The following is a 258,484-nucleotide window of genomic DNA, read 5'->3' on the forward strand; positions in this document are numbered from 1 at the left end:
TTACTCTGAAGGCAGAGCTGTGTGGGGAAGCAGTTCAAGCTAGGGGAGGACTTCTAAGAAAATCAGCTTGTTTTGTCATTTAGAGAGGCTGTAGATTTTTATGTCTTTAACAAAAGTTGTGCAATTTCTATTGTGGTAGGAGCCTCCTTGTGACTGGGGGTATGAAAGTGCCTGAGGGTCTGAAAGTGCCTGAGGGTCTGTTTCCTTTAGCCCAGCTGCCTTTCTGCATAAAAATCAGATGTCAAATGTGAATTCTGGACTAAATTCCTGACATAAGGCCAAAGAAGACACGGTGGAGTCCACGTGTTGCTTTGTGATGTGAATAGAAGCATGTCTTGCTTTCAGAAATGCAGAGATCAGTGAAGCAGGCTGCAGCAGAAATCCCTGCCCACAGACCTGGTTTCCCACCCCATCTCATCCCAGGACAGCTGTAACACCCTGCAGGACACAGTGCACCCCCCAGCAGCCAGACCCTGCCCTGCTAACCCCCCTCAGGTGGGCTGCAAACAGGGAGTGATACCCTGACTGGTTCCCAGTCCATATAGCATGCACACAAATGCACATACATTAGGTGGCATTTCACTCACAAGGAATCATGTACCATGTTTCCTGAAACCACCAGTGAAGTAGAATGACATGTTGTCCATTAAGAATTTGGCAGCTGAACCTCTCCCAGAGTCTCAGAGTCATTTGGGTGTCTCACTCACTGACTTTTTTTCTTTTGCTTCTCCCAACCCACTGTATTTCCTGATCTCTTGACAGCAGTGTGTGGTTTCTCTTCTCGTTTCTTGCCATGGGTGACACCCGTTGCTATTTTCTCACCTTACCCCTGCCACCTATTTATCACTCTCCCTCATTAAGAGACAAGCATTTACATAGATTAGTCAAGGAAGCATCTCTGGGTGAGATGCTTTCCTAACACTAACAAACACAAGGGGTGGTAAATATTGACTCTCATTGCTGTAAACTTGTCAAGCCTGCGGCAGCAGGGGGGACAAGTGCTGGCTGTGCTGCTGAGGCTGATGACTGCAGGGACCATAACCTGAACTACCTGTAGCTTAGGTTTGTGTATGAAAGAACACGCAGTATTTACAGCTCCTGGCTTCTGTGTCTTTTCTCAGAGCTGCCCTGAACATGTCCCCTGGTGCCCATGGACCTCTCCTGTCTCGCCAAGTGGCTGCGGGTGCAGGGCTGTGTGGCAGCTGCTGGACGCCTGTGAAGAGCTGGCTGGCAACACGGTGCTGGCTCTCCTCCTTGTTTCCAGCTGCTACTTCAATTAAAAGTAGCTAAAAATACACAAATGCTCTCCCGATACTATTTTCCATGTAAGCAAGAGGAGAGGGATGCTATGCAGGCATGAATGAGAGGTGTACTAGCTTGTCCTCATGTGGGGAGTGAGGGGAGGAAAGTCTGGATAACGTGAATTTCTCCCCAGACACAGCCCCTGCAGTGATGAGTTCAGAAAGCTCTTTGAGGAACAGACAGCCCTTTTCTGCACAGTCAGCTGGGGAAGCGTCAGTTGTCCAGGCAAATAAATGGAAGAGCACGGGAGACCCCAGCCAGGCCCTGCCTCCAAAACTGCCCATGACACTAAGACAGCAAAGGAGCTTAGCTAGTATGATGGAGCAATGCCTAGCTCCTCAGATCCGCATGTTTCTCCCTCCTGATGGCTTTACAACTCAGAAATTCACTTATATAAATCTCCTAAAAAAGTCAGCTGGTGTTTCCTAGGTCATCTCCATCTCCTTACTCTCACTCATGATATAGGAGTGTGAGTTAATAGCAGCGAGGATCAAGTCTAGCCACGGGAGACAGCTCAGACAAAACGACAAGGACTTTTGCAAGCGTGTCAAACTGGGGATCAGAGTAGTGTACAGGTTGCCAAAAGAAACACTCAGGAACCTCCCACACTTCTGCAGGGAGGCACCTTTCTCCTCTCCTTCAAAAAAGCTGTATTTGTCTGCAGAGGTATATTCCAAACTCATCGAACAGAGTTGTCCTATTGCTTCTTCATTAAGGGCTTTTGCACTGCATGCCTGCACGGAGCAGAGCTCACCCTGCCTTGCAACTGCCTGGCAGTGATGGGCAAGGAAAGGTTTATAGCCAAGACCCAGCTAGAGGGTCCCCCCAAGACTTGCAGCAGGTTACCTACACCACTTTTGCACCAGCCCTGCTATGAAACCCATGTTCTCCACTTAACAATCCCAGGCCAAGCTCACTGGGTGGTACAAACATGTTTTGGTGATTTAGGTGTTTTGTTTGATTTTGTGTGTGAATAGAACAGATGTACAAAGCACCTTCTCCTTCTGAGAGCAAAAATTTTTTAAAAAGCCATAGATGTTGGATGGAAATAGAATGTACAATAATTCCTTCCTAGACAACTTCACAGAAAACCAGCAGTTCAAAATAGAAATATTCTATTGTTGCTCTTCCAATATGGAAGTTGTGCATGAAAGTTACCAGCCCTACAGGGCGCATCTGAGAAAACCCCGTGCAAATGGTGAATATTCTGGTACCTGCCAGGCTCAGCCTCCCAAGATGTAGGCACAGGATAGAGACCATCAGCCCTCTCAGAACCCCACGGTCCAGCCATTGGGCATAAACCACTGCAATCCAGTGACACTGGGCTGGTGCAACAAGCTGGGAAGTTTGTTTGCATCCCAGCCTGGAGGAGGGGTGACAGCTCCTTCAAGAATGATTAGGGAATGGAAAGATATCAAGTGGTCCCCCCAGAATAGTAGCTATTCCACAGCACAGAGCATGGAGGTGCGGGCCTGGATAAAAGCAGAAGGGAACAGCAGCATATGGTGAATTGCCTGATGCCAAGTGGAATTTTTCCAGCCATGTTCGAGGAACTCAGGTCCAAGTGTTGCTTCGAAGGCCTCAGCTCAGCACCTATATATAACCATGCTGAATTTGCTGGCAGCCAGGGTGGGGTGGACAGTACCCAGCACCTCCCTGGCACATCACCCCTCTCCCAGAAAAGACTCTTTAAAGGGCTGAAAATGCATTCTGGTGCAAAGGCAAGAGACAGAAAGAAAAAAGGAAGGCAGGTGCAGTTTGATGCAGGTCAAATGTGATTTCCTTCTTACAGTGGATGTCACACCCATTGGCACCAAGAAAGTGCAAGGGAGCTAGGGGTGCCTCCTGGCAGCTGTCTCAGACATCCTCATGCTATTGCTTGGACAGTCTGAAATGTATTTTCTTTTCTTTTGCCTTGGAGCCCTTCCCCACCACCAGGCATGTCCAGACAGAGAGCACAGCACTGGCTGCTCACCTCCAGTTCTGGGCTGGAAGAGAACTGGCTCATCTAGCCAGCATCCCAGCGCCGGGACTCCTGGCCCTGAGTATCACAGCCCAACCCCAGCCCTACATGAAAATTTTTGTATTTCCCCCTGGCCTGACATCAAGCTTGAAGACGTATAGACAGCCACGCATTGGGATGTAAAGGGCTGGCTGGATTACTCAGGCTTTGAGCACCATCTCCTGTCCTGCTGGCTCAGCTCCATCTGGGTACCAGCGCAAACTGCCTGCAGCTGAGGAGCAACAAGCTGTGCTGCAGCAGATACTCTGGGGCTGCGGCTGCTGGCCTTGCTCCACAAACCTCCAGGCACAAACACGTCCTTCATGGGCTAGTATCATCATTTCCAGGTAAATAGCCCTCCGGATTTCTTAGCACCAAATTTTGAGCCTCTTAATACAGTGGTTATGTGGGGTGGGAAGGTGGATTTAACTCCGGAGTTTACAATATATTTAGAAGCAGTTCACTTCTCGCAGCTTTGGAGTTTTATCTTGTCTTTACTTTAAAGGAGGTCTGTGCTGTTTTCCTTTGAGGACTGTAATTATTCAGTCTCCCGGGAGCTCCAGCATTTATCGCATTAGTAACAGCTTCAGCATGGAGGCATTTTCCCGAAGCGAAATGCTACTTGACTGTAACAGGACACTCAGCTTTGACGGGGGTCAGATTTGACGTCAATGACACACGTTGGCTTCTATCCTGGGTGATATCGATGCACAAGAACCCTCCTGCCCTTGCTTTCCCCCTCGAACTCCAATCCCCAGGAAGGAGGAGAGACCTCCGTTCAGGACCACGTGCCAGCTGCCAGGACCCTGGATCATGATCAGTGTCCTCAGAGACATCCAGTCCACCAGCTGGTGACTATGTCCAAATTCACATCCCCTCCCTACTCCCAACCAGTAGCAGCAGTTGCCCTGGACCTGTCTCCAAGGGGCTGTAGGTACTAACAAAGTGTCCCAGGTGGCTCAACTTCTGTCAAACCCACACAGGGTCTGGAGGCTCTTCCTCCCCCAACAAAAGCCCAAGCAGACTCTGTCCACCTCAATGTGTGGCAGCAACCACAGAACTAGAACCACAGAGCTGCTGATCCCAGCCAAAATGGGAGAGACCACAGCTGGGGTGCAGCTGCCAGCCCTCTAAGAGAGAGCAAGTTCCACCTGCATCACATCAGCCTTCGTTTGGTGTGTTCCTTACATAAACATGTGTGTGCATGTGTGTGCAAGCCCAGCACAGCCACCACTCACACCAGCAAACATGATGCCATCCAAGGGGCCCTTCTCATTCCTCCTTGGGGCTGGGATGAGAGAGCAGCTGATGATGTTGGTGTTTGGAATTGGAAGGACACTTGGGAAGTGCTTGGGAATGTTGTCAGCTGGAGGAGAGTGGAGAAGCCAAACTGACAAGCTGCTAGACTGTGGGAGGCCATGGTGTCTCAGGTAGGACACATGCTTGGTGAGCTGCTGAGCTCCTGGCCCGCAGAGGCACTGGTGCTATGGCCAGCTTCTGGGAGCTCTGGTCCTGCAGAGCATGAGGGGCAGAGACCCAGAAAGCATCCCAGAAGCATCAACTGAAATGAAGATAACCCTGGGAACTTCCTCATTTTTTTCTTTTAGGCATCTCCAAAACACCCATGAATTGTTCTCCTCTGGCCAGGTCTCACTATATAGGACTTGCAGCAGGAGATTTTTATTTTCCATCAGCCAAGTGGGGAAAAGTGGTTAAAAGCCTGATTTGGGAGAAGGGCTGGAACCAAAGCAGAGCGTGGGCAGAGTGCTGTGATGCTCCTGCTTCCTACGGGTGTCAGGGTGCCCCTGGTCAGCGCTGCAGGTAGGCATGGCTGCAGCTGAATGGGCTTCTAAAGGGAAATGAAATGCTGGTGGAGCTGGCAGCTGGTAGACAGGGCCACACACACACTCCCTGGCCATATTTTACTCCTTTTTAGGAGGACGGCTACTAATCTGGGTTCCAGCACCGGGAAAAACACCGACCATGCACAGAAATTGGCTGCGTTGTTCTGCATGGGGCTCCTGGCCTTTATACCTAAAGCTTGCTCCTACTTCTGGGTTATCAGAGTCTCTGAAGCACCGGAGTCCCCAGGAAGTGTTTCCCTTTACCTTGTGTCACATCTCCAGTCAAGTGTAAAGCCGAATGACTCCTGCACACATGCACCCAGCGAACTCCAGCTTGGCACAAATCAAAGCATCGCAGCTCTTGCACCCTTTCTACCCTGAACCTAGAGCTGCTCTGCAGAAAAGCAGGGTTGCAGCCTCCTACCCCGCAGGTGACACCTGCTGTGACAGTAAAGGGACAGAAGTGACCCAGCAAGTCCTCCTCTTCCACCAGCACTGCCCGGATGGATGGGCTCACTGCAGAGCTGATAAGAGCAGAGAGGAGCCTGTGCTGCACAGGAAAAGACTGAATGTTAAAAACTGCAGAAAAAGAAATAGCACCAAAAAAGGTCTCACAGATTTTATCTGTTAAAAAATACATATTGGGAGCTCTCCAGGTCCAGACTGTCTGTAGCTTTGAGGATTTGCAGAGAATAGCAGCTCTGTTAGTGAAAAAGGCTTATTTACTCAATTGTATTGCCTGCCACTGGCAAGGAGAGGAAGAGGTTAACCCAGATGGATGGTTTTCTCCCTGAACTTTGTAGGATGTCACATATTGCCACTTGTGCCATTTTCAATTTATGCCTTTGCTAAGGATGGGTGGATTGCACAAGCACAGGGTGAAGATGAGAATCATTTCCACACTAATAGCAGCAAATTGTAGAATAAGGCTGGAATCAAAGGGAGAGGAGAAAAAGAGATCTGCAAGAAATAAATAACATCATAAAAAACAGAGCTGGAAGAGACTGCAGGAGGCCAGCTAGGCTTTTGCCCTGCTTCAAGGCAGGTTCAGTTTCTCCTGAAACAGTCCCAAGGGATGCTTGCTGCCCAGGCTCCCCAGCCACCCCCGCCGAGCCCGTCACAGCCTCCCCCCAGAGCACCAGCACCCAAACGAAGCCACTCCCTTGTGAGCACAGAAGCACAATTAAAAATGTTGGATACGAGGCTGACCCGAGATTGCTCCTCAGTTTGGGACAGGGAGGGGATAAAGGCATGAGGATGTCAAAGGGCCTCACCTGAAGTTCCTGATGGACTTTGCTGCCTCGCTCAAAGGGGAAAATGGGGTTTGCAGGGTGCCTTGCTCTTTTGTGCTCGTTAGCCTTCGTTTTGCTTCTCTCTGAGAAATGCTGAGAGTGATCTCCTCAGTCAAAGCATTCGGGACCTGCCAGCCCTGGGACAAAAAGGTGAATAACTTGTAACATCTCCTTTATTACTACTGAACATTTTAGTTCTTCCAGTGCATCTTTGACACTCTCATTCTCTCGCATAGAAAAAACTTGTCCCATGGTGCTTTTACAAGATCACAACTTATTAACACAATGAAATCACTTTGCTTCTGGTGATCTGTTTTCAAACCCCCTAGATTAGTAATAACGTTGTAATTGTGCCTACAGTTATAAATGGTCTTGTCCTCCTTTCCTATAAATATTTCTCCGCCTTGTACAATGAGTATGAAAAGCTGGCACAGAGCTGAAACACATTGATAGGACTGATGAGTGTTGGGAAACACACAGTCCCTGGAGAAGCCCACTCTAATCGTGGGGCTAACCACTTTGCAGTGCTACAAATGAAGCCAAACTTGTTGCTGTTTTTAATTAAGTAAACCAATTCACATAGCAAATGATTTAGAGGGGTAATAATTGTGTAATCAGGTCTAAAATGATAAAATATAAAGAGAAACGTATAGGGTGATGTTGTTCATTACTGGAAAAAATAGCAGTGCATCCTAGGGAGCCAAAGCAAGGAAAAACACAGAGCCCCCAAAATAGCATCTATGAACCAGGTTATATTTTTAGCCTCCTGCGAGTCAGAGAGGGGGACAGGAGCCAGAGCCAGACAGGATCTGCACTTGAGCAAGTCTGTGCTGCAGACACCCCCCCCCCCCCCAACAGCACAAGAGGAGGCCTTGAATAGCAGCAGATGTTATCCACGCACAGATGCTGAGCCAGCAAAAGCTCTCCTGTTGGTATACTGCTGTTTACCGTCCGGCTTTAAGGGCACAGCAAGCCAAGCCAGCTGGGTCAGCTGGATGGGACAGAGGACACCTGGTCTAAGACAGCGAAAAAAAGCAAGAAATACGATCCAGTGATTTTTTCACCCCCTCTTGATTTGGAAACACCACGTGATTCTTAATGGTCTGTATAATCACAAAGTCTTTTACTCAGAACGTGAAAGCTCTTACAAAAGAAGCAACGATCTTGGCTAAGGTTTGCAGAATCCCCGCGGTGCAGTAATAAATAAGATGTATGCAGGGACCTGGGAGCCTGGCATGTAACTGCGGAGTCTGGATGCCAAAGCACAGATATCTTGGTTGCCTTAGGCGGGCAGGCAGTGCCCATGGTTTTGGTCTATGGGCAACCCTATGAAAACAAAGGAGTAGCAGCGTTTCCCTGAAAGCCCAGACAGCTTCATCGCCACCGCAGAGAAAGATCTTTAAAAGTCCATCAGTTCTAACCAGAAGGTAGGACCTGCCCACACAAGTCTCCTGGCTGCTGCAGATTAAAACATATCTATTGATCGCCAGAGGCACAAAGCAATACGGGGACCGTTCTTGTTATCATTCTGCTTTAAAGGCAAAGAAAAGGTGTTGCAGATATGTAGCGCTGTGGAGCTGAGGCTAAGTGGTGTAAAATACATCCATGAAATCTAACAGCACTGCAAGGGAGGAACGGAGTTAGAAACTCAGCTGTGCTGTTGGCAGACGGGGGAATAAGTTTCAGTACCTTGGGCATCACACAAACCAAGACCTTTACAATTGTGCTGGGTTTCTGGGAGGGCTTGTTTGCTTCTGAAGCACTGCCAGCTCCGTAACTTCTCTCACTGTGCCCTCCGTACGCAGCATGGGTGGGGGGACCTCGTGCACACTCGTTTCTGGGTTCCAGAGACTGCTCAAGGCAGTTTGTCTGCAGAATAAGTATGGCCCTGAACAAATAGGTTTTTCCAAGCAGTTCACTTTGTGCAATGTATTAAGGATCAGACCTTTTACCTTTACTCACTAGTATCCATCTGTTTGGTGAATTCAGAGAGGGGAACCTGCTCAGTGATGGACAGTGAGTTACAAAGCCTACATCCTAACAGACACCTTAAGGTGTTCTCAAGGTCCAAAATGTGCCTTAAGACATCTGTTCTGTAAAAGTCCTTTGCTTACTTAAAATTTTAGTCTACAGCTTCATTTCTGGAGCTCTGGAAACACTGAATCAGAGCTGGACCACAAAACTAGGTGTACAGTGTACCCCAGACTCCAAGGCTGAACTTGAACACTCCCTGGTCATGTTTGCTCCAAAGGCAATCCTAAAAGTCAAACTCAGGTAAATCTTGACCAAAACGACCCGTGTTCTCCCAAGTCCCCAGTCACTTCCAGAGGGTTTCCAGAGCTCTGCCAGAGTCCACAACCTGCTTGTTTGTAGCTTTGCATCCTCTGACAACAGTTTCTCCTTATTCACCTACTCAGAGTTAAGCGTTTTCAGCCCAGGGATAGATGTTCCAGGTTGCTGATGACTAATGGAGTTTCACTCCCATTAAGCCACCACATTAATCTGCTGAGGGTCATCAGAGAGAGCAGGGACTAGTTACCTTCATAAGCTGTCTAAGTGTCTCCTAGAACGCATCCCACTCCCCGAGGCGTTCATACAGCCAAGTGCCTCCAAGAAAGCCTCCAGCGCGCAGGAAAACATTTGCCTCTGATAAGAAGTGGAGGCATGGATAAGCATGACGTAGTTAGTCAAAGAAGTGGTCTCCTGGAGTGGGACTGCTGTTGGCCTGAAGGACAGGCAAGGAAAGGGGCTGTCAGCAAAGACCAAGCTTCAAAAAGCCAGAAGCACCTTAGCTTGCCTTGCTTTTGTGTCATTGGGGCTGTCTCCCTGCGTGGGGCACCATGGGGAGCATGCCTGGGAGACCAGCCTTCCCAGAGGATGGGAATCGCTGATGTCTAATAAGACACAAGCTCCTACCAGCGACTTCACTGCTGGAGACTTTCCTGCATCTCATGCCCATGCCAGTCCTCCAAGACCTCAGAAAGGTTGTGCTGATGCTTCAAACTCTGCCTCACACATCATTTTTCGCAATATTTTTAGGAATTTCAGTCTCTTTCGCATCCGTGTCCCTCTGTTAAGTTTGGTGGAATTTAACCAACAGGTTCCAAGTTATTAGGGGGATGAGGAGAGACACTGAAAAACCATGTAAGCCTTGCTCCCTTAGGAAAACACAGAAAGGGCTTTTTTGTCTGGTGTTTATCCCCGCATCTGAAATTACTGGGTCAGCATTCAGCTGACAATGAGGAATAGCCCGAGGCCATGCTGAGTGTCACTCTAGCCCCTCAGAGTTGGGTCCTGAACCTCTCCTGGGTACCCAGAAAGGTGATGCCAGGCCCTTTCCATGCACTCGCCTGACCATTGAGATGTACCTGGCCACACGCTCTCTCCTCTTGGCCATAAAATAAAAGTCTGACTATCTCCACGTGCGTCCTTCCCGGAAAGGAGCGAACTGCTCTCAGAGGAGGTCATTCACACCAAAGCAGGACTAACTCCAGCACTAATCCTGGCAATGAAACAAGGAGTCCTTCCTGTGATGGATGGAAAAGCAGGAAGATCAATGTGGAACGAAAGAGCTTTCCAGTCCCCAGACCCTGGTGGCAAACATCCAGCCCTGGTACACTGGGTGGTTTGTTTAATGCCCGATGTGGAAAGAGAGAGAGTGAATAGCCACACAGTCAACCAGGAGCCTGGTCCCCTGGCTGCTCAGTGTGGGTATTTGGGGTATGAGAGCGAGAAACCCTGCCTGCCCGCTGCCCAGCAGGACCTTGTCCCACAGGAGGCAGGATCTGCTGTGATAGTTGGATAATCATTGTGGCACAAGAGGCTCTGTGCCAGCATCCATCACCAAGAGAGCAGCAGGAATAACCTCCCCTAATGAAAGGGCTCTGCTTAGACCCAGGGATTGGCTCTGGGTCACTCGCAAAGAGTCCCTCTCCTGTTTCACATTCAGGTGCCGTAATGAATTAACAAAGACAGTACATTAAATGTCACGCTGTTTTCCGTGGGTCCAGCCTGGAGTGCCCTCACCCTGCTGCTTACATTGACTGCAGCATCTGGCACGCAGCTCAAAACCCTGAAGGATAAAACACAGCCACAGTCAGGGTCTGTCTGTCCCATGCCCAGTGCTTGGTTAATATGTTTGGCCCCAACACCAACTTTCCAAGCTCCTGTGCCTGTGATGCTCTTGGCTTCTTGTCCAGTCCAAGAACACTGCATGGTCACCAAAAAGTAAGGAGATGGCAACCAATCAGGTATTGCAGCACCCTTCACACCCTGTGTCGTCTCTCACTGAATTACAGACTACCATCTTCCATGTTTTCTGGTAGGAAAGTTTCTGTCCCAGCTCTGCCCCTCTGCCTTTCACCTCTGCAGCACCTGATGAGGGCAGCTATCTCAGCAGCACTTGCTAACAAGATTTATTTGCCCCAGAGATATTTGTGTTGAAAGCACTTCACAAGCATTTCTCTGTTATTGTTGATGGAGCTAATGGACAAAAAAAAAAAAGGCAAGAGACAGCTTGGTGAGGGTCCATACTTGGCTATGAGAATTACACCAAGAAATCAGGCTTTCCTAGCTCTTAATCTGGATTTATTTTGATACTCCTGCTCACTGCTGTGAAAGTCAGAAAGACAGGAGAATACAATAGTTGATTGCACAGCTCTTAAAGCACCTCAGCACTGCCCTCATCTTAGCTCTTCCAGCTGGTGTGTAGCTCCAGCCCCAGGACGGAGGAATCCATCTGCTCACGGGCAATGTGCTCTGGCACAGACAGCCTGGCCACAGGCTAGGATGCTGCATTTGCCTCTTCTGCTTTGGAGCTGCCTGACTGCTTAGCATCTCACCAAGTGCAAGCTGCCATTTTTCAGCTGGTGAGTGCTGCAGTCCCTCAGTTACAACAGCTTTGGGCAAAGTGGCATGGGGCAATATAGGATACATGGAAAAAGGATACTAACCCCAGGGCTGGCTTACATATAGATGAGGGAGAGCATGGGGAAAGCCTTGCAGCATCCCTGCTGATTGTGTTGTCTGCCCAGGGGATAGTCTTCCCCGAAGGCAATAAAACATTTCATGAGCTAGAAAAATGAGGAAAGTTTATGAAGAGCTGTTTGCACTATATTCACAAGCACACAGAGGAAACAGAGAGATTTTTATTTCCCACCATGCTTAGATTATTATTATAAAGCTCCCTGAGATGCCTGACATGGGGGGATACAGCAGCAGGAAGGCTGGTTGGAGAGCGTCATTACTGGGCAAGCAGCGTCTTGTGAGGTCTGTGATAAACAGCTCAGCAAGCTATTGGGAGCAATTCCCTGTGGAACAGACTGGGCAAAAGGACACATTTTTCTGTCTACCAAAGCTTGTGGAAGATTGTTCAGCCTTTGTCACTCAGCATTTGCATTTACCACAGCTGCACATTCGAGCTTGGAGTGGCACCACACCATAACTCACTTCCTCCCTCACTTGGGAGGTAGCTTCTCTTCTGAGGGGAAAAAGCTGTTTTCCCCTTCACCCTCTGAAAAAGCTATTTTCCTCATTCACAGACTGCTCTGACAAAGTGAAATCATCAGCCCTTTTCTCCGTGGCAGAAGGGTACTGATAGGTAAAGGAGAAATCTCCATTTCCTATATGCTGGACTGAAGAGCATATCTTAGGTCCAGATATGAAATCTAGCGTAACAATACATGTTTCAGACACAACCGAAGAGACAAAATGCTCGGTCCAACTCAAAGCCTGCATTGCTTCTTCTAAATTAACAAACTTTGAAGTTGGATCCATTATCTAGTTATTCCAGTAAACACTGGACAGAGTCTCAGCTGCCATACTGGGAAGGGAGTGTGGCGGGGCAGGACCTGGAGGGACTCCAGCCCACCATGATGCTGCTGCTGTCCAACCTCCAGCTCCACGGGGCAGTACAAGGCATTGTGACCCAGGCTGGGGCTTGAACCAACCACCTCCCAGTCCCTGAGCCTGCTAAAGAGCCCCCCAGCACATCCCAGTGACCCAGCTTGCTGGAAGAGCATTTCAAAAATGATTAAGCTGTCCTGTTTGGTGTAGAGGAGGAGAGGGAGAACTGTGATGGTAAATCCTGCTCACCTCTGTTTGCCCACACACTATGGTTTTTTACTATTACCGCTTGTCCTGCTGCTCTGGCTTCCCTACCAGCACAGGCTGCAACTGGGGAAGTGACTCAGGAACCAAAACTGCTAAACCGGTGATTTCTTTCACCTGCTGACATCCCTCAAGCCACCCTCCTGCTGCCTTCTCCAGTTGGCTGCACAGATTTGGCAGTACCTGTCTGAAAAGGGGGGTGTTGGGTGTAGGGGGGTTTGCAGGGCAATACTGGAGAACATTAGACCAGGGGATCTGCACCAGGTGCACCCCGGCGAGCTCTGATGTGGTGTTTCAGACACAGGAGCTCCAGGCTGCCTCTCCTGCAGCACCACGGGAGGTCTCCACCCGTGCCACAGGATCAGCAGAACAGACCCCTTCCAGGACCTCCCCCAGCTCTGAGCCTAGCATCCCACCCAAAGCCACCAAAAGGTGTTGGACTGTAAAACAGCATCCCAGGCCCGGGAAAATCCTCCATCCCTCGGCTGTGGTTCTCACTCGTGGTGGGAAAGTAGCAGCAAGCAGCAGCCACATCCACAGCACTAATACAATGGCTCCACAAATGCATGTTTGTGGCCCCACTCCTCCATCTGCCCAGTGCTGCACAGCCAGCAAAGCCCCAGGAGAGGCAGCAGGGCCAGCCTGTCCCACTGAGCCACCGGCTAAACCCAGGCCCCGGGACATCTCTCATTGGGGTGGTCATTAAGAGGCAGGAATGATCCCGCAGGCTCCACATCCCATGGCTGAGACTCCAAACCGACTGCATGCACAGTGGCTTTAAATGGGCAATCCAACAACTACAAATAATATATGGCGGGAAATAGCTGGTCAATTAGCAACCCTCCTCCTCCCCATGTCCCGGAGGAAGTGTGTGCAGGACAGAACGTTCATTTATTGGCACGGCCGCACTGTTTTCCTCTCATTTCATCTCACTTTTGTAAACAGCCCCGGTTTTGGGTCACTGAGGACTGAGGATGCCATACAGCCTCCAGGTTCCCCCAACGTGCCATCACACTTCATTAAAAAATGAGTAGAAGGATAAGGAGCCAGCCTGCTAATTCCCTCAGTGTCGCTGGGGTGAGAGGTCTCTCATTTTCACAGGAGCCAGCCTCTGCACCAAGTGAAAATTAAATATTGGGCTCTTGGGATAATTTATTTTATAGCTTTGGCAGTTGCCAATGAAGTCTCCTGCTCCCGCTTTCTGCAGGGCAGGTCGTGCTCAGAGGCACATGAAGGGCTAAGGAGTTGCGCTGCTGTGATCCCGCTCTCTCTGTTCCAGGTATATTTAAGGCATCCTAAGAGTCTCTATGGAGATGACATTCTCCCTCTTACTGCCTCTGATACCCTTTGAGAATATAGCGGGACTACAAAATTCAATAAAGGTAGAGAAATAAAACTTAATTTTCTAAAAGTAGATGTAGATAGGAAAATATTAAACTGTGCTATGCTGTGGTTAGATTCAGGCACTGCACATCAAGACTCTTATGTTTTAAGCTTAGCTCTATCATTAATTTGACACTAATATGCAGGCTTGGCCAGCTTTCCTGACTGCTCTCTATCCATTTTCTCACCAGTAACACCAGAACAACATGGAGCACTAAGGAGCTTTTTGTTTGTAGACCATTTTGAGATCCACTTTTAATTCTTGTTTATGGACTTAGAAGAGCTCCAGCAGTGATTTCAGAGCACACTGTGGATTTGAGGTGCCTCCTAAGTGTTCCTTTGTTCCACTCTCTCGGTCAGCTCCTCTGTGCCAAGGAGAGCAGCAATAGAGACAAAGGATGGAAAGTTTCATTCCTGGTGTGTTTCCCAATTCATAGGAAAGGACACAGCTTCCAAGATGAGAGAACATAATTTCAGCTGATTAACCAATATCTAGGCTCAGTGTACAAGCTGGGTGTGCAGTGAGCACTGGCTGCCTCCGGGATGAGGATGGGAAGGCAGCCAAAGGCAAACCTGCTAGATACCTCCAGGCTAGAAGAAGACATGACAAGGGGCGTTGGAGCAAGCAGTAGCTCTATGTCAAGTCTGTCTTGGAGTGTGAAATGCTGCAAACATGAAGATGTGAAGGGAGGGATTCCTCTCAACGAGCGTTAGTGGTCTGAAAGTCAGGCATCAAGTTCCCTCCACCATCAACGAAGGGTTGGGGGCATCTCCCAGAGGGCAGCTCATCTCTGTCTCCAGGCTCCTCTCTTTGGAGAGGAAGGCTCTCAGGGACTCAGCAGTGAAAGGAAGGAACACTGCTCTCAGAAATAGCAAAATGTCCCAAGCATCATCATTTTGTTACCTGATGCCTTCAGATCAGGGCTGTGAGAGCTAGAACAGCCGCCACATCTGTATTTTAGATTCAGCATTCATCTGGAAAGGAGAAATGCTCACCAACACAGGCCCGAGAGAGCTCAGCCTTGAGAGAAGCAGCTTTGGGAGTTGCCCCTCTGCTTCGCTGTTGTGGACAGGTCACCCCAACCTCAGCAGGACCTTTGTCATCTGAAGCATCAGCAGTGACCTTTAGACACGCTGGTTCTGCTGCCGGCTGCTTTCCCATCCCTACGTGTCCTGCATATAGATGGCCAAGCCGAGCATCCTGACTTTCTCCCCACCAGCGGGCGTGATGAAAATAATTGTATCGGGAGAGTCGTGATGAAAACTAACACGCGCCCAGATGAAAGGGGAGGATGTGAGCAGGAGCGATGCGGTCTGGGACTCCGCACAGAGGCGGTGCCCGTCGGTACACTCGCTTTGCAGATGCGTGATGGCGCCGGTGTTCAGCTGCACCTCTTGGAAGAAAGCAGCGCTTCGCAGCTGACAGCAGCCAGGCCGGTGAGGAACGATCTATTACAAAACAGCCTGTGTTGTTCACCATGTCATTGGGATCTGCTGCTGGGCTCCCTTCTGCGGAAGGGTGTTTCAAAAGCGTTTCGCATCACGATGAAGAGCAGTCTGCCAAGGCATGCCTGCCCTCCCCGTCCTGCAAACCGCCCTGGCAGGAGAGTGGCCGCCTTCGCCAGCCGATGCCATTTGTAGCCACCCCCGCGCTAACAAAAGTGTATTCATCCCATAAATTCACTATAAACTAAATATAGCTGAGGGCAGAAACTGAAAGTCTTAATAAACAGAAAGGTTTGGGTTTTTTTATACAAGAGCTTTCCGAAAATGAAACCTGACATGATCCAGCCTTAAGAAGAGAAAGCAAATATTTATCACCAGTGGGGAAGGTGAAGAGAGGGAGGCAACTGGTAGCAACTCAGCCTGGGCTGTGCAGGGCATCATTCATGTCACTATAGTCAACACAACCTGGAAAAGAAGGTTCCTCTCTTGTCTTCTTTCCTTGTAAGTCCTGTTTCTTCAGGAGGATACTGATGGCCTTTGAAATACTTTAAAAGGTCAAACTACACAGCGGGAAGAACCACAGAGCGAGCGGTGGAAGCAGCAGAGAGAAGAGCCATCAGTGGAAACCCACTGAGAGGAGAATATTGGCTAGATAAATAATATCATATTAAGCAGAATTCAAGAGCCAGACCTGCCATGCTCTGCTAACAGAGAGTGAATAATTATGGGAGGGGTTAGGAGGTGAAAGCCTGTCTCCTGTAGGGGATGAGGAGAGGATAATAAGCTTAGCACACTCGCAAAGGCAGCCAAGGAAATCTGACCCCTTATCACACAGTTATCTGTAGAGAAGTAGATGAGATTAGGCCCATAATGGGATTGTTGCCACATGAAGCTTTGCATTTCTGACGTTGCAAGGAGGTTACTGACACCAATCCCTGCTAATTTATTGAATTGCAGCAATAAAAATGCCTTCCCTACTGAAAATAGCAGAGAGTAACTGAATAAAACCTCTTGAGTAAAAGGGGATTCATTGCCTGAAGAGGATTTGCAGGGCAGCGCCGTTATTGAGTTAGCAGATTCAGAGGCAGCCAGCTGCCCTCGGGAGGGCTTGAACTGAACCATGATGCCTTCCCCAGCCATCCCACTTCTCATCCCCAGCCCCGCAAGGAGCCGGGCTCAGACTCTCCGTTTCAGAGGGAAGGAAAGCAACTTCTTCAATTTCAGCAAGTGGAGGAGGCTGGGGGATTGCCTTCATCTCCGTGCCAAGCTAGCGCAGGATTCAGGATAGGAGCAGGTCCCTGTTCTCCCCCATGTTTCCTGTGACCAAGGTGGCTGTAAGGCTAACCCTAACTTGGACACGGCCACAATGGCTGGGATTGCCTTAACTCCTCCTTCTTTCTCCCCATCTGCTCCTGGCAGACCTGCCCCATCGCCCCTGATCACCTGGAGGGACCACAGACAGCAGAGGGTCCTCAAGGCTGGGAAAGACGTTCTCCGATGGTGTGAAGGACCAACAGCAAGGTGGACTGCCCCCACTTCTTTGGTGACACTTCCCCTCCTCTGACCTTTGAGTTTCTTTTCAGGGCCTTTTTTTCCCCTTGGAAGGAACTTCTGGATGGTTGATTTTTCTCCCAACAGTTTGTGAGCTTCTCAGCATCTCTGTGGCCCAAGCACATTAGTATCCTGGGAACTCATGACAGCTATTGACAGAAAATACTGTTTAAGTAGTGGCTACTGATAAAGCACAGATGGAAATGGGTAGAAGTTGGCTGTAAACAATTACTGTGTTAAAAGCATGTGATTACAGTAGCATTTGAGAGTGAGTCAGCTTGGACTAGCTAAAGATTAAGAAACTTGAGGATAATGCTGTGGGAATTGTTCCTCAGGGAACAGCAGATTTACAACCCTCTCTCCCAAAAGAGGCTGAATTCTTTGAAACCTTCCAGACTCAAAAGTTAAGGTGGAAGAAAAGAGCATTTTGATAAAGTCAAAACACATTGTTTCAATATTTTTAAAATCAGATGATCTGTTTAGGGGATAAAACCAAAGTGGTCAGATTTTAATTTTTAAGTATCCTTTGTTTTCAAAGTTGACCTGTTATTTGAAAAACGTAAAGCAAAATCAGAAGTTTGAAAGTGTTAAATTACCCAAAAATGAAACAAAATAAAAGGTTTTGAGTTGAGCTAGAAAAAATACTTTTCTTCTGTTTTTTCATTTCAGAAGGAAATAAAAATGTTTTGATTCAGTGTGGGCTAACATTTTTATTAGATTTTTCTATTCAAGCATCAATCACAAAAAGCCCTCTTTTTTCCTCTGTGCTAATTAAGAGCATTTTTGGCAGGAGGCAGAGCAGAGAGGGTACAGCCCCAAGAACCAGCTTTTCATTTGTGTTTCATCGTGTCATACCGAGAATAATCTTTCCACTTAACCAAACCATAACTTGGCATCTTTAGCACATTCCTCCCAGAGGAAACTGGGATGGTACAGGAGGGCCAAGAAAGAAGTGCTTTGACAGAGCAGTGCGGGGAAGCAAGGATCAGGACAGCGGAGCTGAGACATAGAATCACAGAATCAGAGAGTTGTCTAGGTTGGAAGGGATCTTTCAGATCACCAAGTCCAACCATCAACCTAACACTGACAAAAACCATCACTAAACCATGTCACTCAGCACCACATCTACCCGGTGAGGTAGTGCATGCAAAGATCTCCTGCCTTGGACAGAGGTGAGCAGCAAATAGGGCTGGTTTCCCCTCTCATAAACTGCATTAATTTTAACCCATTGGCATTTCTGTACTGATTTGGGGATATATTTTAGGGATACTTTCAGCTCCATAATTCTCCAGCTTGGAAAAGGCCAGCAAGCGTGACAAGCAAAGCCTTCCAGGTGACAAATAGAGATGGGCTTATTCCTTGCAGAAGATTTTCTTGTTCATGTTGCTGGGAAGATGAATGGACAAATGGGTAAATGAAGCAGCCGTTCCCACCTGAACGATGCTGCAGGCACTCAGAGTTCAGCTCTTAGTGCCCATGGGAGCCTTCAGGTTTAAGTCTTTCTGTCTGTAGCCTGAAACTTGTTTTAAATGCCCCAAATATGGTGCTGACATGGAATAATTTAAACACGGCAGTGTCAGCTGGAGTGAAGGAGGGGTACAAACACAGAGGGAGTGAGGGGCTGAGTCATGTTAGTCAGCCAAATGGCAAATCTGGAGAGCAGAAGGTGGAGCGTGTAGTACTGAGTGAATCCTGCAGGACACAGACGCTCTTTTTCTCTTGGAAACACTGGATACTTCACACAAATGGTATCTCAGCAGAGCACTTGACCCCCACTGTCAGCTCATTAGAGAAGCAGTGTTCCCGGACACCAGTAACCGTTGGCATGAACTGTTATGAAACTCTTATTCTTGCTCTTCTTAGTAACAGGATTTTCCAAAACAACTTCAAACACAAACATTTAACCAGAAGAGGGTTCTAGCCAGCAAAATAATCCTGCAACCAAGTGTAAACTTAACTCTCAGTCCAAAGCACCAGATAGCCCTCCAATGCCACAGGTTTAATACCACGTTCTCTCCTGCAAGAGGCAAGACCAAGGAGCAGGGCTAGGCTGAAGATGTGGCCTCCAAGGTGAAACCAGCCAGGCTGCAATCTCCTTGCTCCCAGAGTCAGCACCTCACTTGTTTGGAACAAGAGTGAGAGGTTACCATTTTGATGTGCTTGCTTCATGCAGTCATTTTCCATGGATATAAAAGATGACGCACAGGGAAAAAAGCAATGAAGGCAGCCCTCCCTTCCCCCCTCCCCTCCTCCAATGTAGTCCCCTCCATTTCTTTCTAGTCATTTAATTGGAAAGCATATTTGCTTGTGACGCACTCCAGATATCATGTTCCTTCCTGATTGTTTCCACTTTGTTTGCCTATATATTAATTCTTACAGCTCACTGCCTGTCTCTACAAAGAAGGTCTCTTCCCAAGAAGACAACCCCTCTGCCAGCCACCCATGTCACGTACTGTGTGAGGCCACTCAGCTTTCTCACCACATGGTGAAAGAACACCTTGTGTGGGGTGGCGGGTTGGGTTTCCAGGCCAGGGTGGAGGTAGACACAGGGCTTCGCGGGAGGGATGACGGGCATGTCTGTAACAGGAAAATAGGATGTCTGTTATTCCTGGTAGTAATAGATCCCTGCAGCCCCAGGGAGAAGGCTTCTAGAACCAGGACATCTTGTCCCTCTTCCTGGACAGGCAGGTGACAATGTGTGTATCCAGTAAATGGGCTGGGGAACTCCTCAGCCCTGGAAAAATGGGGAGCAAACAGTAGCAGGGTGCTGGGGAGGCAAATGGAGGGAATGCCCCGTCCCTGCACTCAGGTAGCTCCTTCCCAGGCTGGGGAGTTCTGCTTTAAGCATCAGTGCTCGTGGTTTGTTATAAACACGCTCTCAAAGCCTGGAGCTGGCCCCTGTCTTGCAGTAACCAACACTCTTATCTGGATCGAGTGTCGCTCGGAGATTCATCACTTTGCTTTATTTAGAGTTTACTCTGCTCTGGCCCATCACTGCCTGTGTTTTCCTTTCATCCTATTTATCAGCCTTCCTGTGTTAGGCACACCCTGATTTTCCCCTTCCTTAGCCTCTTTGCTACACTGTGGGTTCCCAAGGCTGCTGTGCTGCTCCATTCCCAGCAGCCCAGTGCCAAGTAATGGTGAAGGAGACATCGGACCTCTTCCTGACATCTTCCCCTTCCTCATGTGGGTTTTGGACACCCACCTCCAAAACAGGTGGCACCCTGTGTTGGCAATTCTGCTTGGCTGCCTGGAAGGAAAAAGAGGTTGTTTTTCATTGGTACCCTCTCTCGTGCTTTGAAAGGTTTCGTCTAGAGGGAATGGGAAAACTCCTGAGCCTGGTGCAGAGACCGTGGCTGAGATGAGGCTCTTCCTTGCTGCCATTGGCCATTGGGGCTGTGCACAACAACACTCCGCAGGGCCAGCCCCACCAGGAGTTTTGGCTGCACCCATTCCTCATTCCTCAGTGGATGCCAGCAGCATCTTGCATCCCTCAAAAGGTTGGGAGGGCCTCACATGGTGGCAGGACTGTCACAAGATCTTCCAGCTGTGCCTGCAAAGTCTGTTTCTTATTTAGGTGGCAAATTGCACAAAGTGATGCTTGTGTCCCCCTGTGCTCTACAGATTTCTGGCACTCAGTTATTGTAGCATAATTATACTTCCTATCAGCTCTGTAAGCAGTAATAACACCTTGCAGCATAAAAGGCAGTTTGGATTAGCAGTTTATCAGTCACGATGATCAAAGGAAAGGAATGCAGGGGGAAATGCAGGAAGAGTTTAAGACTACAACCAATTCCCATTTATTTAGTTTCCCACTGCAGCCCAGCAATGCCAGTGCAAAGCAGTGCAAGCACTCAGGTCTGATAACGTGACACCATGTTGATAATTTCATGGAGCCCTTTTTGGGTACTACTTTTTCTCTATTGCTTTACCTATCTAAATTTTCAGAAATGAAAACTGAGGGTTTGCTGAGGAAAATCAGGAAATAGCAAGACAACAGAGCTATTTTCCAGACAAAAAGTTTACCTGGGGGAAAGCAGAGGGGGAAGGCACCATTCCTCCTCAGATTTAATTTCCTGCACCCCACCAAAATCTAAGAGTGAAGAAACAAGCCTTCAGCCTTTTTTTTACTGAGGCACTCAGTATACACCTGCGTGTACACACAGGCAGTAACACACACGTGCACACAGGGACATGCTTGTGATAGTCCTGAGGAGCCCCAAGCTCTGGGGTCTCGGGCTGCAATCCCAGCCACGCTTCACTGCAGACCATCCCTGGGTGGGGTTTGGCCAGCACTACCCCCACGATCCTTCGCAAGCTCAGCGAAAGGACACCAAACGTGTGAGCCAGCACGTACAGAAGATGGACCATTGCCCTGTAGCCTCCACGTGCTAGGGCTGCACGTTGCTGCACACCCGCAGAGCACCCCTCTGCATCTTTGGGTTGGCTTCCTTGTCTTGAAGGAGCTACTGGCCCTCTGCTCGACCCCAGCAGACTGCCTGGGCTGAAGTCATCCTGCAGCTCTCCAAAGGCTGGATGGAGAGCTGAGCCGAGTTATTCCCTCCTCATTTTCAGTGTCCAAACCTGAAGAGCTAATGCATGTGTGGCATGCTCTGCCGTCCCCTCCCCACTCCCTCAGAAGGACCTCTGAGCCCCAGTGCCTGGGGATGGTGTGGTAGAAAGCCCAGGCTCTGCCCTGTGGCACTTGTGCACATTGTCCCAAGCAAACCCAAACTTTCCCAGCGCTGGTACCCAAAGGATGCAGCGGTGCAGTGCTATCAAGGAACTGCATGTGCATTTAGACAGCACCACTCTGGGTGTCCATCACAGAGCCTGGCGCTCTGCGAACACAGTGACGGCTCCAGGGTGATGATTTCTGGCCAGGTGCAGATTTCAGAGCTCAGCAGAGGAGGCTGTGGGCTCCCCATCTGCAGAGCCTGGCAGCCGGCAGGTACCACCTCCCTGCACATCCCCGTGATCACCTCCCTGCTGTGTCCACCCCAGCTTTGGCTGGAAAACAGGGAACACAGCTTGTCAGAGAGGCAAGAAGGATGCAACCGCCAGACACGCACACCCCGTCCTTCTCCAGTGGAAGGACTAGAGCAAAGAGAAACATGGAGCATTTTGGAGCCAGGAGAAGATATCATCTCCTTTACTTTTTCTGGCTTTGGCCTGAGGTGGGGGGGAATTATTATTTTGCAGCTGGTGAGAGAAAAAACATTTTCTGCCAACCCCCCACCGGGTGAACAGATGCGTGATGCACGGCGGCGTAAGCGGTGCAAGGCTGTAGCCCTCCGCTGAAGAGGTTTTTGTTCTGTTCATTTCAGGCCACCCGCACCAGGCCCCAAACAATTAGAGAGATAGAGCAATTTGTGGAGGCATCATCTCAATGAGCTTGGGAGCACTTCAGAAATTCCTCCGTGGCTTCTGGGGAAGGAACAGAATGAGCTGATTGACCCTCAGATGCTTCTGCATTCGGAGAAAAGAAAGAGCACATTATTTTCAAATGCTTGAAATCACCACTGCACTCTATAAGGCTGCAGTTTCCCCCCAGCTGGGGAGGGGGAATGAAGGCCACCTGCTTTGTGAGAAGAAAAGGAGGAAAATGGCTGTGTGGAGGAGTCTCTACTGCCCACTGATCACTCTCTCCATGGGGTTGGGGTCTGCACTGTCCTGTCAGCTCATCCCCACTGGTCACGGGTACAGTGGAGACTCTCCCCCTGTTTGTCTCTCCCGTGCTCCCCTGAAGCTCCCCATTGTTGCAGGCTGGTCCTTTACCCCCTCACGCCCCTTTGCGTACACATCAGGCTGAAAGAGCTAATGGCAAACAGAAGCAGTGCTCGGGAGCGGGGACAGCCTGCCCAGCCACTGGGATTAAGAAGGCTTCTCTCTTCTTGATATTTCAGAGCTTATAATGGAAGCTACAAAGTTTGTAAACATTCCCACTTGGCAGTCTTTTCATATTTGCTTAGACTGTGATTTATGGAGTGAATTGCAAACTGCCTTCCCAGGATGAGCTCTTTGCCATATCAATAAGTATGCGCAGGGGGATCAGCTGTGGATACAGGGCTCCCAGCATAATTCTCCCCAGTGCAAGCTACAGGGCTCTCTGTCATCTCATACCCTGTTTCCTATCGATTATCTCATGCATTTTCCCTCAGCCCACGTTATTAGATAAACCTAGCCATGGTTCAGCTGCGGGGGTTTCTCAACACTGACTTCGCTCCAGAACCGCTTGGCAAACACCCCCCAGCCTGCAACCAGTCCCACCGGCTGTGCAGCGCTGGATCATGCAGGGTCCACCTGGAATTGCTTGGGTATTTCTCACTGGACACCCAGTAGGAGGTGCCTTCTCACCTGGTTTTTGAGGACCAGTGACAATCTGCTGGCTAGAATTAAAACTGCCCAAGCATTGGTCACTGTCCTCATATCACTTGGAACAGCCTTTCTGTGGCCCAAGTGACTGCTTGTGCCGGTTCAGACCATGTGGATATTTTGGAACACAGACTGACACCTCAGCTGGAGAGGGATCCTGTGAGGAATAAATGGAGTTTACTCAGTGGGGTACACAAGTTGGGCTGCCTCGAGAGATGGGCTTACCACAGCCAGTGTATGCAAGTCATGAGGATCACCATCTCCAGTGCAGAGAAGTCCTCAGGAATGTGGATGGGGTCCACCTTGGGACCTGAATGCACGTCTTTCCCCATCCCCTCAACCAAAGCCAACATATGGCCCCAAAGCCAGGAATCTGCTCTTTTGGGAGGATTTGGATGTTTTTTGCAATTGTTTTCACTGGCCAGTTAACAAGGCAAGGGAAATGCTCTGCATCCAGGGCTTCCTCATGCAGCAGGCAGAGAGAGAAAGTCACTCCCTCCTGCTTTTAAACAGAATATCTCCAGCTGATAAACAGGAAGAAACCTCTTCTGGTCAGCGGAGCCCTTCCCCAGTGAATGTCTCCCCTGAACCTGCTCTGTTAAGCCCTTGGGAGCCTGGAAACACTTCAGGTGTAAAAATAGTGCCTGTAAAGTCAGCAGTCAAGCCCTGCTCCTGGACAAGTTGCATGACGGGGTTTTTTTTTTGGTCCTTTATTTAATTTCCCAAACCAGTTCCAAACTCTGTGGAAGGAAGCGGGGACTCTCCTTGGCCATCTCAGCATAAGAAATACTGAACAATATTCCACCTGAGCCTGACCTCCCGCTGCAGGGAGGAAACAACAAAAATAGGTTTCCTGGTAAATGGAGCTCCTATCTGCATTGCCAAAATGCCTCTAACGGCAGAGGACCTGAGGAAGCACCCAGTTCCCAGCAAAGCTCCTGCCCTCGAAGCCAGCCCAGGATCTCCCCAGAGCCCCCTGCCATCCCTGCTCTGCCCAGGAGGCTCCTTGGTGACCCCATTTCTATGCTGTTTTCAGATTAAAGCCATATGCCCATTCTCAGATAGAGAGGTGTGAGGGATTTTTTTTCCATTATGGAAAGCACTTCCAGGTTTCCCAGTGGTCCTTTTGGATCCCTGTCAGGGCACTGCAGGAAAGGAAGAGGCTGGTGGGCAGCAAGGCACTCACCGGGGAAGGCTAAAATCCGTTAATGTCTACCCGGGATGGATGTAATCAGCAAATCCCTTACAGGATGCTCTCTCTCAGCATTCCCAGCTCAAAACTTGAGGTTTAGCAATGTATCCCCTTTGGAAACTTTCCCACAAAAAGTTCCCATTTGAGTAAATTGGCATTTTCTCGCACAAAAAAAAAAAAAAAAAAAAAAAAGAGCTTTTCCTGAAGAATTTCAGAAAATTCTCCGTTGTCTCCTGTACAAGTTGAAAGCCCTGAGGACATCTTACTGTGTTATGTTCCTGGCATCACTTGCAAATTGTTTGCCCAGCTCTGCCTCGAACAGATCAGGGGCAATTTTGGCTACTGCGGCAGAGGAAAACAATAGCAGAGTGTGTCCTTTTCTGCTACTCCAGAGTTGTTCAAGCAGAAAATAATGAAGAGAGAATTGTTTTTCTTTGGCTATGCAGTGTAAGTTATGGGTGAATAAATAAGCCCAAAGTCCAAAGGATGAAGTATTTATTGATTTTTGCAGTGTTTATTTCTGAGTTAATTTGCAACCCACATAAAGATAGAAAGAAATCACTGAAAATATAACATAAGTTTTATATTGTATGTATTATTGGTAAAAAGATTATTGCATCCTTCTATGGGGCATTCACTGGGTTTGCTTGTTTTCACTTCTGACAATACAATTTGATCAAATCTTAGCAGTTGCAAGGCAGACCCACATGAATTTTATAATTTGCTTTAAAGCACACAGTTGCCATTTTGCAAAGCTTAAGTTAAGGAGATGCAGAGGTGTAACAAATGCATTATCTTAACGCCCTCTCAGAGCACCTCATAGTCCCTTGCAGCCATGTAAAGATGTCTGGATGGGATTCCTGTACGCACAGCAAGCTCACAATCCCATCTCCTCAAATTTTCAGAGATGGCAAGACTTAATACAGGAGACTGCTACGCTCTGACAACTCCATCTGACTGCACCGGCTGCCAGAGGCCCCCAGCTAATTAACTATTGATCTAAACTTTTGGGGGCTTTATTAGAATCTTCTAGGTGCCACGTTATTGTTATTAGGGCTTTGGCATATAGCAGAGAGAGAACTGGCTGTGAAGATGAAATGCTGAAGCTGACGTGTTGAACACGACCATTTCTCAGTAATCCTGTGTTCCCCAGGCACAGCTAGCGCGGGTGTGCGATCTCAGCGTGTTTGCAGTGAGCACCGACTGCTGCTGCAGCTTCACAGGATCCCTGAGACACTGCAGGACCCTCATTCCTGGTGTTAAATTTTTTGGACCCGATATGTTTTAAGGCTTTTTATCGCCTCTGAGCTGGCCAGCAGCTCACTGGATGGATCCCAGGAGTACCAGCATCTCCAAACAGCAGAGAGGAGTGGGGGGAAGCACCAGGCTGGGTTTCTGTAGCATACACAGAGGTTCAGCAGAAGATCTCGGCAAGCATCTGCCCTGCCGAGGCTGCATGTGCCAGCTCCCGTTCTTCTCTGGCACGGAGCAGGAATACAAATGGGGAAGAGAGACACCAAACATCTGATCACCAAGGGGAACAGACTGGCCTCAGCACAAGGCATTTTGAGCAGTTCCTTCAGCCTGTTTCCCAGTCTGAATAATTAAAGCTCCCTGCCGGTTTAAAAGAAGGAACATGCCGTATGGTGAGCTACCGTTCCCATGTCAACAACCCTAAAGCACCAGAAAGGACACTTCCTCTCCTGTCCAGGTCACACTTCTTAACACTTCTTTGCTAAGCGCTGCTGTTGGTGGTGAAGACACGGGGTTGTGTGCTCCCGCTGAACGGAAATCAGCCAGCACTTCTGAAACAGATTCCAAGTGAGAGATGCCGGAATCTATTAAATAAATACAGAAGGACAGGTTTAAACAAGCACAGCTGAAGTGGCACAGTCCATCTAGCTTCCTGTCAAGACCTTATCTAAGTTAGCCTTTCTAATTGTGTTTCTTTGCTGTAGCATGTTTTCTCTATGTGTATTGTACTTTTTGGGCAGTAGTTCTCCAGCTTTGACTCCAGCTCCCTTCCTAGAGGTGCTTTAACACACTGAGAGATGACGCCCCTCATTGCTGCATCCTGAGCGGTTTGGATCTTCTTTAGATAAAAAAAAAAACATGCTGTGAGGGTGGAATTCAAAGTCCTGTGCCCTGGACGCTCGCCCACAGAAGAGGAGACAGTGGGGTGTTTTGATGCCTTATTTCTTCTCTGACACGGGGCTGGGACAGGCAGCACCGAATGTGCTTCAGAGAATTAGACATGGTCTGTCCTTCCAGGAGCTTTCCAAAGGGCCCCGCGAAGATTTTCTGCCCTAAGTGCTGCCGCGCTGCTGTTCCGGTGGCGAGGCGGCTGAAAGCTTCCTGATACTTCAGCAACAAAATAAAAAAGAAAAGACCCATTATATGAAGAGCTGTGGGCCGGAGTGAAGGGAAATATTTTCAGTCCCTGCCATTATCTGCCGCTTCTCTCTTGGCTGTACTCTGCCCTGGCTGCCTGCGCTCGGGCTGGCAGCAGCGCCGGGTTTACCTTGGGTGGGCGCAATGCCCTCCCGGAGGAGCCCCGGCCCCACGAGGGCTTCTCGGCGCTGTAATAAGAACAATAACAATAATAACCGGCTCTGTTACCCTGATACCTTAGTGCACACAGCATGCTTCCCACGTTCATAGTCCAGCCACGCCATTAAAGCCTGAAGCAGGCTAATTGCAGTATTAATTCTGAGCTGAAACAGCACACCATCTACGTCACGGGGAAAGTATGCAGAAAAACGCTGCCTGTCTCTCAGATTCCTGGGGTGCTCTGGATATAGAGAGGCCACGTTACATTCAGGTAGGCAGAAGGCTGATTTATGAAATTTTATGCCTCCTTTTTAGGTGGGCATGCCAGCTGAGCCCCAGCATGTGTCACAGTCTTGAATATCACAGCATGAAAGGGGAAAACAGTAAATAAGAAGGTGCTAGCAGAGACTCAGTGCTTGAAAGTTGGGGCTCTTAATGATGAGTCTCTTGAGCCAGAAGGGCTGGAAGAATGGTTGTACTTGAGATGTTCAAAAATGTGATATTTAAAGTCTTGGAGATGGAGACAGCCATGTGTCCTCTCAGATCACTTCACGGTCGGAGCACAGGGCGAGCGCACAGCAACAACCAAGCTTCAAATCCCACCCCTGCACAGCTCAGTCCAACCCCACTGCATGGACTGTGAGGAGGGGAGGTGGGCATTTAATTAGTCGTTTGAACTTTGAAAACCTAAACCTGTGTGGAGCTTTGGTCCCACATGAGGAAGGAAATGGAGCACCCCTTCAGATGAGAGCCCAACCTCCTCCCAGCCCGGTGGCACCAACCTTGAGCACCACTTGCAAAGTATTGCAAAATAAATTAAATCTGCAGGGCTCTCTCCTGGTGGGAATGGGGCTTGCCAGGGCAGAGCTCTTCAGTGGCCTTTCTCCAGGAGCTGCACAAAGAGCCGCCCGGGAATACCAACAGTCAGCTGGTGGCTTTCTTGCCCTCCACACTTGGGGGAGCTGAATCACGCTCTGACCAAAACCCACCTTCACTCACAGCAGGGTGATGGGTCAGAGGGCTACAGGTGGCTGTGGTGGCTTTTTGCCTTCTCTGTGTTGGCCTTGTTGACTCAGTTGCACTCATTGTTTATCCGCTGCATTTGACTGGAAGGATGCTGTTGGCCTTGGCAAACTCGTTGCATGTTGGCAGGTGCTTTGTGCTTGTTTTGCTGCTCTGCAGAAGGAAACAGTGGAAACTGGCTGTGGCCTATTGCTCCTATTGCAGCAAACGTAGCAGAATCCTTTGTCCAGACTGTCCCAAAAAATCCCCTTCCACTTTAGCCTTATTCTTTAGGCCAAAAAGGAGTATGTGGATGATTTTAAGAGTGGCAGACACTGGGATTGTCTTCATTATCTCTGAGGATAATCCCCAAGGCCGTGTTCATGCCCATCCATGCTGCTACGGCCAGAGAGGTCCTTCTCCAGCAGCAGAGGAGAAGCAGTGGAGATGGCAGGGGCATGCGACAGATCACACCACTCTTCAGGCCACTCAGCAATCCTCACTTTCAAAGTGGGATACACACAATTTGTGAGCTAACACAATACTTTGCTGGGGTGAATCACTGAAGCGACTGCCTGGCAGAAGCCACAACCAAAGCTGCATCACCACCTTCTCAGAGCCGTCCCTTTGGCTGGTGAGATGGGTTTCAGGAGATAACATATAACAGACATGAGAAGTGAAGCTCTTCAGTCTGTGTTCATTTGCCTGTTTAAATCAACGTGTTTTACCATAGCAACTACCAAAGAAGGAATCAACAGCTTTTGAGCAAACAAACATTATTAAAGCACCCTTCTGAAATATTTATGCTCTGTTCCCAAAAGCCCACTAAGTGCATTGATAGAGCAGCGCAGCACGGCGCCGTGCGGCACCAGGAGCATCAGGAGAGCCTTTTCTCCACTGCCTGGCAAAGTGGAAAAAACATTCTTCAGCAGCCTGTTTATCAGCCCGGGAGTTTAACCATCTCCGCACAATGAGACTGAGAAACTGGGAGAGGGAAGTGACTCCAGCAGAGAACAGGACACCTCAGTCCTTCCTTTGGTCTCTGGCCAACCTTGAATACTGGCTCCAAATTATGAATTGCTTGTTTTTTCAAACTCCCTGAAGAATCCACTGCAAAGTCTAATGAAAAGCTTTTTGTCAAAATTAGTCATTTCTGGTCTGATGTTTATAATAAATGGAAGGAGATAAGAAATACAAGAGGAGTTTGTGGAGTGGGAAATGGAAGGCATTCAAGAAAGAAAACACAAACTTACACAGAAAAATAGGAAAAAGAGACCTAAGGAGGTCAGGAGGTCATGACATAAGCACTCCCTTCAGCAGTGAAGGCAGCTGTGGAGGCACTTGTCCACCTCTCCCCTTGGTCTATTTTGCTGTCACTTCAATGCTGCAGATGCAACATGGAGGCTGTTCTGAGAGCACGGAAAGTGTCTGGGTTGAGGAGCACCTTCCTGCAGACAGGACCAAGGGCTGCAGGAGGGAAGCATGGAGGGCAGGAAAGACTTTGTAAATGGCTTTTAGTGCTGTGTAACACAATCTGAGAGAAGTGCACTGCAGAGGGCACTTTGTATCTCTCACCATTCATAGTTCATCATGCAGAACTTGCAGAATAGCCCTGTGGCCTCTTGTTGTCCAAGAAAGCCAAAACCTGATGATTTTATGGGTGTCCACTCTTCTTGTGTGTGTTTACACCCCTCAGGAAGCAAATCTGATGGTCTGTTTTTGAAAATAGTCTCGCCAAAACCACACTGTTACAGCCGTGTGTTGACATTTGACCTGTCCCATGTTTATCATTTTGTGCCAAGTGTCACTTCCTCGACAATGGTAGAGCTGTTCAAAGCCAGGACCATAAAGCAGAATGAAATGGCTCTGCTGAAGGAAAGTTGTTTATGATCATGCTTTCCTGGAGTTGTCAGCCAGCTCTTACGAGTAAATATTGTTTTAGAAGTGAAAAAATTGCATAGATCTGCCGTTATTGCTGTTTTTTTCCTGGGGTGAGTTTTTTGCATGAATCAAGTTAGCAAGAAAATTGTGTACCATTACACTGACGGGAAGTTTTAACATACTTGAGGTGTTTAAACTGAACTGTGGGTCTTGTCAAAAATGCCAAAAACTGTAACAAAGTTGCACCAGCTGCCCTTCACTGAGGTTTATCCATTTGCAGCTTCCAGGACCACCACAAGCTGGACCTGGAGATGGCCATGCAAGAAGATTAGTGCACATTTTTACTTTATCTCATTTGGTAGTCGGTGGATGTCTGAGGAGTTGGCTATGGAGGAAAAAGTGTCCATGTCCTCAACTATTTTCCTTTGCAAAAAAGTGACATAATTAAACAGCTAGGCATGTACCAGAGCACTTCAGAGGAAGGGATCACTGAAAGCAGCAGCGGGCATTGTGCACAAACACAGTACATCTGGGTACATCTGACTGAGCAAGTATCTCAGAGGACATCAGCCTCACTGGTGGGATCTGCGTCAGTCCGGGCAGGCAGGCTGGAAAGATACAGAGAGGACGACACGGTCAAAGTATTTCAAACATCCTCTACCATGGGAAGCAAGGGAATAAGAAGCAAGATAAGCAGAGGAATCAAAATCAGGCCATACTTTGATACACATTTAAATCGGCGCTGCCATCAAAGTCCCAGTGTTTTTTATCTTGGATTCACTCCCTTGCAGGCATTCCTCTGTGATGCCTCCTGTACTCTGCAGGTACAAATACCCGTGTACCCATGGAAAGAATCGCAATGGGGTCTCCCCAAGCAGAGGTTTCCAGTGAATCGATCCAGCTGGCTGTTTACCTTTCCTTCATGCTGGGCGCGTTCACAGAGCAGGGGGGGTGGCACGGTGGCTGTAGTGAACGGCCAGGCTGCGGGGTGGCAGTGACCCCTTCCCACAGCCGCAGTGCCAGCTCAAAAGCAAAGCCAACACGAAGAGCTTATTTTGCTCTCTATCTCCCCTCTGCAGCTCATTTGCTGTGTGTAGATACAGGAGCAGGATATATATCTTCTGAGCTGGACGCCATCGGATCTGTGAGTTAACTACAGCCATATGGATGTAGCTACACAGCCTCTTGGACAAGCAAATTTCTTGAGAATGAGTTTGCTAATCTCCATCCTGGATTGCAGTGTGCTGTGAAGGCACATGCAACACAGACAGCAAATGTGGCTACGAGGCAGGATTCCCTAAAGATTTATTTCAATGTGGTAGAGGGTCTCGGTCCTTTCAACCCCCACTGTCACAAAATAGTACAGCAGAAAAGGGTTTGGAATCCCAACTCCTAAAATTGCTTGAAATCTCTCGTTTTGCAAAGCTAAGAGCTCCACTATTCAGCTATGAAGTGGATGCTTACAGCGCAGGAGATGAGTCAAGCAGAGAAAATGTGCCGCAGCACACGCTCCATCAAGTACCTGCCTAAACCACAGGCTTCCAGTATCATTTCTCTCTGTAATGGGAGCCAGCGCCTGCACGGAAAGGAGTCTCCAAGCTCTGCCGGACTACAGCAAAGCAGAGATTTTTGAGTCAAGCTTCAGGAAAGAAAGGCAATCACTGAACCAGTTCAGCCACCCGGGGTCTGTACAAAAACCCCGATTAACAAGGACATGCCACTGCCAGGGGAGATCTTCAAGAGGTGGAGTATTGTCCCACAGTATCCATGGGCTCAACCTGCTCTGAGATAATAGACCACATTTTCTGCAGTTTGTTCAGGGCAGTAAAACCCCCTGAAGGGCTATTCAGTGACTGACATCAATGAATGCAGGGGATAAATAATAGCAAACTGCAGCTTTGTTTTCTGGTGTTGGAAGAACATGAAGAGGGAGAATTATGTGACCGTTTAACCTAAATGATGCACAGCTGACTGTGCTAGCCCGCAGAGTCCTGTTTGTCCAGTGATGCTATACACAAGTATTTGGCAGGCTTTTTTCAAACTACTTCAAGAAGTTTTTCCTTAAATAAGTGAGCCCCACTGTCCTTTGCAATGTTCTCTATTGCAAGAATTCATAGATTTTCTCCAATGAAGGCTGTTACAAATCATCTAGATCTCCACCCAGCATGAAAAAATGAGGAGGAAGGAACACTGTTTTACTTCATATATTTTTATTGCTTCATATTGGTTGCTGCTACCTTTTCCCATGTAATCAGGCAGGCAGATGTCTAAGAAGAGGTAGCTGTCTTTCAAAAGCACAAAGCCCCCAAGACTCATTGCCACAGTAAGTCACGCATCTGCGCTGGGTCACAAAACAGGGGACAGCCCCCCAGGAGCACACGCTCACACCATGCACATATGTATCACATCACACAATACAGGGGCCAGGAGGAGAATATCTCTCATTTATACACACAGGCCCAGAAAGCTCTTTCCAGCAGCTCCGAAAGGTCCAGCAAGGAGCCGTGGCCCTGCAAAGCAGCCAGGAATGCAGAGGTAGAGATGCACCACCCACACTTTCCTGATGATTAAGTTAGACTTAGAGCCACCAGTCTCAACCTGTATATAGCAATAAGTTTGCTCTTTCTCTTCCATACTTCCACTGTGCATCCAAGAGTTCACCTGCCTTTCTTTCCCTGTGATATCAATCTAATAAAAGGTATTATTTTTCTTAGCCAACTTTGTCTCACCCTTAGTCTCCCTTAGACCACCAATGTTACTTATACAGACTTTACCACGAAGTGTCCACACCTCAACTTTTCTAGTACCAAGTTTCTCCATTTCTTTCCTGAACTTGCTTTAGCACAGTTTATCCTGTCAGTGGACAAGACTGATCTTTTACTAGGGGACTGCCAGCCCCATGCTCGTACTGGCCAAAAGACAGGCTATATACGTTCTGGCTCGGTGTCAACTCAATGCCATAATATGAGTCCCAAATTGGAGATGGCTTACAGCTGGGTGGCTCAGATCGCAGGCAAAGGAGGTTCTTCAGGCCAGCCACAAAAACATGCCCTTACACGGGGCAGTTGACTTTAAACCTACACTGAAATGTTCTTTATTTGCACTTCACATTAACCCCTCTAGCACAGCACTTTGTATCTAGCCCAGAGTGTGGTGACAAAAGGGGACACTTTGGTGGGTAGAATTTTTGCCCTTGTGTAAGTTATGCACATTTGCTTTGTAACTTTGCTTAGGTAAAGTGCTGTGTTAAAACCTCTTAGAAGATTTTTTTTTCTGGCACAGTTGCAGGGAAGATCAGAGAGCTCCCTACACACACAATGAAACTTAGCACCTTGAGAGCCCCAGGACAAGAAATGGGTGATGTTGGGCAGCCAATGTGCCTAATGCACAAAGAGGGCAGAATTTCCACAGCACTTGCAGGAGCTGTTTCAACTGCTCATCACAGGCAGAGCCAGACTTTCAAGGGAGGCAGGCTGCCCCTCGGCCTGCAGGGCAAGGGGAAAGGTGAAGTACCTTATGGGCGTGAGCTCTCATCGCACATTTTGACTTATTTGTTCTGAATCTCGTGATCTAATATGTCATTTCCATTTCATGCTACACAACAGTTGGCATTGGCTATAGTCTGGCTCACCCTAGTGGTCTGAAGCTTAATGAGATGTCTGTAATGCTCTGTAATTACTTTGGGTGATTTAAGTATTAACGAAAAGTCATCCAGTCACTTTTGAGCAGTTAAATTAAAAGCAAACTGGATTTTGCTAACTATGGTGTGTTTCCAGGTGATAAATGCCTGTTAACAAATCTCATAAAACCTCCTCTTTCTGCTGCTCTGAATGTAATTTGGATTTTTACGGTTCTTTTTAATAGTTCCTCAAATAATTTCCTCAGCATAAAGTCTCCTCCTGGACAGAAATTTAATAAAAAGCTGAATTGTTGTGGAAGGTATGAGCATGATCTAATCTTGCCACTCTTATTCCCAGACCTTGTAAATGTTAACAGCCTGAGAGTTAATAATTAATAAATGTAATAAATTACTTGGAAATTTCAAGCTTGCATCCTACTCTCCCCACCTGCCTGGCCAATGATAATTAACACTTTCATGATTAAGTCAAGTCAGATGCCCTGATGTCTCTGTGGTCCAGTGAAACCAGCCGCACTACCCAAATAAAGATATGGAGTGTCCTGTGCATTCACATCGCCATGACTGTGCCTTTGGCATCACTGGGGTCTCTCGCACTGCTGCACTAGTGTGAGTTTGCTGGGTTCAGGCCTGGGCAAGAATGCACCCAAATAAAGACACAGAAAAAGACACACACTCCTTACAGGTGGCAAGAAGTCAAAACACAGCAAAACAACAGCCCAAGGACATGAGCCATCATCTGGACCACAACTGAACCAGCAAGGGAAGAATACCAAAGGCCCCACAGGTACTGGATAGTCTGTGCTCTGATACAACAGTTCCTTTTCAAAGTTACAGTTCAAAACCGCCAGAAACCCTTGAATGGGTCTGTATCCTTCTCTGGGCCACAGATGTCCTCATAGACCAGTTTGGGTATATAACCAACATTTTAGGGAGTTTCACAATGCACCTTATAATTCAGTAGCCTTACAATAGTGTTCTGCAGCTCAGATGAATAAACACATGATCAGGAAATAATCTCTCATCAGTAGCCTGAGCTTTAGGGATAATTCCTGCAAAACCATGTCGTTGTTTGTTTTTTGTTTTGGTTGTTTTTGTTTTGGTTTGGGTTTTTTTGTTTTTTTTTTTCTTTTTTTCCTCCAGATCTGTGTGAGAGGTATCATTTATTGAAATGAGCAGGTTTTGGTAAAGCAGCTCAGTGGTTCTTTGTCATCAGCCAGACCACTTCTATCCTGTGGAGACCGGGAATTCCCAGCTCCCTGCCTGGGCACTTACCTGTCTGTGTCTGGGCTCCATTTCAGAGAGACACTGCTTTGCTCCATCATGATGTCCTCCCTCACACAAAGAATGACCTGGTGCATGGGCCAGAAAGGAGCTCTGCGTGCAGGCTGGCATAAGGGAAAAGCACGTGTGGAAATGTGTGGATGTCCTTAAGTCAGCAGAGCTAATGGAATTCATCCTGGAGCACTTGGGAACCCGCCAAGAAAATTTCTAAAGCATTAGTGATTATCTCTGAGAAGCGATGGTGGCAGGCCCCAAGGGACAGAAGAAACGAACAGTGCCCTAGCTTTAAAATGGAGAAAAAGAGGCCCCAGGAGTTATCCACCAGCCTGCCTAACTCTATTTCTTGGAAAGATACTGGAACAAATTATTAAATAATCAATATAAACATCTAGAAGATAATAAAATGACAAGAAAGGGCCAGCATGGATTTCTCAAGAACAAATCACATCAAATCAATCTAATTTCCTCCTCTGACAGAATAACAGGCTGGTGGACAAGGGAGAAGCAGATGTGATATATCCTGACTGTAAAAAGACTGTGTGCTCAGTATTACATGACAGTCTCATGGGCAAATTAGGGGTATATGAGAAAAATAGGAACATAAACAAAATCACCATAATTTGGGTGTAATAAGCAGGAGAAAAAACCACTTCCCAAACAGGCCATTTCAAGTGGGGACAGAGGAGCCTGGTTTGTTCATCATGTCCATTAATAACTGATTTGTATGATAGCAAAGATAATACAATTTTATAAGCTGGGAGGCATTGTAAACAATACGGAGGACAGGATCTGAATTCAAATTGATCTAGATAATGGGACGAAATCTGCAAGCTGAAACTCAATCAAGACAAATGCAAAATACCACGCTCAGTCAGGAAAAATCGAAATGTACAAATACAAAATGAGAAATAACTAACAAAGCATCACTGAAAGGATGATGATACCAATTACTTTATCGCTTCTGTCTGTGTGCAGAGTATTTCTTTTCTGATTACAATGGTTAACCTAGAATTTACTGCTGTGTACAGATACTGCTGACATTGACAGAGCTGGTGGAAGTTCACACTTTTTTTATATTTGGCAAAGAAAATTTCTTTTTCCAAGGTTTATTTATTAAAAAATAACTTTTTTGGGAGGGAGACTAAGTGGAGACAAAAGCTACTGATGCACATTATATTTAATGCAGTTTTACTCTCCATAAATCCCTTATTCTCTCTCCTCTTCTGCGAAGGGAGAGTTTAAAAGAGAGTACCTGCCATTTGTTTAGTGGCCAGCCCAGCCTAAACCATGACACGTGAATATCCCTGAATATTTCAGGTGTGACAGGAGGTGACATGAATCCAGGCTGCAGTGTTAACCATACCACAATGGAGGAGGTTTCTTGGAGATCACTCCTCAGCACTACTTCTGCTGAACTGGCTTTGAGGTTTCCAGCCCTGCCAGAGTCGCTCTAATCCCTGTGTCCCTTCAGTTGAAATTGCTGGAAATGGTTCGCAGAGGAGTGCATGAGTGCTGAAGTAGAAATTAAAGCAACACTTATTTAACTGAATTCATGGATTTTTTGAACTTGGGTCTGTGTGTCCCTTGCTGGGTTCCTTGCACGCCCTGGAGGTCACGTCTCCACCAGGACAGGCCAAGGAGGGTCACTTACACCATGCTCTGTCTCACACAGATGTGTTATTTTCCTCGATTCATACAAAGATTATCTAATAAAGCAGGAGGAGAAACTGCCTCTTTGTTTATTGGAAATATAATAATAGGTTCCTATTCTAAATCCTGAGGCAGTATAAAGCATAAGGGACAAACAACAGTCGTCATGAGCTGAGGTCTCTTGTTGTTGTTATTGGTTTTCTTAATATCATCACCAAAAGTTCAAAACAGATTTTCAGCCAAGTTCATCATCCCTTACACAATTCCACCAACTCAATAGAGTTACAGTATATATGAAATAAGCCTCTCCTCAGAGACAATAGTGATAAGAAGAGACAAGCTTTTGACATACATACAGGAAAAGTCATCCAACAATTCAGTGTGAATGTATCCTGTCACGCTGGGGATCTTCACTGTCAGGAACTAAGAGCTGGCAAGAATCTGGGAGTGGAGAAGTTGTATCATTCATCTTCTTCTTGCTAGCATCTGGCCAGCGATAGCTGCCATTGTCACTGCTGTGATTCCTGTTTTTCTCCGTATGACTGATAGAAATGAACAGGTTTGGGGCTTATCCTCATTCACCCCTTGCCCTTCCCCTCTCCACTGCTGCAAGGATGGTGCAGGAGGCCCCAGCCCCCATGGCTGTGGCCCACGGTGCCTCTCCTCCGCATGTCCTGCAAACCTGCCGAATGGGAAAGACTGGGGATGCTGGTGTCCCTGACCTGCCCCGCGTGTGCAGTGAGCCCTTGTCCCTTTCCCTGTCTCCATTTCCCTTCCGGACAAGCACCTGCCCAGACACACATGCTGCTGTGATGTGTCCCCAGCACTGAGAGAGGACAGCAAAGCAATCGCTCAGCCAGATGTTTCCTACCGCTGAGGAGAGAGGAGGAGGAACCAATATCCCACTGGAGCACAACTGCAGTCCAAGCCAACACCCTGAGCACATGCATCTTCTTCCAGCTCCACAGCCCATGAGGATGTTCAAGATACAAATCTCAAATATTTGGAATATTAACATCTATCAGTTTCACACATTCCTTAAAGTAGCATATTTCTTGCATGACTGATCCTGCCATATGGTAACATTAGCCTGTACCATTACCATCTGGCTCAGCTTTAATTTTATCAAAAGCATTTTGACAGGCTGTAACATCTTTCCTTTTCCACCCCTCCTTCTCCTCCCGCCAAAACCTGTATGATTTCTCCTCAAATGAACCCAATTTTTGGTCCTGCATGAGGTTGTCTGTGTATTCTGTCTAGGAAATAGCTCTTTTGATTTCAAATGCTCTGCATTTGGGAGGCAGAACTAAAACCCAGGAACAAGGGAACTCCCAAACTTCTTTCCCAAAGGAAATTTTGGTGTTCATTAGCACAAAGCCAAGAGAGAAGCAATGGGTCCTGGGAGTTATGCATTTCTTCCACTCTTTTCTCAATTACATGCTCCCTGAAAAAAATTGTTCCTTAATCAGCCCTGACCTACTCTGTTACCATCGCTAGTATATACTTTCATTCTTCCATGACAAAAAAAAGAAAAAACAAAAAAAGGAAATCCACATCTCTATTTCTTCTCACTTGGTCATGACCACAGATATTTTTATCGTGTCCCCTTCTCCATTCGTTTTCTAAAGTAAACCATATCCCACATCCCCGCGTCTTCCCTTTGAAACTTCAGCGTCCTTTCGGGTGGAGATATGTGATCCTGGGTGAGCCCTCCAGATACTAATACAATATTGATAACAGTGGCAAATGCAGAAATGCTAAGAACATAACCCATTGTGTGACCTGTCCTCCCGTGCCGGCTCAGTGACCCAGCGGCTCCCGCTGCTTCAGAGCAGTTCGCAGGTAGGCTCGGGACCCTCGTCCACGCTGCCTCGCTTTGTCCCGCTGCCACTAATCCCCTTCATTATTTAGCACACTGATACATAACACTCCCGCACCCACCCAGGCAAAGAATCAATTCAAATGCAGCTGAAAGAGGAGGAGAACTTGTCCCCAAACAGCAGGTCGTAATGAGATAAGGTTCTCACGGCTCCTATCGCAGCTGACGAGCGCGAGCCGGCACTTGGTATGCTTCAGCAGCACCGTTCCGCTTTGAAAAGAAAACTTAAATCCAGCGCTGTAACAATAACAGCGGCATGGGAATGACTGCTTGGCTGCAGATTAGCAAGAAAGCGATACTCTTCGAATGTCATCGGAATAACAATAATTAAAAAAAATCACTTAAAATGTGCAATTTATTTTGTCTGTGCAAATATAGTGTTTCAGTGTGCAATCAGAAAGGTCACCACAGGAGGGAAGCAGTGTTTCACTTTTGTTTCTTTGGTAATCAAGACTAATTTTTTTTTTTTAATGTATATTTTGACCATTAGAAAAACCTCCCTGATGTGACAAAGCAATAAATATCAATCGGTAAGATTCAGGGAATTTAAGTTGACAGGAGCTGGTGGGGATGGTGAGTTTAAAAAATCCCTGCTTTCAGAAGAGCTTGCAGAATATTTATTAAAAATGAGAAGCGTGTTTAAAGGGAGAAGCAGCAATAAAGCTGTCATGAAACAGAAAATGCAAGTGGACAGCTCGCTTGCCAGCTGCCTTCTTGCGTGCCCATCATGATGGTACCTGCTGGCCAACAGCTAATACTTTAAGATACATGCTCTCTCTACCCAGCTAAAAATTTGGTTTGCAAGCTCTTGATTTCCAGTGCAGACAAGAAATGGAACTTGTAGTGGAATTGTTTATATACCTACAACCTGAAGTTAGAGCAACTCCCTTTCCGCAGAAATTAAGTATTTGACAAACATAACTTCACAAAGTTCTGGTTTTAAAGACATGAATGAAGTGATAAATATCTGATTAAACGCTAGGCTGATTCATTTATTTGTTTTCAAGGTCTTCAGGCTAAAAAGCAGAATAGTTCCATGGTCCCTGCAAAATAACATCCTCAACAGACAGTCTGGCAGCAGAGGGTAGTGCCACTGGTGTGTTCTGGGCAAAGCACAACTGCCAGCAAGGAATATTTGGGGGAATTTTGTGGGTTTCCTGCAGTAGAATTCACCACACCTGGAGATTTTTACAACCATCTCTGATGCTATATATTAAATAGTGATTTTTAGCCTTTCCAATGACACTTCTTCTGCAGCTATCGAGGCTAGAAACCACAGAGCTTTGCAGAAATGTATAGAAGAAAGCTGAAACATCACCTTTCTTTCTGTTATTAACAGAGAAGACACAAAGAGCCTGCAAAAGTAGTCCATAGGAGCAGGACTTGGTCTTGGCAGGGGTCAGGAGAGAAACGTAACCCGCTCTTCACAGCAATACATTTTCCAATCGATGGAAGTTCCTGAGGAGCTCAGACTGCCCATCCCAGCATTTCCTGCAGCAGAGAAGTGTGCCGAGGCACTGGGAGTGGGGTCTGTGTGCCCCTGGAGCTCTGCTGAAGGACCTGCACGACCAGCAGGCACAGGGGAGGCACGGGCAGGACTGGGCAGACATTCACTCTGTCTGTTTATGGTCGGCCAGCTCTGGATGTCCTGATGTCTGATGGGGTTCCTCAACCACAGAGACCTCTCTGTGCAGTGGATTTCTTTCCCTTGGTCATTCCAGGAAAACAATCTCTGCCTGGTTCAACATCTTTTCGACATAGCTTTGCGGTCTCTAGGTGGTGGAGATTAACACTAGTCGCTTTGGTACGGCTCTCTAAGGGATGGATTATATTAGCTTGGAGTCAGCCTGAAAATCACTGGTGGGAGTTTTGGAATGGGAGCTGGCGTTCCTCAAAACCGCATCTAAATGTAAGTGCTGTGCATCATATGGGGGTAGGGAAACCTCCATCATGTCGCCTGTGAAAATGAGGCTACAGCCTCATTAGCTTTCAGGAAGGGAGCTGTGTGGAAGTAAATCCGAAAATAGCAGCTTGCTAAATTTCTTCAGACTCTCCGAGGAGGAAGGCGGGCTCTGCATCACACGGCAGTTGGACTCCACGGTTCTTTCCTGCTTCTGCTTCCTGTGGGACCTTTGGCAAATAACCTCATCTCTCGTGTCTCCTTTTCCCATCTGTCACAGGAGGATGAAAGAGATCTGGGTAGACTTTCACTTACAGTGGTAGGACTTTGATACTACAGTCCTGGGTAGCACTGATAAAAATCAAAATGTTGGTGCCTGAGACAGGAGTTTCAGCGCTGGTGCAATTTGTCAGCATCTCATACTTGTTCCCACGCACAGATGAATCACCAGAGAACAGGGATTTATCACACTGTATCATCGTGTGATGGTAAAACCCACCACTGTTGACTGCAAGCAAACAGTGAGATCCCAGTTGGAGAGAAAAACTGGTGAAGTACACAAAATATTTTAATATATAGGAATATATAGGAAATAATCTTGATGATGCAAATGCAGATCCACTTAGGGCTTTTCTACATGCTGCATTCCTTGGGCCACGACTCCCATCGCTCTGGCCCTCCTGGTACAACATCCAGTCCAGTAGCATCTTCTGCCACAAGAAAATCCTTTAGCTGTTACCACTGTAGGGTTTATGGCCCACAAAGAATCATTTCCAACCATACAGAGTAGTTGCACCTATATGGAATAGTCAATTCATTACACCATTTAATTTGTGAAATGACACTTCTGATCTTCAAAGTGTTTTACATCCCACACATTGCAGGCAGTTAACAAGTAATAAAGAGTAAGAATTAATTAATCCTAGCCATACCCCCAAGAGATATGTAGATAAACATTAATCTACCGATAGAAATAGAGCAATCGAGGTTATGTGACTTGTCCAAGGCCACAGTGAGTATCTAGGGCAGATCAGAGTGCAGAAACTCTGATTGCAAAGCTCAGTCTTTGTCTCTCGCGAAATTTACTTTGAGGAGTAATATAATCTTCAAAATAAAGCATCCATCTAGAAAAAGTCTTGGTTTGTCTTCTGAACTTTATTAGTGCATTGCAAGTACATCCTGATACATGGGGTCAGGCAGTAAATACTGACTTTGGCCCATCCTGAGTGTTTACAGCAGACAAATACATATATATATATGTATTATATATACTGTGTGCATGTGAGAAAAACAAGGTATCTAATTAAAGAGCTCAATACCAAATATGCAGAATAACAAGCAGCGATGTGTTATTGCAAAGCCCCGCAAGCAGACTGCTGTCTCAGCGTGGACATTCTTTCCCACGCCAGCTCGCAGCCTGCAGCCACCCCGTTATGGAACAGAGTCACGCTGGATTTAACCCCCCTCAGCCTTGCGGATGGGCATTCTTGGGATCCCACTGGGCAGGATGATATCCAGAGGTGGAAGATGTCCCAAGTGCCTCACTGCAATCCGTGTTCTCTCTGCAGAATTACCATACTCTGATGATGATATACCCACACCAACACTGACTCTCTGGCAAATTTGCAAACATCCTTAACTTTTTTCTGTATTCCCTACAGTTTTGAAAGAATTACGTTCAACCCAAAATAAAAAAAAAAAAATACACCCAGAATACCTTCAATTATGCCTGTGCATGTTCTGGCAAACCCCTGTGTGGCCCTCACATACAACCTGAAATCTAGAGCAGCTGAGCTCTATGTATTTTCTTTAAGCTTTAAACTTCTGCACGGACAAGGAACTTTTGCTTTTCCTGTCATTAGTGTGCATGTGTTCAGACACTAATAACCTTTCCTTAGGTTTTCTTACCAGTCCTGACCTCCCTATTTGGGCCCATAAAGCAGACCAGCTCTATGTCTTTTTGCCCTCAGATGATAAAGTGCTTGGCATTTTGCACTCAGTTTATCTCATACATTTGGGATTTTAATTATCGACACAAGTGCCTTCCCAAAGCCTGGTTGGTCTTTCAGTATGAAGATTATGGAGGCAAATTGATGGCAGGAAAATGGATTTGTCCATCCGTTCCTTTCACTGCAGTGACTATGAGCTCTACAAACAGCTAAACTATTTTAATTCTACAAAACGCATTTGCAATGTCATCTTTAAGGAGGTAAAATATGCTCAGCTTGAGTTTTGTTTTCTGCGGGTTTGTGTATCAGAACATTAAGCTGCCACGTATAGCAGAGCGTGTGGCGAATCCAGAGCACAGTCTGTTACCATGCTTTATTTTTTGCCCTGTCTGCTTCCATTTTTCAACGTTCTGACTTATTGCTGGTTGTTTCAAAGAGCTACAGTGCATCTGATAGCGTACAAACCATAACTCCGCAACCCACCGCCAGATTGCTACTGAAGTAAGATAACCCCTCCAGGCATTTAGCACGCAGAAGTCAAACTTTTTAACTGCAGAGGACTGAAGTCAGGTGCCGATTGAACAAGAAACACTGATTTTGCTTAGCTTTTATTTTAATTTCGTCGTGGTTTGGGACAGCCTGTTAGCAGAGGTGGTTGGATTATTAGTGGTATGTAGATTTATCTCCCGAGTGTGCGTGTTTTTCTTCTCGTGTGCAGCCATAAATAGCACAGGGAAGCACGGGAAAGCCCCAGAATGCACAGGAAGAGAACACGAATCCGTCTGCCCAGCCCGGCGGGCCCTGCTGGCGCGACACCCCCAGCCTGGCGACGGGGGGAAGTTGCCCCGCACCCCCCAGACAAAGCCCGCGGCCCTTCCCCTCCTCCCCGGTCCGCCCTGCGCCCGGGCCCGCGGCCTCGGCCCGACCCCCGCCCCGGGGCCGCCCGCCAACTTCCACCGGGGCTTCGCCCTGCCCCGCGGGGCCGCGGCTGCCCGCCGGGCGAGGGGCTGCCCGGGGCTCGGTGGCGCCGGGCCGCGAACAGGCCCGTCCCGGCCTGCGGGCCGCAGCGGCGCAAGGCCCCGCGAAGCGACAGCCCGACCCCGCCCGGAGCGGGCCAGCGCCGGCAGCTGGGCCGGGGCGAGCCTGGGGCCGGGGCGGGCCCCGCGGGCCGGAGGCGGAGTCGGGCGGCAGGAGGAGGCCGCGCCTCGGGGGCGGTGTTGCAGACCGAGGAGGCGGCTCCGGAGCCATCGCGCCTGCCCGGCCGGCGGCGGAGCTCGGCTACAGGGGGAGGGGGGTGGGGGGGCGGCTCGGCGGCGGGTCTGCGGGCCGGGCGGGCCCCATGGGCGGGTGTGTGGGCTCCCACCACGACTCTTCGGGCAGCCTCAACGAGAACTCGGACGGCACCGGAGGTGAGCGCCGGGGACCCGGGGCTGGGCGAGGGGGTGCGGGCGGGCCGCCCCCAGCTCCGCGGGGGGACCCCGGGGCGGGCGCCACGGGCCCGGGGCCTGCAGCGGGGCCGGGCCCGGGGGGGACCGCGCTGCCCTTGGGGCGCCGAGCCCGGCTTCCCCCACCCCTCCCTGCCGCCGGCCCCGGCGCGGCCACCCGGGCCGCAACTTTCCCGGGGCGGCAGGGGTGTGCGGGGGGTCGGGCTGGGCACCCCCGGCCAGCTTGCAGCCCCCTGGAGCTCGGCGGGGTGCCCGGGCGGGCGCAGCCCCGGCGGGCAGAGCCCCGTTGCGGGCTCCGCTCGGCCCCTCCGCTGGCCCGGCGCGGCCCGGGGGCGGGCGGCTGGGGAAATAAAGACAGGCTGGGGAAAGGGCCTGCCTGGAGCTCCCAAACTTTGTTTTCCTTGGGCTCAGCTCCTTGTGGTGTGCGGAAAAATAATTCTTCAGGTAACTTAGAACCTGGCACTGCGGTGGGTTTGGGTTTTATTTTTCTTTTTAGTTTCTCCAAGAAAGATGGATGCTTTTCTCCAGCCTAAATCACCCATGCTAAATAATAAATTTTCAGCGACTTCAGATGCTGGAACGGTGTGTTCTCACTTGTGTGCAAGTGCACACCTACTTAGCGAGTGTAGCTTATGTGGAAAACACTGCCGCAGCATAAGCGGCCTTTATCTTTATGTTTTTCTCTACTTAAATGTCTGAATGATTGCTTTTTCAACGTTCTTGGGTTTGTGGACCCCTGATGTTCTCCAGCTGAGCTGTATACGCTTTATAGTCATTTAAAGTCAGCCAACCAACAGGACACTTGACTTATAAGTAGTCCTCGCGCATGCAGGGCCCACAGATTTCAGGTTAAAAATTGCTGATCTAGGTCTCTATCTTCCCCTGTGCCTTATGGAATATTATTTTTCAGCCTGGTTTTATTTTGGATGCCCCAGCTGATGACAGAACACCCATATCAGTGATTTTGTTGTTTCGTAATGTAAAAAAATGTAGCTCTTACAATTATATCTGAAGCAGCCACCTGCTGATTAATGCCAGATACATAGTTCGTAGAAATACCAGAAAGTCCAGCTGCTAAGAACTGTGTAGGATTTAATCACGTCATTGTCATTAAAAGGAATGTTACAGCTCTGACTAGTATGAGTCTTCTGTACTCCTCTTCCCTATTAAGAAAAAAGGGAGAATCATAGAATGGTTTGGGTTGGAAGGGACCTTAAATACCATTGAGTTCCAACCCCCCTGCCATGGGCAGGGACACCTCGTGCTAGACCAGGTTGCTCAAAGCCCCACCAGCCTGGCCTTGAACACCTCCAGGGATGGGGCATCCACATCTTCTTTGGGTGACCTGTGTCAGTGAAGTGAGAAAGAAGGGGAAGAAGTGAGTTATCTAAAAAAATGCATCTCTACTAAGCAGACTTTCCAACCAGTAAAAAATGCAAGAGTGTCAGTGCAAAAAGGACTAGAGCATACCAAAAGTCAAAGAAGAATGGCAGGAATCGTCACGTACCCAATAAATCTTGACCAAAAAATGGCTTTAAAAGCTATGCTGACGTTTGCTCTGAGACCTGCTTTAGAAGGTAGATGTTACGAGGTGAGATCATGTCACAGAAATAACCTTAGTTTAATTTCTTTGCTCTTATCTTGCCTGATGTTGAATGAATGAGATACAAGAAAAGAAAACAAACTACCAGAGTTTGGCTGGTAGGGTAAAATAGTCTTATTACACACCCAGTAGCAGCGCGTGAGGTGGGCAGTCTCGCTCGTCTACGGAATCCTGTCCCGGATGGGCTTAGTGGGAGCGTGTTCCTGCCTGGTGTTTACACGCTGCTGCTTTGGGGTTAAATAACCTATTGTGTGTAGTGCCTTAGAAGAGCAGCTGGGTTTTTCAAGATGTAAGAGATGTGAAATGCATGTCAGCTGGCTCATGTTGATTCATGCTCTAAGGATAACGTTCCTTAAGGTTGTATCGCTGAAGTGATGAAATTTCACTTGAATTATAGGCTTCTTAGGACTGTCTTAAACAATCAGCTACAGTGTGCAATAGCCTGTTTTGTAATGTTATGTGTCTGTCCTCCCTCTCAACAAGAAGAAAAGGTTGTTCAGGCTAAGCTGAAAGAACCTCAGAATATCTTTTATAAATCCTGAGATGTCGAAGTCCAGCCCGCACTAATTCTTAGCTTTACAAATTCTGCAAACGTGCCAATGCCAAGCATGAAATCTCACTTGCTCTCTTGAGGGAGCTTATGTCTTGAGGCATCAGCAAGTGAACCGGCTGAAGCACAAGCGAACACGATTTGGAGACTAGACCTGTGCAGAAAGGCAACTTATTCCTGTTTCCCATGTGAGGCTCGTTTCCTCCAGCTCCTGGGCTGTGACCTCCTCTGCTGTAATCGTTTTCAGGTTGCTGTCAGTGAGCAGGGCTACATCACTTACAAATCTCAGGAAGGTATTTTGAAAGAGAAGCATCTGAGTTCTAACCAGAGCATTGTCAGTGATGGGCTTACTTTTGGGGAGGCTTTGTCTTTTCCCCAGAATGGCAAAGTTTCTTGGTGAATTGTGAGGGGTCAAGAGATTGATTAGGCAATAATAGCAATGCTTGATGCTGCATAAAAGGAGCCGGATCTCAAGTCTAGTTCATACCGGTCTCAGTCTATTGCAGCGCTGTGTGGAGCTGGTGAAACCTTGCTGGATTGTATCACTGGAGTTGAGATGAGGATTTGTCACATCCTCCTATTCTCTCGGTCCTTTTGTCAATCACTGGCATTTCCCGTTACTTCTCTGCTGCTCGGCGGAGCTGACTGTGTGCCCTGACTGCCTGCGCTTCCTTTGTCTTTTACTATTGGTATTTTTCAAGGTCAAGATGCTTGCGTGTATTAGGAGAGCCATTGCATATACTCAGGTGTGTTTCTGTGTGTAAGATTGAGTTAACCAAAAATACCAGCTCTCCTATGTGTGCACCAGCTTATTGCATGTTTCTGTTCACATTGGCCGAAGCAGGAGGAGTCTGTTCTGTAGCGAGAATTAAACAGATGCTGCTCTGCCCATCCTGCTGGAAATGAAATGGTCTTTGCAGATTGGTACCAGATGTTTCATTATCACTGCTCTTTTTAGCAAGTTTTCATTTCAACAGAATATTGCTTGTTGTATTTAGCAAAAAGTTCCTGTCTCAATGTTTGGTGCGTTGTAGTCCAGCAGAGCTGTATTGTGGTGGGTGGGTGTCCTGGATGGTGAGATGGATTTATTGGTGACTCTTTAAAGGAGCTACAAAGAAGAATAAAAGATGATCATTAAGTGATTTATAGACACGCTGGTATAGACACATCCACCCACCATCTCTTTAGCTTAGCTGTGTCCCATCAGATATTCCAAGCTTTCAGGAGCCGAGCACCGCATTTCTTTTTGCTGTGTTGTGTCAAAGGTATCAGAGTTTCTGCAGGATGGTGAGACTGGAGGAGAAGTAGTTGTTCTCTGGCCACTTACATGTTAAGTGACCTCTTCAGTTGTGTGTTCAGAAGAGTGTTGGGTTTGGAGTTAACCGCTGGAAACTCTGCACTTGTGCCTGTAAGTAGGGTTTAAGAGCTTATCAGGTATGTTCAGTTTATGACAGACAGGAGAACTTGCATTGCCCATTTGCCATTCCCACAGGCAAGTCCTTTTTGGAGGGCTCTTCTTAAATTTCTTTTCTTTCTTTGGAGGGGAGCAGTGGGAAGGAAAAGGAGAACCCATTCTTTTTTTTTCTGGCAAACTCTTAATGCTATTAGAAGTTGCATATTACTTTGTCTTACTTGGTAAAGTTCAGAGAGACAGTTATTTGTGTGGAATAACGAATGGGCAGAAAATCCAGTGTCTAGAAGTACGGGCATGACAAGTCATTACAGATTAAGCCTTTTGGCTGCAGCTGTCTGATTGCTGCTGCGCTCTCCTTGACATGATGTTCGCCTGCCTGCTGGAGTTCTTATCGCCCTTCTTTGTTATAGGAGACGGTGATTCTGTTTGAAATTTGTCGTCTTTACTGCTGCCCCTATTGCCCAGCAGTGATAATAGGGACAAGTGGAAATAGGGCTGCACATTTGACTGACACGCTAGAATAGGAGATTATTAAAAATATAAATTCCTCCTGCAGGATTTGATGCAGTGCTGGAGCTTCATTAACTTCTAGACAGCCAAATATTGTGTTCAACCTCTGCTTTTGATAACTGGACAACAGTTTCTTAAATATTTTCTTTCGAGAGCTGTGCAGTGCTGCATATCACATGTCTAATTTGAAGTTACAATAACTGCTTTCATGGTGCTTCTATGGAAGACTGACCAAGGGAATTTGCATATTAAGTAGTCAGATTTGTTGCTTACAATTGGACTAATACAGTAGGGCTATGCACGGCTTGCACGGGGGGGGTTAAACAAGCATCTCATGACTGAGCAGTTAATAGCATTTGGTGCCTACCCCTTGTATTGGGGCATACAAAGGATCTCCTGCTTCCAGATTGCGTTTTGGAGCGTGCTTTAGCTGTTGGGTGCAAGCTGTGACGGTGCGTCCCCCCGCACAGCACCTTTCTGGGGTCTCACTGCCAGCTGCAGGAGGTAGCTCTACACTGCAGGTAGTTCCTGCTGTTTTGTAATGCGACCCTGAAATATTGTGCTGGATATGTTTTTGCAAAAGTAATATGAAATCACAGCTGGCAATAGCTGTTAGGTCTTACTGTGGCTTTTTTTTTTTTTTTTAAATAAATGGAATAATAAGAAAAGCTTAGCATGGTTCTTACAACTTGCTCTAATTCTCTCATGATGTCCACAAGAGTATGTATGGTTTTTATCAGGGCTTTGTAGTAAAAGTAGCCTTTAATGACTTGATTTCCTGAGGGCTGGGCACCCACAGCATCTTTGAGGTATTAGGAACTATGGATCTTGTGCTGAGAATGCCTGATAATTCAGTCCCAACTATTTTTCTGCTGGAATATCATTTTGATATGACACTTTTCATTTGCAAACTAATAGACTTTGTTTTGTTTTTCAGGTGATAACAAGTAACTCCTAGAAAATGAAATAAGGTGTTATTTTTACTGTTAATAAGGGCTGACAAACACAGCTGTTCAGTTTCCTTTTTGGCGTTTTTCCTCCATGTAATTGTTTGTTTGGTTTCTAGATAAAGTGATTTGTTTTAATTTTTCTGTTTGGGATTTCAGTGTTGAAAGCAACAATGTCCTCCTTTGTTGAATATTAAATATAATAAATTGAACATTCATTGTGCTTTGGAGATTTTTGATAAATGGAAAATATTATTAGTTGCCTGTTTGAATAAACTAAAAAACAGCGATCCACTCTTATTGCAGCAGGTAACATGATAGCTATTATTTTTCATGTGAATGTTGAATAATATAATTCATGAGTCACAAATTATAATACAGTTGAAGCCAGAAATAGAGATTTGCCTTATAGTTAAGTCTTGCCAATTTCTGCAAGTCTTCTTGCCAGGTACAAAGAAGAACCAAGTTGGCCACAGCTGGTATGATTACCCAGCTCCTAAAAAAAAGAAAGAAAATAAATACCTGCAAAACTTCTGACTGGATGACCGTATTTTAGAAATGAATACAACTGCTGCTTTGCTGGTTTATAAGCCAAAAAGGACTGTGATTCTCAAGCGGTTTGATGTAAAAACCACTTTCACCCTGTCTTGTAGACAAGTGCTGTTTATAAAAGTCAGTTACATTTTTAGGCAGTTGTTTCCAGTTTGCTACCTCTGCTTCACTGCCTTAAAATTCAGACTCCTTTGTTGCAAATACTTCAGGGGGTTTTTTTCTTAATTTTTTTAATAATTTTTTTTCAAATTGCTTATACCTGCTACAGGAAAGTATGCTCTACTGGCCAGCAGGTGCTTCATGATCCTCCCAATTCTTTCTCACCAGATTGAAGATGACGTTTTTAGCCTGGCTGGTGCAATGTGTCCATCCTCTCCTGCAGAGAAGCCAGATCCCAGAGTGTCCTTGGCCGTGCAGCATGGCTTTCCCAAGTTCTGCTCCGAAAGAAAATGTGGGAAGGGCTTGGTTTTCCTTCCCATGGGGTGTTCCCTGAGAAGAGGCGCAGCCGGGTGTGCGACTGTGAGCTTTCCCTTCCGAGAGCATCCCTGTCTCGGGAAGCAAAGAGCATTTCTGGGTGGGAGTTATGCAACCCAGCAGCCAGGTTGAAGCCGGGAACTCTTTGTGTGGCATCTCTTGGGTGCTTAGCACCTAAGTGGTGGCTTAAAGGCAGAAGCCTTCATCTTTCCTACTTGCAGGTGCTTTGGGTGAAGTTTGTGGAGTAAACTGGAAGCTCTGTAGGACTTTCTTTCTTTTGCAAAAGTCCCATTATGAAATTGAGCCTTTCTAAATCTTCCTCATACAAGTTTTAAAAGCTACTCAAATTAGACAGCTGTAGTCATCATAATTGTAGTAAAAATAGAGTAAGCAGGTGGATGAGGTGGTCCTCAGGGATGTCTTGCCAGCCTGGGATGCTGAATTTCAGTATGCGGAAAGGCGCCGACCTTGGGAGGATGCCAGGGCTATGCGAGTGCTGCCTGTGTACGATGGGCTCTCCGAGGCATCTGCTTGCTTTGTTTACTGAAAACCTATGGGCTGTGTTTTCTCACAGGGATGCTAAGCCTTTGGTGTTTGTATTGCCACTTGGCAGGGCTGGTGAATCCGCATGTTGGGAGCGAGCGCGCGGGGCACCTCGGACCCCCTGGCTGGGGAAGCGCCTGTGCCATGGCTGCTGGTCCCGATGGTGGGAGGCTGGTGCCTGGCATCGCTTGGAAGAGCATCAAGGCTGAATTACCCGAAAGCAGAGGGGAAAGGCAATGGAGTGAGCCGTTCTGTGAATCAGGTGGAGCGTAAGGAAGGATAAAAAAAAGCTGAAGTCAGTAACCTGGTTTCTGGCTGTTGAATGAAACACTTGACTTGCACTCTGAGGTTTTCAGTTACAGCTTAATCTGCTGCCTATATATTGTCTGGCCAAAATCTAAGATTTGAAGAGGGATAAATGCTCCACTACTTAGGAAGCAAAAGAAATGCAGGTGTTTGTGTTTTGGTTGTTTTGGGTTTTTTTAAGAAAAATCACCCTCACATTGTTTCCAGTGGGAAAGTGCAGTATCTAATTCAGTCTTTCATACTGAGTTACCGATAACAGCAGAAGAGTGATGCATCCAAAAAGCAGTGTGAGTGCTCATTGCCCTGCTTGTACAGTCAATGGAAAATACCTATAGCATAGTATGTAACTTGATATTTTACTGTCTTGACCTCTGTGTGTGCAGTAAAATATGCAGGATGTCTAATGCGGTTTATTTAAGGTTCAGCTGGAACCTGAATTTTGCATTTGCTGCTTTCTGCTGTCTCTGGGCTGATCGCACAGCTATTAGCCAGGTAGTAGCTTTCTCTCCTGGCACACTCGGATTAGGTTTGTGCAAATGAGAGATGGACAAAAGATGGGGCAGCCCAAGCTGCATAAAGGGTTTTTCTTCCATTTCCTACCTTTGAAGTAAATTAAAAATTTTGTCTTAAATGCTGAATGGGGCTGGAGTTTCTTAGGCTACCTTAAATATTTAAATGACATAAGTAGCCTGTCATCTTGAGACTTCACAGTACTGAGAGATTCAGGGGCACTGCAGGTTCTGCAGGTAATAAGTGCACGAGCAATTAATACATGCTATCAATTTGCAGGACCTGTTCCACATCCAGTTGACCTATTAGGGCCTGATGTAAAGCATTTGAAGATTGTACCCCATAAAGTAGAAATAACGGTGGGGATGGGGATTCTTGCTGCTGTGCTTGTGTATGAGATCACTGGAACAGCTCCTCCCTTCGTGCTTTTCTCGATGTCCTTTTCTCTTCCCATCTCCCCTCCCTCCTTAGCGAACATGATTTAAAAGGAAAAAATTCAAAGCCCTGCTTGAAAGCCTTTGTGGGAGGAGATGGGCACAGTTCTGAAGAAATGATTCTTCACTTATGTAGAAACTCAGATGTGCTGAAGGATTTTTTTTTTTATATATATATATGTGTGTGTGTATAAAAAGACATCCTTGTGCTGAAGATTAGGTAGAAGGGAGGGGGTTTGGGGAGTTTCTGATCTATCATGTGGTTTTCCCACATTCTCAAACATGAAAGAAAAGGCACTTTACAAATGGTAGTGAAGAGTGCTTCAGTAGTTTTCAGCGAGAACAGGTGCTGCCCGGGGGAAAAAGATTAGAGGTTTAAATGTGAAAATGTATCATACAGTGCTCCAGATTGCATGTTATCTTTGCACATGTTTAATAGGGAAAGTTTACCCTTAAAATATATATATTCAAGTTACTGTTATTGACACTTTTCTATAAATAACTAAAATGTTTTTTTCATAATGTAAACATTTAGTAGTTTATAAAATAGCATGGTTTATAATTATTTATAATAAATGTAGCAACTATAAATAATTCTCCTAGTTCAGACAGCATATGATGTAGGAAGGCATTTTTCACCTTTTCCCGGTAGATACGTGCGCTCTTTGAGAATACTCTTGGGGCCTGAGATGTCATCGGGAGCAGAGTACAGTAGTTTGGGCTTGGAAGCTTGTTACCTTTGTATTTTTAAAATTCAGTCATGGTGCTCAATTGCTGCTCTCATGCTGTGATCAAGGGCACTCTGGATTCATGAGAAGGATCTCTCGTGGCATTTACTTTGTCGCTTTATTTTTCTGCCACAGAACTATCATCTGTGATTTCTTGTCTGTATGGGTAAATACAGTCTTTTTGTAAAAGAGTACCTACAAAATAGCAGATAGTACCTGCAGCTGGTGAATGCCATTTTCTCCTGCCAACTTTTTTTTTGGCGTCCTGCTGCTGCTTGAGTGCCTGAGCCTACTGTAGAGCATTGGCGATTGCAGGATAACGGCTAGTTGGTGAAAAGGTAAATGATTTAAGTAAAAATTACTAATTCACACGCTTCATATGTACTGCACAAAGTATTTCTTGGTGAAGGTATAGCAAAGCATTGCATATGTCCCATATGCTGGACTTCTTAATGCCTCCAGAGTGTTTTCAGATGCATTTGCTTCATCTCTGGTGCAAGTAAAAGCTGTGTACGTCAAAATAATGTCTTTAATGCAGGATGCTTAGCATTCAGTTGGGCTCGCACCTGCCAAATGCTTCTGAACCTCGCTTGCACAAGTCGTTTCATTGCATCCCTGTCCCCCATGGGGGACAAGAAGGACCCATGGGGCCATGCTGGAAGTGAGGAGAGGACACTCAATGTCTTTGAACATGGAACCATGTTTTAGGTACTTTTTTGGTGCTGGACCATACTGCAGGTAAGAGTCATGGTTCGACAAATAGCAGGCTCTGGTTGCTCCAAGCTTGTTAACGCACGGACTGAAGTGAGGGTGGGAAGACAGGGGCAATAAGTAGTTTGGAAGTGTTAATGAGAAGCAAAGTGTGGCATACTGTTAAATAGTTTGGAAACCACAAACGTTAACTGCAGGTTGGACTAACAATTCTACTGACTCTCGCTGGGTGTATTTGCAAGGAGGCTATATTTGGTGGCAGCAGTAGTTAAACATACGTTCAGATGGAGCTTAGCACTCCAGTCCTTCACACCTCCAAGTAGCATCATCCTTCGCTGTTCCCGGGTTTGGTCTGGAAGCCTGTTTGGGACGTGATGTGAATGCCCTGCTTGCTGAGGGTGAGCAAAGCTCTTCCTTTGCCTGTGTTTTGTACATCCAGTGCATGTAATGAGCAAACCTGCTGAACGGGTGGTAAATCACAGGTCCCAGCTGAGGGTTAGCACTTTGAGGGGTGAGGAAGGGGAAAGCTGTCAAATAGCTATTTAAACTTTTTTTCATAAAGAGTTGGAACTCACTTGTGAATTGCATCTTGATGACTTGGCTCAGTAAATACATAACAGACTGATTTTTTTTTTTTTGGTAGATTTTTTTGTTTTGCTATGTGCCTACAGAAGTACGTTAAAAGAACATGGGTTGCTATAAATACAAGCAATTATTGAATAAAAATATGTTCTGTAAAGTGCTTATCAATATCAGATAGTATTCTAAGACAGGTTTAAACGCTCATTTGAGATAAGTTCTCCTACTCGTTTATGTGTTATTTTTTCACATCTATAGATTTCCATTGTATCTTTTTCCAAGTCTAAAACTAGTTCTGGTGCCAAAACAGCTTGAATTGCAACAGAAAACCACATGTGCATTGAAATCGTATTGCTCGATTGAAGTCACATGCTTTAAATCAGTCACGTATTGTATGGCCTCACGCTGATGGTACTTAATGCAACGTCCCATCGCTGCCTTAACGCAACTGAAACAAGCGCATTCATTGTACGTAACCAGGACACTTCAGCTGCCGCGCTGATACTACAGCACAAAAATAGCTCCAAAAATACTACAGGCTCAGTTTTTGGCTTTAACTGAAACTCCTTTGGAATGGAACAAGAGGGAATACGCAATTTTAGTCTCTCCTCTGGGAGAAAAAAGGAGCAGCAGCATTGTCAGAACAAGCGAGCATGGATATTGTGGTTTGATATTACAAGGCAATACCAGAATGAGAGTACTTTAGGTGTAAATAATCCTCTAGTTCTTGTACTCTGACTCATGATAGAGACTTCCTAAAGCAATGTGCTTTCTTTCTCTCAAAAGGAGAAAAAACTGTCCAGCATACAGAACGATTATTTACTTGTAAACCTCTAAAAACAGTTTAACTGTATTTGTGGTATCTTTTTTTTTTTCTTCTAAACAGCATGAACCCTTAGAAAACATACCAGGTGCTTCTTAACGACAGAACTGCCTGGGCCAGCACCACTTTGAGGAGATCATGATGTAAATAATGCCGTGTGTCCAGACACAGGTTTCCAAATGCTTTTCTGCATTTTGTTTCTTACGGAGAGAAACACTACCAAAATATACTTTTTAGAGTGAAAGGAAGACTCCAGCATTATGTGACCTTGTGGATCTTTCATGGATTCTGTCCTGCTGGTCTCTTTTTAAAAATTACATTTCTTTTGGTTACATCTGGAACCGTGCTATTCCTGGATACAGGTGGTAGTCTGGGTCCTTTTTGGGCTAGCTGACAAATACTGAATAAATTAAACCAAAGGAACAATACTGGCTCCAAAGAGTTTACAGTCTGGTAATTGGCCCTTCCTGGTTTGGTGGAAGCAACTTCTGCGTTTTCTGAACTGTCCTTATCCTTTTTTTTTTTTTTTTTTTTTTTGTCAAGCTTGACCAGAAGGGAATTCTTGACTCCTAACCCTGCCATCTTGCTACTCCTTTTACCTTGCCTATTTAGCAATAATTAATGCTCTGAGATTCACACATTTTATAAGGTACCATCTCGCTGCTGCATTGATTGGCTTCATAGTCCTTCACTCACTGAAGTCCAGTAAGTAAAATGTTAGTAGAGCTGAGTCTTGAGACTCGGGTGTGCTTTGTCTCCTTGGATGTCTCACGCCCTTTCTAGTAGAAGGACTGGTCTGCTGTGCACCGATTCTCCCAATTCTTTCTCATAATTAGATTTAAGTTGGGAAGGAGGAGGAGAAGTCATGGCTTGTGATTAAATTACCACTCTCGCTTTTTAGGCAGCTTAAGAAGTGAAATACTTTACTGGTTTTTGGAGAGTGCGTGCCTGGCAGTGGGGAAAACACGGCAACCCTATTTGAAACAGGAGGAATTTGGGTTCCTTGTTTATTTTTACTGTAGTGGGTGTCACTTAGTGCTGCTGGTGGAGGCTTCCAAGCATTTTTTGATGCAGGTCAGTTACGCAGAGACTGCTTGCCAAACCATCTGGAAGTAGAAATTTGAGGGTGCATTAGTTGAAGCCCAAATGAAACACCCACTTTGTGTCCAGCCTGGTGACGGGTTCTGTCTAACTGCTTCACCTTGGAGTAGTGATTATGCATGCGGGATGGGTGGGCTCTTTGATGCTACCCATTCCCAGCCTTCATCCGTCCCAGGGCATGATCAGTCATGATCAGTTCTCAGGGAGCAGCTTTTTATCAAGGATATTCAAGTAAACATATTTAAAACAGTACTTGCCACAGCTTCCTCAAAATACTGCATTAGAAAATAACCAGTTATTTCTTTTGCATTCTATATAACTGTTCACTTATGGAATATGGCTTTTTTTTGCTTTATCCATCCCAAAGAAGACAGGTGTTTTATCTTAAGAATGCAAGTGCAATTTTTTTACTCCAGTTATGTTCTTTCTGATGGTTATATTCAGGGAAAGTAGTATGCTGCTGGACTACAGAAGAAACAACATTACCATTTTATCTTATTGTGGTGGGAAACTTATTACCAACAGTTAATCATTTGCATTGAGCTCTGCATTAGTTAGGAAAATACTATAGATACTTGGGGGTGGGGGAGGAAGCATTTCAATTCCTGCCAGCGTTCTGCCTTGTTAATGTCTCTTGGCAGGCTGCATCCAGAGATATGCTGATCGCACTGCTATCTGATCATCAACCCTGTTTAATAAAATGTTTTTTTTTTTAAAGTAATGACAACTCAGCTTAAAGCAAGGTTGTGCAAAGTCCAAGATGGCAGCGCCAGCAAAGGCTTCTGTATTTCCTAGTTCAGTGCTGTGTCAAACTGAATATTCTGTCTTAGAAATTCTACCAACTGATCTAATCTTGTCTTAAAACTCTTTCCAGGTTTGCCTACTCGAGTATGCTGTCGCTATCTGATTGCTCTGCCTGCCAAATTTCCAAGCTGAATTCATCTTCCATTGATAAAGTGCGCTTCTAGCTGCTCAGTGCAGTCACCCTTCCTTCTTTCACATGTCTCATTTCATTATTATAAATTAATATGAGGACTTTTTCCAGCTGAAGGAACTCCTGCCGTGCAATTCAGATATAGCTATCTGCACTGTTTCTTTTCTTGTTATTTTGAGACTTTCTAACTTTCACTTGTTTACGTTGAAGGTTAATAAATAAGTAACCCTTTTTCTCACAAAACAAATATTTTTCTATCAAGGTATCTCAGTGCAGATTATTATGTGTCAAAGTCAATTTTGCTGCTAAATAACAAGTCCCTATGAATGAGCTCTTTTCAGCTGGGGGAGCTGGGGTGAGTGCTACTCAGACCTGAACATTTTCTGGTGCATTTTTCTTATGGTCATCCTTAGCTTTTACACAGGTCCAAACCTCTGGATTTCACAGCTTTCCCCTCCTCCCCTCCTCCGTGTCTAAATATTACAGCCGTCTCTTTCTGTGGAATTACAGTTGAGGCTAATTAACTGAGTACCGGGTGCTTTGTCGACCACTTTTTAAATGTTCCTAGCTTTTCCACACAGTGCTTTATTGGAGTGGCAGTTTGGATGGAGAGCTCGGGACAGTTTGGATCAGCTCCTGCTCTTCCGGGTGTAGGTATCTAACAAAGTGGAAGACACAAGCTCTTCTGTGATAGCCAAAAGGAAAATGCTGTGCTTCAGGGAGGGGAAATTACAGCTCTGTCATAAAAATAGGGATCGGTGCAGAATACCAAACATCAAACTTCTAGGTTTAGCATGAAGAGAACATGCAAAGAGTATTATTCTTACTTGATTTTTCCAACCATCTCTAAGGAGTTGGTATTCATCTTGGACGTACCCCAGCAAAAATTACTCTTCCCACAGCAAAGGAGTCTCTTGTTTCTTATTGCCTTTCTGATTATTATTTTTAATAACCTCTGTTGCTAGTAGTGCCTAAATATTGGTGTTGTAGGGAGGGTCCTGGACACTGGCCATAGTTTTATGAACCAAAGCTACACCTTAAAAAGTAACCAGGAGAGAAACTACTGTTGAAAAAAATCACTGCCTGGGGCTTGGCCTGAGCTGAAGAGAGCTGCTCATGTCCCAGAGCACACTTTCCCTTCCTAGTTGTGATACTGGCTTTTAAAAGCAAGGAAGCTTTACCACTTGCTTTGTGTATTTATTCTGTTCCCGGGGGGGGGGGCGGCTGTGACTGAGTTTCTTTCATGTTTACAATTTGATTGCTACTGGGATGGAGTCCGAAATGCAGCCCCAGTTCTGCTGAGTCCAGGGTTTGAGGCGCCCTTGATCAGAGCTGCAGAAGCAGCACTTCATGGGCACGGTTTGCTCATTAGAGCACAGTAATTACTACAGCAAGCTGGGTGAATCGGGAATGTACTTGCACCCAGCCATTTTTGTGAATTCTTCTTTTAACTGCTGTAGCCAGCAATCAGTGGGTTTGGGTTGTTGGTTTTTTGTTTTTCCCCATTGCTTTCAGAATTCCCTCCCCATAAACGAAATAGCTATACTTGCACTGAAAAACCAGAGGAGATCTGGGCTCTTGTTTTCAAATGGCTGAAATAAGAATCTCTTTTTGCTAATGCATTCTCGCTCATTACCAGTCAAAGTTCTCACCCTAAATTTGAAGCTAGGCTTATTCTCCCTTTACTTAAAGGGAGAACGGGTGAGGGGAGGGTGTGTCTAATTCTGTAGAGTTCTGTCTTAACTCAGAATTAAAGACTTTCCCTACAGAAACTTAACTCTCAAGCCCAGAGTCAACATACGCTTATTTTAATCTGCTGTTACAGCACTCATGTCTTAAGTTACGTGAAAAAGTAGGAAAAGTGCATCTGTCCTGACAAACAATACTACTTTTGCTTATGAGTAGATGATGACACTGGAGAAATGAGCTCCTTCGAGCATTAATGGTAAGTACCTTTTCAGAAAAGACAAGTGTAGTCCGTGGTCAAGACCTACTTCAGCTGTTACTGGATATGTAACAGCCGGTACCACTGCCAACATAATCATTCCGCTGCCAGTTTTTAGCTTGATGTTGAGAATTAAATACATTTTAAATAACATTATGTTCCGTAGTGAGCCCTTTGTTTGAAAGGAAGAGGAGTTACTTAAGGGTTGTGCTGTTGTGTCTGTTGGAAACGCTGCCCTTTGCTACAGAACAAGCATCGCTCAATCCGTTAATAGAGCAAAAGACTTCTGTGCTCAGGGACTTTAGAAAGAGATCAAATGAATTTGCTGAAGGTGGAAAGGCTCTGGCTACTTTAATCTATCTTTATTTGAGCAATTTAAACAAAGAGGGCAGTTTCCTGTGCCTTCCAGCTCATGGAGGGTAGCCGGCTCCTGCAGAAGGAGGTTTACAGCAGAAGCTGATGTCTGTTCTCAGCATGGCTTGGAGAAGGCTGCCTTGTTTATGCTACTAATTCAGGCACCTTCGGTTAAATGCTTAAAGTTGGATTGCATCAATAATCCTTGACCGTAGGCTAGAATAGGTCTATTTTTTTCCCTTGAGTACATCCACAGGGGCTTAAAATGACCTTGGAAGGATGTAGATTTAATACTACTTTGTTCAAGTGCTCCCATTTAACAGCAGAGTTTTATTTTTGCTTGAATGTATGAGACATACATATATATATATACACACATACATATGTATGTGTATATATGCAGGTTGCAATAGAGGCTTGCATATTTTTCATTTTAGGTTAGGAAGATGGATCTTAACTTTCTAATTATCTAAGCAATACACTAGTGTCCTTATGTATTATTTGTACCTAACTCTGTGGTAGATGTGGTTTTCTTAACAAAAGGTGTACTTGAAAGGTAGGAGTTCCTTACAGCTAAGAAGTTAGTATGTATAAAATAGCCGGACATACGTGTTTTTCAAAAGGCAGCTTGGTCTTACATAGTTGCCTGGGCATTATAAGTAAGTAGTACCTCAAATACTGTAGATACACTTTGTGCAATTTTAAAGAAATCCTGCTTGCAGATGATGCTTCAGTTTCATTAACTTTCATCTTTTAAAGGCTTTTTGATACCCAGCCTGTCCTGTAAACTATATCAGTATTAATTTGAAAAACCCTGAGGAGTAACTAAACTTGTAGAATATGCCCAACCTGTCCTCTGCTAAAAAAAAAAGTAACCAAACAAAAAACCACCCCAAACTCTTGAATGCAGAGTTCATGTTCACATCATCCTTGTACACTACTGGTTCTTGCTGTCATCAGGCACAAGGAGCGCACAGAAGAGGAAATTCTCTGCATTTACCATTGAAAGAAGGATTATTTGAAGGTAATGGTGCTAATTAATGATGTCGTGATTATCATTAAATTATTGTTACTTATTAAATTAAATAATAAAACAGTATAGAAAATAAGTCCTTAGTCTTATTACAGAAGAATAGTTAGCAGAATTTTTTTTTTTTAACTCTTGGGTGTGATTTACTTTCCCTTAAGTATTGGAAGACAAATGGGAGTTTTATTCAACCTGTGTGATGAACCTTCTGATTCTGCGTGGTGCTTGTTCTCTCTCTAAGATTTCTTACCTTGGAGTTTGCAGTTGAAAACAAGTTTTAACTATGAAAACTTTCCTCCAAGATCTGCTGCCCAGAGAGGGTGTGGAGTCTCCTTCTCTGGAGATAGTCAAAACCCACCTGGATGCGTTCCTGTCCATCCTGCTCTAAGTGAACCTGCTTTGGCGGGGGGGTGGACTAGATCTCCAAAGGTCCCTTCTGACCCCTGCACTTCTCTGATTCTGTGATTTGCATAATTAAATCTCCATGGAAACCAGGGGCACGAGGAGGGATGTCACCCTGTCCGTGTAGAGTAGCAGCGTACAGAAGAGATGCGGCATCTTATGGGACTGAAGAGGGACTGGATACACTGTGAGACATGGGGTGGGATGTGTGGATGGGTGGTGGGGAAACTATCCAACTTTGCCTTCACTCAGAAGTAGGTGGTCTTTATCCTGTTTCCATGCTCTCAGGTGATCCTAATGTGGAGCTTCCCTCTCTGAACTGCTCTCCTTTCTGGGTTTTGGTTTTGTTTTCCTGCCAAGTTTTGTAATCTCCAGCATCTTCAGCTGGAGAACAGAGCTGTCGGTCAATTCCTATAAGCTGCTTCTGGGTCCCCAAAGCTCCTCTAAGTAACTGCTTTCATTTTATCACTTAACTGCAGTCGCTTAGATTCCAGAGTCTGCTTTAGATTCTGTGGCTCTATTACACATTGTTTTAAGGCAAATTTCCATCCTTCACATGGGGTGAAAATCAAATACAGGGTTGGCCCCACCAGAGGTTTTTGGCAGGAGTTAATTTTCAAGCAGATCGTTCCAAATTTATCTTCAGTTGTTCTTTACCATATGTTCTAACCTCTGGTGGGGGCGTGAGGAGGAGTAGACTTTCTCAGCATCCAAAGACGACTGCTGATAGCTCCACATCACTCCTGTCTGAGAAGCCCAAGCGTTGCACCTTTGAGCTATTGATGCTGCTTGGCCTTTATATCCATTCATAGACGTTCCAGGTACTGAGCTTTCCCCAGTCTTGGCTGTTAGAGTTTCTTGGAGAATCATTATCCAGAAGAACAGATAAGAATTTAGTTTCAAAATTGCTTATTTAAAAATCCAACTTCCATCATCGTTTTTCCATAGCTTTTTTTTTTTCTCCACTTGTTTTAGATGACAAGCTGTTGAACTCAAGGCTGGAGTTTACTTAGGCTGTGAGCATATGTACTTCCATGAATAAATTTTCAAGCTTATTAACTGGATTGTGGATCCAGAAAGTATTGACTATAGAAGTAAAGTAAATGAATGTTTTCAGTTTTCACTAAGGCGTTAAGCCACAAGCCTGTCAGGGTTCTGCCCTGCAGAAGTTCAGTGTGCACAGTCAAATGTATGAACATTAAAAGGGTCCTGGTTCTCTTGGTATCCCGCTGTTTGGGAGCACCTGGATGCTCAGGATGGGATTGTTTGGCTTCTGTGGTCATACTAATTTGTTAATGTTGTGATGAATTGCTTTTTACTGATGGGAAACAAGGGACAGCAGGGGAAGAGAATGAGTCCTGCTAGTTAAAATATAGTAGCATGTAGAAACCTCTGTGGATGAAGTCTTTTGTGCTAAGGGCAGCAGAAATATAGAGGGGGTTTTGTTAGTTTGGGGTTTTTTGTTTTTAACCAACCTGCTGTAGAAATTAATTCTTAACTATGCAAGGCTTGGGGTTGTTTTGTTTGTTTTTTTAATTCTATGGCTGTAAACTTGCCAGGAGGGACAAATATTCCGAAAAGATGGGCTTGGTGGTAGATTGAAAGCCAGGTCCACGTTCTAGAGAAGTCTTGAGCAACGCTGTGGTGTCATGACTTGTGCTGTGTGACCTTAAAGGACAAACATCAACAAGTGGACCACTTGATTTTCTGCTCCTGAATCCCTGGTGTGCTGGTGCTGGGTATGGCAGGACTGACTTGACAGCTATTAAAGAAGACGTTACCCCCTACTGTTCAGAGCTGGTTGAGAGATTACTTTGCAGAAAGAAGCCTGACGGCTGAGGAGCCTGGAGAATGCATTATCCCACCGTTACACATCTGTCCACAGCTGCAGGTGCTTTGCACGGCTGTGTGCCCGCAGGTCAGCCTCCTTCAGCCTGCACTGGCAGACACTGCTCAGAAATTACCAGGGCAAAGTCCCTGGGAAAATTAATGGTAGGTTTTAGTTAGACAGACACTTCTTAAATAGGAACTAAGTTGAAAGCATCTAAAAATTGATAGAGAAGGAATTTGTAATGAGTGTGAAATGGTAATTTTATGAAAAACTACCTTGTAAAATACAGCTTAGTATTAGTATCATTCTAAGAAATAAAATTTCTTAGATGAAATCTTTAAATGTTTGCTTATGCGTATTTCACCTATTCCTTAAACTGAGCAATTGCCTTTCAGTTTTCCAAATTGTACCTGTGGAACGTAATACAGAACTGTAAAATTAAATCATTAAGATAATGTATGTTTGGTATGTGTGGCAGGTAAGATTCCTATTTTCAGCTTATACTGATCTCTTAATTAACTGATGAGCTTAAGTAGCTGAGATACAGTAATAGTGCATTTAGTTAATTGGCTAATGTGAAACTTTATCCCTGCCAATAACTGTGACACTGGAATAAATTCAAGACGTGGTGTTAGGTCCTGTAACTAAGCTAATTTAATCATTGGTCATTGTAAAAACAGTTACCAACTTGGAGGCTTTTTTGTTCACTGCTTTCTGGAATTTGTGACTGCTGTGCATGGCAGGAGTGACATGGCAAGCAACGCCGTGTTCACCTAAGTATTCATTAGGAACATTAAATTGGCCATCTGTCTTGTGCATTATACCTTGGATTACACAGACCGTGTTAAATTCCAAATTTTGGTGGAAGGGTTTAATGCAACATAGCCCCCTGCAAATTAACACTGTGGTGAGATGGGATCTGGAAACTGCACTGACTTCTGCAGCTCCTCCTAAGCAATTCTACTTCAGGGGAACCCTATGGATTTCTAGGATCTCTGTTGGTTTTAAAATTTTCCTAGGTAGCATTCAGCCGTAGTGGTGACCTAAAAAGGTTTAAATTATGTTGAAACTAGTTCTGAATCTCCGTGGTGCTGACAGAGCTTGTTTCTCTCGGGGCGCTGAAGTGCCCCAGCTCCTCCCTTGCTGTTCTTCCTCCTGACCCAGTGAATGGGCGACGCGCTGCAGAACTCTGGGTTTCCTTGTTATAATAAAGTAAATTCACTGCTGGCATTGCCCAGAAGCTGTTCAGAAGCTGCAGCATCATGTGTACAGACACTGCACGTGGGTCTGCTGAGGAGGGAGCGCCAGCTGGACTCAGCACCCTTGCACCTCATCAGGGTGGAGCCGGCTGCATTATTTAAAGAAAATTATCAGCTTAATATTTTTTATAATTCTATGAGGATGAAAGATAAGGCTGCCTTTGAGTATTTCTTTTAATTTCTTTTTTTTAATGAAAATTGTGCTAGTGTTGGAAGTACTCAACGGTGTGTTAAACGCAGACCAGATGCACAGCAGATGTCCCTGTCTGTCACTTGCTGAACTGGGAGAATTTGTGATGACCTTGTGTGGTCGGTCTGTGGCTGCGTGGCAGAGGCTGGCGCTGGCCACGCCGCTCCCACGGCTTGGGCCAACATAAAAGCGAAGCTTTGGTTTAAACGCTGCTGAGCCAGACCCGGATTTGTGCCTCACTCAAAGCGCACAGAACTTGGCTGTTGGTGTGCGGAGAAGCAGTTGCAGCACTTCCAACTGCACGTTTTTTGACAAGGGGGGATGTCAGCCTCCAGTAAACATCTTTAGATCTTTCCTTAGCAGTTCATGTAGGCACTTGTTTTCCAGTGATCAGAGGGAGAACATTATCAAGGAGGAGGGAAGCTTTGGAGCCAGGATGATGTTTGTTTGCAGCTGGGAACGCCAGAACTTTCCTTGTATTAAATCCACATTAGGTGATGAGACTGGTCTGTGCTGGTGGACACCAGCAGGTGCCCATGTCGCGGCAACGCACTGGTGTGGAGCTGGCCTGTCGGAAGAACTTGCCACTTCATGGCTTTATCTGACGTATCTAAAGTTTCTGTTAACTGAATCCAGGGGAAGATACAAAAGGGTTTTAGTACTTTAAAAGTGAAGTTGCTGGGTTGCATTCTTCCTCATGACAGGAGACAGAAAGCACTGGGGTGTTTTTCTGTTTAGGTAAGCTGTGTGCAGCTTCCCACTGCATTCCCACAACTCTTCCCAGCTCTGCTCTGCTCCATACTGTGCGTATTTTGTTTTGCATGTGAGAGGCTGCGTTGATGCCAAGCTCTCAGCTGTGATTGAGTTTTAACTTAAGCTGTGCTTTGCGGAAGTCAAAAGCGACTGCATAAAGTACACGCTTATCTCAAATAGAATATTTTTCATGTTCCTGACAGCTTCCTTAGTGGTTCTTGTCATAGGTTTCCAGAAAGATAGTCTAGTTGTGCACTGTAGATGGTTCAGATTAAAGGTCTTGGTGCTTGCACGCTGTGATTTGGGAACGGGCAAATCCTTATCCTTTTCTTCATTCAGCTGAAAATGTGCATCTACCAGAGATAGGAGCAGTTTAAATTCTAGTGTCAACAGTGCTGCCAGGTAATTGCATTGATAATGTCTGTCCCTTGAAGGTGTTCCACCATAGCGCTACTTGAACTAAACTATGAGGCTGAAGCTAACACTGAGCAGCCAGTATAGGCTGCTGCTGGTCCTCCTGCCAGCTGTGGAAGCAGAATTTGTGACTCCAAGATTGCTCTGTTGGGGTGTGATCAAGATCGATGGGCATCAACTGGCCTTTGCCCTGCCTGACAGTGTTCCTGCTTCACACGTGGTCACCCCTTGACCAAGGCACTAAGGATTTGAGGTGGCATCTCTGCAAAGGTGTTTGCTCCTTAGACGTTTTCATCTATCAGAGGAAGAGGTGTTGCATCGTGAGCTTAATCAAGATGATTGGGAAATGTCCTGCTTGTGCTTCCAGCAGGAAGCTGGTTGGGCAGGCAGGGCTCAGGAGTAACCACAAAACTTTTGTAAACTACTAATAAGGCCATAGAACTAACACTAGGAAGTAGTGCTGAGCTTTTGGTGGAAGACCAATGTGAAAAATTTCCTTTGAAAAATATTGTTTAAAATGTGGAGGCAAATAACTGTAGAGAACTCCACAGTTACTCTGTTTGCATTATTCCTCTCTTCGACACCACTTACTGAGTTTGTAGCCATCAGGTTTGCTGTCCTGCTTTTGCAGCCCTGGGACCAGAGGAGTTGTCCTCATAAAACCTGCATGAACAGACAGGAGGCTGAAATTCACCCTTTGCCAGCTGGGTCCCGGCTGTGAATTGCACCTTAGTTAGACAAAATACACTATGTTTTAAATTTCTACGAAAGGCAACCTATGTTATCCCAGCGTGTCCCAGCGCAAAGCACACATCGAGGCTGTTGGCGATCTGGATAGATCCCACGTATGTTGGGATGAGGTGGGGTGTTTGGATCTGGTGTACCACCAGGGAACAGACAGCAAAACTTTGAAGCTTTTACTTCTCGCTGCAATACTGTTAGTTTCTTTGAAATGTGAGGAGCGATGAGTGATGAGCTGCTTGGAAATACCAGGCTCTCTTGATTTCTTCTGCAGTTCCTGTTGAAAATGATGGGAGAAATGGAAAATACAGTGTAATAGCTGGTAATTAGAGTCAATTTTTCTCTTTGTCCGGCACATTCATACGCCCTCATCCTCTCATGTGTGTTATATCTCATGCTGTGAAGCCTCTGGATTGACTCGGCAAAGATTTAGTGCCTTGTGTATGGGGAGAGGCAGGGAAGCGTTGTGCGTATATAACTTGTCCAAAGCTGCCTGTAATCACCAGTGTAACTCGCATTTTATTCACTACCATTTCCTCTGTGCAATTATCTCCTTTTGGAGGAAGGCGTTAGGTAAGAGTTGAGAAGCAACTTCCCCTGGAGAAGCAGGGAAGGCGTATTCCCCTCTCCCGCTTTGAGCAATGCTTTGCGACACCCCTCGTGCCGGCACAGGTGAGCAGCGTCTGGGGGACACAGCGCAGTGTGCCTGCTTGGCTTTGAGCGCAGGGGTGACAGGAGTGACTGATGGCCCCCCCCTCTCCCCAGAGGGACCACATACATCATTTAGCACCAGCACATGGCGTGTCTGGCAGGCTGCTCGCCTGGGAGTGCGGGCCTGGCTGGCAGTGATGGTGATCAGTCGGCTCTCCCCCACTGGGTCTTCCCATTCTCCATCTGATTACTTTTTTTTTCTTTTTTTCTTTTTTTCTTTTTTTTTTTTTTTTAAAACTTCCTTCCCTCCTTCACCCCCTTTCAGGCAGGAGAAAGGGGAAATAGCCCCAGGGGTTTGTTGGTGGGTTTACTTCTTGTGCACAGGTTTGTCTTTGCCAGGTTTGCTGCTCTAAAAAGCTTCATGCCACAAGTTTACTTCTTGTCTGGCTCAAAATTAACTGCTTTGCCTGCACCTTTATAGCATGGGTTTGAGTCTGTAGCCTGATGCTTTATTACACATCTGTTTAAATATATCACTTGAATTTCTATCAGGAACTGTAGTTCTGGTCGTAGTGTTCATCTCACACCCCGCAATCTCCCTTCATGAAAAAGACTAAAATTTAATTTAGTTTCAAGCGTTCATTGTGTCTGCCTGTCTGTCTATACACAGCATTCGGAAGGCTCATGGCTTTCTCAGTCCCCCCCCACCCCAGGGTCCCCAGAAATGTTACCCTGCTCTGAATACTCTCAGGACTACGCTTCTAGATATTTCCTTTGATTTTCATATGAAATGTTGGTGCTCCTTCATTTCCTTGTTAGGAAAATTTAATTGTTCAGTGAAATATTTCATTTGTAAGGCTGAAAGTCTTTTACTACTGTCCGGGGACACTTCCTTTACAAAATACTGTTCATGCCTTGCAAAAATGTGACCTTAAGAAATAAAAATGCTGAAAACTAGCAATAAACAGATAAGGTTCTGCCATTTTCCTGTTATTGTGTAAGCCTATGCTACTTAATGTAATTCAAATTGTCAGCTGCTTACATGCAATACATTTCCCCCTGCCCCCTCCTTGGTTTCGCTGGTTTTCTGCACCTCTCCTTTGTACTGGCTCTTCCTCTGAACACTACTGTAATTTGGCTGCTGAAAGGATCACGCTAGAGAATGATGCAAAGAAAATGATTAGGATGAACTGTAACTAGGTATTGATACCAAATTACAAGATACCTTACAGAGGAAATTGGAGCAAAATTGATTTAAAATGAGACTTATTTGATAAAGTAGAGTACTACTCGCTGATTGTGGGAAGGGAAACCCTTGGGACTATTACTAAAAGAAACTTCATGGGTAATAAACTGTTACTTTGCATTTCATTTGTCTTAGAAAAATACTTTGTTAGCAACTGATCCTCAACAGGGAAGCAATTTCGTAAAGAAAATATTTTTGATCATTAGTTCAATTTGTATAATATCTAGTTAGCTTCTCCTGAGCATCTTCAGATAATTACCCGTTGCTGTTTCTCACATGGCGTATCCCTGGGAGGATATTGCTTCCCCAGTTGAAGCTGTGCATGTTTACAGTTTAAGCAAAGCAAACAGTACCTGCGTGCCATGTTCTCCTCGCTGGCCTCAGCCTCTGCAAGCCTTGCTTGGTCTGTGTTGTTCCCTTGATGGCTTATCGCTTCTGTCTTTCTCCTGCGGAGCCGAACCGTCGTCAAATCCCATTTTTCCAACTGAGAACAGTTTCTGAGAATCTGTCTCGTCGTTCCCATTCAGATAGGCTATTTTGGTGATTTTTCTGTCCTTCCTTCAGCACTTGTATTGGGCACTCCTGCTCCTTTCCTCACAGTTCATTCAAAGTCTTTTTCATCTGTCAACACTTGAGCAGTTGTTTTCATCTTTTATTTTCCTAAATGAAACAAAGAAAAAAACAAACAGCGAAACATTACCAGATCTTGCCAGATTCTCCTGATACTAGTGTCACTTCAGCATTTTTATGTTGTCTTCTAATGCTGGCCTGTATCTGCTCTTAACTCATGCTCCACAGACTGAGGGTCCCTCCACGCCAGCCTTCCCCAGCGCTGGTTTCTTGGTGTGGATCGGTCTCCGTACCTGTCTGCAGAGATGTTGAAGCACCGAAAGGCCCTGTTCTTGCAGCTCCAGCACACAGCTGTGGATGCGTGGAGATCAACAGCTTTGGGCCTCCAGTCCTAAAACGGAGCCTGTCCAGTCCAGATGTCCCTTCTGGGAACTGCGCTGCCCTGGGTGGGTTGTGTGTGCATGGAGATGTTTCCAACACGTGCTTTGGCCAAATTGGGGCAGTTTCTCCTGCTTCTTACAAGAGCAGCAAAAGACTAATGCTACAAGCAACATATGCTTCTGTTTCAAAAGGAAAAGCAAGAAATTCACTGTGGAGCACTTGGCATGAATTTAACATGCTAAATTTTATTCCTAACATTATTTTAAGAAATAGGTGAAAAACAGTTGAAGAAATGGGATGGAAGGGAAAAGCTCACGTTAAGCTGACTGACAGCAAAGGAGGTGTTTCCCCAAATGTTTAAGTTTTAGCTCAACTACTGGAAGTAACTCTGGGCTGAAACAGGGGACCAAATCCTGTGGTCTGGCTTACAGGGTTACCTGCGTGGTCAATAACTGGGAAGGAGGAAAATCTAATTCCCGATTGAAGCGGAAGGTCCACCTGTCCTTCTCCACAGGCTATAAGCTGTCTGATGTCTCATTCAGCTGTTGCATTTGCGTTATTTGATTTGACAGTAAGCCCTTTGGGGCAGAAATATTATCCAATTTGAGTGCTACAGTTCATGGGTATATAAACTAGGAATTATGAATGCTTTAGCTGGATATTGGCTTTTAGTATGAGAGTCTTCCGTTACCAGCTGCTCCTACTCATCTGGTCCGCTTTGGAGGAGGCAGCAGTACTGTGATCCTCATTGACAGCGACATAACAAACACAACAGCTGTTTAAAAAAAAAAAAGTTCTACTTAGACATTTTTTGACATTCTGTTAAGAAACTGATTTAAATATCTGGATTTGTCTGCATAAGCTCACTCAAAAAAAATGTAGATAACCTTACTGATGCCATTGCTTTGATGGGAAGCTGCAGGGAAGGGAGACAAACCTTCATAATTCCGGTTATAAAATAGTCTGCAAGGACTGGACAAATACATCTTTCCTTCCGAAAAATAAGACTTGGTAGTTTGCCAGGAGCTAAGGTTAGCGGGGCAGGCAGTAGTAGCTACCTCGAGGATCCCTGGGTGCTCTTCTGCCTGTGAAGGGAAAACACGTTATATGCTGCTAAATCTTACCGATGGGATGGAAACAGCCCACTGCTTGTCTGCCAGTGGCTTGTGGTCCCTTTGAGGTGTTAAACAGTCTAATAAGGGATGCTTGATCAGGGAAGGGGGCTTGGATTTCACCTGTGTAGGGACACCCTAGTGGCAGATGTGCCGGATGGGTGGGTGCTGAGTTCAGATGAGACTTGTCTCTCTGTTTGCCTGCGTCTCCAGCCCGCTCGCATCAGTGCCATGCCCTTTCTGCCCCGGCCTAGCACTGCATCCCACAGAGCCTAACTCCATAGGTCTGGGCTGCTCCTCTTAGGGATGCTGAGCCCTAGGAGGTTCAATATGCAGCTGGTAGTTATCAGGACTTCTTAACTATTGCTGCTGTTAACTTGAATGGTCCTTAGCAAGTCCTAAAAATGGCACTTGTGCTCTGTGTACCATGCAAGTCAAACTGGAGGGGAGCAGGGCAGGAGGCATCTTTAAGGCAACTCTCTGGCTAGAACAGGTCCAGTGTCCAGGAGGGTGAAGAGCATCTGTGATCACTCTGCAGTAACCCCTCTGAGCAGCCCAGGAAAGGCCTTTCTAAGGCCACATATCACACATATCACTGTGTGGTTCTCCTCCCTGAGAAAGGCTGCTCTTAAGCAAGGTCCTGCAGCTTGTCAGCAGCTTCTTACCCCTCTTTGGGGTGCACTGCACCACATGAATATCTGTGAGCTACTGGAGCAAGAACAACCGAAATTATTTTGGAGTGTCACTTATGTGCCGATCTCTTCCTTTTTGAAAAGTGTGCTGTTAACGGTCTTCATATTTCCTTCTAAATAAAGCTCTCGCCAAAAATATCAGCCATTGCCGTCTATTGAGATGGGCAATGTTCAGTATTGCTTCAGAGAGAACATGCCTTCTTGGCATTTATAAAACTATTCATATTTTCAAGCAGGATATTAATAATTTCTTATTTATGTTGAAGTGATGTAAGATGAAAAATTAATGTGGATCTGACTTTGTCTTCCAGATCTTGCAAGCTTGTTGTGCCTCTGATGTGCATAGTCTTAAATGAAGTCAACGTTTTCTTTTGAGCTCCAGTTTACTTCCAAAGTGAGGAATATAAAATTGACGCTGTAAATACCTGACAAAGTGTTTCAGACTGCTGATGTTTGTTTCATTTCCTGTCCTGACTAGTCTTTATCAGCCTTATTATGGAAAAGGGAACGTCCTTTGATGTGGTCCAAAATGTCAGTTGTAGAAATTCGCGTAGTGATGTTTCTCTCTAGTGACTAAAGCGTAAGGTGGAAAGCGAGACATTTAGGCCCTTTTACACATTAGGTTTTTTACATGTCTTAAGTTTCTTGTATCCCTTCTGTTCCATCTATCCACACAGCTAGAGAGAGATTAATATTTCTTCAGGGGAGGCATAAAGCTTTTAGGGGATTCTTGAAGCACTTCTAATGCTAAATGGTAAACATGCTAAAGACCTTCTTAAATACTGGCTTGTGAAGCCAAGTTGGGTTTAAAGTCTTAGTACTGGGGTGGATGGCTTGTTAGAGTGGATTTGGCTTTAGAGGCATTTGTAAAGTCCCTTTCTCCCACCATCCTTTTTTCCAACTTGAAAAAAAAGAATTTATCACTGGGTTTATCATCACTGCTGTCTGTGTAGGAAGGATTGTATCTCCAGGGAGAAGTTATCTGAGACTGTTAGGATCTCTGTCTCTTTCGTCTCTCTCCTGCTATTCTTGTCTAGCGAAGAGCAACGCACAGGGATGCTGTCTGGGGCGAAGGGGGCAGCGAGGGAGAGGAATGGCCTGTTGCGGTTCCTGCCGTCGTGCCGGGTAACGGGCAGGGCTGTGCGCAGGCACCGCCGCCGCGCTCGGGGACTGCGGGAAGTGCCTTTAACCCGCTTCCATAATTAATGGTTGGGGAGAAGGAGAGTGCCCTGTGGGATAAATTAGCATTCATTCACTGTACATGCAAACAGATGTTAGCCGAAGTAGAATGGAAGAAAAGATGCCCACTGACCCAAATTTCTTGCATTGTCCTGTTCTGTCTGTCTGAAATGTTCATGCTCTGACTGCTAAGCCTTAATAAGGGAACAATTCCTTGTTTAAGTGTTTTACCACCTACGTTTTTACAGTTTCATACTATACTGTTTAACGCATGCAGTCCATCTTGCCTGGGCTGCCTCTTTCACCATTGTTCTAGGCTGGACCATCATCAGCTCCCAGCTTGTGTGTGCTCAGCTGAGGCTTGGACTGGGAATGGCTGGACTTTGCCAGGAAACTTGGTGTTTTGTAAACACTTGAGTTTTCTGCTCTGAAATCTGTTAAATGGTCAGCACTTCTTTGAAAAGCAAATGGAAGCAATCTCATGGAAGCAATCCCATGGAAACAAAAAGCAGTAAATGTTTGTGGTCACTTCAAAGGATTCAGAAGTTTATTATTGTTAGTTTCTGCATGGGATACAGAATGCCAGCTGGAGACATTGCATGTGTGCCATGTGATTGTCATTTGCTACTTTTAATTATGATCTGACTTGGTTTCCATGCAAATGCATCCCGTATTTCATTTTATTTTTTAATCTGAAGAAGGCTCATGCCTTGACATCGTTGGCAATGTCACCTTACCATCAGAAGTCCTTTTAAATATCCTGTTTTCAGTGACTTAAGTCTCAGCTTCTCAGGTGTGAATGTCATTCTGAGTTACAAATTTAAGTAGGTAGTTCTTTGGTCATATAAAGTCAGATTGTGTAAGGGCGCAGGGTATAACCTTGTGTATGTGTTTTAGTCTCCTTAAAGCCTGTGTGAAGTTGGAATGCCTTATGCAACACCAGGCACCGATGGTCAACCCCGAGACACGGTGCTTGGAGTTAGCTGCTGTTTGGAAAAAAGCTGAGTGATCTGTGGCAGGAAAAAAAAATCAAGGAAGGAAAAGGAATATTTGAATTAAATACTATTTTTGCAAAATGCTACAACTTACCTGGAATGAGTATTTTTGATACATTCACACTTAGTCTTCTCAGTCATGTCCATCACCCCCCCACATATTCTTTGCCGTAAATATGGTTTGTAGTTAATCGTAAAGATACGGCATACGTGTAGATTAAGAGCTAAGAAGAATATTTAGACATTGCAGCATTCTTTCATTGCAAACTGAATGCTAGAGTAAGATTGAGGAGAAATAGGGGTTTGTCAGCTATTGTCAACTTTTTGCCAGAAAAATGAGTGTGGAGAAATGGAACGTTTCTTTATTATCTGTAGGGATGGACATGGGATACAGAATGCTAAATTTGAACCCTTGTGTTTGTCCTGGTGCTCTCCCATCCTTGCAGATTAGCCAGGAGCACCTGATAAGCAGCAGCTTTGCTCCACAGGCTTTGATATGGAAGCAATATAGTGGTGTCTCGCTCTGGTAAGAGACATTTCAGCCTCGGTAACATGGACGTGGGGTGACAGATGGCATCTCTTCATGCGTCCCTGGCCTGATGGCAGCTGGGGTTCCTCTGCTCTCTTGGGATGGCGAAGGCTCTTCACGGAGAGCGTAGGAGAGGATGTCTCTCCAGCATCATATGTGGTGGGATCCTTAATTGACTTCAGTTTTATGTAGCTTACCTGCACTGGGCATTCAGTACTCATCACCTGGTTTCTATGAGCTGTCCCATGGAGGTGCTGCTTATTTTCAGCTGCAAACACACTTAAATTTAGTTTAACTGTTGAAGGACGCTTTATTTCTTCTGGAGACATTTAAGCTATGTATTCAAGGGCTTGCGGTATGGAGCCTTGATGAGAACTGTTTCTGTGGTTTGTCACTGCTCTCCTCCCCATACTGTCCTCGAAGGGTCCCGTTGCAGTGAGCTGCTGAAGGAAATGTTTTTTTTTTTTAACTCCTGCAGAGAGAAGTTCTTCCCAGTGTGCACTGAAGTTTGCTCTCTTCTTTTTCCTTTTCCTTTCAACAGAAGTTGAAATAACCCCTTACTCATGGAAATGGAAGAGAAGGGTTTAGCACAGCCATAGCAGCGCTGTAATTTAAAGTGAGCAGGTAGTTTTAATCCACCAACATCATACCTATGTGATTATCTTAACTGGCTATTATGCAGAAATAGCTGTAGTTAAAATGAAACAAATGCTTTCCTGCTTATTGTGAATGAGGTAACCACTTTTTAAAGCTTGATAGATTCCTGGATTATTCTTTAGGGATTTCTGTCTCTGACAGTTCTAGACTTTGTGCATCTTATTTGCCTTTCTACATATACTTAACTATGAATTAAAACTGTTTAAGAGGAGATGATGCAAAAAAAAAAACCAACCCTTAGCCTCTTAAAACTCTTGTATTAACAGAATATCATGTCTGTTGAGCAGAGAGTTGCTAGCAGCATAGGGTGGAGATCCAGGTGCAGTGTGGTCTTGCTGCACCCCGGTGGTGGGATAACAGGGGTCTCGCTGTACCACCAGTGGGGTAGCGGGGGTCTCACTGTACTGCTGGCCCAGCCTTCGGCAGACGAATATTGGACACAAGACTCCCAGCCAGGCGCACATGGCACAGGCAGGGGGATGCGGAGTTACTGGCGAGCTTGAGGAGAAGTTTTGGGGTGCTCAGGGGGTGCAGGTGAAATCAGTGAGCAGCAGGAGGTAGCCCCTCAGTTTTTCTAAGGAGAGCTCAGGGAAGGGAGGTGATGCCTCAAAGGAGATGGGGAAAAAGGATCAGGATTGCCTGAAAGTAACCTTAAGTGCCATAGATCCTAAACAGAATAACCAAAGGGCACTTCAGTAATTTTGTGCTGTAACCTTTTTTTTTTTTTTTAAATTTCCCTTCCTCTTTCTGTTCTGCAGTTGCTCTCGGTCGTAATCAGCCCTTGAAAAAAGAGAAACCGAAATGGAAAAGTGATTACCCCATGACAGACGGACAGTTGCGCAGCAAGAGAGACGAGTTTTGGGACACAGCACCAGCTTTCGAAGGTCGCAAGGAGATTTGGGATGCCCTCAAGGCGGCTGCACATGCTTTCGAGAGCAATGATCACGAACTGGCACAAGCAATCATTGATGGTGCAAACATAACACTACCACATGGTAGGTCATCTAAGATGGATGTGGCCTAAGTGTAACAGTAGGTTAAGGCAAATGTTTTGTTTTGTTTTTTTTAACCTGAAAATCAACTGAGACATATATGCAATAGTTGTAAATACTTGTATTTCAGTATGCACAATGTCTTCCAAATTGGTGTTTCAAAGCAGAATTACATCAGTGTAGAGGGATGAAGAAAGGCTACCTTTCTATCATTTGAATGTATGGTCAGGTACTTGGTGTAATACACAACTCTTAAGTCTGATCTCTGTAGGTAACTCTTGTGACTCTGTAATCTCTTGGAACACCTGCATGCTCAAAGGTACAGTTTTCTTAATTTTTCCCTAGCCTCCCTTTGTAAGGGAGTAGATTTCTTTTTTTTTTTTTTTTTTTGTGATCTTCCAGGTTTCTTTGGCACTTGAATTGTTTTGGGTTTTCTTTTTAAAATTTCTTTTCTGAAGAGTATGAAAAACTTTACGAAAAACTTGGTGCTGGCAATCAGCTTTAAGATCTTGTAGAAGATAAACTGCAAACACTTATTTCAGGCACTTTCCCCTTTGCTCTGTTGTTCTGAATTCTGACTTTTTTCAAATTCTCTTCTCCCTCACTCCACCCTCCAAGATGAATCACTCCCCTTTATTCCCAATAGAAATACAGTTCAAGTTCTGCATTTAAAAAGAAAAACATTAAAAAAGTTGAATGGATTTGTAGCTTCAGTAACCTAAAAGAATCAGGATGAAATAAAAAAAACCAACACAAACCAACAAACCACAACCAAAACAACCCACACCAAAAAACTCCCACCAACAATCCATGACAAAACACAGGGAACTGAAGCCAGAGTGTGTGTTCTTGGTTAGGCTCTGCTTGGTGTCCTCTCTTCCAGAAGGGGCATGAAGAGGCTTGCACCAAAAAGTGAACTTGTTCCAGACACGTGGAGCTGAATCCTGTATAAAAGACACTTATATACGTCCTGGTTAGGGTCTCCTGGGAAGACCAAAATGATGACGTGGAAGATTGTGTAACTTGCTTTCCGGGGTAACTAGTCTTCACAAGATTGACTACTCATCTTTTTTTTTTTCCTTTTATTGATGGTGTTTATGACCTCAGTTTCCTTAAGAAGTCACAGTTGATGATGTTGGAAGGAAGTGGATTTGGGGATCTGTCTGTCTTTTCCCATACTAAAGTGTGAAACTTTATTAGTTGTTCTTTTCCCCTCTCCGGTTCAGCAGTTGGGATCTCTGAAACACAGCTGAGAGGTGGAAACTTCCAGTGCTGCAACACGACCTCGCTTTTCCATAATTCATGGGCGATCTTTTGTGGTCCTCCAGATCATTGTTTGTTGTCAAGGAGGTTTGTGTTTTGCTGGTTTGACTGATAATGAGTGAGTTTTTGTCAAGGGCAGTTACGCCTACCGAAATGATTTCTGTAGTAGCTGTAGTTTTAAAGAGGAATTTGTCAGTTATTTCCAGAACCTGCCAATGCCAAGGAGATCTCAGTTCTCCTCTTTGACAGACCTGTTGGAGGTCTGTATGCATTCTAGGCCTAATCCTTTGGAGAGAGAAAAGTATTTTCCCTGCTATAGTCTAGTGTGGTTTTCAAAAGACAGAGAAAGGTGTCAGGTTGTCCAGCATGGAACCGTTATCAGAAAACTTACTTTCCTGTGCTTGTCATACCATATTTTTTAACTTGCACCAGTTCATAAAACTGGTCAGAATCTGGAAATCCTAAATTACCTAACAGGCTTCTTGATTTTTTGTATCAATAATTACTTTAAATAGCTTGTTTATTCTGTGTCCAGAAAACATCAGAATATTCTCCTTCTAAATCAATAGCGTTGCTGAATTTTTGTCCTTCCAAAACATCTAGATTGCTGAAAATATCCCAGAAGAAGCTGGATGTTTAGGAAGCTTGTGGGCTGGAGAGAATTGTAGATGAGAAGGGTCTGGCAAAAGTGATACAGAAGTTACTGATAATTTTAAGTGACCATTCAGATAAATTGAAATAATTACTTTCTCGGAGATTGAGTATTTGCAGACCTAAGGTAATCGCTGCATTGTTTTGCTTAGTTGCTAAAATAAAAATAGTAGAGGTTGGGAAAGTTCAATGTTATATATGGGGCAGGTTTAACAAAATATAGATTACCTTCCGCTGTGGTCTTTTACTGGTTGTGAGAGTTGCTGGCCAGACCAGACTTCATCTTAGTGTAAACAATCATCTCCTAATGTGTGAACCCTCACCCTCTGCAGTGAGGCTCTGAGGATGCTTATGGCCATACACAGAAGACTCATAGAAACATAATTCTTCTAGTAAATGAAAATTTGAGTCACAAGCATGCTTTTGCAGTGAGAGGGATATTATTTGTATACTGTGGTAATGGAATTTGACGAGACCTCAGTAATAAGCTATTTTGACAGCGTTAGATTATGTATTCAGTTTAAATGTTGCACAAGTGTACATATGAACAGCACTTCCAGGGGAAATGTTAAATTTATGGCATCAAGTCATGCAAAGAAGCCATTTGACATGCTAGGTCTCTGCTTCCTCTCATCAGAGTGGCATAAAAACTTGTAATTGCGGAGGAGGATTTTACTCAAGTGGGAAAGTTTAAGTCTGCCTGGAAGAATGTGTCTTCAGGTTCTGAGATGGAGTGGCTTGTGTGTCTCCTCACTCACGAGAAGAGAGGATGGGTGATGTATAGTTTCAACACTCCCAAATTTTGCAAACAGCATTTCTTAGTCTCTTAAATAACTGCTTATTAATCTTATTTACAGTTTAAGGCGCTAAGTCCCAGCAGTTTCTGTTTGCAAGCAAAAATCCAAAACTGGGCAGATAACTCGCATTTCTTCTTTTGGGCAGTCTCAGGAATGTAGGATGGATGGCGTGCCCTGGAAACTAGCCCTTTTAATGTCATTGAATGTAATACTTAAGGGAGATGAAGTATGCGAACTCTTGAATTTGGCTTTTCAGCAGACAATTTGCTTGGGGTCCTGCCTACTACTGGCAGACTGTAGTCTGCTTTCTAAGGCCCACGTGCAGAATAGTCAGAATATTTCAGAAATAAGTCAGGAATCAAACTTCTGTCAGGCGCTCTGTTGCCCAAGTCAGGCCTGGCCTGAGGCTGGATTCCAAATACAAGGAGTATTTTGAATATTTATTCAGGATCTCGAGTTTAGTAGTGATTTTTGTACCCACAAAATTGTGTTACTTGCTTTTTATCCAACTTTCTGCTGGTGACGCTTGTCTTGTGCATCAGCTGCTTGCATAGTTCTCTGTGCAGTGTGACCTTTCCACTCCAGAGAAAGCTACTTCTTTTAGAAATTCAAGTATTTCTTAGTCATCAAGCATTGTTAGTGCCATGTATGAATAGATTATGAATAAAAGCCTTGCATTTATGGGCTCGGTAATCAGCAAACTGAGCTTATCTCCAGCCAGGTAGAACAAACAAACTGTCCTTGTTCTGAGTGACACCAAAAACCTCCATGTTTTTGTTTACAAAAACTCACTTTGTGGAAAAATTAAAAAGAAGGGAAGATAGCTGTTTAAGAAATCTAGCTGCTGCGTATGTATTAACTGCCAAGTCCTGTGCTTACCTGACTTCAACTACCACCTGGATTTACCCGTGTAACTGCTGAGCAGTGCCATGCCTCGCATGGGGTTCTCTCCTCCCACCCTGCCCTGGGCTCTGCATGGGGACCTAGAGCATGGCAGGGGACCTGTGTCACCTCTGAAATTCATCTTTTATACCCTTTTTATTGTCTGTAGCTGTTTACCTGGCCAGGCAGCAAATACACATCCAGTTCAGGCTGTGTCTTCTATAGCAAAAATTAGGGTGAGAATCAAAATGCTTGCAGAGCCTCCTGAAATAGCACCTAAAAGCTTATGAGCAATTTTGTCTTCTGGTCCACCAGAAACCCAGGTAGAAACTGCTCGGGAGTGATGGATTTGCCTCCTCCGAGTTTAGACTTTGTTTCTTCAAGTGGGAGGAAAAGGGAGAATTTGCTGCTCAGGCTGTGCATGTGAACATTCTGTATTTCCCCAAAGAAAGCAACTGTTGAGGAAGATGACATGTAGAAATCAAGTTGAGTTGTTGTTTTTCCCCCTAAGTAAATAATTTGACAATGTAGCTCTGGCATTTTTGTACCCGAAAGCTTGTATTTGTGATAGGACAGACAAGGATGGAACATTCTTCCTTTGATTTCTTAGCGCACCAAAGAATCTTGATTCCTAAGGAAAACCAGCATCAACTAAGATAAATTCCTTTACTCTATTGAAAAAAAATGGAAACCATTTAACTAATTTTTTTCTCTCCCAAAGGAATGGGTCCTCTGCAAAGTGATGCAATAGTATGACACTATGGCATTTCCTCTCATTTACTTTCTCTCTGCTCCACTGGGGCTTAAAAAAACCGAACCAGACTCATACATCTACATTTTAACTGTCCCTATGTGGTAAGCATGTTGTATACGCATTCAAACCGTGTATTACAAAATTAAACCTTGTGGGAAGTTGGAGGAGTGGAAAGAGGGGGCTGGGGAGAGTAAGGACTGACAGAGGTTTTGCAGATACAGATTCTGGCCTAGCTGATGCTGCAAAAATAAAATTGCTTTTTTATTGCAGGAACCTATAGGAAAGGGAGGAAAAAGCACATTTCTTCCTAACACTGCGTTCAGCCAGGTATCTCACTTCTCTCACCTGTGTGAGGAAGACTCTAACCAATGTAATTTTTCTAATGGATGCCTTTTGCTGTCTTCTGCGGTTAAAAATAGCACGTAAGAAGTATTAAATAAATAAATAAGCTTGTGGGATGGGCTTAGCACTTCTCATCTATCTTGGGTGCCTCTGTGGGATGTATTTAAAAATAGAAATAACGTTATCACCAATTTATACCTTTTTTTTTCTGATGTCTTAAAGTAGCACATCCTCAATATTTTATTAATGAGTCTATTTAAATTTAATGAAGAACAGTTTTACATACTTCTCAGCTATCAAAAAGGAAATGTTGGAGTGTGTAGTATTTTATTAGGGTCTGCACCAGATGTTAGTGCTGAGTTGAACTTGTCCTGAAAGTAGTTAATATTAATTGGAATCTGTCTGGGGTTAAGTGGAGTTTTTAAATTTCAGGATGGACACTTAATCCACTGTAGCATAGTACATTGGATTTAACTCCTTTAATGCTGTTTGGATGATAAAAGGGCCTCTCTGTTAAGCAGTGGCTTTGTGCTCGGGAGCAGTCAACTTCTCTGTGCCCTAAAATACAGCTCCCGTAGCTTGCAGCATGCTTTTTCAGCCAGCAGTCTTGCAGCGCTGGCTCTTTGTGTGCAAGCAGAACTGTCACATTTACTGTGTGTAACACTTGAGATCATGAAAAGTGAGGATGTGAGTATTTAACTTCAATGCTGGGGAAAAGTAGGTGGAAATTAATGAAATGTTCTTGCTGTGAATAGAGCATTTTCTTCCCCTTGGGGTGAACTTTTCAACAGAAAGCCATAGGAAAAACCCAAAACCAACAGCAGTGGTATAGAGGAAAGCAAGCTTCACCTCCGCTGTTTACCCCACCCCAGTCCAAACACAAATTCCTAATTCCAGCAAAACCATTTTTTCCCTGTTGAGCTGTAACTATGCATCATACTGTGATATTTGCTGCCTTCAGGCCCGATGTTTCCCTGCACTACAGAGCAGCTTTTAATGGCTGTGCCTGCGGTGCTGCCTCCCCGCTGCGTGCACGGGGCTCTCAGAGGCTGTTGCTGTCGGAAAGGAGACCTATGTCACTTCATGTATCTGCTGTCCCTCAGTGCTCAGCTGCTTCTCGGTGCAGCTCTGTGGTTCCATAGACCATCAGGATGGATGTGCTCCTTACTGAGCATGTTGGGGTTTGTTTTTTTTAGTACTTAGCCAGTACTATGTGAGCACTTATTAGTTGTATTCTATAAAGAAATGTACCCTCTGCTGTGTTGAAAACTCCATTTTTGTTTGTAAAGGAAGGGTTTCACGCTGTTGCTCAAGACCTTGAGAGTGCAAGGGGAAAAGGAGAGAATGCAATAGCTAGAGCTGATGGAACGGTATGATTTGGGGTAAACGGGAGAGCAGCCCATAGCACAGATGCGTTTGGCAAGATGTCAGTGTTGCTTTTAGCGTTGATTGCATTCATTGTGCAAGGAGTCCTGAGGAGGTTTTTATACTGCTTAGGTAAATCACTGGGAGCGTTGGAAAACTTCTGCTCCTTGCTGCAGCTGGTATTTCACCTTCTCTCATTGGTCTGGAAGTAAATCAGAAGAGTTATTGAAGCTTTTTTGGAAACAAAAGCTGTGTCTGTGCTCAGGAGTGTTGGACAGGCACATGGGTTATTGATGGTGGGCATCAGTGTGCTTTATTGCTGCCCAGCACTGATGGACTCTTCATATGTTACCTTTATTAGGATGGTGTTTTATTAACTTTGTTCAGTGGATGGTATTACCTGGCTTCCATCCTTACTGAGATTATTCTGATATTTGGAAAAATTTCAGGCTGACAGGTTTTGCCTTGCTCTAACTTCTCTTCCTCAATAGTTTTATGAAAAGGTTACACAGCAACATCACACTGGTGCAAGAAATACAGGATTTGCCTAAAGCAGTTGTCCCCAGTATTTGAGACTGGATGGACAACACAGTCTGTACTGGTGGTAGAGGCAAACCATAAGCCAAGCACCATTTTCTTCTTCCATGCAGGGCTGAGAAGCACAATAATGATGGGGAAGCTGAGCAGTAGATGCCATCAACAGAAGTTGGTCATCCCAACCAGCCTCATCCTTGCTTTAAGGAGAGGGGAGGGTGTGCAGAACCTCAAGTGCCAGAGTCCTTTTAAGGCTGTATCAGCCATTAGTGGCTGTGCCACTTCATATTAATTTAATAAAAGGTATACATCACAGGCATATAAACTGGTTTGTATTAAAGCCAGATCCTATATCAGAAGAGTTTCTTTATAGCATCCAGGAGTGAAATCAGGCTTATTTTTTTCTAAGTGGAGTTGAAGCACGGTCTGTGATTCAAATGATTAGGTATAAATTTTATTCTGTTGCATGCTTTGTGCATCACTGTTTAGAAAATACATCTGCTGCGTTTTTTTTACCTATTAAATGGGAGTATCTGCTAAACTCTTTGCTCCTTTGTGAATGTTAAGGCTTCTCATGTCACATGCCTGACCTTTATTAACACCCGAGAGGTACTGCGTGTGAATGTCAGTGGTGGGATGCTGCTGTAAATGAGCTTTCTGTGACGGCCGCTGTGCATCCCTCTCATCTACTGATTTTCCAGGCTCCCAAAACAGTAATCACTAAAAGTGAGCTGCCAGATGGAAATGGGAAAGGAAGCAGTGGAAGGTAGTCGGCAGGCTCTCAGGAGTTAGTCTTTAAATTTGTACAATAATTCAGAAATATCTACAAGAAAATTCTATAGTAGATGTTTAACACTGACCATTTAGTGTATGTCTCCCTTAAAATAAGTAGCTCCAAAAATGGAACTCTGTAATTTTTGCAGTGTGATGGCTATATTGGGCTTAACTGTTGTATTGATGAATCTGTGGTTGAGAGGAATCTGTACAGTAAATTTCGCCCTGGCATCTTCAGCGTTTTAAATTGAATCTGCTTCCAGAAATTGCTGCCACTTAAAGACGCAAGATCCTTGTGTTTTTTTCCCACCCTTGCCTGCAAGCTACTGTATCCATTGCTTAGGGGGTTAAGGCTGTAGGAATTGCTTTCTCAGTAACTCATTTGTCTGAAGAGACTTTTTAATTGTCATTGACAAAATGTTTTTTCTGTAACGTATTGCATTGTCTCACGGAACGTTGTTGAACGATGTGGTTTTGTATGTGGATACAGAATGCTCGGTCAGGTTTTTCTAATGTTTAAAACGATAGTGAAGGGTATTTTGGTGACTCTGGCTGTCTAATTTCAGATTTCAGCAGAGTTAAGAAAGCTTTGGGAGGTCTGACTATCAAAGCGTATCTGTCAACATGATCAGCAGTAGTACTGAGATCAGCATGCAGGCTGGAAAAGTTAAGGAAACTCCAAAATCTTTCTGTAGATCAAAAAATTTACAGTTGAGGCTACTAGTTTTTTTGCTTTTTGGTTTTGGTGGTTATTTTTTTGTGTGTACTAAACTGTGCTCAGCAGAAAGCAGTTCTTAGTTTGAGGGGAGGTTTTTCTGTTTTGTTTTTTACTTCAATTAAAAAAAAAATAGCAAGAAACGAGGGATTGAAAACCAGAAATTGCTGGTGTCTTGCAAGGAACCGGGCTAGCTGCTGTTAGCGCTGAGGATGTGAGCGTGCATTAGGAGAGTGCTTGTACTTCAGTTTATCTTCTACACATCGGTGTCTATTTTTAAAAGTAGTTGACGTTAGGTTCCCTCCTTAGGTTTGTCTTTGCTGAGATGGTTAGTGAATACATTGAGTCTAGCTTTTGCAAGACTGCTCCAAACTGTTTCGATACCTTCCTGCCTCCATGTGCGCGCAGCACCGGTAGATGCTCTGGAAAAGGGCTGCCCGCTCAGGTGAGAGCTGCCGTCCCAGTTTCGGTGGTGCCTCTCGACGTTTGGGCCACTCCAGTTGTTACAGTCTCTGAAGCACGGACACGGTGCGAGGACTCAACAAGTGTGAAAAGAAATGCTACCGTCCAGCTGCTGGATGGGCACCTGCGCTGGGCTCCTGCGAAGCGGTGGAGGAGACCAACTCGTCTTCAAAATCCATTTCATGGAGCAGCTTTGTGCATGCACCTTCTGCCCTCTCTGTCCTCAGAAAATACCTCCTGCTGATGAGAAATCTCTGAAGTGCTCTGGCTGTTTCACTTCTGCTCAGGCACCTTAATTGCTTTTTCTTTAGAAGACTTAATCTAAATTAGGGATCTTCCTCCAGTGGCCCCAGGCGGTGCGCTCCCTGCTTGGACACCAGCGTGGCAGCTCCTCCTCCTCCTCGGCTCTTTCTTGCCTCTGTGCTTCTCGGCATTTTCTCTGTCCGCTGTTGAGCCGGCACATCTGGAGAGATGGCTTGTTGCTTTTGGGAAATGCCTTTTTGCAGAGAGGCAGGCATGCACGCCGTGCTGGGGAAGGGCAGATGCACTGTGCCCGAGGTGCTGCCCTGCTCCGCGACCAAAGATGTTAGGCTCCAATCAGAAAAGGTCCCTTTGCTCTGCAGTTCTCGCTGTTGAAGACTGGCCAGACAGTTAGAAGGTCTAGCCAAATCATCTGGTAAAATGGAGAGAATTGTTTTATTTTTGCTTTTGATCCATGTAAAATTAAAACAGGCAAAAGTCAATTATTACAGCAATTAATTCGACTTCTACTGTCCTCTGGAAAAGAAACTGATGATTCCAAGTGTAGATGCCATCTGCAAAATGTTTAAATCTTTTCTAAAGCCTTATTTCATGTTCTGTTTTACCACTTTCTGTTGTCGTTTGGTTTAACAGCGCTGTCAAGTCCGTGAAGCCTCATCACATGACTGTTGCACAATTGGCAGCTTTAGCTGCATTTTTCTTTTTAAACTGCAACTTCAAGAGGAGATACTCAGTTTATAAATATGAGTGTGAAAAGAGCTCTTCCCAGCTGAAAATACATCACATTATTTCAGTTCCTGGATGCTTGAAGCAATCCATTTGTTTACCTTCACACTGAAAAAGTTTGCAGCATTAATTTATAGACTATGGTGCAGTAGAAACACCTTCTTTCATAGTAGCCACTTCAGAGCTGGGAGTTGAAAGCTTTGGAGAAACCTTTGATTTGGGTTTTATGTTTAAGTGGAGTTATGAATGCTCACGCTCTTGAGTACTTTCTCCATTTCCCTTTTGAAAGCCTTCTAGGGGAGAGGGGCAGGGAGTTAATGGGAATAATCCCATCCTGCATTGACCTGGAGCCTCACTGCCAGTCGGTTTTGCTATTTGGTGGGGTTTTCCCCTGTCTTTGCCCCAGTTTGCACTCTGAAAGGACCCATGCAAAGCAGAGTGTTGCTGCGAAGGTGCCTATAAAGCACAGAATAAACTGAGGAAGAGAAACCCTTGTTTTTATGTGAAGTAGTGCAAAAGATTGCTTTCCTAAACAGCAAAGCTCACTGGTGCTGGTTTCTTTCATCTGATATAATTCCTGGGATTGTTTTTGCTGGAGTCAGAGGAGGGATGCAGGGGAGCAGGGAGGCAATGTGTGCAGCAGGATGGGGCCGCTGCTCGGCCAGGTCCCTTCTTCAGAGCTGTGGACAGGGGGAGAGTGTGCATCCTGCCAGGCAAAGTACTGAGAACTGATGACTTTGGTTGGGGGGTATGGGGGTGTTCAGTGTTTCTTTCAGGTATGAGAAATGGCACGGAAGAAAGCAGAATGTGTATTCTCAATGTGAGAGAGCAGCAGTAGAGTTGGCTTCCCAACACTGACTGGGGCTGTGGACCCCAAACACTTCAAGCTGCGGAGCAGGTTGCCTGCTTCCCTTTACGCAACCTCCTTGTTCCCCTGCCACATCTCTGGGGCCGCAGGATGCTGAGCAGGGACAGTGTACATCTATGGGTTTAAAATGCCCTTTGCCACAACTTTGGGTTGCTTCTGACATTCAACAGTTCCTCCATGCAGTTTATAAGACAACTGCAAGCACTTATAGCAGGGCGATTTGATGGGTATGGCAGCAGCAAGAATGAGCAGGAGCTGGGAGCTGGGCGACTGCTGGGATGGTTTTAGTGCTCAGAAAAACACCCACGAATCCACAGCCTCGGAAGTGGTGGAGCAGGACCATTTATGAAGAGTTTTCACAGCCAGTGGCTTGCATGCATTTTTAGAAAGAGAAGGACGTAAAACGGCAGTGATTTTTAAAACGCAATGCACGCAGAGGAACCCTCGTCTACTGTGTAATAAAGTGATTCTTAACAGCACTGTCAAATGGGTTACTCATTTCCATCCTCTCTGCTGGAGAGCTGTGGGCTGGTGTGACTCCAGGTTTCTGAAGAGCGCTGAGGTGTAGCCCCTGCCTCCTGGGAGGACTATGCTCCACTGGGATGGGGTTAGAAGAAGTGAGAGGTAGAGATGCTTGGAGTGTCGTCCATTGCTAGGCTGTTGCCGTGCAGCTTGTGGCTGAATGAAAACCATGTGTTTGTATGGTATTTTTCATTAGAGAGATGCTTCTCGTAGAAGCGAGCTGTTCAAGAGATCCCCTGACTGAAAATTAGAGAAATGCCAATAAGTTCTTTTGTAATTGGCAAATTCTATGCGAGAAGGCTGCGTCTGCAGCGCCTACCAGGAGGTGCTCCACAGTGTTGGTGTTTCTCTTGTTCTCAAGGAAGCAAATAACAGCCAGGCTAACGTTTGGCCAATATTCCTCTTCTTCCTGCATTGCAACCGCTGTGCATAGCATGTGGTGGAGAGCTGAGCACAGAGATTTCCGAGTAGAGAATGAGGGGAAATTACAATAGCTAATCAATGAGGCAATTAAAGATAATTGTTGAAATTAGGTTAGCGTGTCGCTACGGGAGGTGCTTTTATTCTAATGGTGCACCCCTTTCTGTTATTTTAATTTTGTTTTCCATCCTCTTCAAAATTCCGGATCATTATGTGGGATCTCTTACTCTCTCCTCCCATTCGCTTTAAGCTAACGTGCTCGGGCCAGTGCGCAGACACTGGTGAGTAAGTACGCGTATTCATGATGTACAACGCACCTTGTGCGGCTTTAGAGCAAAGGGCTACTGTGGAAGACGGTGAGAAGGCCTATCTCTTTTTGGGAATTACTTTCATTTCCTTACCGTAGCCTTCATTAGTGCTTGCGGCACCGGAATGTGTGTGATTCTGCAGCTGGTGTCGGGTGTTTTCCGCAGGAATGGTACGAGCTCGCTCTGCCGTCCCGGGTGCAGCGTGTTGGTGCTGGTGAAGGACACGTTACGCTGTTGTGCTTCACCAGACTCATCCTAACCTTGAAACAGAGCCTGTTTTCTCAAAAGCCTCTTCAGTTCGGAGCTACAATTAAGTTGATGCTTTCTGTCATTTCTGCTGTGATTAATATTTTTAAAATAGACGCACAACATCCTTTCTGAGGGATGCTGGATTTCCATGTTTTCTTCAAATGCAGAGTTGAATCAAATCATCAGGATGTATAGCAGTTGTGGCTGGCTGAAATATTTATATATCTAAGTTCAGGTTAGAAACTATCAACCCTTCAAATAAAAACCCACTTATGGCTACATCCTACAGTTGTTTTCCTTAAATATTTTTAACTTCTGCTCTTGTTTTTTGAAAGGTATTTTGAGGAGCTTCGTCAACATAATTGCTTGGACTCTTCTCAAGTCTCTTCCCCTGGTAGCATATGCCCGTCTGTTTCCTGTCTTTGGTTTCAGTTTGCCTTTTCTGGTGCGGTGAGGACGACTGTACAACACTGTTTCCAGAACTGCATTTTTTTTTTTTTTTTTAAACCATTAATTTGTGACCAGGAGAGTGCAGCTAACTTTCTTAAGGAAAAAAAAAAAAAAACCAACCCAGGCAAACAAAGACTGACTACATGATGGCCATTAAACGCTCAAAATAAGCCCAGGTGCGTGACAAAAGAACGTCTCAAATTCTTCATGTAAGAAGCTGCAAAGTGCTTGTTGATCAGCGTGTTGCAGATCTTCCAGACAGGCGTATGTGTGCTTTAAGTGAGTAATATTCCTGTGGTATCTGATAGTGGTGAGGACATGATGTCTAGTTTATTAGATACTCCACAGAAGTGAACGTTTACTCCATCATTGGCTGCTTATAGTGGTGAAACAGGGTATCTGCTTCATCTGCCTTGCTGTCTGCTAGTAAAATGAGAAAAAGAAATATGAAGTGTTTAAAATGCATTCCTCATTGAAAATTTCAGTGCAAGCCAATGAGAGCCCTCTAGATGCTGCCTTCTGTGTGAAAAGGTGACTTCAGAGGTGGTATTTCTTGCTTCTGTGATTGAAACAGAGCATTTTGCCCTAAAATCAGTGTTCCTGAAGGAATTGGTGTCCTTCAAAGTGCTTCAGTTTGGTAAACAAGGGGATCAGCCAAACCTTGGGTGTCTCGCTCGCTCCCTGCCAATGGATGCACCCTGCTCCTCCTCCACGATCTCCAGTTGACAGCAGCCGGGACATTTGTCATCTTTTTCTGTTGTGGCTTCAGGTATTTAAATAATAGGATGTCGGTGACTTTTCTCCAAGGTCGAGGAAAGGTGGTCATGATCAGAAATGTCTGAGTCGATGGAGAAGGATTCTCCCAAGTACAACTTTTTAGGGCAGGGAAATGGCTGAGGAAGGTCCTGTCTGGGCTGTTACAGAGAGCCCAGGTGGTGCTCTCTAGCCTGGCAGTGAGCCAAAAGGAGGTATTTTAGTACTTCTAAATCTTCCACAACCTCTTTCAATAAATACCTTGGGATAGTAACTTCAAGTCTTTGCAGGCTGGTAAGGGTGTATGGGAATACGACAAAAACACGTGATAGATATCAGCTTCATCTGGTGAAATCCACCTTTGCCAGTAAGGGGGAAAAAATACTAATTTCTAAGAAATTTTATTTTTTTTTCCTTAGCACTAGTGTGCCTTGTGGTAGCTTGAAAGGGTTAAAACAATAAGGGACTTCTAAATCATAACTTGGAAGAGGCTGAGTTTCTTGAGCCCTAGAGCCGGTAGCTGCTTTTTGCTGGCAGGTACCACTGAGAAGCGGAACAGGCTTTGCTTTTTTGCTGTCACACTCCTGATCCCAATACAGCACCTGGCACCGAGCAAGCACAAGCGATGTAGGCTTTCGTAGCCTTATTGCAAAGCAAACTTGCAGGAAAATAAAGCGCATGTTTCCATGTGTGCTTTGACTATTGGTTATTATACAGAAATAATGAAATCTCAGAGCTGCCCTTACTTGTTCCGTAGCAATCAAGCAGGCTTTTTGTAGAAGGTCATAGCTGCAGCAAGGCGTTGAAATTTTAACCTGTCTGTGCTCTTGCAGGCTGTGCAGATCCCCAAAGCCCCTGCTGTGTGCATATTCAGGGCATGATGCAGCGCTGACTAACATGAAATCTTCTAAGTTTATGCTTAATCAATACATTTTTTTTGTCTTCTATTATAAATAAGGTAACTGGAGGAACAGCGCCTTGGAGGTACAGAGCACATTACGTGGGATAAAGCAATGCTACGTACAGCCTTCTGTTGCTTCAAATCTCTCCTGGAGCCTTCTTTAATCCCCTCCACCTCCACCTTTTTAAACCTTGTGCTGTAGTTTTATTTTAGGATGTAGGTACTAATGTAGGATCGTGTCGGTTTGCTTGACCTCCCTGGAGCCTTCAACATTTTTGCTGGTTATCCATGGAGACCCAGTGTGCAAATGAATGAATTCCATGCTCATTAACAGGTCTTCGAGTGTCAGCACTGGGATACAAGAAAGTTTGAGAGCAGTAAGAGAAAAATGGTACAGGGCAAATTTTTGTCTAGGTCATTCTGTGCTTGCTTTCTATTGATGCCCTGTTGCATATAGGTAGGTCAAGGGGACAGTTCTTGTTTAAGTCTTAGAAGGTAGTTTTCCACATTCTTTTCTCCTTACAAACTGATGTGGGACTTCTCTGCACTCCATAAAAGCCAATATTTGCTTTTGTGTTTGGTCTAAGGGGCTGTCTCAGCTGCTGTCTTAGCTGAAGCTATATAAAGTGCTGTCTCAAGCCGAATTTCTGTCCACATCCACTTCGCGCTCAGATTAAACTCTCTCGAATACCATTTTGCTGCCCAGAGTGGGCATCGTGGTGGGCAGGGGATTGTTTGAAGGTTAAGCAACTGGCACCGGTCACGCAATGGAGGTGGGGTTGCTGCAGTCACTAGCTGCTAGTGAAACCTCCCTGCATAGGGCAGGACTTCTACTCGTGGTCAGAATGTGCCTTCTCCACTTGAGAAGCAAAAGAACATGGGTGGTTAGTTGTTTGGTTTTTGATGTGGTTTTTTTTTTTTTCCTGAGGTGGCCACAAGAGTCAGTCCAAGGTAGAACAAGCAGTTAAGGACAAGTGGATTGTACTTAAAGAGATTAGTCGCAAGCAAAGGTAAAGTTATCTTTGGAAAGGAGTGCAGCAGGCTCTGGCGTGTTTGTCGGATGATGTAGTGGTCTGTGTTGATGACTGGTGTCCTGCTGATCTTAGCTAAAGGAAAATCCTCTTAAAGTAAAATGCAAATAGCATAGCAGTTACCTTGTCTTCCAGAAGTAACTGGAAATAGCAAAGTAGTTTGTCATATTGGGAAACTGAGATTGAATAGTTGTGTATATGGTTATTATGCAAGAAATCCTCCGGTAATGGACATGGGGTCTAGTTGAGGGTTAACAGAACTTCTGCAAACAAATGGCACCTTCTCCTGTTTTGTGAAAGAATAAAGCATTTGTACCTCCAGAGCCAGTCTGCTGTGTTTTCTGGTGACCTTTTCTGCAATGTCATAGTCAAACATCCATGACTTCCGCAGCAGAAGGAGACTGTCAGGAGTCTGTTCTAGGAGAGCAAAGGGAAAGCTTTTTAGACCTCCAAAGAAAGTAAAAACTGCTTAAGTCTTTGTGGTTGGCAAGAAAAAGGAAAATCTCTATCAGTTCCATAAAATGCTGTTGTTAACCTCCCGTTTGGTTTGCCGTTTTAACCATGTTAGTCATAGGATTTTGGATGCTGAGTACTGGGTATTCGCTCTTGGTTTACGGGAACAACAGAATAGTTAAAAATTCGGTGGTGGTAAAGGCAGTGACAACTTCTGTAAATCTGAGTTCGGCTCCTATGCGTCCTCACGCTGAACAGATACCCGGTCACTTTAAATGTTGCCGGGTTAGCTGTCCACGGAGGGATATGATGCAGGCTCAGATGACTGTGATAGGATGCTTTCTTTTTTTTTCTCCAAATCCCCCGACCCGCTTTAAGAAGATAGATAATGGAGAACAGCAAATGTAAATGAAGAGAGTACACAGAGAAGCTCTTTTACCAACCAGATTTTTTTAATTTAATCTTTATCTAAGAAGCGCGTCTAGACAGGCATCTATTTTAATGACATGCAAAGCAGAATAGTACATGAATACTTCATTAGTAAAAAGACTTGTCATCTTTGAACCCTGATGTAATGTTTCTTGGAAGCTGTTACCTTCTTGCAATATTAGATCCAAGTTTTACAGAGCGATACAGAAGTGGCAGTACATATGGTATTGCTAACATGACAACTACCCAGCATTAATACATAATTGACTTTCTCTATCAAACTTGATTTGAATAAGGAACGACTCACCAATGAATCGGTCTGTTCTAGAGTTTGTATCTTGGCAAAAGCCTGCAAGGAAAGCCATGGGGAAACTTGTCGTAAAGGATGCTGTGACTGGTTAACCAGCCTCTGAACTCATGGTTGTGGTTAAAATTAACCATCTTCTTGCACTGTTTAGTTCATAATTGTTATTCCGAGTCCTGGTGTAGTAACTGGCAGTCCTTTGCCACGTTGTGGGTCACAGATGCCTACCAACCCCATGGGTGTCTTAGTTGTCTGCCACAACCAGAGGAGATGAAAGCCAACGAGCTGCATAGACTTGTAGGTATTTGTGCTCTAGTAAAACTGTATTAAGGAAGAATTAGCTCTGTTCTGTAAGTTAGATGGCTGTCAGGTTTTGAGCTTTCTGGTGTAGGTCCCCTCTGTCTCTGGCAGATGAGCACGGTGGGGCTGCAGATCCCAGTTCTTCTGACAGGATTGCCACTGCTGCTGCTGGCATTAGTGAGGAGTTTTGAGGGCGTTGGTTCCTGACCCTGAGCCCCCCTTTCCCACAAGCATTCTCCTTCCCAAATCATTCTCTGTGCCCAGCCGTCCCTCCTCCCACGGCAGAGAATCCCTCTTCTCGCCCTGCCCTGCTCTCCCCTCCAGCACGGTGGGGACACTGAGGGATGCACACCTACCAACTGCTGCCAAAATGCGGAGAAAAGTGGCTTGCTTATCCAGTGCAGAAATTTCTGTCTTTCAGAAGACTGTGTTAATCTTAATTATCTTTCACCTTCAGCCTTGTTAATTAGTGCTAATGAATTAACTGATGCTGATGCTCCGCTATGATAAAGGGAGCGGATGAGCATGCCCAGCAATGCACCTTGCATGTCTGCATCAAAATAATAAATTTAATAAAAAATAAAAAATAATAATAAAAAAATAAATAAAATAAATTTTCCCAAAATAAATACCCCCTGCTCTGCCTCCCCAAAGTCCACCTCAAAACGAAAGGTTTCTGACAAACCTAGGCATGCAGGCAGATTGGCTTTCACTTACAACACACGGACAAGACATACCTCAGACTGGGTGACGATGGCACGTCCCTCTTAGCCAGCAGATGACTGCAGAAGGAGCTGCACAAACCCCTTGTCCCGCTTCGCTGTTCAGATGCATCTCGGTTCCCCTGGCTCAGGCAAGGCCATCTTGGAGCCCAAGCTTCTCTCCCTGTCGTTCTGCTGCCCTCTGGTTTCTGTAGGTGCCGGGTGCTGCCAACTTGGCGATCGCGATTTGGGTTTTCCTCCCCTGTGCCCGCCTGCAGGCCTGAGCTGCAGAACTGGTTTTGAGAATGCTTTACTCGTGAAGATTGCCAGATTGGTTCAGAAACCTGCCCTGCGCTGGAGATGTGCTTAGTTTGAAGCAGGGTGACTTGAATACGCCTTGGGGGATCTCTTTGGCTAGGTACTCCAACTGAGATTTGCCCTTTAAAGTTTTATTACAGCAAAAGCAGCTAGTTAGGATCACTCAGATTAGAAGGGACCTCAAGAGTCCATGTAGTCCAACCCTCTGCTGCAGGCAAGTGTGTCTCAGGTTATTGCCTTGCAGAGCCTTTTCAAACAGCTGAACGTACGTTATTTTACCACTGATCTTGGAGCCTGGGTGAGCTGGGTTTTCTGAAGAACATCCAAGCGAGGAGGCGAGCATGAGCAGTGCAATAGCTGATTCAGGGAACGAGCTAGTTCTCCTGCCAAAGAACAGGATGGGAGGATTACAAAGGCAGTAGCAGAGTATCTTAATTTTCTACTTCTTTCCCTTGTTGTAATGCACTAAGCCCAATTCCAGTCTGTCTTGTGCCAGTTGCCGCAAGCGGGAGTGAGCTGGTCCCCGCTTACCAAGCATCTCCTGGAGCGCTGGGATCTCCTGCTGGCTCTGAGAGTTGTTCTCCTTTGTGGAATTGAGCCAGGCTGATAATGTTCCCGTAATGGAAGAGCTATTTTTTAGTGAATTTGAAATGAGAATTCTTAAATGCTTAACACTTATTATCTACAAAACCCATTCTTTAAGGAGCCAGAGTAAGTTCTTTATTATAAAGGGAGGCTGAAGATGAGAGCAGAGCTGTGTTGTGGCAGCAGTTGCGCTGTGGCTTAGCAGACAAGCTCATACCTTTATAAAGGCTTTGTACGGTAGCTTTATGGCAGTTTAAACTTGCATAGCCCATAGAAGTTTAGTGTGGAAGAAGCATGGGGAGGGGGCTTATATATGTGGTTTATTGTGAAGTGCTTCATCCACACCATTAATGATTATAGCCGCCTTATTGTTCTCTGTACGGGGTGCAAGGCACAGGCTTGCACGAGCACTCCCACGCGTTGCCCTCCAGAAAATGGGAGAGCTACAGTTGTTAACTGCAGCATTAAGCTGTTTCAGTCATTATTTTATACGGGGTTTAATGTGAAAGAGCTTTTTTTTCTATTACCTCCTCCCAGTTTGCGATGGTTGTAGGTGAGCTGGAACAAAGCACTGCGTGTTTTTACTTGTTTGTCCCAATCCTGTTCACACACTGAGCAAAGTCGCCCTTCACCACTTTCGTGTGCCGCTGACATCAGTACACGTTTTTTTTCTTATAAGATCCTGTGTTGACCAGCCGTGACCTGGAATCAGCGACTAATAAAGATGAAGAGATAGTTCAGGTTTTCTGCCTCCAGTCATTGCTCTCTAGGAATTGTTGTACTGCAGGACCCAGAAGAAGACCCACTTGTTTTGTGATGCTCGTAATGAGTTTCAGGCGTTAGTGACCTGTATCGGATTTAAACCAATAGTCTACAGGTGAAAGCTCTACTATTGCCGATTTATTCAGCAATCTAGGCTCAACTTGGGTTTGGAATGGAGCTTTTCAGTAAAAAAAAACAAATGAACCAGCTGTTCCTTGGGCAAATGTGTTATACGCAGACACTAGGCTCCTTAAATTAGCTAGTCTCATTGCAATGCTAGATTTTGTTTTGTGTTGTCTTAATTTTTCTTCCTGCAGCAAGTCTGTATGGGGGAAGGGAAGAAGAGATGGAAATCTGCTCAGTTTTTAAGTTCTGGGTGTTTCTGAGCAATCCTCCTCAAAACTGCTCAAAATCTTAAAGACACAGAAGGCACATAATGAACAGAATACAAGAAATTTGCTGCTTTTTCTAAACAGAATGGTATGCAGCTTTAAAGAAATGCCATTAAAATACATTAAAACTTTTTAAGTTTTTGAATTAGTGTGGTCATATATGTCTGATCTCTGCAAAAGTTTATCTTTGTGTCATTTGAGTCTCTTAAATTACTAGCCCTTTCACATGCAAAAGTACAAGTCAGTCTAAACTCTGAGCTGCTTAGGGGTGGAAGCAGTATCTGAACCAGTCATTTTTGGTGTTTTCCCTTACCAATCCAGAGGAGTATCTCCATCCTAATAATCTCAGTAAAACAAAAGTTTTATGGCCCACAGAGCAATTAATTTAAAAATGTTCCAATTCTGTATGCTTGACGATCACGGCTGCTTATTTTTCCGCTTGAAACTCTCAAGCTGTCTCCTACCTGGATAACAACCAACAAGAAGCTCTGCCTCACAGCTCCTTCCAGAATTCCCCGGTCTCCAAGCTCCAACCTTTTTGAAATATTAAAATAATCTCATCTGCTGTGGTTCTAGCATTGTATCTTCTGTCTGACTCAAATCAAGCCTATAAAGTTAACTCCATAACTGTGTTGCAGCATTGGTACTGAATGACTCTAGAGCTTGCTTGACAGCATAAGTCTTTGACTGGGAAACTCTCAGAGTAATGAGTCGGTCAGTGAGATCCTCGAAGCAATCCTTAGGTCACGTGCCATGGCACCATAATTCTGAATGACAGAAAATTGGAGAGGATTAGGGTTTGGGTGGGTTGGTTTGTTGGTTGGTTCTGTCATTGGCTTTCCTCAAAGGTGGTTCTTCACGATGCTCCCAGGATATTTTGTGTCTGAGTTCATTAAAGCCATATCAACATGTAGATGAGTATTTAAATACACAAAGAATATGCAAGTATATGAAGTATTGATAAACTTAATTTGGCCTCTCCCCAATATTGTTGTAAGACCTTTTCATAGCATCTTGGTCTTCCAGGTACCATACAGAATCCTCCACCTTAGACCTGCACGCCTGCCAACCATCCTCACTGCTGCTTTTTTCCTGAAATCTGCCCCTTTTTCCCAGTTCCGTTGTATGGTCCAGCAGCGGAAACTCAAAGTACCGTCTTGCTCTCTAGGCTTTGGCATCTGAACCTGGTCTGGTTGCCTGATGCCACGTCCAGCTGCAGCATCCATGGCAGGAAGGGGAAGGAGGGAAGGGGAGATCTGTCCAAGCAGGGCTGCGAGAGGGCTGTCCCCAGACAGCTCCGGGCACCCTGCTGCCGGCAGAGCGGGATGCTGGCAGGGGAGGGCACAGGGCTGCCTGCCCGAGCTGCCAAACCTCCGTTTGCCTTGCTTTTTCCTTCTCCGGTTTGAGGGAGGCTGCATCCTTCCTATGCCGTAACTAGCTGGTGAGGACCCTTGTTGCCTAGGTAACAGGGAAACCTGGGAAAAAAAAAGAAGAGGATTTTTTTTTCTTTTTTTTTCTGTGTTTTCTCATAAAAGCTTGACATTCTTTTAGTGCCCCTTCCTGCTGAATAACTTTTGTGGCCCAAGCTGATCTATCTTGCAGGAAGGATCAGAAACATGGTTTTCAATTATAGCAGCAAAATTACGAAGGGTTTTGTAGTTGGGATGTTTGATTTCCTGTGTGTGTCGCGCTGCGTAAGGGACACTGCAGCGAGTGCCACGGTGAAGAGCTGCCATCTGGCTGGTGAGATAGGCCTTGCCGTGGTGGCTGTGGGTAATTCAGCCACTTTCTCTCTTCCTCTCCGATAACTCGCATTTGTCTGCGTCACTTTTTAATAGCTCCACACTCACCGTGCCTTTGGTTAATGCATTCAGCCATCGTTTTGCTTTTGAACTCCAACCAACGCGACACCCCTTCCCCTTTGAGTTTGTTGCCACTTGCAACATCTTGAAGGTCGTAGCAGAACCTGACCTTCTCCAAAGAGGCAAAGCCTCGTTCGTAAAGCCCAGTGGGAATTAGCTGGCTGAGGAGGACCAGGCTGTGTGTGTACAGCTCCACATCTCTTTGGAGGTGAGGACCAACTCCTGATCACCATCTTGGAGCTCCAGCTTGGCCTCCAGCAGGCATGGTGTGCCAGTAAGAAGGAGATGCCCTCATAAAGTCTTCTGCTTGCAATAGTTGTCTTCTGTGCTTTAACTAGTATATCCAGGCTTGAAAGCCATTGAGTGGTAGGTAATAGGACTTGAGAGTCTTAGGGATGTTTTTGCCAGTACAAGTGGAGGAATGGGATTACTGGTGAGGTTTATGGTAACTTGTTGTTACGTTAACAATTTGTCATAAACTGTTTCTCAGCCTGGGATGGGACTGTGCAGTTGTTATTGGCAAGAGGTTTCCTCTACTCTGTCTTTCTTGTTTTTTCCTTAAAAGACAGACCTCCAAGTTAGCTGCTGTTTCAGAGGATTTTTTTAATACTACTTATCTGATGATGATTAAGCAATCCGGTGTTTATAGCATATGCTTTGACCTTGATGTTAGTTCAGCTGGGAAAGGATATAAATGATGAAGAAATTCCTGAGCAATCTTACCCCATTGTACTTAAAATTAACTCTTTGGTAGCTATTCTAAAATAGGAGCTTTTAAAGAAAGATGCAAGTTTAGCTGCTCTGGCTAAATGTAAAGGCTGTTGAAGTTTGGTTTTTTCTTTTTCTTTTTTTTCTTTTTTTTTTTTTTTAATCTTAGCAGTAAACTGCATCTACTTGTTTCTATGAACTGTGATCCAGAATTTAGTACTGTGACATTTATTAAATCGATCAGGCGTACAGAATGAAATGAACATTGTAAAACAAAACTGAAGTATGGGAGCTTCAGGCCTTAGTCTGTAAATCACAGACAAACTACCAAGAAAGGTATGGATCCAATACAGTTTTGATAAAAGCCAGTTTGCTCTGAGATTCATAAGTGATACGAGACTGTAACGAGCGGTATAATGATTTTTTCTGGATTTCCTTTTTTTGTTTGTTTTCTCAGTAAATCTCAGGGTGTAGCAGCCTTGGTATTACCTGTACAAACAGAAAAGCCTCCAAAAGCAGCTGCACTAAACCATTGATCTTTTAGCCAAAGATTTCCTCTGTGTGTTTTCATCAAAACAAATTAGCCTTAAAAAAGGGGAGCTTTATCTAAAAGAAAGATTTCCAGCACAAGGTGCTGCTGTCACAATGGGCTAAGTGACACGGTATATCCCCAAGTTATCATTTTATATTGCAGTAATTTTGCTGATCAAATGACAAAGTTTAAGACAACTGACTGTCAGCATGAAAAACCCACCCGTCGTCTCTAACCAGGAGTGGTTGGGTGTTGTGTGCAGAACTGCCGAGTCAAAGAGTTGTTTAAATATTCTGTAGCTCAAGGACTTGGCTCCTCTTCAGACATTTCCAACTACAAAAGGATGGGTAATCTCGCAAGTGAATGTGCCCCCTCTAGGGGCAAAAATGTGGAAATTTGTTATAGCAGGTAAATTCAAAACGGGAGAAGCATTTGCTTTGGAATGTGAGTATCTGGGGTTTTTTAGCCACTGCTGTGATTTAGGATGCAGCTTCCTCAGCATCTCGGTTTCCCGGCTCGGTGCACAAGGCGATGTGTGCTGTGTGCCCCAGGGCTCGCTTTCTTGGAATATCTTTATAAAGTGTGTCTCATACTGTGAAAAAGTCAGCTTGTATTTGTTACTTCAGTAAGTGTTATAATTCTTGAGCTGTTCTCTGTGTGTTGAACCATTTTGGTAAGAAGGAATGCCGTACACCAGGCAGCACACCGCCGCGCGGTCGTCTTTAACACAAACACCCAGATTATCCTGAGGAACCTTTCGGGAGTCTGGGGAAATAAAATCACTCCTGAAACTTCAGGTCTTTGAATAGGGCAGTTACAGATGCTGTGCAAATGTGAAGTTGTGCCGGGTGTCGCTGCTCCGGCAGTGACACCGCGCTCCGTATGGAGCCGCCGAGTGGTCTGACGTGGGTGGTCGTGTTTGTTTGGTCTGGCAGCGATCACCAAAATTGAGTCCTACATGAAACCTTTTCAGCAGTTTTTGAATGTTTGAGAAGTTACAAAAATCTTTCTTTCACAGTGGGCTTTTGCCTTTGGTCTTTGCCATTTTGCCTTTTCAGAGCTCGGGTTCAGGACTGTGGAATTCATCCAAGCAGCATTTTCTGGGTGCACACGCGCTGCTGGTGAAATATTTCTTTTTTAAATGACACATGGGCAGAACATCCTCCTCCCTCATCTCTTCCTCCCTGCTGCTTTTGAAGTTTATCCTGGTTTATCTGGAGGGAGGGATGCATTTGGCTTTTAGGGGGTGCTTTTAAGTCAACCCCAAATTTCCATATGGAAACAAGGTGAAGCAAATGTTAATGAAAACTTCAGATTTTTTGTATCAATCCTTAAAGGCTTACTTCAGACCTCATTGCTCAGGTGGTTTAACAGCAGGATCAGCGCTTCTGAGCATGACTGCTCCAACGCTAAATGTGTAATGAATTCATACTCATTTTTTTCCCCTCTTATCTCCTAAAGGTGCTCTTACAGAGTGTTACGATGAACTGGGCAACCGGTACCAGCTTCCCGTCTACTGCCTCGCCCCACCTATCAACATGATAGAGGAGAAGGGCGACTTGGAGACTCTGGATATTCCTGATCCCCCACCCAATTCAGGGCACGAATGTCAGCTTCGTTTGCGCCTGTCCACAGGCAAAGACCTCAAACTCATGGTCCGCAGCATGGACACGGTGTACCACATGAAGAGGCGGCTTCACGCGGTGGAGGGAGTGGAGCCGGGCAGCCAGCGCTGGTTCTTCTCGGGCAGGCCACTGGCAGACAAAATGAAACTGGAGGAGCTGAAAATCCCAAAGGACTACGTGGTGCAAGTCATCGTGAGCCAGCCCTTAGCAAATCCCACCCCAGTGGAAAACTGATTTCTGCTTGTTCATTGATTCTTCTTTCCTCCATCTCTGTCATGGGGTTTGTTTTCACTGCCCTCTCTTCTTTTGGTTTGTCCTGCTAATGGATTGGTTCCAAGAAATGACCAGCAAAAATTCCATCTGTGATGGAGATCTGCAAAAACAAAACATAAAAACGTAAACTGGCCTTTGGGGTTTGCCTGATCTCATATTTAACACAACAGCAGGCAGCACAGGGCAAGGGCAAAGGAAGGGGAAGGGAAGAGGGAAAAGGAAGGAGGGAAGATACTATAGTTCGCTTAATACAAAAATGTAATGATTCTTAAAACTGTAGGTGGTGTTGTGATCCATGGAGCCAGAGCAACAGAGAGCACTTTTATTTAAGAAAAAAAAATATTAAATTTATCAATTTATAAATGTTCATATCAGCACCACATACAGTTGATGCAAGAATGGCAGCTGCCCTGGGTAGGTCCCACGCTGTGTGTTCACGGGTCTCCTGGCTGGTGTGACCTGACTCTCCTGCTTTGCCCAGGCACCACCGGCCCCGGGCACGGAGCGGGGTTGGGGGCTCAGTCTCCGTCCCCCGTGGGCAGCTCCTGGCGATGCTCAGACCAAGCAATTGTACATTCCAAGATGGCAACGCAGTCCTGTGCCATTGCTGGCTCCCAAGCTGGGAACGCAGCCCGCTGGAGCCTTAGGCAATAACTTAGTCAATGTATACTCTCACATACTGTACTGTAAACTTAACTTGCTACAAGACTGACTTAGCCTGAAGTTTACTGGCTCACCGGCACCTGAGGACATGCCTGCCGAATTACTGTATGTCACTCAGATCATTAAAAGAGGTTTTTAGCTAAGCCTGATAAGGGGAGTGATGCGCTGGTCTGCGTTAGGTGCGTCACCTTTGTCAAATGGCACCGGTGTCACAGGTCCAGGTTAAACTGCAGTTACACCCAGATGCAATGGATTGCAACTTCCCCTGCTCAGATCCTAGAGGGCACAAAGCATGGAAAATGGTGAGGAGGACATGACAGCACACGGCTTCCAGCTTTTCGTGTAAGTGTCATTTGAAGCAGCAGCCAGTCTTCTAGCTCTGGTGAGTCTCCAGCTAGGACAGCTGGAGTTATCCTCACCGAAACGCACCCGTGGCCCAGAGCGTGACACTGGTGTTTCACAGCCAGTACTTTCCCTTCAGAATGTAAAAGGAGCCCTTTGGTAAATGACAAATCCTTTTGTAGTCTCAAAAATTTGAATCGGAGCATATTTGGGGGGGGGGGGGATCTAATTTCTTGTTCCCTCAGTTAGCGATGCTCTCTGTGTTCCTTTGGCTGCTCTGCACCCCTGTCTGGTAATGCCTTTGCTTGAGATCAAATGCCCTGTTCCTTTTAAACGTGATCTCTAGTTTGCTTGACTTTTTTCAGCCATCACTGAAATGACTTCACTTCTTCCAAAGTCAAATGTGCTATTCAGCTATGAATAGCATATTTTTATTGGTTTCTGTCTTCCCGCTCTGAGTCAATGGTCTAAAGCTACAGTTGTCCCAGCTCTTTCTCGTCTGCTAGTGAAACTGGTGGGTTATGCTGACAATTTTAAACTTACTACTTTTGCTCCTTCATTAATTCCACTGAACTCAGTTTCTTGGACTCGAAGGGAGTTCTTGCTCTGTGAGCATCAGCATAGAGCCAGGACGAGCAGAGGTCACTCGTACAGCATCTCGAGTCTTTCCCAGCAGGTGGAAGCAGGCGCAGAATTTACATTGATGGTCGGAAAACAGATCCACGTTTTATATGCATTTCCCACCCTTCCCCAAATAAATACAGCTTTCTTTTTGGTCCCCATGTTGTATTAAGCCTGTGGTTTTCTGACAGCTCCTTTAGCCCTGGTTTGGTGCGGGATGACTGAAGGCTGGTGGCAGAGCTGTTTAAAGGAAAATTAGTTCCCTGTTCTCATAAGCACCAAAGTGACTTGGGTTTCTTTTTTCTTTTTAAAGATTAAATCAAAGCTGATAAATACTAATCTATAACAAAAGTTTTCTATTGTGGAGTTTTTTTAGGACATATCATTTACTATACTGGGTTTTCGCAGCCAGATCTTTTGCATTCCAGAGGGGGGAAAAATACTTGATACAGAAACAACTCAAAAAACTCTCGGATTTTCACTGGGCGAAGGATGGTTTCATGCCAGGAAGACACTACTTGTCTCATAAGGCATAACTTAGATCTCTGTATAAGTGGTCTTTACGATGTCGTTTCCCTGCAGTCCCTCCTGAATGGGAGGAAATCCTGATGGATTAAGGAGGAGCAAACCAGGGTGACAGCTCTGTAACTGTGAACACTAAAACACTACTTTTTTTTGTAGCATACATTTTGTTGATTTTTTTTTTTCTTTTTCTAGTTTCAGTCAGGCAATTGTCACCATGTTCTGTTTTTGAGACTACAGCGTGTAGGGGCTGGGAAAGCTCCTTCTTTCCCTCTCCCCCATCTTAGTTGGAAAAGATTCAGTTTTATTATGCTGTAATAGGTGACCATGTTTTATATTAATTGCTTTTATGTTGGGGAGCAAGATGATGATCTGAAGGCCGTGTTGTGAGTAGGCTTTCCATAGAACAGAGAATTGGTTCATGAAAATACTTTTTCTCTAACAGCCTGCCCCTCTCCTGTCCTTTAAGCACATATCTAAAACCGAAGAAATTCAATGGTAAAATGCTTTCATAGGCGAAAGTGAGGACTTTTCAGCCTCTTCTGTATAAAATGAATGTGCTAAGCACATACTGTGCTGGAAACAAATTTTACAAGATTTGTATTAGGAACGAATTCTAAGTTTCAAAATACATATGTTAAAAAAACATCAGTGATGAGGGCATACAGTGTGTTGACCAACATATCCCCTGTGTATAACAAGAGGTTGCAATATACGTTGAGAGAACTGTCATTTCTGTCTCTGAAATGCCTTGTCTTTGTAGTATGAGGTGGTTTTTGGTGTAAAGGCCAGTGCAGGAAGCCAGGCTGTGGTTCCCGTGGGACTTGCTTGGTTTCCCGGGGCAGAGCCAGGCTCCCCGTGTGCCCGGAGGAGGGAGGGAAGAAGGGAGGAAGGCTCATTGATTGCAGAGCAGAGTAGTCATGGCTGAAGTGAGACTAACAAAGCACTAAAGCACTCTTCCGCTGGCAGCCCCAGGACGGGTGCAGGTCTCTGTGGCCAACAGCAGCAGCCACGGGGAGGATGGCTAGGAGCCCGCTGGGGTGGGCATCTTTACTTTGCAGCGCGGATGCAGGTTGGGTCTGCAGCTGGATGCTGCTGGCACTCGGTGGGGCTGGGCTTTGGTGTGCTGGCCGGTGTGCTACCCCGTGCCCTGCCGTGCCTTGGGTGTAGCTGAAGCGATGCAACAGGTTTTGTAACGCACACGGCCGTGAACTGCAATGCCAAGTATAGACAAGTGAGAAGTAATAATATTTTGTTATTATTATTTGTTAGACCCTTCATCGCTTTGTGTCATTCCTGATTAGCTCTGCCTGTGAACTGATGCCGTTAGATAAGGTTTTTTACCGTGGTAGCGACAGGTCTGTTTGACGTCATTCAGATTTTTATACACTTTATCGTTGCTTCTGCCTGACCCAGAAGTAATAACCTAGTGAAAGTCCACACTCTGGAACAGCTCGAAGAGCAGAGAGGCACGAACACACATAGTCTGCTGGGGCGAGGGAGCTCCAGAAAACCCTCAGATGCTGTAGGCACGTTGCTCAGTGCACTGCAGAAGGTCATCTTCCACAGCTGCTCCTTCAGAGCATCCAGCTCCTAACAGTTTCATTGACTTCCTTGGCTCTTTGTGCATCACAGTTTATTGGTGTCCTCTGCAGAAAACACAGCTCGGAATAGCTGCACTGCAAGAATTTCTTAGTTTTCAGAAACCCTTTGCTTCTCTGGATCTGGGAAATATTTTTGAAAATTAAATGATGCGAGTCAGCAGTGTTTTAACTTGGGTTTTTTAATAGACCCTCAATGCTAAAAGCAGTAGTAACAAAAAAACCCCAAACCTTGCCCCAGGAGCCACCAAGCAAAACCCAGCTCCTCTTTGCTTTTCACAGAAAGTTCCGAGGTTGCTTTGGGGAGGAGAGGAAAGGGGTTCACTGGAGCGACAAGGGGACACAGGGCAACGTGCGTAACCCTGGTGAAGCAGATGGCCGGTTGATAAATATTGCTGTAGTGTGACATGCTTCTGCATATATATCCATTGTTAGTAAATAATGTAAAAGCTTTTGAAAAACTATTAAAAAAACCTATCTTAGTTTGTTACAATGGTGGGATGCTTTTAGCCATGGAGTTTTGAAAGCATTTGAGCCATGTAAGTGTTGACGAATTGAATGCTGTACGTTTCTCCAATTCTGTCTTCTTCAGAAGCATTAAGTGGTAGCTACATTTCTGACTCTTGATGTATATTTTACAGACTCTTTTCTATGTCACTGTAAATACATCCAAGACCCTGCACCTTATGCAGAGAATGTTTACATTTAAAAAAAAAAAAAAAAAAAGATTTTGTTGGCTTTTTCACTGCGCTGCTCAGATCCTGTTACATTGAAATGAAAGTAGTCTCTGTTAGAAAAAAGGGGCTTTTTTTCCTTTGCCCTTCACCACTTCCCCTGTAATTCTGGCTCCCCCCGGATGATGGCTGGCAGCTCTTGGACAGCTTGTGCTCTCCTGGAGCAGGGTGTAAGAGGTATTTGAGAGAAAGGTGTTTTTGAAAACTTGCTGGGGGCAAGGCGGGGGGGGGGGGGGGGGTGTGAGCTTTGTCCACTCTGCAACTTTCTTGGAAAAAGAAAAAAGATCTGCTTCAAACCCACTAGGTGCTGGTGGTCTCTGTCTTGCGAGTGAACTGATTTAGGAAGCCTTTGAGTTAAACTTCCCAGCAACCGCGCTTCTGTCTTCTCCCAAAGAAGATGAATGTCCTGCTATTATATCTGCAGCTACAAACACTTCTGTTGGTTAATGACTGTATATACAAGTCTGCCTGCTTTAAGACTTTTCCTTTTCATAAAGTGTTTTTGATTGCTCTGTTCTGCAAATGGCTCTCCTCTTCCATATTTCATCCGCTTAGATGCTCCGTAGCCGCGTGTGTGTTGCTCTTGTTCGTAGGAGATGGAGCTATAGCTCTCCTTCCAAGGGAGATACATGCCACTGAGCCTACAAAAGTCAAATAGTTGGAGATGTTTTAACCAGCGGGCTTCTTACCATGGACTTTGAGACTTTTAATAAACGTGTCCACTGGACTCTCCGTGAAGAAGTATGTTCCTGCCCTCCCCGCAGGACCACTTGTTGGGTATTTATCCAGTAGAACTCTGTATTTGTATATTTTACAGATGAAGATCATTTGATCAGAGCCATGGGGCAAATAGAGAACTTAAAATCCTGACTCCTGCCTTAAAACTTTTAGTTCATCTTGAGCTCCAAAAATTCTGCACCTGCTCGTTCCCAAGTCCCTTTTTTCTTTAGGAAATTTGAATCCAGTCAAAGGCTGGAGACAATTTAAGGAAATTTAAAACAAAATAAATTTTAGCTGATGGCTTTATTAAAATAACTAACTGGTCTTGTATTAAAAACCCTATTTGTGCCTCTCTTAAGTCCAGGGAATGTTTAAAAAGCGGAGGTGGCTTTTGAGCAATGATTGAAACGACTGCATTAGCCGGCAATTTGTAAGACACTTGCTTTCATATGCTCTGAGCAAGAGACTTCGGTTTGTGTCCTCTCTGCCTCATGGTAATGGCTTTCAAAGATGGCTGGTACCATCAAATTTGTACTTCTTGAATAAATATCTTCATTTTTATGGTAAAACTTTTTTGTATGCGGTTTGTTTGTGTGTGCCATGTAACAAACATTTGTATAACATAGGATACGGTGCTAGATTTGGTACTGACCCAGAAAATACACAGCTCTGACATGCAGTGAAACAAGGACGAGGGGATTCCAGTGACGTGACCTTTTTTTTTTTCCCCTGTAACTTCTACAAAGTCTTTTAGAATCAAGTATACCAGCTGTGTAAAACATGCTTTTTAACTTTTTTCCCCTCCCCGGCTCCTTCAGTCAATGAGGAGTTCTAGGCCAATATAAAGATGCTGTGGACATCAGGTAATTTTTAAAATGCATCATGTATTTTTATGCTGTACCTATGTTTCTTGGTTGACATATCGCAGTAGTGTGTGCACGTTTTTAATCAACTGCAAAGCACAAGTAGTTTGTCTTTAGACTGTTAAATTATGTGATTTTTTTTTTTTTTTTCAACCTAGGGAAGATCTTTTACCATTGAGAGCAAACCATCATGAACTCCTATCAGAAATGCTGTACAAAATTTCCTGTATTTAAAACAAAAAAGATAAACCTTCCCCCCCCCGCATTTAAAAAATAAAAATAATCCTGGAAATGCCATGCCTTAAGAAATAAACTCAGTGTTGTTTTTAAATTTCTTCGGTAGGGCTTTTAATTCTGAGCTGGAGCTCTACAGCTTTTTCATTACCTGTCTGATACCCTAGAGACACGTTTTGGTGATAATTTTGGTGTGTGACAACGTTTTCTCTTGCAAAGAAGGTGTGCAGTCCGTGGAGAATGCGGGGCCTGGAGACGTGCTCAGGCGTCCAGCGAGAACCTCCTCTGTCCCTCCCTCGGACCCTCCGCTGGCTGCAGATGTGCTGCTGGCTCCACGGCGAATGCTGCGAAATAATGGATCTGTGTAATTGTCCTCTAATTACATTAACTGACGTGTTGTCTTAATTCAGGTCAGCACTTTCACAGCCTTGATTAACTACCTAATGTATCAGAGGAGTAGGAATAATTTTTTTTTTTTTTTTGTAGGCCACTTTGGTCTAATGTTATCACAGCTAAACATTTCAAATTTTTATTTTTTTTTTTATTCTTCGGATAATTTCATGGTAGAATTTATGATATAAGTTAAAAACAAATAAGCATATGATTTTCCTGGAACTTTTAAACTTTTTCCCATAGATTCCTTTTATATGTGTGAGTATATATAATCTCTTTTATATATACATATTCCCTTGTGTGTGTGTGTGTATATATATATATATATATGTAAAATTACTGGTGCAAAGACTTGTTTGTAGCCATTTGTTCTGACCCGTGAGACAACCCTGCTTCCACCTCCCCCAGCACGGGGAAGTTCTCAGAGCTGATGTCCTCAAAACACCAGGATTATAGAACTACGTGTGATCTTTCTTTACCCATCTTCTCGTTGACCCCAGTGTGGTGGCTTGTCAAGCGGTGAGAGGGATGTCCGTCTCCAGTTGTGCGTACCCTCTCCACGCCACACCAGGCTGTCTCTGGTCTGCAGCCGTAGCACGTTTTGGTGTATGAAGTGGGCTGGGGAACTCCAGGCTGACTGTTGACCTAAGCAAAACCCCAAAAGGATGTCGATTCTAGGTCCAAAGCACACAGGAGTTGAAATTTTGTCAGTCGCTGCTGCAAGCAGTGACATCAAGTGCAGCTTCACAGCCTACAGCATCGGGGCGGTGGGGTGGAGAGGGAGGTGCCGGTCTCCCCGGTACCCAGTGACGGGACACATGCTTGAAATGGTTCAGAACTGTGTCGGGAGGTTTAGATGGGACACGAGGAAGCGTTTCTTTACTGAGAGGGTGGTCGGACACTGGAACGGGCTCCCAAGGGTGGTGGGCGCTGCCCCAAGCCTGTCAGCGTTTAAGAGGCGTTTGGACAATGCCCTTAACAACAGGCTTTAACTTGGTCAGCCCTCAACTGGTCACACAGTTGGACTAGATGATCATTGTAGGTCCCTTCCAACTAAATAGTCTAGTCTAGAGCTTAGGGGAGAAGACTATATATGATTTATAGAGTTATGTTATATAGATTACAGTGGTTCTGTTTCTCATTAACATAGAATTAATGTTTGTATAGGGCCTATATTCATATCTCATTGACCTGTTGACATCGCGTAACGTGCTATGACTAGCGTGGGGTTTCTGCTCTATGGCGGATGTTGCATCCTCGCTCCTGGCCCCGTGCCGAGCTCTAATTGCTTTCCCCTGGCTAAAGTTGCCACCCAGTTGGGCCAACGCTCCTGTCCCACCGGGTCTGTGCTCCTGCGGACCTGGTGCTGTGTTAAATACCCGGTGCTGGGCTCCAGAGACAGCACCAGGGGGAATGAATGGTCTTTAACCACAGACCTGGTTCTGCTGCTGCTTGCGCCGGGGCGACAGCCCTGGTCGGTGCAGAAGCTCCGGAGTCACCCTGGACGCTGTAGGGAGCACCTGGCTGGAAAGCTCGGGGTGGCTGGTCCCTCCAAATCTGGGCTGAAAATATCAAGGTAACTTAACGGAAAAGGCACCGGGCTCTGCAAAGAGCGGTGCGTTGTGTTCTCTCTTCCCCTGAATAATCCCGGGAAGTTGGGATTTCAGCTGCGTAGTTTATTTTCTTTGGACTGGGAGCAGCTGTAAAGGCCTGGGAGGTGGGATGCCACCTTACAGTCGTGCCCAAACCTCGCTTCATGGGAGGTCAGTGGCAGCGCCTGGAGACTGGAATTTTCTGTGCTAATTAGTCCCTTATGCTGTAGCCACGCTGCTCCGTTAGGGAAGCTCTCTAATGGCAGCGAGTTTGGATGTGATGCCCTGTGTGTAAGGTGAGAGGGGGAAATAAATTCACCGGATTGCTGTGCCCAAAGGGTAAACAGTCAATATTTAGCAAGAGAAAATAAACAGCCTCTCTTGCTTTCTCTCCACATGGACTTAATTAGGTGGTTTCGTTAACAAAGCAAACAGGGTTTCCAGTCTCTGAGCTGTTCCTCGGGAGCTGCCCCAGCCCGGAGCGCGCAGGGGGGGGATGCAGAGCGGGGAGCTGCCAGCACCAGTGTCCCTGGCTTCAGAGACCAGTCTGCCCCATTTCAAACCAGTCTCACTGTCTGTGCGCCCGACGGTGGCGAAACGGCAGCGCTGGGGAGGAGGGCGCTCGCTAAACCAGTGTGTGAGGCAGGGGACGGGAGGAGGCTGTCTCTAAAATCCCCAGGTGACACAGCTCTTGTGGCGCTCGGGGGGAGATGATAACGCGAACACCCGGCTCGGTCCTGGGGAGAGTTGTGAGGTGCGAGGCTGAAGTCCGAGTTGCATCAGTCCTTCCTCCTCCTCAGACACCGGTCTCCTGTGCTCACCCTGGCAGAGCGGTGCCGATGTGCAGTAGAGAAAACGGAACGGGCAGTTGCTTTTCTGCAGCACTTCAATTTATTAATTTTCTACAAGTTCAGTGCATCTCTCTGGCAGTTTTAAGCTGAGCCCAGGGGGACAGAGAAGCGGAGCTTCTTGTTCCCAGCTGGGTAAAGGGTCTGTTAGGAGCTTGCTGATCCTGCTGGGAGGCTGTTCCTGGTCCCTCTCCTCTTGTTGTTGTTTGTCAATGCAGAAGACTGCAAACATCTTTAATTCCCTATAGTTCAGTTGCTAGTTTTGGAGAGGAGGTAGATCCTCAGCTTAGCAAGGCAGCCCTGCCCATGTGAACAGTTATTTCAGAAAAGGACCCCAAGCCCAGGCTCTCATCCCCTTCCCCACCATCCTTCAGTTTCCCGACTGACTCAGGAGAAATTGGTTTCCACTGATTGCCTCTGGCTCATCCCAAACATGTTATGGGCTAATGGGGCACCTCCCCTGGCACAGGGCTGTTTCTCAGCCATTGGTAATGACTTGCAGATGTTGGAGTGATTCACAACAGCTGGAGGTAGGGGGTGGATGGGGGGGGGGGAGCGAGGTGCCTTCACGGCTGTGTCACAGCCATTCTGCTCCTGCTTAACGTGGCCTTTTAATCAGGCAGCCCGGAGATGAAAGGACAGGATCAATGTGAGCAGGGCTGAAATGGGTTATTCCAGGAAACTGCTCCAAAGGCATTAGAGAACTATCTGCAGCCCCCGAGCAGGACGGAGGCTTTGATACCTCGCTGCGCCACTAAACCACACAGGAAACAGGCTGCGAGCCCTGCAGGGCTACAGGAGAGATGCAACGACTGCCTGTAACAAATAATTGAAGAGGATACTGGTGGTGGAACACAAAGGAGGAGAATTATCAATAAAAATAATAACTTGGGAACCAAGCAGCAGAAAGGAGGGGAAAGAGAAGGGATCTCCCTCGGTTACGAATGGCTGTCTTGCTAAATGTGCTCCTGGAGCGTGCTGAGATGTTGAAATCATGAGGACGGTGTGAAGCTGTGATGGACATAAGAGATGCCTACAGTCTATTAATGACTGATTCCCTACCATTGTAGCTGCAGGTGGTTGTTAATCAGAGAGTACTTCAGAGCAGGGAGGGATTTGAAAGGGCACCGGTGACCAGGAGGGGACAAAGGTGGGCTGGTGGCAAAAGCAAATTGGCAAGGGATGTATGCCTGCGCCTCCGTAAGGACTGTGTAAATGCAGAGCTGGAGGGGAGGTGGTGTTACTGGCTTTGTTCCCTTTCTGACAGCAGGGAGCTGCTCCCTGCCAAGGGGCAGGGGTGGGTGAGATCCCTTTGGCCTCTGCTTGGAACCTGGAGCTGGTTTATGAGAAGAGAAAGAGCTTCCCCTGGGGCTCTTATCTGGCATCAGCGTCTCCACGGCACGGGCACAAGCCAAGGTACGGCATGTGTAATGTTTCCAGGAGGAGTTTGACGTTCAAGTGTACCCCACCATGGTACCCCCCTGGCCAGCAGCTCTGAGAAGGGACTGCAGGGAGCTTGGAAAATAATGAGAGGCCACAAGCAAACTCAGAAGAAAATGGCTTAAATAAAGGCACATCTGTCCACCTCCTCCCATTACAGCCTCCTCAGACAGAGGAATATGCCTGGTTTACCCTCCAAAAAATTACTTCTTCCCATTACAATCTTATTGTTGAAACATTTTCAATTTAGACCACACAGTAAGTCACCGAAGACCTGCTCCTGAAGTCAAGAGGAAAACTCAGGCTTGAGTGAGAAGTGGCTGCAGTGCAAAATTAATCCCAGGGATTATTTTTGAATTTAGGGGCATTTTGATGGCCTCTCTTTGGACTGTAATTTCTCTAATTTTACCTCATCTCCAGAAATATCAAAGACATTTAATATCTTCTTAAGTTCTTCTTTTTGGATGTTGAAGAGAAACCTTGTGGCTTCAAACTCATTAAAATCAATCATATTATCCCCGTCTACATCCAGCAGCTGAAAGGCATGTCCCATGTGCCGGTGGATGAACTGCTTTGCAAGAGGGTTCTGGTTTGGGGCAGAAAGGTTTAGAAACAGATGATAAGCACAGTTTTCCTGCTTGGAAAGAATATGTGGAATACTAACCGGTGCTCGTGTCCAGAGAATAAAGGTGACCTCCTGCTAGTCGCACCCGCAGGAAATACCAAAATCCTGGTGCTTCCTGCCATGGAGCCGGGTGGGAGCACACGGCTGCTGCCACTGGGTTCGGGGAGAGCTACCAAGGGCCAGCCAAGCTCCGCGGCTGCTTTGTGAGCTCCTTTCCCATCCCTCCCATGTGCAGAAGGACTTGCAGGGCTACATCCTACAGTTGGCTCCTCTCCTTCCTCCTCAAGTCCCCGGGTGCTGGCCCTCAGCCGGGGGTATGGTCCAACAGCAGGGCTGAGCTCTGGGGGTAACCCTGGCTTCACCACCCCTCTCCCTCACCACAGCCTGCCAGCCTCACTGCTTTTCCTTGAAAAGGCACTGTTCTCTCCCAGTGTGAGCTGTCGGTGATGCTGGGGAGGCTGAAGAAGGGCATCGGCATGTGCTGCACCTCCAAACGAGCAAGAACCGATGAGTGAAAACAGACGCTCTGCTCTCCTCCCCACAGGCAGACACAGCCAAGGACTTGGTTTTTGGAGAACTAAGATGGACAGCCTGAGCTGGGAGGAGCGTTTAGATGGTTCGTACCTTGCAAAAGGTTCAGGGATGGATTTATCCCAGAGGAGGAAGGTTGGTATTAACAGGGGGACTGCTTGTTTCCCTGATTTCTACGCAGCAGCATAGACCCAGGAGACCATCTCCATCCCTTGCATCCCATGAGTGAAGATCAGATCCAGTGAGCTGATTCCCTTTATGGGGGTGTTGGATGGTGCAGACATCCCTGTACCGATTCCAGGACCCGCAGGGTACGCACCGCCTTGGACAGGAGGATTCACGCCACCACGTAGAACTCATTAAAGCAAATCCTCCCCCTCATGCTTCAGTCCAGCAAGTCAAACAGCAGCATGATCTGGTCCTTATTCAGGTTTGTCACATAACGGAGAAAGCTATAAAACTGCAGATCTGGAAAACAGTGAGCTCTTGGGCTTCATCCGCACAAAGCTGAGAGCAATAATTAGCAGGATTTATTTTATTTTAAATGCCCACTGCTCTCAGACAGGTTGCACAGGCAATTAAAACACAATAGCAGACAAGAGATACTGTTCAGAACTAATAGACAGTATTTATAAGATTGCCTGATTTATGAAAGAGGCATATGTGATTTCTGCACAGAAGGCAATGTTAAAGTGCTCATAATTTTCTGTCTTTCTTCTCTTCCACCCCACCCCTGCCGGAAAGGACTTTTTCCAATGTTTCTGGTTTGTTGGAAAAGAACACATTTCTCTTTTGGAGGTGTCACTTTTAACTCATGATCCACTAGCAATTCTTTTTACTCCTATTTAATCTTTTCCAGTGCAGAGGAGCCAAACCTCCAGATCCAACATTTCCCTCAAACTCCCCCAAGTGTGAACACAGAGGACAAACAGCCCCTGCTAAAAAAAATCCACGGCCTGGTCTGATTCTTCTCCCATTAAATCTCAGCCAGTGGGGTAAATCCATGGGAAGAGGTGTCATTTGAGCTGGAGCACCGGGAGGGGGTTGCAAAATCATGGCAATAGGCTGAGGAACTGCAGGCGGGAGGTGGGGAAGCTGCGAACCCGCAGACGGGGAGGGTTGCAAAGAGCCTCATGTGGAGGACACTGTTGGCAAGAAACCCACCCGCTTTCTAACAACGTTGGGTTTATGGAAAGGATTACACGATGAGGTTGCTGCAGTACTAAGGAATTAGCTTCAGTGAGCCAGAAATCCCCTCTTGCCCCGTGTTCCTGGCATCTTGCTTGCACAGCTGTAAAGATCTCCTCCATCGCTGGCCTGGGTTTTTCCTATGGCAATTATCTGCTCCTTGTGCCAGGACCTGGTTATCGTGTTTGTACAGTGCTAGCAAGACTGACCCAGGGGCTTCATGTGCTGCTGGAATGCACGGGATTACTGTAAAATCAAGCAGGTTTCATAGGCTCTTGGACCTTTTCTGTCTCGCAAACAAGGAAGGAGGCAATGGAAGGGGGAAGGGGAAAGCAGTACCTTCCATGTGAGCTGAAAATGCCTCTCGGCGGCTCTGCACGGTCCCCTGAGCCATATGTGTTTCAGAAGCCGAAGCAGGAGTAGCCAGACCGTGTAACCTTCCAGAGCAGCCAGGGCACGACAGAGCAGGGAGGACGTGGTGAGATATGCTGTATCTGAAAGCTCTTTGGGGTATTGCCAAGCGCTTGCGTTAACCAAGCTGCTAGTTAATTGGTATTACGGAGTGCTGCATTTGTTGTAACATCTGAAGTGCAGTATTTGTAACGTCTGTAATCTCTGGTTTTAAATCCTAAGCGATGTAGCGTTCTCTGTATCTCTCTTCAAAACATTACACAGGGGCTGTAATTTTAGAGCATTAATGCCAATCTCGTTTTTAGAAGTACTTACTGTTCAGGTAATTCTTTCAATGAACATCCAGGAGCTGGACATGCTCTGCCTGTGCCACAGCGTCTCTTACTGACGACAAGCCCTGTACTTCATCTAAACACAGATGCTGCAGAAAACACACAGATTTCAGCTTCATCTCGGTTGGCCATGGAAGATCAGCGAAACAGAATTAGCACCATGGCAATGACCCTTCAGAGAAGGAAAGTTCTGCCCTAGAACCAGACACGACCTCCATCCCACGCCTTCAATGCTTTGTCCACTTTTTCAAGAGCTCTCCTCAGTTGTGGAGGCAAAGGCTCCCCTTCTATTCAGCATTAAAGGATAATACGTACTAAACTCAAGTGACAGAAATTATTCTTACAATGCTCAAGACCATTAAGTCTGATTAAAATGTGCAAGATAACACAAACTTCAGGATTTATTTTAGACTGTATTGCAAATCTCGGCCTCAGGCAAGTGGTACCCCAAAGCATGTTGAGGAGGTCCTACGCAGCAGCCACTGCAGGGCTCTGCTTTTCCTCTTGAGCCTTGATGTTTCCAGTCCCTGACAGTGTCCTGTGCAACATGTCTGGGAGCTACAGCTCAGAGATGGCTGCTTTTGAATGCCCAGTTTCTTGTTCAAGATGGCTGTGAGGAAGCTGAGCCACTCATATACATATATATATATACAGTGTTTATCACCCATCCCTCTTCCAACCCACAATGAGTCCAATCCAGCACAAGAACCATCAAAAGTGCTCTTTATTCCTTACCCCTAACCTATATAGGAATAATATTAATAAAATCAAATTCTGACTTACTTTGGTCGCCAGACCCTCTGTAACCCAACAGAGCTCAGCTCCAATAACACGTGTTGCTGAGGATTCTGCTCGCTCTGAGCGGTCGTGGCTAATGCAATGGTAATGCTGGTGACCGCCTGTTCGTAGGATCAGGGCTGCTCCCAGGAGCTTGGGGCAGATTTGCAAAGTTTTTTGCATTTCTGGAGTTTATATTCTCTTTCTGTTATTTATCACTTGAGAAACAGTAAGAATAAGTAATTCATAGACAGATAATTAAATTTGTTTGCTGAATTGGTTTGACACCTGTGAGCTTTCTGAAAGAAATGGGTGGAAAGAATTCAAATGGCTGATTCCCTTTGGCTACGGAGCCAAGAGACAGCTTATATCTGCTTATAGGGTATCAAGCACTGGCTAAAAAATGCCACAGCCCCCAAAATGCTGTGCTGAATCAGAGTTGCTCAGAAACTTTCAAAGGGGTAATTTGAGTTTTCAAAATATATGCCAGTACAGAAATCATCTCTCTGAGCCCTGATCAGCCTGCCCTCGGATAGTCTACAGGCCATCTACCTACGCTGCAAGCCCTTTGGCATAGGATTTATCTTGGATTCTGTATCTTTACAGCACTTGAGAAGGACAGGTATCCCCAATATGTGCCCACAGCTCTTGTGGGGGCAATTACAAAGATGATGGAGTCAAACACTTATCAGGGATGCAGATGACAGAAGGTGGTGCAATGACCACAGGCAGCGGCTTGGGAGGTCCAGAGGGATGTTAGGAAAAACCCTCCCCCAGGATGGCCATGTGGCCTGGAGCAGGTAACCCCAGGAGGTCGCGTCTGCTCCGTCCTGGGAGGTTTTTCAAGACTCCACTGGACAGAATTCCATCTGACCTGGTCCAGTGCTGGCGACACTCCTGCTCTAAGCGGGAACTGGCCTGGATGAGCCTGGGGGTCCCATCCAAGCAATGCTCCTATGGCCGTGTACAATGCCCAGGTCCCCTAGTATAATAAAATAAAAATACTACTATTAACAAGCATGATAACTTTAGAAAAAAAAATGGTAGTAAAACAATGGAAAATTTGAGTTGAAAAGTATAAATTTTGAAAGTAGTTGCTCCGATTCTGCTGTTCTCTTCTTACTCCAGTATTGCCAAATTCACACACTGTGAGAGACCCAAACCCCATGAAGTTAGGTGAAAAAAAAGTTCTCAATTATTTTCAGCTTCTTTCTGTTTCAGAGCTATATCTAGGTTGCATTTTCAGCTTGTTTTTCCTAGAACTCAGTGGGGAAAAGGGAAGAAGTAGGGGAACACGAAACTTGCTTCAAAACCAGCAACTGAAATTCTCGTACAGCCACAAATTTCCGTGAACGGGAGTTTATTTAAATAGTATTTCAAACATCAGTATCGGGAAATTCCTGATGGAAATATGAGGGCTGATCATACCAGGATAAACCCATTTTTTTGGTAACAGAAAAGACAACGGGAGGCGACAATCAGCTCCCGCACTCTAGGGCATAGTGTATCAGGGAACTAACGAGAAATCACCAAATCCAGAAGTTCTCAAACCGAGATGCTGAGTTTTGCCTGCATTACACATCAGGATGGAGCGTGCAAAAACTCACCCCCTCCCAGATATCCCCCTTTGGCTCGTTAATGGGCCACGTATGTGGGGCAAAATACACGTGCTGGTGTGAGCGGTGTTGGTATCACTGAGGTTTGCATGGACAACCATTTACCACTAAGCCCTCTGTTAAAAACAAAGGTATCGGGAAGCGTGGCTGCACCGTCGGGTGTTTCCCCTAGATGTCCCCATTTAATGCTTGATTTCAAGTTGGTTTTTCAGAGGATTTGGAGTTTTGCCAGGGAGAGGATGCGAACCTTCACACTTGACACCAGTTGGGTCACGTCTTCTCTAAAACAAATTCATGATGGGTGCCTGCAGTGCTGATACACTCAAATTCCTGCTACTGGGAGTTTTTAAAATATTTGTGTTTGGCTATTTTCACATGAGACGAACTGGGGGAAGAAGGAGAAGTCCCTCTGTTGCCAAGGCAGTTTAGGATTATGTTTTTACACTCAGAGATGTGTCTTTTTGCTCAGCCCCCAGCAGCGCAGCCCATGGAGTGAAGTATGGCTGGTGCAGATGCTGTTGGCTCACCATACTCCCTGTGCTGGGCTGGGCAGGTGGGAACACAACAGCAGCCTCAGAGGAGTTTCAGACTTTTCCTTCCAGGACTTCAGTGTTATTTCTATTTAGCATAGAATCATAGAATGGTTTGGGTTGGAAGGGACCTTAAAGATCACCCAGTTCCAACCCCCCTGCCATGGGCAGGGACACTTTCCACTAGACCAGGTTGCTCAAAGCCCCATCCAGCCTGGCCTTGAACACTTTCAGGGATGGGGCATCCACAACTTCTCTGGGCAACCTGGGCCAGTGTCTCACCACCCTCATAGTGAAAAATTTCTTCCTGATATCTAATCTAAATCTACTCTCTTCCAGTTTGAAGCCATTGCCCCTCATCCTATCACTACGTGCCCTGGTAAAAAGTCCCTCTCCAGCTTTCCTGTAGGCCACCTTTAGGTGTGGGAAGGGGCTATACGGTCCCCCGGAGCCATCTCTTCTTCAGGCTGAACAACCCCAGCTCTCTCAGCCTGTCCTCACAGCAGAGGTGCTCCAGCCCTCTGAGCATCTTCGTGTCCCTCCTCTGGACCTGCTCCAACAGGTCCATGCCCTTTTGTGCCGGGGGCTCCGGAGCTGGAGGCAGCACTGCAGGTGGGGTATCTATCACCAGAGCGGAGAAGCATCCTCCTCCGATGGGATCGCCTCCTCCTGGCGGGCTTGGGGGAGACGGTGGCGGGGAGACATGCGACCCCGAACCGAGCCGTGCCGTGCCGGGGCCGATCCTCGCCGGGGCGGGCCGGGGGCGGGGGCCGGCCAATGGGGCGGGTGGGCGGTAGCCAGGCCAGCAGGTGGAGCGGCGCCGGCTCCATGTGCGCGGCTGGAGGCGGCCCCGTTCCCGCCTCGCCGCTCCCCCGGCGGCGGCTCCGTCCTCCCCCGGGGCAGGGCGCGGGAAGGCGGCTCCCCGCAGCTCCGCGGCGGCCCCCCACCGCACCGCGGACATGGCTTTCGCTAATTTCCGCCGCATCCTGCGCCTCTCCACCTTCGAGAAGCGGCGGTCCAAGGAGTACGAGCACGTCCGCCGCGACCTGGACCCCGGCGAGGTGTGGGAGGTGGTGGGCGAACTGGGCGACGGCGCCTTCGGCAAGGTCTACAAGGTGGGTCGGCGGCGGGGGGGCGACCCGGAGCGGGGGGGGGGACGGACGGGGACGGGTTCGGGGGTGAAGAAGCACCTGCGGTCCAGCAGGGGTGGCGGGGCATCTGGGGGCTCGTCCGCAGGCTCCCCGCTCGCCAAGCCACCCTGGAAGCCGTCGGGGGGGGGGGGGGGGGAGAATAAACCCTTGTGGGACCCGGGGCCGGCTCCGAGCATCCCGTTAGCTCCGCCGCTGGCAGCGGGAGGGACGGGGGGGGGGAAGGCAGCGAGTCGGCTGGGGGTGTGGGGGTGCAGAGCTGGGCTCGGGGCAGGGGAAAGGAGGGAGGGAAGCTGCTTTTTTTCCCCCCTCTTTTCCCCTTAAATCACCAGTTTTCAGAGCGATGCTTTTGTAAGGCGACGAGGTGTTCCCTGCCAAGGCTGTCGGTGCAATGAATGGAGGGAGGTTTCTTGGAAGGCAGCAGTGGCGGGGCTGCCTCCAAGTTTCGTGAGCCTCCAGGGGTGACTTTATTTGTATTCCTGTGGTCCTCGCCGGCAGGAAACTCGGAGGAAGAAGAGGAGCCCAGCTCCTTGAGAGTGGGGACACGTCCAGTGCTATGAATGTTTAACCTTTATGTTGAAGGATGGGAGTCCTAAAGGCCAAATGTACTTTGCGCTCCGAAGCAACAGCGTTCTTGCTGTTACCGGCTCTGAAGTACTTCGGTCTCCTGTCCCACAGCTGAGAGAGGAGGCTTTTGGTCAGGACTGGCTGGAGGAGGAGGTCAGGGATCCAGGCTTCTTAGGAGACCTGCATTACAAACCTAATTTGTAGCTGGGGTTGCGAATTAGCTGCTGGGCAGCCTGTTTCTGATGGTCTCGTTAGATCATTTAAGAAGGTGTTGCCTTTTCAGAATTGAGAAATAAGTAGTAAGTAAAGAGAAGGGCAGGAAGGGAGCTGGTTGGTTGCAGGTCAGGACAGAGGTGTTTTACCACAGTGTCCTGGGATTTGTTGTACTTATTTGTTGTCTCTATCATGTTATGTGATAGAAACTCTCTAAAAAACTGGGCCCTATGCATCCATTGAGTGTCGGTCTTTGGTGAAGGATCCTATCTTCTAATAAAATGCAATTCCTAAAAATCACATTTAAATGCCTAATATACTTATCCTTCTGAAAGTAGCACCAGTAGCAATCAGTGTTTCTGTCACCAGTTTACTTGGTGTTGTGCATTGGAAACCCATTTGTATACAGCAACGCTCACTCTTCTGGATAATTATTTGCTTATATTTGGATAGGTTTCTCATGCAATGATAAGAATGAGGTAAACATTGTAGAAGAAATTAACAGTCTTCTGAGACAAAACTTAGAAGAATAACTGATTTAAATCCTTCGCTTTTAAGCATGTGTAACATATTCAAAGCAGGTAACTTTCAGAATAAAGCAACTTTGTAAGTGGCTGGTTTTGTTTTTAAGCCCATTGTCATATCTGAATTCCTCTGCTATTAACTCCAACCTCACACCAATAAGAAAATTATCAGAGTAACTTTATGTACTGTAGGCTAAGGATGACAACATGTCAGGTAATAACATCTCCTCATCTCCAACTATTTCCATCTCCTTTGATGCCCATTTTGACACAAATGACGATTATAGTAAATGACACAGTGCAGACCACGTGTTTATAACTGTCTGTAACTAGTACGCTCAGGCAGTTGTTTGCTTTTGAGATGTTTTAACACAGTTGATCAGGATGGGAGTTAACGTTTTGACAGAAATCAAAGGGCTGTTTTATTCATAGTAAAGTTTTAATTCTCCATCTTCTTTGATCTCTTCTCCTGGTTGGCGAATGGACATGGTTGGTTTTTGAAGAGTTCTCATGCAAGATTTTGTTTGTTTGTTTAAGAATCACAAATTATGTGGGTGCCACATACTAATTTAGATAATAGCCAGTAGTGTAATTGCAGAGACGTAGTTTCCTGCCATGCTAAGATTTAACTTGCATGTTGTCTTCCTTTGTCTTTCGAAACCTGGAGTGCTGCCCTAGGTGGTGATGCACATGGGATGGAGATGTGAAAGAAAAGGCTTGCCCTCTTGTTCTGCTCAGCTGCCAAAAAAAGCCTCAAACAAGCAAACGAGCCCACTTGTGTGCAGCGAGGATGTAGGTGGCCAGGACGCAATGAACGATTTTAATCATTCTCTTGAAGTCGCTTTAAAGTCAATTTGCTCTTTGCACAAAAGTGATCGTTCAGAGCAAATCCAAGTGTTTGTATGGCCAGGAGAGTTTCAGGATGTTTGAAGGAAGTTCCTGCCTGTCTTCCGCCCCTTTTCCACACACGGAAGCGCGGGGAGGTGATACAATCCGCCTGTGCCAGCATCCTGCCCTACCCGCCAGATGCTGTACTCGCTCCCAAGAGCCTGTCGTCCCTGGGTGGTGTGAAAGGGCAGGGCTTTGTACACGGGATAGCCTGACCTGGGAGAGATTTAGATGTGGGTAGAAGAAAAAGGAAAAAACGCTCATTTTAGTAGGTTTTTTTTTTATGGCACCAGGTTGGGGGTGGAGGAAGGAGGGCTGGGCTGTGTAATGGTTGCACTGGGGAGTGTGGCTGCCCCGCGGAACGGCGTCGGGGGGCTGCATCTTGGTCTCCCCGTGCACTCAGCTGAGCAAACCTGAACTGGTTTGGCACAGCGTTTACAAAAGTAGGACAGGCTCCATTTAAATATATATTAATTAAGAACAATCAAATCTATAGTGGAGCCTCAAATGTATATAGCAGACCTTCAGAAACCCGCAGCCAGTGGAAACTACTGGGATTTCCCTATTTTTATACAAAGTTGGTTTTTTTGTGTGGTTTTTTTTTTTTTTTTTTTCAGCGAAAGAGGACCTGATTGTATGAGGCAACAGTGAAATGCGTAGCAGAGGGTAATGAAGCTGAAAAGTAGAAAGGGGGTGGAGAGAAACTGTTTCTTTCTAGCTCTCGTTCTATTAATGTCTTGGGTTTGGTAAGTCCAGCGGGTACGATAAGGAAGCGATAGCAGCCCATAGATAGCAACGCACTGTGTGTCGAATGGGCTTTGTTACCCACCTCGTCCAAAACCCATTAAATTGATGATGATAAATCAGTCATTAGGCCAGCAGTTGGGAGCTGTGGTCAGTGTGTGCTACTCTGGGAAGTCTGCAGTACTTCCAGGCTTATGGGCCTATAAAAATACAGGTTCCTAACTCAGACCCTTCCCAAACAGCCTTAAAAAGTTAGTTTTCTTCAAAGATGCAGTACATAAAATGTATGGCTGTGGCTGTTCCAAATCGACACCTGTTTGTGTGGGCCGGGGGAGAAGTGGCGGTGTCACCCCCGTGAAGCAAAGCCACGCTGATCCCGGGGCCGTGCGGATTCTCGGGGCGACGCCGGCAGCGGGGGCTGGATGCTTGGAGCCGCGGAATCGCATCGCAGCCCTGCAAAACCCATTAGTTGGTGCAGCATTTACTGTTGCAGGTAGTTGCATTAACGTCAGCGGTAATAGATACGCGAGGGCTCTTCTGGGTGTTGGGAATTCCCGCGCTAGCAGGGGATGGACTGGATCTTAGGAAAGCGCGGGCTCTGCTGGAAGAAGCCCTGGGACCCACTGCCTTTCTCCTGGTGGGATTGTTTTGCTGCGCTCGTGCCTCTTGTGGAGCGCTATCTCCGCTTCCCAGCACGCTGATGGGGACACTGCCTCCCTGATAAGGCTTTCTCCTCGCAGGGTGGGGATGGGCTGTCCCCTCCCCGGCGGGAGCGGGGGCTGCCGCAGCCCCCAGCACGGCGGAAAAGGGGTTTGTTCACTTGGGCTCGCCTTCAAACGGCTCTCCGTGCCCGCTCCCGGAGAGATAACACCCAGCCCCGTGCCACAGCAAGTCATAAGCCAGCCTTTTATGTTGTCGTTCTCCTTTCTTCTTAAGATATGGCTTAAAAAGCTGAATTTGGGTTATCTGATCTATTATGGCGGTATTAGCGCTGTACATGCCACGGACTATTAATGTTCTGTTTTGAAATTTGGGTAATAAAAGACCAATTGTTAAACGTTGTGCAGCTGCCTTATAAGCCTGGCTTTCACAGCGACGGGCCCATTGGAAGTCACGAGACTGTCCCTGTCCCTCGCAGACCTCTCTCTGCTCCACCAGCCGAGCCTACACCCCTCTGGGTTTTGCACGAGTTGGCTCAAGTGTCTCAGGCTCAGCTCTTTTCGGTTTGATTCACGAGGGATTTAATATGTAATTCCTGGAAAGGGTGTCACAGAACAGAGATGCTAATCTGCTGGGTTAGCTTTAAAAAAAAAAAAAAAAAAAAAGGCAGGGGAAGCTTTAGTTGATTGTAACTATGGCCACAAAAAAATTAAATATAGTGAGATTGAATTGTGGCCTTACCCCTTAGAATAGCTGAAGGGTTTTCTTGAAATGTTTCAGCTGGGTAGAAAAGAGGAACAGAAAGACACCACTCCTTTCCTTACAGAGCAGTGGCCCAACAATATTAAATCCAGTTGAACTTTAAACTTGATGTTCACTTTAAACTCACTGAAACGTGTGATGCTCCATCCCTGCTGAAGTCCAAGTGAAGCTTGTCCTGCGCTCTGGGAGCCACGGCTGTATCTGTGTGGCAGGGGAGAGGGATAGCTCTCCATGGCCTAAATATTTTGATAATGACTTCAGTGTCATGGCCCAGAGCTTGGCAGTGCTGCTGACAGTGAAGCTGTGGGCAGCTGCCTGGAAGAGAAAGCTTAGATGAAGGCTTTGAGCCTTTCACCCTCAAGCACGTGGCAATCGGTGTTCCTTAGAAAAATCCCTGCCCAGCACCTCTCATAATTTTTTAATTTTTTTTCTTCATCGTGCAGTTTCCTTGGGTAAAAAAGGTTCTTTTTCTCATCCTTGGTGTGCTGCTGTCTGTAAATCTGGGGTTGGCCTCAGGAGTCTCAGGTCAAATCTCCTCTCACTGCCACACCGTGTGGTTGGGGGTTCCTGGGTGGCTCTGCTCACCTGTGGTGGATGGTTGTGCTGCCAGCCCAGGGGTAAGCACGGCAAAGCACAGGCACGGTGAGCTGCTGCCCTGCTCAGCATCACCCGTCTGGTTCAGCGGCTGGGCCTGGGCATCACCTGGTTGCTGAAGCTGCTTTGCTCCCATGGAAGAGGGGAGAATGCAGTCGCGCTCAGGAGCGGTGTCTGTGCGTGCCGCCTCTGGGATACGGGGTGGGAAAGGGCAGCGTGCCCCTTGGGAAGAACAGAACAATGGCACCGGTGCTGCTGGACTTTTGTCTCCTGGCTGTAGAAAAGCACCTCACTTCCACCCCCTGAACATCTACTCTTTGAAACAGAATGCTCTTCCCGTCCAACACATGGAAACCTTCCTGACATTTTCCCTTCTCGTGCAATTCCCTGACCCTCATCTCTGCTGGTGTCCTTATGATTTAACCAACCAAAACGTTTGTGTGATATTTCAGTAGATGGGAGAGACAGGGAAGGAAGATGTGCCCCAGCAAAGCCAGAGGATGCTGGTGGACCTCAGTGCTTGCATCTGTTGGCATCGCGGAGTTGCTGCCTGCCCCGTGTTTCTCTCTCGACCGCCGTGGTCAGGCGCAGGCGTGCTGCTGGGGTGTCCTCCCTGGGCACCCTTGTGCTGCGGAGATAGCAAAGGTCTCATCAGGTGTGTGGTTTTCTTTTTTTTTTTTTTATTCTTCTACCAAGGCCTTGCTTATCTGATGCTTTTCTAGCACAGTGTGAAAGGGCTGCCAGACAGACAGATGCACTACCACTGCCTGAGCCCTGTTCCCTGGCTCTCAGGCGTAGTAGCCATTCATCCCACTGCTCAGGCCTTAGCTCTCCGTGTACCGAATTTCTTGCAGAAAGTTGCTAGGAAACTCAGAAGTGGTTGCGTGGCTTTTTTTCCCCCCATTTTAATTTTTTTTTCGATGTTGTGACATTGACTGAATGAAGACCAGGGCAGGAGTGCTTCCCTTGGAGCATTCTTCTAGGGGACCAGTGATTTGAAGGATGTTTCGTGCTTCCAAGGCCTATGTAGGGTGAAGGTGTTGGATCCACATGGATCTTTGCTCTCTTCAAACCTTGCATGGGTATTTGTTCTCTTCTTACTCGCACCAGGACGGTGAGGTCCCATCGGTTTCTGTAGGTGGGTTATAGTGGAACCTCTCGTTGTTCTTCTGGCCTCTGCTGCTGTGTTTGGGTGCAGGGTCTGAAGCATTGTGTGGAGCTCTTCTGCTCCTTGACTAACAAAGTGCTGCTTGGGCTTGTTATCTCTCACCCCCTTCTGCTGGGCCGTTGCTGAGCTTTTAAGGCAAGAAAAAGTGTATGTGCCATGCTTTGGTCACACTTTTTTTTTTTGGCACATCTACATAGAAAACAAGCCCTTGGCCATAGGTTGAGCTCTCTGGCAATGTTACTTCCCCTTGCCTCTAACTTGTAAAACCAGAGGAAGGCGTTTCTGCATTTTTATTTTTTTTTTTTTTTTTAGCTAACGTTTTTTGGCTTGTTTCGCAAGCCACTTCCACTTCCCCCCAGCCCTTGCAGAAGTGTTGCCACAGCTGCTAGAGCAGCAGCACTGGTCCAGCCTGGTGTGGTCGGAGACCTGCCCGACCCGACCCCCCGTGGGATGAACCTCTGCATGGGCCACTGTGTCTGCTGGGGTGGCTAGCCCAGGGCTGTGCCAGCCCTACCGCTGCGCCCATGCCTGTTAGCACCTGCTCTGCTGGGTGGTACCAAGGGCTGAATTCAGCAGTTCCAAAACAACCCAAACTGGGCTTTATTTATGGTGACAAATTGGAGTGGCCCTAGGGAACTTGCTGGGCATGAAACTCATTTCAGCTCCTGTTGATTATTTGACAGTAATACGAGCGCTGGCTCAAGCCTGTCTATCCTGTGTTTGTTTATTGACACAGATAGCTCAGGCAAAGTTCTTCGTTAACTCACTTAGATATTTCTTAGGGATTACATAATGATTAAGTGAGCCGTTGCTTGCCTACAGACACACAATGGGAATACGCTGCATGGGCTGGGGACAATGTCAGAACTATCAACCCCCAAATACACCGTCCACTGAAAGCACTGGGCTTTTTACTCTTGGTTCTCTAACTTGGCGATCTCCGAAGCATCAGCTCTCCTAGCATGGATAGAAGCTCTGAAAGGATGGGAAGAGTAGTTCACACCAAAAATGTGGTGGCACGTTATTGCAAACCAGCTGCAAAAGGATCATCCCTTGGCTTGGGAAGATAGAGTGGGCAACCAGCCCCACTGGCGAGCAAGCCTAGGTGAAGCGGCCAGGGCGCTCTCAGTGCTGGCTCTCTTCTCTCTGCTCGCGAGTGAGAGTTCACACAGGGTTCTCCTCTGCCTCACCTAGAAACTGGCCGTGCCTTCGGCAGCAGACCTGCCCAAGGAAGGACTGAACAATCCAGCCTTCCGGTAATGCGTTCTTTAAAGGCTTAAAATAGTTCCTGTGTTTGTCACAATCTGGATTTCACAATAGCTCGAAGGGTGAGTCACAGGCAAAGGCCAAACAGTCTCTTCTGTCACCTGAACAGGCACCTCTCACCCCTTAAATCCATAAGCTGAGCAGAAGTTTCTCTGTGCCTCTGCCTTCGAGGAGTGATCCTGCTCACCCCCTCTTCCCCGGTACTCCCGGTGTGTTCGGCAGCAGCATGATGTCCAGCACTGGTCTTGCTCCAGAGGGCTCCAACAAGATCCTTGTTGCTTTGTATCCTGGAGCTTGGCTCCTGGCATGGCTTCCTGGAAGTGGTTTACTGGATAACTTTTATTTGATACGTTTTCTTTTGTGGAATGCGTGTTCCAATCCTGTTTCTGCATAGCCCTGTCGGTTGTGGTCTGTGCGGTGCGTTGATTTGCACAAAGGCTGGTAGTGGCCGTAAGGGCTTTTCAGGTTTTAAATGCCAAGACTGTAATGAATCTAACTATAGTTCAGTAGCACATCCTATAGCTGCCAGCATAGCCAGCAGCTGTCTGCTCTATTATTTTTTTTTTGTGTGTGTGCTAATTAGCACGCCAGGGACAAATTATCCATGGCATTAAAATGCCCAGGAGTGGAGGATCTAAAAGATGAAACTCGATGTGTGCTTTTGACCAGCCATAGGTCATAGATAGGCATCAGACAGTTTCTGTTCTTGGGATCTCACCATCTGGGTGGTTCTTTTGCTTCTGTCCACAAATGTCTGGAAAAAATGGGAAAAATCATGAATTCCTCAAATGCTGCACATCTGGGGGTGTTCTACCTGAGAACAGAAGCTCTCTCCCCAGCTCTGCATCCTCTACGTGGACTTTTGCTGGGTTGGAGACCCTGTAATTAGGCTGGGGTAATTCTTTGCAGAAGATTACACGGTTTGAACTACAAATCTGAATTTTGCAGGATTGCATTTCAAATGATGTGGCTGTCTAACAAACTCGCTGCTGGTGAGTCGTCCTAGGGTGCTTTCTTGATAGTTCTTGGTTTTCTTCTTTCCTCCGTATTGTTGTCCTTTCCTTTCTTTGGCATTCAAAGACAGACAAAGCAGCCACCATGAGGGAAGCTTTCATTTCCCTTGCTGCAAGGTGAGGACACGACCCCCAGTGAAACTCAAGGTAGAGATGAAGCTGCAGAGAGGCTGATGGCAGCCCTTTTCTTCCCTCTCACATCACTTGGAGAGTGAGCAGCAGATGCTGCCTCTTCTCAGCCTGGTGCTGTGTCCCCCCTCGCCATGAGGGATATCATCCCAGCCTGCAGGTTACAGACTTGGAGATGCTGGTTCCTTCTACCTTCTAATTGCTAGGTTGGCTTTTTGAGGTCAGAGCAGGCTGTGTTTTGCTTTGTGCTAACATCTCGAGGCAGATTCTGATCTATTGCACAAAGATAAGCAGAAATCAGGAAAGGGCTTTAAACCCTAAAGCATCATCTCATGCCTGGGATGTCTGAAACCAGCTCCCAGGGCTGGCAACTTACGCAGTTGGCCTATTCGGGATCCAAACAAACCTTTCTGGAAGAATATCTCTGTTGTAATGCATTGTGTGCAGGAAAATACCAGCAGAGAAGCTGAAGGAAATTGCCAGACGTGAGTTACAGAGAGACCGCCCGGTGTACTTGGCCAAAATCTGCTGCTGCCTGTATGAGTCTGGCTCGCTGCGAGCACTTCTGGAGCTGGCTGGCTGCTGCGAGGGCTGCGATGCAGCCGTCTGCCTGATGGCAGGCAGCTGCCATTCCCAGGGAGGCTGCCGGGAACGTGGCTCTAGCCTGATGTCAGGGATAGAGAAAAAGCAGATGGAGAGAAAGGGAAGGTGGAGAAATGGGCAGAAGCTCCTTGGATTTCCAGAACTCTTGCGATGACAAATGTGACTTGCTGAGCTCAGTTCAGGAGTGCCCACACCAGCCGCTGTGCATCTCCCTCCGGCTTGTATGGCAGAAATGCTACAGGCTGGGTTTGGGCTCAGAAGAGACCTGGACAACTCCGGAGGGAACAAGTTGTTCAGCCTGTATGAGTGTTGGTCCTCTCGAAGGCAGCTGCATGGGGCAACCAGTCTCCTCTCCATGCTACAGTGGGCCATGCTGGAGATTAATTCTCAAAAATCTCCTACTTCAGCTCATGGTCTCAGGTCCCCTTCCTGCTTCGGCTGCTTCTGCGTCCTGTGGGGCATGTTGGTCCCTTCTGGGAAGTGCCATGAGTGCACCGGTCATAGCGATGATGTGACCACAGAAAGCACAGGGTTCGTGCCCACGCCATCCCCATGGCATCCCTACCCGCGTGAGCTTGCTGTTTCAAAAGCTCATGTTCTTTATCCTGAGTTCGTGATGTCCTGAGCTGAATTCTCTTCGGAGATGGTGGTCTTGATTCCGCTGGTGTGACCAAGAGGTATAACCTCCCAGTGCTGGCTGTCTTGGGGGGACATGGGACAGTGCAGGGCTCCTCTCCCTTCGGGGTGGAAGCCCGCCTTGTGCAGCTCATGGAATCCCCTCCCTCCCTGAGCTGTGTCCTCTGCTAGAATGGATGAGGACAAGCGGCTGAACATGAGCCAGCAGTGTGCCCAGGTGGCCAAGAAAGCAAATGGCATCCTGGCTTGTATTAGAAATAGTGTGACCAGCAGAAGTAGGGAGGTGATTGTCCCCCTGTGCTCAGCACTGGTGAGGCCACACCTGGAGTATTGTGTCCAGCTTTGGGCACCTCAATACAAGAGAGTTATGGAGGTGCTGGAGCAGGTGCAGAGGAGGGCAACAAAGCTGGTGAAGGGCCTGGAGCGTAAATTGTACGAAGAACGATTGAGGGAGCTGGGACTGTTTAGTTTGAGGAAGAGGAGACTGAGGGGTGACCTCATTGCTCTCTATAACTACTTGAAAGGACATTGTGGAGAGGTTGGTGCTGGTCTCTTCTCACAAGCAAATAGCGATAGAACAAGAGGGAATGGCTTCAAGCTGCAACAGGGTAGGTTTAGACTGGACATTAGGAAGAAATTCTTCACAGTAAGAGTGGTCAGACACTGGAACAGGCTGCCCAGGGAGGTGGTTGTGTCACCATCCTTGGATGAGTTTAAGAGTCGTTTAGATGTGGTGTTGGGGGATATGGTGTAGGGGAGAACTTTGTAGAGTAGGGTAGATGGTTGGACTCGATGATCCCAAGGGTCTTTTCCAACCTAGATGATTCTATGGCTGAGTAAACACTCTCATCTGGGACAGTCCAAAGCGATGGAGAAAGGCAGCAGCTAATTCTGTTATGGACACCTTTAAGGACTGAACGTCAGGCAGGATGTACGCAGGCTCATATCTAGAAAGGAAGTGATGGCTGGGGCTTGCTGGTCTGCTCACCCGCTAGTCGTAGGAGTAACGATGAATGAGGTCAGGCTGCCACAGGGAACACGTGGGCTGCAGTCGCTCCCCCATGCAGATCTTGCAGCCCGATCTGCGAAACCATGTCCTCCAGCTCGGCATCCAGCACCCCTGGGTTCCTCAGCAAGCCCAGGAGGGGATGGGGGGTAGCAGCACGGCTGCAGGGTGGCTCCCCCGAGGCTTGGGGGTGAGGGCAGGCTGCCTCAGGCCTCTTGGTGGGAGATGATGCCATGAGGGACTGGGGCACGCTCTGCTCCTGGGTTTTTTCAGATGCCTGCAGGGCCCCAGCATCCTGGAAGGGCTGAGCTGGCTGGGACCCTACCGGTGGGAAGCGTGCGATGGCTGACCTCCAAGGGAAGCCCCACCTCTTCTCACAATATTTACTTCCCCTCCTTGGACCTCTCCCAACACAGTAAGTGTAGAGCAAACACAGTGGGGCACTTCTTGCTCCGATTTGGAAGTGCTGTGCTTTTCCCCATGCCTTGCTCCGCATCTCCCCCTGTCCAGCTCCATGTGCCCTCCTTTGGGCATCTGGCAGCGACTTGGTAAGAAACAAACCAACCTGAGCAAAAGAAACCCCCTAATTTCTTCTGAAACCAGCATGAGCTGCTGTCTTGCATTTGGGCAGCGAGCCCAGATGGAAATGGGTTTGTCCCCTGGGGTAAAGACACAGCTGTCCATGCCAATTCGTGCGAATGCAGCAAGTCTTCAAAACTCAGCAGGCTCAAGGGTTCCCTTATTTTCCTCCCTCCGTTGTACGGTTCCCCGCCATTCCTTCCCCCCCACTTCCCAGCCTGTTCCTTGGTACACAGTTACACTGTCACCTAAGCCATATAAAACTGTCCAGTGGGGCTTGTGGTGTTTATACTAGGAATTAATCCTCCTGTAAGCTCCCGTGTAGGTTTTGCAAACACAGATATGTAAACTACGGAGCAATAAGAAGGGTCACAACCAGAGCTTGCCCAGCTCCTCCAGTGATAACATCCACGGTGGGACTTCCTCCCCTGGGGGAGAGGCAGCCTGGAGGGGGTGTGATGGAAGGAAAATGGGTACTGAACTGGAATCACACCATGGGGGCTCTCTGGTGTCGGTGGGGAGCAGGGCGGGTGAGCGATGGGGATTTCTCCCCCAGGTGAGCAATAGGGATTTCTCCCGTCCCTTGATCTGCTGATTCAATGCACTTCTGGGAATGGTGGGGAGCTCCTGAGTCACCAGCTCCCGTCTCGCCCCCTCTCCCGGCGTGTGACACATCTCACAGTGCAGACTGTCTGGCAAACGCCCTTTCGGTGTTCTGTTGCAAACTTCTAATTTTTGCAAAAATTCGTGCGTGTTTCCAATTGCAAAATGCAAACTTGTCCTGGCGTTTTTTGGGGGAAGCCGATGGACAGTGCTGGGTGGACGATGCCGAAAAGCTCCTGCGTGGGAGCAGCTCCGAGGCTCGCCTGGCGCTGCCTGCCTGCAGATCCCTGCTTTTAGCCAAGTGTAGTCAGCTGCCTTTTCCCCCGGGCAGGATTGGGGCACAAGAGGAGCGGGGTGCTAAGAAACGTGTTTGCACGTGCTTCCAGTCCAGCATTAATAGCCGCCTTCTGGTGCGTGGCACCTACAAGCAGAGCAGCCCCCATGCAGCTATCGGTGACCCCTTCCTAGGCAGCGAGAGCTGCTTGGGGAAGGGTGTTTGCAGGGGGAGGAGGTCAGCAAGCTGCCAACCCGAGGGAACACTCCTGTGTTGTTGTGAGGAATGGGGAGGGAAAGTCAGCAAAAGTTTTCCAACCACTAGGACAAAGAGGTTTTAATGGTTTTCTAGTTATTTGGTGAATAAGCTGGTTAAAGGGACTGTATAAAATGGAAGGGGCAGCTGAGAGAGCATGTGTAGAGTTTTTCCTTACTGTGATCTGAAGAGCTTGCTAACACCACAAATGCTGGCCAGTCCCGGGACATCAAAATACACCCTTCTTGGTTTACCTGCCAAGGGGTGATCCCTACATTTCCCTTGTGTGTTACAGAAAACTGCCCTGGTGAGGAAGGGGAGTGTAGGGATGTTCAGGGTGGAGATGGTTCGGAGCTGAACTGTGAATTTGGTTGGATTGTCTGTGTACTCGGGACTTCTATTAAATAGAGCTATCACCTATGCTATTAGCAGAGAGCCTCTATACCCTGAGGTTTCCTTGCTTACGTCTTTTTCATGCTACAAACAATAGGATGCATCTCCTTTTCTAAGAGCCTCTTCCCCACGATGGGAAGCGGTGTGGGCATTAAAGACGGGAGGGAGGAAAGAGGATGCTTTGGACCTTACGCAGCATTCATCCTCTCTGCGAAACTCCAGGCAGGTTTAGGAAGCAGAAATGCATCTGCAAGTTTCCACGCTTGTGTTGTGGCTGGTACCAGTCAAGCTGAGCGCGAAGTGGAGGAGCAGGAGTTGTGCAAGTCCTGTGTGCTCCTGGCTCTCCTCGCCTCTGTACTCATGCTGGTTTTTTCTTGCAGGCTAAGAATAAGGAAACCGGCGCTTTAGCGGCTGCCAAAGTCATCGAAACAAAGAGCGAAGATGAACTGGAGGATTACATGGTGGAGATTGAAATACTGGCGACCTGCGATCACCGGCACATCGTCAAGCTGCTGGGAGCGTTTTATTGGGATGGCAAGCTGTGGGTAAGAGGCCCTTGCTGTGTGTGACCTGTACAGCTGTGCATTTCTCACTCTGCAGAGAGGAAATCGCTAATTTATGGTGAAGCAGAACCTCTGGAGCAGCTTGAAGCATCACTGTGAGTTAAAAATGACTCACAAGCTGTGCTCTCCTCACTGCATGAACAGTGCCTGGGTTTTCCCCACTTTCTTTGATGAGCAAACTGTCTTCTAACTAAAGATGCTTATAAATAGCCCAGGGAAGATCAAGAGATCTTCACAGGGAAGTGAAAACTGGATTTTATTTTTTTTTTTTTTTTTGCACCATTTGGAGTTTGTAAAGGTAGAAAACGCAGCACCACTAAGGATGTCTGTTCCCAACTCAGTCCCTCTTTTGAAAGATCAGCTAGAAGGGTAACACTGCTGGGTTGTTTTTATATATTTGTGGCTTATTTCTGGCTCAACATCTGTAATGCAGAGGCAACTGATGGCGAGAGCTCTGTTTCCCATGGCTGTGGAGGCACAGGGACACAAAATGCAATCCAGCGGGTTAACGCAAGGGCTAGTTGTGCTGCGGCTGGAACAGCAGATTCCTGCATCTCTTTCCCCTAGCCCAGCAGGTGTATATATATTATCTTTTTTCTCTCTGCCTGCTGTTTTCTTTGAGTCCCTGGCAGCAGAGGAAGGTGAGCATGAAAGGCACCTTTCTGCCTGCTGCCGGGGGGAAGGTGCAGGAGGCTGGAGAGGGTGAGGGCATGAACCCTTGTATATTTGCCCCACGCTAGACCTGGATAACTGTGCCGGTGTGTGTGCAGGTGTGCCTGTGTCAAGGTAGTGGAAATCAGGTGAATATGAGGATTTTCAAACCCACTGTCTTGGCCAGTTCATCTGCTCCTTCTTGTAACTACTGGCAAGCCAGGGGAGTGTCAAAGGGTGCGTTCAGCAGCTCTGTTACTTTTTCCTTCCTCTTTTTAATGCTTCAGATAGCTTTGTGGCCTCCCAGGGTAATCTTAATAGAGTTTAAAAAAGAGATCTTAGCTTTTGAGACTTGCACTTGTGTGAGCTGATCTGTTGGAGCCATCAGTCCCTGCTGCTTGTGCCGAGGGAGCCGAGGCCAGAGCACGGGCAGAGCCGCGGGGCTGTCACTGGAATAACGCAATCCATGTCTAGTTCATTCTTCAGTGAAGCAATGTGGGAGAGGTGCTGTTTTATTGGGCAACATGTACTTATTCAGCAAGCACTTTTTTGTTGCAATGTCAGCATGGGTCAATGTCCCTTCTCATTTAAAAATCCATGGATAAAGCCCCCGCTGTGACACCCCGCTCAGATGGACTGTGGTACCCAGCGCTGAGCGCTTCCTTCTGTGCATCTTCTTGCTGCAAAGGAGCTGGGCTGCAAGTTGTCCAGAGACTTGCTATTTGGATGGCTGCTAATCGCGGTGTTGAGCCCTGGGTACGTTAAAGAACAAAATAAATATGTACCCTTCTAAGGAAGTGAAAGGCAAACATCCCTCCTAGGAGGGGGACTTGAGATTTGGACAGATTGCAGCTGCAGCAAAACTAATCTCGGCAAAATTAAAAAGGCAAATATACACCGAGCTTGGGTGAGAGATGGGACCAGTTTATATTCCACCCTGTTCTGCTCTTTTTACCTCCCTGCTCAGTGCCTGGTCGGCCTGAATTTTACATGTTGGCTCACTCTCTCTCTAAAATATCAGCCCCCTCCCCTTTCCACTTCCACCTCCTCCCTGCAATAGGAAGCTTTGCCTTCCTTCCTGTAGGGAAAATGGATTGCAGAGCTCCTCGGCTCTGCTTTTGTCTAAGAAGTGCTTTGTAATGTCATATACTTGCAGACCTACTAAAATTAAACAGCCTCTTTTGATGCTACTGGAACAAGAGCCTCCTGTATGAGGCTCTCCCGTGAGGGCAGACGTTACAGCCCCATCCATTGTTTTTGGGGAAGGATCATTCTCTTTAATTATTTGAGTGACATTTGCATTTCATTGCTCAGGCTGTTCTTATTAATGCTCTAGTGTTTTACTGGCTTTGAGGGAAGTAAGTATGCCAGGATGTTATACTTCTGGAAGGCTTCTAGTCGCTACCAGGTTTTCCCTGAAGTCAAAGGTTTCCGCTTCTTGGTCACCAGCGCTGCTGGGGAAAATTTGCATCCTGGTATAAACATCAGCTTTCATTGTGTTGTCCATCTCCCATCCCCACTTCTCTCTGTGTGATTGTTTTAGCCAGTGTTTTCCTGGACCATTTGCACAGTGGGCTCATGGACTCTGCTGCGCTTTTGGCTTTGAGTGGCTCAGGCTTTGGGTAGAACTGCTGCGGGTGTGTGTCTGGTCAGTCATCCGCTGTGGTTTCCCTGTCCTCGCAGCCTGGCGTGGAAAGACAACGTTCAAAGTGAGAAAGGGGCAGGAGTGGGAGCACGCAGACAGGCTGGCAAGGGGTCCAGACGTGCCTGACCTCCTGGATGGCAGGAGCTCTTTGGCTCTGAATAATTTATGGCTCAGTCTGTGCCACAAGCAGCCTCAGCCAACAGCGCTGAGAAGGGCTCGTTGCTGAGAAAGGGCTCTTGCTAAATCAGTCTGTTGACTGTTCTCTGACTCTTGAACTAACAAGGGAAATATGTGAGGAAACCTGGCCTTCGGTGGTGGGTGCTGCTGCAGAGGCTTCCTTGTCCCCCCCAAGCTGCATTAGGTCCCCATGGTTCCTCTCTGCCAGGGTTTGGCTTTGTGCTTCAGTAACCAGAAGGTGACATGCAATATTTATGGAGCAAAAAACCTTTCTGTGCAAAGGGAAGTGGCTTATCCTACAGCAGCTGCTTTGAAATCCATAGCACTTGAAATGAAAGCATAAACCAGCAAATTCCTCTTGCTTTTATACCTGACTGACATCACGCTGAAAGAGGAGAACCCCAGTTCTCACACGGGATGGAGCAGAAGCCACTGTGAGCCACAGGCAAGGGCGTGGAGGACCCCAGGACTGGTGAGATGAGAGCATCCAGCATGAATTTCCTCACATATAAACACTCTGCAGAGATGCTGTGCCCTCCCCAGCAGTTGCTATCTCATTCTATTCCCCCCCATCTTCTTTTTTTGACTCGTGGCAGAGGCTAAGCACTCTTGTGCCGGTGGAAAACAGCCCAGGGAGGCTTGCAAAACTGCAGTGGTGGGAGCTTTCATGATTTTATTTTATTTTTATTATAAGCCCTGTGGCATTTGATGTTCTTTTGCATAAATCCCAGCTGCTGGAAACGGGGGCACCAAATGGAAGCTGAGAATCTCATGCTATTAAAAAAAAACCAAGTCTGGTTTGAGTCCTTGTGGCTGAGCCACATTTTAAAGTCTTTTTTTCTGAAGTGCGATGTAGGACTTTGGAAGCACAAAGGCAAATCCCCCCCCCTCACCCAATATACAGACAACTTTAAAAACAGACTTCTTAACGCTGTTTTGTGACTGAGGAATGGGACTAAGGTATGGGTTTTGAATGCTTGGAATCAATGGTGCTGAATTTGTGCTGATAACTATTAGTATGTGGGAAAGTAAAACAACAGTCCTTGTGTGTTGTGTCCCTCTTGAAGGCTATGTGGTTTGGGTTTTGGGTTTTTTTTTTTCCTTCCAAAACAACACAAAAAGACTGAGACCTCAAAGGAAGGGAGGAACTTTTCATCTCCTGCTTCTGAGTATCTCTGCTGCTTCCGAGTGTCTCCTCTCGCTGACAGATGACTGGGGAGTCAATCTTGTTTGGAGTGATGAACTCGGACTTTTCTGCGAGAGATCTCTGCTCCCAGGGGACGGTGGGCATCTCCATCAGACAACGCAATGCGCTGCGGCTGATGATCCCCACAGCGGGGCAGGAAACCCAGGCTCCCTCCTGCAGGAGCCTGTGGAGATGCTCCAGCATCCAGTCTGCAGGGTTCTCTGGAAATTAGTTGAAATGTCATTTGGCCCCAGGTATTTAACCACAGGACTCTGCCAGTGGTGGTACAACTTTTCTAGTAAAGCACCGGGGAATTTTCCCCCTCTCTCCTTTTCTATAAACCATGGTTGCTATAGCAAATGGGCTTTTGAATAAACAGTCGTTTCCTGGAGATCAAAGCAGAAATCGCTGTACCGTGCAGGTAACCCTGCCTTGGCGGAGCGTTTTGGGGATGGTTACTTTAATCAGCGTAGAGTTTCTTCTCGCTGGCCTGCTGTGTGGGTATGCAACTCATAGCTTGCAGAGAGACACCAGCTTTGTAGCTACTCTTTGTACTTCCCTTAAAAAAAAACATTTTGCATTTTCTGTGGGCATGCCCTGACCTGTTTAGCCAGGGATTTTTTGGATTGCTACCCCTTTGATATGGATGTTGACTGGAGATTTGAGCATTCTTGAAAATCCTGTATCATAAAGAAATGTTCATTATCCCATGCACTAGACTGCTGGGCTATGTAAAGCATCTGCAGCTTTTAATTCTCTTAAGTTAGAAGTACCTTTTCCTTAAAACAAACAAAACAGTACCAGATTCCCTAAGGTTTTCCTTAGCGAAGGGAGGCTACTGCAGCTTGCAGGGATGTCTTGCTGGGTGAACACCCTGAGCTGTGGCTGGATGCCCATGGGGGACCCCTTCACATGAATCCTGGACCGGACCAGGGCTCTCCAGGCTCCTTGGTCATCTGTCCCCGAGGAATCTGAGGGCTATTCGTGTCCCTTTAAAATGTCACTTGGCAGGAGAGTCGCAGTCTAAACTGGCCCTTCCTGCTTGGCCTTGTGCTGCTCAAGCTTTGTCCTAAACATCTCCCCAAAGTGCTGGAACAGTTGTTTGCAGCTCACGAGTGTCGCGCTGTGCATAGTGCCTGAGCATAGCGGAGGAGAGACCCAGAAAAACAGCATGTTCCCAAACATACGAACTTTGTTCAATAGCTGCCCAACCTCCTAGAGGAAAACACCTTTCCTTTCTCTTCTTCCTTTCCCCCAAAAGCAGAAGCTTAAATCCATGCCAGATCTGGCTGCTCCCTATCCCGAGACCCAAGAGCACCCAGCGCTGTGCTGCTGGCAGGGCCACGCTCTGGTACCCGTGAGATGCTGTGGGATAAGCCCTGCTGGGCAAACCAGTGTGGGGAACGTGTTTGCTGGACCAGTTCCTAAATTTCCGCTGGTCCAGAACATGAGCAAGACGGCCCCAGTCACTTCTGCAGGGTGGGTAGGCAAGGAGCACTTTGGCCAGGACGTGGCTGTGTGGCAGGGATATCGCTGTGTCCCCTCCCTGTCCTTAGGGTCAGCTGGATGCGCGTCAGCTTGGCTGGGGATGGAAACTGGAAAAAGCGGTGTAGCCCAGTGGTTTCTTTAAGGCTTCCCTGGGTTTCCAGGGTCAAGCAATTTGCTGCTGAGAGTAGCGTAATTGAGCTGGGTGGGTGATCGCTTCTGCTCTGACCTTGGGACTGTGTCTTTGTCAGCCAGGACTCTGCGGAGTGGGTGTTTGTGTAGCATCCTCCCTCCCTGCCACCCACTCTCTGCCTGCAAAGCAGTAAGGCTTCTCTCTGCCTCACCCTTATGCGGGTTGCTTACTGCCTTTCCCAGAGACATAGAGGTCTAAGTCTTCTTCTGCCTTCCTCTCTGCTGTAGAGCTGGGCAGTGGGTTGCATGGGACCAGCGTATCTGCTCTGTCTGGTGAACGTGAGCGGCAGCATTCAGACCCCTGGCAAGTCGCTGGAAATCCCATTTTAGTTAAAACTGGGGCATTCCCTTAAAGCAGGGATGGAAACAGGGATTTTGATCAACCACCAAGAGCGATTTAGGCAGCAGGCAAATTACCCGGCCAAGTTCAAGGGCACTTCTACAGGTAGCAACATGACAACACAAACTAGAATAGAAGCCTTTGTCTGCCATCCTTTATACAGGATAACGTCGCAAGAAAAGATTATTGAAGCTATAATAATGCCTTGTGATTACATACCCTTGTCATCTATGTACCGTGGAATGCTTTTATAAAAGCCTTAAAAACCTGGTGTCATTATCCCGGTTATTAGAAAGGGGAGTGGAGGCACAGACAAGAATTTGCCTAAAGTTTACCCAGCAGGTAAATGGTACTTGGGAATAACACTTATGTGCTGAATCCCAGTCCGGGGCTGTAACCATAAGGCCATAGTTCTATGAAAAGAAAGCAGCAGACAAGAAGCCTATAGGCAAATCAGTTTTCAAAGCACTGTAAAACTTTGTTTAGAAATGAATCACAACAAGCCACATTCCCACTTGGCTGGCTTACCAAGGGAAATGCTAAGGAACAATGTTTGCATATATGTGAATATTTATGAACTACCGGGGTATAGGAGACGGTGCCTTGAAACCTAGCTTCAGACTGTGCCCTGGAACGAGGGATAGATTGCAGGTTTAGACTTAACTTTATTTTATTTCAGATATAATATGAAAGTTGTCATTTGGGATGGCCTCTTGCAGACTTTATGGCTTGAGGTGGTTTCCATTGACTTCAAAGCCCTCACTGAAACAGTTAAATAGCGATACTCTCGTCTTGTGTGATGGATCCAGCCACCTTGTGTTGTGAATTTGGGGATGATCAGAACAAATAACTGTTTCTAGGGAAATGGCAGGCAGGAGCAGAAAACTTGTAAAGTCCTTTGCCACCTCTTCAGCGAGCTGTCCTCCTGGCCAGGCGAGGCTTTGAGGCTGCGTTGGGACTCCTGGCTGTTAATAAAAGACATCAGGAAACTTGTCCTGGGTCAAACTCCAGCTCTTATGGTGAGGTCTGCCCTTCTGAAATGCATCATCTATTTTAGATGCTGCCACAAACTCTGGGCACTTGAAGTTGGTGAATCTTCCCACTGAAGAAGCAACTCTTTCCTTTTAGCTGTTTATTTTAAAGAATTTTCTGTGTTTTGCTGCCCATCCAGTAACAAATGCTCACAGTGAACCGAGTGGCCTCTAAATGCTGATTAACTTGGTGAGAGACGGGAGATCCCAGTCCCAGCCCTCAAAGCAGCAAAGGCTTTGCCCTGCGCCCGGGCAGAGCGCCATTCCCTGGGTGTTTTAATGGTTTCTATAGCAAACGAGAGCCCTGGCCTTCCTCCCACCAACCCTGCTCCGCCGAGATCGATGCTGGGAGCCTGGTTATGGCCTGGTCCCTGAAGGGAGAGCGCATGAAGGAGCCTGTGTGTGTGTTGCAGTTAACCCTTCCTGCAGTGCTCAGCATCCCAGGTACCACTGCCTGGTCATGGCCGTGCTGACTCTCTGCTCTGCATCTCCTGGCTGTTTGCGTTCACTAGCCACGGGTGTTCTTGGATTCTCATCCCTCTGGGATGCTGGTTAGCAAGTTGGGAGAGTGAATTCAATGGGGTTGCTTATCAGCCCTTGTCAAAAGAAACCAAAATGCCCTGCGTGATTCTAGCAAGGGGAAGGATGCTTTTTGCAACATCAAAACCGTTTGGTTAAACTAAAAGGAGTTTTGATTTGTTCTGCCAATATTTCAGTAGGAATGGGAATATTTCTGCCAACCTGGGGGGTGGGGGGTGGGGAGGAGGGGTAGTTCAAGGAAATATTTTGTCATCTCGGAATGATTTAGATGTGAAAAACTCATCCTTGGTCTCCCTATGATCAGCAGGGAGCTCTGCATTTCGAGAGGAGTATGCAGTGTTATCTGACTTTGTTTTTGATAAAGCTTTCCTGCTCCGAAACTCCGTAAGCCTCGGGTTTCCTCGCTTGCTGCATCTTCTTTCCCCCACTTGTTATGGGGACCGACCTTTTTTTTTTTTTTTTAATTTCAAATATTTTTCTCTGTAGGTTATTTTGTTCAGAAAAGGGGGGAGAAAAGGTTTATTATATTTAAAGTCTCTGAATAGTGTCCTTGTCTGTAAGGGAAAATTGGCAAGCTTGGAGCACTCTCTTACAGAGAGCTAATTATTTCGCTTCCACCTACAGCATACTTGCCATGTCAGACAAGCTGTTGACATTTGTGCTCTGCTGTGGCAGCAAAGAGGCTTCTGGTGGCTTCTGTATTGTTTTATGACCCCTGCAGTGTGTGCTGAGGGCTGGTGGCAGCCGGAGGGGAGCATGGAGCTGGTGGCTTTTGCAGGTGCTGGTGGTTCTTCAGGTGTTCGTCCCCTCTTGTGTTTCTGACCCGTGGGGCTCTAGGAATGAGATTGGGGAGGACGGTGTGTGTTCTCAGTGTATAGCTGGCTGTTGTAGTGATTTGCCCTGTCTTCAGCCCCCAGGAATTAGCTGGAATCAGCTTTGAATCAGCCCACCTGCCTTATGAGCAACGTTGGTGTAATCCGTTCCCCACTTCCTTCCAGCCCTCTGGCACGTGTTGGGTGAAAAGCGTTGGGCAGGAGGGTGGTGGGGAAAGTGCCAAGTTAAGTGGGCGTAGGAATGCGATCCACCTCCTCCCTCCTCTCCGTAATGTAAACTTAATCCTTGGACTTCGGTCGGAGCAGGGTAGGCTGGCTGAGATAACGGGGGAGACTCGGCATGCTTGGAAAAAAAACTTCACCGTCCAGCAGGCCCGTGTGTTTTTTAAAGGAGAGAGTAGATCTGACCAAATGGTATTTAAAAGCCGAGGTGGTGCTCCCCAAAACCAGCTGCTGTGGTCCTGCACGCCCGTGTGCTATGGGGAGAAAGAGGGGAGCTGCTCTGGGAAGGCTGACCCAGCACGGCTCCTCTTGCAGCCAGCAGGACAGCAAAGCTTCCACCAGAGCTAACCACCAGAACTTGGGTTCAGATGTCAAACAGATGGAGCAAAGGACGTGCCCCTTGACCACGACTAAAAGTGTTTTTTGTGCCTAAATATATCGCTGCGTTCTTTCCACCACGAGGAACGGCTCTGTCCTCTGGGGTTTGTGTCGCTCGGAAGCTGAAGCCCCTTTCTCAGTCCTGGGAGGTGGAAGTTTGTGTCCAGGGTTTTTGCTGGAGCCATGAGGATGGGCTCAGCCCATCAGACCAGGGGACATGATGGGCTTGGAAGGACAGGGGACGTAGCCACAGGGGGTGGCTCTCCACCCCATGCTTGGGTGTTTGGAGGTGCTGGGTATGGGTGGAAGCCCCAACAGATAAGTAGGACTGGATATGAGATGTCAACGTGGAAAGCACTTGACCTCCCTGTGTGTCCAGGCCATGGCCGGGCTGCAGAGGCAATACTGGTGTGTCAGGGTATGTGTGGAGGTTGGCATCTGTGTCCCGGGTGGGCGCTCTGCATGTGGGACTGGGCTTTGCCTGTGTGCTTCTGGCACACAGTTGTCTCAGGATGGAGCTTGAGGTCCTGATCTGTCATTTATCTGAGCGCGTTTTGGGCAAATGGCTGTTTATGTTCTTTGTGTTCCACTCTGTATTTGCTGCAGCCAGTGTTTCTGGACTGGGGGCATCCCCTCCATGGATTTTGTGCAGATCTTGGCCTGCCTCCAGGTGCTCCTGACCTTGTCCACATCCTCTCAGTGCTACAGCAAAATGCAGAGTTTGAGAACAGAACTAGTTGTTGTTGCCTCTGTCCTTTATTTTCCATGGCATGTGTATTATGGGGCTGAGCAGTAGTGTGGGATGGCCACCAGGAAGCTGCTGGGTGACTTCGGTACTGGAGAACTGGATGGGAAGGCTGGCGTTCGGCAGCTGATGAATGACTGTCACTGGCAATGGGGCAGGAAACATTTTGCTCTTCTAGATTTGGGAGGGAGGGCTGCGGGAGAATGCTTTCCTGGACTTGCTCCGTCTCCTCTGCCTCTGAGTCGAGACCAAAAGCCCTGGAGACTGTCTGGGCTCTTGGCTTCCCACCGTTCCTGCAGGGCTCGGGAAGGAGCCTGTCTCGCCCGTGGCGCAAGGAAACCTGCGTTGCTGTGACTCCTCCGTTCCCCGTCGCAGGCAGGGAGGTCTAGACTATTTCCTCCTGCCTCCCACCACCACCTGCGGTGCCAGGGAAGTCATCCCATGCTACGGGTGCCATGGTGCCAGTGTGGTCTGTGTGAGGAACCTCCAGGAACCCCAGTCGTGCCATGGGCTCGGTGTGCTGAAGGGGGACTCTGTCCCCTGCCTAAGCCAGGAAATGTTTTGGGTGGGTTGGGGGTGCACACAGGGGTGCTGGTGCCAAGGTGGGCTCCTCCTGCACTGCCGGGAGGGGTGCGAGGTCCGGCATGTCACCGGGACCGCTGCCAGCCTGTTTGCTCGGCAGGGTAGAGGAGGGGGAGGAAGGCACTGTCGGCTGCGTCTCCCTTCTGATGGCGGAAAGGCGGCACCGGGTTCCGTGGCCAAAGCCTTTACCCTTGGTGGCCGTGGTGTGGGGAGCTCGGCTCATCACCCCTGGGGGCTCTGCGGGAGGGACCGACCTGCTGCGTGTCCCCTGTCCCGCTGGTGGGGAGCTGGGAAGGGCTCTGCAGCTGCAAAGGCAGCGGCTGTTACTCAATGCGGCTGTCTGTTGAAATTCAGACGGTGGTACGTGCCTTGTGGTTTTCGCCCGAGGTGATGCTGCCTCGGGGTGCCACCTCGCCTCCCAGCCACCAGTTTTGCTGTGGTGGGAGGAGGATCCAGACTTCCCGCCTTGGGCAATCCCCTTACAGAAAAGCGGGCTCTGCTCTCTTCCTGCAGTCTAAAAAGCAGCTTTGTAAAAGTTACCATAAGGGTGGTTTTTTCCCCCCCCCTTCCCTCCAGCACCCCAGCTCGAGTGGGGTCCACTCGCTCCCCTGCGCTGGGGCTGGTTGTGGTGATGAGCAGACCTCCCTCACATGGTGTCTCCCATGTGAGATGGCTTCATCGAAGTTGGTGACCATCGCCTGGATGGGCTGGGAGGATGGGTGGGCTTCAGCTTGCAGCATTGCTGGCTCAGCAGATCGGCCCTGCAGGATGCGGACACAGCGCCTGGGGGCATCGAGGGTTTGTAGGTGGGAGTCCCCGTGAACTGTTCTGCACCATCCTCCCCACCCACCCTCTCTCTCTGTGGCGCCAGGAGAGCCCAGAGGCAGCCAGGGCCTCCAATTCGCTCTGGCTCTTTCTCTTTTCACTTTCCCTTTGTTGCATTTTTGCTGAACACGAGGGATTTCTGCCCCCCACCCCGCTCTGGATCACAGGAGCCGTTGCTGTTTGCTGCGTTCCTTCCGCTTTTCCCGTAGGCGGGTGGGCAATGCCAGGAAAGCCCTGCTCTCCCTGCCGTCGTACCCATACAGCCATGTCTGCCCCCAGCTCCTTCCTCCTGCCTCTCCCTCCCGGGTCTGCACATGGGGGACAGCCCAGGGACCTGCTGCCCTCCTCCCATTGCCCTGCAACAGCAGCCGCGCATGGAGAAGGACCAAAACGTCTGATGGTGAGCGTGGCTGAGGCCGGCTGTGGCATACCACGCTCCTCCTCCATGTCCTGCTCAAACCCAGAGAGCACCGGGATGGAAATAATTGCTGCTAATGGCAGCATCCCCACCTGGAGCTTTGTGCCAGCTCAGCATCCTGAAGAGAGGGGAGGTGGAAGGGGTGCCATGGCTGGCAAGGAGGCAACCTAGAAAGCCCTTCACCAGCCTGGTCTGTAAATGGAGCACAGTTTACTTTACAACATTTACTTTTCTTATCTCACCCGGTCCCTCCGTGCCAGTACAAGGCAGGGGAGCTGGTGGCTATGCTGGAGGGCGCTTTACGCTGTGGGTGACAAGTTGCCCCATGAAGGTGGCAGAGCCACGAGGCTGTGCGTGGGCGATGGAGGCTGCCCTGGCAGCAGGATGCTGTGGGTTACCTTCTCCCCGGCGGCGGGCAGCTGCTTAAACAAACAAAATGAAACCCTCTGCTGCAGATTAGGAGAGGAAATTGCTGAAGTACTTCAGTTTTGAAGCAGTTTCTGGGCCAGGCAGGGTGGATCCTGGGGACACAAGCAACCTCCTGTGCCCGCTGGTGCTGATGCTCAGGGCTCGGCGTGGAGGGAGGTGGCTGGGTGGTTACAGCGTGGTGTGTATCCGTGGAGTAATGTCCGGGGTGCTCTGGAGCACCAGGATGACTCCAAAGCAATTGGGCTATTCAACGTGCAACTGCAAAAGCTGCAAAGCCATGGGAAGAGCCTGCAGGCGCCTGCCACCTTCAGTGACCTGGGAGCCACTGGGCTGCCAGCCAAGGGCTCCTCCATCCTAAGGGAGACCTGGTGGCTTTTCTGTGCAGGAAATGCCTGGCTGCCCAGGACCACCACCCCCGAGATAAGCTGCCCCCAGCTTTCCCAGCTGATGGCTTTTATTTTTCCCTCTCTTTCTGACTGGAAGAGGCATTTCTCCAGCGCTGCAGCAAGGGGGAACAGTTCATGGGCCTCTGCCCTCTGACATGCCAATCAGATGAGTAATGCTTGGCTGGGGTGTGTCCTCCCCTCTTAATTGGGCTTCAGTTGCAAACTTCAGTTCAGGGACATCAGCTGGTCCACCTTGGGGACTGTGCAGTGTTTGGTAAAAATACCTTTCAGGATAAGCTGCTTTTCTTTTTTCTTCTTAATGTTGTGGAAAGTTCTAGGAGTTCAAACACGCCCAAGAGGCAGGACCAGTCCTGCCCAGGGCGGGAGGAGTGAACAGGCTCTTGGTCCTACCTGGGAAAACTTCAGTATCTGGGCAGAAGATGCCACTCCTGCTTTGTCAGACCCAGAAACTGCACTGGGCTCTACTCCATCCTAGGTTTGTCTTCTGTTTTGGTGTCTCCCTGGTGTAAGGTGCCAGAGGGATTCTCGTGGCACGGTGTCCGATTTGCTGTTTTGAGCTGCAAAGTCATATAATGCCTTTTCACAAAGTGTGGTGCCCCCTTGCACGGGTACAGCTTGAAGGCCTGCGTCTTTAAGAGCACTTAATTTAAGCTGTAGCTGTTTTATACATACGTATGTATATTTATTCTCCTGGGCAACCCCAGGCTCACTGGACCCTGCTTCCTCTCCTCCCAGGCAGTCACTTATTACTCCAGCAGCCCAGAAAATGGCCCCAGCCCCCCCGCTCCCGCCTGCCTCGCTCACACTTGGGCTACAAAATGCTTTCAAGTCCTCCTGTGCCTAAAGGCAGGATTAGGATGAGCCATGGGAAAAATCAAGGTCACCGGCAAAGCCCTTTAACTTGAGTGGACTTTTGCTTTCAAATCTAAGTTTAAATTTAATTTTGCCTGTGCAAAAGTTTCTTGAAAGATTATGTGGCTTCTGCACACGGACCTCTTCGTTCATGCTGTTTCATGAAAAGTATCGGAGAAAAGGGCTCTCTTTTTTTTTTTTTTTTTTCTCTTTTTTAAATAGCAGTGCTCAAGCCGTGGCGCAAAGGTTTGGGAGGCAGCGAGAGCGGGACCCTTTCCCTCTCTCTATGAACCAGCTGCCCAAATCTGTTGCTGTGCGTGCGGCTCGTGCGTCCCCGTGGAGCTGCGAGCGAGCCCAGCGCGGTGGCTGGGTTTCTTGGCCATGGTGTTGAAGCTGAGTCTGCGGGGCTTTGGCCCTGCTGGAAGGCGGCCGTCAGCCGCTCGCGCTGCTCAGACAGCTCCGTGATGGGAGCTAGCGGAGAGTTTTGCGTGTGCCCGTGAGGTGGAGTTGCAGCTGCCTGCAGACAGAAAACTAAAATGCCAACGGTGCTTAATCCCCAGGATTTATAACAGCTTTGAGGTGGCAGCAGGAGGGAGAGCTCCTGTTGCTCCTGCGTGTCCCGTCCCCCCTGCCCAGAGGAGCCCAGCGCCGCAGAGGGGCTGGGCAGCCTTCGGCGAGGAAGTCCCTGGGTTTCTTGTGCGGAGGAAATCGTTATAAACAGGATGTTTGCTCCAGCCCCGTTCCAGGCAGCGAACCGCGAACCCCGCAGCGGGAGCTCGGACCCCCCTCGCCCAGACTCCAGGCAGGAGGAGGAGGAGGAGGTGTGGGTGCTCCCCCCGGCTCTAATTAGTGTGAAGGACCGCTTTCGGAAGGTCAGCACTGGGGCAGAGACCCCCTGGGTCTCATGTCTCTGGCTCACAAGTCCACGGGAGCTTTTTTGGGACGAGGTGTGTGAAACCTCTGTTTTGCAGTGTTGCTCCGGCTCCGCAGCCAGCCCCGTGCTGGGTCCCAGGTCCTGCACATCGCGGGGGGATTGCTGGGCTGGCTGAGCACAGCGGCGTTGAGAGGTGACATGCAGCATGGAGATTGGCACTGTCACCAGAGCAGTTACTGCTGCAGCTGTGGCTTGGGACAGCCTGTGTATCCAAGCACATGGAAACCGTCCGAAGCAAAGAGTTAAACTCTTTGCTGCCCTTGGGTAAACCACCAGCCTCCTGGCTGCGCAGATGCACATGTTCTTGTCAACAGACCCCTTCTAGGATCCTCCCAGCTCGTTCCTCCTCACTGCCGGAGGGACAGGCTGCCCACCCTGGGGTGCCAGCGACCGCCCGACTGTCCCCATCCCCGCTGCGGGACTGGGGAGGGGGCCAGCACAGCCTCTGCTCTCCACCAGCATCCCGCATCCCCCACGCACGAGGAGAGGACAGCCATGTGTTGCTGCCACCGGGCCTGCCTTCCTACCTGCTTCAATGGTAAAACGTTTTTCAGGCTGGCCCTGCTCCTGGAAGGAAGCGTGTGTGGTGTATGAGCTATGGAATTGCCTGTTGCATTTATTTAAATCAGGTTTTCCGGGCTGAAATGAGCCCATTAAGTTTTTGGATGTTCAGACTATCTGGCCACACCCATAATTATTCTTTGGCATCTCTGCCCTTGCTGAAAATGCATATTTTTAAGTTTTCCATATTTCCCATATTCCCAGTGCCTGGCTTGCAGCCTGCTGTGCCTGCATAAACATACATGGTCGTGCTGGTTCAGATGGACTGATTTCCCTAATTTTCTCATTGCTAGACTGTGAACCCAAATGAAACTCTGTGAGATGAAATGCATCCCACGTGGATCCACAGTAGGGTGCATTGTGCTCGGCCCTTCCCCGTCTGGAAGCTCAGTGTGTGTGACCGGAGCACATTTCGGCTGTGTCCCTGGTAGGAAACCCCCAGCACAGCATCTGCTGGAGGGGGGGGGACAACACACCGCATTGGGCTCCCGGGGGTTCTGCTGACTGGGATGGCTGTGGCTGTCGCCCAGCCGGCTGCCCTTTGTGTTTCTTCCCCCCGGAATTAAAATTACGTTCCTGTGTAAGAGGAGCTGTGTGACAGCACCCGGGGTCACCTGGGTGGCAAAGGCCACATTAGCAGCTGATTCAGGCTAGGGTTTTTGAAGTTTTGGGACTGTTTAGATTCAAGAGCTGAGCCTGGTACTATTGCTCAGTGATGAGACAGGCTCGTTTGCACAGGCAGGTTTTCTGCCAGCCAGAGCCGTGTAAAGCTGCGATGCTCAGGCTTACGTGGGATCGGGTCTGCTCTGTCCTTCTGCAGCCGCTGCAGACCCTGGGCTCGGGGGATGCAGCCAGCAGTCACTCGTTCCTGACTGGTCTGGGCTACTGGCAGGTGGGATGGTCTGGCAGAGGGCAGGTCCCACATGCGGGATCGTGGTACCGCTCTGCGGAGGTTCTGTCACCAGGGGCCCCGCGCATCCCGTCAGCCTCCCAGAGCACGGGAAAGCCCTTGCACTCCCGGTTGGCAGGTTGATGTTGGTGTGGGGCTTGTGTTGGGGTTCACTTCTGACATTTTGGGCTCTGCGGAACCCAGGAAGGGCTGGTGTCTGCTGGTGGTGTTAGTTTGCTCTGGTGAATGTGATGAGGAAGACTATAAAAATAGTTGGTTGAAATGAGCCTCCTAGAGCTGCGTTAGGGTGAGATGGGGTCCAGGGGTCCAGCAGGGATCTCAGTGCCTGGAGACACAGCAATAGGAGGCAATTCTTGCCTTTCCATTTGCTGGTGAAGCTGCTGATGCTCTGGTTCAAGGTATAAACTCAAGCAAGAAAAGGTGTGTTGACATGGCCCATCTGTGTGAGGGCTTCCTCCCTGCCAGCCTCCTGCTCAGCTCCTGGTTTGTGAATGGTTCGAGTCTTCCCAATTGCTGTTCTCTATCTCCTCGTTCCCCCAGCCTGCTTCAAATGCCTCCCCAGGCCAGGCCTCTGGTTATTTTTCTCTGCTTCCTCCGACAGTGCCTGTGTCGGGCTGCCCAGCCTGCCTGGGTTTCTTTTCTCAGCATTGTCTCCCCCTCAACTCTTGGACCTGGGCCGATTCTGGCGAAGCAATTTAAGGCTTGCTCCATTCCAGCACCTGATCCTGCTCCCCCTTCTCCTTCAAAACAAAGCAGTTGTGTCTCCCACCATGGTCTGGGTCAATGATAGCATTTCCCTTGTCTACGTGTAGGAACTGCAGGACAGAAGGGTGGGATATGGCTCGCCTGGAGCTGTAGGATTAAACCATGGGAAAGGGAGAGCTTGAACCTTCTCCCCTTGGCTCCTGGTCCAGTCCGTAGAGCAGCGTTTAATAGCATGACCTCCACTTGAAGGGCTTAGAGAGCCGTGCTGGTAAACACCGCCTTTGGTTTGCTCAGTCCTTGTCCTCAAAATAAACTCTGGCATTTCACCTCTCCGGTATGTTGCCCTGTGTCGCCTCGACAAGGAGAAGAAGAGCTTGTCGGGGAGGTGAAGCACCTCGTGTCCCTCGTAACCCCTGCTTGAAGTTTTAATCTGTTCATCTGAGCAGCCTCCTCTGCCCCGAAGGGGAGCTGGGGGTGGCACTGAGCTCCCCCCGCCCCGGGAAAGGCTCTGGCCAAGTTTGTGCAGAGGTGAGGGGGGCGAGGACCTGCATCCCCGGGGTGATGGGGAAAGGCCCCCCTGGTGGGTGCTGCCCACCCTGCGGGAGCATGGTGGGGCAGTAGGGGCCGGGCAGGCAGGCTTGGGGGACTGGCAGGACCCTGTGCACATCCCTGGGAGAGAAACAGCAGCAATCTGGTGAATGTACTCGACCTCTTTATTGACATATTTTCTCCTCAAATTGCTCAAAATCAAGAGAGCAATGAACTACTGAGCAGTGAGGGTGGAAAAAAGAAAAAAAGTGAAAAAAAAAATAAAAATTAAAGACCCAACAGCCCTCCCCATCTCTCATTTGGCAAATAAAATCCTGCCTGATTCCTCCCGGCCACGTCAGCTCCCAGCTATGACAGCTATCTCATCCTGTTGGCAAGGCCGCTCTCTGGAGCTCCAAAATGCAATGGGAAGAGATGTAAACAGAGAGGAACCCGGAGCTGAAGCTGGCTGCTTGGGGTGGGCGTCCAGGTACGGGGCCAGGCACCACTGCTGGGGGTGTCACAGCGATGGGAACAGTCCCTCCCAGATGGCTGCTGTGGGCTGTGTGCAGGATCTGGCCCCAGGGCTTGGGTGATTGTGCTGGGGATGCCTGAGGGATGTGTCCTGGGGAGCACCAAAGCCTCTGCATCCCTGTGTGGGGCAAAGGGGCAGCTTTGCCATGTGGGGAAGCAAAACCCAACGCTTTTGTCTCCTCTTCCCTAGCCAGTGGGCTTTGCTTAGTCAGATACAGACCTGAGTTTAATTCCTCTCTCTTTGTTTCCCCAGATCATGATTGAGTTCTGCCCAGGCGGGGCGGTGGATGCCACCATGCTGGGTGAGTGCAGCGTGCGGTGCCAGGCTCTTCTCTGTGCTTGGGGTGATGCCCACAAGGGCCTTCTGGCATGCTTTCAGGGGCAAACTATGGACAGATGGCAGGCGTGGGTTCCCCAGCTTCTCCAGCTACCGTTTCTCTCCCATGAGTTTGCCTATTTTCATACCCGGAGCAGAAGGTGTGGTGGCCCCAGGGTGTTTCTTGAGCTACTTTGATGTCCTTTTGTGATTTAAATGCTGCTGGGATCAGCAGATCACAAGGTATGGGGAGAAGGGAGAGTCTGGCTGGAGGGGAAAGATGGCTTTAAATATTTATCTGCCAGAAGCACCGAGTGCTTGGGATCCCGTTCCCACAGCTTCCCGGGGAGGGCAGCAGGGCTGAGATGCTTAATCTGGGTGCCTGTCGTGATGAATCTCCCAGGATCTTCTTGCTGACTTCTCCGTATGGTATCGGTCATCTGGTGAAGCAGTAGAGCGTCCAAATAAACTGCAGTTTGCAGTAATTCCAGGAATCTTCCAATTTTTAACTCCTCCCTTCCACATAAAGCCACTGGGACCTGGAGGGTGTGGGTGTTCCCCAAAACAGCCCTGCCTGGTACCACAGCCCCTCTGTGCCGGGGCTGTACGGACCCCAGGGGGGGTGACATCCTCTCCATGTGGCAAACATGGAGCTCTGACGCCTTCTTGCCTGGATCCCCTGTGACAGAGCTGTGTCTCCTGGGGGTTACACCCTTTCAGCTCTGATGTTTCCAAAGGCCTTACTTTCTTTTTATTTCCAGGGAAAGTATGGACCCAAATTCATCATCTTTAATTCAGCCCCTAGAATTTGTGCCTCCTTTAGGGAACTTTTTTAAAGCGGGTCCGAATCACTGCATGAAAAAGTACCTTTTCTGAAAGGCTGGAGGAAATTATGCCTTCCTCCTGGAAAACCTCAACAGAGGTGGCCTGTCTCTTGGGACACAAAAACCCCCCTGAGCGTTCGTGGGGCCGTGTCCCTGGCACTCTGTCTCTGGACGACATGGGAAAGGGGAGCATAGAAAAAAGTGAGCAAGTGGCTTGGTGATAGTGCCATCCCCCCCAACGGAGGGGCTGTGAGTCGGAGCTCAGGAGTGCTCCCGGCATTAGTATATTCAGAGTTGCCAAATGCTTCCTGTCCCACCTCCCTGTCCCCACCAGCCTTTGCCTTTGAAATCTTTTGTATGAAACCTGTGGCCCATTGTACCTCGCTTTTGCCAGCTGCTCCAGGGAGAATGAAAATCATCAGCCCCCCCCCCCCCAGAGCAAGGGAGATCTTGGTGAGGGAAAGGAGGAACAACGTGAGTGACCCAGTGTCCCCCAGCCTTTGGTTAAGACCCTCGTTCTGAACGAGCATCTGTCCCAGTGGCTGGGGTCCGTCCATCAGCCCCCATCCTGGCCATGCAGTTTGGGCAGTTGGCATTGTCCAAGGCTTGGTCTGCTCTGCTGCCCGCTGAGCTGTGCCGGAGGAGGGGTCTGCACTGCAAGGGGCTTGCAGAGGGAGGGAGGGAAGCTCGGATGATGCTAACCATCTGGAAGTTTGATGGTTTGCAGAGCCGTCACCTTGGAAAGCAGTCTCGGATGGTGAAGGCGGCCAGGCAGAGCTCAGCAGGGAGGTCACACCAGTAGTCGCATGTCCCCACAAGCTTCAGAAATAGGGACGGACAGCGGGGTATGAACTGGTGTGCTGGTACCTGGTGCTACCTGAAAAACCACCTCAGAGCGGTGGGTTGCCTGTTGTTTTGGGAAGTGGTGTGTCCAGCAGGATGTACAGGGGGGGTATGCTGCGTCTCTGCAGCAGGGATCCCTGGGGATGAGAGCCTAGCTGCATGTGGAGCTGCTCAGTGTCTGTGCCTGTGTTTGACCCTGCTGCCGCCTGCAGCCGAGTTCAGCTCATCCTCTCTGCAGCATCATCCGCACACTGGGCCAGAGCCAGCTTGACTGCAGGGACCCGTTTCCCAAATTGGCAGGGAATTTGCAGTTCAGACCCCCTTCTCAGGCGTGCCTGGCTCCCCCTCCTCATCCTCCTCATGCCCTATTCCTGGCCCAGATGCCTCAGCCGTGCAACCCCAGGAGGGAGCTATAAACCCACAGCTCCAAGTAGGCAGGCATTGCGCTGCGAGTGCTGGCCTAGGGAATAAATTACCTTAACAAGCTGATTTGCATTTATCTCCCACTGCTTTGACACATGGACAGTGGTTTTTAAATGGTCTGCTGGGTAGCCCGTGCCTTCCTGCTGCTCAGGTGGAGCATCGCTCAAATCCCCGTCCTGTTTAAAGGCTCTCTTCCTCCCCGCAGAGCTGGACCGGGGCCTGACCGAACCCCAGATTCAAGTGATTTGCCGCCAGATGTTGGAAGCCCTCCATTACCTCCACAGCAAAAAGATCATCCACCGTGACCTGAAGGCAGGCAACGTGCTCCTCACCCAGGATGGGGACATCAAGCTCGGTGAGCCACACAGAAGCGTGGCAGGCTCTTTGCTTGGCCGAGCTCTTTGGGAGAGCGGCCGTGGGCGATGGCACTGCTTGGCACCATCTCACATTACGCCACCAACCGCCACGTGCTGCTGGGAGCTGGAATGTGGCATTCGGCTGTGCCTGAGCGTGGGGTGGGATTTGAGGGATGCTCTCTGCCTTCTGCGGTACCTGCGGGACATCAGCTCCTTGTCTGCAGGCTGATGAGCTCAGGCAGGAGAAGGCGGGGGAAAACTTCGTATTGTTTCGTGGGAGGCCAGATCTACCATGGAGCTGTGTGCTGTGCTTAGCCCCCAGCTGGGCACCGGGACTCCCCGAGCCGCAGCTGTGCTCAGGCCCCTGATGGGTTTTCATGAATTTGTTTAATCCCTCTTTGAACTCAATTTTTATGGGTTTTGGCCTGCTGAGCATCCTGTGCAGGGTGCCAGTTGGCAGGGCTGGGAGCTGGAAGAATTCATCTTATCTCCAGAGCAGGTCTGGTGGTGACAGGGCGAGTTTTGCCAAAGGGTTGCTTTGCCAGCTCGCTGTGGGCTTGAGTTAAATTGGCATCCACCTGCCTGCTGGGGGATGATGAGAAGGTAGCTTTGTCTGCAGGGTCTCGTCAAAAAGGTGCAGATTTTCTTCTAGACCCTGATAAGGGGTGCTGGCAGCCATGGGGTGTTCTTGGGATGATGGAGACCAGCAAGCCTGGGAAGATGGAAGCCTTCCTGTGATCATGGGCTCTGCTCTGGCGTAAGAAATGCTCTGCTGACTTGGGCCAAGGATGACCCACAGTCAAGGATACCTTGAGCCTGAGGTGCAGATGGATAACAGCTCTTCCAGAGGTTATCAGGGCCACCTTGGAGAGCAAACTGACCTGTAGTGGGCTCAGTACCTTCTGCAGATCTTACCAGGTTGGGTTGGTTTCAGCAGCTCTCTATAGGAGGCACACAATCAGGGAAAGGCATCACACACTGGCTGCTGTGCATGGGGCTGAAGGGAAGAGAAAGAATGCGACAGCACTTTGGTTTTTCTGGTGTAAAATGAGACTTTTTGCTGTGAAATAGCAGTCCTGAAAGTAATCTGCTATGGAGCTGCTTTTGTTTGTTTGTGGAAAAGATCTCGACTTCCCTCTAGATGTGTAGGGTTGGGTTACAGTAAGGGTGGCTTATTATGCCCTGTCTTACAGTACATGGGAGGGGAAGGTCCCTGGTGGTTGCATACCCAAAAGCAAATTTAATTTCTGATGCTCAGTTTAGAGGAAACAGCACATTGTATCATGTTCTTGCCTTAAATGTGTGTTTGCTTTTAAATCTGTGTTTTAGCCAAGTGTGCTAATTCAGAAGGGTCGTTCAGTTTTCCTACAGCATCTAATGTTACTGCTCTTTGCAGCTGACTTTGGAGTGTCTGCCAAAAACATGAAAACCTTGCAAAAGCGAGACTCCTTCATTGGGACCCCTTACTGGTGAGTGACCTGCTTGCTAAGAAATCCTGCATTCGTGAGGAGTGTCGCTCTTCTGAAAATCAGGCTTGCACAGAAATTGGGATGGCCTTTGGGATGTGTTGGATCACAGTGCCTCACCGAGCACGGGTGGGAGGATTTTAACAAGGAGTCTGGGCCAGTGTCCACACGTGCAAGGGTTTTCCGTTCCTGAAGGGAGCTGTGAGCAGCCTCAGCTATGTAGGACCATTGCCCAGTGTCACGGTGCCCTGAGCCGGCTGAGGGGCCACCATGCTCCATGCTTGGAGGAGTGAGGGACACACATGTGCTTGCGTGTGTGCACTGACTGCTCCCCCCACCCTGGGGGGTGGAGTGGGCTTTGAAGCGGCTCCAAGCACATGGGAAAGACTCCTCGCTCTAGAAATGCAATCTCTAAATCACCCGACTTGCTGAAGGAATGGAATCGGCGAGGATTAATTTATTGTCTGAAGCAACATCCGTGCCAGATGTCAATGGCCTGGGGGTTTCCATGGGCTGCCTGGGCTGTCTCGGCTGGTCTGTGGAAGAGGGAAGGGGGTTGGACCCCTTAGAAATGATGCTGCTTCTTCTGAAACCCAAAGCTGGGAGGAAAGATGGGGTTTTTGTGCAATGCTGTGGATTATTTAAAGCATTTAATTGCTGCTGCGAGGCTCACATGCGTGGCAGGGGTGTCATCCCTCACCATCCCTGCTCCTTGCTCTGCCCCTTGCAGGATGGCCCCCGAGGTGGTGATGTGCGAGACCATGAAGGACACTCCGTACGACTACAAGGCAGACATCTGGTCCCTGGGAATCACACTGATCGAAATGGCCCAGATCGAGCCACCCCATCACGAGCTCAACCCCATGAGAGTCCTGCTGAAGATTGCTAAGTCTGACCCCCCCACGCTCAGCTGCCCTTCCAAATGGTGAGGGGTTTTGGGCAGCACAGCCTGGAGTACACATCCCCCAACTTGTGTAGTACTTCAAGAGAGAAAAAATAGTCTTTTTGTGATTGTGACCGTGCTGGTGGTGGGCAGGCAGTGCAGGGGGAGCTGCTGCCCATCCACAGCCCTGCTGACGTGAGGGTGATCCTGTGGCTGTTTTCAAAACATCCTGGTGTCCTGTGAAAGGCAGATTTTACTCTAAACTTGGAGATGCCCAAGAGCTTCAGAATTTCTTTCCTGGAGTCAGGAAAGCCACTTCTGCGGTTAAAAAAATCTGATCAGTTACTAATTATTTTTTGTAGTCATGACAAAACCCACTGCATGAAAGCCGAGACCACTGGAGTCACAAGCATTGTTAAAGCAGTTCAGGTAGCAGGTAGGACCCTGCCAATAAATCCAGCAGGCAGGGTGGGAGCTTTTCCTCTGGAGCAGCTCAGAAGCCAGAATTGGATCAGGGACACAGTCTGTATCTCAGAGCTGCACTTTGCAGGCTGAGGGTGCCCTCCTATGGGGTTCCTGGTCCTTCACAGCCATCCTTTCACACTGCAACTGTGGAGATGGAGCCTGGAGCATCCTTGTCCGCAAGCAGCTCCACCATGGGCTCCCTTTGGAGGATAATTACCGGTGTCCTCTTCTCTCTCTTTGCCTTGGCCGTGGGACACAGTGGCTGGTGCTCAGTCCCACCGTCTGTTGCCATCACAGATAAGGCAAAATTTAGTCCTTCACTTGGCCATGTTGCTCATTCTCTTACAAATAATCAGAATAACTGAGCAATGGCTTTCCCATGCTGGGAATGAAATGGTAATTGTGGCCAGGTGCCAACTGGACACAACCTGCAAAGTGATCGAGCAGACCCCTGTGGCGTTTGAGGCCTTTTCCCTCTTCTGAGCTTCTCACCAACGACTGTGTTTTAAGGTCCCTGGAGTTCAGAGACTTCCTGAAGACGGCGCTGGACAAGAACCCAGAGACCCGGCCCAGTGCTGCCCAGCTGCTGGAGGTAGGGACCAGCACCAGCCCCTGGGCTGGGTCTGCAGCTGGTGTCTGGGTCGCAAGTGTCCAAACCACCTGTGTCTGTACAGCCTGGTTCTCCTTAAGGAGGGTAAAAGAAAAAAAAAAAAAGTGTTGATGGGCCCTAGGTTGGTTTCAGATGGCCTTTGTCTTATTTAGAAAGTTCATAGTACTTTTCAGTCACTAAAATGCTCCAAAAAGGAACAGCGATGTTTTTGCCTTTGGAGCCAACTGCAGAGCTCCTGTGGACTCTGGAGTAAAACTGGCTCCCCTTGCCTAAAAATGCCCACGGGGCAGCCAGCTTGGATTATACCTGGTTATCCCAGATTTAAATTCAACTCCTTTCCTTTATTCCTCACCCCTTTCAAAATAATAGCAAAAACCTGGATGGTGATTTTTTTCCCCGCTGACTGCAGACCCTCTCGCTCCGCAGCGCTGGCATGCTGGCTGCTCGCTTCCCGTCCTGCACCCGAGGCAGCGGGAGGAGACGTGCAACCATCTCTGCAGACCCTTTTGCTGGAGCTCAACACAAACACCCCTGCTGCGTGCACCGAGCATTTGAGCCCGATTTCAATTAAACCTTCCCCCACGCTCTGCTTGCACTCAGGGATGCTGCAGACCGGCTCTTGTCCCGCTCCTGGTGGCACTCTGCGAGCTAGGACCTGCACTCCGGAGCTCAGCCTGCCTGCGGTGAGGGGGGACATCTCCTCTACAGCGAGAGCCCCTTGTTTAAACGCAGCTGGTGCTTTTGTTTGGGGAATGTTGACATAAAGCAGCTTTGCAGAGCACCATGCTTTGAGCATCTGTGTGCAGAGCTGGCGCTTCACCTCGGCATCGTGTTGGCTTTTGTTCTCCCTCACGCGTGCAACACGTGTCTGTAAATTCACCTGGGGGGTTAAGCCTGGTGACAGTGGTGAGAACCTTGTCCTTAGGTCTTTGCAGTGGTGTTAAAGCAAGAGGTGGTCCTTGCCGTCGGCATCCCCGTGGGCTCACTCAGCCAGGAGGTCAGGTTTTTTGGCCACCTCGTGCATGTGCATTGTGCTTGGCTTTTCAGCATCCCTTCGTCAGCAAGGTGACCAGCAACCGAGCCCTGCGCGAGCTGGTGGCCGAGGCCAAGGCTGAGGTGATGGAAGAGATCGAGGACAATCGGGACGAAGCAGAAGATGACGACTCGTCAGAGTCTGTCTCGGTGAGCACTCCTGGCCCCGTGCTGGCCAGGTTGCCAGTGCAGCTGTGGTGAAGGGAAGAACCCAGCAACTCTTCTAGGCTCCAAAAGGCTGGTTCATGGCTCTTCTGGGCCCCATCAGGTGGAGGGGAAGCTGTTGCTTGGCCAGGGAGGGCTTTCGCTGTTTTTCGCTGGCTGCCAAGGGCATGGAGAAACAATGATGCTGGCGGGTGGCGCAGCTGCCCACTTGTGGGAGGGGCTTGGAAAAAGTGTTTAAAAAAAATAAAAAATAGTGAAAAGTAGGCCCTGGTACATGCTGGGGAACCTGGAGTGGAAGCAACAGCAGCAGCACATGGTGCAGTAGTGGGGCACCACCAGCCCAAGGAGGGAGCTGGGCAGACCTGCCCCTGAGCTGAGCTCTTGGAAGGGGACAGCTTTGGGGGACATGCCTCGACCTCCATCGTCTGAGGCAAAGGACAGTGATTAATCCATGGTGGAGTTAGCCACAGGAAAATGTGTTCAATATGCAGACTCCTGGGCTGCCTCTTAAGAATTTGCAGGTTCTGGAGCTGCCTCACTGTGCTGTTTCCTTCCAGCCAGTGTCCATAGTCCTTGGGACCACAAACCTGGAGAAAGATAAAAGTATCCCAGGGCAGATGTCCTGAAAGGGAAGATTTCCTCCCAGTAACTCTTTAGCTGTGGGTGACTTTGCTCTGAAGCGTGAGGTCTTGCAGCTCTTGCAGTTGTGTTAAAGTGGTGGAGCAAAACGCAACACTTTCCCTTTGCTGCCTTTCCAGCCCCCTGGTAAGCACAAGCGGGACCCCTCTGAGGCGAGTCAGCTGAGTTTTGATGGAGAGAAGCCTCCGGACTCTTCCTTGCCCAAGGCAGTGAATGGGCCTGTGGGGACTGGCAAAGAGACCACAGATGGACAAAGCGATAAAGTCTCAGATGAAGGGATAAGCAGTGACAAACTGGAGAGCAACCATTCCACGAAGACCCTTTCCAGCTCTGCCACCTTGGCCACCCAGGGCAAGCCAGACATCATCTCGCAGCCTGGACGGCTGGCTAACTCAGTGGAGGGGGACAAGCAGCCTGGGCCAGGCAGCAAGGTGCGGAAGAGCATCGGGGAGCGACCAGAGAGCAGCCACCTGGAGAACTTCACGGATGAGAAGCTTGCCAATGGGAGCTTTGATCCCCCAGCGCCGTTCTCCGGCAGCCGGTCCAAAGGGGATTCGGATTCTGGAAGCACTTCAGCCTCCGAAAGCATGGACCTCACCATCTCCCTGTCTGCCGACCTGTCCCTCAACAGAGAAAGTGGCTCCATCTCCCTGAAGGTGAGAGTGGTGGGCAGAGGGTGTGGAGAAGGGAGGGCAGCAAACCCCTGTTAAAAAGTTTCCCAGTCTATGGGATGCCCCACACATGGTGCTGGGTTAAGCTGCGCCACGGGAAAATGGCACGTCCCCAAAGGGAGGAGGAGCTCTCAGTGGAGCTGCTGAAGGTACATGTGTCCTCGGCTGTCCCAGGCCACTGAAATCGAGTGGAAGTCCAATATTTGTAGCTATTTTGGGTTCCTGAGAAGTGTGAAGTGACCATGCCACTCGCCTAACTTGTGCAGTTGTACAGTCAGAGCAAGGACAAGTATGAAACCCAAAATGTGATTTCCTAAACTTTATAGATTGTCCCTCTCTCCACTGCTCCTTCCTAGAACACCTAGCCCAAGGAGAAGGCTTATTTGGGCTGGTGCCTCTCTGTTTTTCCAACCTGCCATACATCTGGCCTGGTTTGTGTCAGTAGTGACTTGCATGAAGACCTCCCAGGCTTCTTGGCTTTTGCCAAGGCTTTCTGGAGGTTGGAAATGCTTGTGAGCCAAAGCTGGCCAGGTCAGCATGGCTTAGAGGAAGAGGAAAAATAACTGGAATGGTATTTGCTGAGCTTCAGAAGAATAAATGTGTGTGACTTGAAGGGGCAGAGTGATGTGTTGCACAAGATCCTTATCCAATTGCCTGCATGAGGGATAGCTTCCCGGCACAGAAACGTGCCTGAAAACCATTCTCGGCAAAACTTTCCTCCCCTCCTGTCTCCTGCTGTGAGCATGAGAGCCAGCATCCCCCGCAGGAGCTTGCAATCAGTGTGGATCCCTAATGAGGGAAGTGTGATGCTCTTGCTTAGCAATTCACCCCTCCTCACTGCCTTTCATGTGACACCTGGTCTCCTTGAGAATAAAGCCGAAGATAAATATGATGCCACGTGTAATTGCTCTCCCCAGTTGGTCCCTGAGAATGGGAAAGGAGTTTTTTTGGGTTTTACGAGGAGTAAGTCTCAAACAGATGGTCACGTTAGCTCACAGTTTGAATTGCCCCAGCCAGAGGCAATGCTCAGAACAAACTAATGGCATCTCTCCAAGCAAGGTGATCAAGCAGAGCTCTCTAGGAGTGATGCTGCTGGAGGGCCCTGGGAAAGATGCTCTGCTGACACCTTGGCTTTTCACAGGGAGCTGAGAGCGTGCACGGGGGTACCAGGCTGTGTGGCTCTCCCCTCACCCAGGCTCCTTGCCTAGCCTTAGCTTCATGGTGTTAAACTCCCCTGCTCTGCCTCTGCAAATGTTCCTGGTGTGCTGGATGGCACGCACAGGGTGCCAGGCAGGTTGCAGCAAAGTGTTAAACCATTTCTGGTTGTAAACATTAACTATACTTGCTTTTTATCACAGGCTAAACTGCAAAGTTAAGGTGACTCTTTTATTACCAAACTCTTTTTCTAGTTGCTTATAGTTTAGTCAAAAAAAAAAAAGTTTTAGCAAAAAGTATCTGGCTCCATTTTTTTTTTTTTTTTTTACAAAGGTTAGCGATAAGAAATCTACAGGTGAGTTTGGGAGGCTGCAGCTGGCAGAGAAAACAGTCAGAAATAGGCAGGAGACAAACAGTTTTGAAAAGGTAAACCGAACTTTCTCAGATACAAGTGTTTCTGGAGGTAACTCCTTTTCAGTGTCTAGCTTGAGTTTCTGAAGTCTGACCTGCATGAGTTCTAAGCGTTCACAGCTTTGGCTGAAACCCTTGGGAGCTTGAGGAGGCACACTGGGATGTGTGCTGTGAAGTGTGCTCAGAGTGGGGACTCAAAGTCAGCATCCCATATGACCACAGTTTCTCAGACTCTTCTCTGGAGAACAGTTTGCTTCACAGGAATGTTTGAAAGCACATTTACTTACGTTCAAGAGAGCATACTGAATGTAAGTTCAGTATCATAAGGATACTGTTATACCTGCTACCAAGGGATAACAGAAAATACCAGGAGAAAATGGTTTTAGATCTACCTTTGTGTAGCTCCATGAACATGGCAGGGAGCTGCTCCTTCAGGAGTGGGGGAAGAGCCTGGGGACCACTCAGGGACCAGGCACCAGCCTGGCTACAGCAGCTCCAGGTCACTGGGCTCAGTGAGTCACGGTGTTAATGGACACTGCGGGTGCCTCAGACAGCTGGATGATGGCATTTTCTCATTTTGAAAACACAGGAGGTTTAGCTGTTTTAATTCAGTTTGGGGCAGTAAGAGCCTTCGTGACCTAAGCTGGTGTCATGCAAACCTCTTTGCACCAATTTCTCTGTGTAGGCTGAACCACTACTATAGTGGGAAGTTGTTACACAGCGGGCGAGTTGCATGCTCTCTGAGTTTCTCTGTCTCCTCCATTGCAGCAAGCTCTCTGGAAGTTTGCTTTGGGCCTTGCTGGCTTTCCTGAAGCTCTTCTGCCATCTTCTATATCTGTAATAGTCATCACAGTAGAGCAAGAAGACTTCAGGGATTTTGCTCATTCCGTCACTGTGCTTTCCCTGTAGAGCTGCATGATTCAAGTCTTTCATATATAGATATATATTTTTATTATTATTTTATTTTATTTTTTGCCAAAGAAACTGAGTCCCTGGACACAGTCCTTCAGCCAGGCTGGGATGCAGACCCCGCAGAGGGATGCGGACCCTCTGTGACTCTGCTGGGAGAGGATGTGGTGCTCCTCGCACTTGCTACCTATGCTAATGAAAGTGACTATTACCACTGGGCTGTGGTTTTGGAGGTTGCTGTAAGGGGCTTGGAGCTGGTTGTGATTAGCAGAGTATTGTAATGAGGGCCAGAGGGACAGGAGCGCTGAGCCTTTGGGCAGGGCTGGCTTGTTTCCCTGTGGCTCCATCTGCAGCCACAGCCTGACGTGAGGTCCTGCCTGTCTCACATCTGCAGGTGTGGGGGTATCTGTGGGTCAGATGGGCCAGCAGCTTTAAAAGAAACCTTTGCAAGCTTCACATTGTGTAGATTCCTCAGCACTGCAATACAGGGAGGTCCCGACATCCTTCATCAGGGTCTGCTTTAGGTAGTGAGGAGAGGCCCTCAGGTTGGTGGGTTGTCTCTCCTCCAGGCCAGGCTTCTGCAGGGTGGAAATCATGCTGTACTTCAGCATGGTGGCAAAGGCTGTGTGGTTTGAATGGCAGCTTCAAACCTGCCGATGATTTTTTGCTCAGTGTGGTTTCCTTGCTTATGTTCTTCATTAATGGCATCAAAATGGCTCTGAGGCTTCTAGCTGTAGCATCCCATGCAGCGAGCCGAGGAGCCACTTCATGGCCTCCTTCTTTCCTCCCCTGCTGAACTCAGGACTCACAGATGCACAAGAAGACACTGAAACGCACCCGCAAGTTTGTGGTGGATGGAGTAGAGGTGAGCGTCACCACCTCGAAGATCATCAGCGAGGATGAGAAAAAAGATGAAGAGATGAGATTTCTCAGGCAAGTGGGTCACTGGGAGGGAGGGAGGGAGGGAGGGAAGGCAGGGGGCCGAGCCAGGGCAGAGATTTCTTTTCTGCAAGCAAATCCAGGAGCGACCTAAAGTCCTCCCTTTTTCTGTCTTGGTCTCACTTGGACGGAGCAACTGTCCAGTGTGGCTAATACTTCTTTTAGCCATTTTAGCCTTTCCTTGGAGAGCTCGCAGTACCATGTAAGCTGAGTTCTGTTTGCAGGGGAACAAAGGGATGCATCTCGGGGATAAGATGTAGCAAGGCTGTGACGAGGGAAGCTTGTGCTGTGGCTGGCTCTGTCCTCGGGGGGGGTGACTGAATGTGTGTCTCCCGGCACCATCAAAATGAGCACAGAAATCTTCTCAAGATGCTCCTCTTCATTTTGTTCTTGTATCTCCTCGGATTTCATTAACAGAAAGGCCAAGGGAGTTGTAAACTCCTTGAGCATCACTTAATATTCATGGGTGTGTCCTCTCTGCTTGAGGCTTTATGACTCCTTTGTGGATCTCACAGCTTTCAAACCTCCATGACCCTTTCTCAGGGAGAAAAACTGCTCTCTCTAGCTTCGTTACTAGCAGTAGCAGCACTGAAATGAGAAGGCCCTTAAAATAATTAAAATACAGATTATTTTTACTTGATGCCCTATTCTAGGCTCCCTTGTGCTGCTCTGAGGGGCTCCCTGAGAATATAATCTGTCCCAAGTACCATGTGTCCCTGCAGCGGCCTTATTTCTAATATCAGATGTATGCAGAAGGTCATGAGCTACTAATTTTTGTGTGAGAAGTGCATGTAACCCCAATAAAACACAGGGAGCATGTGTACTAGTGTACTGGGAATTTGCAGCCACAGCTGCTTTCTCTTGGTCCCCTCAGGTGTGGTGGTTTTCATCCCTGAAGAGAGGCTCCTTTTTAATTTTTAAATAGTGCCTGCTCCATCTGGGAGGTGGCAGAAAGGACAGAGAGGCTTGGCTTGGAAAACGTTGAGTACCTGAACATCTTTTGGGAGAAGTGGTTATACCCTTGGGACTAGCTAGCGGGCACCATCAACTCCCCTGGCATCTTGATTTGCACTTAAGGGGCTTGTTTCTGGCGTTTTGGAGCACACCGAAGTATTGATCTGAAGGATAGCTTGGAAGAGAGCACATCGTATTGCGCCAGTTGGTATAATGGGGCTTGAGTTTGTTTTGAAAGGAGATATCTTTCCAAAGTGCTTTTCCCAGGAGGGCCTGCAGAGAGGGTGGTACTCGATGTGTAAGGCTAATGCACAGCAGCGGAGGTCACAGAGGGGATCCTGCGCGGGGAAATGGCTTCTGCTGGTCCTTTTCACTGGTACATCAGTGATTTCCAGCTCGGTCAGGCACAAACATGGCAAACAGGCTCAAAGACAACTGTCTGAGCAGAGGCTCCCTTTTGCCGGATGTGAAGCTGGGTGAGGGGAGTGATGCAATGTCATGAGGGGTAGGTCAGAATTTAGGAAAATGGCCCTTTGCCACCCAGGCATGAGCAAGAAGGGATGCAGAGCACAGGGCCAGGGCAGCCCCAGCTTGGCCTGAGCTGTGTTTTGAAGACCCGCATGCACTAACCCAGCTGGTAGAACAGGTATTTTAGGTGCTGGCTGGGAGACCATTCCCTGCAGCATAACCTTAGGAGCATCGACAGGGCTTGTTTGAGAAGCTGTGAATGCTAACACGCCTTACCTGTGAAAACTGAGGGTTTGCCAGCAGTTAATGTAATTAGCCTCCTGCTTCCTCGCAGTGCGCTGGTGTGTCAGAGCCCAGAGCACATCAGTCAATTGGCATTCACCTCCTGCCTGTCCTCAGAGCAAGTGGCACGGTTCTACGGGATGGCTGTTTGGCTTCCGTTCCCCGCTGGAACACTCTGGTTATTGATTCTGCCATCTCCACTCAAGCTCGGGGCTCTGGACTTGTCTGACTCTGGTATTTCTCTCTCCCCCTCCGTTTTAACCCTCCGCAGGCGGCAGGAGCTGCGGGAGCTGCGTCTCCTTCAGAAGGAGGAGCACCGCAACCAGGCCCAGCTCAACAGCAAGCACCAGCTGCAGCTGGAGCAGATGCTCCGGCGCTTCGAGCAAGAAATGATGGTAGGTGGGCAGGGAAGGGGAAGCTCCTGGGTACGGGCTGGCTTGACTTCTCCTGCAGATGCCCTGCAAACCCTCACACAGGGAGATGCTGTCTGGGTTGCAGCAGTCCTGGGGCACCACATCTGGAGGGAGGAGGACAGCCAAGAAACCCCTTTGGGGTTCGAGGGATGGGATGCATTTGTGGAGGACAGAAGCTTTTGTGGACGTTAAGCACATGCAGCCTGCGGCTTGGGAAGCACTGGCTGCCATTGCCCGGCAGGGTGTAGCAGGGGAAGGGTTGTTCTGGAGTTTCCCTCTTCAGTGATCTTGTCTTGTACGTCTGTTCATGGCCATGATGGGAAATGGTTTATAGTGCTGTTGTATTTCACAGAAAAAAAAAACCCAAACCTTTATAAAAGAAAGCAGTGTGGCCAGAATATGAAAGCAGGAAAACTGCCAAACCTTTGGGTGTAAATTGAGTAAAGATAAACTGGACGTACATATACGTAGTCTGTCCATGGGCAGCTTACACTGAAGTAAAATAATTTTGTAGACAAGTCCCTTTAAAGTTTTCATGACCCAACTTTTAAATACCCCTTTAGTAATTCACCTCATGTGTGTGTCTGGTAGCCCCATCCCCTCGTGGCAGGCTGGGAGCCATCACTCATTCCTGTGTTCTGTTACATTTCTAAAGTCTTGACGTGCCACGTCTGTGAATTCCCATCTCAGCAAGTCGCTTCTCATTTGTGAGATTGATTCACCGTGCAGTGTGATATGCAAAAGCCCCGAACGTGCCTCCTTTACCCTTTCCCCAGGGCGGTTTGTGACCCACTCCTGTTGACACCCAGGTGCTCCATCCCTGCTGCTCGCAGGGAGAGAGATCGGACACAAGGGCGCTGTCGGAGCGCAGTAAAAACGGAAATCCTGGTCTGCAAAGAAAGAATTGTTATGTTTGAGCTTCACTGCCTGCTAATATTTGCCCAGGGCCGTGGGTCCCAGCGGGATGCTGTAGATCAGGACGTAAGCAAGGAGAAAGGGTTGAAATGCATCAGTGCTAGAACAAGTTCAAAAATGCTTTGTGCTCACGCTGGAGCTGGCTCTGCCCTGTGTGCTTCACGGGGCGTTATTTGGAAACGTCTCTCCTCTGTGTTTAGTAAAGAGACTCAATTCATGCAAGGACACACACACCCCGCTTTTTTTTTTTTTTCCTTCCTTTCTGTTTTCTTTTTTTCTTTTAAACTTTTGGAAGGAAACCGAGCACAGAGGCAGCTGAGGTTGACCTCTGTTCCCTTCCCATACAGACAAAGAAGAAGTTCTACGACACCGAACTGGAAAACCTCGAAAGGCAGCAGAAGCAGCAGATTGAGAAGATGGAACAAGATCACTCGCTGCGGCGGCGGGAGGAGGCCAAGCGCATTCGCCTGGAGCAGGAGCGGGACCATGTCAAGTTCCTGGAGCAGCTGAAGCAGATGAAGAAGGAGGTAAAAATGGGAATAAGATGGAGGAAAGCTGGTTTCCTGCATCTGTTTCTTCCAGGAAAGCTTTAGCATTTCTCCAGAGCAGATCTCGAGAGGGAAGTTGGTGTTTTAGAAGGAAGCACTTGGGGTTTTTTTGTATATTTGGGTGTTTTCTGAGGTCCATCTGTACAGCGACCTTAGGTAGGGTTGTTCCTAGCCTAAAGTGACCTCCTGATAAACCTCATTTCCCTCCCCAAAGGTCAAGAATGAGGTTGAGAAGCTGCCACGGCAACAGCGCAAAGGGAACATGAAGGTGAAGATGGATGACTTTGCCCAGAAAAAACAAACCATGGTAAGGCTGAGAGAAGATTGCCACAACTCCAAGATGGGGAAGTGCATAGTAGAAAGAGGCATCTTCCCTCCTCGAGGGACTGGCAGGTTTTAAAATACCACCAGATGCTTTTCAAGTTGCAGCTCATGGTGGTAATGCTGTTTTCTTCCAGGAACAGGAGTTTTTGGGCAAGCAGAAGGAGGACCTGGAGCTAGCCATGAAGAATATAACCACCCAGAACAAAAAAGAGATCTGCGACAAGGAGCGCGAGTGCTTGAACAAAAAGCAGCAGCTCATGAGAGGTGGGTGGCAAAGGCTGAAAAGGAGGAAAGCAAATGCTGTAACAGTGGGTTTATCCAACGCTGGCTCTTCCCACGCAACAGATGCTGTGACAGAGTTGCAAGCTGGCAGGATAGGATTTAGAAAAAACAGCCTTGCCAGATCCTGTCTAAATGTTTAACAATAATAATACTTAGCGCTTTAATCTTCAAAGCGCTTAACAAATACGAACCAATTAGGCTTCATAATTGCAAGAAATGATTCTCTGATACGGTTTGCAACCAATTTCTCGTGGAAAACAGGAGGTGAACGATCACCCCCTACATGTGCTGTACTGCTCCTGTGTGTAGGGATCGCTCGTGCTGAGGATGCTTCATGTGACCAAGCTGGGGGGCCAGGGTGGGTTGTCTCCTGACCCTTCTCCCTTCCTCAGACCGGGAGGCGTGCATCTGGGATCTCGAAGAGCGTCAGCAACAGGAGAAACACCAGCTTGTCAAGCAGCAGCTAAAGGACCAGTATTTCCTCCAGAGGCACGAGTTGCTCCGGAAGCATGAGAAGGTGAAGAGTTAACACCTTCCTACGCTGCTGCTGGTCGGCAAGGGTGCCTGGGTGTCCTCAGAAGGGATGTTTCCCTTCCAGGCTGTAAGTGGGAGTGGGGTGTGGGCTATGAGTTAAAGGATTTGGTCATCGTTAGTGAGAAGGGGCCAGAATAACGCTCAAATCATCCTCCTTGCTTGGGATGTGTATTCTGTGCTGCATGCATTTAATGGACAAGAAGCACTTGTGAATTCTGGTGGCTTTTCTGGAAATCTGTTGCTGTCCAGTATGTGTGGTGGTGGATTCCCAGAGCAGCAAGTGAAGACTGGCCCATCTCAAGGCCATTTCTGCTTTCTTCCAGCCCCCTTCTCTGCTTTCACAGCATGTTGAGTAGCTGCCCTCACCTCTTGTCCCCTTAGAGATGTCTGTCACCAGACTCCTCTGTTCAACTCCCGTATCTGCTCTCCCAGCTTTCTGTGGTCTCCTCAGCACTTTCTGCTTGGCCTGAGGTGTCCCTCCTCCTCTGATACCCATCCCTCTGCCATCGCAGGAAAGGGAGCAAATGCAGCGATACAACCAGCGCATGTTAGAGCAGCTGAAAATTCGGCAGCAGCAGGAGAAAGCCCGGCTCCCCAAAATCCAGCGGAGCGAAGGGAAGACACGCATGGCCATGTACAAGAAGAGCCTTCACATCCACTCCAGCGGGAGCGCATCTGAGCAGCGGGAGAAGATAAAACAGGTCAGGTCCTGCAAAGGGCACCAGGGCTGAGGCTTGGCTTGGGGTTGAAGCACTTTGCCTTTTTTTGACTTTTCTTCTTCCATTAGGCCAGCAAATATTCTCAAATTTCTAACTCACTGCAGGGAGACAAAGGTCTTTGCTTTTGTGACATCAAGTGTGGTTTTCAGCGCTGCTTCTGTTGTAACTAGCGTTGGGGAGCATCCTCGGGGCTTTTCTTTATTTCCCATATAATAGTGCGAGCTGGCTAGTCTCTTAACCAGCTTCAGAGATCAGAGCAACACTGCCCACATGGCCGCCTGCTTTTCTCTCTTCCAGTTCGCTCAGCAGGAAGAGAAGAGGCAAAAAGCAGAGCGGCTGCACCAGCAGCAGAAGCACGAGACGCAGATGAAGGACATGCTGGCCCAGTGTGAGAGCAACACCAACGAGCTCCAGCAGCTGCAGGTACCTGTCCCTCATGGCTCGGCCTCTCGGAGCTGCCTGTGCGCTGTTTCTGCTCCAGCACAAGGAGCATGGTGTAAGAAGTGGCTGCAGAGGACTGTTGGTGAACTAGAACTGACGTCCCCCTGCTCTGCCTTAAGAGGTTTTTCTGGCCATGTTTAAACATGCCCTAGAGCTCAGAGCTCTGAATGCCTCTGGCCTGTGCAAGTCCTGTTCAACCACAGGATTTACAGTCCCAGCTGCTTAATGGGTGTTTTGTTTTGTGATCTGTGTTTAGAATGAAAAGTGTCACCTCTTGATTGAACACGAAACCCAGAAGCTTAAGTCCCTGGATGAGAACCACAACCAGCACATGAAGGAGTGGCGGGACAAGCTGAGGCCACGGAAGAAGGTAGTGCCTCCTCGGTGTGCGCAGGGTGTCCTGCTTGGCTGGCTGGGGGGGCAGTGCCCATAGTTACAGTACAATCTCTCAATCTCTGGTTGTGTGTGTTCCCTTCTGTTTAAGGCTCTGGAGGATGAGCTGAACCAGAAGAAGCGTGAGCAGGAGATGTTCTTCAAACTCAGCGAGGAGGCAGATGGACAGATGCCAGCATCCCCAACCAAACATGCCAAGTTCGTCCCGTTCAGCTCCGCAGAGAGCTCATAACACCCTGCAGCTGGCAGGCCACCAGCTGGTACTTGCTGTGTCCTCCTGGGCTGCAGGTGGGCAACTTTGGACTTGGAAGACCCTCTCAGCAGCCTCTTCTCACAACATCACCCTCTTGTCCCCTCACTGTCTGAGATAAACATGGCCTCTGTCCCACACCGGGGGATGCTGACTGGAAGTTTGGTGGCTTTTCCAGGAGCTGGCCTGCTCAGCACAGCTCCAGGCTGGGAAGCCGGGCAGGACCCTTTCTGCAGTCGTACTTGCACTGTTAGCTGGATGCGTTGCCTTCACGTGAGCCTGGTGCTCACTGGGCTTGCCAGCTCAGACTGAAGCAATAACCGCTCTGAACAGGAGAAACAGACTCCTGCCCTCTGCGCAGGGCTTATCACTGTGGCTGCTCTTCCTCCTGGTCCTCTGTAAGGACTTGTCTGGGGCAGGGCAGCTTTGGTGTTGTCTTAGGCTAACCTTGGCCTTGTGGCCCACCAATGCTTGCCTTAGATCTATTTCTATCTACTGTGGTCCCTTTTTTGCTCAAGGGAGAGACAGTGATTTGGATTTTTTTTTTTGCCTTTGAGGAGAGAGGGTTTTTTTTTTTTTTTTTTCTTCTTCCTCCTCATACAGACTGTGCAGAAAGGGGAGTGCCTGGATGTCCTTCCAAAGATGCTTCTGCTTCCTCATTTGCTGTGATTGCTGGCACCACAGTCCCTCTGGCACCTAGCTAACACTGTCTTATCGGAGAACGGGCTATGGCATAATTAAACTGCTCAGCTGGCTGCAGGCTTTTGTCTCTTAAAGAAGTGTATGTGTACGTGCAGAGGGGGTGTTTGTAACAGCGCTCAGTCCTGCAGTGACACAGTGAGGTTTGGTCACAGTCATGTGCCTTCTGGTCAGAACAAGTGAGAGGCAGAAGGGTGTTATTGCCAGAGCTCTCATGATCACACATGTGTTTGAGATTCTTTTTTTTTTTTTTTTTTTGAAGTGCTATATATGTGTTAGCCGTGTGGGTCAGCCAGCCTGGCCACTCTGCAGTCATGGCTAGGGGCTGCCAAGCATCATTTGGAAGGAATAAAGGAGTCTTGAAACAAGGAATGCAAGGGAAGAAGAGATGCAACGACAGGTCACAGTGGCTTGTTACTCTCAACATTGCTTTCTCCGCTGATGTCTCATCTCCTTATAATGTGCCACAGTTTCTTGGATGATTCTCCTGACTCTCAGCTTGGAGTCACGCTGCAGAGTGGCAGAGCAGCGGCAGGTCCAGCCTCTGTCCTTTCTGCTCTGTGGTAATGTGTCTTGGTTGGGCTGCTTTCCTCTGCCTACACACAGCAGCACTTGGCTGAGCTGCTGGGTAGGACCCAGAGCACAGACCTGGGTAGGGGGACAGAGACCTCACTGGGCAGCACCACCTTCTTTGCACAACCAAAAGGTGAAAGGTAGCACTTAAGTTTTCCTCTCTCTTGATCTCTGGACAAGGTTGTTTGGTTTAGGCCTGCTTCCCTAGCAAGAAAAAAAATGTCTCTGCTTATAAAAAAAGTTATTTTAAGGTCTCGTGTTGATTTAGAGACATACTGGCAGTTCAGGGAAAGGTGGTATGTGGTGTGCTACTTCTAGGTACCTAGGTGAAGGAGCCAGGCCCCAGGTCTTTAACAGCTCTTTCATCTGAGGAGTGCATTTACATTTACTACCCATGTTCATAATACATATTTATAAGCTTCCTGCAAACTAGCAAGACTACATCTATTTGGGCCATTCTTCTGAATCCACACCACTGATGTCTTTAATAAAGAATATAGCCTAGGTGGAGATCCTCAGGGCTGGCACCCTTTGCAAGCAGACTGCACAGCAGTTTTTCAGTAACTAGGCTGTCCTCCTGGGAAGACCACCCATCCCATCTCCAGAAGCACTGACTGTGCCTTTCAGATGTGATAGCACCAGGATGGGAGCTGATGTAAAATGAATGAATGCAGGGGGTTGGTTTCTCCTGAGCAATGTGCTGGTTTGGGCCTTTTAATTGCATTAGAAATGTGTGCTGGCAGCCCCAGCGGTTCCATTCCTGGTCTCATTGGGGTCAGGCTGGACAGATTCTATGAAATGGCTGTTGTCACAGAAATCAGTATCCGGTGCCTGTCCTTCATGTGTTACATGTCACTTGCAGAAGGATGTCCTGCAGCACGCTGTTCATAATGCGTCTCCTCCAGCTGAAGGGCATTGCTGCCTCTACCTGCCTTCTTCACCAGCCCAGGGAGCATCTGCTCTCCCTGGATACTGTGCAGCCATGAGGAAGGAGACTATTTCTGGGGGCTTTTAAAGAGCTGATGTGATGCCCTTATGGTAAATCGGTTCTCCCGTTCTCCAGTCCAGCTTATTTGCAGCCTGGAGCTAGCAACACAGGTTTGTATTTGCTAACAGCAGGAATGGTTGTGTCCCCTGCCCTGTCCCTATTCTCTGTTCCCTCTCTGGGTGTGCTGGGGCTCTAGTACCATGTCCACCTCCTAGAAGAGGGCAGGGGAGCACATTTTCTGATTGTCATGTTTACAGAGTGGTTATATTTTTTTTTTTTCCCCCCTTTCAAAAGAGGATGTTTTGGTTGTTTCCTGTTCAGGAGGAACCATGAATAAACCCAGCTTGGTTTTGAGGGGGGATGGGATGCCAATTTTTAAAATGTGGCTTTGAATAAAAAGGGTTTTTTAAAATATTTTGTAAAGTGTGTTCAATGGGGCCATCACTATGATGTAAAGACCCTTCTAATAAAGTAACAGACTGAGAAACCTGGGCATGTGTCTGATTTCCTACATGATCACCAGCTGTGGCCTCAAACCAACTTTGCTTCTAATCTGGGTTTTGCTGATTTACAGAAACCTCCAGTGCCAGTTCTGGGCATGTGAACCTTGCAAGGCTGAACTTCCAGTTCTTTAAAATCAAGCTAGTTGCTTCAGAAACACTTCTGCTGCAGCTCAGTGGCGATAACATCTTTGCTACAAAGCTGAAACTCTGGTAGAGGGTACATGAAGCAGCAGTTCCCTCGATGGCTTCGTTGTGTGTTTAAAATAGTGCTCGGCTGACGCTGCTTGGTGAAGAGGGAGTATTGCATCCTCTCATCTGATGAGTGCAAATCACTTATGCATGGCTTTTTCTTCCTTTTTAATTAGCTTGCCTGGCTTTATGGAAGATCTCAGACAAATGCCTCAGCTCCCTTGCATTGGTGGGACAAGGAGGTCCTAGGGATGCCCCCCATCTCCTCCCACCCAGTCCTCGGCAGAGGATCTCTTGGATCCTGGCTATTTGTTATGGGGCTAAGATACAGATCATGTCTTGTCCTGTCAGTGCAGGAGAAGACCTCTGCTTGCTCACTCAGGTTGCTCAGAAAAGCTCCCACCATTTCTGTAACCAACCACAGGGCGTGTGTTGTCTTTGTTTTCTGCTCAGAGATTTTTACCTGCTGGTTTAGTTATGATACACAGTGTGCAAGGGCAGCTTTGACATGAGTCCCTGGAGCTGGTGTGGTTTTTTCCCCTCATTTTTGGAAGGTTGCTCTGGAGCCTGCCAACTTCTACCTTGGGTTTTGTGCTGGAAATTACCTTGATACCAGTGTCCACCCTCATTAGGTAATATTGCAGGCTGTGAGTCCAGACAGGGTGAGGGAGTTGGTACTGCAACTTGTAGCTGGTGGGGTTTTAAATGGCTAACACTGTGGTGAGAGAAGGACAAGAGCAAAGCATGAGGGTGCCCATCTCCTTACTCCGTGAAATAGGAAGAAATGAAGTAGCTGAGGACACATAATTAGCCATCTCCTTCGTTTACATGTACCAGGACTGCACTGTCTCCTGGGACATACTGGTCAAAAATAGCCTCACTCAATGTATCCCAGCGAAGCAGAGGATCTTATGGGAGTATTTAACTTCATCTGGATGTCCTTGGCAGTGCCTGAGGGGAGCTTCAACCGTGAGGATACTTATATTTATAAATATATGTTGAAAGTACTGTGTATTTCAGAAATAACTGTTAACTACCATTCTGCCCTGGTGCAATGCTGAAAACATAGCAAAAGTAAAAATCTTTCTTAATTAAAAATAGAGATGACAGCCGTGAAAAGGTACTGGTGCTGCAGCAGCTGTACCGTTCTCAGCTCCCCTCATTACCTTCTCTGCGCTTTGTGTCCTGTCACATCTGGGCTCCAAGCCCCTCCAACCTGCCCAAGGGCTTTTGCAGTGTTCCTGCTGTGATGGGGATGATGAAACTCTCTGGGGTAAGAAAAAGCAGGGCAGGTAGGGAGAGTCATGGAGCTGGGGCTTGTGCCTAGCTGCCTTTCTCCTACGGCTGTATCTGCTCTCCCTCCCTCTCTCACTGCAGGAGGGCAGCTGGAGGTGAGCAGGTCCTTCAGAAGTCATCTGCACCGTGTTAAGACAAGGGCTGTTGCATGTTCTCCTGTTGCGCTGGCCACTGGTTTAATTCTCCAAATGCCAAACTACCCAGGGCTCGAGCAAGCCAAGCCTCTCCAGAGGCTGGTGGTTCTGCCTTGCTGAGAGGGTTTGTTGTTGCTCCTCTCCTGGGTGGGATGGAGCTGGGTGACAGGGATGCACTGCCCTGGCATCCCACCTGCCCTCACAAGCCCCTGCTGGGACTACCCCGGGCCTGGTTTCCAGGCTTGCAAGGGATGGAGGGGTGATGTTTGCTCTTCTTTTTCTTGTTCACTAGATGGCACACACACTGAAGCAGCGGCCCTGGCCTCCGGAGCCCAGCTGCACAAGCACAGAGCTGGAGCTGAGCTGTCCCGTTGCACTGAAATGTTTGCTTGCTCTTTCTCTCTTTTTCCTGGATCCATCATTCGCTGTGACACACCTTTCACCCTATCGCTGCTTCTCATTGACGCTTCAGTACTTTGTCTCCCTCTCCACCTTTGTCCTCAGGAGTTTCCAGCGTTCCCCTGTCCAGGGGGTTCCCTCTGCCAGGACGGCCTCCCCCCCATTCAAGGGCTGAGCATCCCCTCCGTGGAGTCTGCTTCTCCCTCTGCCATACCTTCGTGCAGGATGGGTACAATCTGCTGCCAGGCTGACTGTGGTGGGTGTCATCCATCCCATACAGGTAAAACCAGCCATACTGGGGTCAAAGTGGTGGTGGCTGAGAATTGGCACGATCCAGCCCTGGTGATACAGTGGGCAACCACTGGTCTGCTGGGCGTCAGCTATAGGTTTGCCCTCTGCTGTGGAAGGAGTATCATTTTTGACTAATCTTCATGAGGGAGCTTGGGGATGATGGATGCATTTGTTCTGTACACAGGGGAGGACTGGGAACATTTAGCCACCTGGCACACACTCCTAATTCTTAAATTAAAAAGCAAGCAGCAATAGTGGACTCTCTATGCCAAAATGACTGCAGGTAGTGTTTTCTCTGCGGTTCAGGGCTGAACCTGGGGCACTGCTTTCTCATTCCATTACATCTCTGACACCTGACAGACCTCAGGGACAGCCCAGCTGTGTCCAAACAGCTGGAACCTGCTTACAGCCAAGCAGAAACCCATTTGCACATCCAAGCTGATGGCTGGTTTTTCAGAAGTCATTTGCCCTCTTGCTTTAAATTGCTCAGCTGATCCTGACAGAAGGGAGAGTGAACATGGGTCGAGATCTTGACTCTTGAGTAGGTGGTGACCTCTCCTGTGTAGTTATTCTGTTTGGCTTAATGATACGTCAGCCTTTGGTTAGGGCAGCAGGAGATGACTTGTTTATTCCCAAACTCCCCTCAGTTGCACGTGTACCTTTGTACCACCTAAAATCATTGTAGGAATCGTTGCTGCCAGACCTCTGCTGCTCCTGCAGCCACCTCACCAGAGGTGTGGGCCAAGCATGGACTCCCAGGTTGATCACAAAACCCTCAGTTGGGCTCACTTAGCAAATGCTTGGCAGTTTCCTTGACAAATTACCAAGGTGCAGTAGAGCCCAACTCAGGCTGTGCATCTCCACCCCGGCTTCCCGGCATGCCTCCCTCGGGAGGTGATCGGATCAGTGTGCAAAGCCGTGCTCCGCTCATCTCAACAGCTCTCATCAGACTCGTTAATTAAACACAGGAGCCATTTTGCAGCATTAGCTGCGATTGTCTCCAGCCTCTGCTTGTTGCTGGGTGCCCATAAGCTGTCAGGCTGCAGCCAGTGCCATGGGGTTCCAGGAGCTCTGGGGTCACTTCAGCAGATTACGGTGCTGGGGAAGCGACACCAACGCTCAAGCGCTTCCGATTGATTTTGTGCAGTCGCTCGGCTCCTGGACAGCAACTGTAGACCTGGAGTGGGTTTATGCTGGAAGACATGGATGAAATAACCCTCTGCGTGTAACAAGCTGGCTGACTGTTACATGTGATTTATACCAGATATACAGGAATGGCCCAACAACAGCCCAGCAGCATGTGGCAGTCATGGGGCCACATTCAGGGCAGTACACAGAAAGGAGCTGGAAGGGTGAATGCAGGAGACCAGGGTCTGGTCCCAGGGCAGGTGGGTCCAAGGCGCTGTGAGATCTCATTCATACATTGTCCTTTTCTTTCCATGTTGCACATCTCCACATGGGGCCCTTGAGGCAAAGGGAAATGGATTTATCAGCAAGGCAATGCCCAGAGGATTTTTGCACCTCTGAGAAGGGGAAGTGGACACAAAGCTTCCCCGAGCAAAGCACTGTCTGTGTCCCTCTGGGCTGCTTCAAGCTCAGGAGTGAGGTGTCCTTCACAGTGTCACCGTGTGGCGTTCACTCTATCTCTTGTGTGTTCCCAACCATGGCGGTGGAGCCAGGATTAAAGGAAAAGGGGAGGCCAGCACCAGGGTTGCTGATGAAAGTGCACAGGAGTATGGTGCTCCACAGAAGCTGGGGATGGGCCTTGTGGAGCGTGAGGGCAGGGAACGAGCACTGCGGCTGTGAAAATGAGCAGAACTTCTGCCCCCCTCCCCCCCTCAAAATTCACCGTGTGCCTCCATGCTAAAGGGACAGTCTGGAGTTAGGACCTGCTGATGTGCTGTGCAGAGTCTGGCATGCAGGGGGTGTTGCAGCTGGTGGCACCTGGAACTCTGGCTGTTCATCAGCTGCATGCCCTGCACCCCCACTGTCCTACACCATCTCTCAGTGCTGCAGCTATTGCTGCTTCTGAAGTGAGACCAAAAAAAAAAAATCTGGCAAAAAACAGTTTAGCATCTTCATAGCTGCTGCACCTATAGGTCAAAATGCTTTCTGAATTGCATGTTCTCAATTTGCTCTTTCCAGCTGGATTTTTAAATATTTTTCCTATAAGCACTGATCCTAGGGCTCATAGGTAGTGAGCCCAAGGTGTCTGGATGGTGGACTTTGTGCTAATGGACTGGGCAGCAAGATGGCTATGTTGTCTTCAGTGCACAAGGGATGTAGGGTCAGCCTGTGTACTCCTGAAAAACCTAATTACCAGGCTGCATCAACCAGTTCTGCATACACACGACCATTGTTACCCTCTCCCTGGATGCCTGGCAGTACTACAGTCACCACTAGCTAGAACGAACCAGCACCCAAAGCAGGAGGGACAGCTGCACCTGTAGCATTTGTAACTCAGTTACCTCACTTAATTCCTCTCACCTTACAATTTAACATCCCTCGCTTTTTGTTTAGCACGTTTCCGTGCTTTTTCTTGTGGTTTACATATCCAATTACCTGCTTCTGTTACCCCTGTGACCCCCTTCCCGGCCTTTCAGTCCTCAGTGCGTTGCTCGGTTGCAGTGCCCTCAGCTGGTCTCTACCCCGGTTTCTCCTTTCAGTGTGTGAAGACCAATAATTGTTTCTCTCCTCTCTTAATCCCTCTTTCTCCAGTGTTCCATTTTTCCTCAATCTATGTTTCTTCTCTTTCCAACATGACACACAGCTGCTTTGGAGGTTTTCCTGACCACCCTTTGGAGGATTCATGCATCGTTCAGGGCTTTTAAAACCAGTAAATCTCTTATCTGCTCAAGCTGGTCACTCCAAACAACATCAAAAGCTGCAGTTCTGCTGCCTGTTGGTGCTTTCCCTGGCTTTGGCTCTTGAGTAGCACTTAAAGATCCAGCCCCAGCATCCCTCATGAATTTCAGGCCTTTCATGGTGGGAGAAGGAAGGGAGGGCTCTTCAGGGCCTCACCACAGCCTCCTGCCCACCTACCTTCAACATGTGTCTGACTGAGGAGTGACAACAGGGCTGGGGCTGGGAGGGGAGTAACATGCAGCTGGTCCACAAATAAACCAGCCCTGTGGTGGCACGCCAGCAGGCAACAGGGAGGTCACCAGTGGCGTGATGTCCCCTACAGACAACCTAGCATCCTTCCCGCAGGACAGGACCATGGTCTTGGGCTTAGCTGAGGGGGAGGAGGATGAAGATGAGCCCTTTGGGAGGGCAAAGGGGGGGCAATAAAGCCCTGGCAACCTGCCTGCACCTCCATCATTCTCTGGGGTGGCTGTAGCAAAGTTAAGAGTATAAAAAGGAGCCACATTTAAGGAGCTGCTAAGGAGTGAGATGAGTTGTTTATGATTAAATTAAATTCATATGAAAGCTAATGACCTGCCAGTGCAAGCCTTGAGTAACTTTATAATGTAATTAAAAGCCCAATGGGGAAGGGAGCTGTGGTTATGCCACGTGTTGAGGAGCTGCTGGGAAGACGGGGGCTGGTGCTGATGTAGAGAAGTGCCTGGTCACTGCCCTGTCTCCTCTGCTGTGCCAAGGGCAGAGATGGGCACGGAGTCTGGGACGAGGAGGTGGGCTACCAGGGAGGAGAGGTGGGGTGCTGTGGCTCAGCTCCCAGGGGTGTGCGGGCTGTCCTGGGTAAGGCATTTCTGCTCATCTGACCACGCCAACAACCAACACAGCCGCCTTTTTCTGCTCATTTCCTGGATCCTTTAGGGATGTGGTCATCGGTGGCCAAGTCTTGGGGGCCGTTGTTACGGGACAAGCACAGGGAGAAGGATCCAAACCTGGTGATGGAGCCCACGCACCGGCCCACCGGCAAGACGGGCGAGCCCGCAGCCCCTCCAGCCCCCACGGCCACCTCCCCGCGAAGGGCAAGGAGCCAGCTGCGCCCTCCGAAGAGCCCTGCCCTCCCTAGAGACGTATCTTTCACTCTGCACCCCGGCGTGGGAAGGGGGACCCGCCGCCACCTCACCCTCTTCCCGGGGCGGACACGCGTGGGGCGGGCGGCGACGGTCGCCCCTTTAAGCGGGCGGCGGTGGGGCCGCCCCTCCGGCCGGGATAGGCCGGGGCGGGCCGGGGACGCCTCCCGCCCCCGGCAGCGGGCGGGAGGGCGGCTCGGCTGGGCTCGGCGCGGCGCTGCAGGCTCCGATCCCGGCTGCGAGCGGCAGAGCCTCCCCCAGCCCCGCCGCCGCTCCCCGCTCGGCCGCCGGCGCCGGGCTGCGAGGGGGCAGAGAGGGCAGCGGCATGCCCAGGCGGAGCATCGCGGAGGTGAAGGTGCTGGACGTGCAGAAGCGGCGCATCCCCAACAAGCACTATGTGAGTGGCTCGGCACGGCTCGGCTCGGGTCGCCCGGCCCTGGGCAAACAAAGGCCGGGCGCTGCCGGCCCCGCCGGCGGCCCCGCTCCCCCACGGCTGCCCCGGCGGCGGGCAGCGGCCGCGGAGCGGGAGGGAGGAGGAAGAGGAGGAGAGCAGCGCTGCCGGGTCTGCCGCTCCCACCCTCGGCGTCTCCCGTGGGGATCGCCCGGTGCCCCCCCCCCCCCCGCCAGCGGAGGGACGTGCTGCCTCTCCCGCCCCGCACCTCGGCCACCGGGGGAGGCGGGCGGGGACATCGCCGTGCTGGGGGGGCAGCACCGGGGATGACCCTGTGCGGGACCCGCCGGGAGGTACCCGGGAATTGCTGCGGGCGGGATTTTACTGGAGGGGCTCCTGGGGCAGAGGAGGAGGAGGCATCTCCATGCGCCACCGAGAAGCACCTCTGCAGCGTTGGGCTCTGAAACCTGTTGGCCGCAGAGTCCCGGGGCAAGGGACCCCCCCCGGCTCCTTCCTTCTGTGCTTGGGACAGTGCCACCCGCCCTGTGGAGGTGTTCCCTCGTGTCCCCTGCACCCCTTCTGCATGAGCTGCCCAGGGAGCACGTTCCTGCACGCCCCAGGGTATCTTCCAAACAGTTGTGGGTTTGTCTGTTTTAGAAGGGGTTGAGTATTTTCTTTTTACTTTTTTTTTTTTATTATTATTATTATTTAAACTTTGGTGTGCTTCCAGGGATCCGTGGAGTCCTTGTGGGTGAATCCTGGCAACAACTGTAAAACAAAGACCAAATGATTTCCCTGCCCTGTTTGCCTTACACCGGGGTGACCCAGTGACACACTGCTCGTGGTGCGTTTGGGTTGTGAGGATGTGGTGTTGGCTTCAGCTGGAGCGTGGTGTGTCAGTGGAGCCAGGCTCCTCAAGCTCTTGGGAGATCAGGGGCTTCTCCGGGTCACCCTGGCTGGGTTGTGACAGTGAGCGACAGTCAGAGGAAAGTAGAGGGTAGGCCAGCTCTAGCCAGGATGGAAAGGGAGGATAAAGGAGGGCCGTTGCCCCCTCCTTGCATCCAGGAATGTGATGTGACTGCCGCCGCCCAGCCCCTTATCACCCCTTCTTCCTCTCCTGCCCTGCTTGCAGCTTTATCAGCCCTGGCTGAGCGTGACCCCAGCTCCAGACGTGCCCCCTCTTCCTGCCATGTCCATCCCAGACTTACTCATTGTAACCGGGTTATGCATCCGATCTGGAGGAGCGTGTACGTGAGGAGGTTTGTTGAGCTGCGTACACTGCTGTTTGTCTTGGCGGATCCGTTGCATCGCCGTCAGGTCCCGTCACAGGGCTCAGATGGGGTCACCTGCGGCTGCTCCTCCGCTCTCACTTCTGGGACTTCTTGTTCCCTTGCTGGGGCTGGGGGCTCCTCACACCCATCCGGATCTGTGTCCTCATGGCTGGGACATGGTCTGTTTTGGGCACTGTCCCCCCTCACCCTCCACCTGCAGGGGCGAGGCGGGTGGAGTTGGGAATAGCACAAATAATCCCTGCGAGGCTGGAAAACTGGGACAGAGGTGTTTTCTGAGAAGAGAGACATATGTCAGGGCAGCTGGGAGGGGGCACCAGAACCGAACCTCCCAGGGAGGTGGGAGAAGGCGGCTGGACACGGCTCATGACAGCCAGCTGTGCAGCTCAGCCGCTCGCTCCCTCCTCGACCCGCGGTTCGAGTCCTCTGCCTCTAACCTTTTCCTGGACTTGTCTTGGACCGAAACCCGGCAGCTGGAGCCGGCGCGGCCGGCAGAGCCCAGGGAGGGGCAGGCAGCAGCCTCCCCGGGGCAGCGCTGGAGTGAATGGGAGCGCTCGCCGCCTTTGAGGGAATCGATAGGAACTCAGCAGATTCACAAAGCCAGTTAATTATATGGAATCAAAACCTTCCTTTCATTTTTTTTTTTTTTCTCTTTTTTCTTCCTCCTCCTGCAAAGAGAGGGAGAGGAGGGGCAGCAAATCACGGCTGAGTCATCTTACTTTAGACTGTATCTGCTGGCACGCCGCAAATCCTCATCAACCACAAAGCGTACATGTTTTTCTCTCCGGCTTCTCATTGCTGAGCATAAATGTGCTCTCCATCCCCTGGGGCGGCCGCTGGCTGTCCCTGGGGAGGCTGGTGGAGCACGCTGGCTTTTCCTCCCGTTGCTGTGCGCTGGCCTGACCGGCGGGTGACCCGTGCTGCTCGGGCTCCTCTCTGCATGGGCGAGAGGCTATTCTTTGCCGGACAAAGGTGCAGTTGTGTTGGCTGTAGTGAGGCCGCCACAGAAAGTCGTGAATTCCTGTTTCCCAGAAAAGTGAGATCAAACCAGTGTTTCAAAGTCCTTATTGATGCCTGAGGTGGGGAGGGGCTGGAGGAAAGGCCAGCGTAGTTCGCCCATCACCTTGGTAATTGATGCAAAAAGAATTTTGTTGCCCAGGACAAAAACTTGTGCTTTTTTGCAGCTCTGACTCAAAGCAGGAGGCACAGCATTCCCCCAAACTGGCGTCTCGGACTGGGTGAGGACCCAGCAAGGTGCTTGTTTAGGTATGCGGATGCCAGCTCGAACACGGGCTGAGCTGAGTGTCAGGGTTTAGCTGGGGACCCAAACGCAGCCCCATGCCCTCAAGTGTGTGTGCACCCGTGAATGGCACTGGCTCAAATCCTGGGGCAAGGGAGCATCAGCCCAGCGTGCTGCTGTCTCACCGCTTCTCCCTGCATCTGATGGCCACACTCCCCTAGAAGGATACACTGGGACAACACTGTACTCGTCCCATCTCCTGTCCATCCTCCTTACCCTGGTGACAGCCCAGTACCCAACCTGAGGGCGAGAGGAGCTGGGTGGGTTATTCAAAGGAAGCCCAGGTGTGTTTAGAGGCATTTGGGGGATAGGGGAGATAGGAAGGGCCTCTTGATTGCTCTTCACCTTGGTGAGATGTTAAACCCTTTGGTGGGTACTGCAGTGAGCACCGCTAGCAGGGGTCAGGCTAAATTGCAATTAGCAGGGGGTGCTCCCCCCTTGTGTGCTTTTCTCCTTGCAGTCTGCCTTGTGCTCCTGAAAGGCTCTTGCTGCCATGGTGTTGGCACAGTGCGAGGCCAACACGGCTGCTCCCGTTCTTGTCAAACCAACTCCGCTCGCACACATGGAAGGGCCGAGAAGGGAAGGATGACCGAGCTTCTTGGTCCGAGTGGTAGGAGCCTTGAATTTGCTCTGCCGGCTGTGAAACCCCATCATGCTGTACTGCAGTGACACCTCTCCTGGGCTGCTGACCCCAGCTGCTCCAACTGCTCTTGTGTCTTTAAGCTTTTTTCACAGGCAGTACCTGGAAGGGGCAGGGAGAAATGATCCTTTTGCAGGTGTTCATTGCAGGATGCGCTGCTCTGATTCTGTTGAGAGACAGCAACCGAGCTTGGGATCTCAGCAGCCCACCATCCAAGGGGACTCCCATCCCTCAGGCCGTGGCTGGAGGGTCACCCTGCGGTGACATTTCCCATACAATCCTGTGTTAAGTCATTACAGCTCATGCCCCTCAGGGACGCTGCTGACGAGGGCTCCAGGGCCATACTGCAAATCTGAGAAGTCCAAGAGCAGAGTTTAAAAATAATCCTTCTGGGCGACAGAGTAGCAGACACTCATTTTTATGGTCTGGCCAAGTCTCAAATTCTGATAAATGAATGTTTATTCAGAAAAGACCCAAAACAAAGCCATAGTTGAAATGGACTAAATTTTCCTTTAAAGGACTTTACACGGGATCTTTTTATAGTTTTGTGTTTGTTATTCTCTAGTAGAATTCCCTAAAATAAACCTTTTCTCGACTAAATCCAGATTTTGGTTGTTTTTTTGCCCTTAGGCAAGCTGCAGGGCCTTTCGTTATAATACAGCTGCAATTTGTATGTTGTGTTCTGTATGTTAATAACAATGTCACTGAATCGCATCTTCGTTTCTACCATCCTGTCCACCAAGAACATTTGCATAGTTCATATAATTTTAAATGGTTGCTCCAGAGGACAAGCCAGAAATACATATATACGTCCGACAGGAAAGGAAGAGCAGCATGCTCTTGGGTTGTGTTAGTTTATTGGAAAATCAGGACTATGCTCTTGCAGGATGTCCTTTCCTGGCCTCCCTGCACACACGCGTATCACTTTTGAAAAAGGAAAATTTAAACAAATTGTGCAGCATACATTTATTTTACAAGCTCAGTTAACAAGATCGCAAACTTTAAACAAGGTGAATACCCATGCATATTGAACCACCTCGTTTGTGGCAGCTGCCTTGCGAATGTAATTAGCGGTGCGTGTTGGAATCTGGTGCCTAGATGATAGCATCTATAGATGTTTTAAAACAAGTTTGATGGAAAACACATTCAAAAAGTAAACGTGTTAAATTTTTCATGTGGAATTTGTGATGTGGTGGTAGGTGTCTTTGCTCCCGTTCCTCGTAGTGGTGAGGCCGTTGGTGGTTTCATTCATTGTCCAACCCAACACCATTGCTTATCTGGAATTGATTATGGAGCATTCAGAGTAGAATGCTCAAATGGCAAAAGGACGAGAGCTGCCAATCTGCAGATCCTGTTTCCTTCAGTGCCTTAGACATATAGAGCAGAAGATGTCTTCTGAAGAATGTTCCTGCATGTCATGGTCCCCTGGTCTTGACCTGCCTAGCTGGAGCCGAGCTCTGTGGGGACCTGGCACAGCATCACCTTGTACGGCTGCGTTATTCCTGCTGTTGTGAATCATGCCGGTTGTTTGGCCTAAGAAGGACGTTGGGGGATGACTCTGCCCGTGCCACGCTCTCTGGGGAGTGTGACTGTGCTCTTGGTATGGTGGGAATGTCCTGTGGGGAACCGAAGGAGCTGTGTGTGTCTAGATCGAGGGAACAGGACGTTAAAATGAATAGTGTGAAATCCATCCAGGGGCTGTTACTTAAACTAGGAAAGAAAGAGAGCAAAAGCGAAACCAGAATGTATGAAGTAAGGAAGCTGGAGTCTCTGCCATGGCACGGAGTTTCTGAGCATCACTGGCCCCCAGAGGTTTGAGGGCTTTCTCAGCATCCTCAGCAGTGTTTTGCTGCCATATCCTGTGGTTCTGCTGTATCTCATCCCGTTTCCCGTCAGCTGGCCGATGCTCTCCCGCTCAAGGGAGGCCACAGGCAGGGCATTGGGAGACCATAGCTGGTAGAAATCCGGACCTGTCCTCGCGCCTGGCCCTGCTGTGCTGCACAGCATTACAGAGGTGATCAATCCTTCCTTCCCCCTCACTCTCAAGAGAGTTGGGGCTTAAGGGAGCACTGTTGGCTTTGTGGATGAAAACCAACACTCAAACGCAAACTCTTCTTTGTTTTTCTTCCCTATTCGTGTTACTTAAGGCTGTTGAAAACCTTGAATGTCGCAGTTGAGTGCAAGGGCCAAATCCTGCCTGGCACATGGCCACTGAGGATGCAGCTCTGTGTGGAAAGCTGGTGCTCGTACACAGTTCCAGCAGTGAACTTTGGTGTCGGGGCCATCCATCGCCTCGGCCCGCTCAGAGGGCTGGTGACCTTGATCCCTCGCAGCTTTGCTTTGGAGGGTATCTCTGTCTTCCGGCCGTTTTGTATAGCAGTTGGAAATAGGAAACAAATGAATCCATATGTTTGACCTTCAGTATGACTGAGAGCAAGCACATGGGTGCATATGTTGTAGGGCTCAGGGGTCTGCACCTTGGCTAAGCGGAGCTCGGTGGGTTGTCCTTGGGGTCCCTGTGGTTGGTGTAACCCTGAGTGTGTGCACTTCATCCCAGCAGCTTTCACTGTGTGCTCAGGCAGCGTTGGGTCCTGGCAAGCTGTACAACAGCGGCAAGAGCTGTCACTCGCTGGGGTTTTAGGGAGGGTACAGTCGAAGGGATGAATCAGAGCAAGGGGAGGTGGCTGCTTTGTAGTCCTGGGTGCGTGGGCAGATTTGCTTGGCTTATTTGCCGTGGTGGTGAGAATATGCTTGTCCTCATGTTGCCTGCATCCCCGTTACCCAGCTCCTCCCCACAGCTCTGACTTGTTGCTTCTGCCTTGCTCCTCTGCTAGACCAGAGGGACCGCAGCAGCATCCCCCATGCCCTGCAGTTACTGCTGGGATTGCTTCTCCATGCCTTTCCCAGTGCCATCTGAACCAGCATGACCCTTCTCCTGGCTCTCCCTGTCAGAAGAGAGGGGGTGGCAAGGTGTCCAGGGACTGAGCTGGGGGCTGGCTGTCCCTCTGCAACTCTGGGCTTCAGTGTCCCACGGAACAAGAGCCCCGCTCTCCCCTTTCCAGCCCCGCACGCCTGCGGCGGCGAAGGCTGATGGAGAGGGGCCAAGCACAGCAGCTCGCCGCCAAGAACTTTCTTTGTTTCCAGCCACCTCCCTCCTTTTTTTTCTTTTCCTCTTACAATTTCCCACTCCCTTTTCTATATTAAACCCCGCTCTGGTTTGGCTCGGTCCCTCAGCTGCATTGGTTTCTCTGCCCCTTTGAATTTCTCGGTGCTCCTTTCTCGTGGCAGCCAAAGTCAGGGTGCGAGGCTCTCGCAGTGCTTCCCCGTGTTTCGGGGTGTGGGGGAGTGAGGGTGGAATCGAGACACTGATGCTTTTTTTGCCTTTCTACTGGCAAAAGATGCTTTAAATATGTGGAGTTTTCCACAGAGAGGTTTATTGTACATAGTCTCCCTGGACCGGAGACCACACAAGCTCAAACCCATTGGAAACAGCTCTGCAGACAGCTCTGCCTCTGCTGGAGGCTGTTATGTCTGGCTTTGCCGTAGGAGCTCTGCTGGGTGGCTGGGGACCTACGCTGATGCCCGTCAGTGGTGGGTGGGCAGCGCTGAGCATCCCTGTAGACCCACGGAGGTGTTTTTCCAAGTGACCGTGGCGTTGCTTTCTGCCCTGCTGTTGTCCATGTGCCACTGGCATGGAAATGGGAGGGTCTCAGCATGAGGGAACTCTGGCCACGGGGATGCTCTGGGGCTGGGATTGCTGCAGAGCCACCCAGGGAAGGCTATGCCATGCCAGGGAAGGCTGTGTGATGCTAGTGAGGGCTGCTGGTGGGCTGTTGGCTTGCAGGGCTGTGTCAGTACGGGTGTGCTGCTCTGGGGCTCCAGCTGGTGTAGCGGGATGGTGCTGAACTCAGGGTAGACTTGTTGCCTTGTTCGATCATGTGCTGGGTGCCTCCTTTGGTGCCTCCCCAAAGCCTTAGCTGTGGGCTTTATGTGTACCCCCACAGCTGGGGCACTTCGCAAGTCTCCTTGGAAATCTCCTCCTGTGGGAGGAGAGAGGATGAAACTGTAGCTCTAGGTTTTCCTGAAGCTTTAGCCTGTCTTTTTCCTTCTCAAATTTAAGCAGTCCAGGCCGCTTCCCAGGTTGTGTTTTGTGCATGTCCGTAGTGTGTTTACGCAAGGAGTCCAAAAGTGATTTTTCTAGGAGGTCACACGGCCTCATGTTTCAAGAACGGGAAACTGTTTCTGTTAAGGTTTTCTTTTTTGCTATCTTCTTAATTCCATTGCCTCAAGTCAGCCGCTTGAATCATCTCTTCTCCCTAGCCACGTTGTTGTATGGAACAATGTGCCTCTTGCAGACGGTGCCAGACTGAGGGCTTGTAGGGGACTCTGGAGTCCTCGGTCCCTTTGACTGGTGGAAGTCACTGGGAGCCATTGCTTTCTGCAGCACTGAGGGTCTTTATTAGTCCCTGGAAAAAAACTTCTGGGGTCTGATGGCTCCCAGGGCTTGTACTTGCTACTTCCTTTCTTCAAGAGGAAAAAAAATAATAAAAAAATAAAATCTCTGGCTGCCCTTTCAGAGATGGATAATTTGTGCTGGCTTCTCGTCCCCTCTGTTCTCGCACTCTGGTCCCTGTGGCTCTGACTGTGCTGGATGTGGGTCTGAGCTGGCTCCTTCAGCCCCCTGCTCCTCTGGTGATGCCTGACATGGAGCTGCGCCCTGCCTGGGGTGCTGTCCTATCCGGGAGGGATGTCCTGGGTCTCCCTCCGGCATCCACCCTCTGCGGGCTCCCTGCGTGTTCCCCGGGGGCTGCAGAGCCCTTGCTGCCATGCGAGCTGACAGGCAGCTCTCGTTGACAGCTCTGTTACGCTTGGCCGGGTGCCATTTGCATTTCTTTTAGCAACCTGTCATTTTTTGACAGTCCCCTTACGAAGGTTTTCAGCCCCACTTTCCCCCGACCTGTTCTCCCTCGGAGGTGCTTCGCTAGAGATGCTGGGCAGGGGAGAGCGGCAGCAGGCACGGGGTTACACTGGGGGGGCACCGAGCTTGCAGTGCCCGGCCTGGTGGGCTGAAAGATCCCTGGGGCCTTTTTTCCATCTTTATATTTCCATTTAGGGCACTCAATTTCTAATGTGACCACAGAGAATCCTGGGCGATGGAGGTCCTGATGGTAAACTTCCCGAGTGGTAATTTTTTAGTTGGTATGTGGCCAATTCCTTGTAATGTATGGGGCTGGAGGAGCCCAGGGAATTTGGGAGCCAAATCCCCATGGTGTCTGTCGGAGTTCAGCCTTTTGCATCTGCAGGTTTCCAGTTGCTGTGAAGGATCTGATCCCCTTCAGCCCTCCAAAGGATGGGAGCACGGGAAATGTTTGGCATTAATGTGAAGTGCTCCTCTCCCCCGGCATTAAACAGCACCCACCTGCACCTCCAGAACTGTCCCAGGGCCTCTGCACCCCCCGTGAAGAGCCCCCCAGGAGTGGAGGGCAGGTCTCGTTTCCTTGCTTTGGTCTCGGCTGCAGCTCTGGCAAGGTTGTCCCTCCAGGAATTCCTCCCGCTCCATAAGTCCACTTGCTGCAGCATGGGCCTGAGGTTCCCCAGCGCGAGGGCAGGGAGAGGAGCGATGTGGGGCTGAGGGTGCGTGTGTGGGACTTTCTTAATCCCCAGAGCAGGATTTTGAGTGTATTTGAGTGACCCTGAAAGCTCTGTACCCCACCCTCTAGTAGGACAAACGCCGTGAGCTGTGTCTGAAGGATTTCAGAAGCACAGGCATGAGTTTCAGCTGTGCTCCCCTGACCTGTGGCTGAAACGAAGCTCGGGAGGGTTGAGCCCTGGTGATTTCTGCCTGTTCCAAAGCTCTGCCTGGCCCCTTGCCTTCAGGCATCAGACCTAGCTGTGGGGTTTGACCTGACACGTGTGCACCAATGTAGGCTGGGGCCAGCGTAGGCTGGAGCGGAGCAAGGGATGGAAGTTCTCGGGTTGGGAGTGGGGCAGGATAAGGCATCCTTTCCAGAGGGAGGGAGGGGAGCCGCTTGTTCCCAGGTTTCACCGAGTCAGCTAGTTCCCTTCACGGTGCAGACCCCACCGCTGGCCCGGGAAGGGCTGTAAATATTTAGATAGCCCTGCCTGTTGGTTTTGGCCATGGGCCTAGCCCACGTGGTGGGGTTGCAGAGCCCCCCTCCTGGATCCGGCTGCCCGCCGCCTCCCTGCCATCTGCTCGGCTCTCCCCACCCCTCAAGGAAACAGCGGAGCGGGATCCGAGCAGTACCCCTGCCCTGTTCCCATCGGTGCTCCCCGTGGGTGCATTCCCCAAGGCAGCACCAGCTGTAGCCCCAGGTGATCCCCTCGGCCCTTCCATGGAAAGGGCCTGCTGGTGGTTTCTCTGTGTTATTTCTTTGAAGAACTGTAGAAATTGGAGCTGGAGAAGACCCATGAAATAACTATTTCCACATGCCCTCACCCACACAGCTGGGCTGGGAAAAAGCCTGTCCTCGGAGCAGCCTCTGCAGGACCACGGGTTGCAGGAGCGAGTGAAGGGGTGGCTCCTTCTGGGACAAAATTTGGTTTGTTCAGGCTGATGCTTCACGGTGGGTGCTCCTGACAGGTCATGGTGCAGGGCCAAGCCAGGAGGGGAAACTTCAGACCAAGTGCAATGTTTTCAAAACTGTCTTAATGATTGAAGTTGTCTTCCAAAAGCACCTGAGAAATGGATGTTTGGGTACTTGTGGTGTCTTGGTGCCTCATCGTCTCCAGTCCCTGTGAAAACCATCGCTGGGTGGCCGACTGCGCCATTCTTCCCTTTCAAAATCTGCACTTTTCTTGTCTGTTGAGGAGAGCACCTGAGTTATGCTTTCTGGTGTCGTCTTTGTCTCTAGGACAGCAAGGATTAGATATTGGCAGAGATCAATACCTGTGATGGTTTTGGCCAACAGGAAGTAGGATGGGGCTGTCAGTGAAGGACAAGGGATGTTCACAAGGAGAGAGGAAGCCAGCTTTACTGAGACAGTGTTTTTATAGATACTGAGGAGCTTTGGGCTTCCCCATCTTTTCTGCTTTCCACAAGTAGGTGAGGAGATGCCCTCGGAGACCTTTCTGCTGTTCAAATGGGATGTGCAAGAAACCGTTATCCAGACTCCTGTGAGATCTGCATTTCAGCAAAGTAGGAGCGAGCTCGTTGGTTGGGAGAAATGCTCCTTCCCTCAATTGCAAAGGGTATAATAAAGCATGGTGTGCCCTCAAATCTCATGGCTTTATTACCCTTAAGAACTTTGAATTCATTTTGGCTTGAGCAAATCCACATCCTGATTAAAATCCCAGTCTAATAAGCTGTTGACTCCAAATAAAGGCAGGATAGGAATAAACAGTGAAGAAAAGTTGGCTCTTCCTCCTGCCCCAGTGGAAGGCTTTCTCCAGGCAGGCAGCCAGCAGTGATATAACGCTGTAAAGTGCTGTAGACTGGTAAGAAAGCTGGGATATCAGCTGAGCTTCCAACCAAAATGAGCTCATGCTGGCCTGCCGGCAAGTCCTGGGGTGAGGGTAAAGGCAGCTTGGACGCTTGCTTAGCGTCGAGTTAACGCTTAGTTTGCTGATGGTGGTCACTGTACGGATGCCGTCAGATATTTCAAAGGCCACATCGTGTGACTTAACCTGTTTTCATTGAAAACTATGGTCAGCCGAGTTGTTCGTGACCTGTTGAGGTCTAGGAGCATGTGCTCTGACAGGAATTGTGCCTGTCCCAATGCCACTTTTCAAGCCATGTTTGGTGGTGAGCACAGCATCTGGGCCTCTCTTGTAGCAAATCATGGTCCATCCAGGTCTCCACAGCTGCTACAGATGCTGTCTTGCAGGAGCCCTCTGCCTTCCTTGTGTTAATATGCAGAAAGCGTAGGTCCTTCAGCTCAAAAAAAAAGGATTTGTGAATGAAAGGAGAGGATTGTGGTTAGGCTGAATAAGCCCTGTGAGGCAATGCCGAGCAATTTGGATTTTGTCTGGGAGATGGCGGTGGTGCCTGTGACACCCAGCCAGCTCACTGCAAGTCAGCAAAGCAGTCGCAGCTGTGTTTGGGCTGATCAACTGGTTTAGGAAAAGTGGTCATTGAATTGCTGGGTTGAAGGGACTGAAGTTCTTTATTTTAGCAGTAAGAACTTGCTTCATCTTGCTGCCTCTTTTTCCATCTTAATTTGGAAGTGATTCCACTGGGAAGAGTTTGTGGTTCCTCAGGAGTGTCCTCGCCTTGGCAGGTCATGCTGCATCAGCCCTCTGAGCAGCAAAATGACCTTTTTATTAGATTTTTAGTACAGCATTTGGGTAGGTTTGATAAGCTCAAATAATTTGTGGCTGTGCTGTCCATTTGAGTCTCCTGGTGTTTGAGTTTCAGTATTGGGCTGGGATGTTGGTCACATTCCAGTATCTGGAAAAATGTGCGTCTCTGTGGGAAACCTTGTGAAACTCTTAAGAGATTCTGTTTTAAATACCAAAAAATCAGCATCCTAAGAGCCTTCATCTTCATTATGTTAACTGAAGTTCTAGCAGGTCTGTTCACCTGAGCTCCTGAATGTTTTGCTCCTGCTTCAGTGAATCGATACTTGGATTTGTGGTGGAAATCAGCAGGACATGGGAATTAGAAGAAAAATTGAACATGTTGTCATTCTGCTTAGTCAATCTGTTATCAGTTGGTGAAGGCTGAGGTTTGCATCATTTGAGTGTTAACGCTGGTATCTCATCAAGGGTCATCTTTGGTTTCTGTCAGCAATAAGCAAGGTCATATGGTTTGTGAATAACCTGCAATTACTAGGATTGATTGTGTAGCATTTTAAGGAACAGGAGGGTAATTTGCACCCCAGCAAGTTTAAGTAAACAAGAAGACCTCAGAGCTGCTTATGGAAGAACAGACGGAGTTTTGAACCTTGTGGGTTTGAGTTCTTGGAAAACCCAGCCCCAGGACCCAGGCTGGCGGTGGTGTGGTCACTGCAGGCTGCAGTTTTGGGATCTTTACATCAAACCTGATGCTGCAGCCATGGGTGGGACAGCCAAGGCAGAGTTATTAACTCGTAATGTGTCTGTCTGGAGAGACTTTAACTCTGTTTTTACATAGAAGTGCCCTTTCACATTCAATGTATACCCCTATTGAGGGATAGGGAGCTGTCTTAGTTCACAGCTATCCATAAGCATTTATTTAGTAGACAGTTAAGTTGCAGCAGTGGAGCTTAATAATTTAATCTTACATATTTTTAGTGTTGCTGAAATGACTTTAAGTGCTCCCATGAACTTCCCTGGTTGATACCCAGCCATGGGGGCTGCGTTTGCAGCTTTGGCAGCATTTGGGTTGTGATGTGGGTTATTGGGTTGCTCCTCTCTGATTTCTTCTTCTGTTCCCTGCAGGTGTACATTATCAAAGTCACCTGGTCCAATGGGTCCACAGAAGTCATATACCGACGGTACAGCAAGTTCTTTGACCTGCAGGTAAGCATCTCGCCAGTTTTTGGGGTTTTGACATCGGAGGGTGGAGAGCTGTGGTCGGTTGAGAAGCGTGGTTTCTGCCTTATGCTAAACACGCCTTTTGTAATCTACCAGAAAATGTTTCGATCTGAGGAAACTTAAATGCACTTTTGGACATCCTGGAAAAAAGCAAGAACAGGGCGACTTCAAAAGGTGGACTCTTGGGGTTAGAGCTTTGTTGTGACTCCCTGGACTAAATGGACGCAGTGCTGCGTAGGTGTGTTTGAATTCCTCCAACAGAAAGCTGTGCAAGTGGTGTGGTTCTTGTTGGGGCTTTTTGTTTGCTTTGGGGGGGAATTTTGTTAAAGTTAGACCCAATTTCCGTTCCTTCAGACCTAATACCATGCCTTTCCCAGCTGCTATCACGGCAAAACAGGACTGCTGCTGCAAAGCGCCAATTCCCTGCGCGTGTCCCGCTGGCTGGCGTTTTGGGGAGCAGGCACTGGGGGAATGCCTGGTGCAGAGCGGTGCCAGCCTGGAGGGCAGCTCTCAGCAGCTGCTTTAGCAATCACCTCCTGGTGCGGGGGGGAGAAGGGGAAAAAAAAATGGAGCCAGGAGGGAAGGAGGAGGCTGGAAAGGCAATTGGGACAGGCTGGGTTACAGAAAATCGAAGCTGGTGTTCTGGGCGAGCAGGCAAAGGGTGTTTTCCACCCCCTCCTTGGTGGAGATGAGCCAAGGGGTCTGGCTGAGCTTTATGAGCCAAAACACAAACTGAGCTGCTGGAACGGGCTCTGTGCAGATGAGAAAGGAAAATGCATGAAGTGATCTATGGACCAGCAAGCAGCTGCCAGAAAAGTCACTGGCACGTCCGTCCTGGCCCGTGCATGGGACTGGGAGAGGAGCTGGGCACCCTCTGCCTCCAGCGACCACTCGTGTGAAGGTGAGCATTGCTATATGCTTTATTTGAAAGGGCGCTGGTGTTGCCCGGGAATGAGGATGCCTTTCCTGAAATCACTGCGTCCAGACACAAAGACACTGTTAAAATTACAGTGCATCTGGGGCTGCCCAGTGGGAACCCAGATGGCTTTCCCAGGTTCAGCAGGCTTCAGGTCAGCCTGGGATTGTTCGAGACAGCTGCTCACATCGATGGTGCCCTGTCCCTTGCCCAACAAGGCACCTTCTGCAGAGCTGTGGATGTGGCCGTGAGGGTGACCACGCTGAGTAAGCCCTGGCCAGCCAGCGAGAGCCTGGCTTTGGCAAGGTCCTGTGTGGCCTTCCCCTGCCCCATGCTGCTGTCCTGCAGCATCCTGCTGGGCAGGGTGAGGTGAGGTAGGGTGGCACGGGTGGCTGCTGGTGCAGGCAGGGGTTAAGCTGTGTGCAGCCACTTGTGTAACCAAGGAAATGTTAAAGTAAATAAACAGGGAACAGCTGTTGGGCAGCAGCCAGGGATGGAAGGAAATGGAGCTGAGCGCTTCCTTCTCCTCAGCATCTCATCTTCGTTGGTGCTCCAAGGTGGTGGCCAAGCTCACGCCATCATTTGCTGCAAGGGGGGCACAGTCTGTTTGGGTTTATATGTGATAAACCAGCGTCTCCAGCTGTGATCTTTGCCTGGGCTGCCTTGGTCCTCATGGTGAAGGACATGTAGGGAAATAGTGGTCGTCCTTCCTCTCTTCCTCCCCTTCCATCTTGGCTGGAGCTGTGCACACTCCTAGATGGAGAGCATCATCACTGGAGGCTGTCTGGAGCCAGAGACTCAAACTGGTTCTGCAAAACACCCTGGAGCATCTTTAGAGGCAGAGGTGCTTTATCTATATGTCATGGTGCAGATGGGAAAGTTTAAAGCAAACATCTCCCCCCTTCCCTGTTCCCTGCAGTTTTTTCTTAAAAAAAAAAAAAGTAAAAAAAAAAAAAAAAGTAACCACTCCTTTTTGGCTCTGTTGAAAGAATGAATGAAATTGTGGTTTTTCCCTTCCTTCCCCCTTATCGCACATGCTTCCTGGTGTCCTTATTTTAAACTTGCGGTGCAGTACAGTGGAAATTGGATTGAAAGGCGAGGAGTGAAACAGATCCGCTTAGCACAGTGGAAAAAAATGCTCTAGGTAGGCTTGGTAGCACTTACTGTTGCCGTTGCTGGAGGCCTTTATTATATGACTGTCAGATCATTCGATGCCAATTTTAGCTCTTTAGGCAGAACTTTTCCATGCTGGAAATTATTCATGCCTCTAATTATTAAAAAAAAAAAAAAGCCCTAACCCCCCAACAAAATAACTGATTGGCTAAAATGGTTCGGCTGCTTCTGAAAACATGTTAAGAGGGGAAAGTATTTTTCCCAGGTCCAGTTCTGATGATCTTTTCTACTCACTGGAGGAAGAATTGGAAACTTGAGTCGCAGGTGATCCCTGTGTCAAGAATCTGTCTTTCATGTTATCCAGTGAAAACCCATCCAAATTTATTCATACTTATGGCCTTGAGCAATCACAGTACATGCATGTTTGGGTAGAGATATTTGTTAATGTAATATCTGTGTTCCCAGTGATTCTGGCTGCACTTGCCATGCTCCTGCCAGAAGCTGAGCAGGGTTTTGTTTTTTCGATAGCAGCTCTGGCCACATTTGGGTGAAGGTTGGAGCACCCTCTTTTGCTGTTGGTGACCCTCCTGCTAAGCCCAGGCAGGAGGACAAGGAAGCCATTTGATCCAAGTGGGAGAGAGGAGAACTTCTTGGAGCAGGAGTGAGGGCTGGTGGGGACCAGGGTGGGGGCTGATGTGACGCTGCAGTTCAGAGCAGCCCAGGCATGGTTGTTGGGGATTTTCTCCTGATGTTCCCTGTGGGGTCACAGCTGAATCACTTGTCACCTTCCGTTGTGGCCAAACAATTATTTTAGGAGTAAGGCCAGGTAAAACACATGCATGCTTACTGCTGACAGCCTCGCTGGCTAGCCTGCTCCCACTGCAACCAGAGGGCTAAATGTCCTTCCCTCCCCACCCAGGCAGGAGTGACACTCAAGACACAAACCACCAGCTCAGCCAAGACAGTGGTGAAGCCTGGAGCTTGCCCAGTGCTGGTTTCTGCCTCCATCTGGATGCAGAGACACGAGACGAGCTGTGTTCCTGTACTGGAATGAGGAATGCCAAAAGCCACCTTGCTGGTCGCAGTAGTGCCACAGGCTGTGCTGTTGTCTGTGAACCTGCAGAGCTCTTCCCTTTGACTGTCACTGGTACCTGAGACTGCCCTCTTCTGCAAAAGTCCTGGTTTACAGCTCATCACCATAGCAGTCTTCCCAAGCACTGCTCTGCTTTTCTCTTTGAAGGGTAACAAGACCTCCTTTTTCTGCCTAATTACCCATTTTCATTCCTTTGACCACACCATGGGCCATCCAATGGTCATGCAGAAGATTGTCACCTCCTCTCTAACGGCTGATGATCCATGCTCGTTCCGCAATTCAGCGTCTGTGTCCCAGCACAAGGCACAGGCTGCTTCCTCCTGGTCCCAGTCCAGCTTTTCGAGCAGATGAAGTGGTGGCCCTCATCCCTTGGGAAGCGCACAAGGTCGTACACCCTCCTGCTCTGGGGTCATCACAGGAAAGCTCAGTGTACCATGCCAGGTGGTGGAAGTGGGAAGGGAATGCTTAAACCAAGGGATACCTCCGCCTCCTATATACTGCTCATTGCAGGAGGAAACTTCAGGGACCTGGGCAGTGCTCAGGAGCGTTTTTGCTGTGTAGATCCTCTGTGCTCAGGTTCCTGCCCCCTCTCCTCCTTGCTTTCTCCAGAAGTGTTTCCCATCACATGGTGATGTACATAAGAACAACTTTTTAGGGATTAAAAAAACCAAACTCTAGATGAAATTGTAATTGTAAAGTTTGAAACCTCGAGTAGCTGTATGATTTGTAGTAAATTTGTAACTACAGATACTAAGCTCAGTTCTGCATGAGTCTCTTGGCTGGAGGAGTAATTTCCTTCGAATAGGATCGAGGCTCTTTCGTAACAGTCAGTGTGCCAGATGTGAGCTATTGGGAGCAGATGGATGCTGTTCCTAAGAAATAAAGGCAATAAGATTGATGCTTGCAAGGATGCCAGTTGTATTCTGGACACTAATTGGGGCTGGCAGGTACGCTGGAAATGTTAGCTGGCATGGAAGCTGGTAATCAGATATGTGAGTGGCTGTCTTTGGTGGACGGAGATAGAGGATCGGGGTCTTGCGTGCTTGAGAGATGCTTCCAGCCCTGCTGGCGGGGGAAGAGCCGTGCAGTGACTGCAGGACTCCCTTGGATCACATCGGATGCATCACTCGGGAGGAGGTTAACATGTCTTTTGGAAGGATCCTCTTGAAACCATTGGCTGTAAGGAGCGACACTTGGTTAGAGAACAGATACTGGCTTGTATTTTGTGTTTTTTATGGAAACCCCAAAAAAGAAACATTTTTTCCCCACTCTGTAATTATGAGCTCATCAGCCACAATGGTAGTCATTTCAAGTCTTCATGTGACCAAGAGCCGCTGTTGTCTTGCCACACTCCTAAAGTGTCCTTACACCCAAACCCGACCCTGTTATACCCTTCCCACTTTACCAGGCCCCTGTGCTTTCCCCAGTCAGGAGCCCCGCTCCACGTCCTCTGCCTCCTCTGCCTTTCTGCTGTAGCCACCCTCTCCTCCACCAGTCATCTTTGCCTTGATCTTTTCCGTCCTGTCTTATTTTGGGTCCTGGACAGCAAAGCTCACAAGCTGCTTGCGAGCCGTGATGGAGCCAGGTCTCAAACCTCCCCCTTGGAGAAGGCTTTGTCATTCATGCCATGTCCTGCCTTCTCAGCACCAATGCGGTAGCTTCTCCTGTGGCAGGCAGCTGCAAGCCCTTAAAAGTCAAATTGCCATTCATGTTTGCCCTCCCTGGGGACGGGTTACCCCAGGGCTTTTCCCCTTGCAGTCAGAAACCTTTCCTTCAGTCCTTGTCCCAGCTGAAAGCTGTAGGAGGAGAGGCTGATGCCGTGTGGCTGCTCCTCTGCATGGAGGTTCATTTTTGAGCCAAGAGATGGAGACATGCCGTAGGCTGGAATAAGCATACTTGCTGCACGTTTCAGAGACAGAAAAATTGAGAATTTTGAGCAACCTTAGAAATGGCTCTGGCTCTCTCACCCACTCTTTTCTGCACACGCATGGAGTGTGTTTCCCAGCCCTCCCATTTCTCCATATGTTTAACAAATCCTTCAGGTTCTTAGCTGGAAACTTTCAGCTTTGACCCACCTGGAGCGATGTCATCTTGGAGAGAGTCCTGCAACCTTCAGGCCAACAGCTTTGTGTGTAACACACACCAAAAAAAAAAAAAAAAGGCTGTTGAAGTGGTGCCTACTTTTATGAGAAAATTGGCAAAAGGCAATGGTCTGTGCATGTCGTCTCGATGTAGAAGACAGATTAGCTCTTCTGGAGGGGATTCTTTACCTGCTGTGCATGTGCAGCCACAAGGCAGAGACGGGGGGGGGAAGTCCGTATCTTAGTAATTCAGACTTTTTTAATAGAACACTACATTAAAACAGGCTCAGAAGACACTAGCTGGCACACAGAGGAGAATTGTTCTTGTCAGCCTTTTTCAGGCCATTGGACTCTTGAAAAATTAAAATGAGCCTTGTGTGTTGCTTCCAGTGCTGAGTTCCGTGCTCGCCTTCCTCCGCCTGCATTCCTTCTCCTTCTTCTCCTCCTCCTCCTCTGCTCTTTGAGCTGGGCTCCTGGCAGGGCATGCGGTTCACAAAGGTGAAGCAAGTGTTATCTTAAATCTCCAGATGTGGAAAGCAAAGGGCAGGCGTGCAGAGTAACGTGTCCCGAACAGCACAAGGCTCCTTCAGGTGGGGGACTCAAGGCGAGGCACCGCTTGGATGTCACCCCTCTTCTGGGTCTCGCCTGGTCCTGGCGGCCTCTTTGATGAAAAAGCCCCAAGGCAGCTCGGCCTCGCTGCGGCAGCAGGAGATTGATGTCTTTTGGTGTCCAAGGATTGTAAACAGAGCTCTTTCGATAACTATTTCGTAACAGGAATCTTATTTCAACACTTTGGGCATTTCTTTTTTCTCCAGGGTTTATGGAGTTCAGCAGAATTCTGCACAGTTGCGTGTGCAATGTACTTCGTGGTTTCACCCTGACACAAAAATAAATCTCCAAGATCTCGCTCTTAGACAGCTGGATGATGACAGACAGGCCCTTGCGTGACCAAGGACAAGAAAAAACCCACAGCTTCCTACGGTGAGGCTCCTGCTGCAAAGCACCAGCGACTCTTTTTTTCCTCTGTGCCCCGGCGGCACTGAGAGCCATGAGCTTACGCGTGGTACGCACAAGTATAGAAAAAGGTGAATTGCCATAATCTAACTCCAGAGAAGAAACACTTTCCATTAAATAAGGACTACCTCTGTCTCTGTAGAAGAAACAGCTGGTATTTTTCCAGCAGTGCATCAAAGATCTTCATCATTCTCCTCCTCTCTCCCTCCACAAAGAACACATACAGTCCAATGCACTTCAGCCTAGTTAAAAGTTGGCTCCCTAATTTTTTTCTCTCTCCAAATGTCTCCCATTTATAGCTTTCCAGCATTTGGCAGCCGGGAGCCAGCGCATTCCCGTGCACGCTAGCGCCAAGGCAGGTCAGTGGAGTTATAATTGGCTCTGGCTGGCACCCTGACGAGCTGCGGCGTTGTGTGCCTGGCAGGCGAGCGGGACTGTGAGCTGCTGAAAGCCCTGCCTGCCTCTGGGACACGGCAGCCCGTCCTCCCCGGTGTTGGATGAAAGTTCCCAGTTCCAGCGTACACCTGGGGCGAGCGGCCACACCGGGCAGCGTGTGTCTGCAGAGGAAATGATTTTCACTTCTTGTAGCTAAAGCCTCTCTGGAGCAGCTGCTGGGAGCAGCACTCAGTGATTTTTGGTTTATTCCAAGCTGATGGCCAGCGTTTGCCCTTTCCTTTTGCTCCGAGCACGCAGCTCCGCAGGCTGTGTCTGCAACCTCGCCAGGTTTCTGCAATCCTTGCCCTTGCCTCTGGTGTAATTTTGCTTCTTGACTCGCTCTCACCCCCTGGCTCTCTTCTCCGCCCGCTCCCATCAGATGGTCCTTTCTTGTTCCCAGACTCATCGCCTGGCGCTGCCATGGTGGCTCCGTGGCAAAGGTGGCCCTAGCTCCTGAGCCCGCCCTCTGTTCATTCATCTGTGCTGGCACCCCCTGGTCTCCTTCCCTCTGGAAACCTGGCAGAGCAGCTGGAGGAGATGGCATTTGGAGCCTTTGCTTTCCAGCCCTGGGGGAAGTACATTCCACAGAAAGCATCCTCAATGGGTGCCATCTGGAGGGGAACCTGTGCTGAGCAGAACCCATGGAGAGAGGAGGCAGAAAGATGGGGTTGTTAAAACAATTTCAGCTCCTCAGGGACAGAGCTACATTCACAGAATCACATGGGGTTGGAAGGGACTTCTGGAGATCATCTAGTCCAGTCCCTCAGCCAAAGCAGGTCCACCCAGAGTAGGTTGCACAGGAACTTGTCCAGGCGGGTTTTGAATGTCTCCAAAGAAGGAGACTCCACCACCCCCCTGGGCAGCCTATTCCAGTGCTCTGCCACCCTCAAAGTAAAGAAGTTCTTCCTCATGTTTAGGTGGAACTTCTTATATTCAAGTTTGTGCCCATTTCCTCTTGTCCTATCCCTGGGCACCACTGAAAAAAGACTGGCCCCATCCTCTTGACACTCACCTTTTAAGTATTTATAAGCATTGATCAGGTCCCCCCTCAGTCTTCTCTTCTCTAGACTAAAAAGACCCAAGTCCCTCAGCCTTTTCTCATAAGGGAGATGCTCCGGGCCCCTAATCATCTTTGTAGCCCTCTGTTGTACCCTCTCCAGCAGTTGCCTGTCCTTCTTGAACTGGGGAGCCCTGAACTGGACCCAGTGCTCCAGATGGGGCCTCACCAGGGCAGAGTAGAGGGGGAGAATGACCTCTCTCGACCTGCTGGTCACACTCTTCCTGATGCACCCCAGGATGCCAGTGGCCTTCTTGGCCACAAGGGCACATTGTCGACTCATGGTCACCTTGCTGACAATCCGGTGTGGTCATTCTCTTGCTGTCAATCCGTTGTGTTCTTATTTTGGTGAAGCTTTCGGTAATGTGGTGTTTAAAAGTCATCCTGAACTCGAGGCGAGGGGTTACACCCCTCTCCCCGGCTCAGGGGTGAGCTAACGCCCTTCCACTCCCCAGCTACTTAATGAAAAAGCCCTGGAAATTCAGCTGCCCCATTGCTGGGAGGGCTGAGCAGCATCCCCATGAGGGCAGGAGCTCGCTGGCAGCCCCTCTCCTACCCATTGCCCACAGGTGGGTCTCTGGGGAGGTGCCCAGGGCCCCGCTGCAGATCCCTGCCTGGAGCCAGTTGTGGCTGGGGGTTTTGATAAGATTTGCGTGGGTCTGGGATGACGTGAGCCCCAGGGTCTCCGCCGTGCTCTTAATCTAATGCAGCTCAGTTTTCTGGTAGAAGGACCTGCAATTTATATTATGTGGCAGCAGCCCTGGATCTGAAATGAGCCATTCAAGCTGACTGATGGTGCTTGAGGAGGAGCTGAGGATGGATAGCAGTAAATCAGCGCAGAGGAGTCTGTATCTCAGAATGCTAGATTTTCAGTAAAATGTCCAGGACCCATGTGCATCATGAAATCCATATGATATAGTACTTACCATAGGGTGTACCACACACATATGTTTGGGACCTAAGAAGTGTGCAGTTTTATGGTGAGTGGGAGATTAGAAGTAAGATCTGGGAGTGACAGAGGGAGACGATGGTTCTGGGCTTGTCATGCCCTTGCGGAGGGAAGTGATAAAGCTGAAGGGATGACATGTTTTTCTGCAGTCTTGATTTCTTGCTTCTTTTCTGTGTCTTTCATTCAATTACATCAGGCTGTCGCAGGTCTACCACAGTGATGTAAATCCCCGCTCCCGCGCTGGCTGTGGAAAGCGCTTTCGGTAAAGGACGTCTTGGAGTCCCCTTGCCAAGCGAGGTGTGGACCTCTGCAGTGATCTCCCTGGGTCCCGGTGGGCCTGGGGACAAGTCAAGATTTAACCACCTGCTCTCCCTTCCCAGTGCTCTGCTCTGTCCGAGAAGTGATGCTCCTTTCCTCTTACTTTCCTTGCATGTTTTTTTTTTTCCTTTCTCCTATATGCTTTCCACCCTGAGGCTTGCCTGGCTTGTTCCCATCCCTGGGATCCAGCACAGACTTTTCCTGGGGATGTGGCAGGCGTCCTGCGGGAGGAACGAGGAGGGCAGGTCTGTGCCAGCTGCAGCGAGGCTGGACTAGGGGAGACCTTGTAGGGAAAGAAGGATGGGTGTGCAGGATCTGCCCTTCCTCCGTGATTCATGCCTTCCAGCCGGACGGCAGCAGGGAGGAGGGGACCTCGTTAACCAGAAAATGGAGAGGGGAAAACGTGATGTGGTGCCAGCGGGTAGATGCTGTAGGGCTCCGGCAGCCGCCCTGTCCCCTCCGTGGTGACATGGTGACTCCTTGGTTTTTCTGCCAGCAGCTGAGCCTTTGCTTCTCCATTGCCATAGGGGTGTTGCGGTGCTGCTGGATGCATGGCACCCCTTCTGCTTGTCTTCCCATCACCTCGTAGCTCTCACACATCCCCGGGCTGTGGGCTGCTGCCGTATCCCCCATTTTTTGGTAACTTTTGTATTCTGGTGTTATCTGGGATTGCAATGTAAGCGATAACCTACATGAAAAACGGTCTCCCTTGTGATCTGGCGGCATGTGGAGAGCCAGCGTTTTCCCTGTCTTAATTCCATCTCCCTGAGCCTTTCTGCCTTACTGGTAGCATGCCTTGAGGCCATTGCATTGGGGCTGAGTCACTCAGTACTGAATTAACAAATGATGTTTATGGCTGTCTTTACCTGGCAGCATGGAAATTAGATCTTGGAGATTAGGTTTGGGAGGTTTAATTAAGGTTAGTGAATGTATTGTTTTAATACTGCCTTTGATAGAATATTTAGAGTTTGGGCAAGAAAAAGCTTTCATTCGAATGTCGTTTTTCAGTGCTGATACCGTATTAAATTAGCCAAACCAGGTATATTTTAATATCCAAAGTACTTTTGTGCATCTTACGGAGAATTCCTTGTGCTCCCTCTGCAAGCTCAGCTTGCTGGTCATTTACCATCAACCATGGTGTGGTACGTGACCTTTTTGGAGAAGAAGAAGAAATTTTCTCACAGCAGACTTTGAGAAATGCTTCCCTCAGAGAGTGGTTTGGGACCCCTGTTGGGCTGGTCCCCCCTCCCTATGGGCTTGGAGTGGCTCTGGGAGGGCCAGGAAAGAAGAAGAGGAAGAGGGTGGAGGTGAGACCTCTCCCTGTCTGGTGCTGCAGGTGAAGGATCAGTTGGTTCAATCATATTGTGGAACTTCACCCTCGGGTAGGTGGGCAGCTTGCCCTGGGCACCACGGAGCTGTCGGTGGGGGCTGGCCAAGGTGTTCAGCCTTACAGAGTCCTGCTGCTGGTTTTCTCTGTTTTTTTTGCTGAAAAATGGAGTCTACATAACTTTTTAGATAGTTTAAATTGTAGGTCTTCTCCCCCACCCCCATCTGTAGAGCTGCTGCTAGCAGCGGGCATTGTCCCTCACCAGCCCTGGGGAGCGTTGGGGTGTGGAAACTCCAGAAACTCTGGTAAGGACCCAAAATCCTGGAGTTCTTACCCAGTCTCAGTCAACAGAAAGCTGCAATCCCATATTTTTTAACTACACGCATACTTGCTGAAAACGGCTGATGAAATGGCCACTGAAGAAGGCTTTGTGTTCGGCCACGCAGAGTGCCAAGCCAGCTGGGAAGCCGTGCAGCTCTTCAGCATGGTGAGGTTGCCTCGTCCTGAGCTGTGAGGAAAATTAGTGTTTAAATTTTAGTAAAAAAAGAGACTCAATTCAGTATGTGTAAAACGTTCTCTTGGTTTTTCACTATTAATTTAAAAATAATAAAAAAAAAGCTTTCCCCTTTTTCCCCTTGATGAGTCACTTAAAACATAAAAAAAAAAAAATCCTTTTAATTTTAGCAGTTAGGTTTTACTGTCCAAATTGAAACGTTAATTGAAATGGATACTCGTCTGCTGATCGTTCTTCTTGGCAAATCAGCATTTTCCAGTTCCCCTCCTCTCCCGCTCCGCCCAGCTCAGGAAGTCAAAAAGTCCTGTTGGAAAGTTCCCAGGGAGCTCTGAGGTTTCCGTCTGGGGGGCGACTGCTTCCCACCTGCCAACAGGTGGCTGCTTGAGGCCCCAAAAATGTGGTTGCTTCTTTTCAGTCAGTGAATTTGACCAGAGGCTTTTCACGTTTTCTCTCCTCGTATTATCTCTGCGGTGAGATTACCCTTGGAGAAGAGCTCTAAAATTAGGGTGCTGTAAAGCTTTGTGCTCCTTTAAAGTTCAGTTATGCTGGAAAACCTTGGCATTGCTTGCTCCCCCTCTTTTTTGGGGGTCCTAAAAAAGCAGGTGCAGTTCAAAGTATGTGGTTTGAGCTAAATTTTGTGTGAAATACTCATTCTCGTGTTTAAATGCACAGAAAGCAGCAAGGTTGCTGAACTTTCCCTGATGCTGGGGCTCTTCCACGCTGCCTCTGCGTTCACTGGCTCCAGACCCTGGGAAAGGGAGAATATCCCGGGTCAGGACAGCATTCCCCCTGGAGTTGCACTGCATCTTACGCAGTCCCAGAGGCTCCCCACACCCCGGCTCCGCTGCTCAGCGCCCGCGCAGCCCTTCCCTGTGAAGCGCATTAACTGCTCCGTAAGCCTCCAGGTCGGTCCCCTCCAGCAGACATCACTTAACGGCGGCAGCCTTCTGGTTTTGCAATAAGCGGAGTTTCTTGGCGAGCTCCGGCCCCCTGGCAAGGCCTGACTGAACTCAGAAGTGCTCCGAGTCCTCTCCTGCCATCGTGCGGGTGGTGGCAGTGCCAGGCTCCCGCGCCCGCCCCGGCACATCCCCGCAATGGGTATGCACTGTCTGCCTCCTGCCCAGCTCAGGGTTTTTGGGCACCACTGAACTTGGCATCTTTAAATCCCACCTTTCTTGTAAACGGAGGAATACAAGGGCAGTGTGCTCCATGAGGGTGCAGAAGGAGATGGCGATGCTGATGGGTTCATGCAAGAGCTGGGCTGGTTCATACTGTCCATGGGGCTGTCCACCTGGGGCACCAGGGTTTAGTTAGTTCCTGTCTCTGCTAGATGGAGGGTTTATTGTCAGGTGTGAGAGGATGGAAAGGAACATGATCATGCTAAGGACTACAGCGTATCTATATCATACGGGGACCCTGGTTTTGGCAGTTAAACCTCAGGGGTTTGCAGTGTCTCTTTTTCCGCCTGTGTAATGGCACTGGCTGCCGTGGAGCTACCCTTGATGGGCACCACCATGAACTTGAGCAAAATGAAGTCCTCCCTCACGTGGAGAGAAAAGTCTCTCCACATCGACCTTTCTGCTGACTGTGCTTGCTTGGAAGAATGGGTTTGTGTTTAGGGAACGAACAGCAGGGAAAATAGATGGTTCACAAGAAGTCTGATGCAAGAGGAGGGCCATGAGGCTGGTGTTTCTGACCAGCAGCGCTCTCCCAAGTGGTAGGACTGCAGCTTTTGCAGCCTTGCCTGTAGCTCAAATTCCTCCTCCTTTGTCTCATCACGTTTGGGCCTGCCACAGATTTAAAACTTTGCATTAATTTCAGGGAAGGAATGTATGCTGGTCTGGTTCTCCTCATCTGGAGTGGAGAAGGTTTATAGGAAGGGAGGGCTGGAAGAGAGGTCGGATCATGAGCTATTTGGAGGAGAAGCTAAGGCCGAGTCACCCCAAGTCTTTGGCAAGCGTGCAGCTCCAAGTGGGGTGACATGGCCATAAAGTCTGTCTGTAGCTGGTTGCTGAAATGCTTGACTGAAGGTTGCCTTTTGGTGTGAAGTGCCGTGTTAGATGTGAAACGAGATCTGGTTGGAGTGTTTGAGCACAGCCCTCTCCCTTCCTGCGCCTCGGCTGCTCAGCACATGAAATGGGGCCAATGCGTTGGTATTTCTCCACCGTTCCTTTCATTTCCACAACAGAAACTAAATCTCGTGACTTCCCAGTCCCCAGCTGGGATGCTAGGCTGGAGGATGTGGGTGAATGTGAACTGTCTTTGCAGCCTTCCCTAGGGATACTGGTGGTGGTTCTGTGGTGTTTGGCCCTAGGCTGGGGCAGATGGCACAGATCTTCCCTGCTTCCATGCTGAGGCTCCTTCCAGGGGTACTCTCCTGTGTGACACAGCCCCAGCTGTGCTGGAGGGACGTTCCCATGGACGGGATGGGGAAGAGGAAGCGGTGTAGACCAGCGTCACCCCCGGGTATTGCTGCTCTGTTCCCAGACATGTCTGCTGGCAAGAGTCATTTCCCATGGCTGGGCCGCCGTGGTGAATTATGGATGCTGTACCGGTTGTTTGGTGGTGTTAATTATGGATACCATACTGGTTGTTCGGTGGTGGTAACGCTCTGCTCCTCGTGCCTCCATGCAGTGCTGCAGCTTTCAGTGCTCCTCTGTGCTGCCTGGGACCTGCCTACCCAGCCTAACGCCATCTAGGGGCTGCAATTATCAGGAATTAAGTGGAAAATGGATTAGTAAAGAGAACGATGACTTCCAGGATTCAGCACCAATGAATCAAATGTAAAAAGTGGTACATTTTCATCATCCAAGAAGCCGACAGAGGGATCAGCAGCTCCATGAGGAGGCTGTGTTAATGGAGATTGCTTTGTGCTCTTCTTCAAATTTGAGGTTTTCTTTTTCTTTTTTTTAAACACTAAACTCTCTCCTTTGCATCTCCCAAACATATTCTTGTCAAGCTTACAAAAGGAAAGAAAGGAGGCAGTGCTTTTCAGGAATTCTTTGGGCCATCCAAAAAATGGGTGATGATTCTGCATCCCACCCTCTGGGGGTGTCTCACCTGATGCCTTACCAGAGCTGTGTTTGGGGAAGGTGCAGCTTTCTCTGCCCTCTAGTTCCTTTCTGGCTGCCTCAGAGTGGACACCCGGAGCTAACTGTTGCTTTTGAAAACATATAGACTTTGAATGTCTTAAAGCATGATTATTTTTTTTAATGGTCTTGGGAATGTGCTTTGTAGATGAGCACAGACAGAACAGGAGCAGGGCCTGGCTTGGCCAGAGAGAGCCGTACCTAGAGATGAGGGTGTTTCTCCTTTCATGACTCTCTCTTTTGCCCATCTACTGCAATTAGCACCTGGTGGCGGTTGCGATGGTGATATCGGTGACTAGAAACTCCCATCCTCTCATCACTTAATAAACAAACATGATAATCTTTTTGGTGATTTCTGGGGGTTTAAGTTTCAAGGCTGGGTGATAAAACAGGAGGCTCCTTACACCGAGGTTAATACAGGCGTTAGGGGTTAGATGCTCGGGGCCAAGTGCCTCCTTCGCTGGGAATCCCGGCAGCCCTGGTATGCAGTACCCGCCGTGGTCTCGATTGCTTCAGCTGAGGTTTCTGCTCAGAGAATCAGTGAGTGCTTGAGCTGGAAATATCTCCCGTCCCGGGCAGTGGAAGCGTTTTGCCCAGCTGCTTTTGGAGGACCATTGCACTCAAACCAAATGTGTGGACATGAAGCTGCCACGTCCTCTGAACCCCCACATGCCAGCAGATACTGCTGGCTCCCCAGCTTTGGTCTGTGTGGTTTATGGGTGAGAACTCACTGACCTTGCGGTGGCTTGGTACTGGGGCTGCTGGGGCCACCATGGGCAGAGGGGACGGGTCCTGTCCAGCCCTGCGCCCTCTGCCCGCTCCACACCAGTGAGCTGTTCACAGGCACCAGTGTCTCCCTCTCTCTAATGCTTCCTGTGATTTCATAGGAAATTTCTCTTGCAGCAGCAGCTGCTGCCAATTTGTGTAGCCCTTTTTTTCTCTGACCTCATTTCTTTTTTGTCTATTGCTGAGCGATGCCTAAAGTTTTCCATCAGGTTTTCACAATCCAGCCTCTGTGATGCCATTTCCTGGTGCCGAGGGGGTCAGGGTTGCCTCTGCCTGGTAACGTGTAAAATGCCCTTGAGCTCATCCCTTGCACCAGAAAAGCAGGGACTGGGGAGAAACTGTGGTCATCAAGAAGCCACTCAGTTGTGTTGCCCTTCAGCTCCCATTACTGCCTTTGCACAACCAACTCGCTTTGGCCATGGAACGGGTGCTGCACCAGTGGAGTCCTTCCCCAGGCTTGACCTCCTGAGCTCGGCATCGCCACACTTGGCATCTGAGCTTGCTTCACGTTGGTCCTTCTGTCTCCTGGGCTGTTGTGCTTTCACCCCCTCTTTCTTCACAGACAGTCCAGGGGGATGCAGAGAAGGTAGGATCACAAGGAGACTAAACATCAGTAGCCTGTGAGCCACTGCCAGATGTCGTTCTCTTTCCCAGACTCTCTGCCTGGCAGATGTTCCCCGAACCAGCTGGCTCTGGGGCACGAGGGTGCTTTGATCTGCAGGAGCACGTTTGCAAAGTCTGTTTCTCAGCACGCAGCCACCTCCCTTGTCACATCCCCGTGGGACCTGGGTGCTGCCATGGCTGCAGGCAGCTGCTGGACCTGTTTCCCTTTCCCATTGTGTTTGGAGATCGGTGGGATGCCCACCTTCAGTGGATCGAGTTTGGAGGGAGACTCTTCTTCCTGTAAGAGGAGACCTGACTAATGCCCTGCTGAGTGTGTGGAGGTGAGGGTGAATGGTGCGTGTGAATGTCCCCATCTATGGTTCGCCGCCACGGGGACAGTGGGGCACATGGTATGCCCGGTTGCCTGCCGCATTCCCCCCCTCTCGAGGGACGGGGCCGACGGAGAGTTTGGGAGTGTGGGATGAGAGCAGGCTTGGCTCGCACCCATCTTTCCCCCATGGCAAGCTGCTGCCTTTCTCAGCGGGGAGGCTGTTGCTCTCACAAAGAGTCTCCTGTGATTCTGCTGCCACACACTCAGCCGGACTCTGAAACCTTTTGTTGAACTTTTTCTTTTTTTTTCCCCCCCTTTTCCCTTCGGGTGGTGTCAAAAGCTGACTTCTCTGCTCTGGATAATGGACGTGTCTGGTGGAGGCATGAGTTCGGTCAGCTCTCGCTTGCTAGACCAAGAAGGAGGAATGTGGTTTTATGCCGAACCTCCGTCATGCAGCCAAAGCAAATCCTGTTGATAAGAGAAGGGGGAACTTCCCTCGCCCCCATGCCTGCGATTACGGCTCGTGGCCTGGCTCCGACATCGGCTCCTGGTATTGTGCAAGAGTGGAAGAGTTTGCTCTGCTCGCCTGGGTATTTCATCATGCCCCAGATCGTGTTGGTGTATCTTGCTGGTCGGTGACGTGAACCACCGTCCCCTCCAGAAGCTGGCAAAGATTTGTGTTCTCTTCTGCAACCCTGGTACATGCCACGCAAGCCCTAGCGCTCAGTAATGGAGAGCCTGGGCTTGAGAGCAGCCTGACTAAAGCAAATCCCACAGCCCGCCCAGTTCCAGAGGACTTGCTGCAGGAGTAATCCCATGCCCTTCTGGTTCATCGTTATCGGGGGAATGCAGGACCTCCATGTTTACCATTTCATCCTGACATTTTTCTTTCCACCAGATTGGCTTTAAATGAAAAATAACACTTTTTTTTCTCACCTTTATATTTTAAAGGGGAAAACTTTTCCACCTTATTGTGGAAAACAGAGGAAAAGAAGCGAAGTGATGACACGCCTTATTACCTACGGGCATTTGGCGCTTGTTTTGCAGAGACTTCTTGGAGTTTGATTCCAGCTGGGAAGGGATAGGGCCCACTCACAGGCTATTAGACCTGGGACCCTGCTCCTCCAGCAGCCGCATCCCTCTGGCGTTACGCTGTCTGCATGGTGTATCCCTCTGGCATTCCACCATCAGCTCTCATTTGGGCAAAGCCCTTCCCGAATGCTCTGCTTCCCCAGGAATACTGCTGAGCACATACATTCCCCTCTCCCTAGCATCCCCTGCAGCCGGCAGCACACTTAATTGATTCAATTAGGATATTATCTGACGAGTTTCCTGTTAATGAAGAAGCTGTCTGCCAGTGTGCTAGCTGTTGATACAAAGCTGCTTTTGAAAGGCTCCCTCTCCCCGGGTGGCCCCGCCGGCGTTATCACTGGCCCGGTTAATGGACAGCCTGGCCATGGGGACAGCGTGCTCCCCTCATGGGCACAGACCTTCAGCCGTGGCTCGCTCCAGAAAGACTCACAGCACAGACGTTTCTGGGTTAATAAGACAAACAGCTCATTGATAAGATAAATTGGTGGTGGAGATAAATGTGGCTAAACGCGCCGTACCCTGACACGCTGTTTTGGGGAGCCCTGCTGCGGGTCGGAGACACCACTGGGGCATCCATGCCCCAGTCCTGGCATAGGGAGCCAGGGCCAGCAGCCGTGTGATCACCCTCCCGTCCAGCAGCACAGCGAAGGAGTTGGCAAAAAGTGTGAGACAACAGCTTCCTGCATAACAAAAGAACACCAAAATGCTTTAAACTGCATTTGCTCCAATCTTTTTTCTTTTTTTTTTTTTAAAGATTCTGTCATAAACACTTAAAAATAATCTTGGAAGGGGAGAAACAATAGAGTTATTGTTTCTTTTTTCCTACATTTTTTTCCCAACCTGACTGAGTGCGTTGCTGAGAGCCAGACTGGCTCTTGGCCTCTCTGTGCTCTCCCGTGCTCTGAAGGGCTGTGTGTCTGTCTGTCTCTCGCTGCCCCATCTCCCCCTCTCCCTGGGATCTTGGATGGCCGGGCAAGTCCTCCCTTCTGGGAATATGACGTGAGTGGTCCTGTTTGGAGCTTGGGTGGAAACCCTCACTGCTGAGATGATTTGTGGGAGTCTCCCCATACCAACCGCCTCCCCCTCACAATTCCTTACCTGCTGGAGACTGCAGTTCCCTGTCGATGCCAGGGAGAAGGGATGCTCTCCCAGGAGACCTGCCCTGCTCTGCCTTGTCACTGGCGTGCCTCTGTTTCCGCAGACCATCTTCTGATGCCTGTCTGTGCATCCGTCCCCCAGGGCTTGTGGAGTTGCTGCTCTTTTACCCATACTTTTACCCTTTTTCCATCCCTTTTCCAGGACTGTGCCTGCTCTCCTTGATTTTCCTGGGGAAGAGCACCGTAACAACTTGTGCCGTAGTCCTGTTCCTGCAAAACCAGCAGGAGCAAGATGGGCCAGAAAGTGTATGGGGAGCCTCAAAACCTAGAGACCTGCCAGCTGGCTTCCTCTGGGTCTCTGGAGGATCTCTCAGCTCTGGAGGTGACCTTTTCCCATCGCTTCTCTGTGCTGTTCCTCCCTGCAGCTCTGCGGTGTGTACTGCTACGGAAGCACCACCAGCCTGTGACCCACGGACTGGATTTCTGCAGATGTGTGCTTTTGTATCTTCTGAAGGCAAACTGCCTGCCATGGCCACAGCCAGCGCTGGGATTGTTTTCTTTGGAGTGGATTTTTTAGCTGTTCTTCAACCACAGGCTTATGCCTAGTAAAACTGATGAACTAGTATTTGCTGCTGCCTTCTCCAGAGCTGCGTGATGTGGCAGCCAGGCTGGGTGGGATCCATGGGACCGACCCCTCCTCCTTGCTCCTTCCCTGGCTTCTCCTCTTTCTATGCGTGTCAGCGGGTGCTCCAGGCACCTTGTCACCTCTTTTCTTCCTTCCACCAAGAGAAGAGACAGCAGGAGTCAGTCAGTGCACAGGGATAATGCTGCCAACCCACAGCAGGGAGTGCAGGGTCTGGTCTGGCTGGGGTGATGCTGGTGGCTCCAGGCTGGAGGGGAACAGGGTGGCTGCAGGGAGAAGGTCCCCGTGCCACCTCCTGCTCACTGCGCAGCCACTGCAAGGAGCACTTTAAGTCAAGCAAAAGGAAATGGAGAAGTTCTGGGCTGAAGTTTTGGCCGGGTTTGGTGGGATCACATGGTTGGGAGCAGATCTGGCCAGAGACACAGCCCAGGCACGTGCATACGGGAGAAAACACAGCTTGCACCGTTTGTGTCTTGGAGGCTCTCAGTGCTCCCAGCAGGGAGAGATCCTCAGCTCGCGTTCAAAACCAAGAGGAGGGGAAAGCTTCCAGTGACTCAAGTATTGCGTTGCTTAACAGCAATCAGATGTGCGGCATTTGCGACTTGTTTTGTTCACCCTTGGCTGGTCACAAGCCTTCCCGAGCTCTTCCCAACAGGAAGAGTGGGGCCAGAGGCACCTCTCCGCCGTGGCACAGCACGGCTGTTTTGCAGGGTAATGGGGATGTGGTGTCATCCTTTATTTTGGTGGATTGGGGGAAGAGCAGGATGCCGTTGCATGCCCAGGGAGGCTGGGGAAGTGGTGCTGCCCTGGGAGCCTGTGGTGCCTTGGGGAGGCGAGTCCTCCCTCGGCCGTGCTTGGGCTCGCTCTGTGGCTGCTGGTAACATCACCGCAGTCCCCGGTTATTGCTGACTCTGGAGTCGTTTTCTTTGTTGTAAACCCTTTACAACTTGTTTTGAGAAGAAGCTGCAAACAGGGACCGTTTCTGCTTAGTGTCATCCTGGTTTTGAGTTGTCTTCTTTCTGTTTTGAAGAGAATATTTGAGAGCTTCTTTTGGTTTTCCTGTTGTCTTTGGGAGTGTTGGGGGAGGTTTTTATTTCTTCTGAAAATGTAGGAAAAATACCTCCTTCCTTCTTCCCCCTCTCCACCAAACCTCAAGAATTTTATCCCAGCATATTTGAGATCCAAGAAAAAAAATTGCAAGTATTGCATGTGCAGGGGTGGGGAGGGCTATATCAAAAAAAAAGGGGCTTAGCTTTAGCATTATAGCACTTGAAATGAGCTCGTCCTTACAGTAGAGAAGTCTACAGCCCTTAGCTAGGAGTAGACACCTCCTGTAAAAATATGTGGAAAATAGATTCCAAAGAACAAAAGCCATGAAAAGCAGGGAGCCAGGTGGGGCACATCTCCAGGGGACATTGAGACCCCAGAGTTTGGTCCTGCATGGACTCCCCGTGGTGAAGGGGCTCCTGATGTTACATGGCGGAGCAGCAGAGGAGGGATCATGGTTGTGTGTCTGGCTGCTCGGTGGTGCCTGTCCTTCTGCCAGACTGGGCAAGGGCTGCCCGCAAGTGCCTCTCGTGGGAAGAATGGCTTGGGCTCTCTGCTTGCAAAGTTTCCTCTTTGCATGGAATACTTTAAATATTAATTGGGCCAGAGGAGGATAGCTGCTTAGACTTTGTAGATGCTCAGGACACTTCCTGGGCAGGCTGTCTCCAGTGCTTCCATAAGCACTTAACTATATATACAGAGTGCAATAGCTCCAATAGGAAAGGGTAAGACCCATTTCAAATACCCAGGGAACCAGGGAGCTCTTCAAGTGATGGGAGACAGAGCTCACGTCCATACTCCAGAGAAAACAAGGGAGTATCTGAGTGGTTGGGTGGATGGCTGGGCATGCTCTTTCTCCTCTTCCGCTCTGCATAAAGTGAAAAGCCCAGTCCAAATGGTGTTTTCCAGCAAGACCAAGTAAAGGAAATGCTGAGGACATGAATCCTGCCAGGGCATCATTATTAAGTATCACAGCAGCTCAAGGAAGTTGTGTGTATGTGCTGAAGCACCAGTGCAGGCACCCAGCAAGAGCAGGAGCTGATTACCTCCTCTCTTTGCTGACTAAATGCACTAAGTGTTGTTACATCAGTCAGGAAATTACTTGTTTAATGCTGAAGATCCCATAAAACATTCATCCTTCACAGCCTGTGTAGCACAAAGCATTCCCCAAACTTGATGTAAAACTTTATGGCCTTTTGCAGGCAAACATGGGTTGGTGTTGTGAGTCCAAGTCAGCAGTGGTCCAGCAACTGTGTCAGTGCTGTGCTATGTTTGAGCTAATAAGCTTAAAATTTGCCTTTTTTGAGGAGCTTCTGAGATCTAGTGGCCAAGGTCCATCAGGATGAAACTTAATATTTGCAGAAGTGCAGGTTACGTAAATCCCACGTGCTGAGCAGAATGATGGTGATAAGCAACATCAGTGGTGAGAAATGTCTTGAAAACAGTGGAGATGATGCTAAGATCTTGTGCTTCTGGCACTGCTTTGGATGTGCTTCCCTCAGTGATGCAGGTCACTGTACCCTGGCTGATGGTGCTGTGAACGGTGTCCCAGGACACTGCTGGTTTGGAGAATGAGCTTCACCTCCTCCTGGGGAGGGTGACCTTGTGTCGTGCAAGTTAATCACTGACTTTCATTACCTCTCTTGCGTTTTCTTTTCTAGATGCAGATGCTGGACAAGTTTCCGATGGAAGGAGGGCAGAAAGACCCCAAGCAAAGGATCATCCCCTTTCTGCCAGGTAGGCCAGTGGGCTCCAGCAAAAACCATTCTGGTTTTGGCATGGCAGGAGCTTTTTCCCAGTCTGTGTGTGAGCACACACGTGCGTTAGCTCTTATCTCCTGAACCATCTGAGCAATAGCAAGTCCTTGGCCCACACCATGTCCATTAAAACATCTGTATTTGTTAGCAACGTGCCCAGCGAGTGTTAAACCCCTCAGTCAGTCTTTCTGCCTCCAAAAATCATTAGTGGGGGACTTCAGCTAAGCAGCCCCACTTGCGCAGCTTCTGCCAGGAGCAACCCCGCAGCAGCCTGCTGGTTTTCGGAAGGGGCCTGGCCAGCATGGCACAGGGCTGAGGATGGTGTGAGGCTCCCCAGGCACTGCTCGTACGCCGTTTTTCCTGTCCCGTGCAACTCAAAGGGCCATCCAGAGAGAAGGAAATAACAATTGAATTCCACACGTTAAATAAAGCTAATTGACAGCCTTTTGGCTTCCTTCCGTGATGTTCCGGGATGGTTGCTCGAAGCCAGGATTTCTGTGGCGTGACGTGTGCCCTGCCAGCCCACCGTGCAGCTGAGCGTTTGTGTGCCCAAGGGACAGATGCCGTGGTCCATTGCAAACCTCGCGGTGCAGGGGATTGCTTGTGGCTGCCCTTTGCTGCTGCTGCCACGGGGGGGGGAAAAAAGAACCCTAATGTACCTTGCAAAAATAACCAGTTTGAGGGGGCCCTGGGAGTCTTTTCATGCACCCATAGCTAATGGCTTTGACCACAGAGCTGTCTTTACCCCCACCCCCAAGTAGCTAATGGGCATACTGAGAAATGTCACGGTACCATAATCACTTCCAGTGACTGTCAGGTCCATTTAGTGCAGCCCTTTGTGCTGTGCTACGCTCTGCCTCCTGGCTTTTCTGGAAACATAAAGGCATTTAGCGGGCTTTAATTTTCTCTGACGGGCGTGAAGAAAATCATTTGCGCCCCTTTCTGAGGAAGAGAGTCTTGTCTGGGTTTCCCATAGAGGGATTTCTGATTCTGGCTTGTCCTTGTGTTGTAACATCAGCAAAAGCAAAGCACACCTGACGTTAATACAGCAGAAAAGCCCTTGCTGTACAAGTATTCCTGCCAGCAAGGAGTGGGGAGGAAAAATGGGAGCCAAATTGGCAAAGGGCATAACTTGGAAAAATTGGACATACGGTTTGGCCATGCTGCGGTTGCAGAAAATTCCCACCAAAATGCTGCTATTTTTGGAAGGCAGCGATCGGGTGCGGGAAGCTTGGTCAGAGCATTGCTTCTGGCAGCACACTCATCAATATTCATGTCTTCTTCTTGGTGTTGAAATAGTTTCCCTTTGCTAAGAGGCATGTCGCTGGGATTTCCACTGGAGGAAAAAGGGAGTTGAAGTTTCTGGAAAATAAAGCCTGGCTCTTGTGTAAGGAAGCAGTTGTGAGGAGTTAGGATGACCATCCTCTAGAGGAGCTTGTGCATTTGTGAGCGTCCTCTGCAGAGACATTTGTCCTTTTGCTCTGGTCCCATTTTTGCAACAGGATTAAATGACACCATTTTCAGAGGTCCTGTTGACTTGGAAAAACACTAGTCCATGCTTCTTCCAGAAATTTTTCTTGACATTTCATCTCTGCAGTGGCTTGTGATAGCTAAGAAGAGAGAGACTATTGATGCGTAGCAACTGGTGCCTGTTGCTTTACCACTTGTACTTTCAGGTGCCAGCACAGGGCAAGGGGTGGTTGTGTTAAGAAGGTCCCAGCAGACAATGGTGTCCTACCTCCGAGCAGGAGGTAGCCACTGCAAAGACAGATAATCTTGCATCTGCCTGTCCTCATTGTGCAGCTTCAGAAGTCCTCTTGCTTCAGGGAAGCTGTATTATTAAGCTTTTAAGGTGCAAACATCCTGTGTCTCTGTCTCTGCAAAACATGGCTCTAATATGTTTAAACTTGCTGGGGTTTTGATTATGTTCAGCTTCACTGAGTACTGTAGTTTGCTCCCAATCCCATTTTGAGCAACATTTTTAGCATCTGAATTTCATTACTAGTGGAGATTTGGCTCCAGTGGCTTACTGAAAGCAAGCACACCGCTTTCTGGGAACCCCGTTGTAGAGTAACATTAGACATTGTGGCCACTGCAGTTCTCAAAAATGTCTCCTGCAACCTTGTGCCTCCTGTAGGTCTGGCTTTCTTAGCAAACCCCTAAGTGTCCCAAACTCAGGGTCTCCACCACGACCTGAGGAAGTGCCATCTGGGTTTGTCTGTCAGGCTGGTTTCCTGGAATGGGAAGAGAGCTTTGTGATTACTCTGTAGTTACAACATCCAGCCCACGGGAAAGCTTTGTGTTGCTTTGTTTTGTTAATGTTTGCTTCGAGGATTTGACTTCTTGGAAATTTCTAGAGACTTTGGGTCTTTTGAAGTAGGTCTCTGATGTTATCAGAAGATGCTCTCGTAAGTGCAAGTCCCTTCAGCCCACTCGGCTCTTCTGGAGTCATAAAGCTGGGTTCTCCAAAGGCGAGCAGAGCAACTGCACTTGGCGTTTGGGGCTGAGGATTGTCCCTTCCCAGCAGCTGGCACCACACTCATCCCGTAGCACAGCTTGGTGGGGTCTCGGTTGGCCTGGCAGGGCATCACAGTGCTCCTGCACCGTGCCTGAAAAGCCTCTGCCACCATATAGAGGAATTTGAAGTGGACTCTCGGCTACCTTTGCTGGCTTTGAGCCACCAGCACAGCCTGCCCAGCTTCATGTGGTGCTGGGGATGGACCCTCAAAACATCTCTGGCAGCACCCAGCCCATGCGTGGCATCAGCTGTGGTCCCTGGAGCAGAGTCAGGAGCAGCTGGCAAGAGAGAAGAGACCTGTCACTGCCCGGCCTGGGGGATGTCGTGCTGGGCAGCTCTGTCCTCGCCTTCAGAAGACCACACTAAGGGTTACACGCTTGTTGGCTGGGAGATGGTGGCATGGAGACCCCAGGAAAGAATGAACTAAGAAAACAAATGAGCTCAGTTGGGCCCGCTGTGTAAGGGCTGTGCCAGATCTTTCAGGAAACAGCTTTTATAAGGAGAGTGGAGCCTTCCAAACTTCGTACAGCTCGAGTGGCCTGGAGCAGATCCTGGCCAGTCTGCTTCACTGGAAACGTGAGCCTCGGCAAGGAGGGGTTGCCTGAGGCTGAGCTAACTTTGGCTGTAAAATTGCTTTTTAGGAAGCTTTAGCTACAGACAATAGCAAACGCCCAAGAAGGGAGGAGGAGAAAGGGGGTTCGGTGAGATCATTTTCAAAAGCAGAATGGTGCCTCCTTTCTACTCCTTCCCCAGCCTGCTGACCTGCCCGGCATGGTGTCAGTGCTGTCCACATCCTTTGGGGCTTTTCTCTCACAACAACTGTGGGGATGCTAATAGCTCCCCACACAGGCCCCATGAAGGAGGTGAAGGACAACTCATCCATTTTCCAGCTACAGTACCTGGCTTTCCCCGGTCCCACTGCATCTTCATCAGAGCTGGAGATGGGGCAAAGGTCCTAATTACTATTTTCTGCTCTAGCAGGATGGGCATCTCTGCTGTAGCATGGTTCATGGACAGTACCAGGCTAGCTTGCAGCCCGTAATCGGTAGGGTTGCCTTTTCTGTAGGTTTCCAGCTATCCCTGCTGATGTGCAGAGAGTATTACCTCCGGCAGAGTGCTGCACTGAAGCAATTGCTCTGCTTCTGACCTTTGAGCTGTCTTTAAACAAACTACCTTAAGTTTTTCTCCATTGCATGGCATTGTAGGCCATGGAAGCAGTGGCCCAGGGAACATTTTGCTCCGGCTCCAGCAGGATCTCAACCCATGAGAGTGTAAGGGGTTGTCTTGATGGCGGCACTGTTTAATTTGGCTTCATTTCACAACGTATGGGACTCCATGCTTATGCTGTACCCAGGACAGCCCTGGAGGCACTTTGCTTGGTCCCCCTCCTTTTCACCAGGATATGTGCACAGCGCAGGACTTTGCCAAACAGATGCTAAGTGCAGGGCTCCTGGAAACACCGTCTCCCACGCCTGCTTCTCCATCCTAGGAATAGCCCACGTAGCTGGCTGCTCCGTGGGCTGGGATTAATTATGTGTACATTTGGGGCTGCCTTTTTTTGAAGTGAGTTTGGAACCCGTGCCAGGGAAAATCTGGATGTGATTTGAAAGGTGCAGAGAAGTGAATTCTTTCCGAAGCTGTGGGGTGGGGGGAGAGTGGTGGGGAGTTCTTCAGGGTAAAGTGAGAGGCACAGCCGGTTTTCCACTCTTGAAATATCTGGCTTGGTTCACAGCCGTGATCGGCAGGGTGATGTGTTTTAGGTTCTCTGCCCCTCCAGGGTGCTTTAGATCCAGTAACAGCCTTTGGTTCAAGAGGAGCCTCAACCATTTTGCTGGTTGAAATCCCTCTGCTTCATTGTTTTCGCCTCCTTACTCCCCAGGGTAACTTCAGCTCGGTCTGGAGAATTCCCACAGGAGGGAGTAATTTGCAGAGCCCTGTTTCCCCACCTGTTTGTTTGGAGAGATTAACCCCTCTTGTGGCCTGCCTGCTCTATCTCATACAAATTCCTTATCAGCTCTCTCCCGAAGCTCTCCTCTGACACTTTGCAGTCCTTGATGAATGGCTGAGGCAGCGGGGGCCATGCTGCCTCCATCACCTTGCAGCCCCCTCTCCAGAGCTGCTGCAGCACCCTTTCCTCTTGGTCAATCAGATAAAGCAAAAGCAGTCTTGATTAGCTACAAAGCAGAAACTTTCTGGCACAAGAGTGAGGCGGGCAGACAGCATCTTCAGTGGAGCTTCTCTGGCTGGTGCCAGCTCCACTGTGTGGGGGACAGACCTCATGTCCCACAGGGATGACCTGCAAGTGGGTGGTGGGCACCAACCTCCTCATCCTCCCCAACTGGGTAGGAGGCAGCACACCAGCGTTATTTGCCCAGGGAAGTGGTTGAATCACCATCTCTGGAGGTATTTAAAAGACATGTAGTTGTAGTGCTGAGGGACGTGGTTTAGTGGTATCTTGGTAGTGCTGGGTTAACAGTTGAATTTGATGATCTTAAAGGTCTCTTCCAACACAAATGATTTTATGATTCTATTTCTGCTGTTGAAATTCCTGAGTTCACTGCTTGATAGGATGTAAAAGCCAGCAGATTGTCCCCCGGTGTCCTGGCCAGATTCTATCAGTGGTAGGATTATCACAGTGGGGTTTTGTCGGGGAAAGGAGTGCAGGGGTTGTGGCAAAGGAAGATTTTAAGGAGGGATTTGAAGGAAACCATGCCAGTCGTTTACAGGAAAACTCTCCCTAGGGTGGGACAGTTGGGACAACAGCTGTTGTGGGACAGCGCTGGCTGGCATGAGGTTCACAGGGACATACTGGATGGATCTGCTCCTTATGTTGGATGAACTCTTGCTAATGTTTAGTGGGTGCCTTGGCCACAGTGGATGGAAATGAGTAGCAGTGGTGGGAGAGGAGTGTCCCCACAGAGGAAGGAAAGAAAGGAGGAGCATGGTTGTGTTGGTGGGAGGTAGAGCTTTCTAACTGGGGAGCATCACATCCCAGGAAGATGAACACATCCCAGGCGAAGAACACTGCCGGCTCCCTGCTGTCAGCCCAGTGCTCAGGCAATGAAAGGGAGAAACAGAAGCACTGGGACAATTTGGGCACCAGAGCTGAGTGGATGGTGCCAGGTGGGTCAAAAGGGGAGGTCGGGAAGGGGCTGGCCAGGGGAAGGGAAAAGGAGACCTGGGTACCCAGAGCCACGTTTCCAGGCTGCTCTCAAGGTCTCCCCCAACTCTGCCCTGCTGCTGCCCAGCTGGGGAGACGAAGTACTTGCTTCTGACTCAGAAGTCCTTTAGATGTGGCCAGAGGTTGGCTTTGTGGTAGACTGGGATCTTTTTGTCAGGTTTCCCCCCTCCCCAGTCCCCCTCTGAGAACCAGCTGGTGCCCGCAGTGCTGAAGCGCCTGTGCTGGTATTTGCTTGGCTGTAAAAACAAACCAGGGTCAACAAGGAGATAAAACAAGTAAACAAATGCTGGAGTCGGCAAGGGGAGCTGGAGACGTGGCTTCTGCTGCTTTCTTACTCTTGAATTCATCTTTTCTTTGGGTAGGTGAAAGCCTCAATTGCTTGGAAGCAGTGTCTGAGGAGCACAGCTGGCTTTGGCCCCAGCCCAGGAATCAGCTCAGAGCTGTGTATGGCCCGGGAAGGACACGGTGCTTCTCCTTCACAGGGCTGGGGGGTGGGGGGCATGGGAGAGCAGCAGGGTGAGAATTAGAATCATAGCAGAGTTTTGGTTGGAATGGTTGGACTTTTAAAGGTCATCTAGTCCAACCTCCCTGCAATGAGCAGGGACATCTTCAACTAGATCAGGTTGCTCAGAGCCTGGTCCAACCTGACCTGGAATGTTTCCAGGGATGGGGTATCTCTGAGCAACCTGTTCCAGTGTTTCACCACCCTCATTATAAACTATTTCTTCCTTATATTTAGTCTAAATCTACGCTCTTTTAGTTTAAAACCATTACCCTTTGTAACAGGGGTCACAACAGGCAGCGTGTCCTGGTGCCTGGGTACTTCTTGCACAGGGAGACGTGCCAGGGCAGCCATTCTGTAGTAGTGCCTTATCTCTGTCTTCTTTTTCCAAAATCAACTTACTTGACACATTCCCAGGTGATAAATGTTCGGTCTACTCACAGCTTTGTTTGTGTATATAAAGGACAGTGTATTTTACCGCACTTCCTTGTGCAGTGACTTTCTTGTGCTAGCAGGGAGGGCGACTCATTGCTCTGATTACTCATGCATAACATTATGTATGTAAATAAGAAAATCTAATCACTTCTGAGTGCTCGAGCTGTGGCAAGAGTGAGAAGCTGCTGAAGTGGAGACTGCAGCATCCCTGACCTTACCAGCTGATGGAAAACCCCACTAATCAGCAAGATGTGCAGAATTGCCTTCCTTCACATGTTTTTCCCTTTGTATTTCTCATGCGGACATTGAGGCTGAGGGCAGCAGCACTACCACGAGGATGTTAGGAGTAAAGTCAGTCTCATCAAAGGGTGTTCTTAAAAGGTAGAGGTGGTAGTTATTTTTCTCACATTGGTGCAACTTTTGCTGAGTTTACAGGCATCCAGGAGTCAAGGATCTGAACCGCATCAAGGCTGTCCTTGCCCTTGCTAGATACCATGACGGCAGCTGAGATTGTTCCCCCTCTGCTGTCACTCTGCGTCTCTCACGCTGCAGTTTTACTGAGTGAACAGTTCAGCCAACTGGGAAACTTCACCGTGGAAAATCAAACCCCAGAAACCTTCCCCTCTTTTCTGCTGGCATCCTTCTGTGCAGATATTTCTCCTCACTGTTCTGCATGGCTTGCCTTTGCCTGGAGCGAGCAAAAAAAGCTGGGCCAGCAACCGAGCCCTTCTCTGCACAGTACCCGTGTGTCAGGCTGCTGGTTGGAAGAGGCCAGGACAGCAATTATCCAACGCAGTCTTCACATTTAACTCCTCTCTTGCCTTGGCCCATCTGTCCATTTCTTTGCCATCTGCTTCCTTTGGGACCTAGAGGAGCTAATCCTGAGCCTCCTCCTCCCCTTCACCATGGAGTATCTGCTGCGGGCAGGAGGAAAAGAGACCACCTGGACAATGAGCAGGGCAGTAAGCCAAGTACTAGTCTGGGAGTCGATACAAGCTCCTGGAGGCAGCCAAAAAAAGTGTAAAGCAGAGAACACTTAGAACAAGGTGTGGGTGGTGGGCACCATTGCCTTCACTGTGTCCCCTGGAGCTACAGCAATGGGGGGTGCAGATACGAGATAAATAATGTCATACACTTCTCTTGCATTATATGATCTTTGGCCACATGAGAATCCCGAGTGGGCAGCGCTGTTATTCCCATTTTGCAGCTATGGTCTAAGGAGAATGTGCCCAGGAAACGATACACCTCATTGACCGAGCAAGTTGCCCATTTTTCCTTTCCAGGAGGGAAGCGGTTTCCTGCTCTCTCTTGCCTTTTAAGTCAAGAATTTATGTAGCTGTATTTGGCAGCACTGAAGGTTCTGCGATTGTGTTAATTAGGCATTTTGATAAAAAAACAGCTTTTTGTTACCAGCTTGTTGAAAAATACTAGATCTAGAGCAAATCAAGAGAGGAGCTGGATTTCCTGTTGGTTCATATGCTCTGTGCCTGGGCTGATTTAAGATCACTTCAGTTGTTGTGATGTATTTATTCCCCAAAACTATGGGGTTTTTTTATTATTATTCACTAGCATCTGTTTGTTAAACATTTAAATATTCCCACACCCAGAGCTTATTATTTCAGACATTTATAATGTACCCACCCATCACTGATTTCATTTTGGCAGTCATAAAACCAAAACAGCTATTTTTTACAATTGCCAACAAAACTATTGTGATCCATTCATCTTTTTAAAAATCATCATTCAAATAGAAATGCTATGCAGCAAATGCGCCGTGATTGCTGATGAGAAGGGAAAACTGTTGATCATTTGCTTGTCTGATGGAAAATAATTGCTATCGCAAGGAAAGGAGCTCCGACCTGGTTGTTGCTCCTAGTCTTTCCAGACAACTTCTGTGTTCCTAGGCTATTCACTCTCAAAATCTAAAAGACAGATTGAATAGAGGGGTACTTTTTTTCTCACTGTATCCTAAGGACTGCCAGACTTGGCTCTGGCAGGCTGTGAGCAGGAATGCATTTCAGAGCAGACCATTTCCCACCATGGACGTCTCAGCCCCTCGCTGTCAGCAGGACATAAATGAGAAGCAATCCTTCTGGTATGAGCTGGCCTGACCCTTTGCATTTCACTGGTGGGCAAGTATAGAGCTAGTACTGAGTGTGATTGCTGTGTGCTCCCTTGGATGGTCCGGTTTCGAAGGCATTCTGCATTAACTGAGCCTAGCAGGAGTTTTGGCTCCTCCATAAAGTTCTGATTCATGCTCCTTGCAAGCTGAAGTTGGGTTGGCTTAGTTCATCTCTGCTTAAAAAATGTGTTGGCAGGCTGCACGAGTCATGTGTGTTCCAGATACCGGACAAGTCAGGGAGAAGCAGGGGGGTGACCCAGCCCCTGGTTTTAAAATTGTAATAAGCGTGTGGCCATTTTAACACATCCTGCTTACAAGTAGCTTGGTAGCATCCGGCCTTTGGTTCCAGCAATGCCGTGGCTCCTGCCAAGGCTGGCTGTAGAGGCTGAAGCTGGTCGTGGTGCAGCAAAGGGCTGTGTGACTCTCCAGGGTGCTTTTCCCTCTTCTCATGTTGCTTGCAAAGAGGGTGTGTTGGTATTTGGTTGTGAGGGGAGTTTGGCTTCTGGTTTGCCCGATGGTCACCTCTTTGATAAGTGAGGAGATTGTGTGGACAGACACATCAGATGGGCTCTGTGGGTTTGATGGTGGGATTGGAAACCCAGGTAGGGACAAAAAGAGATGAGACTTTCCTGTGGTATGGGAGATGTCAGGAGGAACTTGATTACCACCCACCTCACCCCGCCAAAACAATGTTTTCCAGGTGATTGTATTGCAAAGCAGTGCCAGTGTATGTTCCTGGTGCTTTGGGAAGTGCCAGTCCAAAACCCTATCACATACCAGTCCTTTTGATCACCGAGCCTCTACGCATATCTGTTTCACTGTCTGCTAATGGCTTTTGTCATTAAATGCCAGAGAAGCTGTTCTCTGTGAAAGCAGCTTGAAGCATTTAGGACTCATTAGACTTCAAAGGAAAGAGGCCTGTACCACTAGCCAGAGGGGAGGAAACGGAGTGGCAAGAGGATCCCATTAATGGAGAACAAAAATAAACCCCAGACAGGAAGGAAAATCCTATAGGTCTGACTCAGAGCTGCAGTCCCGACGCTGTGGCTTTGAGGACCAGTTTGACACGGGAGCTGTACAGAGAGAAACCCTCTGGCTCGGCTTCTGCCCACACTAGACCTGGATGCCCTGAGCAAGCCTGGAGCCTGCAGCAAGGGTCCCACCTGCACCAGCAGTTGCAAGGATGTCTGTGTCTCTGGCATTTGCCAGTGGGCTTGTGCACCCAGGACTTGCATGGCAGCAGACTATAAAGTATCCAGGCATGTGCTTTGATAGGGACTGCTCCTCCATCATCGCCACCTTGGTGAGAAACAATGGGGATGCAGTTTGCTGGTAATTGTTTCCTTTTCTCTCTCCTTGAACATACTTGTCACTTTAAATGTTCTTTATTCTAATAAGGTGTTTAATCCATAATAAGGTGCTTCTCTATAGGTACGGTGCTTTTGGTGAGGACGGGATGCGCAGGGAGTAGGTCCTGACAGAGTGATTCAAAAGAGAGCATTCCTGGGCGTTGTGCTGACCTGCTTTTCTCACTCCATCTCTCCTGTTTCAGGGAAGATCCTCTTCCGCCGGAGCCACATCCGCGATGTTGCAGTCAAGCGCCTGATACCCATCGACGAATACTGCAAGGTAAGGGGAGGTGTCTAGTGTCAACCAAAGATGAAGCCACCTTGATCAGGCTCGATCCTGTTTGACTGACAGTACACAGCGGTGTGTCAGTGCTGGGAGAACAGGAGATGTGGGCTGTCCCCACTATCAAACCCTTTCTGTGATGAAACACCACCCACTGATTCTCTTTTAACTCCACATGATTAATACTGAGGGCTTGGAGGCCCAGCTCCATGCCATCTTGCACCCTGCTGTTGTGCTTTCCCTTTCTCTTCTCCTTTCTCAAGCTGCAAACCAGAACCAGCTTTCCAGATGGGCTGGAAAGGACCTGGCTGCCTGGCCGTGTCCTGTCTGGTGGGCGGTTTAGAGTGAAATGGTTGTGTGCAGGACTAGGCTTGAAGGGCTCCGTTCCTCAGGGAGCCTTTCCTTTCCCACCTGCTGGGAACAGACCTTCTATTTTATGTAGAGGACAACACTTTCTTGGTGGGATGGTCCCAAAATGGGACATAAACTCCTGTTACTGGTTATGCAAAATAGTTACTTGCAGAGGCATAAGACGCCTTGTACCTGCAGAAAATTGTTGGAAGCCAACAGAGATCATCTCATCATAGAGCCAAAATGCAGTTGATTGTCTGTGTCCTTCCCTTGATAAGGCAGAGACGATTTGCTCTGTACTCTTGAAGAATATAAGACTGTGCTTAAGTATAAGGCAAATCATGGTGTTAGGGCATTTTTTTCCGAGAAAAAACAAAATACTAAAGTCCACAAAAAATTATTTTCATAAAAATAAAGTGTGCCACATCTCATCACGTCAAAGAATTGCACTAGTACTTGCAGCAGCCATGACATGGTCTTGGAGGTAAGTCCACCACTTCCAAAATCCAATCTGAATGCTGTTGAAAACATATCCACAGACCGCAAAACCCAAGGGAGAAGATGGGGAAATGGTGAAATGTCCATCACATTCTATAGGTGCAGGAGGTGTAGCAGATATTATGGTCTAGGATTTTGCGTGGTGGGGGAGACTGTGGGTTTTGGGACTCAGCCAGACCTATGGGAGGGATGTTGTGGCTGGAATAACAAGTACAAAGGATAAAGATGAATTAGTAAATGCATCTTGACAGCTCTGCAGTGAGGCTGCGGGTGAAAACCACTGCAGACCGGGACAGCAGATGAGAGCAGAGTGATGGAGTTATAACACAAGGTGTGCTTGGACCTATGTGTTCCAAAGAGCGTGGGGGGAAGCTGATGGTGTGAGGAACCGCTGGGCTCCAGCCAGGCATGATCAGACCCTTGTCTTCTGAGTCACTAAAATGTGCCAGCTACATACAGACACACGCATCCATAAATTTAATTTTTGGGAAGAAAAAGTCCCTAAGTGATAAGATGCTGCAGCTGTCTCTTTCAGAATGATGCCATTAATGGCATAATATATATAATGAATCCATTTGACTTAACAACTGGAACATAATGGCTGATGTTATATGACCCACTTAGAGAGCTGCTCTGTCCTCCTCCCGTTAATGCATTACCAAGTAATAAAATGTACACTGTGCCTGGCCTTCCAGTTGTTGCTACTTAACCGTAAAGCAGCTGAGCTGAAGGTGGGTGTGGGACTGAAGGCTGCAGAGATATAGGATGAGCAAGGAGTCAGCCAGAGCAGAGAGATGTCCCTCCTGGGCACATCGTGCTGCAGGGTCCCAGCACACTCTTACTGCCATATTTATCGTTGGAGGTGGACGTTTCACGTGCTTGGAGGGTGATGGTGCAGAACAGAAACAGAAAATATTTCCTCCAGCTTGGCCCCGCTGAGTGAGACTCAAAGGTTAGGTGAATATGTTGCGAACAAGTTCCCACATAATCATAGAATCATAGAATCATAGAATGGCTAGAGTTGGAAAGGACCTTAAAGATCATCTAGTTCCAACCCCCCTGCCATGGGCAGGGACACCTCTCACTAGAGCAGGTTGCTTAAAGCCCCATCCAGCCTGGCCTTGAACACTTCCAGGGATGGGGCATCCACAACTTCCCTGGGCAACCTGTTCCAGTGCCTCACCACCCTCACTGTAAAGAATTTCTTCCTTATATCTAATCTAAATCTCTTCTCTTCCAATTTAAAGACTGTGTAAGAAAGTTTTTGCTTTGTTGCCATCTCCTGAGAGAGAAGTGGGGTGTCCTCGTTCTCTGGGAGAGCCCTGGAAAGATGGTGGGTGAGATATGGGATGGAAGCAGGCCAGAGGAGCAAGGGAGGGAACCACGGGTTTCACAAGGCAGTGCTTTTGCTGAAGGGCTCTGTTCCAGGTCCCACCATACTGAAAAATGTGGCAGTTTAAGGTAAGGTGCAAGAAAAGAATCAGAGCAATGGGTAAGAGCAACCAGTCGCCAAATGAGACTTCAAACGGCCGTAGGAATGACAAGGAGGGGAAGCAGAGGCCTGAAATTTCTTCCCATTTCTCCAGTTTCTTCTCTTTGTGTTCTGCATCTGTTGGTCTTTCCCCTGGTGTGGGAACTGCCTTCCTCCTGTTTAAGGGATTTTGTGAAAGTGTTAGTTGGAGGGTTGATGAAGGAATTGCAATGCTGTGATGCTCTAACCCAATGAGACTGGGTGGACCACTAAAAAAATTGCTGCTAGAGAACAATCCTTTCTCACTCCCTGGAAAATGGATTTCAATGCAATAGGGCTTGTCTGTCTTTGTGCCAGCTCTAAGTGGGCTTTCTTCAAGATGTCCTGAGAAACAAGCTGTGGGTCTTACCTTTCATCCTTCCAGCACAGAGTGTTTTCTGTGATCATCCCCTGCTATCAGAAGACATGGAGCCTTCTCCAGGCCACAAAATCAGTGATTTTTGCATGCCCCCATCGCATAGCTCATGGAATGCCTGGCCACATGGGAATGGCATTCAGACAAAACTTGGTCTTTGAATAGCCCTTCCCTGGACCCAAAAGCCATAGAGTGAGTCTTTTTCTCTCTCCTGTCTCTCACATGATCTTGATCGCAGCTGGCTCAAGATTAGTGGTCTGACCGTCTGCTGTGCTGGCAGTGAATGACTGTGTGCCGAATGGCTGGAAGGGCTTTTGGGGGCCAGCAATTAGGTCAATATGGAGCCACATCTGATCTGTGTGGGAACCCCGGGGCTTTGCAGATGTGGCGTTGTCTCCAATACAGAAATGAGTGGAGGTTTGGTCTGCCCACACTGCTGTCACAAGGCTGCTGTGATAGCAAATGGAGGGGAGGGGGAATTATATAGGAAACTGGTTACACATCTATTCCAGGTCGGGCTGCTGCACTGCTCCCTGATTTCAAATCATGCCTTTTTCAGTTGCATGTTTGGTTTTTTTCACTTTTTGCAGTTGCCATCGTCTGTGACTCCGTTCCCTCTCACGAGCAGAGAACAAAGCAGGGGTCTCCGCCAGGCAGCCACCCATCCCACCTCCCCTGCCCAGCGCTCGCTGCAGCCCATGTTGGAAGGGACCTACAAGAGCTCTGGCCCAAGGCGAATATTGCTGTCCCAGACTCTGTCCCCAGCTCCCACAGACATACACGCTCTCACCCTGCAAGTCCCACCGTTGAAGCCTGTCTTTTTGCAACAGGCTTCTGCGAAGGGAAAGGAGAAGAGCGGAGGCAGTTTATAGCTTGGGCCATTCGACAGCATGTGTAGCAGCCTTCCAGCCCTTGCTGTGATGAGCTGGTGTCCGCGCTTTTGCCTCCTGTTGCTTCTGTCCCTGCCTCTTCCCGAGCTGCTGTTGCCCAGCGGAGCATTTTTGGGATGTGCCGGTCAGGGCTGATGGCACTGAGAGTTTACCATGTGTAAACTGCCCAGCCTTTTCCGAGGATGATGGCTCCTTGCCCAGAGCACAGCTGGGAAACTGAGCCCTGCTGTGGCCAGGAGGCTGGATGCTGGGATGGATATCCCGGTGGCTCCTACCCTGCGAGGGCACATCTGTCCAAAAGGCTGGAGCTGGGCTAGGCAGTTCCCAGGCAGTCTCTGCTTATCCTCCTTCAGTCTTCAGTTGCTGCTGGGGTGGTGGGGTGGGTGTAACTGGGGGCTGTCTGGTTCTTGCTCCACTCTGGTGTGTGTTTGCAGTAGCTCTCTCCAGCCTGGCTCTGTGCCCCTGTGTGACGGGAACCATGTGGGTGCCGAGCTCCTCATGCCGTGACCCATCCCCTGGGCTCCTGAGGGCCTGTCCTCACTCAGATCCTTGGTCAGTTTTGGTGTTTCCCATCACCAGTGCCTCTGTTTCGTCCGCAGGCTCTGATCCAGCTGCCTCCCTACATCTCCCAGTGCGAGGAGGTTCTCCAGTTCTTTGAGACACGACCTGACGACTTGACGCCTCCCAAAGAGTAAGTTGGTTGGGCGGCTGCCACTGCGATGAAACACAAGCTGCCTTGAACTTGCTAGTACCTATAAGAGTCTGACATTCATCAATGGTGCCCCTGTGAGTCACAGATCCAGGGTTTGGAGGTTTTCCTGCAGAGGGAACGGGGGCTGTGCAGCTCGAGGTGGACACCTCTGCCCACTCCTGGCATAGCCTTCTGCAGCAGGGAAGTGGAAATGCTTCTCTGGGACCCCATGAAGTGTTGATCTCCTCCCAAGCCACTTTCTACTTGCAAATGCTTGTTTCAGAAACATGGTCAGTTTGAAAAGCCTCATTTCACATGGTTACTAACAACCTCTGCCTTGTTCAAAAGGCCCTTTCCCTTAGCCATGTCCATGAGCCCCATCCGTAACAACGCTCCGGAGTCTTTCCATGCAAAACAAGGAACGTTTGCAAGGAATCTTGCATTCCTTACGCAACTCTGTGTGGTTGTAAGTCTTGTGACTATGAGCTACTTTGGCCAGGAGCCACCCATCTCTTACTAATCACAAGCAGCATAAATCTGAGCAGCCGCCTCCATCTCCTGCTACGCTGCTCTCTTGATGCTGCATGTGACACGATGCGCGGCTCTACCAAAGGTTGAGCAATGGAGGAGGCTTGATTAATTGTGAGTGGAAAGGCAGTAAATTGATTTGACAACATTCTGTATTGGAAGGGTGGGGAGGTAGATAAAGGGATTTTGTTTTCCTCCTCCGAGCAGCAACACTGATCCTTTCAGGTCTTCAGCTAAGTATTACACTTATGTGGACTATATATTCTCCCTGCATTTTCGATTTTTTTCATTCCCTCTCTTAATTCCCCCTTCCCCCCATTCCTGCTTTCCTCTTTTGGCTCCTGTCTCTATTTGCTTGGCCTGTCATCGTTCCTCCTGCAGCTCTCAGTCACTTGATGAGATTGGTCTGAGGGCTCTGGAGCCCATTAACTAATTGCTTGCTGTCGGCTGGCGCTCTCATCTGTCCTGCCCAGCTATTGCTCTCCACTTAACCTGCCACCCTGGCGGTCATCCCTCAGCCAAGGTGGCAGCTCAGGGGCAAGCAAGAGACACGGGGAAAAGATGAACTTGCAAGGACATTGAGTGGGGGTTTATAGCAGCCATCAGTGCTATGTCCCTTGTTGTCTCCCTGGTTTGGGTCCAACAGCCAAGGGGAGCGGAGGCACCAGCCTGAAGTCCAATCCCCAGCATGTGCTTGTGTTGCGGGGTCCGTCCTCAATATACATCCCGCAGCGTCCTGTGGGACTGCTGAGCAGCCCCTGGGTGCAAAACTGCACTCACTGCAAAATTGCCCTGTGTTTGTGACAGTGTTTGGCCACTGCAGCAAAATTGCCCTGTGTTTGTGAGTGTTTGGCCACTGCAGTGCTGGATGGGCACGTGGGTGATGCACCACTGAATCCGGCAGTGGGCTGTGCTCCGTCCCACTGCCTGTTCCTCTCCTGGGAGGAGAGGTGAGGTTGCTGCACGCAGAAGGACTTAGCAGGTGACTCTTGTCCATTTGCCTCCAGCAGCAAAATGCTACAGCATCTCAAGGACGTCTGTGTTGTGTTTGCTATCCCAGCCTGAATGCCAGAGGGGTATTTATTAGCTACAATTCAAAATGCTAATTAATAAAAGTCCTTGACTCTCTCCTCTGGAGAGATTGGTGGGAGCCCTTTCCCGAGCCCCGAGTGCTGGCCGTCCGCCAGCGTACCAATAACGAGATGAGAGCTGTGATAGACGGCTGGGCTGGATCAGACGTGATGGCGTGTCTGGGGTTTGGCCGGATGTCATCATTCATCCAGCAGATAAATACTTTCTCCGGGAATTTGAAAGGGAGCCAGGCCATGAACAGAGTGGGGGCAAAAAAAAAAAAAAAGGCAAAAATAAAAAAAGGCAGCTTTTTTTGCTGAGTGGCTGAAAGGTGGGAGTGAGGGAGGGGAAAAGGACCGGTCAGCGTGCTCGATGCCAAGCCAAGAAGCCGCTCTTGAGGCACCATGGCTGGGACCCTTCTGCTCCTTGTCCCTCACCTCAGCTTCCCCAGTTGATACCTCAGGTCATAGCATGCCCACAGGAGTGGCAGCTGGTGGCAGTGAAGGGGACGTGCCTTTGGGTGCTGTTGGATGCACCCTCTGCTTGATTTTTTTCTGGCACAGGAGTAGAGGATCTGCCTAACTCGCATCACCCCAAAATGTGAAACCACTTTCAGGGGCCACAGTTGACTGCAGTGTATGGAGCTCTGAGTTTAACTGCAAAGAATGAAATTAGTCCATGGATCTGGCAGTGTTTGTGAGTGGAAAAGGAGGTTGGACAGCCCATGCATCTATCTCCGGGCTCCCGTGGTGTCTGCTTTCCCCAGCGCTGGAGCTTTTCCTGGGCTGAGCCAGGGCTTTCCTTCCGCTTTCCTGCGGAGCAGCTCCCTTCAATGCCCCTTTGCACTGGTGGGAGCACCAACAAAAACAGGTTGCTGATGGCTACCAAAGTTCCTCAGCCCTTCTCAATCTCTCACCTGTTCTACAAGCCCCAGGCATAAAGGGAGATCAAGTGGACGAGGACTAAGCGGAGAGGGAAGGAGTCAAAAGCTGACTTGTGCATCCTTTTTCCCCCGTCGCTTCCAGCTGGGAGGTAGATCACAGCAGAAAGCGGAGCTGAGACAGGAGTTTGCAGCAGTCGGGGGCTGGAAGAGGGAGGTGAAGCCCTTCCTCCATCCCCTCTGCACATACCCGCCAACTTTCCGGCATCCTCCTGCCCGGAGGGACCACTTCAAACAAGAGTGGATTGAGGTTGTGGTGTTTCTGCTGGCAGTGACGCCCGGTGGCTTCTGTGACGTGGATCCCTGTCCAGCAAGCTCTGGACTGGGATAACTCAACTGCTTCCATCTCGGAGGGTTGCCAGGTGGTGGGTCAGTGGGGCTGTAATCCAGAGGGATTGGTTACATTTGGGAAGAGGTGACTCCACAGAGCAGTGGTGGGGGATGGAGGGAGAACAGAAATGGTTATGGAAAGAGAAATCCTCCGGAAAGTTAGCAATCTGTGGGGATGTGGTATTTTTCTTGCTGGTGTTGGATGGAAGCCCTATGAAAACCATAGTTTTAAAGGAGAGAAATCATCAAATTCCTTCTCCCTGCGTATCTCAGCAGGTTTGACCAGCAGCAGGATGCTCGGCTGTTGAGGTGGGAAGTTACTGTGTGCACCCCCCTTACCTCCCATCCACCCTTTTTCAATTTAAAGCCGTTTTTAGCCACAGCAGAGGGTTTCTGGAATAACGCTGGGGAAGTCTGAACAGCTGGGCACAAAGCCACTGCTGAGTCAAGGCATTCAGCTGCGAACTCTCCTCGCCAGCTGAATTTCGGCTCTGCGACATGCAGGAGCCCAGGTTAATTCTGTAATGAAGCAAGACCCTAAGTGGTTATTTTAATAACCGTCCACAGTGTACAAGCGGGGCGCGCTAGGGAAGGAGCCATCATTGTGCTGCTTCCAGGGGACATAGAGCTGCTGTCCTCTGTACGGGAGGTACCCCTGGCCTTGAGAGGCGCTCTTTATTAAAAGCATCTTTAATTGGTGTTTTTTGGTAGCTGAGCATCCCATCATATATAAGACACTTAAAGTTGTTGTTTGGAACATTTTAGCTTATGAACCCGATTTTATTTTTATCCAGTAGGGGCACAGGCCCTAGAGAGCAAATTTACTCTCTCTTAATGTGCTTAAAAATGTCCTTGAGCACCCCTCCTCGCTGCCTCTGGGGGCTGTAGATTCACAGTTTGAAAGCTACCTGCTTCAGGAGGTCCTGATGTCTTTAAAAGGCACAAATTCCTCTTCTCTAAAGTATCTTCATCCTTATGTGCTGGGTCCAGCAGGTCTCCTGCAAAGGGAGGGCAGGGCTGAAAGTCTGGTGTGCACTCCGTGGCCTGGACATCACGTGAGGCTTAGCACAGGCTTGGGGTGGGCAGTAGTCCCAGCACCGGGGATCTCTGAAGGCTTAAGGGCTCATGACCTCTACAAGAGCAGATCATAGCGGAGGTGGAGCCCGTGTCTTAGTGGAGGCTGCAGCACCTGGGATTACATCTGTGCTCATCCTGTCTTTGGAGACCCCAGCTAGGGGTTTGGCCAGTGAACTTCAGCTGCTGCTCCTCCCTGCTCACTGAGGTTGCTTGGCTTTCCCAGCCACTACCACCCAAATGGGTGTCCTGGGAGCAGTGCTTTCCGCCTGCTGGGTGGGCCATGGGGTGGTGGGAACCAGAGAAACCCCGCGTCTGACTTCCCTAGTCCGCAGATAGATGAGAAACCTCCTTCTGCTGCCGCTAAGCAAACATCCTCCAGGAAGGGCACTGTGCACATTGCTTGGGCTACTGCTTCCCAGTTGAGCTGATCTTCAAAGCTTGGTGTGAAACGAGAGTGGGTGGCTTTCCCTGCTGCTGTCTCAGCCAGCGGCGTCGATGTGGCACTGTGCTCTGTTTTAGAAAGTGGCCTCTGGGGCTTGGTCCTCTCCTGGCAGGAAGGCAGCCCAGGCAGGCAGGGGTCTCCCTCTGCTCTTGATCTGCTAGCACAGGTCACGCTCACAGCAGTGGGTCCATGCCCCAGCTTCCCAGCACTCCTGGGTCTTGGTGCAGCAGCTTCTGCTGCCACGGTTTATGGTTATACACCCCAAAGACATTGCAAATGGAGAGAGGAAGCACTGAACACTTCCTCATTCCACCTCAGCACAAGAAGGACATGGAGCAGGTCCAGAGGAAGCCACAAAGATGATCAGAGGGCTGGAGCACCTCTGCTGTGAGGACAGGCTGAGGGAGTTGGCGTTGTTCAGCCTGGAGAAGAGACTCTGGGGAGACCTTATAGCCCCTTCCAGTACCTAAAGGGGGCTACAGGAGAGATGGGGAGGGACTCTTTATTAGGGAGTGTAGCGATGGTGCAAGGGGTAACGGTTTTAAACTGAAAGAGGGGAGATTCAGATTACATATCAGGAAGAAATTTTTCACTGTGACGGTGGTGAGACACTGGAACAGGTTGCCCAGAGAAGTTGTGGATGCCCCATCCCTGGGGATGTTCAAGGCCAGACTGGATGGGGCTTTGAGCAACCTGGTCTAGTGAGAGGTGTCCCTGCCCATGGCAGGGGGGTTGGAACCATGCCTATGATCTGTAAAGTCCCTTCCAGCCTAAACTATATTATGATTCTATGTCTTCCAGGTGTGGCACTCAGCTGTAGGCAGGCGGGAAGCCTTTCTGAGGATTGTGATCCAAGGCACTGACCTGTGCTTCGCTTCTCCCTGCTGGGAAGCATGAGCAGTGCTCAGGGCCAGGGTCCCTCTCTGGTGGCCTGGAGCCCACCTGGCGTTTGCCACCACACGGCAGGAGCTGGAGAGATTTGGTTGCACTCTCAGAAAGTTTCACTGCAGTTTCCATACCCCCAGCAGAGGGGCTGCCTCTCCTCCCCTCCTCCTCCCGTCTTACTGGAGAATGGCCCTTTTTCTCATTCCTCCCACTAGCCTGGCGTGCCAGAGCTCTTTGTTCCCCCAGCACACCAGTGAAATGTCGCTGTCACTTTGGCTGCCACTTGTGGCTGCAGCATTGCAGCTCCTCTGGGCGAACACACCCTGGGTAAACTCCACTTGCAGCCAAAGCCTGGGACAGCTTTTAAAAATTACTTTCTTCCTTCCTTTATGTACGTGCGGGCACCCTCTGAGCTCACATCCCCAGCTTGCATTCCAGCTATTTCTCCCAAACAGCCCTTGGCTAAAGGGAGAGGGTTTTGGAGTGTTTCAAGGGACATTCAGCTCTGCTGCTGTGGATGTTTGCCTTGCTGGGGTGGAGGACCAAGTGCAGAGGCAGTAACCCTGCTCCTCCCTGCCACGTGCCAGGGGAAGCACCACCGGTGGGAGAAGGCGGACGGGTAGGACCCAGGTCCCACGTGTGGGCTGAATCCCAGGTCTGCTGAATCAGCAAAGGACCACATTAGCTGGGGGCTACCTGTGCCGTGCCGGCTGGAAGGTGCATGATAATGAGCTGGGACCTGACCAGATGAGGAAGCGTAGGCTGCTAACGAGGTTATGCCTGCAGCAACTTCAGCAGCCCCTCGTTAGTCTATTTATACCGAAGCCCTGGTGATGTGCCATTAGGTGGGGGTGGCACTGGCAGTCGCAGTAATGGATTTCTTCCGGCACACAGACTGACAGGGACTCCAGGCAGGCACCAGCCCCAATAAATCAGAGAAGGGAGAACTGGGCTAAAATGATAATCAGCCCTGATGTGATCTGACTGTGCCAGCTTGTCTCCTGTTTGGGCTAATTGAAAGGTTCTGCTTCGGGCCACGGTGCTGGCAGCCATCAGTGGGTAAAAGATTTCTGCTTGGTCCAAAGTGCCAGAAGATGCTGGGGAAAAACATGTTTCCATCATTGCAGCAGGAACCAAGTCTGTTCCTTTCCCTTGTTTTCATAAGTTGGAAGTACAAACTCATAGCTTGTGTCTTTTAGAAGCAAGTCTCATCTCTTCCAGCTTCCCCGGAGCTTTTCGTGTGCTTACTTTTCCTCATGCCTGGGCTGTTCCAGGAGCAAACGTTTTCCTTGTCACCCTTATGTGGTGTTTGGGGGGCGCCACGGGCATGGTGGCCACTGGGCCAGGTGACAGGGGTTTTAATAGAAAAAGGGGAGGCTCAGATTCCTGCTCCAAGATGGAGTGACTGTCCCGTCTAGGAAGCCACTCCAAGAGCTTTTGCTGGTAAACTAGAGATCCCAGAGTTGATGGATGTTGGCTTGGATAAGGACACTTGCTGGCTTGTGGCTTTTGAGCCCTGTCCCGCTATCCAGACAAATTACAGCTTGTATAATGAATTGTTTGGTTTGCAGTTCTGCTGGTGCCTACGTGCAGAGTCACCAGGAGCTCAGGGTAGATCTCAGCTCCAAAACAGTGGTCTCCTTCACTCGCTGCTGAGAACTGTCTTTCCTAGATGACAGCAGATAGAAATATCAGATGGGTCAAACCCACTCTGCAAAAATACTCTTTGTGCCGGTGCAAGCTCCTCGCGTGGACAGAGTACTTGGTTTTCTGTGCTGACTGGGCAGCTTCCTGAGGCCAAAGGTTCAGCTTGGCTGACTCTCCAGTGGTTAAACACGGGGGTAGCGTGGGCACTGCAGGGTGGGGGGACAGGGCCTCCATTCAGTGCTCGGTGGAGCATTTGCTAAACATCAGTTCTCCCAAACAAGAGCTCTGTTGTACCCCAGTTCTCAGTCTGTCTCATCTGCATAAACTCTGCTAAAACTTCTAACATCTCCAAGCTTGCTGAATACTTACAAGATTAACTACCTCCTGATAGCTATTTTGATGGCATTACTGTATTACAGAAGGATTTTTTTTTTTTTTACAAGAGCTATTTTTTTTTTCTGTGGGAGATGTTTTCTTGGAATGGTGACCTCAGGTCTGTCTCATTGTGGCTCCTGTGTGGTTGGTTCTACAGTAGCCGGAGTTGTCGTCCGTGTATTGGTGCTCCACTGTCCCTCTCCAGCTCTGTGAGCTGGCTGTGATCAGGGCTGTGGGGCAGCAGGAGCTGGGGTGGTACTGAGGTCTCCAAGCCGCATGTTGGGGCACCTTCCTCCCACGAGTCCCACTGCAAGGTGGGTTCTTCTGTGTGGCAACCTCAGACCCGCCTCCCTGCAGCACGCCACGGGATGCCTAGCCTAGCAGCCCCCAAATGTGAGTGCCTTAGGAAGGAGTCTAAAGTCAAGCAAACTTGTAAGTTCTTCTCTAGACATTGTCCTAGCCTTTAGGGTTTTCCTGTTTTTATAATTAATGGTTTTTAATTAACATTTCTTGCCTGAATTATGACCCTGTAAGCCCGTGAAGAATTTCAGTGTCCACAATATCCTGCAGTAAGGAGTTTAGCAGCTCACCTACATATTGCTGAAGAACAGCCAGCTTTTGTTTGTTCTGAACCTACCTCCCAAGCTGTTAGCTTTGCCTCACCGCAGCCTTATGCTCCCCATCTCACTCCTTCCCATCGCTGGATCCAGAGGGATGCTGTCTGATACAGTAGAGAAGACACTTGAGAAATCTGACTCTTTTCCTCTTAAAAAGTAGCATGGAGAGTATTAATTGGTGCTGAGTTCTCCATGTGTAAGAGTTTCCTTTCAGGCTTATACTGGGGGATTATTAGGTTCTTGAAGGACACTGCACCCTGAGACTGTCTTGTTGGGTCAGTGCTTTAAGTGAGGCTCTAGTCATACAGGTACCCTTGCCTTCAGTGTTCCTCACAAGGAGCTGCGAAAGTCCTGAGAAGCAGCTGGAGAACCGGTTATGGGTTTTGCCACCTGGGAAGCTTTGTAGGTCCTGTTGTGGCACACAGTCATAGCTGTGTATGGCTGCCTTGTAGTTGTGCTGTGACTGCTTGGTTCATCTGCATAGTCTGGCTGTTGTGGGGGTAGCTAAATGAGATTCACAGTGGAAGGCAGAGTGGCCTTTCCTTCTCTTCTTCTGGAGCTGCTGGTTTCCAGGAAGCCGTTCATGCAGGCTCTGCTGCATGCCTTTCCCTGGTCTACAGGGAATGGAAGAGGAGGAGGAGATGCTGCCGGGAGTTTATTGCTGTTTCCTGTCTTGTCTGAGCTCTTCTCCCCTCTGAGGCGGTGGGCTGGGGCTGCTGGTCTTCAGACCTGCAGCTCTTTGTGTCTGTGCCAGGAACAACCCAGCAGCAAAGTGAAATTGCAGCTCCTTCCTTGCCCCCTCACTCAGACGGAGCAGCCGGTGAAAGGAAACAGGGGGATGAGTTACAGTAATAGGTTTAGCAGATGGCAGAGGAAAAACAACAGTTATTTCCATCAGCACGAGGGTGCCATGCCCACCTGCTGATCTCCAGCACGCTCATCTGGCCTTGCCCTTCCCTGCCGTACCACTGAGCTGGGGTAAATTTAATGGGGCTTATTGATAAACTCTGATTTAGCTCTTCAGTGCCGTCTCTGTTTAGAGATGCTTTGGGATGCTTTGTACAGTAGATTCCTCCATTGGTCTCTGTACCTTGGACATGGTATTCAGGTCTTTGCACAGTTCTGTGGTCTCTGAATTTAACAGATAGTTTCCATTTTCTAGACAACAATGTCCCATTTGTTTCTAGTCCATCTTTGTTGCATTTTATTGATAGCTCCATGGGTGACTACCAGAGTTTTAAGGTGCAAAGGGAAGGGGGGACCGGGAGGATAAGGCATTGCGAGCAGAACACATAGCCAGGATGGGTGAACAGTCTTTGAAGGCAGCCAAGTCCCGGCATCACCCCATCGCTCTAGGGGAATACAATGTCTGCAGTAATTATGGTCTGAAAATGCAGATAAGCTTGAAAGAGAAGAAAGCGTAGCCCAGCTCTGGCTGGCTTTCTTGCTGAGCATGGAGGGATTTCTCTGCTTGGCCTTTCCAAGCAGTGGTCAGGCAGGTCGAAGCCTCAGGAGGGTCCCCTTACCACCAGCTGAATGTTTTCCTCCTCGGAAGCTCCAGTGCCACCTCTGTGCTTGTTACTCTTCCTGGAAGTAACAAGGATTGATGTGTTTCTGCCAGTACCAGAATATTGTATCTTAGCCAGATGGTCTTGATCTGTCACACGTGTAGTCTGATGGAAAGCACTCTCCTCCTCAAGTGAACAGGGAGCAGGTTACCATCACCCCACGCTACCAGGAGCATTTCAAGGCCACAGCAGCAAATTACACAGAAGTGCTGAGAGCCCTTTTGTGGCGACGTGGACCGTGGAGGTTGGGCTGGGGACAGGGCTGGTGCACTTGTCTGGGTTTCAGGCTGGTTGGGTGTCTTGTTTCTTCACCCAGGATTTTTTGAGGCTTTTCTGGGCCCATATTTTCCTTGATTTGGTGTTTGGTTTTCGATCATGAAATGCCCCAAATTTCATTGTGCCTGAAAAGAGTTGTGCTTGTGCCCTGGGTTTGAGGCTATTCAGAAACCATGTTTCTTGGCAACATTCAAATAAGAGAAGGGACCCAGGACCTGTGGTTTTTAACCCATCTCACCAGCCTTGTGGCCAGTACTCGCCATAGCGAGAGGACTTGGTCTGAAGCTACTTCGTTGCCTCCTCATAACCACCAATAGCTCCTGCTTGCTGTGTCCTGGAGGCACTTTTTCTGCTACACAGGGCTGGTGTTCATCCTCTCTACAACACTTTAACGACTTCTCCTGTTTTGGGGTATAAATGTTTGCCCCTTCCCCAACAACTCCCCATCCTTGTCCCTGAGAGAGGCGCGGGACATGGAGGAACTTCATTATTTCCCTCTTTGTCTGTCTTCAAAGTGGTGCCCAGTTCTGTGGGGGCTGTGGTCTGTGCTGTGAGTACTTTTGGGGATTTGGGCTTCCCCAGCTCCTGACCTTGGTGCCAGATTGTCCCAATCCACCCGCCTTTGCCAAGTGACATGGTGGGAGTTGTGGCTGTTAAACCAAGCCACCGAGGAGGCCAGGCCAGCAACTGAGTCTCACCCTGGGAATCATTAAATTACTAAATGAAGGGGGGAGAGGTGGGCTGTTTGGAAGGCAGGTGATGCCCCATGTCACCCGTGGGGACATTAGCAGGTTGAGGGAGGTTAACAGCACTGCCGGGGTGCTTTCCACAGCCCTGCTGTGCTTTCCTGTGCAGGTTTGTCATTTGTCCAACAACCCAGCTGCCGCCATCCCTCTGCTGACACTCTTCCTTCTCTTTTTCAGGGACCCCATTGGAAAGAAGAGGTCTGGTAAGGACTCTTTTCCTCTCTGCCGGTTCCACCAGCTCCTCTTTTCACCCCCCAGCCATGGTCCCCTGGAGTGGGGCAACAGCCTGGCCCCATGACGGGCCAACCCGCAGGGTGTGGGGCTCCTCAACATGGCAAGCCCCCTGCATCCACACAGGGTTTCGTTGCAGCCTCCAAGTCCCGGTCCCATGTCTCCCTGTACCTCCCATGGTGCTCCCAAAGGTGGGACAGATGCCTGCAGCTCTCCAAGTTGCGCTGGCCTCCCCATTCACTTGATAATCGAGTCGTTGCCACCAATGCTGCCACCCCCTTGTTCATTTCCCTCCCCACCTCATGCCTCCTCTCCCGTCATTTTGTTCCTCCATCAGGGTTTATCCAGAGAACGGCCTCTTTCCTGCAGAGAGGTAGTAACAGCCGCTCGCTACCTGGCCCTTGCTCTCGCTTTGCCTTTTGCCGGGGGGACACCTGCTCGGGCTGGGTGGCCAAGCCCCTTGCAAGAAGCTGTCACGTCCCCCATAGCTTTCTGTGGTGGCTGGTGGACACGGGGCTGTAGTGGAGAAGAGGTACAGCGGGCTGGGACTGGTGCTTGGCTGTCAGTACAGCTCTGCACGCAGGGGCTGTGTCGCAGGTCTTGGGTGAAGGGCAGGGCTTGGTCTGCAGCCAGGAGGATGGAGATGCAAAATTTCCCAGTTCTGAAGGAGGTTATGAGCTGCAGGGCGGTCAGCATGAGGATGAAAGTCTCCCGATACAGTGGTGTGTTCTGCTTCATGATTGCACCAACGGGTGGACATTTGGGTCTGTGATACTCTACCCCTGCTCCTCAAGAGAGGGGAACATCTCTGAAAGACCCCCTAGTTGGTGTGATTTAGCGGTTGTCTGAGCTTTCCAGAAAGAGGAGAAGGAGAGAGGAGGGAAGGGCCTTCAGCCTGTGGAGTAGGGAGGGCATCTTTCAGCTACTGGAGCTGCATAAGGTATAAAAATAGCACAGGGGTCTTTGGGAAGGAAGGTCTGAGTCTTGGCTGGATCGAGATTGTGTTGAAATAGGTTGTGCAAAGGTTTTTGGCCTGAGAGTTGGGACTGCCATAAGATGGTAAGCAAATTCACTTGTAGACGAGTGGGTTCCTCTTGGAGGAGGAAGAAACCCTCCTCTTTAGGGCTGAGGAGAAGAAGAAGAAAAATTCTGCTACATAACTCAGTTTTTTGAGGGCAGGAATCAATTTAAGGATGCCGGCGGATAGAGAAGCAGGAACTTTTCTCCTCTTTTTGTTCACAGCTTTGTCTGCCTTCCCACTGCAGGTTTATGAGCAGCTTCGCTCCGCCGTCCTGTTGGCCTGGTGGGTTTATATGTGACATGAAGATGTTGCTGAGGTCAAAGAGAAGATGCTCTTTGGGATGCTGTTTGCTTGGCACTGTTGAGAGGGAGGGAACAGGGAGACATTGGGTAACATCCAAGGCAGAGCCTGCTCTGGCAGGGCAGGCACCTGGCATGTGTGCGGTAGCCATCAGGGAAAGATGTTTGTGTGCAGTGACGTTACAAAGGGCTGATGCCTCGTGCCAGACATGTTCAGAGACTCCTCTCGCTGTCGTGCATTTTCTGGCAGCAGAAGCAGAGTTCGGTTCTGCTGCTGTCACCCTGAATCCTCTTCCGCTTTGTGGAAGTCGCTGATGGTTCATCGGTTCCTCAAGCCAGGCGTGTTTTGAGATAGAAAATATGCAGCAAGGCCCCCTTTCAATAGGGGACCTCCCTGAGGAGGGGGCAAGCAATAGCTGCTAACAAACAAAAATAATGAGAATTGTTTCCCAATTGCTTATTTCTCCCAGCATTGCCAGAGAGGGGGTGAGCTGCTCTTCAGGAGAGCCTTGGAAAGAGCTCCCGAGCTCCTGGCACAGCAAGCCCTGTTTTGAAATGGGATTTAAGCAAACACTGAGATACGAAGTGGGTTAAAGTGCTGCCTGCCCTCAGGCTCCTGTGGTGTCCAAGAGACTCAAGTGACATTTGCTGTTGCGAGGAGGGCCTGGAAATAAACTCTTGCTTCATCTGCTGAGGTTTTTTTACCAGTATTTGTAATCCCACGTGTCTGAGCCTTAGGCATGGGCCCAGGCTCCGCACAGCCTGCAGCTTGAATGGGGGTGGATTATTCCCCAGACTCTGGGACTCTGAAGACTGACTTGGCCACTGATTTAGGTACGTCTAAAAGTGGCCATCGTATCAGTCCCCAAGACTGTCTTGAGCATTTCTATTCACTCCTCTCACAGTTCAACAGAAAGCACAGACGGAGAGTCATGGGTTTGTTGTGGCACTGACAGTGCAGGGGAACCTGAAACTGTCTCCAGAGCTTATATTTGGGAGGAGCTGCTCAAGGAGGCTGGCAGAGAGCTCCAGTATCCCCCTGCCAGTTTTATTTTAGATGCTTTCTTGTGCGGCCACATCCCTTTTGCTGTGCTATGTAGTGTGCTTGCAATGGTGTCAAGACCCCAAACCACAGTATTCAGTCTAATGAGGGACAAGGAGAACACAGCTCTCGTATCCTACAGCAGCCATAGGGGGGCCTTTCTAAAACCCCACTGGTGAATGGTATTTTCATGTGATTATTTTCCAGTACTGGAAAAATCCCTGGAGAGATGAGAGGGCTTGCAAAGAGTACAGCGCAACATCTAGTGCCCATTTTACGTGAGAACAGGGAGAAACTCACTTTTGCAGTACTGATCTTCACAAATTCATCAGGTCTGGGAGAAGAGGGGCTGTCCTGAGAGGATGGAACACCTTAGCACAGGCCAGAGGACTAGGAGGAAGAAACTTTATCCGAAGCTGGATAAAGCATGACATTTTTGTAAGGTGCATTAGGCACGGGCTAGACTGTACAGCAAGGGCAGGCTTCAAAAACAAATACCCATGCCCCCTCCTTTCTTTCAGTCCTGAGCTCTTTGTTTCCCTCTGGAGGCACCTCCAAGCCCTGTAAGAAAGTCCTCACTTTTGGCACTGGTACTGCAAAGCCTGAAATTGGAAAGATTGGAAATGTGGCAAGCAACCCCCTATCTGTGAGATTTCCTACCTGGTTTTATACATCTCAGGACTTTGGGTGAATGGCCAAGTTTCTGGTCAAACAAAATCTGCAAAGATTTATGGGCTGACCTATCACTCGTATGTCTTGAGAGCAAGAACACTGCACTGAGCGGTCCTTGGGTTGGTAGCTGGGATGTCCACTGCCTGGAGGCAGCTTCTGCCTGGCCCTGCCTGCAGAGCTGACTGTGTCTCCCCACCGGCTCTCCTGCACCCACAGCAAGCATCAGTTCTGCAGGCCCACTCCAAGGACCTCGGCGGTCTCTTGACTCAATCCCTTCTCTAGGCCACGTTTGTGTCAGTCTCACAAATGAGGGGTGTTCAGGATGCACAGTCTGTGCTCCTGCCTACAGCTGTCTGCAAAGCTCACTCTCTTGTGGGCTCTGGACTGTACTAACGCTTCCTCCCCTCCCCAGCTGCAGGTCTTTAGTACTGGCTCTCATCTTAGATGGTACAGTTTACACCATTGCTATTTTTAAGAGACTAATTCTGTCCATAAGTATGATGTTTTGTTGTTAACTTGAGTGTGTATTTTTGTGGTGAGGACAATTATGCCAGGTGAAGACAGTCCTGAAATTTACTCCTACTTCTTCCTCCAAGCTCAGTTTACCACTTCTTTTGCTGGTTTAATAGGTACATTGGAAGATCCAGAATTGCCTGCTGAAACTATAAATAGCCTCAGGGCAATGAGTGTAATTATATCGAGGGAGGCAGAAAGGAGAATACTTCTCTCTTCCTATAGCTGTTACTCTTCTCTCAGGGGCTGGGTAGATCCTCTGATCATTTTAAGCACAAACCTTTAATCAAGCTAGTAGAACTGATAGTCCCTAGCATTCACGATTCATTTTAGAGGGCTATTTTTAATTCTGTCTGGTGCCCCACCTCTGGGTTTTGGCATGGAGGAAGCTTTCATTAGTGGTAACAGGTCTTCTGCACTCAGCCAGCTCACCTGGAGCTCTGCAAAGTGCTGTTTATAGCAGAATAACATGGACAATTTGCCTCCTCTTCCTTTAAATGTGACTGTCCTGAAGACACATTTTTCATTTAAGTCTTTGTTGTGGCCTTTCTTTCTCAGAACCAGTTTGAGAGGTTGTGACCTTGGGCAGAAGAGAACTTCTCTGTGGGGGAGCAGAGCATCCTAGGATTGCTGAAGACCTGCTAGATCTTGCCCACCTCTGCTCATCCCTTTGTGGGGTGATTATGCCACCCTAGGTTTCCTGTGGGGAAACCTATGCCCTGCAATAGGTTCCTCCATAGGAAAGATCTTCTGTAGGCTGAAACCTCTCATGGGATGGGGAAGCCTTTGGGCCAGATGTGATTTCTGCCTGGACCCAAAACTTGAGGCTCCCTGCTCAGAGTACCTGCACAGCCCCTGTAAATTTGACTTAACACCCATGATCAGGTGTGTGATTCTTTTGTACCACTCCTGCTATAATGATTAACACTATCCTATTTCCAAAGCACTTGGCAAATATTATTTAATTCTTATCGCACCTGGGCAGAACGGGCTAATAGAACGGTGTCCTCATCTGACAGGTTGGGAAGCCACAAGGCAAAGTGTTGGGTTGGAGGCCAGAGCCAGGGCTTGGAGTGGAGAGGAGCCATGGGCAAGAGTTTCTGACACCTTTTTGATACTTGGAAGCTTTTGGAAGCAGATGGGCAAGTGCTGCTGGTCCTCTGGGTCTCCGAACGCCTTGTGGCTGGTTTAGCAGGAGCCTGAGCCCCAGTGAGCGCCTGGCTCTGTGGGACCAAATAGACTGGACTCGGCACCTAGCACCCACAGTGTCTGCTCGTGTGGGTCTGCAAAGCCCCGGGTCACATCGTGGTCTCCTTGCACACAACAAGGTGTGGGAAAAGGGCAGCTTTCCTCGGTGTACAGGGACAAACTTGGGGCAGAGACAAGATGTGACCCAAAACGTCTGCTGCAGCGCTCCTGTAGTAAGCAGCGCCAAGGAAAGGGGGTGCATCCAAATCCAGAGCCCCCTCCAGAGCCCTAAATGTGCTCCCAAAATACAAACCAGCCTCGCCCTGCGGTGCCTGGCAGCTGGTCCCCTGGCAGAGGAGGTGGCGGGGGGGGGCTGGCGGTGCTCCCGGGTGTCCCCTGTCCTTAGCCCGCAGTGCCACCTGCAGCCCGCCCGGGCTCGGCGCAGCCTCCGCCGCAGCGCCCAGCTCTCCCCGCCGCATCTCTCTCTCCTCCGAGGGTCGGGCTCTTTTCTGCCCACGGGAAAGCTTGCCTCCCGGTGAATCCTGCCCCTTGCCTCCTCCTTGGGGTTTGTTTTTTTTTTTTTTTTTTTTTTTGTCTTTTCCGACATCGAATCGTTATCTCCGGCAGGAGGAGCAGCAGGAGGCGTTAGTGGAGCAAATAGCTGTGAGAGCTCACAGTGCTGGCGAGTGAGAAGGTGGCTGAAATATATAAGGGCAATGATGACAGGGGGATGCTGCTCTGTCCTACAAACACCCCTCCACCTGGGTGTCCAGGACCAGCAAAACTCGCTGCAGGTTGTGTGTCTTGAGTTTGGGGCCTGAACTAGTCCCTGCATTGGGGTGGCTGATGCCAGTGCACAGGAGACTGCGCTGAGCCCCCTTCAGTCTCCAGCAGCATCCATGCACACCTGTGGTGGTGGGGTTGCTTGGACGGCTCTGTCTGTGAGCAGGAAGGTGGGTAGCAAATGAAGGGTCTCACCTGGCTGTACCCATCTCACCTGGCTGCTGGTTTGGTCTCTCTTCTCCTCACTCTGCCCAAGTTTCTGGCTCACGTCTCTCACGCTGGGGTCCCCAGGGTGCCCTGGAGCTTCTTGCAGGCCAGCAGGTGCTCGGGAGTGGTGGCCTGTGCTCTCGGGAGCTGGTGCTGACCCTGGCGCACGGGTCGGTTCTTGTTCCCCCTGTGCAGGAGCTGACTCTGCATCCGCCGACCCCTTGGTGCTGGAGCAGTATGTCGTGGTGGCAGACTACCAGAAGCAGGAGAGCTCCGAGATCAGCTTGTGCGTGGGCCAGTTGGTGGATATCATTGAGAAGAACGAATCAGGTACAGACAGTTTGTCTTGGCAGAGGGTTTTGGGTCTATTGTGCCACAGAGCAGGGGCAGGAATAGAAATCCCGCATTGCCAGTGTTTTCCTAGTAGGACCTTAAGCGAAACAGCCTCCAGCATCTCACAGGGATGTCCTTGGATGGTCAGTTGAGGTGGGATGCCTTTTCAGTCTGCAGGCTGTCTGTATAAGCGTGGACAAGACTTCAGGACTGTCTCTAAAGGAAGGGTCTGATTACCCGTGTGCTGAGCACCAGGCGCCGTCCAGCTTTTCCAGTCTCTACTTTATGCTTCTTCGTGCTGAAAAACTTGGTTGATGGGTCCTGGGACAACTCCTCCCAGAGTTGGCAGGCTTGTTTTATCGACAGCAGGGGACACTCTCATGGTGCCCATGAAAGCCCCCATTGTGCATCCGCAATTCCTGCCTCCAAACACAATGGAGCAGCCGGCCGTGGAGCAGGGACAGGCAGCCGAGCCATTCGCTTGCTTCAAAACTTCAGCTCGCTCTTAACCTCTGCAAAGGGATTGAGTCATGTCGTGGGCCCAGCTTCTGGAGATTGTTGAAAAGGGGAATTTATTCCCTGAAGTTAATAGAAGTTGCTTAGGGGGGGTTTAAAGATAAATTGTGAAAATAGATTTTAAAATTCTGGAAACCCAGTCTCCAGAGGATTAGTTGTACCAGCACCTGTGTTTGAGAATGCAGAAAATAAAAGCAACCCTGAAGCAAGTGAAACCTATTAGCACAGCCAGTTCAAAAGATACGGCAAATAATTTATTTATCAAATGTCAACCCTCATTTTCCCTTCCATGCAGGTAGCTGCTGATTCCCTCCCTGACAATCTAGTTGTCTTTCTAAATGACTCACTGCTGAGATTCTGAGGATAATGCTCAGTCTTTATTTTTTTTCCCCCTAAAGACACAAATAGCTTGTGGTTTTAATAACTGAGGAGCACACGTTTATTTTGATTGGACACCCAGGGTGGCCCAGAATTGCTCGTGGCCGCTACGGAGCTGGCTAGGTTTCCACTGGGAGAGCTCATGTTTTAATCCTGCATTTGCTCTTAGCTTTTAAAATTTACTGTTTCCACAAATGTAAAGAAGGCGAGAGCGCAGCAGGAGTCAGCTATCGATTTGCAGACTGTGTATTCATCTCTGCTAATTGGCCTGGGCTTGCTGACCCAGACTGAGGGAAAATGAACCACAAAGGGAAAAAAATGAAAAGCAAATGCGATGGCTGGAGCCAGTCAGTTCTCAGAGTCTCCTCCCGTGTTTTGTGGGGAAGGAACTGTGCATTTAGGTAGCATTCAGCTGTAGTTCTCCCGTGCTGCTATCTGTGCTCCCTTTCAGATAGCGCTTGGCTCTGTTGCTTTGGGGTGACCCCAGCCTCCCATGTTGGCAGCAAGGAGGAGGCAAAGTCCCCCAGGCTGGTTTGGAGGAAGGGAGTGATTTTTTGGCTGGTGGGAGCCCTTGGCTGAGCCGCCTGCTGTTTTCTTCTCAGGCTGGTGGTTTGTGAGCACATCGGAGGAGCAAGGCTGGGTGCCAGCGACCTGCCTGGAGGCCCAGGATGGTGTTCAGGATGAGTTCTCAATGCAGCCTGATGAAGGTAAGAAGCTGCTGGAGACATCTGCCCCAGCTTCTTCACGCTGAACTGCAGTGAGTTGCTCTCAGGACTGCTTAGCCCTCCCTGACTTAGGCAGGGCAGGAGCCCAGGGAAGGACAAACCCACACATGCTCTACAGTCATGTCTGCCCATAGTGGTCCTGCCTGCCCAGTGCTCTGCTCCAGCTGTAGCAGGAGTGGGGCAGCTGGATACTGGCGGTGTAACTGCTGGCCTTTCTCCTCCCTCACAGAAGGGTTGAAGGTGCCACCTCCAGGGAACACCCAGTTCTGCCATCCCAATGCCTCCTTTAGGCCCCAGGGAGCTGTTTTACCTGCACTGGAGGAGGAGCAAAGCTCAGGTCCTAGGAAAATTCCCTTGTCTTCTAAACCCATGCAGAAGAAAGAGCATGCATGAGCTCACATTGTGAGAACAGCAAGGTTGCAACCTTTCTTAGAGCAATCTGAAACGCCCCTGGAGAATGCGTCCTTCCCATTGACTGCTGGCTGCTCAAAGCAGTGCTGTAGCTGGCTCAGCCCCTCATCTGGGAGGCGATGAAGGTAGGAGGGGAGGCTCAGACTTGGGGGGGCCCCCCGAGGGCTCCAGGCAAGAACAGTCTCTGTGCCACTTTCTGTTGTCAGCCCTGTCTCCTCTTGGACCTGAAGTGCCACCTCCTTACATCCTCTCTTGTCCTTCTCCTGCTTCCCCAACATGCTCTTCCCAGTCCCACGGAGATACTGGTCTCTGCCCAGGCACGTTGGCCGCCGTCAGACTCTTGGGGACTTGTACACCAGTGGATGGGGTCAAGGTGGACTTCATAGAGACTTCTTTGGCTGCCCATGTTTTGTGCTTGGAGCCTCGTTGTGTGCATGTTTGTTCGCTTTGCATGTGATGGACCCTGCTTGTATCAGTCCTCAATGTGTGCTGTATATGCTCCTCAGCCTTCCATTAGGCCCACTCATGTCCACCTCTCTTTCCTCTATCAGCTATTCCTCCTAACTTTTTGAGGCTTGTTTTGTGTGCAGAGGCTGGAGTTTCTGCTTTCCCCCTACACGTGTGCAGACTTCTTGCAACTGCTGCCTTATTTCCTGTAAGAGTAACTCCTCTGAGCCATGGAGCTGGTGGCTCAGATGGGCTTAGGAGGAGAAGAGCCAGCTTGGTTTTGCTGGATGTAACAGGACATGTTCTTCTTTGACTCATTTGCATGAAGGGGGTGGGAAATCAGGCCCTTTGAGGGCTGTGCTCCTCCAAGAGGACAAAGCCGGGAAACATGCATGGTGGGGATAATATGAATGTCCAGAGCTGTGGATTTTGGAGGCAGACTTTTCCCAAAAATGGCCTTTGAAATATTGTTGCACTGCTTAAGCACAAGCAATTGCTTTCCTGGGTTTCCTGCAGAGAGGACAGGACAAGGTGAGGGAGAGGGGTGGATGGATGGACCTGTTTGCCTGACATGTTGCCCGCATGGCTGTTAGGATGTTTCCCTTCCTCTTGAAGGGGAGAGCATCCATGTCCCTGCTTACTGTTTGGTCTAGTGGACAGGACATCAGACTCTTCTCCAGGCTCACCACCTGGCTTTGTCCAGTGTTTTGGGGGTCCCAAGTGTTGAACAGGGAAGTTCGTCTAGGGCTGCTGTTGTAAAGTGGTTTGAGAGCTGCGCATGAGAGCACATCGTGGGGGGGTGGTGGGGTGGTGGGTGGTGTTACTTCCCTGATGTCTATGGGATTTCTTTCCCTCTGTAAAGGTCAGTTCTTCTTTAAGGGCTCTGAGAAAGAAATTTGAACTGAAGTGAGTGCATGGAAGGGCTTCTGTGAAGAGCAGGTGAGAGGAGACCTGTCATATAAAAGAACCTTTAGTCCTAAGGGAGAGGAAGAACTGTTTTAGACAACTGCTCGTTGGGCCAGACTAGCTCGCCAAAGCTTACGTTTCAAAATGCAGCTGGGTTTGTTTTGAAATAAATTTCACTGGCATTTCTTTTATGAATGGTTGTGTATCTCTGTGTGTTTGTGCCTGTATTACAACAGGAATTATCATTATATAAGCACTTAACCGTTGTTCAATTAAGTCCAGTAAAACAATATCTCTCTAAAACTGCACTTTCTTTCCCACAGAGGAGAAGTACACTGTTATTTACCCATACACCGCGAGAGACCAGGATGAAATGAACCTGGACAAAGGGGCAGTGGTGGAGGTGATCCAGAAGAACCTGGAGGGCTGGTGGAAAATCAGGTAATGTCCCTACCTCTTCCTCTTCCCTGGCACTGCAGCTGGGGCTGTGCAAAGGAGAGACCTGGTGCACCTGGGATGTGCAGTCCAAAGGCAAGTCCAGGGTATTGGGAAAGGCAGAGTACCGGGACTCATTTCTCTCCATCCCTACAAACTAAGGCTAGCTGACATTCAGGGCTTCAGCCAAGCATAGCTGTGGTTAAACATCTTTAAAATCCCCCGATTTCCGGTGCTGGGAGTCACCGGAGACTGCGTCACAGCATCACATGCCCCAGCAGCGCAAAGAGCACCGGCGTGAGAGCACCAGTGTTAGGTCGTGTGCTGCTGATGGGAAAACCAGTGAGTGTCCTGGAGGCAGGCTGCATCCTCTGGCTGTGTTCGGAGGCTCCTGCAGAGAATGGCCATTATCCAGGCCAGGTCTGCTCTGTGCAGGGTGTGCTGAGGCCAAAGACTCCAGATCGTCCCAAGCTGATACTTATTTTCTCCTGGAAGCTCATTTTCTCTTGTCTGAGGTCTAGCAAATGGCTGGACAGGGTGGGAGCACATGCTGCAATTTTCTTAACCTTACATTGAACCTGTGGTCTTGGCAGCAGCAAAACCCCAGAAAAACATCCATTGACTTTTTAAGCAGAGGAGAGCTGCCATGAGAGCTCTAAAGGCAATTACAAGCTCAGTAGCTGGTGCCATCTGAGCGTAGTGGCTGCAGCCCAGCCAGTGGGGAGAATCTCTGACGCTGGCGTGGGACCCTCCAGCATGGCAGGGAGACTCCACGGATGTGGTTTCTCAATCAGATCGCTGGTTTCTCTCCTAAACAGTGCAGATTTAGAGCAGGGAAGGGATCCAGGCTGCCGGCGCTCAGGCAGAGGGCTTGTGCTTTCTCCAAAGACCAGGTACATCAATCCCAGCAGCAGCGCTCTGGTTTTCCCCTCTGCTTCCCCTGCCAGTGCTCTTCATTCCTGAACTGGTGCCATTGCTGAGGTGAAAAGGAAATCAGGCTTCATGCTTTTCCCAGCCCTTCGCCTGCTGGCTGAGGCCGGCTTGCACGGGAGCATTAGTCATGGCTGGAGCTCTCGAGGTGCCCACGTGCCACGGAGCATGACTCCGAGCAAGCTCGTTTTTCCCAGATCCTGCAGTACCTTTAGTCAACACATGTCCTGAGCTGTGGCTCTGGGGATGTCCGATGGCTCAACACCACTCGAGCAGAGTAGGTCATTCCTCCAGGAAGGGCTTGTGGTCCAGTACAGGGACTCTGCACAGTGACACTGCTGTTGTTACTGCAGGTACCAGGGCCAAGAAGGCTGGGCCCCCGCCTCCTACCTCAAAAAGGGGAATGGAGAGATGTTCTCGCAGAAGCTGGGGTCAGGCTCCTCTGCTCATTCCTGTGCCTTGGATCTGGATGGCATCTCCCGGCAGCAGGTTGTGGCAAGCCGAGAGAAGGATGGACTTGCTGGCCAAAGGGACGGGAGATTCGACAGCCGTCCCCTGCCCAGTGCTGACATCCGACGCAGTAAGTGGCCGGTAGGGAGGAGGCCAATAGTGGCTGGGGTGTCAACGCAGCCTTTCCTGCAGGCTTTTGGGCAGTGTAACGGGGTGTGAGGGAGACAGAAGGCTTGCAGGTGCTGTGAGCTCTACAGCAAGGTCCGGAGGTGACATTGCACAGGCTGATGGGGCACGAGCACAGTGCTGCCCAGGGACCTGCTGAGGATCAGCAAATGTGATGGGGATAAAAGCCTCCCCGTCTCAGACCAGAGATGCTCTCCTCTCAGAAGCTGGGGCTTTTTAATCCCTCTGCAGGTCAGGTCTTCTGGGTCAGGCCTGCAATGATAAAGCAGTTTCATGTGGTGACCTCAGCTGTATTTCTCAGCAGCACTTGATGGTTCCTCTTCCAGTGGGATGCCCTCAAAACCTGGGTGACCCATGGGCAGACAGGTTTCTCCTTCAGCCTCCTTGCCCATGGGGCAGACTTGGTCTTTTCCTTTCTGATTTCTCTTTCACTTGTCTTTTGTGAACACGCATGTGACCAAAAGCCAGAAACTCAACAGCGTCTGAAATTCTTCCTCCACAGAGTCACCAAAGATGAGGCAGAGACCCCCTCCTCGCCGAGATCTCACCATAGTAAGTGCCAGCTGATGTAGGAGAGCAGCAATGGCAGAGGGAGTCAGAGAGGAGCACTGAAAGGATCTCTGGTCACTGATTATTCTTTGCCTGGGATCTTGCCCCTGTACCATGTGCTCTTCTTTTGGTCAAGGCTGGAGTACACTTGCCACCTCCCTGCTGTCTTAAGACTCTTGTGTTTGTATGTGGTCTTTAATGAACTTTTGGCCAGTCTGTCCCGCAGGGCTGGGTTGCCAGTGGGAGCCTGCAGACTGGCTCCCTTCCTCTGGGGAGGACTCCTCTGCTGTCTGCAAGAGCTCTGGCACTGAGCAATTTTCTGTTCAGCCTGGAAATGGTTTGCTGGTTTGTGTTGGTGAGGATGCTGCATGGGCAGAGTGGATCTCCCTGGCCTGGCCATGCTGGCTTGTGTCTCTGCAGGCTGGTGGGCTGTGCAGGTGTCGTGTCATGCCTTCTGTAGAAACACACTGATGGGTTTTCTTTTTTCTTGTTATAGCCACGTGGTTTGAATCTGCCTAAACCTCCTGTCCCTCCTCAAGTGGAAGAGGAATATTACACCATTGCTGACTTCCAGACCACCATCCCTGATGGCATCAGCTTCCAGGCAGGAATGAAAGTAGAGGTGAGACTGTCATCTTCCCTTCTCACATCGTCACGTTAATGCAGTGCTCCATTGCTCTGGCAGGAGCTCCCTTTCCAGGCAGGGAAGATCTGCTCACCATGGTGTTCTGGGTGGAAACCGGGCATGGTGGTGTGTGTGGTTGCTTCTGTGGACTGTTAACATCCCACGGCTCTCCTAGAGTGGGAGAGAAACCTATATGAGCTCATGAGACTTTGGAGTCCCTGGTGCTCTTGGTAGCTTCCTGTCCCCCAAGTGTTGGGTGCTGTGTTGTCTGAGCTACTGGAAATTAAAACCACATCACAAATTGGGGGTAGAGATGGTGGGTTTTTTCTTATTTAGGCCAGGTGTAAAGGTGAAAGCCCTTTCAGAATTGCTTTCCTAGCACACCCACTTTTGCTGGCAGAACCCCTCTTGCCGATGTGATTTTGCTTTACAAAACGTAAGCTGTGCCTCTCTAGGAGGATTTTTCCCTTTACAGCTGTCCCAGTCAGCTTCTCCCAGGTCCCAGCCCCACTTCTGGAGCATGCAGAGGCCGGGCAGTGTCTGATCTGTGCAGTGTTGCTGCCGCTTGATTGCTCCAACAGTGCCGCGCAGTGGCCACTGCCAGTACCCGGCATCCCCATCCTGTCTCCCGGGCAGGATGGTGACAGCTCAGCCACAGCTCCTTGTCATGGCTATGTCATTCCTCAGTCCCATGGCACGCAGGTCCCCTTCCCTGGCAAAGGTCGTTAGCAGGTTCTCCTCCTGTTAGGATACCAGTCCTGTGATTACATGGCTTTTGGTTACCAGGATGGAGAGGCACAAAGGCCATGTGCCACCCTGACATCATTTCAGAGACACCCAACATCCACTCTTGTGCAGAGACAGCTCCTACATGCATGTCTGAAGTTTCCTCTCCTCCTGGCAGGTTATTGAGAAGAACCTGAGTGGCTGGTGGTACATTCAGATTGAGGAGAAGGAAGGCTGGGCCCCTGCCACGTTCATAGATAAGTACAAGAAAACCAGCAACGCGTCCAGGCCAAATTTCCTGGCTCCACTACCCAACGAGATGGCCCAGCTCCGGCTCGGTGACACTGCGGCTGACAGCAACGCCGGTGAAGAAGCAACGGGACCGTGTCGTCCTCTGCCAGAGGCTCCTCCTAATGGTACAGACTGTGGTGGGAAGTGGGCCAAAGACTGGAAGGGGAAGGAGGCTCCCGAGAGTGGGGACCCAGCCTTTGCTGGTGGCTATGAGGAAATAGTGGACCATGACATGGAGGAGAAGCCCAGCCTGCCACCCAGGAAGGAGTCCATCATTAAATCAGAAGGAGAGTTACTGGAGAGGCAGAGGCCTCCCCCCAAGCCCCCAGGCATGATTTTGCCCATGATCCCACCCAAGCAGTCGATGGCCCCAAAGGACAGCAAGAAGCCTGAGCTGAAACCGGAGAAGGGCAAACTCTTCCAGCTGAAAAACGAAATGGGACTGGAATGTGGACACAAGGTGTCAGCCAAGGAGGTGAAGAAGCCAAACCTCCGGCCCATTGTCAAGCCAACCAAGCCAAAAGCTGAGCCCGTGGAGGACAAGCCTGAGCCCATCACGCAGAATCCGTTCTTGAAGTCAAGACCTCAGATCAGGCCAAAACCCGCTGCAGCCCCCCGAACTGACCCACATCCAGCTGATGATAAACTGGACATCTGCAGCCTGCGAAGCAAGCTTAGACCTGCAAAGTGCCCAGAGAAACCCTCTGAGCAGGACACTGCTGCTGGTGAAAGCTCCTTCAGTAACGCCATGGTCTCTTCGGAGGCTTCTGGAAGGTTTCAGGAGCGACCAAGTACAGAGAGCAAACCCCTGCCCAAGCTGGAGAGTCACGCCGTGAAAGAGGCGCTGCCCAAATCTCCCCTGGGCCCAGCAAACACCCCAGGTGCCAGGGAGCCCCCACCACAGCGCCCTGTTGTGCCACCCCGCAGACCACCACCCCCGAAGAAAACGGGGGGTCCTGCCTCTGGCCCTGTGGCAGAGCTCAGGGCCCCAGCAAGGGAAGCGCCCGAAATCAGATCGTCCCCAGTGCCAGGGAGGCCCATGCTGGTTCCTCCGAAAGCCAAGCCATTCCTCTCTGCCTCCATCCAAGAAGAAGCCAAAGTGAAAAGCAGCGTAAGCCCGAAGGTTGTGTCCAAGCCGGTGGAGAGAGGGGAAGCCAGGGAGAGGACCTCAGCCCTCATCTCCAGTCAGGACATCGCCAGGGAAGCCCTCTATGTGGCAGTGGCGGATTTTGAAGGCGACGAGGAGACCAACAGCTTTAAAGAAGGGACTTTGTTTGAAGTTCGGGAGAAGAACAGCAGCGGCTGGTGGTTTTGCAAGGTCCTGACTGGGGGGACGTGCTGGGAGGGCTGGATCCCTTCCAATTACCTACGGAAGAAGCCATAGCCGCTCCTCTGCTCACATAGCTGGAGGTTCCCTGGTCTCTCACCTGAATATTTAATTAGCAGATTAATTTATAGTTTTCCATGAGGCTGGCTTTGAAAAAAAGATAGTAATAGAGATCCCACGCATCCCAGCTGGTGCCCATTGGTGGCAGCGTGGAGGAAGCAGCTTGGCCTCCCCTCCCCACCTGTGTGCTCCCACCCACCTTCTTCCCTGTTTCCCCCCGAGCACTTTGCTCCCGTGGCCACACCAGCAGCCGAGCCGTACAGCCGGGGCTGCTCTGGCCAAGCTTCGTGGCATATGATGGCTACCATGGTTCTCCATGCTGTGGAGATGGACCTTGGTAGACATTTTTGCCACCTGTATGGGGAATTGAAATGGAATTGAAAAGGGAGAAGTGAAGTGTGGCGTGATACCAGCAAAGGAAATCTCACCGTACAAAAAGGTTTGCCTTTCCCTGAGGCTCAGGGTCACAGTCAAATGTTGTAGGTCACATTGCTTAGTCCAGGTGTGTAGCTGAGCCACAGGGAATGTGGCAAAAAGAAAGAATGATTGCTGAGAACAGGGTCCCTGTAGCTCTGCGCGTATGTACAGGCACAGGCGTTGCACCCCGGATAAGGGCTGTCCCTTGCTCCCCGCACCGTGCATACCACAGGACCGTCCCTTGGTCCTTCCCTGCTCTACGACAAGTGTTAACTTCAACATCCTCCAAAAAAAAAAAATACACAAAAATACACACACACACAATGCACATATATAACAGGTCCTCTCTGTGCTGATCCAGGACACTACGCAGGCTTCTCCCGTGCAGTATTGCAACCAAACAACAAGAGGTGTTTTGCCTCAGTAGCTGAAGAATACTATGCAAGGCACAGAGGACCAAAATGACCCCAAAAGCCCTGGAAAGAGGATGCTTTGCTTTTCTTCCCACATGGTCTGCCCTGCCTGTTGGACTATTAGGGGACCATGCGTTCCCGCGACCCACAGAGGTTCCCCAGGCTGGCGGGCAGCAGCCAGGAGGTGGGTCCTTCAGTAGGTGCTGATATTACCAAGTGCAATCCAGAATGTGGGAGTTCAGCTCCTCACCACAACCAGTTGCGAGGCATGTCTGGTGCTCAGGGGCTCCCCTGCCTTGTTTGTCACCCCATCTGCCTGTCTTCCAGGTACTTTCCTTTCATCCTGCGTGGCGGGCTGTTTGGGGGGGCTTCAGGTCAAGCAGAGCCTGGTGTTTTTCTGTGCTGACATTCTTGCCTACCAAGCCTAATCTTGCCTGCAGTGTTGCTTATCCCAGCAGGAGGATGAGCGTGGATGAGCTGTCATTCCCCGGTGCTGCTTTCTTCCCTCTGTACTTGGCTGCTTCCAGATTCAGGGCCCCATTTCTCTCTCTAGAGGAGCTTTAAAACCTGTGCTTCTGTGGGTTTCTTGTTGACCAAGCCCTGGTGCCCTTTCTCATCTAATTGCAAGTGTGAGTGCTGCAGCCGCAGCTCCACAGCCACATTGTTTTGCTGCTGAAAACAATTATAGTTTTCCCTCTAATTTGAGGCTGGCAGAATCGAAGCAGTGTTGTCCGCACCCCCCCCCCAAGGCACTCACTTCCTTCTCTGTCCCGTATTTTCTACCCTGGAAACGGGGAGTTGGAGATATCTCTGCCTGCGTACAGAATGCAAATGGTGGTGCCTCAGGCCAGGGTTGTTCTGGGAGGGTGATAAGGCAGTTTGTCCCAACCTGGGTTTGATCTGATGGAGAAGCCCTGACCATCCCAGTCCGGCCTCATACCCAGAAGCCCGAAGGTTCATTTTTAGCTGTGGGAATTCACGCACCCCAGTCTCCAGCAGATTCCTCTTCCTCCCACCTACAGTTTTCTCTGGTGGCACATCAGCCTCCCATCAGGCTGACTCACCTGTGCTGGCAATAAGCAATAACATCTGCAACCCAATCCTCTAAGAAAGGTCCTTGCGTGGCACAGTGCGAGGTGTTGATGTGCTCCCGGGAGAGTTGCAGGGTGGGCTGGGGGAACAATGCTGCCTTGTCTCTTGCACATCTCTTGCTCCCGTAAATCCCTTTTGCTTTGGAAAGGAATGGGGACAGGAAGAGTTAAGCCAGAGCTGTCTGGCTGCCAAATCCAGCCCCCATCGTAGCTGGGGAGGGGGGGCTGGACCTGTGCCCCATCCTCTCTGGCAGTTTCATGCAGGGGGTGGAAGGGCTGTGTGCCCTTTCCCCATGGCACTGTGTCCTTGCTCTCTTTTTGCTGAATGGCCTTTTAATCTCAGAAGCATCTCTCCTTTCTCAGTCTCAGAGACCTCGCTGCCCCCGGCTTTCCTCAGAGGGGACAATGCTACTTCTGTGACCTCCCTACTAAATGAGGGCTATTTCTGCTTTCCTCCCAGACTGAACCTCAGAACTGGTAGTGCTTCATTTTGCTGACACAAGTACTGTATTTGGCTCATTGAGCACGTGATGGGATCACTCCCTTGTTCCCAAAGAGCTTCCAAGAAGGCAGGGTGAGTTCCCAAGGTGGGGTGTCACCCTCAGTAGGGTGATGACACCTGCAGCCTTACTCCTTCCTACCGCTCTTCCATCTGCGAAGGGACTGCAGGCTGGGCAACGGCTCCCATCAGGCAGATGCCGAGAGCCGTTGGGCTGGCAGGGCTTTGCCCTCCCCTGTCCCACACATGTGTGTCCCCAGTTCAGCAGCGGCGCTTGCACCCTGCCAGGCTGTGCCTCCTCTCTGTACCTCGCACATCAAATGCAGCCAAGCTCCCCGACTACCTCTGAGGAGGAGGAGGGCGGCCGGGAGGCTCGGTACCCTGAGCTTGGCCGCACGGCACATCACCCCATCAGCCAAAGACCAACCTCCCTCCTTGCCCACCAGCAGCGTGGCCCTGAGGCTGGCGCTTGAAGCAAGGTGGGGGGGGGGGGGAAATCGCCATGGTTTGGGGCAGAAGAGCCAGGTGTCGGGGAGGGGGGGTCCCACAGCTCGGCACATTCCTGGCAGGCTCTCAAAGCCTGTTTGTCCGTGTTTCGCTGTATTATGTAGGCGCATATAAATCTACATTACTGTGGGCAGGGGTGGGGGGAGGGAGGTCAGCGGAAGATAGATGTAGCTGTGTAAATGCCATATCTATACTTTCACCATTAGGGGATTGATTTATTATTATTTTTTTTTTAATTTGGTGGGGTTTGGTTTGGTTTTTTTTTAAATCGGATTTTTTGGGGGTTTTTTGTTTCCTTTTTTTTTTTTTTAAGAAATAAATAAAAAGAAACTGCTTGACTGGTTTCAAGCACCCTTGTGAACCCGTGTCTGGCTGGCTTATGTCTGGGTGCTGTCTGGAGGTTCTCCTGCCCGGAGCTGGTTTGGGCTCTGGCACATGCCACTTTTAACTGCTGCAAAAGTGCTACTGGCGAGGAGCTGTGAGTGCATCTCCATTGAGCTGCGCTCCCTCATGTTGCAGAGGACCCAGCTCCAGGTGAAGTGTTTCTCTGTCCTTGGGTGTTTTTGTCTGCTGGGAGACAAACCTGGGCAGTGCTGTGTTTGCCTGCCTTTGTGGAGGCTTGCAGCAAGGGCTTCTGGCTGCGACATCCTTTGCAACGGGCTTGGGGCAGGTCATGATGCTTGGACTTTTGACTTGGGGGTCCCTGGCCACAAATAACCCAGCTCCTCCATTGCTGCTGTGGCCCAGGTCACCTCTTGGGTATCCCACACTGGACACACGGTTCAGATGTGGGTATGTGTGTAGTGTCTGTGCCCTGCCCTGGCACGGGGGGGACGGGGGGGGGGGACGGGGGGGGGCGATGTTTTCCCTGTGCAGCTGTGGCTGGGGGAGGCTGCTGAGTATCAACACTTCTATGTGGGGTGTTAGCCTGGCCCCCCCATATTGCAGGTCCTGGGGGTGCCCCAGTGCTCATGAGAAGGAGAAATGTCATTGCTAGGTTAAACAGTGCTCAGCAAAGCTTTGCTTTTAATTCCCATCCTTATGGCCCAGCAGACAGAGGAGCATTGCAGAGCCAGCCCTCCCAGCCCTGCATCAGTAGGATGTGCCATCCATCCGGGCAGCCCCGACCGTGCTCCCCGCTATGCACAGCAGGGCCTGGCAGCAGCAACAGTCACGGGGAACCCCAACAGCTCCTTGGGTCCCACCTTTGTGCCCAAGCCCAGACAGGTGTCCCAGCAAATGGGGCAGTGCAAGTGTAGAAACTGTGTTACTTTGAGCTCAAGCCAGCAGGTAGAGCCTGGTTATTTTGGGAAGTGCCCATCTTGGGGGGGGGGGGGGCGGGGGGGGGGGGAGGAGAGGGGGGGGTGTGCTTGGGGGTTCAGGCTGGCTGGGGTGTGGGGTTACAGTAATTGGAAAGGCTGAGGCAGAGTAGGGATTGGGCTCCAGACCCCAAGAGCCCTCTAGCGGAGGGCTGTGGTATTGTACACGCAGAGCGCTTGGTATAGGGTAGGTGAGAAGGGGTGGAAAAAAGGACTTGCAAGAGCATCTTCCAATGGCCCATCTCACCACCTGCCAGCCTGGGACATGCAAGCCTTGTCCACACTCACCTCTGGCTTTCAGGTGGCCATAACCGACCTACCCTCCACAGAGCTGCAAGGGTCACCTCCAGGGCTGTGCAGGCAGCAGGTGACAGCCTGCCTGTAGCATCAGGATCCGTTTTTCCTCCTCCCTGACAGCGTGGCGTCGGCCCACCTGCCTGCAGCACGTGCCCCATGCCAGGAGCGAGCCCCTGCTTGCCCATGCTCCACGCAGGGCTGGTACATCAGCAGCCCAGCTCGTAGCACCCCTCCTGATGCTGCCACTTGCCACCCAGCAGCAAGGGAGTTCGCCGGGGAGAAATTCAGGGCCTGGGACATAAGCTGGAATATTGAACCAGCGTGGCCACCTCGGGCAGCTCCTTGCCACCGGCGCAGTGTCACGCCATGTCCCCACGGGCACGCTGCTCTTGGCGCTGAGCGATGCCGGCGGCTGCCCAGGTCTCCAGCGCTTGTGTGGCCGTGCCAGGAGCGGAGCTGGCAGAGCGTTGATGAGTTGGGCTTCAGCCATGGGAGGCTCTGTTTGGGCTGGTACGTGCGTCACAGCACCCGGGCTGGCAGGGGGGAAGGACGGGGAGCGGCAGGGGGGCTGCGGGCACAGGTGACGGGAGTGGGCAGCGGTCCTCCCTGGGGCCGGGGCTGGCAGCAGCTGGAGTGGGTCATCACAACGATGCTGTGCCGTGCAAAGTCATTCCGTGGCCTGAGACCAGCAGCGTTAGTCTATTGGCAGCTCTCAGGGATCAGCTCTCCGGATAAAGTGGGGCAGCAGAGTTTATAAAAAGGCATTTTGGCATAAATAGCCATTGTCGGGCCCCTTCGCCACCTGCGGCTCACGAGGGTGTTCGTGCACATGCTTAACTATGGCCGTGTTCTTGCCAGGGCAGATTTATGAATGAATTCTTCCACTCCGCTTTAAGCCACATCTGAGGCTGCTTGACTGGTGTCTGGCTTCAGCGGGCCACATTTTGGGATATAAACAGTTTACAGACCAGCCTTCTGTTGGCCTCTGCTTGTGAAATACAGAGACAGGCACTGCTACAAAACAACATACACCAAAAAAAAAAAAAAAAAAAAAAGAAAGATAGGGAAAAAAATAGGAAAAAAAAAGAGAAATGCTGGCCATATCTGCAGCACCCCCTGCCTGGGCCAGCCAGTGCGGGCCCCAGGCTGCCACAGCCCCAGTACAGGCACAGGAGCAGGACCAGGCTGGCAGCTGCCCTACTTGAGATGGTGCAGCTTTCATGAGGAATTTGAGACACTTGGAGAGGGCATCTGCCACAGGACACCCCCCCCCCCCCCCACTGCAGTGGCTGGCTAAACTTTCAAGGGCTTGGAAGGTTAAATGAGCCAGGAATCCCCCCTGCCCTGCCCATCAAGGGCCTGAGCAGCCACCGTGCAGTGACCCAGGAGCAAAGCAAAGCTCATAGAAGGTATTTAAGGTGCCTAACTTTTTTTTTTTTTTTTTTTTTTTTGAAGCAGAGGTGCCTGAGATGAATGGAGCAGCCTTGCCTCTGTGTATTACTATTGCCACACTTTGGAAATAAAGGATTCGCTCACTCTCCAGGTCAATGGCTTTTAAAAGTCTGGGAACACTTCTTACAAGCCAAAGTTTTATTTGTTTCATAAACAAGTAAAATTATATTAATGTAAAACAGGTAAATGGACAAAAGTAAAACACACAGCACTGAACACAACGCTATAGAGCACTGACATGTAGAAGTGCAGTTCCCTCCCTCGTGCGATGCCCTCCCCCCCCGGCCCCCCAAATGATTTGCTTGAAAAGCCTAATACAGAGGTCCAAAATCTGATTCAGCTTAAACATGATGTACAGGTCACAGTATTGAATCATAAAGTTAACGATAAGAGAGGAACTGTCTTGGAAAGGGGGAAGGTAAAAGAGTTTCCCCATCTCTTTTCTTTTTCTTTCTTTCTTTCTTTCTTTCTTCATTTTTTAAATTTTTAAACAAATAGGTTAGGAGGAGAGGGGGGGAAATCCATGGAAATAAACACTGTTTCACTCCAGTATATAGATATATATATCTAAAAAAAGCAGGATTCTCAGTGAACACAAAATTCTATAAAACTACCATTGATCTGTGTTGTTTTCTCCCCTCCCTTTTTTTTTTTCTTTTTAAAAGTTGCTTTAAAAAGGATAAAAAGTGCACAGACACCCTTATAAGGCACAAACAGATCTTCTGTACAAATCATATATCATCGGACTGTTTAAAAAAAATAGCAATACGAGTACTAACAATTAAATCTATAAGAGGCTACCTTTTCCTGGAAATCTTTTATAAGAGGCCTATTTTGGAAAAATTCCTGTTGCTCTCGGACAGGCAGGGGGACACATCCACTGCTCTCACGTCCAGCTGGCTGCATGGCCGCACTCCGGTCCCCGACCCCTGTCACTCCCCTGAATGAGCTGGCTCCCTTGCTGGCCCTGCTGGATGCTGCCCTTCTGGAAACCAGTCGTGGCTGCTACAGCAAAAATTCAACCTGGGCAATGTGTCCTGAACAGCTCCGGGACAGCCTGGGGTGGATTCGGTATTTCTCCTTGCTGGCTTAAAAAAAAAAAAAAAAGAAGAGAGAGCTACACCGAAAAAGACACCCCACCCCAAGTATGCAATTAGTCCCGCTCATTGAGGACCTGAGGTGTCAGCCAAACGAATGGGCTCTGCTCTGCCCATAGCAGCTGCGTGCAGCCACCAAAAGGGACTGGGCAAGCGTGAAACCAGGACAGCAGCCCCAGGGATGGCCACCGGCCTTTGCTAACCCAGACCTGATCCCAGCTAGCATCACTCGCTGTGGATTCAGACAAGGTTCCTTGAATTCTTCATCACACAAAGTTTACCAGGCAGGGGCTGACCCACCTGGCTTTTCATCCCATGCTAAAGTACTTTGCCATCATCACGCTCATAGTGTCATGCCCAAGGACCACAGCTGGACCCTGGTCTGCAAAGGGAGGCAGAGCTGGTGGCTCCACTGAGGGCTGAGCATCCTCAGTGCTGGCACAGCCAGTGGCATCCAAACAGGGCTCTGCAAAGCCAGCAGGCTCTCGTGCGCAACGGGTGAGAAATCTCACTCTACAGCAGCCTCTCATTTAGATGCTTAAAATGTTAATTAGCTCTTCAAGGAAAAAAAAAAGAAAAGTTTTCTCTGTGCACTGTGAGCTGGCTTGCTGGAACAGCCTGCCGAGCAGCCACGGCCCACCGTGGGAGGAGGATGAGCTGCTCCCCCAGGTGTGCTCTACATGATGGCAGAGCAGGGCTGGGACGGGACTGAGTGCCGGTGGGGCACCAAGCGTGGCACCACCAAACCCCCTTACAGGCAGCACCGCAAGAGGTGGCAGTGAACCCAGGGCTACCGGCACCTTGGAGGAGACAGGGTAAGGTAAGGGACACTGACGTCGTCAGGCTGCCCCTCTGTGCCCAAACGCCCTGAATTGTACAGGGGTTGCTATTCTTTTTTGGACTAAAATGTGATAATTGCACCTTTCTGAAGAAAGCTGTTCTTATGCGCTCGGTGGCACGTGGTCACCCAGCTAGAATGACACCAGAACGACTCTCATCCTCCCATTTGCATCCTCTCCCTTCCCCTCTTTATGAACCTGGACCAGCTGGAAACTGGCCAGGCTGGGGCTGAAGGACCAGAGAGGAACCGTGGGAGCGGACGGATGATGGAGGAGCAGCAGGGAGGAGGACACCGAGCTCCCCGCACCAGCCCCTCTGCCACCTGCTCGGACGGTGCCCAGCTTATCCAGGTTGCTGCTGCTTGTAGCTGTACAATATCACAGCTGAAACCCATTTACCTTTTAAGTCCCAACATCTAATAATAGCCCCAGAGCCTTTTTCTTTCCTCCTCCCAAGTAAAGCCAAGTGGGATAGATCCCTGTTCATTTCAAAAAGTTCTCATCTACTATTGGGACCCAGTGTTCGGGCAGCTGGGAGCTGTGCTGGGAAACCTGGAAAGGCAGGAGAAAGAACAGGAAAAATCAGCACATACACAGTCCCCAGAAAAAAAGCTGAGCCTGCTAGGACTGGGTCAGAAATTAATTTCTCCCCACAGGCTCCAAAAAGTGCCTGTGTTGGGGCGGGAGGAAGTCTGAGTCCCGCAGGAGAAGGGCTAGGGGAGGCCAGGGGGGACGGTGTGAGATGGCAGCTGGAAGAGGAGCAGAGCAAAACGCAGGCGCATGTGCCTGCAGGTGACAAACGCCATCACTGCAGATGGCAATAGCCCCGCACTCTTCCGAAGCCAGGACGGCAGCGTGCCCGTCCAAACACCCGTCTCATCCCCAGGCTGCAATTCACGGCTTCGGCAGTGCCTGAGCAGCCCATCGCTGCTGCCACTGCTCCATCGCTGCTGCAGCACTTGGGCTGGCTGGGGCTCTCAGTGGGCTCATGGTCTTCACTGCTACCCCATGGCTGCTCGCTGGGCCTCAGCCTCCCTGGTCAAAAGTCCCTGCTCTACCACAGAAAGGAAAAACTGCTTTATCTAAGACCAGAGCAGCTTGTCCATGTGTCCCAGAAGCCTGTTCGGGGGGGGCGAAACCCAAACAAGTGAGAATCTGGCTGTGCTACTATTTTGCCCTTTTCTAGTTC

At 49.0% G+C, this 258,484-nt stretch overlaps 4 protein-coding genes across 4 annotated transcripts; 3 read left to right on the forward strand and 1 right to left on the reverse strand.

Annotated features, from left to right (window-relative positions):
- The first annotated feature begins 43,542 nt into the window (after window positions 1-43,542).
- UBTD2 (ubiquitin domain containing 2) lies at window positions 43,543-98,911 on the forward strand. Its single transcript, XM_074156342.1, has 3 exons — window positions 43,543-43,636; window positions 74,078-74,314; window positions 98,147-98,911. The coding sequence occupies exons 1-3, from the start codon at window positions 43,567-43,569 to the stop codon at window positions 98,542-98,544; spliced, it is 705 nt and encodes a 234-aa protein (XP_074012443.1). The 5' UTR covers window positions 43,543-43,566; the 3' UTR covers window positions 98,545-98,911.
- An 8,272-nt stretch (window positions 98,912-107,183) lies between these two features.
- Window positions 107,184-112,362, reverse strand: EFCAB9 (EF-hand calcium binding domain 9). Its single transcript, XM_074156112.1, is given in 5 exon segments — window positions 107,184-107,194; window positions 107,876-107,972; window positions 109,566-109,742; window positions 110,701-110,780; window positions 112,227-112,362. Coding segments are annotated over 5 exon segments (501 nt in total).
- A 3,763-nt stretch (window positions 112,363-116,125) lies between these two features.
- STK10 (serine/threonine kinase 10) lies at window positions 116,126-165,476 on the forward strand. The gene is made up of 19 exons (XM_074155748.1): window positions 116,126-116,281; window positions 129,572-129,736; window positions 147,118-147,166; window positions 149,476-149,625; window positions 151,023-151,095; window positions 151,823-152,017; window positions 152,951-153,032; window positions 154,098-154,232; window positions 155,006-155,542; window positions 158,835-158,965; window positions 160,947-161,070; window positions 162,351-162,530; window positions 162,766-162,858; window positions 163,010-163,139; window positions 163,550-163,674; window positions 164,204-164,392; window positions 164,708-164,833; window positions 165,108-165,221; window positions 165,336-165,476. The coding sequence occupies exons 1-19, from the start codon at window positions 116,126-116,128 to the stop codon at window positions 165,474-165,476; spliced, it is 2,895 nt and encodes a 964-aa protein (XP_074011849.1).
- Window positions 165,477-174,789: 9,313 nt separating this feature from the next.
- On the forward strand, window positions 174,790-250,068 carry SH3PXD2B (SH3 and PX domains 2B). Its single transcript, XM_074155964.1, has 13 exons — window positions 174,790-174,946; window positions 187,548-187,628; window positions 208,810-208,885; window positions 219,216-219,292; window positions 223,520-223,611; window positions 234,291-234,316; window positions 240,265-240,399; window positions 241,899-242,003; window positions 244,109-244,226; window positions 245,504-245,730; window positions 246,289-246,338; window positions 246,832-246,957; window positions 247,865-250,068. Exons 1-13 carry the CDS (start codon window positions 174,875-174,877, stop codon window positions 249,359-249,361), a joined length of 2,682 nt encoding a protein of 893 aa, XP_074012065.1. The 5' UTR covers window positions 174,790-174,874; the 3' UTR covers window positions 249,362-250,068.
- The last annotated feature ends 8,416 nt before the right edge of the window (window positions 250,069-258,484 follow it).

The sequence above is a fragment of the Numenius arquata genome, chromosome 11, assembly GCF_964106895.1.
Source record: "Numenius arquata chromosome 11, bNumArq3.hap1.1, whole genome shotgun sequence".
NCBI lineage: Eukaryota > Metazoa > Chordata > Aves > Charadriiformes > Scolopacidae > Numenius > Numenius arquata.

Coding starts and splice junctions, on each gene's coding strand:
- UBTD2 (XM_074156342.1), top strand. CDS start 43,567: ATGGGCGGGTGTGTGGGCTCCCACCACGACTCTTCGGGCAGCCTCAAC. Junction 43,637..74,077: donor GAACTCGGACGGCACCGGAG/GTGAGCGCCGGG, acceptor TCTGTTCTGCAG/TTGCTCTCGGTCGTAATCAG. Junction 74,315..98,146: donor AAACATAACACTACCACATG/GTAGGTCATCTA, acceptor TATCTCCTAAAG/GTGCTCTTACAGAGTGTTAC.
- STK10 (XM_074155748.1), top strand. CDS start 116,126: ATGGCTTTCGCTAATTTCCGCCGCATCCTGCGCCTCTCCACCTTCGAG. Junction 163,675..164,203: donor TGCTCCGGAAGCATGAGAAG/GTGAAGAGTTAA, acceptor CTGCCATCGCAG/GAAAGGGAGCAAATGCAGCG. Junction 164,393..164,707: donor AGCGGGAGAAGATAAAACAG/GTCAGGTCCTGC, acceptor TCTCTCTTCCAG/TTCGCTCAGCAGGAAGAGAA.
- SH3PXD2B (XM_074155964.1), top strand. CDS start 174,875: ATGCCCAGGCGGAGCATCGCGGAGGTGAAGGTGCTGGACGTGCAGAAG. Junction 187,629..208,809: donor GCAAGTTCTTTGACCTGCAG/GTAAGCATCTCG, acceptor TTTCTTTTCTAG/ATGCAGATGCTGGACAAGTT. Junction 219,293..223,519: donor CCATCGACGAATACTGCAAG/GTAAGGGGAGGT, acceptor TTTCGTCCGCAG/GCTCTGATCCAGCTGCCTCC.